The following is a 223064-nucleotide window of genomic DNA, read 5'->3' on the forward strand; positions in this document are numbered from 1 at the left end:
GACAAGGGGCATCTGGGTGGCTCAGTTGGTTAAGCATCCGACTGACTCTTGGTTTCGGCTCAGGTCATGATCTCACAGTTTTTGAGTTTGAGCCCCACATCGGACTCTGTGCTGACAGTGTAGAGCCTGCTTGGGATCATCCCTCTCCCTCTCTCTCTCCTACCCTTCCCTGCTCTCTCTCTTTCAAAATAAATAAACTTTAAAATTTTTTTTAAAAGAAATAATTGCTTTAGGGAAGAATCATTAATGAATGGTAAACTAGTATGTACCAATTTGAAGAGTAACCAGATGTCTATATAGTCTCAAAGTTCCTTCTCCCATAAGATATGTATTAATTACATTGAAAGAAAATAGTAACTTTTTAGTGCAGAATGATGCACTGAGGACACAGCATCTCTCCTAAGAAATTCCTGCTGAAAATGTGTAATGTGAATGTAATCATGAGGAAGCATCAGACAAATTCAAATTGAGAAACATTCTATAATATAGCTGGCTACAAATATCAGTGTCACTTGGGGCACCTGGGTGACTCAGTCAGTTAAGCATCTGACTTTGGTTCAGGTCATGATCTCACAATTCGTGAGCTCAAGCCCTGCATCAGACTCTGTACTGTCAGCTCAGAGCCTAAAGCCTGCTTCAGATTCTGTCTCTCCTTCCCTCTCTCCCCCAACCTCACTTGTGCTCTTTCTCAGTCTCTCAAAAATAATATATAAATAAACGTTAAAAATTAAAAAATAAATAAATTTAAAAAAAAAAAAAATATATATATATATATATATATATATATATATATATATATATATATCAGTGTCACAAAATATTAAGCAAGATTGACAAACTATTTCAGGCTAAAGGAGACTAAACAATGCAATGTCAGATCTGGCAGTGTTTTTTGTTGCTGTTGTGTTTGGTTGATTGGTTAGTTGATTGGTTGGTTGGTTGGTTGGTTGGTTGGTTGGTTGGTTGGTTTCTATAAAGAGAACTACTTGGATAATTTGAAAAATCTATCTGTATATTAAATAATAACTTGTATCAATGTGAGTTTCCAGATTTTTTATGATTATATTTGTTATGTAAAAGAATGTCCTTGATTTTAGGGTGTACACTTGAAATATTTAGGGGTAAGAAGCTTCATATCTGCAACTTTCAATTTTATCTTTTTGAGAATCTTTTAGGTGAAGAGTATCTTCTAAAATCTTCTTGCAACTTTTCTGTAAGTCTGAAAGTATGTTAAAATAAAAACATATAAGAAAAAAACTATTATCCTCATGTGGTTGATCTCCCTATTACTTATTTGGGCATTTATCATATGCTCTTTCCTCTACTTCATTTTGTTTTCCCCTCTATAGGATCTTCCGCCCACTCATCCTGGTGACAAAATTGAAAGTCTGGATGGAGTGGGCAGCCTTAGATTCTTCTAACTCTCAGATGTAAAAAGCATACATATTCCCATTTTTGCTTAATATCTACCAAATCCATCCTTCACACACAGTGGTAGTTGTTATAAGTACATATGCTGCTCTCATTATGTCATCTACCAGAGGTGGCTACAAGAATATGATGTGAGCCATTTGGACCAATTCCAATCCTCTTCCATAAATCTGTTCTAAAGCAAGACTACTCAGACACCTATATAGTAGGTCCAAAGAAGACTAGGGGAGACTAAAATAGATACATTTGTATTTTTTTTTAAGTATCTATACACTTGAAGAAGAGTTTGTGTGTCTTATACTTAAGTTGTGCAAATGTGTGTGGCTCATTCATTCATTCCTTCATTCAGAAGGCCTTTTGGAAAAGCTAGTACTTGCCAAGTTTTATGGTACATTGTATAGATTCTAAAGGAGCTATTTCTAAAGGAAATCTATTTCTATAGATTCTAAAGGAAACATTTCTCTCTCTCTCTCTCTCTCTCTCTGAATAGTACTTTCAGGAAAGAACAATGTGACAAGTGCTGTAACTGAATTATACACTATGTATCATGGACACAAAGGACAGCACAACTAACCTCAAAATAGTTGATATTAAATCACAAAAGCAAAAGTCAAAAAGCCATAAAAGACACCTGTGACATCTAACCGCCTTTGCCAGACCAACATCCTAAATCTTGTCTGTGGTATTCCTGACCAGTGAGTGCGGAAAGGGCCATAGTACCATCCCTATGCGTTGGAACTGATGCAGTGGCAGGGGCATGGAAAAGGTGGGGCACTGGGACAGGGACAGAGTTGACCAGAGCATCAGATCCCCTAGCCTTCTGTCTCTACACATCCAGAGTGCCTCTACCTCATATCTTTAAAATATAGACTTGCCGAATAATATTTCACTTGATAAAAAAGATATTGGTGCTAAAAAAAACCCAACAGAACATGAATTTTAGCACACAATTTCTCATATTGATTGTGTGGATGAGTGTGTGTTTCCAACTGGAATGTAATACTCTCAATACCTGCCATCTAAGTACACAGAAAGATTGTTCAAAGAGGCTGTGCTAACAGTAGTTGGTTTAAAGGACGCTTATTGCTGCAACATAAGAGTGAAAAGCAGATACGACTTAAACATCCAGGGGCGCCTGGGTGGCGCAGTCGGTTAAGCGTCCGACTTCAGCCAGGTCACGATCTCGCGGTCCGTGAGTTCGAGCCCCGCGTCAGGCTCTGGGCTGATGGCTCAGAGCCTGGAGCCTGTTTCCGATTCTGTGTCTCCCTCTCTCTCTGCCCCTCCCCCGTTCATGCTCTGTCTCTCTCTGTCCCAAAAATAAATAAAAACGTTGAAAAAAAAATTAAAAAAAAAATTAAAAAAAAAACATCCAGCGAATGGTTAGATAAATGTTACGTGAGCCATATTATGAAAGGATTTTTTACTGAGGTAGATCTATATGTGCTCATATAGAAGTCTGTTCCAGATATATTGTCAAGTATACATATAATTTTATTACCATTGCAATGCTAACAAAGTATGAATCTCGATTTACAAACTTAGATAGGCAAGAAATGTAACTTTAAAAGTTTATAGTTTAGAGGGAGAAAGAGAGAGAGCACAAGCAGGGAAGGGGCAGAGAGAGAGGGAGACACAGAATCTGTAGCAGGCTCCAGGCTCTGAGCCATCAATGCAGAGCCTCACGCGGGGCTCAAACTCACCAACCACAAGATCATGACCTGAGCTGAAGTTGGATGCTTAACCAACTGAGCCATCCAAGCACCCCAAGAAATGTAATTCTTAAAAAAATGAACTTATTTTCTGTTTTAACCTTACTTTTATGTAGTAATAGAAAATTAATTTCTGATACTGCATTTGAGTTCCAGGAAGGCTTATTTGGGCCAAGCTGTGAGTGAAAAGACATCTCATCACTGGATTTGCCCTCTATCAGTACTTGGGATGCTAGGATCCACTCTTACCCTGTCTGGCTACCCATCTTAGGATCATGCCAATCATTTCTGTGTCTTCCCCTTCCCAAGTCTGGCTCTCCCAGCTACTCCCATACCCTTCCCAAGAGTCATTCCATTCATGCGAGGCTGTAGGAAATTCTGAGAGACTGTGTAAAGTCCAGTGGGTCCTCCAGCACTGCTTGTATGTGTGTGTTGGAGATTATCTAAAGCCACAGGGAAATGGTGGAAAATTCACCGTTACCTTTGCCAGAAAGAGTGATTATGCCTTTGTTCTTTCCCTAAGCTCCCAATGTGGCTTCATACTCTATCTTGCATGGGCTTTCATTGCTGAGTCTTTGCTAAACTCCTTAGGCTTAACTTATTGCCCTCAAAAATATTGGGCAGTTACACTGCCTGTCTGCCTCCTCATTACTATAGTAATCGGTTACGTACTCTTATTTGGAGTAAACATGATGAGTATCTCTCCACACTCAACTCCATTCCTACAATCACAGGTAACTATGCTGAAAATCAATAGCAAAAGAAATACTAAGAGACCATCCCCACATCAAGAGAGACATTCCTATTAGGGAAGTAAACCAAATGTTCTTCCTTGCAGCCAAAGAACTTTACACCAAAATCTGAATTGTACATACACCAACACCAAGCATTTATTAAAAGTTTTTGGTATAATACTTTGGGCCATAATTATTTTGACTATCTGCTTATGATCACCTGATACTGAAATGTAAAAAAATGTAAGATGAACTTCTCTTAGATTAAGTTCCATTAATATTGTAAATGTTCTCTAATATTAGTTATTAATGGACAGAATAAATAAAATATTGCATTACCATTAAAAAAATCCAAGGGGTCTAGACACCCCACTGACATCTCTTTTGCTCCTGGGGCCTGGCCACCATCCCTGGCTGAGAGTGTACCTAGAAAGCAGGAACAACCTCTATACCTGCATAAGCATGCTTATGTCCTGTCTCTTCACTGCCAAATTCACCTGAGCTGGAGAGGCAGGACAGATGACCTTCTTTCTCAGGAACCCACAAGGAAGGCTGTCTCATACAGTTATGTAGTTTCAACACTGGACAAAGATGCTTGGGTGTGAATAGGGCTGAAATCTAGAAAGACAAAACCCTTGGCATGGGGCCAAGGCTGTTGGAAGAAGGAGGGGCTCTTGTCTTTGTACAAAGGTGTTGTCAGCTGTCTAAGCCACTGCCCCTAGGAAGGATCTGCTCAACAAGGCACCTTATTGTAATCCATTCACCAAAATGTGGCCTTTTTCTAATTTTTCGGAGAGAAGCAGCATAAGTTGCCAGAGGTCCTTTCTTCCTCTCTGAATCTCTCTCTTCTCCCAAGAATTGAAATTCTTTTATCTAGTCTTGGAAGCCTTAAGGCTTCTTCCGACTTACAATATATTTTTCCAAATCTCTTTTTATTCCCTGTGTCTTTCTATTCCCTTAAGGACTAGAAACTAAAAAATTAGAGACTCAAAAGTTGTTGACTTCCTTTTTAAATGTATTTTGTTGGGTCATCTTTTCCCTGAGGTGTCAAACACAGAATGCGTGCCAGCTGACAGAATGGGTGAAAGGCCAGGACCACCAGGAAATAAAGTGGAAAGAAAACCCCTCAGTTAATATTTCAAAATGCCATCTGCCATTGTGTGTGCATAGACTAGTTGTGGAAGGCTACACACAGGTCTAAATTGTTAGCAGTAATTCCTCTTGGAAGTGAAATTTGGAGATGAGACTTGTATTTTTCACTGTATACATGTCTGCATTGGAAGTGTTTTTTATGGAAGCTTATGTGACTTTTGCACTTTTTTGAAAGATAAGCTTTTTTAAAACCGGAGGAAAAGTGCTTCTGTGTACTTTTAGTGATGGTGTTCAGAATGACAATTTGTTCTTGCTTCTCGTGAGTGTTTTGCAGTACATCTACCTCCCTATGTCAGAGCTAAAATATTTTTAAGTTCTTGCATGCTGGTTATAATTCTCACATTATTTCAAGTTGCAGAAATGGCAATAATAACTGACAGAAATAATATGGACTGAAATGTACATAATTTGCATCATTTAATATAATTTAGTTCCCAGGTAGAACCACAAAGAGTCCCACACTGGACTGCTGATTTCTCCTTTCCTTTTGCAGATGAGGAAGGGCCAATACTTAACAGATAACAAGAGTAAGTCCCAAAGGGTGGACCAAAGGAATAGAGCTGAGAGAGCTGGAACCAAACAAAGCTCCAGTTCTCTAGACCCCAGGCCAGTGTTACTTCTATTCTAGAACATGTTTTCTCAGTTTGCACTACTTGTCTCCTTCCGTGAAATATAGAGAATGGTGGGGAAAGGTGGATTTACATGAATGAGGCTTAAGCTTCAAGTGCCTGCTTTGCATGGGCCCTTTCTAAGGTCCTAGGAGGGCCGTAGCATTGAGTTCACACGGGCACATGGTTTTTGTAAAATGTGAAAAGTAATTTTTTTTAACAGCAATTGGTTAAGGCCCCTGTCTCTTTCCTCTCCAGGCTCCCTTCATACGAGGTGGCACTGGGGAGCCTTGTAGCTTTTGAGGATATGAGTTAAGGAGCAGTTGATTAAGTTGGGAATACATGCAACTTCAGCATATTGTCACTTACATGGTTCACAGCTACTTCCATGAAAGCTTTTGCCAGCTGTCCCAATGTAGGGATAGATTCTATGAATACCCTCACTGCCCACTGTGTCAACTCTCCTGGTCTTCTGATACAAAGGTACAAGGCCAGAGGCTGATTCTTACATAGCTCGGCTCTGAAAGTAGGTGTGGTGGAGGTTGAAGTTATGGAGCCAGAAGCTAATCTGTAGAAAATTCTTCCAACATCAAGAACATAAAATTTTAACAGAGGGTTTGGTTCCCATCAAGATCTAATCAAAACAGATGCCTTCTCCTCTCAGGACTATATTTGAGAATGCGCTATATATACAATTATAAAACCTCCATATTTTTCATAGTTTATGGTAGTTGTGTGAAACAAAATATTTCAGAATTGCTAGGTCTGAAGGGAAGAAAGCTGTAACTATACTTAAAATAGAGCAGGTCTGTAACAGTTCAACAGCATGACAAGAGGTATTCACAATTGACAACAGATGACAGCAGTTTACATGTCATTACTAATAATGATGGTGCTAACATTTTGTAAACAATAAATATTTTTTTAAATATTCAGTCAACACTAGAACAAATTATCTTTCTGTTCTCCCTACAGAACATAAAATTGGTATTTAGTAAGAAAGCATCCAGAAAATTGCTCTTTCTATGGGGTGCCTGAGTGGCTCAGTGGGTTAAGCATCTGACTACAGCTCAGGTCATGATCTCACAGCTTGTCAGTTCAAGCCCTGTGTCTGCTCTGAGCCAGGAGCCTGCTTCTGATTCTGTCTCTTTCTCTTTCTGCCCCTCCCTGACTCGTGCTCTGTCTCTCTCTTTCTCTCTCTCTCAAAAATAAATAAACATTAAAAAAAAATAAAATCGTTCTTCCTGGACCTTTTTTTTTTAGTTTTATTTATTTAAGTAATCTCTACACCCAGTGTGAGGCTCAAATTCACTTTGATCAAGAGTCAGATGCTCTTCTGACCGAGCCAGCCAGGTGCCCCAACTCTTTCTGGACATTTTGTTTGGTATTTGTAACTCTGTGAGGTTCTATAAATGTATAATTTGTGTGACCTTTTCGTACCTAATTTCATATTCTTTTTTTGGAAGACAGCCCCTCAAATTATGTATGCTTCAGGAAGCCCTGAAACTCAGATTCACCACTAATGGTGAGCGTAGTTCTAGATTTTCTTCTGATGCTTGCCTCTAGCAGCTTCATTAATCCCTGCGTTTTGCTGACTTCCCATCACACTTCTACTTCTTCTCTCCCTCATCTCTGAAGGTAACATAAGCCTTTCCAAGAATGAATTGTTCTTTGTTTCAATTTCCATAGCAGTCGGTATTTAATCTCTGTCATCATACATATCAGAATATGCTCTGGATTAATTTATTCATGAAATATAATTTGAGGACCAATTATATGCTGTGTTCTGTGCTGGGTCTCATTACCTCCCTTAGACCAGGCCTTGCCTAAGCCCCTGTATTTTAGAAGGCCCTCCAGCTACTCCCCTCCAAATGGGCTAATCCAGAACCCTGATCTTCTTTCTATATCACATTTGGGGTGCCTGGGACTCCAAAATTCCTAGCTTAAATCCACACAGTCTGCTTCTGTGTGGGCTTCCCCCACTGGTCCTTCCCCCCAAAGGACTGACTTACCTCTGGGGTGCTCACTCCAAGGGCCAAGGAGAAACTGCTATTGCAGTGGGGGAAGAGAATGCACAGAGCTCAAGTATAAAGCTGGCATGTCCACAGGAGCTGTAATGGGAAAAGAAAGGAGCAAGCTAGTAACCCCATTTGTATTCATGTCCTGGACCTTACAAATGTCAGTTGTGGGCCTGCTAAGACCGTAGTTGAGTATCTGTATCTTGTTTTTTATCCCAGTGATTCCTAAACTTTCTCTGTCTCTATAAATTATTTTCAGGGCATAACTAGGACAAAAAAACGCCTAACAGTTCCACTTATTAAGTAATTAGGTCCAAACAACTTACTAGTAATAATTCACATGGTGTCTGACTGATGTCATATTGTTTCCCGCAAAAATGTAAAGTATCCGGTGAATACACTGTGAATTCCTCACAGACACCTGGGGGACCTCAATGCACAGTTTGAGAATCGTGGTTATATCCACTAGACTATGAGCTTCTTTGGAGAAGTTATATCTGACTCATCATGGCAAACTGTATCTTCCAAAGATGACCACTTCTCAGTCCCACATGCTTTTCTAGAAACTTACCACTCCCTCAATGAGATACAAAGTCTAACTCCCTTTCCCCAGAATTTGGAGGGGCTAGCAATTCATGTGTAATTAACAGAATGCCGCAGCAATGACACTATGTGACTTGAAGTGCTGGGTCACAAAAGGGGATTAGCTTCTACCTTGTTGGCCAGAACATTTGCTCTGAGGCCATCATGCTGCAAGGAAGCCCAAACCAGCTCAGAGAGACCCATGGATAGACACTGAAGATACTTGAAGGAAGATAAATAAGTCCTCAGCTGCTCCAGCCACCTGCTTTTCCAGCTCTAACCACTACCTTAGTGCAACCACATGAGATATCCAACGCCATAACTGCCCATCTGAGGCCTTCCTGAATTCCTGGGTCACAGAATCTGTGGTCATGATAAAATGACTGCTGTTATTTTCAACCATCAGTTTTGGGTGACTCCTTTGGCAGCAAGGGTAACTAGAAAACTTTTTTTTTCTTTTTTGCCTTAACAACATAATATTTTGAGTACTTTGGAGGTGTAGTAAATGCTTATCAAATTAAATATAAAATGAAACATCTCAAAATATTGATTAATCTAAATTTCAATGATGATTTAAAAAAAACAAATTATAGATGTATATGTGGAAAAATATGGGAACTTAGGGTAAATGTACACTGATGCCAGAGAAAACTCCATAGTTTCAGGGTTTGAGTTTTTTTTAGAGTTTTCAAAAATCCTTTAGATGACTCCGTTTCCTTACCTTTTGTTTTTATCCCCCCAAAGGGCAGGGAAAGAATTCTAAACACTCATTTGCAAACTCACTATATCATGAGGTCACCATAGGGGTTGTATATACTGAATTTCCCATTCTAGTTAATTGAGGATTTTAATTAGTCAATTCAGACTAAGCAAGGTACTACTGTAATTGGTGGACCCCAAAGGCAACCATCTGCTCCCTTTGTGAATATTAATACTATGTCATGTAGGGTCTAGTAAGGAGAAGAATTTGTCCAGTAGGAATTTTCTTAACATTAGCAAAAGGTGAATGCCTCGGAAATTAAATGGAAGAGCTAGGAGAGCAAACAGATTAAAATAAGAAAAAGGAAAAGAAAAAGCCTAGGGAGAAAGGAAACAGTCTAATTATTTGCTACGTTAAGAGAATCAACTGAGTTTAACCTGAGACATCTGTTTGTGCCTGGTGTTGTTTTTCATTGGAGTGGAGGGAGGTAATTAAAATGCCATGTAGCTGCTTGCCTTGTATGCATTTCTAAGCATAATTCAAACTCTTATGAATCTGCCCTCTCAAAGAAATAGCTGATTATAGAAACAGAACAAAACCTCTTTGATCCCTCTAGTGATACAACTAGGTCATGAGAAGCAGAATTCCAAATATACTCTGTTTTGGATGACTCTTCATGGAAAGTCTGACTTTGGGAGGTTTTGAAATGCACAATGATGGAAACCAAGGCAGAATATAAAGCAAAGGACTTGCTGGCATGAAAAAACACCAACTCTGCAAAGGTTACCTAAATGAATTTTTTGTTAACATGACTATTTTTTTCTAACTTCCTTCAAAATAGGGTTTTTCTAATGAACAGTACCTAAAAGGTATACTGATAGGTATCAGGGGTGTATAAAGATAGATGAATTGATGGTGCCATGCAAAAAATCCTACAATATCTTGGGTATGCATGAACAAAAATGTGTACAATACTTAGGAGTTTCTCATAAACTTCAGTCTTATTTTGCTAGTGGCTTTGTTATCTAAAATACATAAATGTATCTTTGTATTCTAGTCAGAGGAAAACTTTTGTGCTTTTGAAATTAGTTGTGCCTCTCTCTAAAAGTAAAAAACTTGGGATGCCTGGGTGGCCCAGTTGGTTAAGAGTCCAACTTCGGCTCAGGTCCTGATCTCATGGTTTCTGAGTTCAAGCTCAGTGTTGGGCTCTGGGCTGAAACCTCAGATCCTGGAGCCTGCTTGGGATTCTGTGTCTCCCTCTCTTCTCTGCTCCTCCCCCACTTGTGTTGTGTCTCTTTCTCTCTCTCAAAAATAAACATTAAAAAAAAACTTTATGCAAAAAACTTAATCAAAATATTTTGCAGAGAATCTAATAATTAAATTTTTTTCCCAGTAAAAGAATATGATTAGGACAAGGCTATATGTCCATTAAAGTTTTCCTCCCCTTTCAAAGAACAGGCAATCATGTACAAACTGGTTTAAAAAACAAAAGTGACATGATGGCTCTTAAAACACTAAACTCAATGCTAGGACTGGCTTAATGTATAGCTCAGTCAGGGACATGGCTTTTTTTTTCTACAGTTTCCTTGGTTTTGCCCTTCTCCATAATGTCACCTTCAGACTTCCTTCAGGATTCCGAAACAAGTCTTCCAGGAAGGAGGGTTTCACACGTTCTCACTCACATCTCAATATGCTCCCTGATTGAACTTCCCACGCATCAATCCCAGTTGCCTGGGGACTATGTATATGCATACATAAGCCTAGACAAGCAGATGGGAATGTTCTGATTGGTTGGTCTATCCCAATTCAGTGTCGACCCCTGGATGGGAGTCTGCTCAATCTCGCCTCAGCTAATGGCTACTACACAGGGATGAGGCGTGACTCTTCAAAGGAAAATTTGAGTATTGCAATTTAGGAGAGCAAGTAGGAGTAAGTACTGGGAAGATAAATAACGTTCACTCCAGGTAGTTCCTATGAAGTATCACAGTAGCTCCTCTGTTTTCTGGACAAGTAGAACTATGGGCAAGTATAAGATTTTTGTCAGAGAGAATAATCCTTCTATTTTAAACTACATTTTTTTTTAAATGTAGAAACAATGAGTTTATCAGAAACAAAGAATCAAGTTAGCAAAGATTTCAACCAAGGAAAACAGTTTATGGCAATATATTGGATTCTTTTAGCAAATATTAATGGAGCACTTATGAGTATCAGGTGCTGTGCTAGATTCTGGATACCAAGGCCTCTTTATTATTTTTCTACACTAATTCTACATTGCAAAAAAATGACCTATCCAGCAAACAACAAAACTTTAGTTTGGTTTTCCATCTTAAAAATTAATCAGAGACACATAAATTATAAGAAATCCTAAGAGGTAAAAAAATGACATAAATTTTAAGAAATCCTAAAAGGTAAAAAATGAAACTTTGAAGATAGCTGAAGCACTGAAACTTTGAGAATGAATTGACATTTTTATTAGTCTACTCAGTATCATTGTGACATAAATAGATATCGTTTCTGTTGCCTAAAAAGCATTGTTAAACATTTAAATAAATAGTAAGTATGTAATTTCTCTTGGGTTTTAGAAAAAAATGCCTTTTTTTCAAAAAAAATATTCATGACTATTATTGTGAATCACGGTGATGCAAGGGCCCTCCGATTAGGAACAAAGATCATAAAATAAAACAAAACCAAAACAAAATAAAAAGTGTAGACACTAACATAGACATATAAATCATATAAATCCTATACACTATTGCTATTAACTTTAAAGCTCATTTCTCCACTAAATCATTCTCTACCAGTAAGATACTCTGATGAGGATCCCCCAGATCTCTTATTTACCATTTAATTCCCTACAGAGTCAGACTGAGCCATCCTAACTCAGTTTGACCTCAACCTGAAGTTGCTTCTTCATCATATGACCTCAGGGTGCCACTGCATATGCAGTATGCAGAATTAGCCATAAGAATTAACATCCTTAGTATTCAAGGAGCTCACACCACTCACAGATTTCTAACAAAGAATAGCCTGTTTTTTATACACTAGTTGAAAACCTAGCAGAAGTGTATACAGTCCTAGCCAAGCACACAGCTGACCTTGTAACAGTGATGACTGTATGCTGAGCACCCACTTCCCACTTTTCATATTTCCATCCTGCCCCCACACAGACAATCTCTGTTCAGATGATCATTTTTACTAAATACTTAACCTCCCACAAAGCAATAGTATATAAGATTTATATAATTAGTGTTTGTAAGGCACAGTCAGAGCCTTGTCTGAAAGACGGCTTTGAAGAGGAAAGTATTGTTGATACTATGATGTCCTGGATTTCTTATCCTTATCAAGACTGCTTCTGTGAGGAAGAGCTACAGAAATGATAGATGGGACCACTTTTATTCAGCACTGTTACAGGTGGCAAAACACTGCTGCAGGACTCAGGCAAGAATATGTCCCTTTCACTACAAATGCAGGTATGATACTTTATAGACCAGGGATAATGTTAATTCCATCCTGCTAACAGTATGCTTTGTACTGGTAAAGTTCAAGGAGCTTTGCAAGCACCATAATTTAGTGAAGGGTGAGATAAAAGCTACATATAGGAAAATTGAGGCATTTTGAAAAATTAACACGTTATCTTTATTCAGCCATTAACCAAGAAGGGTTGACATTCAGTGCTACGAATGCTTTTCCCCATACAGACTATTTTTGTTGTTATTTAGGGAAGGAAGGAAAAGGAAATTGACCTTCATTGAGAATATACAATGGACTATATATAGTGAGAAGGTTTCATGTTATTTATCTTACTTGATCTTTAAAACAACTCAATGATGTATATTTTACAGTTGAGGAAACTAAGTCTTAGAAGAAAAAATAATATGGCTGAGATAACACAGGTTACTAAGTGACAGGACTGAGAACTTAAGCCTAATTCCAAAGCCATTGCTCTTCCCATTACACATACACAGTGGGAGAATAAACACCACCAATCTAATATAGTTGAGCCTTGAACAACATAGGGGTTAGGGGTGTCACTAACGGAGAATTTACGTATAACTTTTGACTCCCCCAAAACATAACCACTAATAGCTTAATGTTGACCAGAGGCCTTACCAATAACAGTCAATTAACATAAATTTTGTATATGTATACTTTGTTATACCATTGGAATTTGAAAAAAATAGCAAATCATTTGAGTTCACAAACATCCTTTTCCTAAAATACACATTCCTACTAAGAGGGCTAAGAGACATCTAACATTCACAGCTTAGAGACAATTCACACTGTTTTCCCAATACCTCTATGAGATTGATTATAATAAGGAACTGTCCATTCTTATTAGGAGAATGAAAATGGAAGTAACTAATTTTTTTTAAGTTTTTATTTATTTGAGAGAGAGAGAGAGAGAGAGAGAGGAGCAGAAGGAGGGAGAGAGTGAGAGAATCCCAAGCAGGTTCCACAGTCAGTTCAGAGCCCGATGTGGGACTCAAACTCACGAACTATGAGATCAGGACCAGAAATGAAATCAAGAGTCAGATTGTTTAACTGACTGAACCATCCAGGAGCCTCTGGAAGTAACTAATTTTAAAGCATGGGACAGCTTGAGGGAAGGAAATGTTCAAGGATCAAGGTACAATGGTGGGCTTGGGACTTTATGAAAGCACTCAGGACTAGCAACTTGGGGAGACAGGATTCATGGGATGGAAGGTAGAAAGGCACTTGAGAGGATGTTAGGAAGACATTAGAGGATATGGAGGAAATATTTGACAAAATGATTCTAAAGTTCTTCCAGAAGTACGAGTGTTTTTTTTTTCTAAGTAATCTCCACCCGCCATGCGCTTGAACTTGCAAACCCGAGATGATGAGTTGCACCCTCTACCAACTATATAAATAGAAAGGATGAATGGATATACAAAATGTGGTATTACATACAATGGACTACTACTCAGCCATAAGACAGAATGAAATTATAACACATGCTATAACGTGGATGAAAACATGCTAAATGAAATAAGCAGATATAAAAGTACAAATATTATGTTCCACTTCTGTAAAATATCTAGAAAAGGCAAATTCATTGAGAGAGAAAGTAGATTAGAAGTTACCAGGGGCTTCGGGAAGGGGATTATAGGAAGCTATTATTTAATGGGCATGGAGTTTCTGTTTGAGGTGATGAAAAGTTTTAGAAATAGTGGTGATGGTTGCACAATGTCATAAATATAATTAATGCCACTGAATTGTACATGTGAAAACAGTTATAATGGAAGATTTTGTTTTATATTATACATGTTATGCCACAAATAAAAAAATAGTAAAAAAAAAAAAAGGAAGAAAGAATAAGTCATGAAACAAAGAAAAAAATGAAGAATGAAATTATCCCTTGTCTATTTATTAAAATACATTGTTTTAAATTATAATTCAATTAAAACAGTGAGATCCTGGCACAGGAACAGAGAAACAAGTCAATGGTATCAAATAGGAACTCTATAAGCAGACCCGATTATACACATGGATTTGGTAGGCAATTAAGAAGGAATTTAAGTCACTGAAAAGGTAAAGTCTGAGCATCGACGGTTTATTCTGAGACAACTAATAACTCATTTAAAGGATGAACTTCCTCCTGGGGCAGGAATTCTGCCTGCATTGTGCTCCAGTGATTTCCCAAGCAAAAGCATGACACCTGGTACATTACAGGCATGCAGTTAATGTTTGTTGAATGAACTAAAATTCATTCCCATGTAAAAAAAATATACCAAAATAAATTCTAGGTTGAATAAAGATTGTTTCTTAATGGGAAAAAATATTAAATATTGATATAAAGTTGAAAAAGCAAAAATCTCTATGCATAAACATCAAAGGCTCATAAATAAGATTTAAAAGAAAATGACAAACTGAAAATATATGAGACAAACATTAAGTGCTTTGGTTTATAATTAGCACCTTTCATAATAAAAAGACAACTACCTGAAAAGAAAAACTGAGTATATTAACAGTCACAAAAAAATTATAAATAGCCAATAAGATTATGAAAAAAATTCTAATATCATTAATAATAAAAAACTAAAAATGATAGATAGTATTTCACCTATCAGGTTGGCAACTATTGAACTATCTAGTGTTGGTGATGATTCAGAAAACTGAGTATTCTTACACATTGCTGGCAGAGAAATAAATTGGTCCAACTGTTATTAATGGTAATTTGGCAGGAAATATCAAGTGTTTACAAGGTGAATACTGTTTGGTCACCTGAAGCTAGAAATTTAGACCAAAATAATTAAAATGCATACACATTTTTTATCTATAAAGTTTTTCTAAATTTCAGCATTGTTCATAATAGAAAAAAATTGTAAACCCATTTAATTGCCCAATAAGAAACAGTTAAGTAAGTTTATGATACATCCATACCAAAATTACTACATTAGGAAAAAAAAAATGATGCTATAGACTATTTAATGAAATGCAGGAAATGTTCACTGTTCTAATCGAGGTTTAAAAAGCAATTTACCAAATAATACTAGGCAAAATCATTTCATATTTTGTAAAGATGAAAAAAAATGGAAGAATAATCATCCTAATCACTAATGGTGATTGTTGACTAAGTTAAATGGCAATTTAAATGTTACTGCTAACTCAGCTTACTAATTTTTTTGCAGTAATCATGTATTGCTACTGTAATACAAAAAAAAAAATAAAACATGGTTTCAATTTCAATAAAGATACAAAAGGAACAGGAAAGTAGGTCTCCTGTTCTCAGGACCCACAATTAGTTAATTAGCTATAATATCTGTTTCCTGTCATGTGTTCAGCATGTCACTAAGCACTTGATACCCATTATTTTATTTGTTCCTTACCCTTTTATTTAGGTGTCATTAACACCTGAGATCTCAGGTTCAAAAAAAGGAGCGTGCTCAAAGCCATGTAGTTAGTGACAGAGTTGGGAAAGACCTTCCTGCTGTCTGAAGCCAAGTTTATATTCTTAACCACAAATTTTCCTGTTGTGAAGTAGGTAGGCTTTTTGAAGGTAGACCCTCAAAACAAACAAACAAACAAACAAAACACACACACACACACCCCCAAACCAAACCAAAAAACAAAAACAAAAAAACCTACCACGTATTACATAGTTGCTATGAGATTTGGCCCAAACAATACATTTATAAATGGTCTTTGGGAAACAAATTTTTCTCAAACTGCATTGCCTCTACCTGTTTGCACTGTCTGTGCCAGATGCATCCTTTTTGGAGGCAATATCCAGTGGGTAGAGCACTGGCCCAGTTTTGGATTTCCTGCGTCAAACCTGACTCTACCACTTAATACTCATAAAACCTTGGGCAGTTATTTAACCTCACTGGGTTTGATTTCTCACCATTAAAATAAAGATAATGATTGTCCTACCTCAAGGAGTTCTGGTAAGGATTTAATAAATGAATCCACATAGTGCTTTGTTAGCTAACTGGCACAAAGCAAGCCCTTGATAAATGGCAGCTATTCCAACCACTAATGTATTTTCTGGATAGGAAGTCCCCCCCCAAATCGCATGTTACACTGCTGTTGAATTCCTTAAAGAGCTCACTAGATGATTGATCAATGGATTGGAGATGGATGTAAAGTAATATCTGATGGCAAATCTCAGCACAGCAAGTTTTGTGCTCTGATTCAATAAGGGCCCCACCTTGTTAACCTTTATTCACTAGAAGGAGCTTTGTTTTATTCTTACCTGTAATACAGCGACTAAAAGAAAATCACTATTTTAAGGCTGTCTTGCATTTCCTTCTTAAACATTATTGTTGTTTACTGATTGAATATTCAATATTTAGATGCAAGTTTCTTTCACTTTGACAAGGCCTTTCAGGGAAGAATGTAACAATACGAGTCTAAAAACAGTTAAAGGACACCTCAATCGTAATATCCTTAAATATTTATGGTAGCCTGTAGAAAAGTAACTGTATCCTATTTTTCTCTTTCAGAAGGAAAGTAGCAGGAAGGAATCAGGGCTCAATCTTTCACTGCAAGTATTTAATCTGGATAAATCGGAGTTAGCTAGCGGTGTTCATGTGCCATAGGTTACTCTGAAGTCAATGAAGCTGAAAATCTCACGTTTAGAAAATTCTCTTAATCCTTAAGAGTATAACCCTATGCTTATTTTAGTAATGACATGGCAGATTTTAAAACAAATCTGTAAATATTGATGTGTAAGTCACGGCATAATTCCGTAAATTCTCCACAAAATAGACAGTGAACATGTTCTTTCATCTAAATTGGGTCATTTTAAATAAACCCAAGTAACCTATAGAAAAACTATGAGTTTCCTGAAGGCCAAGTAACAGTCGTGACAATGCTCATCCAGTGGCATAAAGACTTATGCAGAGAAACAATGAATATCAAAAATTCCACTTAGAAGGACAAGTTTTCCTGGAATTTTTCTTCTACTACAATGTTTTTGATTCAAATTAGTGATGACAACTAAAACAAGGAAGAAACTTGATTGGATCAATCTAATGAATTACAGATCTGAACATGTCATTTCTCTTAACCTCCAGTAACTCTCAAATGACTTCAAGACACCCAGCTTGGCAGGCAAGCTTTTCCATGGTTTGGATACAACCTAATTCATTTCCCCAACACAACTCTCTCCCTTCTACCCACCTTTCCTCCATATCCTACACTCCAGCTAAGGATCACCTCTTTTCCTAAGATTCACCTGCTTCTTCAGCTTCTGTGTATCTTTGCAAATGCTGATCCCTCCCCAAGAAAGTGTATTTAAGATTGTAGCTATTCCAGACATCCTTCAAAACTTTGCTCAAATGCCATTTTTTCTCTTATTCCCATGATTGTACCAAGGGATAGATAAGGGATTAGACAATCCTCCTCATAATGTTTGACAGCAATACAAAGACATCCCAATAAACATAATCTCTAAATGAAAATCGTGCTTATTATATAAGTGGAAATTGAAGACAAATATCCTTGGGTCACCCCCACGCTTCCCACATCATTGCTTCCCTCTAATTCTACCCCAAAATTTTGGAACTACCACTCATGAAATCTCCCTTTAAAAACGAATTTTCATTGGGGTGCCTGTGTGGCTCAGCTGGTTAAGTTTTCAACCCTGGATTTTGGCTCAGATCATGATCTCATGATCTCACAGTTCTGAAATTGAGCCTGAGTGGGGCTAACATCAGGGAACCTGCTTGGTATATTCTTTCTCTTCCCCTCTCTCTCTCTCTGCCCCTCTCCTGCTTGTGTGAGTGCTCTCTCTCTCTCCTTCTCTCTCAAAATAAATAAATAAATAAATAAACTGTAAAAAAAGAAAAAAGGAAAAGAAAAATGAATTTTTTTGCTTTATGTCCATAGCATGCAGTTTTTCTTTTACTTTGGCCTTAAATAAATCCCATCTTGTGTAACAGTTCTTTGTGTTTAGACTCCTATATTATTTCTCCTGCTATTTCCTGAGAGTGGAAATTAAGTCTTATTCACCAGGTATTACCCACACTGCTTAACAGGGAGCACTGCTCAAAGTAGGTATTCAGTACATCAGTGGCCTGGAAATGAGAACGAATTTAAGACAGGCACAGTCTGAAAAATCAGGCAGGATTAATGAGTGAGTCTTATTACTTTCAAGTATACAAACTAACAATTCTGTCAGTGATCTCTGTTCACAATCTCTTTGGTTTCATTTTTAGATAATTCCCCCACCCCCACAGTTCTGTTTACTTAGCCCCCACTCTGATGTTCCCAACATATTAGTTCTCAAACTACATTTTTGAATGAGAACAGTATTTCACTGCAAAAATCAAAGTATGGACATTCTTTTCCCAATTCACACAAACACATTAAATCATCGTTGGATTTTTTCAATTTTAAATTTTGTTCACACCTTTGTTATCACAACTAGAATCATGCAAACAAATATAGTCAGTTTATCAATATTTCATGGGTTCACACAAGCAGAGCATGATTTCTCAGGTGTTTCACCTGAACACCAGAAAAAAATCACTCTCCCAACCTTTTAATATAACAATCTTATTCCCCTTGCACCAAGAGCTTCAAAATACGAAAGTCTGCTTTTCTAAGAGACTTAGAAAATACACAAAAAAATACACAATGGAATAGACAAAAGACAAGGTATTTCAGTATCTAAAATAAAATAAAATAAAATAAACTTGAATACAATGATTGCAATTTTCAGAAATAAAGAAAATAAACTTACAAAATTTGTAAATTGGTTTACAAATGGTGGTTTAATTATACAATGCTGCACTTTCCTGACTTGAATATCTGCTCTATGCCAGATATTACCATAGCCTTTTATTTACTAACAATCAAGTCATGTCCATTTAAAAACTTTTAATTACTTTGTGCTTTTTATATCAATTTGCATATAGACACTCCTATCTACTTGTAGATAGGTATACGTGTTAAGTACCCATAAACAACGTTTGTATGGGTCTTCTATTTCCTATTCATATTTTGACCTATTTTCAGACATTATGAATGTTCCTGTTGAGACCATTCTAGCAAAATCTTGATAGCGAGCGCTGACAAGTAAATCCTACAACGCTGTGAGTTTTGATTCATGCATGATTCAATGAAGCCCTTGAATTCTCAGATTAAAAGTGCTATGGAAACACCTTTCTTACATATTCAAGATGCACCTTTCTTACATAGTCAAGGCACAGCACACAGCCTCTCTGCATGCTGCAGCTGAGCGTGATTACTCTCTACCAAGCGTGACATTTTGTTTCCAAACAGGTTGTGTTGCACCAATGAATGCTAAAGTCCTAAAAGAACTGTTATTTTCTTTAAAGTATTCACTTCCTAGAAATGGAATGAGCTATTACTTGAAACCAAAGCTATCTCTAAAAACTATATCTCCAATTCTTACATTACTACATTGAATTATTTTGAAAGCTAAAGGCAGAAATTTTTTTTTTAAACTTCTGTGCTTTGCCTTTCAACCAATAGATACCCAGAATTACTTAAATTCTGGGTAACCAGAATCTGCTAAAACCAATACAGCCCTGTCTTGGGGGGGAAAAAACTTGTTATTTTTCTATGTTTCTCATAAAGTATGCACTTCAATAGGTTTGCAAAGCATGAAGGTCCAAAAATAGCCTGTTATTTTTTTTTCCACAGAAAATCTAAAATTAGCAAGTTCTTATTTCCAACCTAGGAGAGTTCTCCTCTCCATAAAGTCATCTACCAGTTTTTAAATAAGCAGATAAGGGCATAAATATGCACACATCTAATAAAATGTTCCGATAAAAATGTTAAGAAAATATAGGTGTTCATTTGCATTCTAGTGGGAAATAATTTTACTCTTATATTTTTCCACAGAAATTGATATTTCAGAAACATGTAGAGTTTCTTTCTTTCACTTTCATCAAATAATGCCAACCAACCAGATCCACGAATCTTTGATATTTTTTTTTTTTCTAAAACTGAAAGCAGAAACTTTACTGTGGAGAATCCAGATTTTTGAAACTGTTTGAGGCACAGGTCCTATTAATGGCAATTATTTACTCTTGAGAGCTTAGTAGATGGCTTATTGGGCTATTAGTTGTCTTCATTTTTTGCATAATATGAATGTTATTGTTCATTTTATAATTAATATAATACTTGGAAGAGAATTTTAGACAAAGTATAATTGTTTTAAATAAAATTTTTTAAGTCTGTGAACACAGCAATCATGTAGTTCTTTTAGAATTCAGCTGCTGGATAAAGTTTTTCTTTATTGAAAAACAGATGTGCTTCCTCTTTTCTGGTTACAAGAATTAGAAAACACTATGTTTCTCTTTCTGACTTGGCTGCCAGGAAGCTCTGGGCTAAACTAAGGTCCCATTAACAGTAAATGCTTTCCTGGTGTTTAAATTCATGGTTGTTTATTTCTAGTTACTTATGCCAATGTATTTAAATTCTATATATATGGAAAGGAGTAGGGAGTTCGTTGGTTTCAAAAAGGATTTCATTTCAAACCATTTATTGTACACCCAGTACGTGTCATGCCATACTCTAGAGGATGGGCATGCAGTTAGTTAAAAGGTTTCTTCCATGAGAGAAGTGAATATATCCTTACTAACTCTATCCTTAAAGAGGAAAAAAATATCTCGCAGTCAAACCAACTTCAAGAAAACAGAAATTTAAAAGAATTTCCTTGAAAGAAAAGCCTGCCCAACATCAATTTAGCCCTCACAAAGAAGAAGTTGATAAGAGTGGGTGAAGTTATCTTTTGACTGTTGCTTACAGGGATATGGAAAACTAGTTACCTAATTATACAACCTTCTCCTCAAGGGTCTAGCAATAAAACCAGCCTCTATTCCTGGGCATGTTCTAAGAACTAATAACACCATTCCTGAAATAAAAGCTTTAAAATAAATTACCCCTTAATAACAAATCAATTTAAACATTCTAACTTCTAAGAAAGGGGGCTTTGGGTATAAGATTTCCTACCTCAGAGTTTTTGATGTAACAAATAAGTAAGTAGCACCACTTGGGACAAGCCAAGAAATATGATGTACTTTATGTGGCTAGGCAAAAATAATTGTTAGCTAGTAAAGCATTTCCCTTTTATCAATGACTTCAAGGTTGGTGGGCCTAAATTGGCACTTGCTTTCAGCTTTGTTTTACTTTAGTGCCTTCCTAACATGTGTTCTGTCTTACATGACCCTCGGTTGGCCTGCCTTCTGCCAGCCTGATGTTGAGAAAGGTATTAAAATTTACAAGGATCTTGCCCTTGGCCTCCACTCTCAGGGGGCAGCTTTTTCACACACTTTAAAGCATTGCCAGCTCACAATAGCCCTGTAGTCAGGGAGGGCAGCCCAACAAAGCTGCCCACAGATGCACGTGCTGGTCACCTGCCCCAGCAATTGCAAATAGACTACCACTTCTCAGCAACCTGTTTATCTTCCCTTTGCAAGAGAAAGCTGTGTAAATAATTATAATACGTATTTCAGATAGGGCAAAAAATTAGACTGCTCAATTTGAACTCTGTGCACTTAGGTTTCTCAGACTAACATAAAAGTCTTTACATAACAGAACTGCCTGCAATCTCACTGAGAACTAAATTAAACATTTTTTTAAAAGGTGCCATGCCTTGGTGACTTAAGAGAAGCCAAACATTGGAATGGCAGATACTTTTTAAGTAATTGTAAGGAGCACCTCAAAGGATTCAAAGAAGTCACAAATAGCAAAACATGTGACAAGTGATTTTGAAACATTAGCGTGCTCTAATGAACAAAAAAGCAGACCAAGAAGATTTTTTTTTTAATTCCCAGGTTCCTTTCCAAAATACTGCCAGGAGAATTTCAGAATTACAGCAAAGCAATCACTTCATTAATTTGTGCAAGAAAACTCAAATTTTGTGGGACAAGATAAAACTAGGTCAATACCACCAAACTTATTAATACAAGTACAAAAATTGTAATTTAAACAGCTGTAAAATTAAATGGGTGGGAGAAGAACTGGGGAAGGGGATCAGGGCCATTGAGTCTGAGGTTTCCAGATCTTGGCTTTCGATATCTCACTCTCATGTCTGTAAGTGAGCTAAATCACATAAGCACAAAACATGAGCTAGATGACCAATTTCGGGAAGAGGGCAGATTCTCCCCTCCTCCATTCCCTTTAGATCCGTCGCGCTGGGCTTTCTCTCCTAATGGCATTTCGTTTCTAGGAAAGTCCTTCATATCTCTGGGTCTCATTATCTCATTGTACAAATCTCTGAAAAGGAAAGAACCGCGGTTTGCTCTGCAATCGGACATCTTTTCTTCTGCCCCGGCTCTTAGTAAGCCTTCAACCAACTTTCGCTGAAAAGCATGTAGCGGAGGGGCGTTGAGGCTTGAAATTCCGCCGCTCTCTCTTTCTCTTTTCTTTCTCTCCGCACTGGCCACCCCTCCAGCCCCCTCCAGCCCCCTCCAGCCCCCGACAATCCACAACCGTTCCTAAGCAAACTGGGGCGTTTTAAAGAGTTTCCTCCTTCTGTTTCCTCCTCTGACCTGAGAGTCACTTTCAGTGGAAGACAGATCAGGCAAGACGCCTAACCAGGAGATAGTCAAATAGGATACTTGAGGGAAATAAAAGACCTGATTGAAAAATCCCATGCTTCCTAATTACTATTAAGTATTTTGCATATAAGTGAGCATATAATGCTTATGACAGTGTTAAAAACACCGAGGTCTTTTGTCTTAAGCATTCTTGTTTATTTAAAAGACTTACACAGCGCTTACCATGTGCCAGCGGTTTTCCAAAAGGTTTTAATATATGACTCTCTTTGTAAAAATAATACTAATACTAATAATAATAATCGACATTAAATCCGCGTGTGCTTTTCCGTGCTGTATTTTTCTTTATAACACGTTAGAACAGTTAAGTCTTCAAAGGCAAATATGGAAAAACTATGTATAAGTAGTTGCTACTTTATTGCAAGCAAACCATTTTCCTCTTTGCAATTTTTCACAATTATAGTAATCAAATGCACTAATATAGTGAGAATGAACTCTATTTTTTTTCAGTGACAATCTCAGGTTTTGCCTCTGGCGTTTAGAAGCGCGGGATTACTTGCTCTCCTGGCAAACGTTAATTGCACCTGTAGGCATTTGTTTTTAGAAAGACGTGCAGCCCTCTCTGAAAGTTGTGAAGGTTGAGTTCGCGCCAGGCCTGCTGCAGCGCGTTCACCTGTGGCCTGAGCGGACAGGTCATTGGCACATCCTCCTTGGATGCGGGGCGGACAACACGCGCGTCGGGCTCAGCCCCGCAGGCCTGCGGGGATCTGGAGCTGAGTGGCGTAGGGGAGGTCCGAGAGCCCGAGGGATGCGGGCCGGCTCAGCTGCGTTCGGCGTGCCCAGCTACTCAGCCACTGCAGACCAGCACAGGCCCAGAGACCCGCGCGGATTGGGCTCCCGCCCTGAGGCCGACGGCCGAATTGGGCGGGGGGGGTCATCGCCCCCCACCCCCGCGTCCCGGGCGTCCTGAGCTGACCTGGTCCAGCCCACCAGGGCCCGCTCGGCCCCCGCCGACTGTGTGCTTTGCCTGGGGTTAAGTTTCAGAAGTCAGGATGAAACGTTTTGGATTTCTGTTCACACGGTTATTGCAGGCACCGCGGTGGGGACCGCACAAAAGAAACGAGGGCGTGTGGGGAAGGGGTTTTGTGTTTTAATGAGGGCTTAACACGCTGGCTGCACGTCCTTCCCGCTCTCCCCCGCCCAACCCCCGCCCGGGCCCAGTCTTTTCCCGTCTCATCCTTTCCTCTCCTCCTCCCCGCCCCGCGCCGGTCTTGTGTGGGGACAGAATGGAGTGTCAAAGGGACGCCCTAATCAGATCCCTAGAAAATCAGGAATCCGTCCGTGGCGGAGGGTTGTGATGAATGACAGACGCCCCTTTCTCAGAGCCGTTTCTCCACTAAGCACGGAGCTGTCCCGGAGCAAGGAGCCTCCGGCTCGCCCGCGACCAACCCGCCGCCCGCCTCCCGGTACCGCGGCGCCGGGGCGGGCGAGCCGACGCCGCCTCTCGCTCTGGGTCTGCCCAGCTCCTGCCCTCGCGGAGGCACGTCGGCGTAGCCTCTCCAAGCCCCCCAAAACACAGGGGAAGAGCCGCTTAAAAACATGTTTTCCAAGCACTTCTGTAGTTTTTACAACCCACGTTGTCTAATGCACTGAACACAGGACACGAATTCGTCCTTTAGAAAACAAACTGATTTTCCAAGCGCGGTTTTTTCACGTTCGGGATTCTAATGAACTCTGCCGCTGCGACGGCACACACCAAGGGGAGCAGAGAACTGCCATCATCCGGATAATCCAAGCCCGAAAACCTCGAAGTTGAAAAACTACTAAAAGTGTGTCCTGAAATACCTGCACTATTGCTCTAGTCTTTCCCGCCGCCGGAGGAGACACAACTCCGGCTCACGGTCTACTCAGCGGAGTCTACTACCCAAGGCCCCTGTGGCCAAATGGAAATAACTGATTTAGAGCAAAGCGAACGTCACATGGTAGCCGACCTCAGACCCTCCGACAGCCAGCGGTTAAGTACCTGGTCGGGGAAACTCACGTCCTTATCTGTCCAAGCCCAGAGGCCGCGGAAGCAGCCTCGGGAGTTGCCAGGGAGAAAAGCAACTTTCATTTAAGGTTTTCTAAAACCCCAGAGGGCAAATGTGACCGTCAGGGTCAGCCAGTCAGCAGTTTTGGTCCAGACGAGGGACGGCCGAGTGGGGCGGTTCGGTTAAGCCACGGCGCCTCCCAACGTCACTACACGCTCGCTCACACTCAGCCACGCGCTTGGAGTTATTCTTTAAACACAAGACAGAAACTTCACCGTCAGACTGGGGGGGGGGGGGTGAGGAGGAGGGCCGAAACCCGAGGTCCGGAGCCCGCCCCTCAGCTGCCTTCTCTCGCTGCGCTCGCGCCCACGTCCGCGTGCTGCCCTAGCGGGAGCTATCAACCTCACGCTCAGGCTCGCCGCTGCCTCTCCCGCCCGCGCGCAGCTCCCGGACCCCAGGTGCGCGGCCTCGTTCCCACGCCTCTGCAGAAGCCTCCGCCGCGAGCATTGGCGAACGCGGCCCCGCCCCTCCGCCCCAACCAATCGCGGGCCACGCCGACCCCGAGGAGGCGGAACCCGGCGGGGCGGCCGGGGCCTGCGCGCGGGAGGCGGGCGAGGTGGCCCCGCCCGCGCGGAGGGGCGTGGCCGGCGCCGGTTCTTGCGGCCGAGCTCGGCTGCGGCGTGGGAAAGAGTCGCGAGGAGCCGACCGCGCCGCCGCGGGAGCCGTGCCTGCCCGGGCCCAGAGAGGGAGGGAGGAAGGGAGGAGGCAGGCAGGGAGGGCGCTGCGCCCCGCTCGGCGTCGGTGGCTCGGGCTGGGCTGTGCCCAGCGCCGTCTTCGCCGCGATGAAGCGCCCTTGCGAGGAGACGACCTCCGAGAGCGACATGGACGAGACCATCGACGTGGGGAGCGAGAACAATTACTCGGGGTGAGCGCGGGCTCGACGGGAACTGCCCGGAGCCCGAGGCGTCGGGGAGCTTTGTGCGCGAGCGGCTCCTTGGAAATCCCAAGGCTCCTCTCCGCGGCGTCCTAACATAGCGGGGAAAGTTTTGCCCGGGAAATTTTGAGCGGTGGGCGCTCACGGAGCGTGCGTTGGGGTGGGGCGGGGGATGTCGGCCCTCACACCAGGGGTGGGGCGGAGAGGAAAGGGGACGCGACTGAAAGACTGCGCAGGAGTTGGCGAGGGAGGGTCCCAGGCTGTCAGCGTTAGGCAAGCGGACCGGCTGGCGACGGGCGACGCCCCCGCCTCTGAAACTGTGGGAGCACTTTAAGGATGGGCCAGGTGAAAAGGAAAACAGATTGAATTTTTTTTTTTTTTAATTTTTCAAGAGCCTAAAATGATGACTTGCCTTTTGGAGACATTAAAGTAGTTTGCGATGTTAAGGCTAAGGAGGTTAAGCTTTCCGTTGGCCGTGTGTGAGTGGGTTTACGGGAGAGTGAGTGACGGATCGTTTCGGGCGTAGATCATCTCTTCGACTGCTTGCTGTTAAGTCTGGAAAAGATCGGAGTCGTGATCACAGAAGCCAGACCTCCACTTTCCAGTGACAGAGGGAGATTACCGAGGCATTTTAGTGCCAAGGCGGGTCAAATGATAATTGCTTCTAATTGGCATCCCCACAAGCTCCTTAATTATTTATCTGCAGCTGTCACTCAAAGAGCAAAATTCTTCCTACCTTTGGAATACTGGTTTTCTTTCCACATCGTTATTCTCGTAAGCACAAGCCAAAGCGTGAAATCAGCAACAGCAAAGATATTTACAGGAAGCGTTTGCAAAGTATCTTTTAATTATTTTTAAAGCGTGTGTCGTCTTAAAAAAAATGAGATCTGAAAAACAGAAGAAGCCTTGTGAAAGATGAAACCAGTTGAGATGGGGTGGGACTGAGGGAGACAGTTAATTCAGAAATAAGATCCAGAAGTGAGAAGGTGAGGTAATAAGAACCTGGTGTGTGCAACATTTCTAAAATGAAAGAGAGCAAATAACAGGAACCTAGAGAATTCGAGAACATAAAGAAGCATAGTATCCACGAATTATGAAGAGAAACATGTACAAACTAGAAAGCATCATAAAAGTTATAAGTGATAATTGATTGAACTTTCAGTATGAAATACTTTTTCATTAGTAAACTCAAGATTGATTGCAGCCCCTATAGAGATTTAAGCTTAGCTGGAAGACGAGGGGATACTCACCTACAGTTTCGTTTTCAAACTAAAACATTTACCTAGTAGTTGATGTAATTTTAATTTCCCTGTCAGTGCCGTATTTAATTTGGGGCATTCTTTTGGAAGATTAGTATACAAAACATTACATTTTTTTTTTTCTGTTGTGAGATATGTCTAATTGAAGTTTTGAGATAGTAAGATAACTTCTGTTTATTTTGAAGATTGCATCTAGGGACAACAGTTTGACATGTGATGACCTTATATCTGTTTGATAGTGGTGCTAAACATGGCTTTTATTTTAAAATTGCTTTGCTTTGTTTAGTGGGTCTGACGAGGAGGGTGCAGGAAGGATGCTATTAGAGATTAGCTGATTTTCAAGAAACATTTTTGAATGGCACCAGGAAGTACTAATTTCTAACTTCTCATTCTGTCTGCCTGTAATTTTTTCACTGCAAGACTTAAAAGTTGAGGGATGTTTTTGCCAATGGATTTGGTGTCTGGATTACTTGTTTAAAAAAAAAAAAAAAGGCATGGAAAGAGATATAAGGGCTGAAAACAAAGTATGTTAAGAGAAAAGTAAGAATTAAGAATAAAATAATATAGACCTGAGCTGTGCAGTCACTCAATATTTACTGGGTGCTATGAAGTACCCAGAAGAAACCATTGTTATGTTAATGCAGCACCTGATGTACTGTTCCTGTTTCACAGGCAAAGTACTAGCTCTGTGATTAGATCGAATTCCCCAACAACAACATCTCAGATTATGGCAAGAAAGAAAAGGAGAGGGGTATGTGATTTTTTTTTTCTTTTTAGTTCATGTGATTCAGACTAATGTATAACAGTGGTGTTCTTCCATTAAGAGTAATTTTGTCATTTGTGTATTCATAAATTTTTGTTGTTGTTTTGCTTTCTTTGAGATAGATAATAGAGAAAAGGCGTCGAGATCGGATAAATAACAGTTTATCGGAGTTGAGACGACTGGTGCCAACTGCTTTTGAGAAACAAGTAAGCAACCCTCACCCCTGACCACCCCACCAAAAGACTCAGAAAATCTGATTCTCTCATCTGGGAATGTGGGTTCTTGTTAAAGCTCATTAAAATAATGGTGTATGTGCCCTGATCTGGCACAGAGCAGCTATTTCAATAAAATGCTTTGTTGTGGCAAAACTATTAAAAACATAATCCATCATGAAGTTGAAAAACATTTCCATTCTTCAGCTTATTTTCCCTTAAGGGTAACAGTGTTCATGCTTTCTCTGTTCTTTCTATGAAGACCAGTAGTGGTTTTGTTCAAAACCCAGCTGTATGTTGTACTCTTTAAGTACACACACACACACACACACACACATATATATATATATCACAAAATTGCACTTTTTTGTAAACTGCTAAAAAAAAAAAAAAGAAGCGCTTTTTATTTTAAAAATAACAAAAGTCCAGGAAGTAACATTTCTAGCTCTAGTTCCTGAATGGTAATACTAATAAAATTTATTTACCAAATCACTTGGTTTCATTTTTAATCCCTAGATTAATAGAGTGGTGTTCTATTTGGGGCATCTCTTTGGAAGTTTGATAAAAATAAAACTAGCCAACAATTCCCTCTTTCAGAGTTCAAGTATTCCTTTACCAAAAAAAAAAAAAAATTTTTTTTTTTGCATCCTTAGAAAAGGAGGAAGCCAAATGTTTAAATCTTCCTTTGTTTTCTTGGAAAAGTTTTATATCTCTTGCCACAATGGCTAATGGCACAGATTTCTAAGAGCATCTTTCAAAGAATATGGCATCATACACTGTTGAAATACTTTCAATTTAATTCAAATAGCGTATAAGACAGCAGTTGTTTGTTTATGTCATTTTGTTGTTTACTTCTTGAACTACAAACATTATACAGCAAGCCCTACAAAAGCCCTTGGCAATTATCCAGAAACTGCAATTTTGTTATTACTTTCACTGAAACTCCTGTACATCTTGATGGAAAAAGTGAATATTGACAGAAGTGCAAGATGTAAAAGGCTCTTGATTATACATTTGTGAGAGAAAAAAAAAAAGATACCTATATGCTGAAACTGACTTTGGTAAGCTAAATGTAACGTGGAAATTGTAGTTTTGATTAGTAACATTTTCAATGACAATAGGCTGAAAATGAAAACATCAGTAATCACTGTTTTCACTTTGGGTACCGAAATGTCTGCAGTTATTTGGTGAGTATTTTTCCCATCAGTTTGTTAGATTTTTTTTTTCCTAAATGTCGACTTAAACCTTAAAAGCTAACCTCAGTTGTTTGGCAGTTAGTTACCATAAACACAGGCTTTCCCATTTGCCAGGCTTGGCTACCAACCCTGGCGAGCTGGCCCTGTTACGGTGTGATTAGAAGAGTGTTCTTTCTAGCGGTTTCAATGACTCTGGCACTCTCACCATGTACAGGGTGCTGATAATTTTCACAAAAAAGTAGAGCATAGGAACTTGAAGAAAACTTCAGTTTCCTTTTGAGAAAGACACATTGATTTAATTATTTAGTTTTTCCAGGAAATTAGAAGCTACCCAAGTCCTCTGAGGCAGTTCAAGGTGGCACATTTGTATTTTGGTTGGTTTCTAGAGGTTGCCTTATTTTGAAAAGTAGAACGTATAAATATATTCCCAAGGCATTTTATTAAGAACTGTTCTAAAGGGTTCAAATAATCTTTAAGCATTTCTGATGCTTACTAGGTAGGAGTAAATTATGCTTTCTTGTTTATGAACTTGGAATTCACAGTGACACCTGCTGGTAATTTTTGGAAAAAAAAAAACCAAAAAACCTTAAGTCTTCCCTTTTTTGTTTTTGGTTCTCCTTACCAGGGGTGTATCTTAAAGGCTTACTAGGACTTTTTATTTTTGAAAAATCTAATTTGCTAAGATCCTATTTCCTTAACCTTCAGAGTTGGATTCAGCTGATCTAGACTGTTGAATGTCCCCCAATATAGGGTAGAGATTGGATACAAGATTTGACATTTTTGCAGTGTAATAGTTTTAGTGGAGTGATCTTTGGAGTATAGTTTAATCATATGATTAAAAAATTATTTGTTATGCCTTTTAGTCTTTAAATGATAAATTGGCAAATATCTGTCATTAGGTATGACATAATAATTATTGTTTGCATGTAAAGCTTGCAAAGAATTCAGATTTTTCTATGAAAAAAAATTAAATTTAGACTTTTCTAGTGAGAAGAAAAATTGAAAATCCAGTGTAAAATGTTCCAAGTCAGTTTCCATAGGACTTATAAGACTTCACGATTTGTTTATGCAGGGATCTGCAAAGTTAGAGAAAGCCGAAATACTGCAAATGACAGTAGATCATTTAAAGATGCTTCAGGCAACTGGGGGTAAAGGTAAGTAGGTGACTTCATTTTTACCCCCTTTCCGCCTTTCTCTTTTCATTCGCCTCCCCTAAGATTATAGGAAAGTCATAGTTGAACAGTTCTTTAACAAGCTGAGATAGGAGGTCCCAGATTAAAGCTGTAGAAATCAATGCTAATGGCAGGATTGAACTCGTGGGAAAGAACTTCTGGAACAAAAGAAGCACTTGACCCTGGGCTTGTGTTTGCTTTCATAATACTGTGGGAGTAAAGCTTCATTCACAGCAGCCTGGTCAGAGATTTGTTTGGGACCTCAGAAGCACATGCTGGAATCTGTACAGAAAGACAAAACAAACACACAAACATCCAAACATAAACAGGAGGTTAAAGGCAATCTTTTTCTCTTCTTCTTTCCCCTCCCCCAGACTCCATTAGATCAAGGCTGGGACTCAATACAGTACAACTATTTCAAAGGAATTGACTTAAGAATTATTTTCATTGTTTTCAGATTTTGGTTGGTCTTGAGTTTGGACCAGACAGAACATTTGAAGTGTAGGTAGTAATTCTCTGGACTGGAAACTACTAATGGAGCAGTCATTCCTGCAGAGAGCAAACAGGAATAGGTGCCCCCGGCCCAGTGCCCTGGAGAGATATCTTCTGTACTAGAATCATCCAGAGGTCAGGGATGGACCCTCATGTTGTATTGAAAATAGACTTGAGATCCTGAAAGCTGTAATAATTTATTCACATTTTATTATCCTTCTTCTCACATGTTACTGAGACTTGATTTTGCCCTTTTGTATTGTTTTTAGCCTTCAAGCAAGCCTTTGCTATTCACCTTAACCAAGAGTGTTTTTGTTACTCAGTACATTTGACAACTGAGTTGGGAGAGCGTACCACCAGGGGCTAAGTGCTTCCCTCCATCCTGGAGGCTTCTCTGCTCAGCATTAGCTTTTTATCACACAGTTACACAGTTTGCCCTAGATCAGAGCAGAGGCAAAGCATTGGAGAGAAGTAGCTATTTACCAATTGGTATAGAAGTACTTTAGTACTTAACTCCAGTATGGCCATACTGCTGAAGCCCTTTATTTATTTATTTTTTTAATTTTTTTAAATATTTATTTATTTTTGAGAGAGAGACAGAATGTGGGTAGGTTACGGGCAGAGAGAGAGGGAGACACAGAAGCAGAAGCAGGCTCCAGGCTCTGAGCTGTCAGCACAGAGCCTGATGCGGGGCTCGAACTCACAAGCTGTGAGATCATGACCTGAGCTGGACTCAGTTGGTTAAGTGTCCAACTCTTGGTTTTGGCTTGGGTCCTGATCTCACAGTACATGGGTTCAAGCCCCACATTGGGCTCCTCACTGATGGTGTGGAAGCTGCCTGCGATTCTCTCTCTCCCTCTCTTTCTGCCCCTCCCCTGTTTGTTCTTTCATTCTCTCTCTCTCTCAAAATAAGTAAACTTAAAAAACAAAACATCAGCACTGGCCTTCACAATCTTTTAGGTGGGAAGTAAACACTTTAAAGAGAAGCCCACCTTCTCTAGAAACCATCCTGAATGGGTATGGAATTGTGATTTCTAATCATTAAAATGTAACCCTCAGAATAGGATGTAAAAGTTCTTACATAATAGAGGAGAACTGGATGAAATCGTAGAAGCCAGTGATCCAGCCCAGCTTGGCTGCTGCTTGACCTTTAACCCAAGGCAGAAGTGCTCTGCAGTACTGTGAGGCCTACACTAGCACTCTGAGCTCTAAAGCACCTCCAGCCCCATGATTTTGTCTCTGCACCTGCTACCTCAGATGTAGAAGACTGGTTGAGTTAGTGATGGTGCAGGAACAGCTTTTTGATTGCTCTGCCTCCCTTGGTGTTGTTCACCACAAGGCCAAGAATTCTTATCAGGGTTTCAAATATTTGGCATGAGCTATACTTCTAAAGAGTAATATTGTTCTTATGCCTTATTATAAAAACTAAGTTCCATTCTTGGTTGCTATTCTTGGCTACCTGAACAGTCCTAAAATTCATCCCAGAATAGTTTATGAACAGACATTTCCAAGCAAGCTCCACACAAGTCGCCTGACTGCCAAGTCATTAGAGAGGTCATCCCATAGGAGAAAATGTGGGCCTTAAACAGGAGGGGCGGGCAATGTGATCTCACATCATCAAAGACTCACAACTGCTGTAGGGGCCTTCCAGTGGTGAAGGGCATAGACTCTGCAGTTGGGTTGCCTGGTTTCAAATCCTTGATCTGCCATATATTAGCTCTGTGACCCTAGGTAAACTACTCACCCTTGCTGAGCCCGTTTTCTGATCTGCAAAATGACAGCCATAGTGTCTACCTCACAAGGTTGTTGTGAGTTTATTCACTTAAAGCCGCATAACAGTGATGGCATGAAGGAAGTGGTGTGGAATGGCCCCGTGTGCTTTTATTATTGGCCCAATATCTATTCCCAGGAGACAGCTGTTGGTCGCCATTTCCCTCTGCATTCAGCAACATAATAGGAATTACACAATTGATACTCCTTAATATGCAACAGAGAACTCAGCCACGTATAACAACATACAGCTGGCAAACCACAACTTTCGATCACCTTGTACCTGCTCATGAAAATTCTTGGAAGCTCCTGGGGCTCCAATTATGTTGTTCCATTCTTTATAGTCTATCTTGGTATTGAGGTAGCTTCTAGAGAGAATTTACAGAGGAACCTAAATTTCTAGATCCCCCTGCATTTCTGGACTCTGACTTCTGTTGATTTCCTCCCTCCTTACCTCATGAAAATTAGAAGCCTGCAATGCCCTGCAATGAATGAACCCTGAGGGTCCTCATGTGAAATCTGTCCACGGAGGCGTCGTCTTCAGGAAGAGCTTTCCGTCTTAATCCCAGGGACTTTGTTGCTAACTAAGCTGAAGTTCTGGGATGCTAACTGTTTTTGTTGCTGATCTCCCACATTGCATGATATTCTCTTATATCTGCTTTGTGCTGTTATTTTTACTGTTTTCATGGTGTATTTTTTGCCTCAGATGTGTTTTTGGGACTTCTAAATTTCTGTTGATATTCTAACTTTATTTAGGACTGTGAATATTGTGAATACTATTTTCCAAATGCTTTGATTACAGAATAAGATGGTTTAATTTTTAGTGGATGATAAATAAAACAGGTAATACTTTGATCTACAGAAACATGAAAAAGATAATATAAATGCCTTAGATGAAAATAACTTTGTGGTATTTCTCATTTAGATATACCCATATCCCAAATCTGAGTAAATTTTTAATTTGAAAATAGCTAAAAAAAAGTTACAAATGAGAGAGAATCTGAAAAAAGATTCATCTGTACATAGTAGAGGTCACCCATTCAAAGTGGTGACATTTCCCCAATTGTCTGATTATTATTCTATCCTAAATTGGCACTATTAATAAAAATACTTTATTATTTTTCTGTCCAGTGTATTATCAGTGGATAAAAAGGGGTTCTTCTAAATGTGACCCAGCTCCAGCCATTTTTACGGTAGTGACCTTCGATTTGGGCTGTGCATGCATACACACTGAAAAATTAATGCACATCTTTTTCCTGGGTAGATGCCAGGAAAATGTAAGCTAACCACTGAAGGAAATATATATTTAAATATAAGAAAAGCAAAGAGGTATAGTAATCTCATATCAGTAAAGCAGCCTGATATTGCATGATAGAAAAGTAAGATCTTCAAATTAGTAACCAAGATTTTTAAAAAGTCATTTTGTTTTCATCAAATCTTTTTGTTACAAACTAACGACAAGATGTTTTCACTTTGGAAAAAAAAAAAAAAAACACTGAGTCAAAAAGCATTGTTGAGTTTATTAAGAGATTCTAGCATATTTTTAAAGAAGGTCTTCAAGCTGCTAAGATACATTTCATATCTCTGTGACAAATGCCAAGAGTGAGGATGTTTCAGATAAACCCTTTAATCTCCACCTCATGTGACAGAGACAAAGAGACTGAAACTCGGTACTTCCGTGCAAAAGTTTACGAGGGAATTTCACTATCCCACCGTACAAAAGGAGAGACATCCCCTCCTGGTTTTTTATGGAAGTGTTTGAAACACGGATGTTCTTAATTTTTTTCCCCACCGTAGTATTTGGTTGCAAGAACAACTGTAGTAAATAGCATTGCCAGCCTTGTCACACATGTGAATTGCAAAGTGTACTTTCTTCTGCAGAAGTTACAACCATAAATAACTGGCAACATTTTCAGAAAGGGTCGTCATCCCGCTTGAATCTTCTGCAGCGCCCAGAGGAGCACAGTTGGTGTTTACTCACAGTAATTGTGCCGTTTTCTCTCACTCCCTGCCCTGGCCCCCACTTCACTCAAACCCCCTTCTAGGCTACTTTGACGCACATGCTCTTGCCATGGACTTCATGAGCATTGGATTCCGGGAGTGCTTAACGGAGGTGGCCAGGTATCTGAGCTCCGTGGAGGGCCTGGACTCCTCGGATCCCCTGCGGGTACGACTGGTCTCTCATCTCAGCACGTGCGCCTCGCAGCGGGAGGCGGCGGCCATGACGTCCTCACTGGCCCACCACCATCACCCCCTGCACCCGCACCACTGGGCGGCGGCCTTCCACCATCTCCCCGCTGCCCTGCTCCAACCCAACGGACTCCACGCCTCCGAGTCAACGCCTTGTCGCCTCTCCACGGCTTCAGAAGTGCCTCCTGCCCACGGCTCCGCCCTGCTCACGGCCACGTTTGCCCACGCCGATTCTGCCCTTCGGATGCCGTCAACAGGCAGCGTTGCCCCCTGCGTGCCACCTCTGTCCACCTCTCTCTTGTCCCTCTCGGCCACTGTCCACGCGGCCGCTGCAGCAGCCACCGCAGCCGCGCACAGCTTCCCTCTGTCCTTCGCGGGGGCCTTCCCCATGCTCCCCCCGAACGCAGCTGCAGCAGTGGCAGCCGCCACCGCCATCAGCCCGCCCCTAACGGTGTCAGCCACCTCCAGCCCTCAGCAGACCAGCGGCGGAACAAACAGTAAACCTTACCGACCCTGGGGGACAGAAGTGGGAGCTTTTTAAGTTTGCATTGAACTTTTTGCAATAGTAACTGAATGTCCTTCATTTCAGAGTCAGCTTAAACCTCTGCACCCTGAAAGTAGCCATACAGATGTCTACAGATCCACAAAGGAACAATAAAGCTATTTGAGACACAAACCTCACAAGTGGAAATGTGGTATTATATTTTCTCTCTTGTTTTGTTTAAGGCAGCTTGGTAACTGACATCAGCAACTTTTGAAAACTTCACACTTGTTCTCATTTAGAAGTTTCCTGGGAAATATATGGACTGTACCATCCAGGAGTGCATCAGTATGTCTGAATTGGGGAAGAAAAAAAAAAAAAGCCCTGACTGGATTCTCTTGAAACTAGATGGAAAAAAAAAAAAAAAAAAAAAAAAAATTTGTGTTTCATAAGTGCCTGAGCTAGTAAAGTTTTCTTGTGAACAGATTAACATTGCACAAGTAAAGAAGATCATAGAGGTTAGGTTAAGACAGGAAAGGGACAGAAGTCTTGTATTAGGCTGCAGACATTTTAATAAAATGCCAGCGAAGAGTACTCTGTTGAAACCAAGAGGTTTTTGTTGGCCAAAAGGATTGCTGAAAATAATTTTCAAGTGGAAAGACCTAGTTTTATCTTAGTTTTCTTTCTTTGTACAGACTTGCCTGCCAAATGGTGACATTTAGCAACGCATTGGTATAAGCAATTATTCCATCAGTGCTCAGATTAACAGCCATTTCTGCCCTGCCTGCAAGCCCCCAGGCACTTTTTTTTTCCACGGCTCAAAATTTGGTGCTTCTTTATGTAAAACCATACATAGAGTGCACCTAGAAGCACTTGCCTACCATGTGCCCCCCAGAAGCTATTTGATTCATGCCAACTTGAAAACTCTCCAGTGTGTAAAAGTTTAGGTTAATTTATTGTTTCATTTGGACTGTTTTTACGTATTTATCCTCTTCATTTCGTCCTGATAATGTGTAATACCTATTCTTGTCGCCCTTTGGGAAAAGCTGCCTCTCTGGAGGTGACGAGACAGGGAGAGAGCATTGGGAAGAGAAAAGCCACGATTTTTAAATGCTCTTTGTCAAGCTCATGATTGCATTTGATCCCAAATCAAGATGAATGTATGCAGTGGGATGTACATAAATTATTTTTTGTTCATGCCTAGACTAGTGCTGCATAACGGTGTTTTTTTTTTTTATTTTTAATGACAAAATAATCTCTTAATACATTGAAATTGAGCACGTGAGATTTTATGTTTGAAAGGTAAAGACACAGCATGTATTATTACGCACTTCATTTCTCTGCTGTGTGGAGAAAGCAATAAACATGAGAATGTTAAACATTATACAAAATTATACTTTTAAATATTTGTTTTAAAATTATTGTACCTAGTCTTTTTTGCATTACTTTGTAACCTTTTTCTATGCAAAAGTCTAAATATCACTAATTAAATGAAGTCCTTTTTTTGACTATTTCTATGTGGATGAATTGCTTTGCAGAATGGAAAGTTGACATGAATTTCAAGCAAGGCCTTCCTTCACTAACAATTTAAGCCGTGGCTTTTCTTTTTCTCTTTCAGAGTCATTTAATATAATTCACAGCTTGCCTGAAAATAGTGTTTATCTGAGCTTGTATATCAATTCAGCATAGGCGGGTTTGACATTATTTGGAGACAGGAAGTGATCAGTTTCCTCTGCCTTTTATTCTTAACCGTGGTTCTTAGAAAAGTGCAAATACAAGAGCTCCAAATAATAGTACATTGAACCTGGGATAATAAGCTAGAATGTGTCATACATCTTGTAACTCAAAAACATTTGTAGAGGGTTTTTAAAACATCACCTGTATATGTGATAAGCATATACATGCTTCCTGATGAGAAATCCTCTGTACCTACCTCAATGAAACTTTCTTTTGATGCTATAGAAATTGTGCACATATCCCTCCTTCTTCAATAAAGCCTAGAAGAGATTATTTTAGTTCCTGAAGCTATTGGGCCAAACGTCAGAAAAGAATTTTTAAAAAAAGAATGTTTTTATTCATGTCAGTTATGCTATTAAGGGGAAAAGTGTGAGGTTTCTTACATTATTTTAGTTTTGAAAAATTAAGTATATAGTTTTTCTAATTTCTGTCTGTATGTGGGTAAAATATGAGCAAAACCAGATCACTTTGTTCCTCCTGTCTATAAGTTCTGTGATCATTGCATCTTCTATTAGCTCTGATGGAGTTAAGTAACAAATAAGGAAATGGATTTAGTAGTATTTGAAGTTTGCTTTTGAGTCATGATTTGTGGACAATAGGCATAGAAGTAATTCTTATTTTAAGATCTAGCAGCTGATTCTGTGCCTGTTGTAATGTCAGCATTCAAAGAATTTCTTTTCCTTTTTTGGAATGTAAACCATTTTAGAGATCAGGAATTTTTATTTTTAATTTGGATTAAATAGTTTAAGATAAATCCACTTTCTTCCTCCTTTCCTCCCTTTCTCGTCCTTTTTGGTTTTTCCTTACATTTTTTTTCCCTTCCCTGTTACATATGGGCTGTTATTTTTCCAATTAATTGATTAAAATATTTGCAAAACAACTTGCGACATAGTTGCTAAGGGGTGTCATAGTTCCTAAAGGTGATTGTTGTTTATAATTTTGGTCATTTGAAGTTAATTGGTCCTTGATAAATGTTTCACATCATTAGCTATTGACATCACATTTTGCTGTGTTAAAAAACAAAATTCAACTAAGTAAATTTAAAGATCAAATTGGCTTTATTCAACCACTCATGAAATGGGCAGAATCCCATCTAGCAAATAGAAAGGAGCTCCAAGAAGGTATACAAAATGAAAGTCTTTTATAGGCAGAAAGGGGCTGCAAAAGGAAGTTTCTAACAAAGAGTGAATTTTTTCAGACAAGGTCACCTTCCTTTGGGGAAAGGGTGGGGGTCTGTCATGCAGATGGCCTCACTGGTACTGATTGGTTAATTCCAGATTGACTGGCTAAAGGTCACTGCAGTTCGGTTAGATATTAAGTCTTGGTTGCCTATGTGGGTCTTGCACAAGTGACTCCATTTTGAGCCTGATGTTTCTTTTTAACAACTGTTTCCCATCTCTGATACAATGTTCTGTGAAAGTGGTGTTCTGCCTTCAAGTGTGGTAGCTTTCATGTTTGCTCACAAAACAGAAAAAAAAAAATAATAATTTTTATGGCCCAGGAGGAAAATAACTTTTAAAGTTTGATTTATTAGTGGCTTTTAATTATGTAAAAGTTAATCCCAAAATTAATTCAAGGGATTTTTCATAGGCTAAAAGGAAAATGGTGACATTATTAGAAATTTGGTTTTCCCCAAATGTTAAAAGCTGTATGTATGCCCAATGTCAGAAAACAATTAAAGAAAACAATTTAAGTGATACAAACTTTATTTAACACTTCATGAGGCAGTCTCCTTTTGGAGAACTGCAAAATGGGGCAAAAGGAAGATTTTATAGGATAAAGAATAAAGAACAGGGAAGAGAAAAATGGAAAATATCTGATTGGCAGGGTTACATAATCAACCTTGTTTAGGGTGAGAAGGCCCAGAGTTGGCTTGGCATTGGGGGATTGACTATCTGGATATACCACATCTCTAGTCAAGTGGAACATTTATAGGGCCCATCTGCTCATGTAGCACTTGGGTAGGAGTAGCTCCATTTTGGGCCTAGAAATATAGTTCAACAGTAATTAAAACACACTTTTGTATTTCCCATCAGTGAGCCAGAAGGTATTTATTGAATAACTACTGTGTACCAAGCACTGTCTGTACATGTTAAGTTTCGAATGACATGTGGTAGCACATGCTAATGTGATTCTATAGCCTGACAATTATAGGTGTGACTGTCACTCTAGCTATTCACAAGGACCCTCAAAATAAGGAAGTGCCATGAGAGTGAGACAAGGTTTCTGAGAACTAGTTGGAGAGGATTTTTGGTCTCATTGGGATATTGTACTATTACAAACATGATAATTCATCATAATTTGAATAGATCTGAGGGACTTTTAAAGTAATGTTCAAACATTATGACAGCCAGGGATACTCACCACTATACTAACGAGGAGGACGTTTTGTTCAAACATTAAAAAAGGCCAAATGTTAACTAGATTGATGGCTCTAATGACCCACATGTACATATGATATGTATCATAAATCTTAAGTCTTTTGGGTTATCTTCTTTTTATAATCAACTTGTTCCTTTTCCAATCATTACATCATTAGGTCACATCACAAAGCAATTTCCATAAGTAAGACCATCGATTGCAAGAGACAGTGTTGGTTTAAGATCAGGTTTTTGTTTTGTTTTGTTTTGTTTTCTTAAGTTTACTTATTTTGAGAGCGAAAAAGTAGGAGTGGGACAGAGGCAGAGAGAGAGGGAGGGAGAGAATCCTAAGCAGGCTCTGTGCTAAAAGTGAGATCAGGGCTCAACCTCACTAACCGTGAGATCATGACCTGGGCCAAAATGAAGAGTCAGATGCTTACCCAACCAAGGCACCCCTAAGATCAGTTTTTAAGGAAAAGAATCACCACAACAGAATTTTATCCATTGATCATAAGACATCCCAATTTCTAGAGTGTTAAAAAGAAAAAAAAAAAAAAGGTACATCTTGGATTTGAGGCAATACTACAGTATAATAGTGTACTTAAGTACAAGTTTAAAAATCCATGGCTAGAGATGTACAGAGATTAAAATGTGGCTAAGTAGCTTACTTTAAAAATACCCCGGAGTGCCTGAGTGACTCAGTCAGTTGAGCATCCAACTCTTGATTTCGGCTCAGGTCATTATCCAAGGGTCATGGAATTGAGCCCCAAGTCTGGCTCCAAGCTGAGCATGAAGCCTGCTTAAGATTCTCTCTCTCCCTCTGTGCCTCCTCCCTGCTCACACTCTCTCTCTAGAATTAAAACAAACCGCATCAGGATAGGGTCCTAGTCAAATTAAGAATCTGGATTAATTTTGTAAGCTTTATGATCTAAAGATAGATGTATTTTTAGCTTTTCATGTTTTTGTTGCCCAGTGGGACTATTCCCAGTTCTGGTTTTACTAAAGAATGGAGTTTGACTTCCCCTTGTAATTCTTTTAAGATCTAAGCAATAACTGAGGTTGTGAATATTTCAGCAACTAAAAATGCTACAGCAAATATGACATCATAAACTGTGACTATAGCTCATATTCTTTGGAAGGATAAGTCTTTGAACTCAGATGGGAGAATTTAAAAAGAAAAAAAGCCCCTTAGCTTGCATACACAATCTTGTATCAGGGACCAAAGGCATACGAGAAATGGCTCTCTAGGTACCAGGTGGTACTTTCTCCCTCTCTTTTGAGAGGAACAGACAGGAATGGGGTTGGTCAGGGAATTGGGTCCTCTGCTGTAACTGACAGAACCAGGCCAACCTAAGTCACAGATCTAACAAAGACAAAACGCGAATACTCACTGCAAATGCTGTTCATTGTTCTCTGTGCTAAGCTCTATGCTAAGTGTGTGAAATCTGTTGTCTCAGTGAAGCCTCATAACTGTCCTATAGAGCACATATATTATTATGTTTGCTTTACATATTAGGATTTGAAAAATAAGTGGTTGATTGCCCAAGGTTGCAACTAGTAGTTTAAGCTATGACTCAACCCAGGCTTGTCTGATTCTTCAGCCCATACCTTTGACCTCTGGGCTATGGCTTTTGACACTGCTTTTTTGGCCTCAGACTAACCAAGAATATTTCAACCTTCCTGGGATCATTTTGGATTATTGATAAGAGTAAATCTGTCTATAGTATTAGCATAAAAGCCTCTACCATCTTATGCTTTTTTTCTTTCTTTCTTTTTAATGTTTGTTTATTTTGAGAGAGGGAGAGAGAGGACATGTGCATGCCCGTGAGTGAGCAGGAGTGGGGGAGGGGCAGAACGAGAGGGAGAGAGAGAATCTCAAGCAGGCTCTGCATTGTCAGGGCACGGCTGGACAGGGGACTTGATCTCACCACGGTGAAATTATGACCTGAGTCGAAATCAAGAGTCAGACAATTAACTGACTAAGCCACCCATGCACCCCTATCTTACCCTTTTAATATATGAAAGAATTAAAAAAAGAATAACCCCACGTTATTCCATTGTACAACATAAAAGGAAATAATTTTGGCAGTTTCCTAGTTTTAACTTTCAACTTTCAAGCAGGTCATACCTACCTTACCTTGATTGGTGACCTTAACCCTCAGTAATGTCTACCAAAGAATATCCTATAATCTCATTCAAGGTGATGGCAAAGGTGAAGTAAAATGGTGAAGTATTAAGACAAGGTATCTGGGGTCACCTGGCTAGCTCAGTTGGAAGAGCATGCTACTCTTGATCTTGGGGTTGTGAGTTCGAGCCCCACATTGAGGACAGAGATTACTTAAATAAAAATAAATAAAACAAACTTAAAAAAAAAAAAGATATCTGAGAAAATTGAGTTTGAAAAGAAACGTTATACCTCAGTCTTCTCCTGGATGTAAAAGGTAGGTTTTTGGTGAGGGGGAGAATGCTGGATCATTCTGAATCCTATTCCTTTGGCCTAGAAAGACTTGCCCAGTAACCCATCCACTGTAACTGTAAATTATTAACAGGAAGGGATTTTGAACTAGCCTAAACCTTTTGGCCTACAGTTAAGCATGTTTTCCATAACAGTTAAGAGTTTATATGGGTACAGTTTTTAAAAAATCTTATAACTAGAGACATTTTTATATGCCTCTAAGTTCTTAGTCTTCTGGGAATTGAATATTCTGTTTCCTTGACCTCAGTTGTCATTCTGTTAGTCTGTGGGAATGAAGAGATTCATGCATATGAAATGGATATGCATGTAATAGAATGCCTTGTAAGCTTTTTTTTCTTTTTTTAAGGGACAAAATGAGGTTGAGTATCTTTGGCAAGTTAACTCTAAAGTTTCTTACATTAAGTGTGCATTGTAGTTTTGTGTTTTCACCGCAGTGATAACAAAGTCCCATTTTCTCATGTGGAAGAAAAAGTATTTCTCAAAGAATGGCTATTATTCATAATGTTTTACTTGTATAAGGGAATTTGTAAAATTTAAATTTTAAACCTTAAAATTTAAAACTTAGTTTTAAATTGCTCAAAAACTCATATAAAAGAGCTAAGTATTTTAATTGAGTTAACCCTGCCTTTTGTGATTATAAGCTATCAAGCTGAATATTATTTACCATACTGTGAAACTCTGCTTCCAAGATCTTTCATCACTTCTTTTTAAACTTTTTTCCTAATTACAGAGAACATAAATACCTTTTTTTTTTTTTTTTTTTTTTTTTTTCCGCACCAAAACAATCCAACTAGCTTTTTGTGTAGCTGTTTGTGTAGGCTTTCTCCTGGGCCAGCAATGGTTGCCCTCTCCCCTATCCTAGCCAGTCTGCCCCAGTACTCCTGCTTTAAATAGTCTTCTCTTGAGGTCTGGCAAGATGACAGAGATGTGTTTGTTCACAGTCAGGAGGGGAAAACACAGAGGCACATAGACCATATTCTACTCTCGTCATAACACATTTCTCTGTCATAGTCACACGCCACCTCCTAAACAGGAACTAAGCAAGGCACCCGTTTTTAAATTTTTGTCTCATAAGCAGCCACTGCTAAATTTATTTTATTGTCTTGACATCTTTCTGTCAGAAAGATAAGCACAGCACTGTACAAATGGCTGGAGATGGTAACATCACCAAACCCACATATACCCTGGTGACCATCAGATAAGCTCAGTGGGCAAGATTTGCCTCTGATGAGAAACATCCTTTACCCCTACAGTAAGGAGGCTTGATAGGCCATGTGCCCCCTTTGGAGGTTCAGTAAGAACCCCACCCTCAAGATACCCATAAGTTCATCACAGCTGACTCTTGAAGCGCAGGCTTAAGGCAAATGTGTTGCACTGAGGGAACAGACATAAACACCAAGTGCCTACTGAGCATGACTATCATCAGAATGGGTCCCAGCAATAAAACGATAAATTATCTGACCAACACTGGCCAGTTCTCACAACAGAGAACACAATGCCTTTGATGTGACCATGAAACCTTGAGTATGCCCAAGAGCAGGAGCCACAGACAAAACAACACAGGAGCAATAACTCAATATAAATGCATTTAGCCACTTCTCCAAACAAGGTCCAACAGGCAGCTTCCTTGCTCTGGGTATCAGGAGCCTGAGACTAAAGGAGAAACAAAGTTCACCATTGTTTGTCATCAGGATATGACATAGGAAGAAAAATGACGGAAGCTATTTGTTTGTTTCTTTAAAATGTATAGCTGAGGTGTTAAAATTCTGTAAGCATATCCTTTATGGATACAGCAAAAACATATTAACGAGGAGATGGTTTGCTTAATAGTGCAACTTGACAGCCATATCTAGGATAGTGCATGAGTTAAATGAAGTCTATTAAGCAGTTTTGTTTGTTGTAAGATGTGGGAGCTTATTAAAATTCCTGTACTTATTCAATGGATCACTTAGAAATAACTTGAAATCCATATATATAATAACAAATTTATCTCTACTTAATATATATGTCATTTTTTTAAATCTCGGTTCTTTAAGGAATATAATAAATAGTATGATGATTAAAAGGACAAATTCTGAAGTTGGATATATCAAGATAGGTCTTCAGATGTATTAGTTGTGTGACTTTGGACAAATTACTGAATCTGTAAATTTTGTTTTTTAATTAGTAAAACAGGATTTAAAAACAACATCTATTTCACAAGAATTTTCTGAGAATTAAATGAGATAATCTTCATAAGATCTGGTACATAGAACACTATCAATAAATGGTAGTGTAGCTTATTAAAATTTAGTTTATTGAAAATGTCTTAAGATCCAAAATAAGTCTCATTCAGCCCCATTCACACAACTTTATTCAAATACATACCAAGGTAGTTGCCCAACACCTGTTCTTTTTGTATTAAATTATTTGCATGTACATTTTGCTTTATATAAATATATTTGCAGATTTACAAAATTTCAGGGTTAGAAGAACATAACCTAGACCAATGCTTCATTTTGCAGATGAAGAAACCTGAGGCCCAGCCAAATTAGATAACCTTTCCCACAGTCATGTGACCCAGATCTGATTTCGAATACAGAGTTCTTTTTAGGACAACATGACCATAAACATTTTCTTTCATAGCTTTATTTTTATTATTATTTTTTTATTTTAGAGAGGGAGAGACAGCACAAGCAGGGGAGAGGGCAGAGGGAAGGAGGAGAGAGAGGGAGATATATATATATATATATATATATATAGAGAGAGAGAGAGAGAGAGAGAGAGAGAGAGAGAATCTTAAGCAGGCTCCACATCAGTGCGTAGCCTGAAGCAGGGCTTGGTCCCACGACCCTGGGATCATGACATGAGCCGGAATCAAGAGTTGCATGCTCAGCTGACTGAGTGATCCATGTACCCATCTTTCAAACCTTTCATATTTTAGATATGAAAGGTTTTTATTTTGTTATGAATGAGCTGAATGGGTCTATTGGTTTGTTAAGAAATCATGTTTTAATGCTGTCTTCAAAAACAATGGTTTTTAGACTGATTCAAAATAAATACAATGGAGTCATGTTTCTTTAGAAGAAAAATCTTGAATCTAATGAATATGGCTGAGATTGAAATTATATTACTGTCTTTAAATGGTGTTCTTCACCATCAGAAAGCAAATCACACAGACGTAGGTGAACAGAGCTGTGCCACTATCCAGCACCTAGGGCAGAATGTTTCTTAGACACTGCTAAAGCTACTGGTTTACCAGTGACAGGGCATGGGCTTTAGGTCGCTACACCCACTCTCCTCTCTGTAGCTCTCCAGTCCTCTTAATATGAAGACAGAATCCTTAATCTCAGGCTTTAAAGCCATGCAAGATCTGTCTCCTGCCCACTCCTTAGGCCCCTCTCACCTTATTTTACTACCTCTGACTTGCCATCCAGCCACAATGGCTTTCCTTCAGCCCCTGGCATTCTCCTTGCTCTCTCCTGATTCCAGGACTTGAATTTGTTCCTTCTACTCAGAACGTTCTGTTCTCTCCTTTTCACCTAGATAACTCATCATTTTTCAGATCTCAACAGATGGAATACTCTGCTCATATCTCCAACTGCCTTAGTGTAGAATCACATACTTCTTATAGAATCTGTCAGTTGCAATTTAAATTTGTGATTATATAATTATTGCCCGTCTTTACCACCATGCTAAAAGCCAATGGTAGTGACTGGTTTTGCTCATATTAAGTCTCCAGGGCCTCTTTGACATATGTGTATTACAGAAAGAAATCTCAGTAAATATTTGTGGACATTGGTTAAATGAACAAATATATGACTGCCTGACTGAATGGAGAATGAATGAAGACACGTCATAAGCTGGACCTGCGTACTTGTTGTGTTGACTTTATTTGAATTGCTCCCCTCAAACTTTAATCTGATAGCACAGTATATTGGCAAGTAAAATCAAGCATAATTGATGAAATGAGAATAAAGAAGCTAAAGGAATAAAAATCCTCTGTTGCTCCCTAGGAATACAATAAACTCTAGATTTTAACTATACCAACATTGCCAAGGCGAGTATGGGTTTCTTAGATCAAATACGTCCTAAATGAGATACTTGAGGCTATGATGCCACCTTGTGGTGTATTTTTGCATTTATCATTTTCAAAATGCCTGGAACTTCCCTACTTAGAAAAGCACCATTACAGACTATAACTACTGAAAGGAGTGAGATTTTCCTCAACTAAATATTACTGGCATGCCATTATCCCAAAAAGTTTGCCCAAACATATCGTTCATTCCTTTTTGCTTTTTATTGTAATTAGACATCAAATCGATGGAGGAAAATAGTATAATATATATATAAGTTATAAATAATCAAATGAGAATTAACAACTCTGCACACCCAGGCGAGCATCACCAGTATTTCAAAATACTCCTGCTTATTTCTTGCCAAATCCTTCCTCCATCTTTTCCATGAACCAGGAATGACCACTCTCCTGCTTTTCTTTAGTTTACCATCTGTGTATATACCAGTAAACAATATTTTTAATTTAGCATTTAAAGACTTAATAGAAAATGGAATCATTCTGTATTTCATTTGCTTTTAAAATTAAATCATATTTTTCTTGGCTTCATAATGTTGATAAGAGGAGTTTGTAATCCATTTGCTTTCACTACACTGCAGTGTTTCATTTTATGATTATACCACAATATATTTAGTCACTCTACCATTCTTTTTAAAGCTTATTTATTTATTTTGAGAGAAACAGAGACAGTGTGAGCAGGGAAAGGATAGAGAGAGAAAATCCCAAGCAGGCCCCACACTGTCAGTGCAGAGCCCAACACAGGGCTCGAACTCACAAAACCACAGGATCCTGACCCAAAGCCAAGAGTGAGACACTTAACGGACTGAGCCACCCAGGTGCCCTTAGTTACTTGAGGCACATTGAGGTTGCTTCCAGTTTGAGTCCACTGTGATGGTGCCACAGTAAGCATTCTTCTATATATCTCTTGAGGCACTTGTGAAAGGATTTCCCAGGGATTGTCTTGCTGTGTATGAGAACCTCCAACTTTACCAGATAATACCAAATTGTCTTCCAAAGTCATTTTATTGCACCAATTTACACTTCTGCCATTAGTGTGTAAGAGTGTCTATTACTCTATATCCTTGTCAGCACTCGATATTGTTAGATTTTTTTTTTCATTTTTGCCACTTTGATGGGTGTAAACAGAATCTTTTCTAATTTTTATTTCCTGATTACAAAAGAAGTTGATACTTTTTAAAACCATTACTGGTCACCTGTGTTTCTTCTGAGACGTGCAAATTCCAGTCTTTTGCTTCATTCTTTCATTTATCCTCATTTGAAATGCTCCTACGTGTCAAGTACTGACGTAGCCCACGGGATGCAAAGATGAATGTGACAAAGACCCTGCCTTCATGGAGCTTTTGGCTTACTATCACTTCAGAGCTTTTGGGCATCACACTAATTACCAAGACCAAAATACAGAAACAATTTTTGAGCAACTAATGATATGATTATCACTTTGCAAGGCAAACTCTGACCTTAAGGAATTTACAAAAACACAACTTATACAAAACTGTAGCAAATTATATAAAATAATATATATTATGTTACATATAGTATAGAAATTCAGAGGAAGTAATAAGTTGGGAGAAAAAGCTAATCAAGTAGGTCCATGGTTTAAATTGAAGTTGCTTTCCTTTTATGTAACTAATGTGAAAATACTATTTTTCTCTAGCCTACTTACTAAAGGAAGAAGATGAAAAAACAAGAGTCATTTTTTTTTTTAATTTTTTTAACGTTTATTTATTTTTGAGACAGAGAGAGACAGAGCATGAACAGGGGAGGGTCAGAGAGAGAGGGAGACACAGAATCTGAAACAAGCTCCAGGCTCTGAGCGGTCAGCACAGAGCCCAACATGGGGGCTCGAACTCACGGACTGCGAGATCATGACCTGAGCTGAAGTCGGACGCTTAACCAACTGAGCCACCCAGGCGCCCCACAAGAGTCATTTTTAAGTCAATAAAATAATGATCAACATGGAGGTGTGGCAACTATGATTTTTAAATATATAAAAATAATAGTGAAGGAAAAAAACACTCTCACAAATCAACATGCTTAGCCATAAACACAAGTACACTGTGTTTGCTGTTGAACTTATATCTTAACTAAAAGTTTTCCATGTATTTCTCTGGAATCTGGTAACCCCCACAAACTACTAGAGTTGATTTTCACTAAATCTGCCATGCAAAGAATTCAAGTATACCTTTAAAAGAGAACCTGAAATATCATATAATTCCTCTTTGCTTCTATGCAACATTCCCCATGAGCCACGCTATTTGTAAAAACTGGTCTAAAGAAGATACCAATGTACCACCAGAAAATTTGTTGTAGTGTGGGGAGTCTTAAAGAATACAGAATTTAGGTTGGGCAAATCAAGTTGGAATCCTGGTTCCCCCACACACTTGTGTTATTTCAACTAAATTACAAAACTTTCTGAGTCTATGTTTCCTAAACTCCAAAGCAAGGATAATTGTTGTAAGAATTGACTCAATTATTATAGATCAGGTGCTTAGTTCAGTGTTCAGAATCTAAAAAAACTCATTAAATTGTGGATATCATTCAGATTGACTCAGTTTAATTCTTTTTCCACTTCTGTCAGTGGAAATACAGAACTGTGGTTCATACAGAAATAGAATTATGAGGGCTTCACATATATATGATTGTTTTCAAGTAAAGTCTTAGCAATCTATTTCTTGGTTTAATTGATTAAGTAATCCATTCATTTAGCACCAACCATATACTAAGCACTGTACTAGATGCTGGTGAAAGTCCTGCCCTTCCTTTTCCCCACAACCCTTGGTTCCTCTCAGGCATCCTTATATTTAGTTATGCATCAGCCCAACCCTGGATGGATGATGATTTTGTGTTTAAAATTAAATAATTTGACAAGCCCAGAAAAATATTTTTGGTATGCAGCAAATAATCTTTGCTTTCATCTGTGCAGGTTAAATACTTTCTATTCCTTTACCTTTAAGAAACCTATTCATATGTGGAATATTTCTACAAATGGTCCTTCAGCATTTCCCCCGTTTCTCATAAGGACAGAATTGAGCACAATATTCTGGCTCTACAAAGCAGCAACTTTGTGCTATATGTAGATAATGTGATACAGTGTTGCTGTGTCTAAATGATGATATTCTTTAGGAAAAGTGTACTTATTTGACTAAAAATAACAATAAAATAGGTGAAACACAATAAGGATGACACCAAGACTAAATAAAATGAAACTCCATTAAAAAACTAACCAACAAGAGAAATATGCTTTATCCTATTAAAGATAACAGTGCAATTTCCAGACTCTTTCTTCTTTGGCTTATTTGAACCTTACTTGTACTGACTCTTCTCTAGACTTCCCTACTTAGTTCTGCTCTAGTGGAAGTCAAGCCTGCAAACTTTGGCTCTTTATGCTGCACTCAATCATCTCCTAGGAAGCATTTCCACTCTTGGGCCTTCAGTTCTCACCTCAGAGCTGAATCTCCTCAAAACCTATCAATATTAGTCAAAAATCTCACTCCCTGTACAGGACAAGTTCACTTGGATGACCTCTTCAGACCAGATCTAAATGTAACAGCGCCTCCTGCTTTGCCGTGCTCCCAACCAGCACCCTTTCCAAATTAATAGGCCGTAATCAAACCTTACTCATATTCTCCTTTGATTTCCTACACAATTGTGATAGGCAGTCTTATTTGCCGGTTCCTGGTGTGCTGGGGGCCAAGGCTCTCCCTGCTCTGCTTCTGGACATTTCTGTTGTAATTATGTACAGAGGCCGTTCCGTGCTTTGCTTCTTCTCCCACAATGTGCTTGCATTCTAGTTTATTTAAGGGGACAGGCACTGCAACAGGAAGTGTACCTCATTTCCCCACTCACCACTCTGCTTACTGTCTTTCTCTTCACCCACCCTCCTCTCTAACCAGGCTTCCCCTGCTTATCTCACAGGACCTCCACCTTGTTCCCTTCCAACTCTCCAGTCCCTATGTGGGTAAGGCATCCTACCAGGGCCCCAGCAGGTGGAACCCAATGTTTACATTCTCCTATGTGCAACCGACCCGCAGGATGCTTTGAGGAGCAGGGAGTGAACCTGTTGTACATGGGCTGGAAAAAAAAGGCGTATTTTAAATCTGAGATCAAATAACGTTTAAAAACGAAATCAATTTTTATGATTGAATGACACATCCGCGATAAAAAGCAGTTAAAGATCGCAAAACTTTTTTAGGTTGTAGGAAAAAAGGCAGCGTTTCCCTGACCGGGAATCGAACCCGGGCCGCGGCGGTGAGAGCGCCGAATCCTAACCACTAGACCACCAGGGAGCTTGACTTAATGCGTTACTGAAGTGTATTTGCTGCTTTAAAAATCTCTACGTAAATCTGGCCAGTAGAAAAGATTGTGATTGTAAGCCCCACCTACTTGGCTCGGGTTTGGAGTCTCAGCTTCCAAAACTGAGGCACAGTTTCTGCGCTCCGAGCCCAGCACCGAGGCAGTCCCTGCGGGAAAAAGCTGGAGCTTACAACTCCAATCCTCTTCCGAATGCCCTGCTAGAAAAGAGGTCCTGAAATTTCATTGTAATTATGAATGTCTGACTGTGTCGGTGCCTATACACAAGTTAGAGTACTGTAATGTTAGAGAACCTTGTAATTTGCTTTATTATTTTCTTAATCATCTAGCTGCTCTTTCTAAATCTAACCTCTGTCGCTTTCTGTCTTTCCCTCTCACGCAGATGTTAAGTGCCACTAAACATTGTACTCAATCTAGATTGTCACTGGCGGAGCGCATTTCACGTTGTCTTGGCGGGTGGGACACCGCACGCGTCCTTGGCACAAGGCACGGGCTCTAAAGCTGTAGGTGCCCAAGGGCCACGTGGCCTCTTAGGAAGCAACTGTGTATCTATCCTGATGATGACTACTTACTTGGGAGTCAGGCTAACGAAGCCGAGAGAGCTGCGGGTGCCGTGCCTAGTGAAGAACCAGGGACAGCATCTGCACCCGGATCCACCAAACCTTGCCACCCGCTGTGTTTCCATTATCCTTTGTTTTTTGGGTGTTTTTTTTTTTTTTTTTTTTTTTTTTTCAGTGTTATTATCTGGGCAATTGCTTCATCTCTCCGCGTTATGCTCGAGACGCGGCCAGGAAATGATGCAATTACCAGAGGAGTAAAGAAACCTTACAGCCCATCCTCGATTCAGAAACCCTCTTGAAATACGAGCAGAAGGCAACAGGATGTAACTCCTCTTTGAAGTGCCAACCGTTGCAGTTGAACAAATGTAACCCAAGAGACCCCGCTCCGTTGCAAGATGGAAGGAGGCTTAAGTAAAACATAATAAATTCATAATGAACTTGCTCACAACCCCCGGCGCCACTGTGAGTTCCAGCGGGCATCCACCACCGCAGAATCTGGGTGAGCCTGTGCTTGGATATTGTTTCTTGTCTTCAGCAACTCAGAGGTGGTTTAGATTGTTGATAAAATTTGTCTACACTTGTTTAATAATATGCAAACAGGAAGATAAAAGGATTTTTCAGGTCTGATAAACATGGAAATATCACAAGTAATTTTTAAACTTAATTATATTTTAGATAGGACACACTCCTCTTTCCTATATCAAGGACTTTTTAGGAAATCAAGTTCGGTAGGTGGAGCTCTTATCTTCGAAGTGGGGATTACCAGAGTTTAGTAGCAAAGGGTATGGTTTTGAATAAAAAGGTAAAGCAGATATTATTTTTAGAATAATTTTAAGTTTTAATAGGGTTAGTCACAATATGCTACAACAGGACAAAAAGGTGCAGTGAAAATCACCATCCCTCTCTTTTCCCCAGCCAGTAATTTCTTTTTCCCAGAGATAACCAGCGTTAACAGTTTCTTCTATAACCTTCTAGAAACAGTCTATGCATGCACAAGTGAATGTGTATTTTTTCCCAACTTTTTATCTTGAAAAGTTCCAAACCTACAGGAAATTCCAAGTGTAGGAAAATGAACACATATATGCCCTTCATCTGCACTTGTGCTCCCCAATTTAGTAAGATGAGCAACGTGTGACTATCATGCATTGAAATGTGGCTAGCACAAACTTCGATGTTCCATAAGTGATGAATGCCTGCTGGTTTTTTAAGCCTTAATATGAAAAACAAAATAATGTAAAATACATCATTAATAATTTTTATGTTGAGGGGTTCCTGGGTGGTTCAGTTGGTTGAGCAACCAATTCTTGATTTAGGATCAGGTCATGATCCCAGGTGGTGGATCGAGCCCCGCCTGGACTCTGGGCTCTAGGCTGGGCCTGTTTAGGATTATTCTCTCTCTCCCTCTGCCCCTCTCCCCACATTTGTGCATTCATTCTCTCTCTCTCTCTCTCAAATAAAAAAAAAAGTAAAAAGAACAATTTTTACATTGATTACATTTTCAATTAGAAATATATTGGATTCATATATTAAAATTTCACTTTATTTTCACTTTTTAACGTATCTACTAGAATATTTAAAATTATGTATGTGCCTTGTATTGTATTTCTATTTTACAGAGCTGATCTAGAGTCACCAGCTGTTAATATTTTGCCATATTTACTTCTCTTGATCTTTTTTCTGAAGCATTTTAGGTTAGTTGCAGACATCATAACACTTTACTTTTAAATACTTTATCATCTATTTCCTAAGAACAAGCAATACAACTATCATACTTAGGAAATTTACTTTTTTAATGTTTATTTATTTACCTTGAGAAAGAGGAAGAGAAAGCAGGGGAGGGGCAGAGAGGAGAGAGAGAATCCCAAGCTGGCTCTGTGCTGACAGCCCTTCGTCCTGGGGCTCTGAGCTGAGCCAAAACCAAGAGTCAGATGTTTAACTGACCAAGCCACCCAGGCACCCTGGAAATTTAAATTTAATACAATATTAGTATTTATTATACAGTTAATAATCAAATTTTTCAATTGTCATAACAACACTTTTTGTATTTTTTCTTTTTACCCGGGATGCACCCAAGGATTATACAGTACATTTAGTTGTCACGTTTCTGTATTCTCCTTTTTTAAATCTGGAACAATTCCCCAATTTTTTTTTTAACAATATTGACCTTTCTGAATAGTGAAGGACAGTTGTTTCAGAAAGGCCCTCAATTCAGATAAATATTTATTTTGACAAGAACCTTAGGTGATGTGTTCTTCTCAGGGCATTACATCAGAATGTGCATAATGCTGATCTATCACATTATCTTTCATGATCAATGCTGTAGCAGAATAATGGCCCCCATGGGGATGTCCCTATTCTAATCTCCAGAACACATAAATGTGTTACCTCACGTGGCAATAGGGACGTTGCAGATGTGATGAAGTTAAGGGTTTTGAGACACAGGAAATTAATGCTGGATCATCTGAGTAGGCCCAAAATTATTACAAGCGTCCTTATAAATGAAGGAGACAGGCAGCAGAGTTAGTGTCCTAGCTATGTGATCTGAGGAAAACTCACCCTGCCTTTCCTGGCTTTGAAGAGGGAGGAAGGAGACCCTAAGCTGAGGAATACAGGTCCCCTCGAGCCTCCAGAAAGAAAACAGCTCCGCCAATACCTAGAATGAGACTCAGGTCAGACTTCTGGATCACAGAACTGTACGATAATAAGTTTGTGTTGTTTCAAGCCCTTAAGTTTGTGGATTTTTTTTTTTTTTTTACAGCAACTATAGGAAATATACAGTAACTCTGAGTATTTGGCTAAGGTGTCCACCATACTTTGAGAATGTATGAATCTTCTGTTCCTCAGCAAACTTTCACCTGATGGTTTTAGCATCCACTGACAATCTTTGCTTGAATCAATTACTACCATGGTGATTGCAAAATAGTGTTATTTTATCATTCTCATGTAAACAACTTCCCATTCTCTCCTTTCTCTTTTTATTCTCTATTTAATTTTTAAATATCAGTTTGGACTCATAGTCTTTTTCTGTTTTTGTGCTTTTATTCAAGGTATTATAATCCATCACTGTCATTTTTCTTAATAATTAAATTGTCCCAAATTTGGCCAGAAGGAGTCCCTTTAAGTTGGCTCCTGTATTCTTTTGACATGTCACCCTAAATTTTTGAGAACTTCTTTATTTTCTGTCACAAGATGGTCCAGGCACACTCTATACTTTATAGACTGACTTAGGGAGAATTAAGATCTTTATGCATGTATCTTTTCTTTTTTAATTTCTTTGTCTTATTTTTACACAAAGAGGAACGTACTCTACATACTTTACATAAGTTTTTTAAAAAATACCTTTTGAAGTATATTTCAAAAATTCTTTAAAAAAATTTTTTTTAATGTTTATTTATTCTTGAGAGAGAGAGAGAGAGACAGAGACAGAACGTGAGCAGGGGAGGGGCAGACCAAGAGAGGGACATAGAATCTGAAGCAGGCAGAGCATGACACAGGGCTCAAACTCATGAACCGTGAGATCATGACCTGAGCCAAGTCAGATGCTTAACTGCCTGAGCCACCCAGCCCCTCCCCCCCACCAAGGATGTCCATTCTTTACATAAAAAGTTATTCATTATTTTTGATAACTAAATACTATTCCACTGTTTCAATATTTTATTAAAGCCATTTCATACTGGTCATTTGGATTATTTCCAATCTTTTGCTTTCACCAAAGTACTAAAATGAATGACTTGGCCCAACCTAATTTAGCATTTCGTTTTTATTAATTTTTCCCAAAACAACTCAACTTACAGAGTACCAATTTCTGATTTGAAAATGTTGTTATATATTGGAAGAAAAATCATGGCATCCGATTCAAATTCACTTATAGTTATAATTTATTGACAATTTTAGTTTTCAATTTGATTTCAGCCTGACTCAGCTATTCTTCTTAAGTTCATTAATTTATGTATTAAAGAGATATTTATTGACTAATATATGTCAGGGACTATATTAGTCACCAAAGATATCAAGGTGAACAAAATGGGATTCTTGACCTTGAAGTTTAGTCTGGTGGGGTTCAAGTAAATAAGTAATTACAGTAGAGTAGTGAATAGTAAAACACAGGTATGACTATATTTTAATAAATTTATTTAATATATTAAAAATGCACCACTCATCATGCATACTTTGCTGATGGGAGTGTAAAATGGTACAGTTACCCTGGAAAATAACTTGGCAATTTCTTATAAAACTAAACATGCACTTACCACATGACCCATCAGTTGTACTCTTGGGAACTTATCCCAGAAAAATGAAAACTTGTGTTCACACAAAATCTTCCCACAAATGTTTATAGCAGCTTTTTAATAATAGTCCCAAAGTGGAGACAACAGAAAGGTCTTTCAATAGGTGGATGGTTAAACTGTGGTACATCCATAACATGGAATACTTATCAAAAAAAGGAACCTGCTATTGATCCACATAACACCTTGGATGGTTCCCAAGGGAGTTAGGCTGAGTGGAAAAAAAAAAAAAAAGCCAATCCAAAAGGTTACAGATGGTGTGATTCCTTTTACTTTTTAAAAATTTTATTTATTTACTTTTGAGAGAGAGAGGGGAGTGGGGAGGGATGGAGAGAGGGAGAGAGAGAGAGAGAGAGAGAGAGAATCCTAAGCAGGCTCTGTACTGCCAGCGCAGAGCTCGATGCAGGGCTTGAACCTATGAACCATGAGATTACGACCTGAGCCAAAATCAAGAGTTGGATGCTCAAATGACACTAGCCACCCAGGTGCCCCTGGTATGATTCCTTTTATATAGCACTTTTGGAATTATAGAGATGAAAGGGGATTCGTGATTTGCAGGAATTAGAGATGTGGTGGGGAGGAGGATGGATGAGACTTTATAAAGGGGTAGGTTGTGGGAGCTTTGTGGTGCTAGAACAGTCCTGTGTCTTATTGTGGTGAGTAGAATAATCTGTACAGATGATAAATTTGCTTAGAACACACACACACACACACACACACACACACACTCACACATGAGTGTATGTAAAACTGATGAAATATAAACTTGAAAGATCATACCAATATCATTTTTCTGGTTTTGATATTGTACTGGAGTTACCCAAATGTTGCCATTGAGGGCAACTGGGGTCAGTGGGGGTGGTTGGAACCTGAGACTTCCCTACACATTTTTTCCAACTTTTTATGAATCTACAATGATTTCCTTTGAAAAAACCCTATTCAGCTTATTGCACTCTAAATTTCTTTCATCTAACAAAGTCAGACAACAACTACCAGTTCAGTTTAGGGATTCATTTCAGAATTTTAAATGATATCTTAGCTACAATGTCTTTGCACCAGCTTATTTGACTAAGTTTTTCAGAAAATGTAAAAAATATGTAATGAATTCTCAAGCTACTGAACAGACTATTTTTAGCAGAAACAAGACAGAGGAAAGTTTCCAAGAGCAGATATTTATTAGTGAATTGTGAATAAAAGGAAAGGGCAAATTTATTGGGCTTAATCTAAGTAATCAACCATAAGTTCTATGTGCTTACCGGCACCCGGACAGCAATCCATTTCTATATACATCAGTATTTCTTTCTCAATACACTCTGGCAGGCTCCTCCTTTCAAATGACAAGGAGATTTCTACCTCTGCTTTAGATTTTATGACAAGCCGAGAAAAGCACTGAACCATCCACAAAAGGACCATCCACAAAAGGACCTATTGAAATTTTTCTCAAAATTCAAGGTGGTAATCCATGATGATCTGTACCAGTGACACCAGTTGTAAAATTGAACCACTGCCTTCAACACTATTAAATCGTGAACTCAATTCTATCTCTCTAGGTCCAGGATAACTACCACAAACATCCAGAGATGACATTAGTATGTACCTCCTCTGGAACCCCTGAGTTCCAACCAACCTAAGTCAGGTGTGTGAGAGGAGGTGCTTCTGTGCGAGGAAAAGGATAGGTTTAACTACTAAGAGTGAAACTGCTTGGTGATAGTAGACCGAACTCATCACCCAATGCACAATGGCCCTTATGGAGAAAAATTCCAAAGGAGTTTCAATTCTTTCAGTAGTTGTAAATTCATTGCTTATCCAGGGAGCTTTTCATTTTGGCAAAGTGCTATTTGCTGATATCCTGGAATTCCAGTGCAAGGAAATGTAACCAGTGTAGCATTTAAAAACAGACACACTAGCCATGCTTCTTGATTACAAAATTATCTTTAGGTATATATGTAAGAAAAATACTGTACACATTTGCAGTAACAGTTTCTATTGTTTGGTAATGTTTCCCAAAGCCCTCCAGGAAGTTGCTTGGGAGAACACCTGATGCCTGACTGCAGGGATCCAGTTGCCCCCCCACTGGTCCAATTTCTATCCTGTGCAGCACGAAAGAGGAAGGCTAGTGAAGTGACCCATCTTTTCTTCTGTTAAGAGCTAAAGCGATCTCTGCTTCTCCATATCTACTCCAAAGTCTCATCATACAGGGTTCTTTATACCAAAAAAAGCAAGATGACAATTCCACCTAAATTGCCCTACAATGGCCAACAGAGGTAAAAAGGATGGTTTTCATATTTCACAGAGGCCCTCATAGCCATAAAATTAGTGTAGCACTGTAATTTTTCATTAACTCAACATTTACCAAGCACCTACTAGCCAGGTACATGAGGAGTGCCAGGGATACAATGAAAAAACCAACCAACCAACCAACAAAAACCTTTACTATAGTAATGTTTATTATTAAAGTAATAGCTAACTTTTCTTGAAGGTCACATTCTAAGCATCATTCATGGATTACCTCATTCAATCCCTCTATCCACCTTGTAAAGTTGATACTATTATCATCCACCTTTTACAGATAAAGCAACAGAGGTTAAGTAACATATGCAAGGTCAGCACAGGTAAAGCTATAGTCTGAAGTCAGTGCCTGAATTCCTAGAGATTACCATGTTCTTAAGAAGTACACATTCTAATGAGGTTTGATCTTTAGTGTACTAATATTTCCCAAATTATTAAGTATTTCACTTTATCTCTCAATTAAAATTTCACCTTCCATTTATTTATGTATGTATTTTATTTATTTATTTTTAAATGTTAACTTATTTTTGAGAGAGAGAGAGAGAGAGAGAGAAGGAGGGTGCAGAGAGGGAGGGAGACAGGATCCCAAGAGGGCTCTGCGCTGACAGCAGAGAGCCTAATGTGGGGCTCAAACTCACAAACCATAAGATCATGACCTGAGCCGAAATCTGACGCTTAATGGACTGAGCCATCCGGGGGCCCTTCACCTTCTATTTAGAGCAGCACTCTTCAGAATAATTTTTTGTAATAATGGAAATATTCTATTCTGTCCAAAAGAGTAGCCAGTAGCTGTGTTTGGCTTTTCAGCACTTGAAATGTGGCTAGTTGAATGAAAAAACACATTTTTAATTTAAATTTAAATTTAAATGGCCACAGGGCACCTGGGTGGCTCAGTGGGTTAAGCAATAGACTCTTGATTTTGGCTCAGGTCATGATCTCACATTTTGTGAGATCGCAAGCCCCAACTTGGACTCTCAGAGCCTACTTGGGATTCTCTCTCCCTTTCTCTGCCTCTCCCCTCCACCTCCCCTTGTGCTTTCCCTTTCACTCTCTCAACATAAATAAATAAACTTAAAAAAAAATAAATTGAAGTGGTTACATGTGGCCAGTTTTGGACAGCACACATCTAGAGGATAAGGAAATGATTTTATTTCTTCTGGTTTCTCTATAAAGACAGTGCTTAGGCCAATCAATAAATGCTAAGTTAATGAAAAAGAGCTAGTGAGGAATATTTAAGGGGGAATTTTCTCTCCCTCTAAGCTGAGGAGCACAAATCTTTATTATACCAGGACTTCCACTGTGATGTTATAATAAGTATGTGATACAGTATGCAGTCCTAGAGAAGTTCATAAAGATATGAAAAAAGATACTTAAGTTACCTCCAGTGCTTTTGAAAGGCTGACATTTTATAATAGATGCTTATTACTTTTAAAATACATACTCAGTTATATCTTTGTCTAATAAAAAAAGATCACCAGGTGCCTGGGTGGCTCAATCAGTTAAAGCCTCTGACTCTCGGTTTTGGCTCAGATCATGATCTCTCAGTCCATGAGTTTGAGTCCCACAGCAGGCTGTGTGCTGACAGAGCAAAGCCTGCTTGGGATTCTGTCTTCTTTTCTCTCTGCCCCACCACCCCCGCCCCCCAAATAAATAAAAATAAACTTAAAAAAATCACTAGTTTCTTGAGAAAACATAGGAATGTATATAAAGAAAAAAAAAGGAGACTCTGGGTGGCAAAAGGATGGAAAGAGTCAAGAATTTCAGCTCAATGAACATTTCTGCAAATGTCCTTCTACACACTGCGTTCTAAGCAAACTTCATAACTTTTGTTAGCGTGAGCAACTGCTAAATTCTCATTAGGTGACTTCACTCTGTCACTTACACATCACAGACACATAAACATTTCTATAAACATAGCTGGGTTATTCTGAATCTGGGGGCAAAATACCATGACCAATAATAGGTATCTTTTGGATATGAACTGGGGCTCTAGATCAAAGTCCTCTAAGTGGCCAAGTCATGTGTCAGTGTTTCCTGACTCCTAAGCAGTTCAGCTGCCACCCTTCTCCACATGCTCAAGAAATCTTCCGGATGTTATCGGTTTGTACCGCTATGGAACATGTCTTATCTTTGCCCATTAAAAAAAAAAAAAATTAACCTTAGATTTCCAGATCATAAAAGCACCGATCAAAGAAGTGTGAGAGTGGCTCAGTTTCTCTGGAAAGCCCAAACAATGTTCTTTTGATTCAATAAAATCAAGTCTTTGTAGTGTAAGTGGAATTTTCCCTCGAACATAATTAGCAAATCACACAATGCCTAAAGATGTAAACCGGAGGCCCCATTTTATACATGTTCAGTGTAGAATTGAGCGATTATTCCGTTTCTCGCAAGATAGTATAACATGACCTACTTGCAACTGAAATCCAAAAGCCACCACTGTTAAATGCTTGGCTCGGCCTTTGAGGAGAGGCTGATACAGCATCAGCAGCATCAACAACGCAGAGGAGGCCACTATCTAGTGGGCCTGTGTGTACGGCCTCTGACACACCAATGTTATCAGGCCAGCTGCAGACTCCGCCGTGAGTTGCATTGTGTGTGTGCAAGGGTAAACCTCAAGATCAAATCCTGCTAGTCATCTTGCAGTGCTGGTCATGGGACCACAGAGGAAACAGCTCCCAAGTGGGGATGGGAAGCTCACAGGCACTGCCCCGCTGCTGATGCAAATCCTCCCCCCAACCAAGGCTCTCTCGGGTCTCTGCCAAGTGTCGGCCTGGAGGGCCCAACTGCTACGTCCCGACCGCTGTAATGATTATAATTTGGCAGCATCCGGGATGCAGTACCAGGAACGGGAACGGGAGGGGGAGGAGATGGTGGGCCCCTTTGCGAAACGTAACGCCGGAAAGGACAGAAGGATGAATTAATTGTGGCCAGTAGCCCCCAAGCTGGAAGGAAACTCAAGGTTTTAAGGCCCGGGGAGACGCTTTATAACTTCGGCTCTGCTCTCAAAGCCTCACTTGAAGCGCGGTGCCACGGCAGGCCAGCCGTAGGGGATGCGGCCCGGGGCGAGGTAAGAAGACCCTCCCAGGCTCCACCATCCGGCGTCCGGCCTCCAGGGTAGCAGCGACCTGGCTCTCGGAGGCGTCACAATGGGCCGAGGCCTGCGGAGGCCGCGCGCGCAGCTCCCCGGGGCGGAGCCGCGCGGCCGGGACTGGGGCTGTGCCGGGGCAGCGGAGACTGCAGCAACCGGGGGTGGCCGGGGCGCCCAGCCTTCCAGCTCCGAGGTCGCCGGGGCGGGGAGGATGCCGCAGCCCGAGCCGCGGAGCCCGGCCGCCGAGCTTTCTAGCCCCCGCCGCCGCGGAGGGGCGCAGAGCGTGGCGCGGGCCGGGCGGAGCTAGAGGCGGGCGTCTGCACCGCGTCGCGCCACCCGCAGTTCCCCGCCTCCGGCCGGGCCCGCGAGCCTGTCGCGGCCGATGCCCTGACTGCGGGCGCAGCTGCAGGGTTGGCAAGGCGCCGCGCCCGGGAAGAGGCCTGAGGAGTCCTGGCGGCGCCCGAGTCCATCAGCTCCGGACGCCGGTCCCCTGGGGCACGCGCCTCGCTGCTCCTCCTCCCGTCCCTGCTCCTCCTCGCCGCACGATCCTCCCCCGACCCCTCCTTCCACCCACCCTAGAGGATGCGCTCCCCCGCGCCGAGCAGCAGAGGCCACCGCTCCCAGAAATGCGTGCGCCCGATCCCCTTCTCCCGGACCCGCGGAGCCGGCGCCCCCGCCCTGTAGGTAGGTGGGTGAGGCGGGGACCCGCTCTCGCAGCCGCCCGCAGCTGATGCTGCCGCTGGGGAGACGAGGGCAGCCGGGGCCAGGACCCGCCAAACTTGCCTCCTGCCCGGGCTCGGCAGAGCCCTCGGAGGTGTGCTAATGGCGCTGGAGGCAGACCTCGTTAACCTGACAACCTCTTGTGGAGCTCGGAAGGCCGAATGGTGGCGAAGGAGAGCTTGACCCTTCTCCGCTTACCACCCCCCCCTTCCCCACCCCCGGCCCGGTGGGCTGCGGGCGGGGGTGGGGAGGACCGGTGGGCTCGTGGCTTATTTGGGCGGTGGGGGCTGGGGGGGTACCGTTGTATTTTCAGCAGCTCAGGTGAAAATATGTCACCGTATTTTTTCGGCTGGATGAGCAGATGCGTTCTTCCTGTTTTAGCCAAACGTGTAAGCACGCAAAGCGTTATTTCAGCGGCACGTAGAAGTAGCGGTGGATTTTTGTATATTTCAGAACTGGCTGGCTGGTATATAAAATTGATGGCTCAGTCCCCTACAGTCAACATTTTAGGGCCAGTTAGGGAAGGTCAGATTATTATTCCAGAAGTCAGATTATTCCGGACGTAGATGAGGCTGGGGTATTCTGCTGCTTACTCGAGGAGCTTCCTGCTTTCCTAAAGCGATGTGTTTTAAGAGTGGCAAGTTTGATACAGGTGTCGGGAGTTGAGAATCTGCTGGAAGGATGCACCCGGGCGGCCAGCAGAGGCAGTCTTGGGCGCAGCCTAGCTTCCAGCTAGGTGTTACGGTTTGTGTTTTGGTTTATGAATTCTTTCTTTTCTCCCAAGTGTGAAGTTCATACATCAGGGCTTTGAGCACGATTCTCTCTTCTCGGGCTGTCCTTTAAAAAAATAGTTTTATATTCAGCAAGAAGCTTTAGAGTTTTGGAAAGTAGATCATTGTGAACTCCAATTTTATATTAACGTGTTAAGTAAGGTTTAGAGCTTTGGAAAATGAGCCGATGTCAGCTCCAGGAGGACAGAGTCTTCATCTTGTTCAATTCTGTAATGCAATGCGTCTGATGGATAATGGGCGCTCACGAGTTATTTGTTGAATGAACTGTGTTTTAAGCTTCATCTAAAGACAATTGAGGATTACATGTATTTGTCCTGTGGCTTTTGAAGTTTAACTGGATTTTAAAAATTGCCTCTTTTACAAAGAGTCAAATTAAATTCTCTTGACAGTTTTAAGTATGAATTTTGGCATTCTCAGGACCACATGCTATCCTTTAATTGTGTTATTAAATGAGGTAATTCTCTTCCACTCCTAATATAAGTGCATTTCATTCTAAGCTTGCAGATTTTTTAACGTCGTTGATAATCAGACATATTTCTAATAAACTCTCAAATACAATTTCAAGAATACATTTCATGTTTAAAAGAAGATTATGTTACTCTAGAGGTAACAGTGATGTGGTTAGTAAATGACATATTAACTCTGGTTGATTTGAGTTGTTGTGGATGATCTAATTATATTTTATTACAGGTAAAGATAAAAAAAAAAAGCATTAAGAAGTGTCTGTGACTCCTGTTTCAAAATATATGGTATACCCATTTTCAACTCTATAGGTTTTCCTCAGTGTATAAGCATATTGATTTCCAAATTTGTCAAATTTTGGAAATCAGGGATTTTGAAGATCCCATGTCTTGATGCTTTTAAATTTTGTGTTATCTTGGAAAAATCTAAGGATAACTGTATCATATTTCATTGGCTATGTTTTTTCACTATGAAATTTCCTGTTTTGATTTTGTTTTTATTTTCCTGTTATATAAGTTTTATGAGTCAGTCAGTATTAACCTCTTTTCAGTAACTTTATTTAACACAATTATCTGGGAGTAGTCCAGTCATTTATTTTCTTTTTTTTTTTCTTTAGTTTTTTTGTCATTTAAAAAAATGTTTTTAAGATTTTATTTTTAAGTAATCTCTATACCCAGCTTGGGGCTGGAACTCACAACCCTGAGATCAAGAGTCGCATGGGCCAAGAGCCAGCCAGGAGCCCTTTTTTTTTTTTTTTTTTTTTTGTCATTTTAATACCTCATCACTATCCTCACTACATACTACCCAAAAAGCTTACTTTCATAAAACTATGGTAAGCCACAGTTTATTACTATTGCTCTGCAGCCTAGTTGGGCTCTTCCTAGATGGGGAGGAAATCAGATTTCTATGTAAAAGATCGTAAGATTGGGGGAACCAATTGTGAGAGGGAACATATGAAAAATATTATGATTTATTAAAAGGAAGCAAAAATCCTCCCCCAAATAAAGATAATTCTATTTCATATCTTTGTAATCAAGAATATTGAGCAGGTAATTTACATGGCTTTTACTTGTTCACTTTAATTTCTCAGAAGAGCCCTCACCTATGGTTACCTAAACTCTTTTTACTTTGTTGCAGATAATAAACACTTATTTGTTCATTTGACAAATAGAAATTGAGTGCTTAGGCTGTGCTGACACTCTTGGCCTTGAAACCATCAAGTAAGAGCTAGTTTTTAATCTCAGAACGGGAGAGGCATTTCTCTGTGTGTCCTGCATCCAAATGCGCAATGTCTCTGATTGGATGACTCACAGGGCCCTATCTGGTGAACCCCCAACACCCTGCCCCCATATGCACTACTGGAACGCAATTCTAAGACTCAGTATACTCTCTCCTATCTTTCTGTATCTTTCCCAAGATTTTATTGTCAAAATTTCTATCCCTTCCTTTCAAAATGTTATTGACTGTCCTTTTTTTTTTTTTTTAAATCACAGTTCTTTTGTATCCCAGCCCATAATTTTTGTAGTTGTTCTTTACATCCAGTGGTATCTACCCAATTTATATATGTTGGAACCAAAATTGTTATGGTTGCAGAAAAAGTATGGAAAAGAAAATTTGTATGACTTTGAATTTCAAATATGGGGAACTGGTGGTTGAAGAATAATTGTTGTCTATTAATGTCCTCTGAACAATGGCATAGAATGCCTTTGTACATACCAGAGAATATCAGTTGTCTGCACAAAAATTTGATCTGAATCTCAACTGGGAGAAATGACGCGTACAGAAGGTTGGCAGAATAAAGGCCATTAAGTCCACATATTCCATCCCAATTCTAGGTGTTAGACCAGCAGTCGAGCCAGATTTTCAGAAATGATGTGGTTTGGTTACCTTGTTTTGCTTCCTTTGCACCCCGACCCCCTCGGTTGTGCTCACGCTGAAGGATTCTGCTAATAACAGCAGTCACAAGAAACCTGCTGTTCTGTTACTTAGAGTTGCGGTTACCAAGATCATGGTTCCTTTTGCAGCTCTTGTGTGAAGACCCAGGCAAGTTCCATTTAGTGATGAATGCCAAAGAAAAACTTTACTTCCCCTGCACCATTATTATGTCTTTTTTTCATCATGCAAAACTAGGATGACATAATTGATTATATTTCCCTTTTTGATTTGGCAACATACAAATGCAGAATCAAATTTGCAACTCAATTTTAATAACCTTGTAAAAACTTATGACCTAATATTGATGTTCTGACTTTTCCTTGGTATTGGGCTTCTGTTCTACCTTGTTTCTCTTGATTCTGATTTTTATATAATTATATTTTCCCACTTTATTGAATTTATTATTTAAAGCTGACTCACATCCTTTGTGAAACAAGGCAAAACATAACACACAAAACCAAATGAAAACATTTGCAGAATTGATCTCTGGACACATATGTTTTTGATTAACAACTTAATTCCATTAAATATCATTTGAACAAGAATTGAAAGTTTAGTATATTTGAGCTTATACAGCCAAATGGAAAACAGTGTGCCTTAGCTTAGCAAAACTAAATTCCTCTTATTTATTTATTTATTTATTTATTTATTTATTTATTTATTTATTTATGTTTATTTATTTTTGAGAGGCAGAGCATGAGCAGGGGAGGGGCAGAGAGAGAGGAAGACACAGAATCCAAAACAGGCTCCAGACTCTGAGCTGTCAGCACAGAGCCTGACGTGGGGCTCAAACCCACAAACCGTGAGATCATGACCTGAGTCAAAGTCAGTCGCTTAACCGACTGAGCCACCCAGGCGCCCCAAAATTCCACTTATTTATATTTGAGTTTATATAGCCAAATGGAAAACAATGTTCCATAGTTTTGCAAAACTAAATTCCACTTATTTTGTAACTATTAAATTCATGTCCACTTACCACTTATTTAAAATTGGTAAAACCATTCAATTTAAGTCAGTCATTTCTGGAGTATCTGCCTCATCTGTTTTGTTAGGCTGAACAGGAGATTTATTCCTCCTAATTTTTAGAAAGTTATTTTAGCCGAAGAGCTACCCTAAACTAGGTTAACACTCATCATAGTGGACCTCAAATCTGACCTCTTTCACATCAGTAATTTATTTGATTCATCTTTGTTTTAATAAATCAGATTAATAGATTCTTCTAGAGCCTCTTTTATTTACCAAAAATTTAAAAGATCAAGCTGAGTTAATTGACCAAACCTTCTTGATTCTGATACTTCAATAACTACCTGTTAAGTTGGTTGAATTTAACGAGGTAGTTATTTACATTTATATGATGCCAAGTTCAGTTTGATATGTTTGTCACCCAGGTCAACAGATAGATTGGTCCTTCTTAAGGTGCAGTCCAGGAGCCTTTGGGGCAAAAATAATCTGAGTTGAAAAGTGCACTTTGAGGTACGCTTGGGTGTCCCAGACGGTTGAGTGTCTGACTCTTGATTTTGGCTCAGATCATGATTGATACCAGGGTTGTGGGATCAAGTCCTGCGCAGGCTTTGTGCTGAGCGTGGAGCCTGCTCAAGATTCTTTCTCTTTTTCCGTCTGCCCCTCTCCCCCTGGCTCTCTCAAAAACAAACAAAAAAGTACAACTTTAACCATTAGAGTGGTTTGGAGAGAGATGTGGGCAGATTTTTACATAGAAGCATTTCATTTCAATAACCTATGTGTCTTTTTAAATTTTTATTTTAATAGTAGATAATACCTTTTTAAAATTTTTTTAAATGTTTATTTTTGAGAGAGACACAGAGCGCAAGCAGAAGAGGGGCAGAGAGAGAGAGGGAGACACAGAATCTGAAGCAGGTTGGGCACAGAGCCCAATGTGGGGCTCAGACTCATGATCTGAGCTGAAGTCGGCTGCTTAACCAATTGAGCCACCCAGGCGCCACCCTTTTTTGATTCAAAAGGTACAGATGGTATGTAATAAAAGGACTCTCTCATCCTCTTTCCCTGGTTACCTGCTTCCCCTGTTTACTGGCAACCAATGCTACCGGTTCATTGGGATCCTCCAGTGACATTTTATGCATTTGCAAGCAAATATGAATGTTCAGTCTGCTTGTTTTATCTACTAACCATTTCTCGAATTCCCTTCTCTCCATTCCCACTGCCCTTGTTTGGCTCCTCAGATGCTTTGGACAGTTGCCTGCATTTTACTTTCTGCTACATTTCAACTCTCCACATTTCAGCCAGTCTTCCTTCTACACTTCCCTCTTCGGGGGCACCAGGGTGGTTCAGTTGTCCAAGCATCCACCTTAAGGCCAGGTCATGATCTTGCGGTTTGTGGGTTGGGCCCCATGTCAGGTTCTGTGCTGACAGCTCAGAGCTTGGAGTCTGCTTCAGATTCTGTCTCCCTCTCTCTCTGCCCCTCCCCTGCTTGTGTTCTCTCTCTCTCAAAAATAAATAAATATTTAAAAAAATTAAACGTCTCTCTTCATACCTTCTAAAGGATTCCCATCCTACACAGGAAGGAGTCCACCAGAGATCTTACTGGGCTCTTGGGCTCTGGAGGAATTCATCTTTTACCCCTTGTACCTCTCTGTCATGCATTTGGCCTGCAGTTCTTGACTCCCTCCCTTCCCCACTTCACCCCAAATTATAGACCTTTTATGACAATCCGATGAAAGTTCATGATCTCATCACACACCACACACCATTTTGCCTGCACATCCTTCTTTTGGATCCCAAATTAAGAATCCCTACTACCATATAAAACTACTTGTCACTTCCTGCATATGCATAGCATATGATTTTTCTTCTCCATGCTGTTCCCTCTGGAACACTCTGTGCTCCCATTTTGCTTAACAAGACACACTCACTTCTGGTGTCATCTCCAGGGGGCATTCTTAGGTGAGATTCCATAAACTCACGGAGACTTCCCCACGTAATTTAGCGTCCCAAATTGGTTTCCATACTGGGAATAGGCATTTCTCATAAATAGCAAAATTGCTTTTCTAGTAGAAATTAACTATGACTTTGGATAGCATGTTATGATCAGTTAAAAAAGAAAAAAGCCCAGGCTGAAGCTTTCATTTAACCATTCATCCCTCTTCTACTCTCCCCTACCCCCAGTAGAGTACATGTCTATCATTTTCTTTTTTTTTTTTTAAGCTTTTTTTTTTTTTTTAATTTTTTTTTTTTTCAACGTTTATTTTTATTTTTGGGGGGACAGAGAGAGACAGAGCATGAACGGGGGAGGGGCAGAGAGAGACGGAGACACAGAATCGGAAACAGGCTCCAGGCTCTGAGCCATCAGCCCAGAGCCTGACGCGGGGCTCGAACTCACGGACCGTGAGATCGTGACCTGGCTGAAGTCGGACGCTTAACCGACTGCGCCACCCAGGCGCCCCATGTCTATCATTTTCTCTAGCATCCCTGACTTTACTAATTCTCTCTCAAACATTGTGTTAACAATCTTTTAAGATAACTTTTGTTTATTATGGCCCACATCTGGGAGTGTGTCTTTTGTGCCTCCGCCCTTGGGTTTGCCTCTGTGATTGGTACACAAAGTGGCAAAAACCTCCAGATAGGGTGCCATTAAACATTGACCCTGTCAGATGACACAAATCATCTGGAGAGAGTGGTCCATCCTAAGAAGTGACTTCTAAGCATGTGAAGGAGGTATTTTTAGTTCCAAGCCAAGTAATCAGAGGGTGTCCTGTGTGCTCAGTTTTATTGCAAAGTGCCTGGCACGAGGTAATTTGCTGTTGACTGATTAACAGAGGATTTAGAGAGTAAGAATATAATAGTGTTTGTTCAGCACTGTTCATGTGGAATCCTGACTGGTAGATGATTCTGATCACTAATCAGGTATGCCTTGTAGAATAGGAAAAAATCGTGAGATGACTTTGTAGTTATGAGATCCTTCCAGATCTTTCATTTTCTTTCTGTAATTCTCACCTCAGCAAACTTCATATTTACTGATTTGTTTCCTCAGACCTGTTGATGCTAGGAATTGAGGGTGTCCTGAGGAGTAGTCATGAATATTCTAGCCATCAGATAAAAATAGCCCCTGCTGTATGATATAAAGCACAATTTTAGGCTGTTGGGAGGGCCTGCTCATTCCTTATGGTCCCGGTGTTTACATCTGAACCCTCCTCCCTAGGTCTTGGTGATTCCCTTAATACACTGCCTGTTTACTGGGTTCCACTGAAACAGTTCATGAGTAGCCCTCTGATCTCTCAAATCATGGCACTTTCCAAAATAGTTTGTTTAATATGCCTTAACTTATTTAAAAAAATTTTTTTATCGCTTATTCATTTTGAGAGACAGAGACTGAACACGAGTTGGGGAGGGGCAGAGAGAGAGAGAGAGGGACACAGAATCTGAAGCAGACTCCAGGTTCTGAGCTGTTAGCACAGAGCCAGATATGGGGCTTGAACCCACAAACTGTGAGATTGTGACCTGAGCTGAAGTCAGATGCTTAACCAACTGAGCCACCCAGGCACCCCATATGTCTTAACTCTTTTAAAAGCATTCTCTAAGAAATTGTTTTAGTTTGTTCAGACTTCTGTAACAAAATGCCATACACTGGGCGACTTGTAAACAGCAACATTTATTGCTCCCAGTTTAGAGACTGAAAGTCCCAGATCAGGGCACCAGCTTGGTCGAGCTGTGGTGAAGCTCCTCTTCCAGGTTGCAGACTGCTGACTTCCCATTGTGTTCTCACATGGGAGAAGGCCGAGGGATCTCTCTGGGACCTCTTTTATGAGGGCACTAATCCCATTGATGAGGGGTCTAGTCTGACCTCATGACCTAACCACTTCCCAAAGGCCCCACCTGATATTATCCCCTTGGGCATTAGCTTTCCGATAGATGAATTTGGGGGTGGTGGAGACACAATCATTCAGTGTATAGCAGGAATAGGAAATTCACAAATCAGTAGCTACAGATAGCCAAGACATGAAAAAGTATTCAACTTCATTGTATCAAAGAAATGCAGATTATAATTAGATTTTAAAAGTCCATGACAGTGGTGGGAAGATTGAGGTTGGGTCATATTCCTTTTTTCATAGACGGTGAGAAGGTATGTTGGTATACTTTATTTTGTTTATTTTTTAATGTTCATTATTATTTTATTTTATTTTTTGGGAGAGTGTGTGTGGGTGGGTGGGTGGGGGAGGAGCAGAGAGAGAGGCGGGGACAGAGGATCTGAAGCAGCCTCTGTGCTGACAGCAGAGAGCCTGATGCAGGCCTCGAGGTCATGAACTATGAGACCGTGACCTGAGCTGAAGTCAGACGCTTAACCGACTGAGCCACCCAGGTGCCCCTATGTTGGTATATTTAGATTGACAACAGTTTAGCTAATAGAATTTTTTGGCACCAGTGGTTCTATCCTAAGAGTGCATCCTAAGGAATTCAGGAATGAGGCTTAATTTCAGTGATTACTGTACTGTCTTTGGGCGGCATGTGAAATGGTTGAGGGGTTAAGAGGAGGGGTTCTGGAGCCAGGTGCCCCACTTGGAATCCTATTCCACCTTTTACCAGCCCTGTGAACTTGGGCAAGTTAATTTCTCCTTGATTTTCTCATCTATAAAATGAAGATAATAGTATCTACCTCCCATACTGTATTGAGAATTAGATAAGTTAATATATGTAAAGTAGAGTAACAGAGTAAGCAACTCTAAGTGTTAGTTGTTATCAAGGGTGATGATTTGAAAATTTGAGACAAATCCAACAGTGGAGTCATGTTTAAGTGATGGTATACCAAAGACCCTAATTTGATTTTAAAACATACCTGCATAGAAGAAAAGACAGGAAAGTGACAAAATAGTAAAGCTTTTCCCCCCTTGATGGGATCATAGGTAATTTCTGTTTTTCACATTTTTATTATCCATATGTATTACAATGATACTTGTTAGAAATTATAAAATTAATGTATCATAGGATCCTTATATTCTCGATGTTTCTTTATCAAATGTATATTCATTTTGACATATTTTACTTTCTCTTCCTCCTTTCAAATCTGCTAATATTTCACTTCCCCAACATTTTCACCCACATGCCATCTGCTTGATATTTTCTTGCACTTAGCTTGCTTGTTTTGTGTATAGATCAGCCCCAAGGCTAGTTCTTCAAGAATAAGTAGACCAAATGAAATGATTGATGACATTTTAGTGGTGGTGGCTTTCTCATGGAAGTTTAAGCCAGAGAATGCAGCTGCCATGATAATGGCTCTGTATCTTCTCTACATTTCGGGCACTCCTCCTTACCTCCTGCTCCCCATCTGAATGAACTCAGCACTCCAGGACCCCTCTCACACACAGGTGTAATTCCTGCCTCTGGGGCTGTTGACTGCCCCCTTTATTGGAGATTTCCTGCACATTTCTTCCTTTAAAGCCAATATTCTGCACCAGGTTGATACTTAATTCCATAAACACTTTCCAGGACATCTTCTCTACCCTGATTATGGTTATTTTGGCCCTTAACTATTTGTACCACAAATTAAATATTGGCTTGTTTTATGGCTTAGTTGTTCTTCAGTAAGCTGATAGGGTTGTGTTTTATATTACTCTATGCCCTTCAGTTTTCTAGCACATGGAACACAGGAATATTGGATGTTGTTGTGGTGACAGTATTCTTAAGAGATGATTTATGAGTTTTGTGTTCCATCTTTCCTCTGTCCAACCTTCTCCTTCCTTTATTTTCAAAATCAGAATGTTACGTCATTTGGTTCTCTCAGCCTTCTAGATATTTACCTGAAAATTTGATAATATGTTTTCATTCCTAAAGCCTAAAAACCAAAGAGCTCAGTTGCAGAGAGCACCATGATTAGCAATGGGTTTACGATTGGGGTCCAGTAACATACAAACTAATCCTAATTGCAAGGACACCTCTGTCATCGTCTCTAAAATATTGCTTGTTTCATCAAGACAATTTAATGAATCTTCCAGAGAATGTGTTTAAAGTTCATAAATATGTTAGATTCTTATAGATCTTGCATTTCCTGGAAAGGACAAAATCCTAGGAAATGTTTTCATATGTCTACCCTTGTACGCTGGACCAGTGGTTTCCCAGCTGGAGTTCGTGTGCCCCATGAGGGTAAGGGAAGAAATTGTTAGAATGTCTGTATCATCTTTTCATGACTTCTATTTTTGTTACATGTTTTACAATGCATATATTAGTGCAGAAGACATGTTTTTTAGAAGAAAATATATAGAGGGGCACCTGGGTGGCTCAATTGGTTGAGTGTCCAACTTTGGCTCAGGTCATGATCTCGCGGTTCGTGGGTTTGAGCCCCACATTGGGCTCTGTGCTGACAGCTCAGAGCCTGGAGCCTGTTTCAGATTCTGTGTCTCCCTCTCTCTCTGGCCCTCCCCCATTCATGCTCTGTCTCTTTCTGTCTCAGAAATAAATAAACGTTAAAAAAAAAATTAAATAGGGGCACCTGGGTGGCTCAGTCGGTTAAGCGGCCGACTTCGGCTCAGGTCATGATCTCGCGGTCCATGAGTTCGAGCCCCGTGTCGGGCTCTGTGCTGACAGCTCAGAGCCTGGAGCCTGTTTCAGATTCTGTGTCTCCCTCTCTCTGACCCCCCCCTCCCCCCCCCCCCCGTTCATGCTCTGTCTCTCTCTGTCTCAAAAATAAATGAACTTTTTAAAAAAAATTTAAAAATAAATAAATAAGGAGAAGTAAATATATATACATATTAGGATTTTATGTTCAGGTACTTTTATTGACATGGAATATAACTTTTAAAATGGAGGCTACCAGGGCTTCTGGGTGCCTCAGTTGGTTAAGCGTCTGACATGATTTCGGCTCAAGTCATGATCTCACGGTTTGTGGGATGGAGCCCCACATCAAGCTCTGCACTGACGTTGCAGAGCCTGCTGGGGATTCTCTCTCTTGCCCTCTCTCTCTGCCCCTCTCTCCCACTTGTTCTCTCTCTCTCTCTCTCAAAATAAATAAGTAAACTTAAAAAAATAAAATGGAGACCACTGATCTGAATAAAAGGCAAGACCTTATTGTTCTATACCCCGAAGTCAGTTTCTATTAGGTATTTAGCCATAACAAATTAAAAATGAACTTGATAAACATAGATCCTATGCTAGCCTAAGGTAGGAGTTGTAATGTGCATGTGCATGTGCTTATGCACATAAAACATAAGACACGTTCCCTGCCTTGAGAGAGCTTACAGTCTGAGTAGAAGAGTGGGGCATGATCAGTGATTAATTAGAAAATGGTACAAGATAGCATAGGTGTGCATGGAAAACCTAACAGCATGAGACTATATTTTATGTTAGACTAAAATTGCTAAAGTATGATAATAGCAGCATAATACACGGTATTTCAAAACCCTGTTTATGTTCAGAATTTTTTTCTTGGTAATCAGGTCAGTTCTCTGTCTACCTATTCAAATAGCTATGCTTAAATTATCTCCTAGGTACAGATGTTAATTAACTATGGAAGCTTTCTGCTCTAGTACTCAAAAAGTCATACCAGTGCTCTCAATTACTGGCTGACATTTCTGTAAATTCCAAGAGAAAGTGGCGGAACAGCCATGGTGGGAAAGCAGTAACATTTTTGATGCGGTGTTCCTGTGGAACAGTGATGGTGTATACAATTTAAAACAAGCGAATTAGTTTCCTAAGGCTGCTCTGACAAGGTAGCACAAACTGGGTAGCTTAAAACAACAGAAATTCATTGTGTTACAGTTCTGGAGGTTAAAATTCTAAAATTGAGGTGTTGGCAGCGCCATGATCTCTCTGAAACTTGAGAGAAATCCTCCGTTGCCTCTTCCGGCTTCTGGTGATTTGCTGGCTGTCCTTGGAATCCTTGACTTGCAGCTACATCACCGTAATCTGCTCTGTTATCACGTGGTGTTCCTGTGTGACTCTGTCTTCATGCGGCCCTCCTCTTCTAAGGACACCAGTCATACTGGATTAGAGGCCCACCGTACTCCAGTATGACCTCATCTTAATTGCATCTGCAAGTACCCTTTTTCCAAATAAAGTCACATTATGTGGTATTGTGGATACAACTTAAACCTTTGGCACGGGGGCAAGGGGGTAACACAGTTCACCTCATAACAAAAAGTAACATCAAAGTTTGTGGGTAAATATACCAAGATGTGCATGAGTTACCCTTGGTGTCAAGTGATGCCTTCTTACAGTTAAACTTCCATAGCCATGCACATTGGTTAAGGGATGAATGACAACTGGACGGAAAGGAAGATTTCTTGGCTATTTGTATTAATTGGCTGCTTCTGTCTCTGGGCTTTGGTATTCCAGGCCTTGGTAGAGTTATTCTTATAGACAGTAGTATGTAATATGTGGCTTTGATCTTCCTGGTAAAAATCCACAAAGTAATTTGTGGATCAGGATATTTCTAAGGGTGTATTGGTTTTTTGTTTTTGTTTTTTTTGTGTGTGTGATACAGCTGCATAACAGCCTCCAAATCTTAGTGGCTTAGAACCACAATTATTTATTTCATATTCCTAAATCTGTAGATTGACTGCGGTTTGGCTGCTCTTGGTTCAGTTTGACAGGGGTGGGCTGGATTCCAAAGTTAAGGTAGGAGTTCAGGTCAATTCTACATGTTTTTATCCTGGACAGGGTTGAAGAGGCAAAAATTGCTACCTGGAGCATGCTCTTCTAGTGGAGAGCAGAAATTTGCCAGGCCTCCTAGTGCCTCAAGTTGAATTAGGTACACTGTTAATTCTCCACCTGTTGGTCAAACAAGCCACATGGCCAAGGTGGGGGTGGATGCAGGCTTCCCGCAGTAGTGCAAAGCGCCACAAGGTGGCGTAGCAAAGGGTGTGGGTGTAGATTTCTGGAACAGGGAGGAAGTGCGGAATTGAGAGCAATCCAGTGTAGCAAAGGGCCATTTTCTTTTGAATCCTACAAGAACTTTTTTATGAAGCAACTTACTAAACCTTTAAAAGAAAATGTATTTAAACCACAGACTTGGTTTCTTAATCCAGTCTCTTGGAAAATTGTAGTTGAATATACCGTACATTTTTTTTCCAAGAAGAGGTCATAGTATTTCACAATGCTGATTTAATTTTGTGTTGGGCAGATTTCCTGTTAGACACTTTTCATTATGCCTTCTTCCTGAACCCATATTTGTGTATTTAGCACATTTTAGACTGTACTGACCAAAGCACCACATGACCCTCTCCGTCTTTACATTAGACATTGGAGGAGAATCTGATAGAATTGCAGTCCTGTAGAACATGCTCTGATAGAGAACATTTTCATTAAGGGTAAAACTGTTTCTGGTTTACACGATTGTTGACCGTGCACCGCTGTTGAAGTATAACCATGAATGGTTGTTTTCAGTGTTGTCCTGCTTCAAGCATCTTCCCTAACAACACTGGCCCATGTGACCTCGTCCTTTTCCTTCCATTAACACCTCTCTGTACATAACACATTTTATTATACATTAATTTTTATAATACTCATTTTTTCTAATTTTTTAAAATTTATGTTAATTTTATCTCCTTGTCTAAAATCAAAGTTTTCTTAGAGCCCATTGAGTCCTTTTTAGATTCATAGGTTTTAGATAAATAGTATGGTGGTAGAAATAAAACGAGTTTTTAGCAAATGCTTACTGAATTGAAGAGATTGAATACGTATGTGTGACAAGGCACTATTTTGGAATAAGTGTAAATTGTCTTTTGCCTCTTGTACTCTCCATTGTAAATAAATATACTGAAAGTACATTAAAAAGAATGATAATTCAATTATTTTTTAGTTTACATTTTTACAAGTGTGGGCGTATGCCAGTGTATTTTGAAAATGCGTGCAACTGCAGATACTCTCCATAAGAGAACAAAGAAGCACATTGCCTTTTCCTTAGTGAAATGGTTTACCTGGCAAAGGGAACTTTTATGTCTCTTGGTAGTCTCAAAAGACACCCAGATTGAATTGTTGAAAACTAGTGTTTGAAGCCCATAAATTGTATGTTCTTTGTAAAGGCATTCCATTTATGACCTCTTTTATCCATTAAATTTTATTGGTTTTGTTTGCATCAATTAATTCTAATTCAGATCTATCAAATAGACCCTCCCAATAAATGATCTAAAAGCAGCAATAAGAAATTAGTGGTAGTGGTAGTAAATTAGTAGTAACCACTGCTCACGTTTATTTCTGTTCTGAAATGGAAGGACTCGGGGCATGGCATAAGGCCACAAGCCATGCAGTAGTGACAGCATTTGCTGTGAGTACAGGGAGCTGGAGCCGTGATTCACATTGGCACCTATTTTCTTTCTTTCTTTTTTTAATGTTTATTTTGAGAGAGAGATGGGGGTGGGGAGGGGCAGAGAGAGAGGGAGCAAGAGAATCCTAAGCAGTCTCCTTGCTGTCAGTGTGGAGCCTGATTCGGGACTCACAAACCATGAGATCATGACCTGAGCGGGGACCAAGAGTCGGACGCTTAACCGACTGAGCCACCCAGGCGCCCCACATTGGCACCTATTTTCTACAAGGCCTTGGGGAACGAACTTCAGTTCTGTACCGGTACAGAGACTCCAGAAGAGTGTGGAGCTTATTCCTTTTGGGACAAGGCCAGAAGAGGTCAGGGGGTAGGGGGGCAGGGGGGGACTCAAAAGGCCAAAGATCCTAGGATTTTAGCATAGGTCTGATAATATTAAAGTGAGTTCCAGAAGTAATCGAGGACAAAGTTTTGTTCCCATGTCACCTGTTTTGTTTTTGTTTTTTAAATGCTCTTTCGTGCCTGCCATGTTTAGATTCATTTTAGGGATCATCTAGGGTGATTTTGCAGTGCTGGAACAATAGGAAGGGGGTGTCCCCAGAAACCACTTATGTGGGTGATGCTGGCATCAGAGTTTTCCCCATTCTTGTGAAAGACAATCATATGCTTGTAGTGGACACTAAATAAATAATGATTGATGGTGAGAAAGAGGAAGTTTTTTCTGTGTATGAGAAGTGAGAATGACAGAGTAAACTGTGTTCTGTTTTCATTGCCTCTCATGACTTTATACGTGACCTTCTGCCTATTTTTCCCCTCTAATCTGTCTTTGTGCATGTGGAAAACTGTTCAAAACTGAATTCTTATTATGAGTATTAACGGAGGAGTTCATGTAATACATTAAAAACCTCTGGTAAAATTTTTATAGAATCATAATTTTTAGCTCTAAAAAGGACCTACAATTTTAGTCTCTAGAAAAAAAAGGACTTTTATAACAAAATCAATAAAGAAATGTTATTTTTAAAAGGTGAAAATTCCATTTTCTGATTCTGATTCCTTGCTTTTACTGATTTTTAGTGGAAAAATAATTGGATAGTGAGAGGACTGCATTTCCAAACAACAGAAAAATGGTCGGCTGTTAAATATTTCTGGCATATTCAAAGTTATGACATTATTTCAGATCTTAAGACAAAAGAGGTAATTCATTTAGTTTAGTGGATCAAGGGAATATGCTCTCTAGTTAGCTCTTTAAAAATCTCATTCAGTGCAGTAAATATTTATTGAATGCATTGGCATAGTCACTGCAGTGCATTCATTAATGAATAATAATAACTAGCCTGCATACAGTTCAAGATTTACATCCTAAAAGACAATTGGCCAAAAAGTTGGTGTTCACACTCTTGTTCTTTTTAGCGGTGGGTGAATTCAAGAAGAACTAGGCAGTTGATGTGAAAATTCTGTGTGGTGATCTACCCTCGCATTAGAGGCCATTATTAGTGCTTTTGACTTTGGCATCAGGTAAAGCTGATTATTCTGGCTCTCACTCATATGGCTATTTGACCTTGAATAAGTTCTTTAACCCTTCTAAACTTCAGATTCTTTATCTGAAAAGGATTACGAATATTAACTCCCTCATACAGTCATAAAGATTAAACACTGTGTGTAACAGCATTCAGCAAACCCTTGGTGCATGTGGTTAAGGTTCAGTAAACAGTGAACTGTTGCTGATTGCTGTCAGCTTTGTATTCATGAGAGCTGCCTAGCTTGAGTTAGTTTACTATGGGATTTTTCTGTTTGGGGCAAATTTGAATCTAGCTCTTCAGGTGATGTTGAAGGTAGGTATAATTTTCCTGAATACTTGAATATTTGGGTTCGCTGGATATAATTTTCTCTTCCCACTGGACACTAGACTCTGTAGACACCTTTTGGGCCCATTTAATCTGTAAACAGCCCTTTACAGATGAAGAAGCTGAGGGCCAGAGAAATGGAGTAACTTGCCCACAATTACAGACTTTGGAGATCCCGGAGTCTGAATATTAACCAGGCCTGTCCTGTTTCGGAGGTGCTGTGGCGCCTTAATAACATAGGTCAAAGAGGTCAGATGAAGCACAGAGCATCTTGAAGACAGATAACTTCTCGTGTGTAGAGTTTATACAATCTCAGCTTTGAAGGAACTTTTGAAATTAAAAAATTTTAGTTAAAAAAGTTTTAAATGTTAGTTTACCCACAGAGTGTGATTTTCTGCCGTAACAGGTAGTTCTCGATGAGTGCCGTATCCCCTGCAGGGCACACTTGGTTCCCCATGGTTATCAGAATGGGGGGCACTACGGGCATTTACTTGGGGGGCGGTAGAGGTGCCAAATGCCCTGTAATGAGTGGGACAGTTCTAGACAACAAGCGGTTGTCCCTTACACTCAGGAATTTTGTATCTTCTGTAGGACCTATGTGAATATTTATTGGGACATTCTAAAGAAAAGAGTTCTAAATTACTATGTTTGCAAATACCCAGTTATTGGGGTGACTGGGTGGCTCAATCGGTTAAGCATCCCACTTCGGCTCAGGTCATGATCTCATGGTTCCTGGGTTCAACCCTGCATGGGCTCTCTGCTCTCAGCAAGGAGACTGCTTGGGATCCTCTGTCTCCCTCTCTCTCTCTGCCCCCCTCTCTCTCTCTGCCCCTCCCTGACTCGTGCACTTGCTCACTCTTTTTCTCTCCCCCCCCTCCAAAATAAGTGAATATTCAGGAAAAAAAAAAAAAGAAAGAAAGAAAGAAAGAAAGAAAAGAAAGAAAGAAAGAAAGAAAGAAAGAAATACCCAGTTATTATTTATGGCACTAGTTTTTATTTTAATGTTCTATGCACTGCACCCCAGCCCCATTATCCATCCCTTCTTATCCCCCTCACCTCTGCTTTTCATTTTCCTATTTTCGTTTGTAATGAAATTGTTTCTGATCCCATTTCTCCTATAGCTAAATTTGCCCTATAGAAGTAGGTGCAAGCATCTGAGTATTTCATTATGTCTTTTAGTGAACTTGTGGCTGAGAATTTACTTATTGAAATACTTGTTATAAATCACTTTCCTTTGGGCATTTTATTGATTTCATACAATTAACTGTGTACCTAGGTTATATTAGCTATGAACTTCATTTCAGTGTTATAAGGGGCATATTATAAAATACACATTTATTTAGATGAAGGGTGTTGACTTGATAAGGTTGAGAGCTGCTGGTCTGCAGCGATCTCTTGAAGCGGTTTTTCACCTTGTGCTTAGTCACGTTTGGAGATTAGGAAGCCAGCCTGTCTGGAGGCAGCTCTTTGCATCTGTCTGTGAGACAGTTCTTCCTTACGTTAAGCCAAGACCCCTCTCCCTCCGTATCTTATGCTTGGTCCTAGGTATTCCTATTCCCCTTGAAGATCTATTGGTACAAGCCTAAATCTGAGACCAGATAAGATCTTTCAGATGTTTGAAGTAGCTGTCAAGTTCATCCCAACTCTTTTCAGGCTAAACCTGATGAGCTCCCTTGACTATTAATCTTAAAACTTAGTTTTATAGCACTTAACCATCCTGGTTCCTCCACTTTCCTAGTATTTCTCCTATAGCGTAAGACCTAGAGTTAAATGCAGTCATTTTAATATATTCTAATCCTCAAGAAGGGTGGCACAGACCATCATAATCTTTTTTATTCTGGGCTGATTAAGTGGGATTGTTCTGTTTGCTTTGAAGGGAAGGGCAGTAGAATCACACTGCTGGGTGTATGGAGCTTATTATCACCTAAAAGTGCAGATCATATTCACTTGTGCTAAGGCTAAACTCTGTCTCTTTCATTCCTTAGTTCTTTACCCATATGTGAAACCTCAGGTTCATATGGGGTAAATTCTACCTTCTTACAGACTGTTGAGGTCTGTCTGAATCCAAATACTATTTTCTGAGGTGGTATTTACCCCTCTTCCAAAAGTTTAATGAGGAGGCCCCTATTTTCACCCAAGTCAGTGGTAAATTTACTGATGAGGATGGAGGCTAAGAACAAATACTGCATTAAGCTATTAGCATCCTCCCTCCAGGGTGAAGTTAGAGGTCAGCTCCCTGCTCTGGGCTGGTCAGCACATAGCTCTTGGCACAGTGGTTCAGTGCTTTCCTTTATGGGTCTAATCATAGAAGCATCCACGAATGTCCAGCCCACATTTCTCCATCTTATCGATAAGCGGATCAAAAGAAACTTATCAAATGCCTTTAAGTAGTTACACTGTGTTTACCTCATTTCCTTAATGTATGAGAACAGTATCTGTGTCCAAGAGGGAAATTAGGTCAGTGTAATTTGAATAAGCCATCATTCCTCCCCTCCACTGGATCTGTACTCCAGCCATCCCAGACCACTCAGGATTCCCTGACCATCATACATTCTCTGATGACAGCTTGCACATCCTCAGTCTGCCTAATGAGCCCAACCTCTCTTCTGCGTGCATCATTGGGGAAGCTCTTAGCAGAGTTAGTTGCTTTAGTTGCTTCCCCTCCATGCTCTGCCCATATCAGAGGACTTGCCATTTGTCTTACGAGCCAGTGGGTTTCGGTTGCCTGTTCCACCTGAACTTCCTGGCCCATGAATGCTGTCTTCATCATATGTCTCCAGTAGGGTACTTGGTCCAAGGTACAGGCTTCAGAAAGGGGTCTGCTCATTTGTTGTTGTTCTGCTGAATCATTGGTTTTCTGTAAATATTCTGTATCCCAGGTTTCACTGCCTCCTGTTTCAAGTCCTGGCTAACCTGCCTGTAGTGATCACTTCTAATGTTTTGCTGGGAATCTATGCAATGGTGTGCAGTGTGTAATTTGCACAATCCCTTTGCTTACTTTTGTTGAAAATTAAAATGTATTTGCCCAACAATTTGTATGTAAGTGTTGGATCACAGGGATCTACTCCCAAAGCCAAGACTACACTGTATGTTAGCTAACTTGACAATAAATTATATAAAAAAAATAAAAAATAAAAAAATAAAAAAAAATTTTTATCAGTGTCTAAAAAAATTAAAATTAAAAAAAATGTATGCACTGTTATGCTGCTGGCACTCTTCACACCTTTGACAATCCCTGACCTTGCCAGTGACTTTTTAGAAATCTCATTTGTACATTCTCTTAGATGGAACGTACAGAATGATCTAGCTAGCCTAGAGATGGGTCTTCATTTAAAGTATCTAGGAGCTTTGATAAAATCTCTCTACTTTGCTCCTTTTATAAACTCTACACACAGCATGAGGCTTGAACTCAGGACCCCAAGATCAAGAGTTGCATGCTCTACTGACTGGCCCAGCCAGGCACTCCTCTCCCTACTTCTCTTCAATGAAACTAACATTTGTTTAATTCTTTATGGCTCTAATTTCAGTTCCCTAGGCAAAGAGTAATGGAATAAGAGCTGATGAGTTCTCCATTTATTTTGCCATCTGTTGGCTTTGTCCCATTTTTCCAAGTAGCAGACCATTGGCCTGTCCTTGATCATCACCTTGATTCAGGCATAACTTTTTTGTTTTGGGTTGCTGTTAGGTTCTGTTTTCTATTGTTTTGGTTTTCTGACACACATTTGTTTACTTGGGGGTGTTTTCTCCTTGATGCTCCCCTTACATGTTTGTGGCACCCTTTTGTATCTATTTCTACATCTTCCCATGTTTTTTGTTAGAGTATTCAAATCTGACCTTGGTTAATGCTGAAATTTGAACATGCTTCCTTTGTTTAGATGTGTAGCTTTGAGAACGACTGAACACCTACTCTATTTCTGTAGAAGTGTAAGCATTTTCTAGAAGGAAGTATCTGCATTAGAAAGGTTCAGTTTAGTCTGTTCCTTAAGTGGCCAACTTAGCGTGACCAAGCCTCAAAGCATGTTCTAGCCATTATTTCATTTGTATAATAGGAAACATGTTGTTGGGAAAACAGTTTATGGCCATGATAGGTACACTGGTGTTTTTCTAGTCTGGGCTGGTTATACTTGAATGTGCAAGGAGCTGCAAGCTATCAGATGCAAAGTCAGAAAGCCACCCTGGGCTGTGTGGGTCCACACTGGTTTATTGTGCTTAGGGACTCTCCTGTAGCTCTTTGCTTAATTTCTTTCTGAGTGGTGCCACGGTCTCAAACAGGGAGCACTTTGCTGGTAATACAGTAAATATTCTGTCTTCAACGCAGTTCTTACGAGGTAAGGATTTTGCACGTGCCTTTTTTGTTTTCATAATGAACTGAATTTAGATTTAAATTGTCTCTCCTGACTTAAGATCAGGAGCAGAAATATTTAGATAGAAGATTCGTCTTGTGCTTCCCTCACGAAATTCTTTTTTGGTCTGTAATGTGCCGTAAATGCAGGAGAGTCTTGTAATTCAGTGTTTGGATGAGTCTCGAGTTTATTGATGTGAAGAAGAGTCAACATTAAATGAAAGAAGGGCTTTTAAGAAGCCCATTATAACCACTTATAATGGAAAATGTAGTTCCCATTAGAGATTGATTTAAGGAGCTCTGGTTCCTCAGTGAAGCATGAAGGCTGCTGTATGGTGCTCTGTGCAAATCATTTTTACGGCACCTTTGCTGCTCTCTTCCTGGTTAATCTGTTAGTGTGTCTTGACCTGAAAGGACTGCGTATGTCTTGTTTAAGGAATAGAAAAATACCCAGAAATTTAAAAGAAATCAGAGATTAGGATGTTTTTTATTTATCAAATAGAGTATTAAAAAAAGGGAAGCTTTGCAAGTTCTAAACAGACACAGCGGCACCAGATGTCAGTTCTTGGATCATTTAATCTTTCTCTCTTGCGCTTATTTTTGTCAATATTTTTCCACTAGAACCAAATATTAGTTTCTGGCTCAGCTTGCAATATAAAAATTTTCCAATTAGATTGTTATGACTTCATTTTTATTCATGAGGAGAAATCTAATAAACAGGGAGCATCACATGTGGCAGCGTGCAGGAGAGGAACTTTAAAATAAACCACCTGGCCCAGAGCAGGGCGGAGAGCTGGGATTCTCATCCTTCCTGGAGTCTGAGAGAGAGACTGGCTTGCATTTATACCCCTTGCCCCCAAGTAATTATTAATTGGGGAGGGGGTCAGGCGGTGGTTCTCGGATTTTTATTTGTTTGCCATATAATTGACCTTGCTCCAATCCTGGATTGATTCCTTGCTTAGGTTTTATGTGGATTTTTTTTCTGCTTGGTTCTGTGTTAGGTATTTAGGGAAGTAAAAGGAAATTGTGAAACCTGGTGGTTTTTGACTTGAAGGGGCTTTTGGTTGTTTGTGGCCGAGGAGGCTAAGTGAAGTGGCATCATCACACAGTGAATGACTAAGTGCCTCACGGTGAGTGTTGAGTGGCGAGTGAACTAAGCTCCTAAGGAAGAGAGAGAGCACACGAGAGGTCAGGGAAGGCGTTAGAGCAGAGCTGGGCCTTATGCGGGATCTGGTCACACAGAGGAGTGTAGGCAAGTCACTTGAAGCTGGAGAAAGGATAGGGATTAAGGTACAGAGTTGGGGGCAGGGAGGGGACCCCAGTGGGTTCAGCCCACAGTGTGAGACTGACCTCAGGAGCGTTGGACACCACTGTCTTTCCTTTCTCTGCTGTCATCACCCAGCTTCTTGAATGAATGCTCATTCCCTGAGGTATGGCTTCTACTCCCACCACTGAGCTGACACGGTCCTGCTGGAGATCTCAGTGACCTCCTTCCCCAAGGCCCAGGTCCATTTGTTCTAACCTGCGGAATCTGTGCTGAGGCATTGGACGCTGTTGATTCCAGACTGCTTTTTCTCATTTCTCAAGGTTTCTAGCTCCACAGGTTATTGAAAGGCATTGAAGTGTGCACCAAACTGGCTTTAAGTCCCTGCTCTGCCACAGCTGGTGCTAGGGAAGTTGGTACCTCTCAGCCTCTGTTTAGTGGAAATAAGGATACCAAACTCACAGTATGGTTGTAAGGATTAGAAGAGAGAACGTGCGCCTGATATGTTGAAGTAAGTGACTTGCGGTAGGCAGGCATTAGGATTGCTTCCCTTTTCTTATCTGGTAGCTACTCAGTCCTTACCTGACTGTGTCTTGTTCTTTTCCTGTACATACCTATACCCAGCTGATCTCTCTTTCTGGAATGCTGTCTCTCCCTTCTCTTTACCTGTTCAAATTTTCACTGCCCTGCCTTGCTTTATTACCTCCATCAAAATGGAACTTTGCGTCTTTTGTATGCTTACTTCTTTGGACAGCTCCAGGTTACTACCTGTTATTCTAGTTATTTGCACACGTATCTATTTATTATTGCACACATATTTTTATCTTATTTTCCTTACCGGTTGATAAAGTCCTTGAGGGCAAGTTACATGCCAGAGACATGGAGGTAAGACAGTAGGAGTGGAGAGCGCAGCCCTGTTGTTTCCATTCAGGGCTTTAGGTGTAGCGACGTGTTCGCAGAGTGTTATCATCATCATACTGTTGCTCGCTTGCTTGCTGTCATTCTTTTTTTTTATTTAACCACAACCATATGCTGATAATTTCTAAATGCATTTTCCCTCACTGCACTCATGTACTTTAAACGTAATCAAACGTCTGGTGAATGTCTCCAGCTGACTATCCCACAGGCACCTCAAAGGCAACGTGTCCCAAATTGAGCTTTTATCTGTTTCCATGCCCCCAGCCCACACCCAGCCGGCCCGCTTCACGTCCATCATATCATATCTGTGGTGTCACCCTCCACCTGGCCCCTGAAGCACATATTTGGAGGGCATTCTTCATCTTGCCTCTGTCATGTTGTCTATGCTGAATGAGTCACCAGGTCTTGACTCATTTGCCTCCTAAATATTTCTTGAATGCGTTCCCCCGTCTTTCTGTGATGGATTCTGCTGCCTAAGTGTGGGTCCTCCTCTTTGAACTATTGTACCGTCTGTCATTTCTTCCCAACAGATCTATTTCATGCTCTTCTCAACCCTCTCGAGTCCATCCTTACAGCCTGGGTATATCACACTCCCTCATGTAAAATGCTCTGGCAACTTCTTTCATGTACATCAGGGATGAGAAGATTGCTTTTATCTCATGTTGATCAATTCAGTAATGTCTGTAGCGAGCGCAGCACGATTTGCTTCGTGACGTCTGACATAGGAGCAGCAAAGGGTGGGTGGCACACAATTCATAGCTAGGATTAAGATCAAGCTCTTTAGTGTGACATAAAAAGGCCTGCCATGACCCTAATCCTGCCCGTGTCTTCATCCTCACCCCACCATTGCCCTGCTTCACATTTAATCCTGGAGCAGCAGGGAAATATGTGTCCTACTAGGAACAACACAGGAAACCCTTCAAGTAGGAAACCCATACTCATCCTTCAAATCTTGGGGTGCATGGGGAGTGTGTGGAGGGGCCCTGCCTAAGGCTGAGTATTCTTCCTCTGGGCTCTAGGAGCACCTGTGCCACCGCCATAGCCGTCGGTGTCCCATTGACTTGACATCCTAAGCATCTCCCTTGTAAGACAATAAACTCTGTTAGGGCAAATATCGTGGCTTATGTATCTGTGGCCTCTGATTTTTATCACAGTGCCTTCCATCGAGTATGTATGTGAATTAAGTTGTCATTGAAGGGGCCCCTGGCTGACCTAGTGGAGCATGTGACTTTTGATCTCGGGGTCGTGGATTTGAGCCCCACATTGGGTGCAGAGATTACTTAAAAATGAAATCTTAAAGAAAAGTGTTCATTGGATTGAAATGAATTAGCAAGTAATTTTGATCGATGAACATTCTTTGCTTTAACTTTGATACCCCTTAGGATGAGGGGACAGATTTTAGGAAATGTTAATGCTTTGCAGAACATTTAGGTTTGTGAATCAGGCAGTAAGTAGACATTGGAAATTTTGAGCAGGGGAGTGGCATGATGAAAGTGGTGTTTAAGGAAGATTGATCCGGAGACAACCTTTTATTATAGGTTTAAGCCGCTCCTGGGAAGCATAGGTGAGGATAGCAGGATAGGGAGAGGGAGAGGCAGAGCAAGCATTTAAAGCCATTTTGAAGAATAACTTCCTGAGGCTTTGGACTTTCATTTCCACATTTGCTCAAGTGGGATGTAGTCACTGGCATGTTTCCGAAAATAAAATGGAACACTGATGTTATTTTTAAAGAAAGAACATTCTTGTAAAACACCTAAGTGATCCATTTTTCAAAATTATGTATGAGACATATTCATTATTAATTACTTGTAAAAAATGATTATGAGTTTGTAAATAAAAAAAATAATTAGATTCTGCAGAGGCAGCCTAAAATCTTCAAAAATCAGTGGTTTTCCTTTTAGCACCTTTTGAAATAATTGTTGATTATGAGGAAAATACTTCAGTTTATTTTCCTAGCTACCTTTTATTTTAGTTTAACACCTCCATTCTAATTGTGGGTTTTTATTACCCTCCATGAGTATTTGCATTTCGTGTATTACTAACGTGACTGCATTTTATGGCTTAAAGTTTATCTTCTGTTTGTGGTGGGGCCATGTATCTTCACTCTGCTTTCTTCTTCATACTGGCTATTACAAGCTTCTTAATTTACAGTCACTTTTTTTTTTTTTTTTTTATTGTAGGGTTATGACTCACTGATTAAAAAGAAGGACTTTTCCAAATACTTTGCATTTTGATTGTATATTATGGATACCAAGGAAGAGAAGAAGGAACGAAAACAAAGTTATTTTGCTCGGTAAGCATTGCTTTGCAAAATTATCAGTACTTTAAGAAAATGCTTGAGGGAAGACTTTGTCCTCCAGTATGACTTGGCATTCTGTGTTTTGTAAGTGTTCATAAACAAAGCAGGCAGCCAATAGAAGTTAAATATGCTTTGTGTCATCCTTTTACTTGCTTACAGTAGAGGAGTAACATTTGGTTCTTGTCTTTCTGCCTTTGACAGTTCTCTCAGGCCACTGTTGCTCAGAGAATCGTGCTGTCATTATGCACTGAGCTGCACATTGCTCAGAATCCCCATATTTAGCATCCTATGTTGAATTTTAGATCCTAAATGCTTAGTTCCTGCTACTTGGTAGCTTGATTGGTTTAGTAACTGAAAATCTATGACATCTTGACAGCTTGTTGCCTTGTTAGGAGTCTGTTACTAAAAAGTATTTTTGTGGGTAGATGGAATGGATGAATTTCCACCATTGGAGTTTGTGTCATTATTAAAGCTGAACTCATCTGACATACAGTCGTTTGTTTGTGAATAGATATAATCTGGTTTTTATGATCGGTTACTCTTTATAGATTTAACCATATATTGGGCAGCTACTCTTCATAATAAAATGAATGATATGCTAAAACACCATTTTGACAGAAAGAATGTTTTCAAAGTGAGTCTCACTCAAAGTGAGAACACATAGGTTTAAAATTATCATTATGGTTAGGACATCTGGGTAGCTCAGTTGGTTAAGTGTCTGACTTGGACTCAAGTCATGATCTCACCGTTTGTGGGTTTGAGCCCTGCATCATGCTCTGTGCTGACAGCTCAGAGCTGGGAGCCTGCTTCAGATTCTGTGTCTCCCTCTCTCTCTGCCCCTCCCCTGCTCATGCTCTCTCTCTCTCTCTCTCTCAAAAATAAATAAATATAAAACAATTTTTTTTAATTATCATTATGGTCTCCTAAGTTGAAAAATATTTTAAGAACTGAATTCAGCCTCACCACATCCTCTGTCTGTGCTTGTTAAAGAGGCATTTCTTATTTTCCAAATGTAAGCCTTGGAAACTGAGAAACAGTTTTTTGTTAGGTTTTTAACCCAGAAATTAAGCTAGGTTTTGCTTTATTTATTTATTTATTTACTTACTTACTTACTTATTTTAAGAAAGGGCCTCGAACTCACAACCCTGAAATCGAGGGTCACATGCTCTATCGACTGAGCCAGCCAGGCACCCCTAAGCTAGGTTTTAGATTAATAGGAAAATAAAGGCGATGAACATTTAAGGAACTACTATGTGCAAAGTACTTTACTTACTATTTTGTTTTTCTTCACAGGAAACCTAACCTAGGTTTCCCCCTATTTTACCAATGGAGTAACCAAGACTCGGAAAGTATTTTGACCATTTCATGCATCGAAGAGTTACTATTCAAGTATAGCGTTGTTCCCAAAAGGTGTGCTCCAGTTAGTAATAGTAAAGTATGAATAAGAGTTTTTGGAAGGCAAGAGTTAAATGACTAATTGCAGTGAAATGTTTTCCACTATTAAGACTACAGAGAGTAGCAAGATAGGGGAAGGAAGAAATCAGGCATCTAATGAGTGAAACATTAAAAAGAGGGCACTTAGAATAAATAAGAACTATATAGCAATTTTTAAAAATGTGTTATTTTGAGATAATTGTAGATTCACATATAGTTGTAGGCTATACTACAGCGAGATATCCTGTGCGCTTTATCCAGTTTCCACAATGGTAACACTTTATGTAACTATCCTATGGTATCACAACTAGGAAATTGACATTGATGCAATCCACCAACTTTATTCAGATGTCACCAGGTTTACAAGCATTCATTTGTGTATTTGTGTGTATTTAGTTCATGTAATTTCATCATATGTATAGGTTTCTGTGGCCACATCAACGATCAAGATACTGATCAAAAAGATCTCATGTGCTACCCTTCTGTAGCTGTATTCACTTCCTTCCCTATACTTGCTACCCCTGACAACCACTGATCTGTCCTCAGTTGCTGTAATTTGTTGTTTTGAAAATATTATATAAATGGAATCATAATATGTAATGTTTTGAGATTAGATTTTTTTTCGCTTAGTGCAATTCTTATGTTTTATACCCCATTAAGACTGCTATAACAAAGCAGCACAGACTGGGTGACTTACAAATAACAGAAATTTATTTCTCAGAGTTCTGGCGGTTGGAAGTCTAAGACCAGGGTTCCAGGTTCTACGTCTGGTGAGAGCCCTCTCTATGGTTCATACAAGGCCATCTTCTTGCTCTAACCTCACATGGCAGATGGAGCAAGGAGCCTTCTCATACCTCTTTTATAAGGGCACTAATCCCATCTGTGAAGGCTCTATCCTCATGACTTAATCACCCCCAAAAGGCTCCACCTCCTAACACCATCACATTTGGCATTAGGTTTGAACGTACAAATTTTGGGGGTACACAGACTTCCAGACTTGAGATCTGTCCAAGATGTTGCATGTATCAATAATTTGTTTTTATTGCTGAATAGTATTCCATGGCGTGCATATCTCATAATTTTCTGACTATTCACCCACTGAAGGACATTTGGTTTGTTTTCAGTTTGGAGCTATTAAACAAAGCTGCTGAGATCATTTGTGTGAAAGTTTTTGTGTAAATATAGGTTTTAATTTTTCTGGGATAAATGCCCAAGAGTGGAATTGCTGGGTCAGATGTGATGTGCATATTTAATTTTGTAAGAAACTGCCATATACTCTTTTCCAGAGTGTCTGTACCACTTTACCTGCCTTCCCATCAGCATTGCGTAAATGACCCAGTTTCTCCACAGCCTCATCAGCATTTGGTATTGTCACTCTTTCTTATTTTAACCATTCTGATAGATGTGTAGTGGTATCTCATGGTTTAATTTGCATTTCTTTAGTGACTGAAGAAGCTGAACATCTTTTTGTGTGCTTATTAGTTATCTATCTATCATCAGTGCAATGTCTTTTCATTTCTTTTGCCTGTTTTCTTATTAAGTTTTGAGAGTTCTTTATGCATTCTAAATACTAGTCCTTTGATGGATGGTTTATAGGTATTTTCTCCCAATCTATAGCTTTTGTTTTCATCTTAGCAGCCTCTGTTGGAGAGCATCAGTTTTTACTTTTGATGCGATTCAATGTATTAGTGTTTCCTTTTATGGATTCAGCTTTTGGTATCAAGTCTAATTCTTTACCCAGTCATAGGTCCTGAAGATTTTCTTTTGTCTTTTTTTTTCTTAAAGTTTTATAGTGTTATGTTTTATATTTGTTGGTCATCCATTTTTTAAAATGTATTTATTTTTGAGAGAGAAAAAAAGCAGGGAGGGGGCAGAGAGAGAGGAGGCAGAGAATCCCAAGCAGGCTTCCCACTCTCAGTGCAGAGCCCAGTGTGGGACTTGAACTGATGAACCGTGAGATCATGACTTGAGCCGAAATCAAGAGTCTGACAGTTAATCGACTGAGCCACCCAGGCATCCCCTCAGCCATCCATTTTGAATTAATTTTCATATGGGATATGAGTTTGATTCAAAGTTCTTTTTTTATTTTTCTGCCTATGGATACCCTATGTCGTGATTTCAAAGCTGTAGTGACTTCTAAGTTTAAATCTAAACTGATTCCAACGATGAGGGTAACTAGTGGCTCACAAGCAATCTGCTCAATGTTAACCACCTCTCATTACAATGCAAGATGAAAACCTTCTGGAAGAACAGCACAGTTTTTTCAGCTCAGAAATGTAAAATTTAATTGTCATGCTTGCCTTGACCTCTTGTGAGAAGTATTCTAACAATGAAAAGGAAAACATAGCCAAAATTAAGTATGACCTTCAGAGCGTAAGGATAACTGGCCAAGAACAAAAAGTCAGGGATGCTATTCTAACAGCACATTAACATGATTAGTTACTAGGAAATGAGAGAGAGAACAAACAAACTGTAGTTTAGTTGTTACAATGCTTTGGTGGCCAAAAATGGTCAAGCTATTAAAGGCAAAAGGCAAACCAAATAGCCCTCCATTATCAGAAAAGAGGCAACCAAAGTTATAAATCTTTTCAAATGCTTTCTGACTGAACTGTGGAATTGCCATAATGTGGAATTCCCAACAGGACCCACTTGAAAGTCAGTTTCTGACAACAAAGGGCTGATTTCTCTGGAGCGGTGAGCCTATGGGCAGTCCAGGCAAGATTTCCACAGTAGACTGTAAAGTCAGACCAAGGGTAAGGCTGAATTGATGAACTCACACTACCTTACACAAATCTCTACTAGTGTGCAGAGGATATCAAAAGGAAGATTTGTCCTTATTTCTACCTATTACCATAATATGTTTCTGAAACCCTAAAATTTTTAAATTTTAAATTTTAAATGTTAAACTCTGTTCCCCTCCCTCATCCCTTTTCCCTTCCATGTAATTAAATAGCCTCTGTTTTCTGTTTTCTTGGTGTACTATTTAACCATATCATTTCATAAACGTTGTATGGTTGTGTTTGGTAAATAATCCTTACTCTGCCTCCTTTGTTGATGTACCTCTCCCTCTCTCTGAATTTAGCATCAAAACAAAGTTAAGTTTAACAGACCATATTTTAATATTTTTAGACTGAAATTAGTGATTTGAGGATCACCCATTACTTCCTTTTTTATAATTTATCTTGAAATGTGCCTATTTAACTCTAAATGGAAGGGTGAATTAGCATCACTAGTAGGTAGATTTATTCTGGATGAGTACCAAGGAGTTTTCAGGATCTCCTGGCCTGGACCCACCTAGTTTTCAGATCTTTGGTGGTGTTTTATGCCAGTTGTCTATTCCAGATCGAATGATTCATAAGACCTTTCCCCATGCTTCTGCAAAGAATTTGTGTATACAAAATTGGTATATTATATTTGTGTGTATTAATTCCTTGATACATGACATATCTTGAAAGCAAATGAATTATTAAAGCAAATTATACTCCCTGTGTTATGTGGAGTCATCATTATTCACTGTGGACTCTGTTCTCCCTTCCCCTTCGAGTTAGAATGTAGGTATTTTCTTCAATAGTGCCACACAGAACTCTTCCACATTGTCTTTGACATTAGTTAGCTTTTGCAGAATTTAGAACCCATTTATTGATTTTTGTGCAGGTCCTTTTATGTTCTTTGTGTGTTTGAACACTTTTTAAAAACCTGGCTTTCAGGATTGAGGGTTAATTTAGGATATCAACAATCTACTTTCAGTTAACCCGAAGTGGTATTTTGTAGATTTACTTTTCCCCTCTGATAAGGTCTGACAGGCCCTGTGAATTGGCACTGAGCGGTAGAGACCAGTAGACTCTGTGTTGTTCATACAGGTCCCTCTTCCCTAGACTTGCTGGCCTCTTCCCACTCTTTCCTGCTTCTCAGGAGAGGCAGAGATCCTGCTGCCACTTGCTGTCTTCTAACCCACCACCTTCAGAGCCAGTGGTGTGAAGCACGGAGGGGAATGGCACTCTTCTTTCTGCCTCACTCTCCCACCCCAAACCCTGAAGGGTGCAGAATGCCGAGCGAGCTCCGACCCCCACTCCTCTGACACCTCTGGCTTCCATCCCCAACCTCTACCCTGGTGGTTCTTCATCCTTGAACCTCTGACCCATCAGCAGAACACCTAGTGTTTGAAAACCAGTCTAGTAAATAACCTTGGCCAAGTTTTCTAAATTTCACTCTGCATTTCTTGTTGTTAAGTGTGGCTAATAATAATCCACTAACAAAATGGCTTTGATAGAAGGAAACTTCCCAGCCTGAACCAAGGAGATGAAGTCCTAAGGAGGAGGACCACAGTTGAATCAGGTCTGGTCCTTGTCTACACTGATTGAGGTTTGACCCCTTCTTCTAGGGAGGAGGATTTGGAGTCTGATATTGGAACCCACTGGATAGTCTTCTTATTAAATATACATAATAAGTTGTGTGGCTCCTTCTTCCAAACCAAACCAAACCAAGATAGCTGTGAAGATTAAAGTAACATATGCAGAATGCTGGGCACAGTGAGTACTCAGTCACCTCTGACTCCAGCTTCTGTGCTTACCTGCACCTTCGTCTTCACCCAGAAATCCTCTTCTTGATACCCCACTCATCCCATGAGCTGCTCTTGTTGTTCAAATTGGGGAGGCAGGAGGAATCATAACGGTCCACAGTGGAATCACACAAACGTACGTTGTTCTCAGCACAGCCAGGTTCTGGAATGGTATAAAGTGGAATTACATAGTCCAAAGGGCTTTGAGAATTCTAAGGCACTCTCTTTATTTCAGAGTAGGAGCCCAAGCCCATGAGGGGAAATTGTCAGTGATCTGCTGGGCTCACAGCAGACCACTTTATGTATATTTACTGGTAATCAGAGCCTCACCACTTGGGTTTGACACACTCTTATGTCTCAGGCGTACGTGCCACAGACACCAACCCCTCAGCCTTTAGAGTGGCCGGCTACGCAGGACCACATAGGCTGGTCACCTCTCGCCATGAGTAGCATCTTACTCCAGGGTGCAGTGTGAGTACTGTCCTCTTCTGTGCATGCTCTCCTGTGAAAAAGGTTGGGAAAACTGGTCCACGTTACCTTCACACCAAGCCTCTGATACATAATTTTCATACCCAAATATGATTTGCCTGCTATGGAAATTTAGACTCAGAGAAGTTAAATAAATTTTAGTGAGATTATACAACAGGCAGGTGAGGCAGGATTGGAGCCCAGCTCTGTCCTTCTTCAACCACAGCTTACGCTCTGCAATCTGCCCTCGGCAGTGTGGCCACTTAGTGGTACGTTGGGCCCTGTAGAAAACAGGTCAGTTCACAGCATTGTGAATCAATGTGCAGAAGTACATCCTAAGTTCTAAGTGACCTTTTTAAAAACTTTTTAAGAAGTTTGTATTTATTTATTTTGAGAGAGAGAGAATCTCCAGAGGGCTCTGTATTGTTAGTGAGGAACCCGACACAAGGCTCAGTCTGAAGAACCGCAAGATCGTGACCTGAGCCAAACTCAAGAGTTGAACACTCGAATGACTGAGCCACCCATGCTCCCCCAAATGACCTTTAAAAAAACAAAACAAAACTTGTTTCTGGCTTGAGGACATCCCATACTACATCTTGTCAAGTTTAACATCGGAGTATTAACCAACTAGGGCAGTAGGAAACATGTAGTCTGGATATCCCACCCATGTAAGTCAGGGTTTTACATTGCAGATATCCACGTTACTCGCTAGATTTGCTCTTATCTAAAAAGAGTAGTTGCCTATGATAGAAATGAATGCAGAAATACATTTGGACAGAAAAACCCAGAAGGCCCTTTTGGGCAAGTAGAGTCTAAGATCCAGTGGTAGGTGTCAACTGGATGGGTCTGGTTGGTTGATCTGCAGCACTGCTGAGGATACAGAGAGGGCTCCCCCTCTCTAGCCCCACAAAGGCTGTCTTTGAACTCGAGGAAAGAGCTGCCACTTTGTGGTATGCCTGTGCTAAGAATGAATATACCACATGGGTGGAGTGGTGTGATGTGAACTCTTGCCCTTCCTTTAATTAACAGTCTGTAGATTGTTTTTTCCTGCTGGCCAAGGACCATTAGAGTAGAACCTTAGTGTGTCCAAGATTTGAGGAGAAACTTTCTTATTACCAGTAGTTGGATTCAGATATTCAGTCATAATGCAGGTTTTAATTGAGTTGGTACATGAAAAGCAAATAGAACTGTTTTAAGTGTTGGTAAGTGTTAACTCTGTACTGGCTTAATATTTGGTTAATATTTTATTCTCTCAGTTTCTCTCTGTCTAGTGATCTAATAAAAGTTAATAATAATAACATTTTTTGGCACTTTACAAAGTACCTTCATGTGCATTCTCTCACTTTATCTTCACAATGATCATATGAGTAGATATAAATGCAGATGATGAATCTGTTGCTTGGGAGATTAAATACCTTGCCTCAAATCACTTAGCCTTTAAATCGACGATCTGAGCCCTGAATCCCAGTCTACTTTGTCTGTATCACTGATTGTTTTTCTTTATTCTATATTTCTCAGTTTACATTGCCTTAAGCATTAATTTGTACTTTGAGAGGGGGGATTAGAACATGTTATTAGCATTATGATGTGGTAAGTAGGGAAAATTGTACATGGGTTTGGAAGTGTTTTAGTTGGTTTTACTGGAAACCATATTTGATTTCAGTTTCTAAGAACCATCCAAGATGGCTGTTGCCATTAGTGCCTGTAGTGATCCACAGCACTGCCCAGGAACACTTTCCGTGTGTGATAGCCATAGCTCTTGTTTATGTGTTTGCACTCAGTCTCCCCCCAAATGAGCCATCTGGAAGGGTGGGACTCTGCTATAGGTCAGTGCTCCTTCCATGTTACATTGTTAAATAAATAGTGGTTGGCATGTAGCAAGTTTGTTAAGTCTTTTTTGACCAACTGAAAGACTGAGAATATTTAAAACGGCTTTTTTAATGTAGAACCTAAGTGGTTTGTGAGCCTTAATTTTTATTACTATAGATTTTTTAGTATTCAGCAATTTTATTAATCTTAGAGATTAAGAATATTTTTAAACATTTTGTATAAAAGAGCAGCTTGTTCCTTATTTGAAAATATTACTAATTACCAATTAAACTCTTGAATGAGCTATAATGTTGTTTAAGGCTTATGTTTCCTATTATTTTGATTGAGTTCAGATCAAGCAGCTCTTAAGAGAACATTTACATATCGCTTGTCATGCATTAATGGGAAAAATATCCATGGTCAAGTTTGAGCTGCTGATGTTTTTAGGAAATCATTAACTTTTTTCTACAGATTAAAGAAAAGGCTTATGAACATTTAGACATTAACAGATAGAGTCATGCTTTTTTGCTTTGTTTTTAAGGAATAGGCAGTTACTTGATTTAATTCCATGTAGTATACTGCTTTTCAGGCTGTAGGTTACAACCCATCGGGGCATCCTGAAATCAGTTTAGTGGATGAGAACCAGCATTTTTTTTTTTAATGGAATGGAAGAGAATAGATTAGTCTGGACTAATGCTAGACTGAATATAAAATATCAGAGTGCATTGTAGGTAGTCAGAATCAATAATATTTTATGAAAATTTTCTTTTAAATATATACAAGTATACATATATCTTGAATCACAGTTTACAATTATTTTTTATTGTGGGCCAAAAGATCTGTGGGATCAAAAGAACTCATTGTTTTAGAAGAGTCTTTGGAGGTTAGTATCCTGAGAGTGAGGTTATTTTTCCTCTTTGAACAACAAATTTCTTTGAAAATTGTTGATCTAATACATATTAGCTAATTATTTAAAGACAGCTGTACATAAAGTACCTGTTATATAAATATATTTCCCCCCAGTGCAGTGTAATGGCTCCCTATAAAACTAATTTCAAGGATCAGTGACAAAAAAGCATGTGTCCTCTTCCTTGAAATCTCAGGCTGATCTGGATTGTCCTAGATTCTGGAGTGAGACCCAGTGAAGCTGTAACCTAACAAAACCACCAAATGGAACTATTTTGATTATGAAGCCTGGGGAACTTTTGTTTGTGGGCCTCCGGTAGGTTTCTCCTCTGTAGAACTATTTACTGGCTGTGTGGCCTTGGGTATAGTTTTCTCTAAAATGAGAATAATAACAGTAGTACCTACCTCATGATATTGTTGGAGGACCTACTGAATTAAAATACATATATAAAGTCTTTAGAATAAGTTCCAGTGAAAAATAAGACCTAATAACATCAGAGCATGCTGTCTTAATGAGGAATATAGGAATAAATGAGAAAAAGAAAGAATTAATACACAGGCTTAAATTTTCAGGGAGTTTATATGTCCCTTGAAACTTGTCCATAAATATGCTGTGGCCACAGCCTTCAGTGAAAGACCCAAGACTCTAGACACAGATAAGACCAAAGTCCTCGAAAAAGTAAATGATTTAAGCTGTCCGCCTCATTTTTTAATGTTGCTGACAGTTGGGGAAGACTTCAACTGAACTAATTTCTGAATTTGTCTGAAATTTGGCACTGTCTCAGCTTGAGACAGTTTGGCACAAGCCTTTGAAAACTTTCATTATTGCTGGTACAGTGACTCTTCAGTGTGCGAAAATTGAGTTCTGAACCAGAAAATGCTTTTTGCTCGCCGCTCTGGAGCTTCCTAGCTCATGCCTGGACTCCAGTTGTCAGTTATTTTAGTAGGAATTTTTCTTTCTTTTCCCCTGAAACTCGTATCTGAAAATTCCAGCAGTCACCCCTTCTACCCTCATAAATCAAATGCTAAGTACGTATCTTCCCACACATCTTCCCAGATTAGTCTTCCTGAGACACAGTTCAGATGTGTCACTTCTGAATCTCAAATTCGTCTCTCAACTTCGAGACCATATGGCTCATTCCTACCTTTCTGTCTTTATGTCCTACTTTGATTTTCTGTACATGTCTTACACATTTGTGTAATAAACTTTGCTATCACCATCTTCTCCCTATGTGCAGTGACAGCAAATCCATCTGTAATTGTGATACTGTCTCCTTGACGCTTTTCCTATTTCATTTAATTCTTAACCCCTCCACCCACACACACACACACACACACACACACACAACACACACGTAGATGTGCCCTCCCCTGCCGCTGGACTCAGAGGGCATTGTTAGGCCTCCTAATGCCTTCTGTTGACGTTCTTCGTACAGTCTGTCTTTGAATGTACCCATAATGCTGTCATCTTCTCTACTTTATTTGTTGTTTTTGTCCATTCTTTTTCATTTTTATATTCCTGACAAGGTCTAGCTTTATGCCCTGCATCTAACAGTCATTCACTGTGAATGATAGCTAGCATTTGTTGAACTGTGTAACAGAGACACATTTGTGTATTCATGTAATCTTCTGATTACTCCATGAGGTAGGTCCTGTTATCATTCTAATCACAGATAAAGTTGCTAAGCTTTATTATAGATGTTGTGGAATTTGCCCACAGTCACATAGGACCCAGGTCACATAGGATCCAGGACTCAACCCTGTTGTGCTAGATCTCACAGCCCATACCTATAATCATTATGCCATATTCTTCATTAAACTATGTTGAATTGAATTTATAGAATTTTATCAGTTATCCATGGGAGGATAAGTGAGACTGATTTAAAGATTAAATATATTAAAGTACTAAAGTGGAATTTTCTTTTTTCTTTTTGTTTCAAGTTTATTTATTTTAAGAGAGAGGGAGAGCAAGTGGGGGAGGAGCAGAGAGGAGAGAGAATCCCAAGCAGGCTCAGTGCTCTCAGCACAGAGCCTGACATGGGACTCAATCTCAACGAACTGTGAGATCATAACCTAAGCTGAAACCAAGAGTCAAGCGCTCAACCGACTGAGCCACCCAGATGCCCTAAACTGTTATTTTTGGGGGTTTTCAATGCAAAATTGTTTTTAGGAACTTTGGAACATACTAGGGAATCTCTGGTCTTTCAAGGGAACTTTGAAAATCTCTACGTACCGACAAAAATGTCACCAATCTCCTGACCTTTCTATTTTTGGGGATGTGGCAAGAAGTCCCCTATTATTTCCTCTCTAGATGCATAGTTAGAGGTCCTAGTAAGCTGAGATGCTCTTTGCTTGAGCCCTTTTGTTGTAAAGATGCGTGGTGCTTAAGCCATGGGTCATGTGTTTATGCGTTTTTACTTCCCTTTTCCTTCATTGACTGGTTCGAGTAAAGTTTGCACAAACAAAATGGTTGATGCCCTATATTTTTTTAACTCATTTAGTGATATACCAGTGAATTTGTAGCAGCCCTGTCTACTTGTTCTAGCTTTTTCTTTCCCACACTTAAATGAAATTGGTAGCAAAAAGGGTAACAGGCCAAGTTTCAGAAGAGACCAAGCAAGACACATGGTTCACGGTTTGCAGTGTGATCCAGCAGCAAATGAAGCAGACCAGTGTGTCAGTACCATTGAGGATGAATCCAAGTGTCCTTGAAACAAAAAGGGAAGACGAGTTAGTCGGATTGGGAGAACCCTAGGTCTCCTCCCAAAGCAAGGCAGGATTTAGCTTCCGTTGAAGCAGAAATTAGTGGAGAGCAAAAAGGAGGTCTTTCCTCGGTGGTTCCGTTACTAGAATGGTGTACCTTATTTCACTTGGAAAAAGAATCAAAGATGACTTTGAGGTGGGGCTAACATGGACTGAAATGAGAAATGTAGCTTGATGGTTGTGAGACAAATTGTTTAGGTGTGAACATAGCATATGAAGAAGATATAGAAGAACAAGAGAACAAGAAAATGGATTACATCTATTATTTTATTTTTGAAGTTTATTTATTTTGAGAGAGAGAGAGAAAGCATGAGCAAGGGGAGGGGCAATCCCAAGCAGACTCCGCACTGTCAGTGTAGGGCCAGATGTGGGGCTTGAACTCATGAACCATAAGATCATGACCTGAGCTGAAGGCAGACGCTTAACCAACTGAGCCACCCAGGCGCCCCTTGTGATATGTCTGACTTTTAAAATGGTATTTATTAGTGTGTATTTATGGAATACTTGACAGACTAGATGACCAAAATATGATCATGTGAACTTAGGAAGCACCTAAGTTACAGACGAGTTATTCATGCTTTAGATATTCTTTTCTATACTACAAACAAAACAAAAACCAAAAAACTGGTTATATTTCTGAATCACTCTACAGCATTTAAAATATAGTTTGCATATGTATTTTCAAGAACACATGTATCATACAAAGTAGGACAGACTTAAAATTGATTCCAATTTTGAATAGGTGGCATGATTTAAATCACTGTCAAGGATGGTTAGAGCTAAGTCAATCATTTTATTAATTTTTTCTGTGTCTCTGGGACTATGTTATTGTCGATTATGACATCCATGGTGCATATTCTTCACAATTTAGAGCTAGAAGAGGTTTTGGTTTAGAAGTTGTATAATATATAATTTAAAGCAGATGAATTTTGATATTCCAGATTAATTTTGTTAGCACAGCAGAAAGCTAAATGGTAATTTGGTTATTTCATTTTCAGAGGTAATTGAAGCAGATGCTGGTGAGGTCACTGGGGACTGAGTCATCTCCATTTCAATGGCTCCATCATTTTTTTTTTAAGTGTGTGTTGTGGGGGATGTTTCCTTTTACTTTGCTAAATCAACTATTTTTACTTGATAATGAGAGAAATTTAATTTTTTTTAACCACAGTCCTGAGTGTATATTATCAGGATTTCAGAACATTTTTCCTTTATAAGAGTAAATGTATTTTAAAAGTAAAAACAAGTAACATATACATACTATATATGTCAACATATAACTATTTTTCTTTTATAAGAATATATGGATTTTTTTAAACATAAAAATTAGTTATAAACACACACATTTAATCTAAGCTCAATTTGTGCTGTCTTAACAGGTCACTGAAAACTTAATATTATAAAATTAATTGAGTTATGAACGTATTCTACATAATCTTGACTTTCTTCCTGTTTATTTTTAATGCACAGAAAAACCTTTTTCTAAGTTTGAATAAGTGCTCATTTTGGTTTTTATATTATCTGATGCAAGTAGATACCTAAGATATGTCTCAGTTCTTTGACTTACTCAAATGTGAGACTTTATTAGAGTCATATAATGTTTATCCTTGGGTTTGAAATATATTCTGTGTTATGGGGAGAAACTTGTGCATGGCTTATATTCAGAAAGACCTTATGTGCCTACACAAGTTAAGCCCAGGGGGTAGCGTGGTGAACATAATGAACATAACAAACGTGGGGCTTGTTCTTACAGAGATTACTTTTCACATAGACATTAAATATGGAAATATAAATGCATATGTCATTAGAAATTTCAGAGTTTGCCATGAGGGAAAACAACAGGATGTTCCAAAGAATTTTAAGGGCGGTATCCATTTTAGATAGGAGTGATATTCAAGGAAGACTTCTAGAGAATAATGATATTTGAGCTGATCTTGGTATGGGCAGGATTTGTCAGATGAAATGTGTGTTTAAGAGAAGGGCTGGGGAAAAACAAATGGAGGGGACTGTTTTAAGTACAGGAAACACTTAGATTCAAAAACCTTAAGTGGGGAGAAGGCATGGCAGATTCCTGGGTCTGCAACAAGGCCAACGTGGCTGGAACAGAGTGCTTTGGGGGAGGATTGCACAAAAAGGGTGGAGAAGTGGGGCAAGTCATGTGGGGGATTGTTGGCCAAGTTTGGGAACTGGGATTAAGCAACTAGAGGAAGAGAGATGCTGTTAAATGAAATGGGAAAACTGGGAAAATAACAACTTTGAGTGGGAATCTCAAGAATTTAAGTTTGGATGTGTTAATTTTGAGATGCCTATGAGACATCCAAGTGGAACCAGTAAATGTATAGTTGGGTATGTGTACCTGGAATGAAAACAGAGTGGTCTGGGCTGAGATAGAAATTGAGGAGTTCTTGGCCCCAGCCAGCAGGTGAATGGATGAGATCATATAGGGAAAGAATCTAACATGAAAAGAGAACAGAACTTAGGAATGGGGAACAGAATTGAGGAACTCCAACATTTAGTGGTCTAGTAGGATGAAATCCAAAAGAGACGGAATTACAGCAGCCAGGAGCAAAGAGCAAGCATTTCAAGAAAGGGAGAATGGTCATGAGAGTTGAGAGGTAAATTGAGATGAGGACTGAAAAGTATCCATTAGGTTTGGCCACTTGGACGTCATTGATTGAATGAAAACAGTTTCAGTGCAGTAGTGAGGGAAGCCAGTGTAATACAAATGGGAAGTAAGGGAATGGACATAGAGCTTCTAGGCAATTCTTCTGGGGACTTGGCTGGGAAAGGAAGCCAAAAATTAGGATCATGGCAAGAGGGAGATGTGGAGGTCAAGGACAGCAAGTTTATAAAGATGGAGGAGGAAGAGAAGTAAAGCATTTTGTCAGTTAATGGAGATGGTCCATCATAGGTGGAGGTGGGGGATCCCTCAGAGAGGCCAGCTTGATGTGTGACCCTTATGTAAAGTCATGAGGACGTTAACAAAGCAATAAAGCAGGAGATGAGCCAGGCCAGGTTGCCTATACACTGTCCATCCAGGGTCTATAACATGTTGAAAGTTATACTTGTATATATTGGTGGTTCTACCCTCTTCTTTGCTGATTCCTCACTCTATGCCAGGAGGTTTACAAATATGACCTCACTTAATCGCCATAATAACCCATGAGGTGGATGGTGGTATTTTCCTATTTGACAGGCAAGAGAACAGGCTTAGAGTGTTCTAGTAACTCCCCAAGTTACACAGCGAATCAGTAATGGAGTCAGGATTTCTTCCTTCTGTGTTTAACTCTTAGGCCTTTATTAACTACTACTTCTATACTGCCTTCCAATAGTATAAAAATAATTAGAATAATTCTATTCCATATTAGAAAATTTCAATTGTAGTATATTCATTTGGAAGTTTGTAGAAATTTTGTCATAATTTTTTTTAACAGTAATGTGTCCTCTTTTGTAATATATGTCAAAGGGTAGTTGGAGAATTCCTCAGTGTTTAAGGCTTTTTCTTTACTGATATGAATTTAAAAAAGAAACTATAAGTGACTGGGTTTTAAAAGATTGCTGTTTTGTGGGGCACCTGGGTGGCTCAGTCAGTTAAGCATCTTATTCTTGATCTTGTCTCAGGTCATGATTTCACAGTTCATGAATTCGAGCACACATGGGGCTCTGTGCTGGCGGCTCAGAGCCTGCTTGGAATTTTCTCTCCCTCTCTCTCTGCCCCTACCCCACTCATGCTCGCGCTCTCTCTCTCTCTCTCTCTCTCAAAATAAATAAATAAACGTATAAAAAGTCCTTAAAAATAAAATATTGGCCTTTTGGGGCACCTGGGTGGCCCAGTCAGTCAAGTGTCCAACTCCTGACATCAGCTCAGGTCGTGATCCCAGGGGTTGTGGGATCAAGCCCTGCATCAGGCTCCTCACTGAACATAGAACCTGCTTAAGATTCTCTCTCTCACGGGGCACCTGGGTGGCTCAGTCGGTTAAGCGGCCGGCTTCGGCTCAGGTCATGATCTCACGGTTTGTGAGTTCGAGCCCCATGTCAGGCTCTGTGCTGACAACTCAGAGCCTGGAGCCTGCTTCGGATTCTGTGTCTCCCTCTCTCTGACCCTCCCCTGTTCATGCTCTGTCTCTCTCTATCTCAAAAAAAAAAGATTCTCTCTCTCCCCCCCCTCTGCCCTGCTTCCCTGCTCTCATGCATGTTCTCCTTCTCTCTCTAAAATAAAAAAATAAATAAATACTGGTGTTTTAATATAACTTTTCTGTTATAGGTGAGCATTAATCGTTCATGTCTATTTTAAATGAAGAATGCTAATCTTAATGCTGTGGGAAGTGACATCTGTATAGGAACTTGATGCGCAGTATGTTTGATGAGAACAGCTACTGTTCTGGAGTTGCCTGTTGTAGTATCCTCTTCTCTGCACAGAAAGCAAGCCATTATCAAATCTTCCTGCATTTTCAAGTAAACATTGTGCAGCGGAGTGGTTATGTCTGCACAGCTCTGATAACAGCTGTTAAATTTCTTTTCCTGCAATCAGAATTCTAACGACGGTCTCCAAGACCTTTTTTGAGTGCAGTGTTTCACAATGACTTAATTTTATAGGCACATCATATGAGGAACTTTAGTCCCTCTCTAGCAGTGGGTGTGGGGTGTAGAGGAACTAGGTAATATAGTCATTAGGTAATGCCCGGGGAGCCTGGAAGAAGTGATGGAGAGATTAGAAAGAAAAGAGCATTTTCTTTAGTAAATGTCAATTCATGTTGGCCTGACATGTCATTTTTCTTCTACTCATCTTCTTGATATGGGCATCATTTCTAATTTCAGAAGCATAAAATCTTTTTGCTGAAGGGCTAAGGTCATCGGGGCCACCATGCCAAGGACAGAATCTCCACTGCATCTGACAAATAGGCCTTTTCCAACCTGGATTTGAACTTTTCCAGCAATGGGGGTGTCCCAAGGACTCCCAAGGCTACTCATTTCTTGATTGAAAAGTTTTTGTTAGTAGAAATTTGTTTTCAAATTTTTAGTTAAAATTTATTTTTTCAACTTATTCTACTTATTGTCAATTACTTAGGATCCACACAGAATAAATAAAACCCTCTTTTTATATATTATCATTGTATATGTTTGAAGGTAACATCATTTTCTTCCTGAACCTTCTCTTTTCCATGCTAAATATTCTAAGTTTTTAAATCTCTGCATCTAAGACAGGTTTTCGATTCTTTACTACCTCGGTTTGGTCTGATTAATGCATTGATAGGAATATTACTTGTTATCCTTTTATTTTTGTTAATATAGCATTATATTGTATGAGTTTGTTGACAACAGTTGTATTCACACTGAGGGAAAAAAGTTTTTTCCCTTGTGAATTAGAGTTTAATTTTATCTTGTTTGTTTTCCAGCCATTATTCTAATTTTCCAGAAATTTTGAAGGCTGATTTTTTACATCAAACGTATTTCCTGTCCTTCCTATCTTGGATCAGATATACAACCTGAACAGCATGCTTTCTGTGTCCTTATCCAAGTGGTTGATGAAAATGCTGAATTGGAAAGCTGTGTGCATTATGGCACATTAGTATCATTGGTGGATTAAATAATTATCTTTAAGTCTTTCAACTTGCTATAAATCAACTTGCATAAGTTCACTTAACTGAATTCTCTGTTTCCATCTTTTAATAAGGTAGTGTCAGACATTTTCAAGGTCCTTAGTGAAATCTTGATATACTGTACCTTGTGTCATGCCCATTGACATGCCAAATCTAGCAATACTGTTAAAAGAAGAGAATTATGTTAGTTTTCACTCATTTTCATATACCCATGGTGGTTCCGGCAGTCAACAATTTATCTTCAATTAATCACAGATGATTTGTCTAATATCTGTCAATTTATTTTTCAGGGAGTCGTTATCAAGCTGCTCAGTGTACTATTTCTAGAATATGTTTTTTTTCTTTTGAAAACCAGAATTTTTTTTCCCAATTCCAGTCTTTCTCTATGATTCTTCAGAGATTACTGGCAATGGTTCCACAACTCAGGGAGTTGTTTCTTATAGGGCTAGAGACTTCATCCAGGATTTCATTTTCTTAGCTGTGATGCTTTATCCTTTTTAGTTTTTCACTTAGTCTCTTTGATAGAGCTGCAGCATTGGAGTGGACTAGATCTACTTTCTCTCTCTTCTAAGTTAATTTCATCCAGCGTGCCGTGGCCAATGGCTGTATTGCTTCTTGCAGCCTCATTCTCTCAACATCCCTAAAATTTCCTTGTGAATTTTTCCTTTGCACTGATTACAAACATCGGCTCATTCTGGGCTTCAGATTTCCGTTGTTGTTCTTACAGTTTTCTGTCTTTTGCTTGTTGCTTTTGTTTTGCTTGTTGCATTTTGTGCCTCTCTGCCATCTTTTGTACGTGCCCACTGAAAACTTGAGTTCATTGGGACACATTTGTTTCTTGAGATGCTTTCTGCTTTGCCTCTTCAACAGACCCATTTGTGATGGAGTTGACGGAATTTGTTTTAGAAGAACATATCACCCTTGAACCATTTTCTTTCCTTTTAGAATCTGCCCATGAGATCATACTTGTCTGCCCTTTCCTTCAGCAGACATTTGTGGATTCACCCGTATGTTGGATCTAAAAAACAAAACAAGTGAATAAACAAACCAAAAGCAGAATCAGACCTGTAAATACAGAGAACATCTGTATGGTTGATTATGGTTGGTTGCCAGAGGGGAGGACGGTGAAGGGCAGGGCAAAATGGGTGAAGAGGAGTGGGAGATACTGGCTTCCAGTTATGAAGTGAATAAGTCATGGGAATAAAAGGCACAGCTGGGAAATATAGTCAGTGATATTGTAATAACGTGTATGGTGACAGATGGCAGCTACACTGGTGGGGAGGTAGCATAACATAGAGAAGTTGCATCACTGTGTTGTACTCCTAAAACTAATGTCACATTGTGTGTAACTATATGCACATTAAAACATTAAAAAAAACATATTTGTAGGAATGTATGGTCTGGTATAATAACAGGATGCTTATAAAAGAAGTAACAATGGGATAAGTACCGGATAAGGTGACTGCCAAGTGCTAAGAGTATGGAACAGAGAAAGTGACTGTCCAGAAGAGCCTGGGCATCATCATAAAGGAGGTGACATTGTGCTGTCTTCAGATGCCATGAAGACAGAATGAAGGAGGGAAGTTTCACACAGGGGGAGACTGTGTATGTATGGATGCATGATCACATGAAAATACATGGAATTTACCTGTGACTGGGACACTGAGAGAAAGTCCTCATATTTTTTAAGAGCAGCCTATCATTTGGGTCAGTTCTTCCTCACTGTCTGCTGTATACTCCCATATCTTCCCTCTGACTTACAGTCATAATCTTCAACTGGAAGGTAAGGGGAAAATATTGTTGACCCAAATCTATAAGATTTCTACCTAGAACTTCAAAGTCCTAGAGAGTCATTTTCATATTTCTTCTATTGGGGCTCAGTCCCTTGACCAGTAACTGGATCAGTTACTCTTTCTTGACTGGTGGTTTTGATAATCCTTAGGATGTTTTTTGCCACTTTGTTAATTTCTGTGCTAAACCTAATTCTACCAGGGTGAATTTTTGTTGCTTTTATTCCCCCAAACAAGGAGCTGCCTAATACCTAACCCTTTTAACGATGAAAAGGATCAGCAAAATAATTACAAAATTAATTTTATTACTTCCCGGGCAAGTACACACACACCAGTTATTTGGTTGTGCTACCTAAGGACTGAAGTTTGCACCCTGGATAGTAGGAATGAGTTCCATAAGCCCACAAACGATTGGCTCTGGCCGGTCCCATTTTCCATTCCTCAGTAAAGATCCCTCATTTATGGCCCATGAGGGTCAACACACCAAGGATGCTCAGAGTTCACAACTTCTTATCAGCTTTGGTGGGTAGGCTGCTGTAAATCACAGTCAATTTATAGTGAAACTCAGCACCAAGTTTACTTCCTGGGGAAGTGCTACTGTGAGTGGGAAGTTCTTTGGCAGGTCTTATGAGGGACTGCTAGGATCTCTCAGGTGCCCTTATTTTCCACGGCCTCTGGGGCAGATCTGACATCCGTGGGATGCCGTCACGTTGTTGTACCCCGGCATGACCCCGATCCTTCTTTCTCCCCGCCACGTGTCCCACCTGCCAGAATTCTGTTACTGGTTTCCGTTCTCTCTGGAGCTTTGGAATAGTTTTCTTTCTTGTGTCTTACCAATTATTTTCCAATTCTGGAAATTCTGTTTAAGGCAACATTTATGTTTTCCAAAATGAAGTTTCTGCTCCAGTCGGTGTTACCATAGAGTCAAACTGTTGGCTGTAGAAATCTGGCGATTTGCTCATTTGAGGTCACAATATTAAGTGATTCTCATAGTTTAACCTCATTGAAGGGAAAATAAGAAATAAAGGGGAAAAAAATCAGAAACCAGGAAAGATAAATGTGCTTCTAGTGAAGGTCACATACATACACACAAAACAATTTAGTTGATTAGGCAGACAACTAAAATTCTCAGAAGAAATAAGCAGGGCTGGTCTTTTATGTCCATCAGGATGGAGGCAGGAAATTGCTTTGGGGGCCTTAGTCCCTTCTCCCAGTGCCATGTGGTCAGCACTCCCCACATGCCACCCCCAATAAACAAGCAGTCCTGATTTAAAAAAAAAAAAAAAAAAAAAAAGGTATACTTGCTTAGCAGATGCAGCTTTAAGGCAAGGCCCACAACTTTCCCTAACCCCTCCAGATCTCAATTCTGTCCCTTACTTCCTCTTGGAGAAATTATAGACTGGCCACTAGTTTAAGAAAGGCCTTCTTGCCTCTGTGTCTTCCTTCCTTTTTGTTGGCTCTACAAAATTGTTTCCTCTGAAAAATAATAATGGAACTTTTTAAAAAAAATGGCATGTGAAGTTGTCACTATATTTTAAAAATCATACTGCATGCAAAAAATGTTTTTGTAGGCAGATAAGCAAGAAATGATAAAAAAAAACTTTTAAAATAATGTGTAATTTGATACACAGAGAAGTATTAAAAGAAACATGTGGGTGGCTTATTTTCGTTTTTGTTTTTAGTAAACGCAAATGTTTGACTAACCATGGAAAACTCTCATGAAATACTTATTTGTGTGTTTGAAATCGCCACAGGTAAAACTAAAGTGACTTAAAAATATAAATAATACTTATTAAATACATGTGGACATAATATAGTCCTCTGCACCTATAAGAATATTGTAAGAAAATTTTATTTATTTTTAACTTAAATAAATTTTTTTAATGTTTGTTTATTTTTAAGAGAGAGCATGAATTGGGGGAGGAGCAGAGAGAGAGGGAGACACAGAATCCAAAACAGGCTCCAGGCTCTGAGCTGTCAGCACAGAGCCCAACACGGGGCTCAAACCCACAAACTCTGAGATCGTGACCTGAGTCGAAGTTGGATGCTTAACTGAGCCACCCAAGGTGCCCCAGAAATTTTATTTAAAATAATGAAGAATTTTGTTCTCTGAATAATCAATACTCATATGATTTAGATTTCTTAGTTGTTTATTTTTATGGAATTTAATTGCTAGAAAGTATGTTAAAAACTACTTAAGCTAATTTCTCGGTAGTTACTGAGCCTTCAGAGGTGGTTATTTAACTGGTGTTAGTTAGTGACTAGTTAGGTCATCACTTAAACATTCATTCAGCATGTGTATTTTGCTTCTGGTGTGTATCCTGAATGCTGTGCTAAGCACTGAGTATATAGTGATGTATAACTAAGACAGACACTGTCCCTTCCCTCAGGGAGCTTATATTCTATGGGGAGAGCCAGATATTGAACAGCTAATTACAGTAGTGATGATTCCATTGGACTGTTGATAAGTGCTACAAAGAAAGATTAATGGCAGCATAGAGACTTTCGCAGGAAGACCTGACCAATTCTGAGGATCAGGGAAGAAGCTGATGAGGAAGTAACATTTGACCTGATCTCTGAGGGATGGTAGGAATGAACCAGTTGAAGGGTGATGGGATGCATTTTTGGCAGAGGAAGCTGCATGTATAAAGGCCAGAAGGTAAACTCAATAGGAAATAACACTGGTGGAATGTGGAGATTGAAATGGAGCAGGATCCAGGGTCCAGGTTTCTACTTAAAACAGCTGAGTGGACAGTGGTTTTCCAGTAAGGTACGAGACACCTCAAGGAAACCGGGTTTGGGGAGGCAAATGGCAGGCTTGGTTTGGGTCATCTTAAATTTGGTGTGCCTCTGGGAAGGGTAGGGTTTTGTGGAACAGGTGATTGTATACAAAGGGGAGAAGCTCAGAGCACAGTTTTGGACTGGGAAGTGTAAAGTTGAGAGGCATCAGTTTAAAAATAAAAATGGAAGCCATGACCATGGGTCTTCTAAGAGAATGTGAAGAGAGAACTCCCAACCCTGCCCCATCCCTAATCTTCCCCATCACTATGGGTACATCTACCCCTTGGCTTAAACTGAAAAATATGAGTTGGTTTTAATCTTCTTTCCCTCACCTTCCATGCCTAATTCATTAACAAACTCTGTTGGCTTCACTTCCAGAACATAAGCTAAATTTGTTCACTTCATCTCCTTATCTCCTCTCTCCTGGATAGCTGCTGTAACCTTCAGCTGGTCTCCTAGCTTCTACTCTTGCCCTTTGCAATCCATTCTTCACATAGAAACCAGAGAAAAACTTTTTTTTTTAATTTTATTTTAACATTTATTTATTTTTGAGACAGAGAGAGAACATGAACAGGGGAGGGCCAGAGAAAGAGGGAGACACAGAATCTGAAACAGGCTCCAGGCTCTGAGCTGTCAGCACAGAGCCTGACGCGGGGCTCAAACCCACGGACCACGAGATCATGACCTGAGCCGAAGTCGGACGCTTAACCGACTGAGCCACCCAGGCGCCCCAAAACTTTTAAAATACACATCAGATCATCTCATCCTCTGGATTAAATGTTTCTTGTGGCCCTTGAAATAAAATCTAAACTCTTCACTTTGGTACAAAGCCTGCACATGTCAGCCCCTGCCTACTCCTTTGATCTTATCAGTGTTCACCTGGGCACCACCTCCCAGTGGTCTTCCTTCTTGAACAGAAACCCAAGGGGATTGAGATGGCACACAAACACCAGGAGGGTGTGGTTTGGTGTCCACAAAGCCAGAAAATGTCTGGTTGGTAGTGTTGATCACAGCTGAAGGGTCAAGTGAGATCAGAGTTGGAAAATGTCCACCAAGGCCTGCTAGCCCTTGCTCTGCTAGCCCCTGCTCGTGGCTCTCTCTATTCCTGCGGCACCCTGTATGGGGCATTTCCTGAAGCCACCTGCTCTGTGACTGCAGCGCCTTGGCGTGAGTGTGTCATTCCGTGCCACCAAGGAGTTTGGAATCCTAACTGGTCAAGGGAACAGCACAGTGAAGCATTGTTCTCATTAAAATAGAAAATAGAGGGGGCGCCTGGGTGGCGCAGTCGGTTGGGCGTCCGACTTCAGCCAGGTCACGATCTCGCGGTCCGTGAGTTCGAGCCCCGCGTCGGGCTCTGGGCTGATGGCTCAGAGCCTGGAGCCTGTTTCCGATTCTGTGTCTCCCTCTCTCTCTGCCCCTCCCCCGTTCATGCTCTGTCTCTGTCTCTGTCCCAAAAATAAATAAACGTTGAAAAAAAAAAATTTAAAAAAAAAAATAAATAAATAAATAAAATAGAAAATAGAGACTAGAGGGACAGATGATAAATGAGAAAGAAAACAGTTTTTACTGATTGCAGGGCTCACCCATTTTTTCATGATTTAAAGCAACAGTAAGCGATAACGATAAATTCAAACTGTAAAAGAGTGTAGTGTAAATAAATTATTTTTAAAGCCTTCTGACCTTTTCTCCTTTTCTGTCCTGCAATTTCCTTTCCCCAGAGGTCACCTGGGTGATAGCATCATATCGATCCTTTTATAAATATTCATGCATATATAATTATGTTTCCTCCTCCATGCCCATAGATTCCTATTGTTGCTCTTCAACTTCTTTTGTTTTTACTTAATGTTATACGTAGACGTATTTTTATGATGATTCCATATTTTTTGCTATGACAGTGTTGCATTGAATTGCATTATGTTTATGTACACAATTTATACACACACACACACACACACACTTACAGGTTTGTGTACAGTTAATTTTTAGATAGTTATTCCAAATTGCCCTCCAAGAATTATGTCCCACCTTGCATTTGTACAAATAGTGTTTTTGGTGGGATGTACCATTTTGCTGTAGACACATACTTTTAAAAGGTTGCTACTTTGGGGTTGTCTTGGTCTACATCAGTTTTTCGTTCTTCCTTTCTTCCTTCCCATTTCCTGTCTTTTTGTCTGTCCTTAATTTTCTGTCTTCCTTTCTTATTTTTCTTCTTTCCCTCCTTTCTGTTCTTGTTTCCCCTTCCTCCTTTTTCTCCCTTGTTCCCTCTCTTCCTCCCTTTGTTTTTTCCATTCATTCAGTCATCAGTATTTATGAAGAGGCTACTCCACCTAGGACAGCATGCTTAACAGCCCTAAGCAACTGATTATCATCTTAAAGGAAGGGATAATGGAGTTTAGTGCCTCCCTGCTCAGGCACCTGCTGAGATACTGCAGGTACCGAACTGAATGTTCATTTGAGAGCAACAAATATAATAGGAGTACAGACATATCTTATATGAAGAGAGATGGAAGGTACTGGAGATATCTAGCCTGAAGAAGAAGAAAACTTGCTGGGTGGGCATGCTATCTGCTTTCACATCTTGAAAAGGCCCACCTTGAGGAGAAGACTCAGTTCTCCGATACAAGGGAAGAAGAAATCAGACCCATGGCTGGAAACTTCAGAAGCAGTTTCTGGCATCCAGCATAACAAAGAACCTTGTAAATATTATTTACTGATTTATAAGTAATAATTGTTTTCTCTGTCAGCTAGTGCTCCTTTTGATGCAAGTGGCAACAAAAGCCTGAGAGAGAAGGCATGGCATTAAGAATGGTAGACTTCGGGGGACCTGGGTGGCGCAGTCGGTTAAGCGTCCGACGTCAGCCAGGTCACGATCTCGCGGTCCGTGAGTTCGAGCCCTGCGTCGGGCTCTGGGCTGATGGCTCAGAGCCTGGAGCCTGTTTCCGATTCTGTGTCTCCCTCTCTCTCTGCCCCTCCCCCGTTCATGCTCTGTCTCTCTCTGTCCCCAAAATAAATAAACGTTGAAAAAAAAAATTAAAAAAAAAAAAATAATGGTAGACTTCTGGGTTTGTATGCTGCATGCTGCCCGTCTCTCAGCTCTTTACTCGTGGGGTGGGTCTGGACCCTCGTTATACAGTGACAGGAAGACTGCCAGCCTCCTATCTTCCTGGGTAGGAAAGGGCAGGAGTGCTTCCTGGTGGCTCATTCAGTTGTCCAGCTCACAGTCACCCTGACTGGACCAAAGTGAAAACACCCCTTTGGGAAAGGGAGCAGGTGGGGAGCGCAGTGGCCAGTGGTCTGCTGCACTTCCTGGTCTGGCTGAACAGGAACAGCAGGTTTTCCCTGCTCTGGCAGTGGGCCAGTTCCCTGGTCCGCCTTGGGGCAGCCACAAGTTCTGCTCAGAGTAGCTTGCTCTTGTCCATTTTCCCCACAACACTGAGGAGGAGCCCGCCTGGGAGCTGGACTTCCCCAGTAGCCCTTTTTCTGGTGGCATAGATTTGGGGACCCAGGGCTGACTTTGGAGCTGAGCATTTATAAGTTCTTATGTCTGATAAAGTCGAGATTTCTCTGGCAATACAATTCATTTAAAATTTTTGCAGGCTTTAATTCTGTTTTCATTGGCCAAACTCCTTCGGCTGGTAACCAGAACCGTGGACTTTGGATGCAGATAGAACTGGCTCAGGAATTTTGGTCTCTCAGCAGTGGGCTGTTAGCCCATCTCCTGAGCCTTCAGAGTAGCACTACCCTCTGGGGCTTTGCTTCCAGGCAGTAAAAACCCGTGGCCTGAGGTGGGGAGGACTATTTGCTTCTGAGGAGCCCTGGACTGTATTCTAGCTGCATCAGTGCGGTCTGGCCACCATCCTGTGTGTCTGGCAGAGGGAGTAAATGGCGGTATTTGGGAGGGGCCTGAAGAAGAGAGCTGCTTACAGATCCTTAGTACAGCAGCGTCCCCTACTTTTTTGCACTAACTTTAGTTTGGGGCAGCTAATTTTGCTTTTCCACCTCCACAAGACTCCTGGTCACCAGGCTTTCAACTGTTGCAAGCCACACAAAAAAATTTTCTCTTAGCAGAAATATGTTTTCATCTGGCTCTACTTTCAGTGGATAAATTAAAGCCTACGCTTGTCTATTTCTTGTAAAGATCTTACTGAAGACTGAAAGAAGTGGACAATTTACTTCAGAATCCTAAAAATTCTCTTAAGTCCTCTAATAGTGCATCCTGATAGACACACAATGTGGTTTTAAGGTACAAGAGGCATCCATTTTGTTGTCACATGACAAAGCAGGCCAACTTCCCAGCTGTCCTCTATCCCCAGCTCAGCCAGTCCACATTTTGGGGTCCTTCACAACCTTCTTTAATTTTCTTAAATACTTTTTAAAGTTTATTTATTTATTTTGAGAGAGAACATGAGCAAGGGAGGAGCAGAGAGAGAGAGAGAGAGAGAGAGAGAGAGAGTTCCAAGCAGGCTCCGCACTGTCAGCACAGAGCCAGATGTGGGGCTCAAACCCACAACCTGTGAGATCATGACCTAAGCTGAAATCAAGAGTTGGACGCTTAACCAACTGAGTCACCCGGGGTCCTGAAACAACCTTACTTCTTTTGTAAATTTCCATAATAGGACTCTCTTCCCCCTTTGTTGGGGGCAGGAGGAGAGCATCCCAAGTAACAGAAAACAAATTAAACTAACTTAGGGAAGGAAAGAAGGCATTAGGGGATTTACTGACACACATTAGTTAAAAGTCCAGGTTAAATTTTAGATTTGACTTCAGAAATGCCTGAATAGTATTACCATGACTTAGTTTCTCTGTATCCAAGCTCTTCCACTCTTTTGTCATGTCGGATTTTCCTTGATGAACACTGCCAACTCAGGATCTCCCTTGTGCAACATCAGGCAAAGCAAGTGTGTTTGCCAGTGGAGCATACAAGATTCACTGCGATTGGACCAGCCTAGGCCAAGTGCTGGTTCTTGGAGTCACTGCCGCTGGGCAGCTGTCCCAGGGGCCTCAGTGCTTTCATTGGCTGGGGTCAAGTATTTCATCCCTGTAGCTGGGGTGGGGCCCTACCCAGATATGCTATTAAAAGGGGGTGGGGCAGAGGAGGGTGTATTTACTGAAAATTGAAACTTGATGTCAAAACAAGGAGAAAAAAAGACTGTAGGGAGGCCAACAAAAGTCTACTACAATGATCTTTAAGGTGATAGACACTGAACTAGATGCTGCAGTTAAAGTTTTTAAAAAGAATGATATATGTGGTGTCTCAGTGAGTTTCTGGTAATATCTTCTGGCCTGTAAATATGGTACTTAATTCCATCATTGGATAAGTGGATGAAATACATTTTAAGGAACTTTCCTACATGAGATTTTATGATTTATGCTTCTTGGAAAACAAAATGGAAAAGACAGTTTGTTCATTAGCTTAGGTAATTATTTTATCTATATAGAATTTTTAATATTGTGACAGCTTTATGTAGAATTCTGAAAACTCAATTCAGTGCTGGAGAACAAACTGAGGGTTACTGGAGGGGGTGTGGGAGGGGGGATGGGCTAAATGGGTAAGGGGCACTAAGGAATCTAGTCCTGAAATCATTGTTGCACTATATGCTAATTTGGATGTAAATTTAAAAAAATAAAAAATAAAATTAAAAAAATACCTCAGTTCAATGCTTTCTTTAACATTGTATATAATTCCCCTAAAACAATATCTGAATACAGAAGAATTAGTATACTGATGAACAACACCTCTGTTTTGGGTGTATGGTAGTCAGTCTCACTAAAGATATAATTGTTGATATATGCTGAATTTTAGTTTTTGCCCATGTCACTGTGAAATTGTAATGTGTATATGGGCTAAAAATTGAACCTTCCTTTTTATTGATTGGAGCTGCATTGCCTAATCCATACAAACAGAACTGAAACTTTTCTTTATTTGACTTTCTTTTGAACTGTGGCTAATCCCTGCAGAGAGTCTCCACAATAGTTAAAAGCACATTTATTTTCCCCCCATCTTATGCAATATTGTTGTTATTACATTTTGATTTTCTTCAGAAGTCTTCTTTAATCTCTGCCAAAATACAGTCCAGCTGAGTTTTCTTATGGCTTAATGTAGGAACATGGAAATCCACAGGAAATTTGGATGACCCTTACTCCAATATTATAAGGGTTTAAAAAGTTTTATACTGTGTATGAAAATTAAAAGGAATTTATGAGATCAGAATGCTTAAAGCTATACAAATAAGTGCAAATCTATGAGAAATTACCTTGCCTTTTATTAACAATTATTAAAAAACAAAAAAACAAAAAAAACAACAACACAAGTGTAGTAAAATCCAAGGGTAAGTTTCTTGGTAGAAAACTGCTGTTGGAGAGGGTGACTTGATGACTCAGTTAATGGCATATAATGAACTCTTTTTCACTTCCGTGTGCCGAGTGATGTATTAGGTGCAAAGAAGAATTAATAAGAAAGTCGAGTTTTCTTTATTTGGGGTTAAGGGGCAGGAGGGAGGAATTGTTAGGTCTTGCCCTTCAAAATATATTATTTGTTGAATTAGTAGATTCGTGTTGGGTGGAGTTTGATTTCTGTCATTGTAAGGGTGTAGAACAACTTCCCTTGAGATGAAGTCCCTTTTAGTCTATGTGACATAGTCAGATTCAGGGGTTTTATCAATTTATGCAATTGAGGTAAAACTCAGCCTGTCATTAGCCTGCCTCATCCATTATTCCAGGACTGATGTTTGTTCATTTCCTTGTTTGTTTCTGTATTCATTCATTCCTTCCGCACCTTATCCTAGAAGGACCTGAGATGCCTTATACAAACTACACACATGTGAGCCACATGCAACCAGCTTTGTTTTGGTCCACTCTGAGCATTAAGTCACATTCAAATAAATAAGTACAGTAGACAAAATAATTGAAAATAAATCAAATGTTTACTTTACCTCTCAGGAAACTTCCAAGAGGGAGTAAATGCATTATATATGATGGAACTGTTTTTTTTTTTTTTAATGTTTATTTTTGAGAAAGAGAGAGCAGGAGAGGGGCAGAGAGAGAGAGGGAGACACAGAATCCGAAGCAGGATCCAGGCTCTGAACTGTCAGCACAGAGCCGGACACGGGGCTCAAAAAAACAGACCATGAGATCATGACCTGAGCCGAAGTCAGACACTTAACTGACTGAGCCACCCAGGCGCCCCTATAATAATGAAACAAACAAAAAACCTCTTTCCCTATTTCTCTGACCTTTTACATGGCTGTCGGCTATTTCACCAAACTCTTTCCTTCTTGACCCTAAAGTACATGCTATTAGTTGTGTAGTTGACTTAGAACTACTTCCATGGTCAGTGTTACAAAGACACTCCTTTCTGGGGCTCCTCCCTGGCTAATTGGGAAGAATGTGCGACTCTTGATCCTGGGGTGGTAAGTTTGAGCCTCATGCTGGGTGTAGAGATCTCTTAAAATGAATGAATGAATGAATGAATGAATGAATGAATACTGGGGCACCTGGGTGGCTCAGTTGGTTAAGCATCTGACTTTGGCTCAGGTTACGATCTCACGGTTTGTGGGTTTGAGCCCCGCCTTGGGCTCTGTGCTGACGGCTCAGGGCCTGGAGCCTGCTTCGGATTCTGTGTCTCCCTCTCTGTCTGCTCCTCTCCCACTCACGCTCTCTCTCTCTCTCTCTCTCTCAAAATAAATAAACATTATAAATAAATAAACAAACAAACAGGACTCCTTCCCATAGTTCTCTCTACTCATGAGTATAGCACATACTGGTTCCCAGGTGTCAAAACCCTTCCTCACCCTTAAGTCTAAAATTATGTAGGACCTCACAGCCTACATAAAAGGAACACTAAAAAGATGTGGATGTCTGTTATTAACATTCATAAAGGCAATTTATTACAGCGAAAGTACTGAGGGAGGGCATGATGCCAGCATATGACTCAGTAAAAGATACTTTGCAGTGGGCCAGCACAGTGTGGTCCAAGACTGCAGCTCTCTGATGATCTGAATTGAACCAAGAATAAAACTTTATGCTGTCTGGAGCAAAACATACAAACGTTGACCTTAGGGACCAAAGCAGTGATGTAAATGAGTGGATAGGTGATCATCATCAGGCTCCGGTGCCAGTGCACTGTAGGGAAGGAAGGCTGGTGCAAGGAGACAGCACATGCCTTTTCCAAGGAGGGAAGCTACTATTGCTCTGCTCCAGTTTTGCCATGTGGAGCCCCAGAGATGTGCTGTTATGTCTGCTAATTCTTCAAGATGAGCCTGAAATCCAGATTTTTATGTGAAATGTCCCCGTTTTGAATGCTCATCATTTAGCCAGTTGGAGTCTTAAAAAGTGCTTGTGGGCCAAGCAGAACATGCCAACAGGCTGAGTCATCCAACTCTGCTCAGAGAAAAGGGTAGCCTGCATGTTTTTTGTACAAGGCTGTCAGTCTCACTTTCATCTTCTCTGATGTGCTCAACATTGGTCCTCAATTGGCACATCAAGATTGGCAAAGTCTAGAGTCTGGCGTTCTCTGATTCTCAACATCAACTAGGTATCCAACTGTTTAATTCAATTCCGACACTAACTTCCCTGAGTTAGTGTCTGACTCCACTGGTTTGAGGTCTCAGTCCCTCAAGACTGCCCTCACTTTAGATGCCATTCATAAGTCCTGAATCCCCAGTCAACCCCTACTTCTGACCAACTTGGCTACAAATTTGGGAGTTCCCATGATCCCTCCTCAGGTTTGACAATTCACTAGGACAGCTCACCGAACTCAGGAAAACGCTTTGTTTACATTTACCAGTTTATTAAAAAGGGTATAACATAGAAACTGCCCAATGGAGGAGAATGCATAGGGCAAGGTGTAGGAGTAGATGGTACAGAGCTTCCCTGCTCTCTCTGGGAGTGCCAGCCTCCTAGTATCTCAGTGTGTTCACCAAACCAAGCTCTCCAACTCGTCATTGAAAGGTTTTTACAGAAGTTTCGTTGTATAGACACGATTGATTACATTATTGGCCTGGGTGATTAAACTCAATCTCCAGCCCTTCCCTCCCCAGAAGGCTGGAGGTGGGGCTGAAATGTCCACCCTTCTAATGTTGGTGACCAGCCCCTATCCTATCTTAGTTCCCCACACAAACAGAAGGAGTCCTTTATTAACATACAAAAGATACTCTTAGCTCGGAGATTCTAAGTCTTTTAGGAGTTCAGTGCTAGACCAGAGAGGGACAAAGACCAAGCATTTATTTGTTATTACAACACAGGTGTTCTTTTTGGATGATTAAGAGCAGACTGGTATACTTTAGATATGACCACCAGTTGAGCTTTTTGAAAAGCCCAACCAAGACTACCATGTAGTTTAGAAGGTTATCGCCCCAGATTGGCCCTCAGAAAAATGAAACAAGGCCAAGATTTTTCTTTAAAAATCCATTTTCAGTTTGCCCTTACATGTTGAATGAATAACCTCAAAGTTCAACACTAATTTTAGAAGGGAAACATTTCAAAGTAGGTATTACTAGTCTTCCACCCCCTGAATCCTATTTTTGAACAATGTCATTTCCCAAGGATATGGACAGTTTATACCAATCAGAAAAAATATTTCAAAGAAATTGAATGGGCATATTGGATGAAAACCAACTAAACTGAAAGCATCTGCCAAAATAAGTTTTCAGATTTTTTTACCTGATTTACATTATTCTTTCTGAAAGTACCTATAATGACAGGAAGTGTTATGAGGCCACCTCTAATTTATAATGTTGAAATAGCATTATCATAAGAGAGTAAGTATATGTGTGTGTCTAAAATTATTCAGAGGCAGTTGAAAATTATTAGAATATATTTTAGAAGTTGGAAGGAGGGTGAGAAGTCAAGTTAGAGCATATTCTAATTTTATGCCACTCAAAATCGTTTTCTTTAGCGAGACATTTCTGCTGATCATAATGTTATGTTTCACTCATGAGGCTTTTTGGAAAGCATTAGTTTTTATACTAAAATGATTATTTTTAGGACTGTATTTTTTAGTTTTTCTTTTCCTCCATGTTTCTATAGTTTAAGCAGTTAGCAGGGAGTTAGGTTAAAATCTGAGAACAAAACCCATGTTATCACTGTATTTCTGCTTGGAAAACTTCAAGTAGCTCTGCTTTAATTAATTGCTTGTTTTGCTGAAATAGCTTCAAGAAATCAAAATTTTTCTGTTTTTCTAGAGGAATCGTGTCCTTGAAATATATTGCTGCTATGCTGAAATTTCAATATGTCGTTGAAATATATTCCAGTGCCATCACTGGGGAGTCTGACCATATGATTTGTTTTGAGTAAAAATATACATATATTTTTTAAAATATTGACATAAAAAGATTTCTGGGCACACTAAGAAGCTCCAATAAAAGAAGAAGATATTTGGAAGACTTCTTCAGCTTTGTAGGTGATTATAAACAGTGAAAGGCTGATTTCAGTAATGATTGAAGTGATCAGATATGAAAATGGGATTTAACCCTTTAGAAATCCTGCCTGTTAAAATTTTCCTTCCAATATCCCTATCTCCAAGAGGCTGTTTTGAGGTCACCCAACATAAAATGAAAGCTCATGTCTGTGATATTTCCATTGCACCTTGAGGTTTCAGGAGTCTTGAGTAAACTTTTTGGTTTTGCTTTAGAAATCCATGTTTACTAACCACTCATTGCCAGCCGTGAACTTTTCTTAGATCTACTAATGATTTGGACGTGGGATATAATGATGAGTTTACAATAATTCATATTACAAATGTGAATTTAGTCAGTGAGGTAGACTTGAGTGATCACCACCAAAGATAGCCAGGGCCTAATGCCTGGATTTGTGAGTGTCACCTTGCATAGCAACAGAGACCTTGAAGATAATGAAAAAGTTAAAGATTTTGAGATAGGAGGATTATCCTGGATTATCTGGGTGGGCTTTGAAATGCAGTCTCAGTGTCCATTTAAGAAAGAGCAGAGGGAGATTTGACTACAGAGCAGGCAGTGGTGATATTCAGTTAGCCAGAGACTGTGCTGCTGACTTTTGAAGCTGGAGGAAGGGGCCACAAGGAATGTAGCTTCCAGAAGCTGGATGAGGCAGGGAAAGTGCCTTTGTGGGGAATGCAGTCCTATAGCTGATTTTGGACTTCTGACCTCCAGAGCTGTCAGAATAAATGTGTGTTATTTTAAGCCCCTGAGTTTGTGGTAATTTGTTAGAGCAGACATAGGGAACTAATGCAGCCAGTTAGTTTAACAAATTAAGTTAAATAAAGCATAGATAATACCACTGTAAAGCAAAAGAAATTTAAAAATTTATGCTTTGTCACTTCTTTATTTTGAGAGGGTGTGCATGTGCACGTGTAAGCAGAAGGGCAGAGAGAGAGGGAGAGGTAATCCCAGGCAAGCTCCGAGTGAAGCCCTACATGAGGCGGCTTGACACGGGTCTCAAACTCATGAACCGTGTAATTATAATCTGAGCTGAAATCGAGTCGACACTTAACCGGCGGAGCCACCCAGGCGCCCCTATATTTTGTCACTTAACATTTCTATTTGCAGGTTTGGGTGCAGTTCTTTGTTGCTGTATTTATCAGCTTATTCTTGATTGATAAGCAGTAAAATCCCTGAGACTTAAATACCATATTTACAGGACTTTGCTGATTATTCTCCGCACCACACAGTTATCACCTGAAGCACGTTCCCATTTCTGCTCCCCTTCCTCAGTTTATAGCCGAGTTATATATTACCGTTGTCAGTGCCACTGATTTCCCTGTAACTTTTTCAGGCTGTGACTCAGCATCCTGACTCTTAGAAAAAGGAACTAGACTCCCACACGGCAATCTATATATGCAACAAAAGCCTGTCTTGTTTCATAAACACAAGGCAAACATTCTACACAGTAAACATTCATTTTGTGGCAGTGCCATTGTCATCCCGGTACTGAGAGGGGGCGTATAAGGTTCTCTGAATGTCCCTTAAGAACCCACCCTAAGTCTCCTCTGAAAGTGTGACAATTTGCATCCATTCCTGGCACCTGCACCTTGATTAGCAGAGTCCCCGAAGATCTCCTGATCCCATCTTGTTTTAATAGCCCAAAGAAATCCTAGAAAGGGGAACTTTTGTGGTTTGTCCCTGATTGGCATTCTATTTATGAATCTTTATTAGAATGCGTTTCTTTTTTGATGCCAAGAAAAATTCCATTATGTGGATACGTGTTCACCTGTAACGATACATCTCTAGTTATTGAACGCAGAGCTGAAGGATCTCTTTTTCTAACTGTTATTGGTTTTTCCAACCAGAGTATTTCCATTTTAACTGATGAATTTTCTTGGGGGGGGTGGATCTCATTGGCAAAATTAGACAAAGTGAGGAAGAAGAATGTTTATCTCAAAGGGTGGCACTAGAATTAGGTACATCTACATATTTTTCCGGTGATTACCCCTAAGCTTTTTGGTTTTATTTGATCATAATTCTAAGAGAGAACTTTCATTAAGTGAGTGCTTTTGTTTATTTGTTTGTTTGTTTTTTAACTGTCTTCCCCCTCTGACTTTAAGTTGGATATTATTTGGCCTATATCACAGTTGGAAATTTGCAGTGGAAAGTGAAAACTGACCTTCCTTTTATGAAAACACATTCAATTTAATCATCTCAAAAAACCATCTGAGGCCATTCTTTCCCTCTCCCCCTTCCTTCCTTCCTTCTTTCCTTCCTTCCTTCCTTCCTTCCTTCCTCCCCCTTTATTTCTTCCTTTCCTTTCCTTTCCCTTTTTCTTTTTTCTTTCTTTTCTTTCTTTCTTTCTTTCTTTCCTTTTATTTATTTTTCAGAGAGAGAGAGAGAGCATGAGCAGGGCAGGGGCAGAGAGAGAGAGAGAGAGAGAGAGAGAGAGAATCCCAAGCAGGCTTTGCCCTGTCAGTGTGGAGCCTAATGTAGGGGCTCAAAACCAGAAAACTACAAACTGTTCGACCATGACCTGAGACAAAATCAAGAGTAGGATACTTAACCAACTTGAACCACCCAGCCACCCCCATGGACTTCTTTCAATAAATATGTACAGTACTGTAAGTGTATTTTCTCTTCCTTATGATTTTCTTAATAACATTTTCTTTTCTGTATTGTAAGAATACAGTATATAATACATATAACATATAAAATATATTAATTGACTGTTTATGTTATCAGTAAGGCTTCCAGTCAGTAGTAGGCTATTAACAGTTAGGTTTTGGGGGATTCAAAAGTTGTATGTGGATTTTTGGCTGTGTGGGGGTCAGTGGCCCTAACCCTTGTGTTGTCAAGGGTCAACTGTATTTTGGAGGGTGGGCAAAATGGGTGAAAGTGGTACAGACTTCCAGTCATAAAATAAATAAATCCTGGGATGTAATCTATAGTATGGTAACTGTAGTTAATAGTACTGTATTGCATATTTGAAAGTTGTTAAGAGAGTAGATCTTAAAAGTTCTAATCACAAGAAAAAATTTTGTAATGATGTGATGGATGTTACATCAATGAGGTGACGGATGTTAACTAGACTTATTGTGGTGATCATTTCACAGCATTTACTAATATCGAATCATTATGTTGTTCACCTGAAACTAATATGTTTATGTCAATTGTATCTGGAAAAAAAAAAATAGGCAGGGCAGTCCCATTTGGTTTTGGAGGTCAGAACTTGGACCTGACCTGCTTGAATACTTCTAATGATGGGGAACACTACTTTATGAAGCAGCCAGTTCCATTATTGGATTGCTTGGTTAGAAAGTTATACTGAATTAACCTTTATTCCTGTACGGCTTCCTTTTCTTCATTAATTCTCTGGAGTTCACACACCAAATCTTATTCCCTCTTAAGCTGTAACTGAATGAAATGAGACACTAAGGTGTGTGCTCAAAGAAAATAAAACCAAAACAAAACAAAAATTTTTTTTAAAAAAGCAAAAAGACAACTATACTGCCCTTATGGTTTTTTTGAACCTTTTTTTTTAATATTCTTTTTATGTGAATGGTTCATATACAGTGATTTCACATATCAGTGGTTCTAACTTGGCCTCTGGACTTTCCCGGGATGGAAGCTGCAGTGGAAGGAAAATATACTCAGGTGTGAGGGAGCACAGAGGAGTGCAGAGTCTTGGGAAGGTTCAGCTTAGATTTAAAAGGATTTTTTATTTTAAATATTTATTTCTTTTTGAGAGACAGAGGGAGACAGAGCACAAGTGGGGTAGGGGCAGAGACAGAAGGAGACACAGAATCCGAAGCAGGCTCCAGGCTCTTAGGTGTCAGCACAGACCCCGACACAAGGCTCGAACTCACAAACCGAGATCGTGACCTGAGTCGAAGTCGGACGCTTAACCGACTGAGCCACCCAGACGCCCCTAAAAGATTTTTTTAACCTCAAAACTGCTTTAGCACATTTCTCAATCTCAGCTAAATGTAAACTGTAGGAGTCAGACCAAAGCTTGAAAATCATGTCATCAGCCTCTTGCTTTTGTTTTACTTTAGAAGAGTGCTAGAGGGTTTATCATATTTTCAAAGAAGGTCATAGCAGATTACATGGAGAGCCAAGCCCAGAATTGAAATCTTTCCTTCCTGCAAGCATGTTCTCGGCCCACCAGATTGCCAGGCACTTCTCCCTCAAATAGTTCATAGAATTTCCAAAACCCAGTGAATTTTATTTTGAAGTCAAGATATACGTAGGTGCCTTAGCATTGTAGGAGTGGACTGGGGAGGCCCTGAGGTTAGTGACTCACATCTGGCTTTGTGAATTACTGCTTTACCAGTTAACTGTGCCCTGTGACCTTGGGAAATGGCCCTAAGTTTCCATAGCCTTCCTTTTCTTCTGTGTAACAGGGAGATAAGATTGCCTGCCTCGTTGGGCTTTTGTGAGGCTGGGATGATATTTATAAAGTACATAGCACGGTGTCTCGTTCATCAGTCAACTCAGTAGTAGTTTCTGTTAGAAAAACCTCTTTCAAACTTTCTGTAATAAACTTCTTTGAAAAGTAAAACTTGATTTTTAAAATTTAGCAGTATGGGTTAAACTATTCTTATCATAGGGAAGAGACTTCAAAAACTAAATACTTAAAAAATATATTTTTCTGACTATTATACACAGTGTAAAATCCAAAAGGTACAAAACAGAATGCAATGAAAAGTAATTTTTCTTACTCTCTTTCCCCCCAGCCACTAACTCTTGCCAGAAACTCACTTTACTGTTTTTTTTTATGTGTACCCTTGTTGACATGCCCTATGCATATACTAAATGTCTAAATATTAAATGATATCTATCTTCGCTCTTTCCTTAGTCTCTTGCTAATAGGGCTGACTGTTGAATCAGTAGTTGTAAGTCAGTACTATCCAATACTTTCTGTGATGATAGAAATGTTCTATATGTTTATCACTCACTACAGTACCCACTAGTCTGTTAAGCTCTTGAAATGTGGCTCTTGCAACTAAAGAACTGAATCTTAAATTTTTATTTAATTTTAATTAAACTAATAATCACAAGTGGCTGGCTCATAGTTACCATATTGGACAATGCAGTGCTAGATATTTATGTCTATGGCACTTACCACAGAAGCACATGGACCTGGAACTGTGGAATTAGGGAAAGAGTCAGACAGAACTAATTTAATATTAATTAAAGAACTCTATAGTTTAATACACTGTAGTTAGTTATTTTTTTTTCGTTTTTTTTTTTTTTAATTTATTTTTGGGACAGAGAGAGACAGAGCATGAACGGGGGAGGGGCAGAGAGAGAGGGAGACACAGAATCGGAAACAGGCTCCAGGCTCTGACCCATCAGCCCAGAGCCCGACGCGGGGCTCGAACTCACGGACCGCGAGATCGTGACCCGGCTGAAGTCGGACGCTTAACCGACTGCGCCACCCAGGCGCCCCTAGTTAGTTATTTTTAAAGTTTATTTATTTTGAGAGGGAGAGAGCACTCACAAGAGAGAGAGCAAGGAAGCGAGAGAGTGTAGGGGAGAGAGAGAGAGAGAGAGAGAGACAGAGAGAGTATCTTAAGCAGGCTCCACACTGTTAGCGCAGAGCCCAAAATGGGGGCTTGAACACATGAATTGTGAAATCATGACCTGAGCTGAAACCCAGAGTCAGACGCTTAACCCACTGAGCCACCTGGGTGCTCCTATAGTTTAATACATTTTAAATTATATGTGGCTAATGTATTTTCTTTTCTTTTTTTTATTTTTCTTTTAATGTTTATTTTTGGTTTTGAGAGAGAGAGAGAGAGAGAGAGAGAGACAGAACATGAGTGGGGGAGTAGCAGAGAGAGAGGGAGACACAGCATCTGAAACAGGCTCCAGGCTCTGAGCTGTCAGCACAGAGCCCGACAGTGGGGCCCGAACCCATGAACCGTGAGATCATGACCCGAGCCGAATTCGGATGCCTAACTGACTGAGCCACTCAAGAGCCCCTGTATTTTGTTTTTAAATCAAGTGAGATTAATAAGGAGATGTGAGTTTACTTTTGACAACATGCTGCTAATTAAGAAGACTGTGAAATGGCATGTTCGTAGGAAAGCAGATCTCAACCAAATCAGAACGTATTCAAGTTTGTTCATCCATTCAAGAAATACTTACTGAGCACCTAATGTGTACCATGGAGAGGCCCTGGGAGTTTGGCATTTTAACAAAACCTAGACACATCCCTGCCCTTGTGAAGCTTCCACTCTGGTGCTAAAGAAAGCCCTCTCTCATCATTCCATGCCTTTTTGTTTCATTCCACTGGATGCGGGCAAGCGACAGAGGAGCCCTGCAGAGACAAAGCAAGGAACTTGCTCAAGGCCCTGCCTCTGATTGTTGCCAGAACCCTGAGCTTACTTCCTTTAGTAAAGGAAAATGCTTCAGAGGAAAACAGTTTTTTAATCCAGCTACTAAAAATGCTTTCTTTAGCAATATCACCTTGTTTATTAAGTCTGCTAACTCTGGGTTGGGTGCTAGCAGGGAAAAGTGAGGTGTGCATGTGCCCTACAGGTGCACACAATTTTAATAAAAAAAAAAAAAAGCCAAGAGATTCCAGAATAAGTCCTTTAATATTCCTTTATGGTAGGGAAGGTACAAAGAAGAGCTCAGGGTCAAGACAGAGGAGCCATACTGCCTCATTCTTCTGCCCTTGGGGAAGGTGTGATTTCTCCAGCTTCTGGATTTGCTGTTATCTCTCCCAAACAGTGGTTGCTTCTTAGTGGTAACATTTCATTTAAGTTTTATTCTTTTTTACCTTTCTGCATTTTTAATATTTTTGAATATGAACAAGTATAATTTTTACAATAAAACAAAGAATAATTATCTTGTCAAAAATAGTCCAGAGAGATGATGAAAACCTGAAGTGATTTAGTGGGAGCAGAGATCAAGAAGAGAAGATGAATTTGAGAAGGAAAGATTTAGGAAACAGAATTGACAGGGCTTGGTTTTAGTAGTGGGAGGAGACTGAGTAGTAAAATTTGTTTTATGTGGGGCATCTGGGTGGCTCAGTCAGTTAACCATCTGACTTCAGCTCAGGTCATGATCTCACGGTTTGTGGGTTCAAGCCCTGCGTGGGGCTCTGTGCTGACAGCTCAGAGCCTGGTACCTGCTTCAGATTCTGTGTCTCCCTCTCTGTCTGCCCCTCCCCCACTCACGCTCTGTATCTCTCTCTCTCAAAAATAAACATTAAAAAATTTTTGTTTTATGTAATTATGATCTCTTTAAAGAAAGATGAATGCAGCATAACAAAATAAAAGTGGGGTTTTGGACTCATATTCACAGCCATCAAATTTAAATATGTCTCATTGTTTACAGTCATTCATATGCTTAAGATGATTTGCCATGTGCGGCTCTAGGGTGGCTCAGTGGGTTAAGTATCCAACTCTTGATCTCAGCTCAGGCCATGATCTCTTGGTTCCTGGGGTTGAAGCCCCACAGCAGCTCGGAGCCTGCTTCAGATTCTCTCTCTCTGCCCATACCCACCTTGCATGCATGCGCTCTCTCTCTCAAAATAAATAAATAAGCAAACATTTTTTTTAGAAACCCCACAAATCTTTAAAAAAATAAAAGATGATTTGCTAAGTATTTTTTTTGGTCCACAAAATGAATAACTGTACATTTGGTGTCATTAAAAAAAGCTTCATTTATGTTCTTGTGTAACCTTCTGTTTTCAGTTTAATTTAGTGATAACAAAACCCTATTGTGAGCATGTCTTACCATGATAGATATTGACCTGCAGAACAACAGAGAAGGCCTAAACAGGAACGTTGGAAGAGTATTAACTGTACCACAGGAATCGGATGGCAGTTTTTCCCTCTTAGGCACGGGGTTAAAAATGTACTTCCATGCTTTGAAGAAAGAATTTACAGTGGGCTTCCCAAACTCACATCCGATTTCCAGTTATAAGATCAGAATGTTCTAACCATGTTGATAAACTCCAGAGAAATAAATTCTCATGAGTACTCTAGTCAAAACAAAAGATGTAGCTGATTGTAAAACTGGTGAAGTATTAAATTGTATTCTGTTTTCTGTTAAACAAGTTTGGTATTGCTGTTTCCTAGCATTTTTTCTTTAAACAATTACTTTTGGCTCTATGTGTTGACATTAATGGTCTGTGCAGAAAAGGGGCAAATGAATAAAACAGTGTATCCCATTTTGTTATTTCCACGTGTGAAAATCAGTCTCTAATGAGATGTCCCCAAAGAGTGCTGCTGTTCATCAAAACATGTGCCCTAGATCTGAGTGAGTTTAATTATCATGGGGACTGTGAAATGAGGACATTTACATCAACCTAAAGTGGAAAAATCCAGAAGAGGAACAAGCAACATATCTCAGGCTGTGTAGAATTAATTTTTAACACCTCTTTTCTCTCCTCCTGGAAGGAATGATTTTTGGAAGTGTCAGTAAGGTTCATCTCAAGCATGTTTTTGAGAAGCCAGTATATCAGAAGAAGATCAGCCCATTCATAGCCAGCTTTTTGGATACAGAGATCAGCTCTTTGCATAGACCTCCCTAAGCAAAGTGCTAATTTCTTCATGATGTCTAGGTTACTGCATACTAATTTCAGCCTCACATATGATAATCTTGATCGAGAGAGAAATTGTCTTATTAGGAACATTATCTGACTCAACATTGTGAAGAACTACTCTCTCTTACCAGAAAAAAAAAAAAAAAAATTTAGAATCTGAGGTTAGAAAATAAAAACATGTCTACTGAATAGAACTCCTTTTTATGAATCTCCAGTTTGGTTGGGTTTGTGGTTTGTTTAACAAGTAAACATAAAAAGATAGCTAAACTAAGAGATGGGGAGTATGTGCATCTGTGATTTTTGCCCAGCTGTCCTTTCTCCTAGGCCATATGCTCATTTATTAGCCAGCTAGAGTCTAAGGACATGACTGCTTGCTAAGTGTTCAATGAATTACAGCCTAGTTGAAATATTTTGTTGGAATATGAGAGTTTATCTCAAAAGCTGAATGTATTATGTATCTTACCATGCTTAGTTCTCATGTCATTATATGATGATGTGAGGGGATATTTTACTATTTCTGTTTGTTTATTTGTGTTACATGTTGACACATATTCTCTCAGTCGGACCCAATTAAATAGCGAGGCCTCAGTGAGGGACCTCTCCAAACTGTTAAATGGATTTGTTCGATGTCACAAAGCAAAGAAGCATAAAATCTAACCTTAGTCCCTGTATTATTCCTGCGGGTATTTCATTTTTCTCCCCAAACATTTCTTTATCCTTGCCCAACATTGAATTGTATAAATGCTCCAGAGAGCAAAGGAAATAGACATGTATGTGTCAGAGATAGTGACTGTGTGTAAACAGAAAGGGAGCAAAAAGAGTCCTAATTAAAAATATTTACACTGGAGCAGACTGCCATGTATAGTAGAGGCCAGGACCCTTGTTCTTTATATTCTGGTAAGGTAAAAGCATTCTTCAGAAGGCCTGGTAAGTACAGAGTGACACATCAGTTAATTACAGTGATACCTCAGTTGGAAAATATTTTGAGTTATTGGATCTCAGCATATTATGATAAACTTCATCTCTTACACATCTTTGACTTAGTAAGGAATTGAAAACATCAAATATGTTAACTAATGTATCAGTCAGCTCTGATATTAGTAATGATAATGATAACTATATATATTGTCATTATGGCATTTTCTGTCTCTGGAAATGCAGCTCTTTCTTCGGTACCACTAGCATCTATGTATAAAGGAAAAGAATTGCTCGGACCTGAGCCAGCTTGCCAAAGTTCTACACTCAGTGTGTGAATCAGTTATAAAGGATTTATTCTTACAAATGTGTTTGCCCATCAGTCCAAAGGTACCATTGAAAACCTGAAACTCTCTCTCTCTATTTATTTTTGTAATTAAAAAAATTTTTTTTAATGTTTATTTATTTTCGGGGGAAAGAGAGAGACAGAGCATGAATTGGGGGAGGGTCAAAGAGAGAGGGAAACACAGAAGCCAAAGCAGGCTCCAGGCTCCAAGCTGTCAGCACAGAGCCCAACACAGGGCTCAGGCCCATGGACCCTGAGATCATGACCTGAGCCGAAGTCGGACGCTCAATCGACTGAGCCACCCCGGGGGCCCCGTCTCTCTCTTTTTTTTTTTTTTTAAATTTTTTTTTTTTTCAACGTTTATTTTTTATTTTTGGGACAGAGAGAGACAGAGCATGAACGGGGGAGGGGCAGAGAGAGAGGGAGACACAGAATCGGAAACAGGCTCCAGGCTCTGAGCCATCAGCCCAGAGCCCGACGCGGGGCTCGAACTCACGGACCGCGAGATCGTGACCTGGCTGAAGTCGGACGCTCAACCGACTGCGCCACCCAGGCGCCCCTCTCTCTTTTTTTAATGTAACACTTCAGACATGGCAGCTGTATATTTTGATTTAAAAAAAAGTTCAACATTTAGAATCTAGTCTTCCCCCAGGCCTGGAGGATTTCCTAATAATTTTCTGAGATGTAAGTACTGAGGATATAAGATTGAGGAAATACTCCAGGACTCCATGTAATAAGAATTTTTAAGTGATTAGAAAAGAAGACAATAAGAGGAAAATGTGATTAACAGAAATATAAAGTGTTTTCTATATCAGTTAAGTAGTTTTTCAAAGCCCAACAGCATGACACTAATATAATTTCTCCTAGAAAATCATTCTTTCTTCAGTGTTTTTCCTTTTTTTCCCTCATTCCTAGATTGAAAAAGAAAAAACAGGCCAAACAAAATGCAGAGACAGCCTCAGCTATTGCCACAAGGACCCACACTGGAAAAGAGGATGCGAAAGCAGTCATTTTAGAACAAGACAAGTGCAACATTGCTGTGGAAGAGGAATATATTACTGATGAGAAAAAAAAGAGAAAAAATAATCAGTTAAAGGAGATCAGGCGTACAGAACTGAAGAGATATTATAGTACTGGTGAGTACTGGTGGCAATCTGGTAGTATTTTCATTTTATTTCATTATTTTATTTTTAAAATTTTTAATGTTTATTTATTTTTGAAAGAGACGGAGACAGAATGCAAGTGGTTAGGAGCAGGGAGAGAGGGAGACACAGAATCCGAAGCAGCCTCCAGGCTCTGAGCTGTCAGCACAGAGCCCAACAGGGGGCTGGAACTCACAAGCTGTGAGATCATGACCTGAGCCGAAGTCGGACGCTCAACCGACTGAGCCACCCAGGCGCCCCAGTATTTTCATTTTAAAAGTCTGTCATAGTTTTTTTAAAAATTTTTTTTTCAATGTTTATTTATTTTTGGGACAGAGAGAGACAGAGCATGAACGGGGTAGGGGCAGAGAGAGAGGGAGACACAGAATCGGAAACAGGCTCCAGGCTCTGAGCCATCAGCCCAGAGCCTGACGCGGGGCTCGAACTCCCGGACCGCGAGATCGTGACCTGGCTGAAGTCGGACGCTTAACCGACTGCGCCACCCAGGCGCCCCAAGTCTGTCATAGTTTTTAAAAGAATATTGATAGGGGCGCCTGGGTGGCTCAGTCGGTTGGGCATTCGACTTCAGCTCAGGTCATATTCTCGTGGTTCATGGTTTGAACCCCACATCTGGCTCTGTGCTGACAGCTCAGAGCCTGGAGCCTGCTTCGGATTCTGTCTCTCTCTCTCCGCCCCTCCCCCGCTCACGCTCTGTCTCACTCTCTCTCTCTCAAAAATAAATAAACATTAAAAAAAATTTTTTTAAATAAAAGAATATTGACATATAACTGATGATTGTCATCCTAATAGCAATAACAGTTTATTGTTAACTGTTAATAAATAACAGTTTATTGAGAGCTACAAGGTGCCGTTCACCCTTGTTTTATATACATAATCTTGGGTAAAGGATGACAGTGGCATGATGTTGGTGTGTCTCATTTAACTTTGGGTTCCCAGCCTCCAGCACCTAGTGTGCCCTAGTAAGTATCTATCTAATGGCTGGTCACTTACCTTGTATGGGAAATGCTTTTCTTAAGGTATATAGACATATCCTTAAATGTGTTGCTAGACATGCCTGTACTATGTGGCATCAGCTGGGCAGTAGAAAATGGTGGAGACGTGGTCTAGCATCCATCAGTTTAAAAAAAAAAAAAAAAAGACCATGACTTAGTTTTAGTTGAGGGGATTTTTTTTTAAGTAACCTATGCCCAGTGTGGGGCTTGAATTCATGACCCCGAGATCAAGACTTGCATGCTTCACCAGCTGAGCCAAACAGGCACCTTTAGTTAAGGGGAATGTTAAAATGAGTCTGCAGTATTATAGAGTTTTTCAGAATATTCACTGCATCTGAAACTGCGTCAACAAAAGTAGCATAGCCAGCGTAATGGAGGTGATAATCCCACTTTAGCGTGATAGAGGTGATAATCCCGCTTTACCGGGATCACCCATCTCACACATGCAGGCCTAGGGTATGTTCCGAAAAGAAAGGGAACTGAGAGCCAAAACTTGATGTGGCATACAGGTTACAGGGTAGGTAAGACTGCTAGGCTAAGAGAGAGAGACGATGGGGTCTCTGAGAACGGGGTGCATTACACTATATGAAATGTGCTCTTGTAGCAGAGACTTCTCCCAAGGGCCCCAAGTTTGGTCACAATTAATGCCAAAGTTTCTGGGAGGCGTATCTTGTCTCCATCTTAATATAACTTTCTGGCAGTGCTCATCAAAGATATAAGGGGCTCCCTTTGCAGTGGTAATAAATGTGACTGGGCAGACATTTCTCCAACAGAGACAGACGAGGTATCTGCAGTGCAAAGTATGTGGTTTGTAGCAGTCCACATGTGATTCTATCATGTACTGATTATGATCTCATTATATCATGTATTACATAGCTTAATGGATGCTTTTAATCTCTAGCCATTTAGGATTTTATAAAAAGCTGTAATCGCTACCTATTGAATAAACTTCTTCGTGACTAGTAGACTTCCCTTTTAAATTTAAAGTGTTGAGTATTATCCCTTATTTCCAAAAAGAGGAAGAGGATTAAGGAAAATTGCATTTCTCATCTTCTTTTACATACGATTCATGCAAAATGGACACTTGAAAATGTGTGGCTTTAAATAGTTGTGCAGCTTAAATATTATCTTTTTTCACCTTTATTGTAAATGCAGTTGCTTAAGAAGTTTTTTCAAGCAGAGACATTTTGCTTTGTAGGGTTTCCCTGAAAGAGGCTGGTGGATTCCTATTGATTGAGGTTCCTTTTAGTCATGATGCTGTGCTGTGGATGCTGTGCTGGGACAGCTTTTAATGTGCTGCTCTCTGTTGCATGTGTAATCCTTTAAATCTGAAACAGTACCCTTCACTCTGCTCTTTACCTAACCAACTCTCACTTGACCACAAAATCACCTCAGGAAGCCCTACCTGTCCGTGGCCAGCTTAGACTCTCATTCGGCACTGTTGTCATGGATTTATTTGTCTGATTTCCTATTTATAGGCTATCGTCACTTGGACCCTGTGTCATTAGCTTTGTGTAGTATCTGAGTTACAGGTGCTCTTTAAATTTGCATGGAGTGTATGAATTAATACATAGATGAATGTATACTGTTTCAGTTTGTTTGAGTTCATGAAAATTCTGGAAGGATATACGTGGCAGTGCAATAGTTGGGTCAGAATTATTCTGTGCTTTTATTTGGTAGCAATAAGTAAAGAGATGCAATCATGGCTTTTCATTTTCTCTTAAGAATGGTAATGATAACTGGCTTGGAGGTTTGGGGCATTTCCCTAGGAGAATTCAGTGCTAACAGAAAACCACTAGATGGCCATTGAATTCCAGAGTTCTTTGTCCCTTTTCACATCAGTCTCTAGAAGACAAACACCCATGTTGGCAGGTTTGCTTGATCATAGGGCTGACCTGGCATATTCCCTAGACTCCCATCCCTAGATGTTATTCTGTACCACTAGGTGGAGCAGTAGGTCTCAAATCAAGAGTAATCCCATTTCTACTTCTTCTGGTGGCTCTCGCCTGGGGAGAATAGACACTAAAATGGGTTCTTGTCAGCTACACTAAGGATTTGGACTTTTCTGTAATCAGTAGGGAGCTATTGGGGGAACTCCCCAATTGTGTGTTTTAAGATGATAAATCTGAGGACATTGGGTAGAAATGAGCCTGAAGGCAAGTAATACTGGCTAGAGACTGGGGCAGAGGGGAAAGGGCCCCTTAAGGAGATATTTTGCTCATAGAATCAGCAGTATTTGGTGATCATTCTAGTGTGTGAAGGAGAAAAAGAACAGAGTCCAGAACAGACAAACTGGAAAATTTACAAAGGAAAAAAGAATTCAGTGTGTTTGTGTTTGGAGATGTTTTTGAGGTACCAAGTGGATTTGTCTAGACGGGCCTAGATTTCAGGTGAAAAGCCTGTAATTTGCTACTCACAGGTGTAACATAACCCACACATGTCACAGAAGTTAACAGGGAACATACAGAGTCAACACAAAAAGTTAATGGATGACAAATAATAAACAGAGTGGAAGGACCTATAAACAGTATGTTGATAATCGTTTTCTCTGAGTACAAAAGTTGCAAGAGAGTTTTGTTTTCTTAATTTTTTTTACGTATTACACATTTTATATTTATTTTTAGTGTTAGTAATAAAATATAGAAACTGAATAATAGAGTAAACCCAAGGGCTTTGCAAAAAGAACATTAGACAAATTTGAAGTTCTATAATCAATAAAGAAGGAAAATAGTAACTTTCTGTAGGTATCTATTTCTACATTGCTAACATCTACCTAATCTAAGGAAGCATATTTTGACAAAATAATGTGTTTTTTTGTTAAATTAGATTTATCTATGCCTCATGTGAGCCTTGGGTAACAATTCATTGCTATCCCCTGACAGTTACAAGAATGCAACAGTTAGATTCCTATAAAAGATGTTATGGAAAGATTGAGTCATTGTAGTTGCCCCATTGTAACAAAATGGTGCAAATTCTAAAACTGTTTTGTTTCTCAGAGGGGAGTTGGAGAAGGAAGTGAATTAATTACATTGAGGCAGATGGTATCAGATAAATCTAGATCCAGTACCCAGTGTAGCACATGGCACAGGGTCAACATCCAAAAAAAATACTGCCCCAAAGCTTCTAGAATATATGAAGTCAACTCTTCTGTGCTTGCACTTATATTTGCTGATGCATGTGACTCTTTTTAAACTTATATTTATTTATGTGAACTCTTTTTTTTTTTTTTAATGTTTATTTATTTTTGAGACAGAGAGAGACAGAGCATGAATGGGGGAGGGGCAGAGAGAGAGGGAGACACAGAACCGGAAGCAGCCTCCAGGCTCTGAGCCATCAGCCCAGAGCCCGACGCGGGGCTTGAACTCACGAGCCATGAGATCGTGACCTGAGCTGAAGTCGGAGGCTCAACCGACTGAGCCACCCAGGCGCCCCTATGTGAACTCTTAAGGAATTGTTTGATAATCATGCATCTTATTAGATGTGTACATATGTATCTTTTGTCTGGTCCATATTACAGTATCAAAATATATTTAATGGCATGAATTATATCATTAAATTCTTCTATATTAAAGGAATACGTTATTCTTTAGTCTTAGGATAATGCACATCCTTGCTTCTGTGAAAGTGGAGATAGGAATGGGAATATTCAAAGTGGGTAATATCCTCAGTAGGAAAGTTCTTTAACTGAAACACAGGTATGCAGATGTAAAATTTGAAAAAGATGGAGAAATTTTACAAATATGGGAGGCAAGCCTAAATTGGAATAAAATATATTTTCGTAATTTTGTAGTGTTTTAGCATAAAAGTGTAATTTTTAAAAATACTGCAGTGAAACAGATATTTTAAGAGAATTGAGAAGTTATTTTAGCAAAAAGAAAACACTTAAGTAAGACTATAGGCACTTTTGTGATTGCATGGTCGAAGATTTATTCAGAGAACCTCTGCAGTGTTGAGAATCAATCTAGCTTTCAATAATAAATCTGTCATGTTTGTATTAATCATTCAAATCATAGTTTTTCCTCCTGAATTCAAAAGAAACTTAATAAGAATAAAATAATGAGTGAAACTTTCTACTTTTCCTTTTTAAATATTTTTGGGTTTTGCTACAACATGAACATTAGCAATTGCTGAATTATTTCCCACAATTCAATCCTGACACATTTCCTGACACAGACTACGTTTTTGTAGACTTTTTCTAACCACATGTATGAATATTTCCTGTATGTCATTTCTCTTTGTTTCATGTAACAAGTTCTGAAAGCCAAAGTTATGTTATTATGAGAAATGAATTTCCAAATATAAAAGTAGGTCAAGCCGCAACATATAATAGTGTTGCCTTCTATTCCAAGGTAATGATCATTCTGGTAGTTTAGAGCCTAAAGAATCACACAATAAAGGATTAAAATGGACTTTAATGTGGAAAGAGGATGTCAAGAAATAATGTGTTTGTTTGTTTTTAATCAGGCAGAATATAGAGACTTAAGGGACTTGGGTATAAAATAAATTGATATTATTGGGATGGAAGTAATTAGGCCTGTGCTTCTTGGGCCCATCAGGGAAGTTAGATTAATGTTTAAGTGAAGTCATACCATGAAAACCTAGGTGCACAGGACAAACCTGACAAATGCCCCCAGAGTGCACAAGTTGTTGAGGAAGGAATGTAAATGATGAGAGCAGATGACGGGGGCGAGGCTTGAGCAAAGAGTCTAACAATCAAAGGTGTTCTTGGCGAAGAATCAAAACAATGGGAAAAGAAGCAGTAATCCAACACAGTGAAAGAAGAATGCTTTCATACCTGACTTTAGAAATCAAAAGAGCTCACCATATTTAGGCAGAATGAGGAAGGAGTATTCAGCATGTAGAGAAACTATGGCAGATGTTCACAGGTCACACATAAATGGTAAAAACAACCTTTACAGAAAATGTTACCTACAAAGGAACAAAGAGAGTCAGGCACAGACTTCACAGCGGTGAACACCAAAGGAATAAAATCTTCATAGTTGTGAAGTAAAAGCTGTTTTTCAAGCTTAAAGACAACAGGACATTCTCAGGCATACTAAATCTGAGAAACATACCATTTATGTCATACCTTTCCTAAACGGAGTTACAGAGTGGGAGAGACTTTTTTTTTCCCCCTGAGGACTCTATCACAATCTAGTCCTCAAGAATGAAAGTCATTTTATGAAAGAATTGGTGGTGAGCATTACAACTAATTAAACATAAAATTGAAAAGATATAACCGTTGCAAATATAGTTAAAAGCATAAATATAAAAACTTAAAAAAAATAAAGCATGAATATAAAAAGGTATATTTTTTTTCAGCTTTATGAGATAAAATTGATGTAACTTTGTATAAATTTAAAGTATACGGAGTGTTGACTTGATGCGTGTGTGTATATATTGCAAGACTATTGCCACTATAGCTTTAGCTAACACCTCCATAGGTCACATAATTACCATTTCGTTTTTGTGGTGAGAACATTTAAGATCCACTCTCAGCAACTTTCAGATACACAATATAGTATTATTAACTATGATCACCAAACTGGAAGTTTGCATTCTTTGGTCAACATTTACCCATTTCCCCCAATCCCCGAGCTCTTAAACCTGACAGTGATCAAGGGACACTCCTTCCTTTTCCTCTCACAACTGCAACACTCCCATTAACGTAGTATATTATAATCCATTCTTGTTATTGTTGAAGCAAAAAGTATAATCACTGAACCAAGCAGCTGTGTTTTAAAAAACCTGTTGTACTAGGAGCTAAAGCTGAGTCTAGTCCTATTATAATCTGCTTAATCTACATCTTGTTCCCTAATTGATCTGTAATACACATTTGTATTAGGAGAAATCTCAATGTAAGAGAAATATCCAACTGTGATTTGGGCTGAGAAAAGGACAATAGATCAGATTACATATGGTCAGTGATTTTTTTCAGCTTAAGTGATTTTGAAAAATCAAATTAGAAGTGTACTGGGGGAGGTGCAAAGGAAAAATGCTCTAATACATTGATAGTGGGAGAGTAATGTCACATCTTTCTGGAAGGCAATAACCATTTTTATCAAGAGACTTACCATTTGCATACTCTTTGGCCCAACAACTGTGTTGTAGAAATTCACCCTAAGGAACCAGTCATGTGCATATTAGAAGATTTAACTACAGTGACTAATATTGCATTGTTTTGTTTATTATTTTGTTACTTTGTTTTTAAGTTTTTAATTTCAGGTAACTACAGTGTTACATTAGTTTCAGGTGCACAATATAGTAATTTAACACTTCCATATATCACTCTGTGCTCACCTCAAGTGCACTCCTTAATCCCCATCATCTACCTAACCCATTCTCTGGCCCCTCCCCTCTGTTTTTTTTTTTTCTCTGCTTGTTTGTTTTGTTTTTTAAATTGCATATATGAGTGAATCATGGTATTTGTGTTTCTCTGTCTGACTTGTCTCTCTTAGCATTATAATCTCGGTCTCCATACATGTCATTGCAAATGGCAAGATTTCATTCTTTTTTATGGCTGAATAATACTCCATTGTGTAAATCTACCACGTCTTATTCACTGCATTGCTTTAAATAATGGAAAAATAAAATAACATAAATGCCATAAAATGGAAGACTATGTGCCATTTAAAAATGATGTAGAAAAAAGATGTGGGAAATTTTCACACAAAAAAAATTTTACAGTAGGAAAGCAGGTTGCCAACAGTATATAGAGTATGATTCATTTTTGTGAAAAAAAAATAACTCACCTGTATACATACAGAAAGAGAGATGGAGAACTGCTGGAATTCTGTTCATGAGAATGTAAGCATTGGTTCTTTCTGAATGGGGATAAATGGGTTATTTGTATTTCCTTCTCTCATTCAACTCTATGTTTTAATGACTGTATAGTTTTGATTCATACAGAATTTTTATATTTCATAGTTTCTTCTAAATTTTAAATTTACCCAACTAAGTTTTTGATTCACTTATTGAAAAAACAAAAGCGACCTTGAATTTTCGCATGGTACGCAAGAGAGTAGGAAGGAGAGTAGAAGCAGCTGTAGGCACAAGGAAGAGCAGAAAGAGCTTATTTTGGATGAGTGTCTCCTGTAGTTAGATGCTTTATTTCATTATTTAGTTGAATACTCATCATGATCTAATGCAGGTGGTAGCAGCCTATTTTATAAATGAAAACACCTAGAACCTGCGTAAGTCCCCAAAGGCCCCACCGTGGATCAGCATAAAGCAGGAATTTAAGCCCAGTCCTCTGGCACAGACACCCTAGCAAAGCCATTGTACATCATTCTGCTACCCCGAGTGAACTCTGAGAGAGAAATAAGGCAAAAGTTAAGTAAAATTTTAGTGTCTTCTCCACAGCCCGAGGGACATTGTTGTTTCTTAGTAAGGAGAAAAAGTTGATTATACGTGGAGTTTCCATTTCCCCTGAGCTATAATGTGAGTGCTGATAAGGTTGAGATTTCTGTCTGGGCTAACTAGCTGAGCTCATCATATATGTGTGTCATCTATGTGTGACGTTGAAAAGCTCTTGGTTTTATGGCTACTATGTCAAAAGCTGACTCAACAACTGAAATAAACTGTTCACTTAGATAGGAGATTAGTTAACTCATTCCACAAATACTTGAGGGCCTGCTCCCAGCTGAGGGCCGCCACTAGGCTCTGAGGTGAAGAATTTAAACAACTCCCCCACCCTTCTTGCTTTCTAGATTTTCCATCAGCATGACTCATTTTAGTCAAGGACTGTATTGCCTGTGACATGCTTGAAGGAAGGAAAATAAGGTCTGCAGGGCATTTCCCTTTGTGTCAAGAGAGGATAAAATCTGGAGTTCATATTTAGTATAGTGAATTCTTCCTCACATGCCTGCGCTCTCCATCCTCAGGAGATGAGGTTCCTCATGACACGCCTTTTAAAAATTGTACTGTAACAGCTTATAATTCAGGTATTCCATAATATTATAAACATATTAAATATAACATTTAATAATTTCATTGCACTCTTTTTTTTTTTTTAATTTTTTTTTTAACGTTGATTTATCTTTGAGACAGAGAGAGACAGAGCATGAACGGGGGAGGGGCAGAGAGAGAGGGAGACACAGAATCGGAAGCAGGCTCCGAGCCATCAGCCCAGGGCCCGACGCGGGGCTGGAACTCACGGACTGCGAGATCGTGACCTGAGCTGAAGTCGGCCGCTTAACCGACTGAGCCACCCAGGAGCCCCATTTTCATTGCACTCTTGACAGAGTCAGGCCAACAATGTCAGAAATGTTTTATCACCAATAGGGAACACGTTTCTTTAAACAATTACAAATCCTGTATTTTTATTCAAGGACATTTTCTTAAAACTTTATTTTAGAGAGAGTGTGTGAGCAGGGGCGAGGGGCAGAAGGAGGGAGAGAGAAAGAGAGAGGGAGAGAGAGAGGATCTCAAGCGCCATGCTCATCACGGAGCTGGACATGGCAGGGCTCGATCCCATGACCCTGGGATCATGACCTGAGCCAAAATCAAGAGTTGGACACTCAGTCGACTGAGCCACCCAGCCACCCTAACTTCAAGAAGAAGTGAATTTCTAACTTAACTTTTTAAACTATTAAATCTTGAATCTGCCTGTACTGATTTGAGAGTGATCTGAATTTTTCTCCAAGTCTTAGCTGGTGTTCATCCAACCTCATTTAATAGTAATTCTTAAGGTTTCCTGAGTCCTTTTTCATGCATTGTGGAGTGCTTTACCTTAATCGAATTGCCTTAGGTAATCCTTACAGCAACTCTCTGTGGGAGTCCAGTTGGTATCCCCACTTTATTTTATTTTATTTTATATTTTTATTTTTATTTATTTTTTTAAAGCAGGCTCCACAACCAACATGGGTCTTGAAGTCAGGATTCTGAAATCAAGAGTCACATGCTCCACTCACTGAGCCAGCCAGGTGCCTCTATATCCCCAATTTACATGCTGGGGAACTGTCTTTGATTAAGTGAAGTTACTTATACAGTGAGCTAGGGGCAGACCAGGGCTGTCATTGAGTCTGTCTGATACCAAAGCCTCCCCTCTTAATGTGAAGCTACATGACATTTATGGGAAAAGCCAGCCTTTTCTTACTGGCTTATACAAGCATTTTATTTTAAAGTTTACTTATTTATTTTGAGGGGAGGAAGGAGAGAGCATGGGAAGGGCAAAGAGAAGAGAGAATACAAAGCAGGCTCCCTGCTGTCAGCACAGAGCCTGGTGTGGGGCTCAGTCTCACGGTTTGCAAGATCATGGCCTGAGCCCAAACCAGGAGTCCCACACTCAACTAATGGAGAAACCCAGGCACCCCTAAAGGCATTTATATATTACATTAAATTACTTCAATATAGTTCTGAATTTTGATATTTCACAATAGTGTTTTGATTGCCATGGTTTTATTATCATTTGTTTTAACAATACGGTGTTCCTACTGTCATTTTTCTTTTAAAGATAATTTTGGATAGTCTTATGATGTATTTATGCTTACAGAAATATGATGATCAATTCAGCATGTTTCCCTTCTCCAAAATTTTTTTTTGATTTAAATTGCATTTCATTTACACAGTAATTTGAAGAGAAAGTGAAATTTTTACAAGAATGAGATTTCCAATTTAGGAACATTATATGTAGTTCCCTTTATTCAAGCTTCCATATACATACTTTAGTTAACCTTTTGAATTTTCTTTATATGTATCTTCCCATTATCTCATTTTAATTATTCCTAGACATTTTCTAGTTTCATACTGTTATGTCTGGGACTTTTCAAAATACACTTCTGTCACAAATATAAAAGACTATTATATCTGGCTACCTTGCTGAACAATTTTATGATTTCTGGATATTTTCATGATGTTGGTTCTTTAGACAATTAACTCATCTGCTAATCATGAAGATTTCATTTCTCTCTTTTCAGTATGTAAAACTTTGATCTTTTCCTTTGATTAGAGATTCCAAAACAAAGTTGAGTATAAACCACGATAGTAGGAATTCTTACATTTACACTGGTTAGTGTGTTAGTATTTGCTTTCCTTTTCTGATAGAACTCATCTCGGTTGTCTCAGATATACTTTAAGAGAGTTTCGACTAGCACTTAATTTCTGAAGAGCTCACTGGCCACCAGGCAGCTGCCTGGAGTACGGTCCACAGGTGTTGTCTTGCAGTGCTGTGAAAGGTGGCCTCCAAAGAATGGCAGACTTTCCGTCTTCATCCTTGGGAGCTCCAAAGGGTCTGTCTCTGTGATGTTTGTAGTGTTGCTGCTTTCATCTCCACTACAGAGTTCATTTTTATGACTTAAGTTCTTGAGGTTTAGACTTGCATCACATTAGGTTAGCCTCTTTTAGCAGAGTGGGAGACATTATGCCCCAAAGCCTTAAAAGCTTTGCTGGAATTGCTCTTAAGCACGTGTCTCCCACAAAACAAAGGGATAAAAGGAATGGGGTGGAGCTCACGCAGTGCCTGCGGGTATTTCTCCCCCGCTGCACACCTTGGAGTCTCTCTTCTAGAAAGCTGCGGTGGAGGCCTCACTGGTGCCTGAGTTCAGGGTGTGTTCAGGTAATGAACAAGCCACTACAGACCAGGAAGTGAACATTCTCACAGGGAAAGTGCTTTTGTTTTACAACTTTTAGGGATCCACTGATTTTTTTCAGAAGCAGATTTTTAATATCAAAGAGTAAAAATTCTTCATCATGTTAAGGAAGTTCACTCCTGTTCTTAGTTTTCTAACAGTTTTTTTTTTTTTTTCCTTTTAAGAAAAGATAGTGGCTGATTCATTCATCCAAGGCTTCTTTGGCATGTATCAAAGTGATCAGATGTAGATCTTTTTTAAATAATTTGTAATAATCTATCATATTAATTTTCTATGACTCCTGCATTTTGGGAATGAAACCTTTTGCTTAAGGTTGATAATTCTTTTAATACCCTACTCTGTTCAAATTGCTATTAACTTAATGTTGACTGCATTATTATTAATAATACTAGCATTTGCTAAGCGCTTATTCTGTGCTGGGCTCTGAGATGAACACTGTCTTTGTTATCTCATTTAATCTTCTGGACAACATTATGAGATAGTTCTTCATTTTACAGGTAAGGAAATGGAGACACAAAGATTTCAGGTAACTTGGTTAACATCACACAGCTATGAGAAAGTGTCAGCGCTGCTAGTTGAACTCAGTTCATTTTTGACCCCAAAACCAAATTGAAATCAGAAAAAATGTTTGGTGACATAAGGGAGATGACACATGACTAGATTTTATGGTTAATATCGTCAAACTGTCACAGCCAAATACATCAGTTCCCAGTTCAAGGAAATGCCTGTCATTGTAAGTAGATTCTGTTTATAAATCAGGGTGGCCCCATGCACCCCAATGTTTATAGCACACTATCAATAGAAGCCAAATATGGAAAGAAACCAAATGTCAATCAGCTGATGAATGGATAAAGAAGACGTGGTGTGTGGAATATTACTTGGTGATCAAAAATCTTGCCATTTGCAACAACATGGATGGAACTAGAGTGTATTATGCTGAGCACAATAAGTCAGAGAAAGATAAATACCATATGATTTCACTCATGTGTAGAATTTAGGAAACAAATAGGTGAACATAGGGGAAGGGAAGAAAGGATAAAATAAGAAAAACAGAGAGGAAAGAAAACCATAAGAGACTCTTAAATACAGAGAACAAACTGAGAGTTGCTGGTGGGGAGATGGGTAGGGGAATGGCTAAATGGGTGATGGACCTTAAGGAGGGCACTTGTTGGCATGAGCACTGGGTGTTAAATGTAAGTTATGAGTCACTAAACTGTATTCCTGAAACCAATATGACATTATATGTTAGCTAACTTGAATTTAAATTTTTTTTTAAATCTTTATTTATTTTTGAGAAAGAGAGAGTGTGTACGCCTGAGTGGGGGAGGGGCAGAGAGAGAGAGGGAGGCACAGAGTCTGAAGCAGGTTCCAGGCTCTGAGCTGTCAGCACAGAGCCTGACTCGGGGCTTGACTCACAAACTGTGAGATCATGACCTTCGCCGAAGTCAGATGCTCAGCTGCCCCCCAGGAGCCCCAACTTGAATTTAAATTAGGGGTGCCTGGGTGGCTCAGTCTGTTGGGTGTCCGACTTCAGCTCAGGTCATGATCTCACAGTCTGTGAGTTCGAGCCCCGCGTCAGGCTCTGTGCTGACAGCTCAGAGCCTGGAGCTTGCTTGGATTCTGTGTCTCCCTCTCCCCCGCCCCCCCTGCCCCCCCCCCCCCCGCTCATCCTCTGTCTCTGTCTCAAAAATAAAATAAAAACATTTAAAAAATTTTTTTAAATAAATAAATCAGGGTACCTCTTTCTTAGAAAGATCTAGAGAGACATAGACAATTATTGCCTCTACAAATCCCCCTCATTTGGATGCTGTGGAAAACTCTCGTCCCTCTTTCGACAAGGTGTTGAGTGTCCTTGCGGCCAGCTCATGTACCCCATTCAGTTGGTCTTATGATGGAGACGGAAGGAAGAGAGAGCATTCATTGTTCAAGGAAAGTAAAAAAAGAAGACGTGCACACTGAGTCAGGCCAGTACAGAATTGGTCCTGATACTTTTCAAATTCTATTTGTGCTTCTTCAGACAGTGGATGACAGAAAAAAAGTCCATATACTGTCTTTTCTGTCCTTCCAATATCTGTCATAGAGGTTATGGAATCAAGATCCAAGGAATTCACAGTTGCCTTTTGTTTCTGTTTTCAAGGACAGTAGTGAACAAAGTCTACTGTCCTGACTTCACCCGGTTCCCAGTGGTCTGTGACTGCAGCCAGGTTTAAACGACATCGGTATTGTTTTATTCGTGCTGTTTTTTTCTCAGAACCAGAACATCTAGCCAGTGCTGCATTCCTTCACATCCCCCAGCACACTCACAGCTGAGATCGCTCCTTGAATCCACCAAAATTCCCTCTGTGAATCTGAACCTCTTTTCTTATCTTTTCCCGTACCTGTTCTGCATCCTCGTAGGCAGAATGATGCCCCTTACCAAAGATGTCTGTGTCCTAAAATCCAAAACCCATTAAAGTTATAGATGGAATTAAGGTTGCTAATCAGCTGACCTTAGGGAAAACATCCTGGCTTGTCCAGGTGTGGCCAGTATAAACTCAGGGGTCTTTAAAAGTGAACAAGGGCAGCAGAAGGGGAGGAAGAGTTAGGAAATGGCATGTGAGAGGACTCGGTTGGGTTTTGCTGGCTTTGCAGGTGGAGGAAGGGACCTTGAGCCAAGGAAAGCAGCCTGCTTCTAGGTGTTGGAGGAGGCAAAGAAATCAGTCTTTCCCTGGAATTTGTAGGCACTGTGATTTTAGCCCATTGAGACTCATGTCAGACTTGGAACCTACAAAACTGTAAGATACTAACTTTGTATTTATTTTTATGTTTGTAAATGTTTATTTATTTATTTTGAGAGCAACAGTGAGCATGAGTGGGGGAGGGACAGAGAGAGGAGAGAGAGAATCCCAAGCAGGCTCCGCCCTCTCAGCATAGAGCTGCACATGGAGCTCGATTTCATGAACGGTGAGATCACGACCTGAGCCGAGATCAGGAGTCCGATGCTTAACCGACTGAGCCACCCAGGCGCCCCTGTGTTTATTTTTGAGGTGGAGGCACAACATTTGTGATAATTTGTTACAGTAGCAGAAGGAAGCCAATACATCATGCAGTTTTCCTCACTCCAGCATCCTAGGGCCCCTCCCTTACCACTGCCCTGGCCTCACTGCCCTGCTTGGGGCTCCTACACCCCACAGGTGGCTGTTACAGCACAGTATTTGCTTATTCCACACATGGTCTGTCACTCTGATGATTAGACCCCACCCCTGGGTGGACCCTTACTGCTTCTTTCAATGTTTGTATTATTAGAACCTTGGTAGTTTTATTTTTCTTTATTTATTTAGATTCAAGTTAACAGATAGTGTAGTATTGGTTTCAGGAGTAGAATTTAGTGGTTCATCACTTGCATATAACACCCAGTGTTCATCCTATCAAGTGCCCTCCTTAATGCCCATCACCCATCTAACCCATCCCTGCACCCACCTCCCCTCCAGAAACCCTCTGTTTATTCTCTGTATTTAAGAGTCTCTAGGGGCTCAGTCAGTTAAGCATCTGACTTTGGCCTAGGTCACTCCTCTTCTTCCCCTTTTACTCGCCACCCCCCATCAGCCACACTTCTTTTCACTCCCCACCTCTAAGCCTTCCTTAGGTTCTGTCCTCAAACCACAGATCTTCTTAAAATGTATTCCTTCATCAGTTGTAACCTCATCCAAGACTTTACAGACCACCACTGCAAGGGATTTCTTCACATCCAGCCTTCATGCTCCTCCAGGCCCTGGACTTGCTCCTGAACGTCAACTTCATTGAGCCCCAGTGCATGGAGCGAGAGGAGTCTTCTGTCTGTACACTCATATCTAGGACATCCTCAGATGCAGGAGCCAAGAGCCTTGTGTTGCGGACGCCTGGGGTGGGAAGGGGGGAGACATGACTTGGGGGCAGGGCACCAGATCCACCTGGGTGGGGGGTCAACACAGGTGTCCCCACATCCAGGGCTTATGAGAAATGAGATGGGCTGTGCCATGTTTCTTTCCTCTAGGGGTCTTGTCAGTTTTGCCACAGTTATTTCCTTATTAGGCTGGAAAAAACTGGCTCTGAAAAGTTTTTTCAGAGGCGGGGCAAATAGGAGGTTCAGTTGCTCTGCTCTGAATGGCTCCTGAGGGACCTCTGGCCCTGTTTCCCCTCTGGCAGTAGATACTCTTACATCATTTGCTCCAGGTTTTCCTAAGCAGGGGGAGGGTCCGAATTGTGTACATATAAGGGTCTGAGGAGGCTGAAGCTGGAAATAAAGGTGTCAGTATCACTGGGAGATAGTTCTACCCTTGGAGATGGTCATGGGTCCCCACCTGAAACGCTGGAGGTGGAACCCCATCCTGAAGCGTGGCAGAGCCGTCCTCGCCCGAGGCAGCTCCCATCTCTTCTGGGCTCTCTCCAGGGCCAGAAGCCTCTCCAGTGCTTCATGGACTATGTGCTGCAGACTATGTCTAGGTAAGGTATTCAGGACTTCACTGATGGAGACGCGTAGCTGGCCATCTTTAAAACGTAACGCAAAAGAAAAAAAAAATTAAGAATCCATCTGAAGTTTTACCTTGTGCTATAATGATATGAAGACCATCGAATTAGGTTCTAAGAATTTGCCAGTTCTTTGCTTTTTATATTGACTCAACAGTAAAACCTAGTGTTTGACTTGTGGCTTTGATAGTTTTTTGTTTTTTTTTTTTAATGTTTATTTCTGAGAGAGAGACAGAGCATGAGCAGGGGAAGGGGCAGAGAGAGAGAGAGAGAGACAGAATCCAAAGCAGCTCCAGGCTCTGAACTGTCAGCACAGAGCCCTATGCGGGGCTTGAACCCACAAACTGCGAGATCATGACCTGAGCCGAAGTTGGACACTTAACCAACTGAGCCACCCAGGTGCCCCTAGCTTTGATAGGTTTATATGATATTCCTGGTGTGATGTTCTATCCGTGAAAATGTTGCCCACAATCAAGTGTATCAGGTTCATTGACCTATATTGGGAAGTTCATTCAAACATATATACCAGGTATCATTGTAAGGCATAAGATGTTCAAAGATGGTACACATCATGGCCTTTACCTCAAGAATTTCAGAATCTTAGATTCTGGAGGGAAAGCTCCCCCCCCCCCCTTATTTATGATGTTACTATGTTTGACATTTTTCTGGCCTACCCATCTCTGACAAAGGAGAAGTAATTTTCGTACTAATTCAGGTACATAAGTTAACTTTATCCTGAAAGGCTCAGCTAGCACCTGTTTTTCTTTTGCAGGTGAGCAATATGGAAACTCAGGGTTTGGTGGCTTATAGCAGTGATTCCACTGGGACCAGAAATAATTATGCACAGTTTTCTGGACAGATGTGGATCAGAAGTTGCCACAGATGGGAAGAGGAAGCTTAGGTTCTAGAAATAGGAAGCACTTACAAAAGGATGTGAAAAGCCTGTTCTGAAAGCAAGATTACCTACAATGACAACTGTTTATGGTGACAAGGAGAAGGGCAGGAGTGTGGGACAGAGAGAGCAGAGCTGACGTGATAGAATACCAGATTGTGAGAGTTGTAAAGTAGTATGATGGGGTTTTTCAACAGGCCATGTAAAATCTCCCTATCTAGAGAATCTAGAGATCTAAAAAACACAGTCTCTTCTTCCTGAAGTAGTTTAGATGTGGTCACCTGAAGGTAGGGAGGTCACTTTTTTTTTTTTTTTTTTATAGTCTGGAGGGATTTCCAAGGTCTCTTTGGTTCTATGAATGGATCTGATTGAACATACAGATGACTGGAAAGGGACTCTAGGTACAGCATCTATGACTTTTTTCTTGGTTGTTAACATTAAATAATATAAAGGAACGATTTAAAAGGCAGATAAATCCCACGTAAATTAACTATTTTCATGTTTCTGCGTTACCTTCTGAGTTCTCACTCAGTACACTCATATTTGTCATGTGGATGTGATGATACTGTTGATCTAAGAGTGGGGCATGGGATGTTGTAGGACCTCAGGTGTAGAGCGCTGAGCTAATCACACTTCCTAGTTGGTGACATATCATCACTGGTCAGAGCTGGGCTCCTTGTTATTTATTCATTAATTTCCTTATATCCTCATTCCTCACTCCCATTTCTCTTCCCACTGCATACCATTCTCCTGCATTCAGTGAGTAGGCTTTTATTTGGATGTGGCCTTGAAAAATGTATAGTTGCTCTGTGTGCATCTATTTTAAATTTACCTAATGGTGTTGTTCCGTACATCCCATTCTTTTTCTCTTGACGTAAACATGCTGCAGTGTATAGCTCAGGCTTGTTATTTCTCATTACTGCCTAGAATCCCAGAGCATATCTCCTACATTTTACTTACCCTCCAGCTTTCCCCTGCCACAGATGATGCGGTTATGTACATCCTCAAGCCAAGTGACTTTATGATATATATAAAGTATGTACCTCCTGGGAGAGGAGGCCTGTCGGTTAGATTGCTGAGTCATATGGGCTATATATATTTAATTTGCTGGAATGGCTATACCAGTTTACATTCCTTCTAACAGTTCACATCTCTGCCAACACTAGAATTTTCCAGCTTTCTGATTTTTGCCATGCAAATAGATGTAAAATGTTGCATTGTCTTAATTTGCATTTTTCAGATCACATATAAGTTAGAGCATCTTTTCACAGTTAATTCAATTGTATATTTTTCGTCATTTAAATTTTTATTCACTGCAGTATGGCTGTCTGTGTTTTCAGTATCGGGGTTGATTATATTAAGATGCATTTAAATGAGAATTAATTTGAATCATAATGCAGCTGCTAGATTTCTGGGCTGACCAGTTCTGGCCTGTAAAAACAGCAAAGTCTATGGCCCAACTTATAATATGTTCTCCGGCATTTTGGTCGTCCCAAGTTTTCAGTATTATCAATAATATCACACTAACCATATGCTATGATATGTGGCAGTTTTCTTCTTTTGAATTTTGCCTTAGGATGAATCCCCTAGGGAAGGATTACGGAACCAAAGAATGAACATTTTTATGACTATTGTTACATATTAACAAATCACTTTCTAAAAGGGCTGGGAACCCTTGCGCACTGTTGGTGGGAATGTAAATTGGTACAACCATTATGGAAAACAATATGGAGGTTTCTCAAAAAATTAAAAATAGAAATACCATGCGATCTGGTAATTCCACTTCTGAGTATTTACTGAAAGAAATGAAAACACTAAATTGAAAAGATATATTGACTGTTTACAGTAGCCAGGATATAGAAGCAACCTTAGTGTCTATTGATAGATGAATGGGTAAAGAAGATGTGGTATATACATATACATATATATATATATATATATACACACACACATATACGTACATATATATATATATATATATATATATATATATATATATATATATATAGTGGAACATCGCTTCGCTATAAAAAGTAATGAAATCTTGCCATTTGTGACAACATGGATAGACCTAGAGGGTATTATGCTAAGTGAAATAAATCAAAGACAAATACCATATGATTTCACTTAAATGTGGAATTGAAAAAACACATGAATAAACAAAAAAATGGACTCTTAAATACAGGCAACAAACTGGTGGTTGCCAGAGGGGAGTCCATGAGGGGATGGATGAAAAAGGCGAAGGGGATTAAGAGGTGCAAACTTCCAGTTATAAGATGAATGACAGAGACGAAAAGTATAACAGATGGGGCGCCTGGGTGGCTCAGTCGGTTGAGCGTCCGACCTCCACTCATGTCATGATCTCATGGTCTGTGAGTTCGAGCCCCGCGTCAGGCTTTGTGCTGATGGTTCAGAGCCTGGAGCCTGCTTCAGATTCTGTGTCTCCCTCTCTCTCTGCCCCTCCCCCACTCATGCTCTGTCTCTCTCTATAAAAAATAAATAAACATTAAAAAAAATTTTTTTTTAAAAGTTTACAAAAAGTATAACATAAGGAATGTAATCAGTAATAGTGTAATAACATTGAATGGTGAGCATTGAGTAATGTATAAAATTGTCAATTTACTATGTTATTTTAATTATGCTTTGCTTGAAAAAATAGAAAAAAAACTAAAAGGGTAGGATTGATTTCCATTATGCGTCATTTATATCATAACTATACTAGTTTTAACTTCATTGTGTAATATTTATACTATTCCTTTAATGACTATAAAATATTTGTTATTTGCACTATTTAATTATAGTTAACAGAAATCATTTGTTCAGGTGTTCACTGATGAATAGTATTTTTTTTTTTTAAGAGTATGGTCTATTTGTGCCCATAGTCCATTTTCCTAGTAGGGTCTGCTTTATTTTTTTAGTCCGTTTGAAAGTAGTTTTGATATACTCCTGAGTGTCTTATCATCCATTCCTGAAAATGAAATTATTCATTTACATACATTTTATTCTTCAGATGACAATCAAAACAAAACACATGATAAAAAAGAGAAGAAGATGGTGGTTCAGAAGCCCCACGGTACTATGGAATACACTGTAAGTATGAACAGAAGGTATGAACACTTGTTAAGACCACTGGATTTGCATGATGTTTCTCCCTGACACATCCTCTTAGCTGCATTCCTTTTGTGTGCCCATTAATTAAGGAAGCTTCTTTTTTTTTTTTTTTTAATTTTTTTTTTTTTCAACGTTTATTTATTTTTGGGACAGAGAGAGACAGAGCATGAACGGGGGAGGGGCAGAGAGAGAGGGAGACACAGAATCGGAAACAGGCTCCAGGCTCTGAGCCATCAGTCCAGAGCCTGACGCGGGGCTCGAACTCACGGACCGCGAGATCGTGACCTGGCTGAAGTCAGACGCTTAACCGACTGCGCCACCCAGGCGCCCCAAGGAAGCTTCTTAAGACCTGTTCTAGGTCATTTCTTTTCACTTTATGTTTTCTCTCTGGGTAATCTCATGTAAACCTATGACTTGAATTATCTTCAATATGCCAATGACAGCTGGTTGTGCTTTCTGAGTTCCATAATCACAGATCACTTTCCTACTCAGCCTATCCACTTAGACCTCCAGGGCTGGTATTTTTTCAAGAAGCAATGGCTCCATAAGCTGTACATTTCTACAAGCCAGAGCTTTGCCCTTGACATCCTCTTCCCATGACTCCTCATGTTCATTCTTACCTTCTGTGACTATCCAGCCAGATCTCTTCATTTCAGTCTCATAGATTCATGTTCCTTTACATAATGTACCTCAGTTTAACACTGTTGATTCACTGATGTGATTGTTTTAATGTCTATCTTGTGCCTTAATTCATGTACCCATGGAGAGAGATCCTTTTTTTGGTCACCATTGTATTTCTGGTGCTCATAGGGTATAGGCCTCCATTCTGTTGAGTTAGTAGATGAATAATGCTATGTATGTGTCCCTTACGGCACCTCCGCATATGTGCCGTGTGTTCATTTCTCTCCTGCAGCGTGAACTCCTGGGGGCCAGGAGCTGTGTCTATTTATCCCAGGTCTGTTACAAAGTGAGCACTCAGTTATAGATTTGTTTTAATTCACTTTGAAGTAGCATTGTTCTCTGACTTGTAATAAGAAATTAAATGCTGTTGCCATTACCTGGTTGTGATTTTCTCATGTGCATTTTTTTTCTACTCATTATTCATGTGCTATGCCAGGCTCTGTACAGGCAAGTAGCAAGACCTGATCCTTCCCTGGCATTTCTTTTGGAATGGTAAATTGTTTGCAAGCCTTTCCAGAGTTACACTGAGGAGTCCTGGCACAGGCATTTCATGCTCAGTGCTCGGTGAATGTCTCTAGGTATCTTTCTGTGGGTTATAGGCTTGGTCCTTTCCAGAGGGACTTGGGGTGATTATTTATTTCACTTTACCATGGTCCACAATAGGTTATTGATCCCCATAACACCTAGCACAGTGCCTTACCTGATAGTAGGTACTCAAGAAGTGTTGGATTATTTATCATTAGTAACAATATTAACTCTAAAGCCATGTGTGTATCCAGCAGTATTATGCACAAGCCCCTCCAAAGAAATAACAAGGGGTGTTTTCTAGGAGACATTTCCCATAGTATATACTAAATGGTGCAGTGAGAGTAAGTATCAACCCCCACATTAACTCTTATAAACAGGTGATCAAATTAGCAATGCAGATATGTCTGCCTGTTTGATTTGTAGGTTATGGGGATTAGTTTTACTTGGCAAGTTATTGTTTGTACTTGTCATTGGAAATAAAAGGTGATTCATAACTTCATGTTTAGAGAACCATGCTAGCACTTAATGGATTGCTTATATTGCTCCAAAGCTGTGGATGTTCGCATTCTGTTTAGTTTTAAACATTTAATGATTCCCATATCCATCCCAGGGTCTGTGGCTTAATGCTGTATTTATGTCTTGTCGTTATGTAATAATTCCAGATTGTTAAGGTTTTTTCTCTTTCCTGAACTCCCTATGCACAGTATATTTCTATAAGTCTTTTCTTAAAAATACGAAGTAAATTTTTTGATCACTTGCCATGAAGTAAGTGCTGTGAAGCAGAAATTACAATTATCTGTTTGAGGGATCAAGAACCTGAAATGCAGAGAAGTTAAGTAAATGACCCAAGGTCACACAGCTAGCAAGTGGCAGGTCTAGAATTCAGATCCAGCAGTCTGGCTGTAGTCTCCATTCTCAGTGTGTCTCATACTGACTCTAAACCCCCAAAACCCCTGGATTTGAATATGTTAGGTAAAACGTCTTTTTTCTTTTTCATTTTTAGTAAGGCTGGTTTTGCCCAAGGTAGAGGTAGGGCCATATATTGCTAATTTTTAAATAATTTTTAAAAAACATGTATTTATATACTGACTTGTTCCAGAAATGCTTTGAGGTCATTTTGGTGTAATTTGTAACTATGACCTTGATTAGTCTGATACTGTTCATCTAGTTGGTGGAGTTTTGATGCTAAGGACAGTGGTGAATTTAATTCTACATCTGTATCTTCAGTAGTCCACGACCTCCTGCAGCCACCTCACATCGCCACCTCGGTCAGGGCTCACCTGGTGGAGCCAATTTTGAATATAGGGACGGTCACCCGTCTTGATCCAAGGCTGTATATGGGAACTTCTTAGTGACACACACCAGAGTGGCCTCCCACTAACAAGTTCTATCCAGTGACCCTAGACAAGAAGTCTGGGATATTGGCCTGACCAGGGGCAGCAGACTTTTTGTGGGTGGAGCTATTTACTGTGAAGTTTCACATCCTCTCATTGCCCTCTTTAGGCCTATAACCCTTTGTTAGAGAAAGAAAGAGATACACATGTGGGGCATGAATCGCAAGTTTCACAGATTTGGAGAATAACACTAATCTGGCTGACTATCAGAAGTTGTCATTTTAATGACTGTGAACAGTTATTGGTAGCTAACCTGAATTTCATAATGATTTACTTGCCTTCCGTCATATTCATTTGTCAAACATTTGAGTATCATCTGTGTGTTGGGCACTGTGCTGACACTGACATTATCAGCCATTAACAGGTCACCATGCAGGAGCCTTTAGTGCAGTGAACAGACGGGAAGAAGACAGAACATTGAGAATAGAGGAAGTAGTCCTCCTCTATTGGGTGGGGACTGTGTGTGTGTTTTACTTCTTCTCTTCTTAACAGTTTTTATTGTACGTTGTGAACCTCTACTCCACACAGCTAGGTTGTGCCAAAGTAGATTTAGAAATCTATTAGTGGACACTGAAATTTGAAGATAAGGGAGCCCAGAAATGAATTGCATGTAAGACTTTGCTTTTCTATGGTTTTATTAAGAATGGAGAATGTATTTACTTTCTTTTTCAGAATATATCTGGAAAGAACTACTTTTCATCCACTCAGATCAGAAATAGATTAATGTTGTTTACTAAAAGGAAGGGTTTTGTTTGTTTGTTGTTTTTGCTTTATATTTTGAATCTTGTTTGTTTGATTATTCCAGGCTGGAAGCCAGGACACCCTAAACTCCATAGCCCTGAAGTTTAACATCACTCCCAATAAATTAGTGGAACTGAATAAACTTTTCACACATACTATTGTTCCAGGCCAGGTAATTCTTTACTTGTTGGGTATTACTTTTTAGAAATTTTGCATTTATCTTTTATTGCCATTTTTAATGCTTCACTCTTAGTGTCATGGGATTATCATCGTTGATAATGTGCATTGGTACAGTCTTTCCATTAGATCCAAGAATTCTGAAAGCATTGTAGAACTTAGGAACTCAGAAATGAATGCCTTGCAGATGATTAACAGTTTACTTAACTATCATTAGTTCATGTTGTGGATGTCCTGTAGGGCATCAAGAGAAGTTAAATTTGACTTTTTCTTCTGTAGAATGTAACTCAAATGTTCTCAGAATGTTTAATTTAGAAGTGCACGTTTCAGTTTATTCCACTCCTGGGATACATTATGGCCATCATTTGACTTTAAATTAAGCAAATTTTTTTCATTTTTGTCTTTATATGATACCTGGCAAAAATAGCCAGAGGCAGAGACATTCAGCAGGACTATCAAGAAAAAGCCACACCATTTCTTCCCCAGGTTTTTAAATTAATACTTTATTTATTAAACTGAATGGAATTAGCTAATTGTGCAATTTTGCCACTCTTGGTTAATCCAGCCAATTTTTTTAGTGCCTTCCACATATTTAATGAGATATTCTTTTATTACTACTTTAAAACTACATTTAGCCAATAGATATAAATGACCCAGTCATTGGCAGGTCCTAGCTGAGGCCACGTTTCCATTCCTATCCATAGAACCGTCTGGTTGCCGTGAGCACATTCTGGTTTTAGTTGTGGACTGACTTGAGCATTTTTCTGCATCTCTACATTATAGTGACCTTTAATTCTTCCAGAATAGATACTATTACTTTTAAAGACAACTTTATTGAGGTAACAGTGAGATTGTTCTTTGCGTTTTATTCAAGGGCAGCACATGAAGCCAACAGGCCATAAGCTGGCCAGTTTATATTATGGTACTTTTAGTATTTATGTTCTTGTTAAAAGGAGAAATTAGCATACTTCTAGCACCAGGTAATTGAAGGGAGATATGCATTAAAACTTCTCAAAAATTAATGAAAATTTATTTCTAAGAAAACTAACAGTAGATATCTCCTTTTGGGGATTTCTTATAATCTGAAGTATTACTTCATATTATGTAACTGACCCATAGCAGAGAACCTAGATGTGTATTTACTAATTCAAGGCTAAAGTCTATAGTCACTAGGGGCACCTGGGTGGCTCAGTCATTTGAGCATCTGACTTTGGCACAGGTCATGATCTCATGGTTTGTGAGTTCAAGCCCCATGTCGGGCTCACTGCTGTCAGTGCAGAGCCTGCTTCAGATCTTCTGCCCTTCTCTCTCTGTCCCTCCCCTGCTTACACTCTCTCAAAAATAAATAAAACATTAAAAAAAAAACAGACTGTAGTCACTAGAATGTAGGAAAATAATTTAGAGCAATTCCTTATTTTTTTTTACTATGTCCATAAACAAAATATTGGTACTAGGTTAAGGTCCAGTAACCAATGTACTGTTTTAATATGCCTATTGTAATGGCAAAAATACCAAAGTAGGATCTCTAACACTTTGTTTCTGACTGGCCTTGTAGTAACTGTTTGATGTGGGTGAGTCCCTTCCTTTTTTGGACCTCAGTTTCCTAATCCCTGAAGTTAGGTGTTGGGCCACATTATCTCTGATGGCTTTTCTAGCATTTGCTATGCAGTCCAGCCCTCATATGACTAAACAGTTGTATGCTGTTGGTTGTCCCAGGACCCAGAGAGAATTAGGATTTTGTTGACAAAGATAAGAAATCAAGAAGAGTGAAATCAAGGGGCTTTCAAAAACTGTAGACAACTTTTTGTTTTCAAGGATTTTTAAATACTCTGAGTGGGGTAGGTATTGCTTTCATCTCAGTAGATCTGATCATTCAAGACTATTTTTGTCGGGGCGCCTGGGTGGCGCAGTCGGTTAAGTGTCTGACTTCAGCCAGGTCACGATCTCGCGGTCTGTGAGTTCGAGCCCCGCGTCGGGCTCTGGGCTGATGGCTCAGAGCCTGGAGCCTGTTTCTGATTCTGTGTCTCCCTCTCTCTCTGCCCCTCCCCTGTTCATGCTCTGTCTCTCTCTGTCCCAAAAATAAATAAACGTTGGAAAAAAAAAAAATTAAAAAAAAAAAAAAAAAAAGACTATTTTTGTCTGCTCTGGCTCCAAAAAATGTGAGCTTCACTCTTCTACTAGAGACTGATTTGATGGTCACCGTGAGGTAGGAAAGGAAACTGGTCTGGCTAGGTAAGTGACTACATGTAAGAAGTAATTTTCAGAGGCAGTTACCTGAAGCTTTTAAATCTTAAAACCGTAGGCTCTTTTGTTGCTTAAAAGACCAAAAACAATAGCAGATAAATGTAAACAACTGAGGCCTAAACAAAAGTTTTAGAAGGTCCTGAGTTTGTCTATTAGTTTGGATACTTACATCAAATTTCAGGACATGTACAAAGAATATACTTTTTCAAGTAGTTTATCTTAAGCACACTCAGAAGTTACCTTGCAGATATAGGTTTAAGCTGTTTTTATATTCATCGAGCACCTTGGCTACACATGCTTTGAAAAATTTGACAGTTATGCCTGTGTGTTGGAGCAGAATTATTTTCTGCAGTCAGTAGGTAAACCACCCTTACCCCTACCCATGTTCCTGGCTCACCTCCATGTTGAGGTAGCACATCTTCTGACTGAGTGTCCCAGCATCCAACTGTCACCTCTACACTGTAATGAAGTGTTTAAGCACAGGAATTATCCTTTTGATTGGACATTTAGAACATGCCAGACAATAGAATCTTAACCTGTGTTGCCTAACACTTGTCAAAACTCAGATACAAAAAACTGTTAATGGAGAATTGCTTGGAAGAAATGTTATCCATTCATTCCTCTTGTCCAGATACATGAGATAAGAGAGCATAGAATTTTAGCCCTCTGTAAGGTACATTTGTAGAACTCTACACTTTGGCATTTGCCGTTGATCTACATCACAGATCTAATTAAGAATAGTCCTCCCAAACTGGTTATTGTATTAATTGTCAGTGTGTCATCAAAGACAAGTAGTTCAGACTGGGATACTCTTTATCAGACTTAATGAGAAAATACTTCTACTTATGAGAGACTGGGTTTTTTTTTTTTAAGTTTATTTATTTTGAGAGAGAGAGAGATGCAAGTGGGGGAGGGGCAGGGAGAGAGAGAGAGAGAGAGAGAGAGAGAGAGAGAGAGAGAATCCCAAGCAGGCTTCTCACTGCCAGCGCAGAGCCCAATGCGGGGCTCAGACCCACAAAGCCACGAGATCGTGACCTGAGCCGAAACCAAGAGTCAGATGCTTAAATGACTGAGCCACCCAGGCACCCCAAGACTGGTTTGTTTTTATCTTATGGAAGTTGAATTCTGCTGACTAATGATGTCTGTCCCTTTGCATTGGTTATTTGGAAACTCAGAACCCGTTTTATGGCCCACCCCTCAAACAGTGGTAATTTTGGAGTACATAGTTTCAGTAGTAATTAGTCCTCATGTTATTCTCCTTGATATTGGTTTTCCTACCTTTATCAGAATGTGTCTTTTGTTGTTATCTCACCTTTTTTCTGGATTGAAGAGAGATTTAAATAACTAAAGTTAAAACAGAGATAAGATGGGAAAGTGTGAACAGTTGTTATACAATTAGTGCTGATTTCTGTTTTATAACATTAAAGGACATCATTAAAAATTTTTTTTTTAATGTGTATTTATTTTTGAGACAGAGGGAGACAGAGCATGAACAGGGGAGGGTCAGAGAAAGAGGGAGACACAGAACCTGAAACAGGCTCCGGGCTCTGAGCTGTCAGCACAGAGCCCGACACGGGGCTCGAACTTACGGACCACGAGATCATGACCTGGGCTGAAGTCGGACGCTCAACCGACTGAGCCACCCAGGCAGCCCTAAAGGACATCATTTTAAGACTGTATATGATATATGCCAAATGTTGCATGTCTCACTGTAAGAGTGTTGAATGATAAGATCATAATAACATTTCAGGCACCAGTACATTTTGGGGAAAGAGGCTATTTTGTACACTGTGGGAGATTTCAATTTTTGTTTTTAGATAAGTTGATGGTGATAGAAATTATTGAGATTATTGATATTACCTTGTACAACTTGTAACGATCTTACGTTAGTACTCAGGGCCTGCTGAGAGTTAGCAAGCGTGAATTTGTTCCATTTCTTCCTGATACAGATGTTGGGTTTAGAAGCATGCCATGCTACTCTTTCCTTTCTTCCCTGTCCTTAGTGCCCCTCCCTGGAATCTTCTTTCCTCTCTAAATCTTCTATGCTGTTCAAAGCCTCACTTGGACCCACTTGCTTTATATGACGTGCCCAGAGTACTCACCCACCTTGTTCTCCCCTCTGTGAGCTCCTGCAGTGTCTGTGGGTGTGTTCCATACCTTTTGCACTGAACGCATTCATATTATGAGTAATTGTTTCATGGATTAGTCCAGAAGCCTCCAAGGTACTTACAAGTTTTGGGAAGGCCAACTAGGTCTTTTTTTTTTTTTTTTTTTTTTTTTTTTTTTTTAAGAGAACAGACTTTTTTTTTTTAATGTCTACTTTTTTTTGAGGGAGAGAGAGAGCACGTGAGTTGGGATGGGGCAGAGAGAGAGGGGATCAGAGGATCCGAAGCGGGCTCTGTGCTGACAGCAGTGAGCCCATTGCAGGGCTTGAACTCAGGAACTGTGAGATCATGACCTGAGCCAAAGTCATACACTTAACCGACTGAGACACCCAGGTGCCCCCCAACCAAGTTTTAGTCATGTACTTAGCATGATTCTGTACAGAAAGTAATGCCCTAAACACTGTCCAGTGTTTGCCTGATCTCGATATTCACTTCACTTGTCTTTCCCGTTCTCAGGTCCTTTTCGTGCCAGATGCTAACTTTCCTTCCAGTACTTTAAGATTATCATCATCTAGTCCTGGTGCTACTGTGTCTCCTTCATCATCAGATGCAGAATATGATAAACTGCCTGTATGTATGTCATTCGTGAACATTCATATTTATCAAATAATTTTTTGAGTTGTAGAATTTTATGTATCGTTTTTCACAGGTTTTCATCTGAAATTTCCCCAAAGGGGGTAGGGTTAAGGATTTGTCTTAGTTGAGAGAATATGTCCTATCAAAAAGAAACCTATTTCATATTTAAGGTCTCAGAGGGAAAAATGCACACCTTTTATATGTAAAAGTATGCAATTAAACTCTGGATGAGACAGATAGTTGATTTGTACTGCTTTTACTCCTTTTTCTAGAGAAATTGAACCATGAGTCAAATATGAATTATTTCATTTAGGTTATTTTCTAAAAACATTTGATGAGCCATTTTTATGAGTTCATACATACACCCTTACTGTTGTTGTTGTTTAAATCTTAGTTTGATTTGGATACTTAATTGTATTTGTGATAATTCTTGGAGAATGAAGCATATTTGGCTCTTTTTCATATTCAAGGTAAATAGAAACAGGTTCCTGATAGGAAACTTATGTGGCTTGATTTATAGAAATAATCTGTTTAAAAAGGGCTTCCTTTTGATTTTGGCAATTTTGCTTTCTTAAAGGATGCTGACTTAGCAAGAAAGGCCTTAAAACCCATTGAAAGAGTCTTATCATCCACTTCTGAAGAAGATGAGCCAGGCGTGGTAAAATTTCTAAAAATGAATTGTCGATACTTCACTGATGGAAAGGTATATGGCAGTGTAATTTGTTTCCTTTTCTTGAACTCCATGGAAAACTAACTTAGGTTTCAAATTACTGAAGATAGGAGACATTAAAATATCTTTCCCAAAGTTTCAGCTTAAGATTTCATAAGTGTCCATTTGTTTTCCCCAGTTGGATCCCTAGCATTGTATATATTAGGAGAAATACGATTCTTTGTGATCTAGGACTTATCATTTTATCTTTCAATTCTTGGCTTGTAAATTGCTAGGGAGACAATATAGTATATGCTTAACAGTAAAGACTGGAGTTAGTGAATTTAAAATCCAATTCTGCTGGGGCACCTGGGTGGCTCCTTCAGTTAAGCATCCTACTTTGGCTAAGGTCATGATCTTGCTCTTCATGAGTTTGAGCCCCATGTCCGGGCTCTGTGCTGATAGCTCAGAGCCTGGAGCCTGCTTCAGATTCTGTGTCTCCCTTTCTCTCTGCCCCTCCCCCACTTGCATTCTCTTTCTCTCTCTCTCTCTTTCTCTCTCTCTCTCTTTCTCTCTCTCTCTCTTTCTCTCAAAGATAAATAAACATTAAAAAAATTAAAAAATAAAATAAAATCCAACTCTGCTGTCTGCTTGCTCTGAGACTATAGGCAGGGTATTTAAGTTGCCAAAGCTTCCATTTTCCTCACCTATGAAATAGGAACTATAATAAAATTGACTCTGTAGGGGGTGGTAATTAAAAGGGATAATTGATGTAAAGACCTTAGTACCTAACTTCGGAAATGTTCAATTCTCAACCCATTTGCTGCTGGAGATGCTGGTATTAAAAATAATGTCTGCTGTGTTGTGTATTTAGTTTTTTGGTGGTTGGTGTGATTTACAAAGAACAAATCCAACTTTCAGTGAGCCTCTGAAGAAGGGGTTATGTTGATGTAAAGTCAATTCCTGTGTGCAGAGTAGAGACTTCATGCCAGGTTCTAAATGGTAGGAAAATACACTATTGATAGGCATTTTAACTTTTGCAACCAAGAATAAGTAATGCCTGAAATGCAAAATGTTTCACAAAGATGATCAGTTAACTCACGAAGAGGACCAAGGTAAATAACCTACCTATGGGGAGTCCTCTGTGTCCTGCTGTCTCTGGTGGATAATATCCCTGTTGCCATCTATAAAACAGTAAACTGACCAAGGTACGGACAAAAGTTCCCACCAAATTACTGTTTGTTTACTATTAGCCTCCATAGTTTAGCTATATTCATCTCTGGCTGCAAAATATTTCATATTCCTATTTGTGTCGAATTTTGCTGGCACAAATAGAATGTGATCTTTCTAAACATTTGAGAGAAAAATACGAGGACTCTAATTTGCACCATGGCTCTGAGACAGATGCCGTGTACCATGTACGGTACCATATACTGGTTGGACACATAGTGAACATGTGCTGAGTAGATTGTAAAACACCCAGTTCTCAATTGGGAATGCACTTGGGACAGCCCTCCCATTTTACAGGGGACTGGAGAGCGCGAGGCATAGATGTGCAGCCCAAGATCCCACCACAATGGTACTAGGGCAGCAGCTGTTCCAGAACCAGGCTCGGTTGACTGCTTTAGTGAAGCAGCTCTGTTTTCTCTGCCTCGCCACATAGTACCCAACTTTGCATTTCTTCAGCCTGTTGTTCTCCTGCTCTTAAAGGGGGTGTGATACCATGGTACGCCAGAGTCAACAGAATGTTAACATGAGTCCATTAAAGCTGCTGTGGTTGGATTTCTGCCCGTGGTGATTCTGTCCTGTCCCTTTCTCCTGTAGGGTGTGGTCGGAGGCGTCATGATTGTTACTCCAAACAACATCATGTTTGACCCTCACAAGTCTGATCCCCTGGTCATTGAAAATGGTTGTGAGGAGTATGGCCTCATTTGCCCCATGGAAGAGGTGGTTTCCATTGCCCTCTACAATGACATTTCCCACATGAAGATCAAAGATGCCTTGCCATCGTAAGAGATATTTCTTTGTTTACCAAAAACAAACAGAATTCCGGTGTTTGGAGAATTAAATGCAATTAAAAAGTGAGGGAGTTGGCAGCAGTGGGAGATTGTATAGAGGTGAATTTGAAGGTGGAAGATTTGTGCAGTAAATTTTTTAAAGAATAGAGAAAGGAGAGGGAATGGAGATAAAGGGAAAAGCTGCACATATAAAAACGAAAGGAGAAAAGCAAAAAAGCCAACACATAAAAATGGCATTTCTTGGCTTATTTTTCTGAAAAGCAGTGCATGTTCTTAATGAATCAATGAAATAAGAAATAGTTTCTCCGAAAGAATTTTCGTCTGGTTCCCAGTAAGAGAATAGTATTTTTCTTTAGTTTAGTTGAATTTTGTTCTCATTCAAATTCTAGAGTAGGCAGGCTTCCTAACTCAGGTGTTCCCTAAATCCTGCAGAGAGAGCTCTGAGTGGAGAGTGCTGAGGCCGCTGCGGCCGTAGCCGGACCACCCTAAGTGGTATGAAGAAGGAGCAATACTGATCTGTTTGTTTCTGAAACGTAGATGAATATTATCTTAGTCTTGATTATTTTTGCCTTATAAAACTGAGGGTTTTTTTGTTTTGTTTTTGTTTTGTAAAAGAGAGAAAAGGAAGTTTCCCATGAAGAAAGAGAAAGAGGGTTAAGAAAGCTCAGGGTATCAATTCATTTAAGGGATAATATGATTCCTACTGTCACTTTGTCAATGTTTCTGTTTCTCTAGATCTCCTAGTAGTAAAATTCTTCAGAAACCTCCATGATAGGAAGGTAGAGGGAAAGCGGTGGGTCCTAATTGTGCAAAGAGAAACTAGCCCTTGGGACTTATGAAAAGAAGGGCAAGCAGCTAGAGAACTAACCCACACACATCGTCCTTAGGAATTTATACCAGCAGGTCTCCCTGGACTCTTAGAGTCCTTGGCATCAGACCCACTTGGCCCTTACTCAGCTCCAAGCCACTGAAGCCAGCGCAGAGCATGGGCACTGAGGTAGTTTCTAAATTCTGCCCAAAGTATCCAAGTGAGAAGTAGGAGGCAGTGTTGCAGGCCAGGCAGTTCTGCGTGATGAATTAATTCTGGAGCCACACCGCCTGGGTTGTCCTGGTTCAGCCACTGACAGCCCCATGACCTGCATGAGTTGCTCAGTCCCAAGCCTCAGTTTTCTTATCTGTTACATGGAATGAAGAGTGTTCTTCAGCTTATAAGTCTGTTTTAAGAACTCAATGTATTGATATACTAAAACTCTTAGAAAATAGCCTGATACCTTTTAAGTATAGCTGTTATATGAACCTTTAATTCATATCTGAAACTCTGTTCATTGTTCTGGGGAATCTTGTCCATGCAGTTGAGGCTTCTAGTTCATCTTAGTGCATGCCTCTTGTGTGACAAGGATGTGAAGATGGGTGGGTCATGGCCTCCACCCTTGAGGAGCTTATAGTCTACTGGGTGCAAAAGACAGGTGGAGAAATGTGGTAACGAAATGGCACCGTATAGAACTGCACATGGCATTCCATGAAAACCCTCGTGAGGGAGTGTCCCACTACCTTGGGATCTTAGAAGGAGGCAGAGAGGAGGACATGAGGAGCTAGTTTTAGAAATAAGGAATGAACATTAGGTTCTCTGTGACAAGAAGAAAGAAGATAAGTAAAGAAATAGTTAAGTTTAGAAGTCAATGACCAGGCAAATGGGGGCATTTCTTGCCCAATGATGGTTTCTAATGGGATAATACTATTGTACATCTTCAGCTTAGGATGTTAAGTGTTCTTTTTAATATTAGGAAAGGAAGGTATGTCTTTACAGAAAGATTTCTCTCATTGTGAGATTTTTAATGATCTGGGATACGAAGTTAATGCTATAGCTGGAGGGAAAGAGAAGAATTAAGAATTGGCTCCTACTATGTTCAGTTTCTTTCAGTATTATTCACTGATTCTCACCTTGAACGCAAGTATGTGAAGACTTTTCAGTGTAGTGAACAATATGTGCACCAATGGGCAAAATAGAATGTGTGAGTGAAATTGGTGTGATATAAAATTTGTATCGACTTCAGAACTCCATCAATCGTTTAAAAGTTAGAAATATCTTAAAATGTCATTATTACCAAAAATTGTGTGATAAAGCATGTATAAATTCTGTAACTGCAATGTGCAAATAGTTTTTTTTTTTTTTTCAACGTCTATCTATTTTTGGGACAGAGAGAGACAGAGCATGAACGGTGGAGGGGCAGAGAGAGAGGGAGACACAGAATGGGAAACAGGCTCCAGGCTCTGAGCCATCAGCCCAGAGCCGGACGCGGGGCTCGAACTCACGGACCGCGAGATCGTGACCTGGCTGAAGTCGGACGCTTAACCGACTGCGCCACCCAGGCACCCCTGCAAATAGTTTTTAAAAGTGTGTGTGTGTGTGAGTGTGAGTGAAATCTCCCCACCCTCTACTTCAGGCTTTGTATTTTTTATGTAGGACATTTTGTAGCCGCAGAGAATAGGAAGGGAACAACTGAAGGGATTATTGATCAACATTAGGTGTCTGGCTGAGTCTGGAAAACATTAACAGTAGAGACAGTTGACACCACTGTGTACTTTGCCCCAGCAGTGCTTGGCAGCTACGGTGCCAAAAAAACAAGTTAATCCCCACTTGGATTAGGTAGATGAACAAGAAGGGAGGGGTAGACAAGGGAAAGTAAGAGGCTGAGCAGAATGTAGTCACATCTATTCATAGGGGTCAAGCTAGATCAGGAAGAGATGATAAAGGGTCTTGGGTGTTCATGGAAGAAAGTTTTGCTTATTAACCAAGTATGTGAAGAACTGGGTTTCTTTGTTGCAAGACTTCTTATGACCTCTAATATGCCAAATTAAATTTGGGGTCCTAAAATGGAAATTATGACACGTTACACTACTTATCTGACTCTAGGACGGAAGCATCTTTAATGTCTCCCGGGATGCTAGTGTTGGGCAGAACATTTTTGTGCATGCAGGTTCCTGCAGAACAAAGACATTGTCAAAATCGTCCTTTAGCATATGGCATTTAGCGGCTCAATGAATGCTTATTGAATTGAAATGAATTATGAATTAAAGAAGTTTTTTTAAAGCATTTATGAAAGCCTAACAATTATGGAGGCTTTTATTTGTATTGGAAAAAGCATGGATGTTCCATGTGTGTGATTTATGAAATAACTTTGGGGAGATAGTCTTATAAATTGAGAACTTCCTGGTACTCTGTTGGTTTATGGCCATAATTATTTCAAAGCCAGAAAAATAGATAGAGTATTGATGAATCATGGGGATCTACCCCCAAAACCAAGAGCACACTGTATGCACTGTATGTTAGCCAATTTGACAATAAATTTAAAAAAATAAAGTATTACCTAAATATGATCTAGCCTTTTTAGAAATGATTTCTGAAATCTAACAATGTTATTTTTTAGGAGGGTTTTATATATCTGTGTTTTAACCCAGTGTTAATACTAAGGTAAGTGAAAATACAGGTTACTCAAAATTTTTCCAGTCATAGCTTAAAAATTATGTTTCTTGACCATTTATTTTCAACTTTGGAGAACATATTTAATCAGTATTTTTGTGTCATTCAAACCTGGGTAGAAAAGCATCTGTTGTTAAGGGACAGTATGTTTCGGATGATAAACCAGTGTCCATCACCATAAAGTAAAATGATATTGTTATGAGTAAAGAAATTAAGAATTTTAAACTTAGTATTATAAGTAAGAGCTTATTTGGTTTACTTTTCTATAAATTTTTAAAGTGTAAAATGGAGCAGGTGCTATAAGCTTCTTGCATCTCCCTCAGGAAGAGAAGGATGTCTGTTATTGGAAACATCAGATCCTTTGTCATGAAACTCAGAATTAGGGTTTGGGGCTGGTAATTTCTACAACAGTTAAATGAGTAGCTACTCAGTCAATGAACCATTAAGAATTAATGTAGTGGGTTTATATGCTATCTTATAAAAAGGAAAAGCTTTGCATAGTTAGGGACTTTAAGTCATAGTACTAAAACATTTCCTTTGTCCTTTCCTTCACGAATATCAGAAATATTATTTCATCGTTAAAAATCTGGTGGGTGACATCTCCATGTTCATAAATGACCTCAAAAATCATTCATGTCCTTCTAGTAGGATATGCGACTCTCATGGTCCTTTGTTTTACCCCTTCTTATAGTTTATTTGTTTCATTTTGAAGTCAATTTCTTGATTTCATTTCCTTATTCTGAAATCATTTACACATAAATTTAAGTTGTGGTATATTTATGTTTTAGTTTTTGCCTTTCCTCCATTTTGTTTTTGGTTTTGTTTTTAACATTCCATGTGCACCCACCATTTTTCCCCCGACAGTGACCTACCTCAGGATCTTTGTCCTCTGTACAGGCCTGGAGAATGGGAAGACCTGGCTTCAGAAAAAGATATCAACCCATTCAGTAAGTTCAAATCTCTCAACAAGGAAAAACGGCAGCAGAATGGAGAGAGAACCATCACTTCAGATTCCAAATCAACAAGACCTCTGGAGAAGTCAACAGAATACACACACATAAAACCCTCAGATAGCTCTGTGTCAGGAAAACTAAAGACCCTGGAATCTTCCACAGAGGCAACCAGTGGATCTCCCACAATGACTAGGGTCAGCAAGGAACCTTCTGACACTTGTGCTGCATTTGAATCTATAGCCAAAGAAAATTCCCTTTTAGGGGAAGATGATGACTTTGTTGACTTGGAAGAACTTTCTTCTCAAACTAATAGTGGAATGGACAAAAGAGACACCTCAAAGGAGTGCCTTACTCTTGATCCAGAAGAGCTAAGGAAGGCTAAGTCACAGATAATCAGTTCTACTACAAAAATGCAGGTGCAGTCAGCCCTGAGCTTTTCCGGAACAGATAGTGATGCTGAGCTGAAGGGGGCCCTAGATTTAGAAACCTGTGAGAAGCAAGATATAATGCCAGAGGTGGACAAGCAGTCTGGTTCCCCAGAAAGCCAGGTGGAAAACACACTGAACATACATGAAGATCTAGATAAAGTTAAACTCATTGAATATTACCTTAATAAGAACAAAGAAGGGTCGCAGTTCTCTGAAAACTTGCAGAAGGCAGAATTAAGTGATGGCAAAAGTATTGAGCCAGTGGGAATAGATATCACCCTTAGTAGTTCTCTTCCCCAGGTAGGTGGTCCCCCAACTGAGGACAGTAAGGAGCCAGATAAAACCTGGATGAAAGAGAGAGTGTCCCTCCCACTGCAACTGGCGTCTTCCACAGAAGAAAATATGAATAAAGAGTCTCTAGGCATCTCTTCAGAATCTACTCTGGACAACAGCTGCCAAGGCGCCCAAATGGATAATAAGTCTGAAATTCAGTTGTGGCTGTTAAAGAGAATTCAGGTACCCATTGAAGGTAAGTCATTTTTGTTTAAAGTGTCTTTATATTCTGTTGTATAGTTGGCTTTCTGAAACTTGCAAATGCAAGCAAAATTAGAATAATTATTTGAGAACTTTTTCTGGATAGAGCTTATCTGTACTTATACATTAATTGAGAAAAAACTTAGCATCAGTATAATAGTATCTATTTTGGACCTTGAACTGTGACCTAGATTTCTAGTTCAAAAGTAGTTCGCTTAAAAAAAAAAAAAAAATTCAAGTAACTTTCCTTTTTACCCTGAATTTCCAAATATAAAGGGTTTGAATTTTTTTTATAAATTTTTAAGTTTATTTATTTATTTTTGTCGGGGGGAAGGGCAGAGCGAGAGGGAGAATCCCAAGCAGGTTCGACACTGTCGGTGGAGAGCCCAATGCGGGCCTCAAATTCTCAAACTGCCAGCTGAGCCGAAATCAAGAGTTGGACGCTTAGCCGACAGCCACCCAGGTGACCCAGGGGTTTGAAGTGTTTTTGAAGATGTTTCAATTCTAAACTAAATTGCCTTCTGGTGTAAGTGGGTCCTCAGTACCCTTCATGGCTATATATTCTTGTGAATTGTCATGTTGTGTTGGTTTCTATGCATATTCCCAGTAGGTAGCATCTTATATGATATAGACCAACCTGAAACATCCAATGCTTTTTCCTTTTGTGTTAAAGAAGGTCTGAAAAATGTGATTAGTTCTAATTTAGTGGGGTTTTTTTCCCTATGTTTTGATTTTCTATCACTAAGAGGGGATCAGGCACTCTTCTTTGTAATTTGAAGGGTTTGACTTTCACTAATACTGTCAGTATTGAGGAAGTTTTTTTTCATATGTGATTCAGATATACTTCCTTCAAAAGAAGAGAAAAGCAAGACCCCACCCATGTTTCTGTGCATTAAAGTAGGAAAACCAATGAGAAAATCCTTTGCCACTCACACTGCAGCTATGGTCCAGCAGTATGGCAAACGAAGAAAGCAGCCAGAGTACTGGTTCGCTGTTCCTCGGGAGAGGTAAGTGTGGGCTCAAATGGAAAATGTTGGTCCATTAGATTCTAACTGCGTCTTGATTTTTTTTTTTTAATCTTAAAGTAATTAACCTTATTCTTGAATAAGAGATTTCTCCTAATTGTATATGTTAGAATTTCTAGAAGGATATTTTTTGAATAGTTTTCTGCTAGTGAGTGGTTTCAATTCAGCAAATTTGAGGTCATCATAAGTACTGTGTGCTGAAACACTTTTATAACTTTCTACCCAGTTGAATTTTAAATGAAGGAAGATTTAGGTATTCTCGAGTGCTGCTAATTAGAAGTGCAATTCTGTTAAGAATACAAGGATACTGTGGAGCAGATCTAAACCTAAGGACAGTAGAGAGGCATGGTTGTAGTTCTTAAAGTGCTTATTATTCTAGGGAACTAAAGCTTGCTCTGGCCTTAAGGAGAGAGTATTTGTGACACAGCAGCATGAGAAGTGTGATGTGAGGTCCCTTGGGTGGGTTCAAGGAGCTGACTGTACACCTCTAGAGAGATTTGTATTTTTAAATTGCTAAAGGAGATATTTTACCGGTTATGTGACAGTCTAGGCCAACAGGGATAGTGGCATTGAAATTTTTTGGCAGTCCATCACTAAGGACATCTTTATAATAAAAATAATTAGGAGATACTATCTTTGGAAAAAATTGTTTTCCTTTTGTATATGTGGTAGAATAAAAATGTCTTTACAAAGGTTTTCCAGTCAGTTTTTTAAAATGGTAAAACTCGGGGCACCTAGGTGCTCAGGCGGTTGGTTAAGCACCTGACTTCGGCTCAGGTCATGATCTCACAGTCTGTGAGTTCGAGCCCCATGTTCGGCTCTGTGCTGACAGCTCAGAGCCTAGAGCCTGCTTTGGATTCTGTGTCTCCCTCTCTCTCTGCCCATCCCCTGCTCTCTCTCTCTCTCTCTCTCTCTCTCAAAAATAAACAAACATTAAAAAAATTTTTTAAAAATAAAATAAAATAAAATTGTAAAACTCACACATTTTTCCTGTTCCTACCTAGTCATTAACATTATCACCTGGGCAGACCTCTTGGCTAACACACCTGCCTTAAGCTTCCTTAAGCATGAATTGTTAATAAAGGAAAATAAAATTCCAAGCAAGGGCACACCTTCTGGTTGATCAGTATCCAGAATAATTCTCATCGAGGGAGTTGTCCTGTTTTAATAAATTATAGTTTAACATGAAAAATAGTTAATAGGATTTTAATTAATGAATTTGCCAATATCTGTTTCTTGTCTTAGACACAAACCCATGTTAACACGGACATTCAACGTAATTTTTATGTTTATGTATTATACTTTTCTACCTATGCTTGCACCCCGTAGAGTGTTTCACTGAAACTTTCAGAATGTTAGGGAGATGAAAATTATCGTCTTTTATTATTTAAAAATGTTTCAGGGCACCTGGGTGGTTCAGTCGGTTAAGTGTCTGACTTGGGCTCAGGTCATGATCTCATGGTTCGTGGGTTTGAGCCCCACATTGAGCTCTGTGCTGACAGCTCAGAGCCTGGAGCCTGCTTCGGATTCTGCATCTCCCTGTCTCTCTGCCCCTCTCCCACTCACGCTCTCTCTCTCTCAAAAGTGAATAAACATTAAAAAAAATTATTAAAAAAATGTTTCATCAGGGGCGCCTGGGTGGCTCAGTCAGTTAAGCGTCCGACTTAGGCTCAGGTCATGATCTCACGGTTTGTGGGTTCAAGCCCCACGTTGGACTCTGTGTTGACAGCGTGGAGCCTGGAGCCTGCTTCAGATTCTGTCTTCCTCTCTCTCTGCCTCTCCCCAGCTTGCACTCTGTCTCTCTCTGTCTGAAAAATAAATAAACGTTAAATTTTTTTTAATGTTTCAATAGAAGCAATGTAATTTCTAAAGCCCTGTTAAAATTAAAGTTCTAAAATCAAATTTCACACTTGACTGTACCTTAGAGATTTAGGCCAACTCCTGATTGTATAGATGAGGAAAGCAAGGCACTGAAGCTTGCAGCCACATTTTTGGTGCTGTGGACCTTCAGGGTCTACCAGAAAAATTGCCAATTATACATATCACTTTTTCTTTGAAAATGTACTGTTTCTAACATAAGGAAATTTGGATGTTTTTCCTATTTTATCTTTAATGAAACTGTACCAAGGACTCTTCTAGAATAAGTATAGCAGGCCCACACATGTAGTTCTTATATTACTGTCATTTTTTTAATCCAGAAGAAATCTGTAATGCTGAAATACTTTGACCTCTTACACAGGTGGGTTTTGTGGGCTTTTTAGAGTAGGGTCCTTCTTAAATTCCATTATGTTGTATTTTATAGTGTCTGTGACTTACTTGTCTTTGGCTAACCTGATACACTTAATGTTCTTTCTTGAACTAATTATTCATTAACCAAACATTTTCTGGGAGGCGTTATATCTCACTGTGTTAATGATGGATTTCTTTGTATAGATGTTAGGAAATTTTTGTTTTAATTGTTCTTTTATGTGTTTCCCTATCTACCTACCCTATAGGAAGCCACATTTTAGTTTAAGTCTAGGAAAGACAGAGCAGTTCTATAGTTAATACCCACCTAGAACTCCAGTACACATAAGAAATAAGAAAAAGCCGGGGCGCCTGGGTGGCGCAGTCGGTTAAGCATCCGACTTCAGCCAGGTCACGATCTCGCGGTCCGTGAGTTCGAGCCCCGCGTCGGGCTCTGGGCTGATGGCTCAGAGCCTGGAGCCTGTTTCTGATTCTGTGTCTCCCTCTCTCTCTGCCCCTCCCCCGTTCATGCTCTGTCTCTCTCTGTCCCAAAAATAAATAAACGTTGAAAAAAAAAAAAAAGAAGTAAGAAAAAGCCATGTTTGTTTTAGACTTCAGGATCATCAGAGTCCTTAAGGAGCTAAGACATGGCATGCAGTGCTTCCCTCTCTCTGATGATAACTTCTGGATTCCCTTGTTACATCAAGCTGGGCATTTCTATGTGCTTTTTTATTTAATAGACTCTTTCACGCGTTGGAGTTTCAACAGCAGTTTTCTCATGGGAGGTCTCTTTGACTCCTCCAGCATTCGAAGCTCCGTGTCACAGGAGGTTAATAATTTTGATATTGACGTAGCTTCACAAACGTTTCACTCCTCTGTATTGTTCCTGATACTTCTAAAACATGTTTGTTTTTTCCCCTTTTGTTATTATTACTAGGAAATAACTCTACCAAAATAGTCCCTTCTTTGATTACAATGTGTTCTATGGCTTCCATAATGCCATCACCAAATGAATAATCTACCAAGTAAGAAAATGGGGAGGGCGGGAGGCAGGGGAAGCCGGGATGGGAAAGCTACATATAGTCTGTATTTATCTTTGTTTGGGATGGGTTTTCTTGGAATCCTTGTTACTAAATTTTAGATACAAAACTATCGAATAATAATTTTATTTTAATAATAACTTTATTTAACTTGGCAGAAATTGTCAGAAGATCTAGGACCCCTGGGGACCCAGGAAAGCTGGTACTTTCTTCTTGCACTCCTGAATGCTGCTACTGGAGACATGTGCACATTCACTGAAGGTTAAAGTGCATGTCACGTTTTACCTTACCTCCCTGTCTCCACTGCAGCTTGCAGAATCACCTACTTCTCTTGAATTGGCTGCAGATGACAGTAGTGTGCTTGGGAAAGTTGCAGTGTCCAGAACCTGGGGCATCCAGGCTTTTCCTACTCTTACTCTTGGTGCTAATTTAAACTTGAGGACAGTGGAGAGTTTCACCTTGTATAAATCGTCTACTACAGTGTTTCTCAACCTTGGCCCTCCTGACATTTGGAGCTGCTTGATTATTTAAGGGGATGTGCTTTGCATTATAGGATGTTTAGCAGCATCCGTGGCCTCTACCCGTGAGATGCCAGTAGTACTTCCCCAGCTGTGACAACCAAAAGTGTCTCCTGACATTGCCTGAGGGAAGAAATTGCCCGAAGGACAAAATAACCTCACCCTGAGAACCACTGGTCAAGTGTTAGACTATCAGACCAATCCTATACGCCATTCTGAAAGTGATTATGAACCATAATAGCCAAATAATTTAGGGATTCGATTACTTAAAACTTGATTATACGCCATTGTATTCACAGTAATTTAGTCATCTGCATGTACTTTGTTTCCTTTACTCAACCCTAATTCTTTTTTGCAGAGATTTCATCAAAAAATTTTAACTTTGTTATTAATCTATTGTTTCATGTCTATAACAACAACACTTTTTTTTTCTAAAGAAATAATTTATCTGGAGGGAATTCCTACATTGATAGAATACTACAAACATTAAGGTTGATGGTATTGACAAACATTTATTTTTTTGCCCCTTTACTTTGCACAAGCCTGTGCTAAAAGGTGTCTGAAGTATAGGAAGTCTCATGCCCTGCCCTTAGAGAGGTATGGAGTTGGGCTGCCCTGCTCTGGCCAGTGAGATAATGAGTCACCCAATCAGGCAGTGATGAATGAGAATCCCTAGGAATATTGTGCCTGAGCATGAGATACTTTATCCATTTGAAACGTAGTTTCTTAGTTTGAAAAATGGGTCATTTGTGAGCATTAAGCAGTTAAGTATTGTTTGAACAAACACTTACTGAGTGCATAGGACCTGGCAGGTATTGGTCTAGTTCTAGGTAAATAAGACCAGGAGTGTACCTTGAGAAGCTTGTGAAAAGCTCTTGAAACAGTTCCTAGAATTTTTAGAGACTTGATATGATTGTATTCCATAGATTTGGATACTGTTCTAGGTAAAAAATATAATGGTCTTTTTTTCTCTTAATACTAAGAGATTATTTCCTTTTTTAGAAAGAACCAATAATTCCTGTTCAGATTGAAACTTGTTTTTTCTTCCCAGTTACTTATGGTCTCAATCTCTGAAGTGTATTATAATAATTGATTTCATATAATCCAACTTTTAAAATACGATGGAAATGGAATCAAATAACAGGAATTGTGCACAATTTGTGAAGTCATGCATAAATGTTAAACCCAAGCTGAATTAATTGGTTAGTGTGATTCATGTAATAAGTAAGCTAATAGGAGAAAAGGAGAGAGCCTGTGGGTATTTAAAAATTTTTTTAAACTTGAAAACAATTGTGCTAAGGTAATCTTAGAAACATTTGAACATACAGATAAGTTTGGGGAAGCAGAATCTATTTTGCAGTCTGCTTTTTTCCCACTTAATATGTACATTTTCTACATGAGATACTGTATTATATTAAAAATATAGTTAGCACCCCTCCATTACCTTCCCAGGATGATTTAATCATGCTCCTGCTTTGGATATTAGGTTGTTCCAATTTTGTTGCCATTATAAGCAGTGCTACATTAAACATCTTCATAAAGTCCTTCAGGTACTCTTACCAAGTCAAAGTCTATGTCTAGGGCACATGAGAGTGTATGACCACTTATACACCAACAGCATGAGAGTACCCTTTTCCCCACATGATGGGAAATCTGAGTCGTAGGATTCTTTATTTCTGTCAGTTTGGTAAGGAAGAAAATGCAGCTTTAAAACTGTTTTAAAGTTGAGTGGGTGCTTGTTATTTGACATTCGTTTGATATAAAGTAAGGTCAGTAGTGGCTTGAGGCTGTTTATTTTAGGTGACTCCTTTAATAGTAAAAATTTACTTATACCTTGATATGCAAATACATATTTAATAATTATTCTAAAATACCATATTTTCTAATCAGCCTCTAATTAAGGTCATCAAGCACTTCGATTTATATGATAGTTGTATTTTGTGCCTGTCCACATTTAGAATAAACTCCTCATGTATAAGTTAAGTCGATTCTGTTTTAGAAAGCGTGATACTTTCTTCTATAAAGAGTAACTGATGTTCCCAAGCACTTCATAAAAGCTCAGTTTTGTAATCCTTTCAGAATTAAAGTGCATAATGCACCCATGAGCACGCTTTCACTTTCCCCAGTTGTGAGAGGGCTGTGAGGGCAGGCAGTGTACTCAGTCCGTGCCCTCCTTGACTCTTTCCCAGCACGGGACTCTGGACGGTCCTTTGCATGGGTGATTTCACTTAAAACTCATGAGAGTTTTGTGAGGCATGTAGGGTTATTCCTCATTTTACAAATGAGGAAAGTGGGACATAACAGGTTTTCGACATCTTGCTCAAACTGGCAAATATCAAATCTGTGATTCATACTCAAATCCATTTGATTTCAGTCCCATTCTTATAACCAGACACTGCAGCAGGCAGCTGAGACTGCATTAATTATGTCCTTTATTTAGGTTGACAATTCACTGAAACACAAATGGGAAATACCACAAACATTCAAAGTCCTGTCTTGACTAGTGAGGTGATGAAAATTTGTAGTGTCCCCAAATTTGTTCATATCCTCGGACCTTGCCGAAGTGCCCTCCATCTGAGGAGATGTGTCTCAGTAATTACGAGGAGAGGAAGTGACTGATATTTTATGGATGATACTTCACAGGTGCTCATTACTTGAATTGAGGTGATCTTGTCAGAACATTGAATAGAAGTGAAGAGCTTGACTAAAATGTCCCTTCTCTAATGTTAGAGAGTATAACTTGCAGTGGGTTAAGGTGCAGGCTGCTTCTAGTATTGGCTCATTATTAGAATGAACTTTCATGTGCTACAGTGGCTATCTGGCCCCAAACAAACAAAACCCGACAATATTCCTTCCTTTGGAGCTAGTATCACAAGATCCAGTTACCTTATTTTACATGAATCATATTGTGAACACAGTGCCTTATACTTAAACTACAGTTTCCCGTTCTCTATTACAGTTCCCTTGAGAATCTATTTTGTTACCTTATAGTCAAAATGATCTCCTCAGAAGGTATTTTGATCTTGTCACATTGCCACAAAAAATATCCTAAGTCTTCAGAATTAAAGTCCAAACCCCCATGTCATTTTATTTGTTTGTTTGTTTGTTTTACTTTATTTATTTATTTTTGGAGAGATAGAGACAGTGTGAATGGGGGACAGGCAGAGAGAGAGGGAGACAGAGAATCCCAAGCAGGCTCTCCATGAGAGGCTCTGCCCCAAGATGGGGCTTGGACCCATGAAACCGTGAGATCATGATCTGAGCCTAAACCAAGACTCAGATGCTTAACTAACTGAGCCACCCACATGCCCTAAAACCCATTGTTTGCTTTTTAAAGGTTTTTATAGGCTGGCCTACCTTCCCGACTTTTTCTTCATTTGCCTGAATCTGTGGCTTACTGAGATTGGTCACTGTATGGGTTTTGCCTGCTAGGCCTAGGACCTTTCTAGCTTAGCATCTTTTAAAAATACTGTATTCCTGGGGTGGCTGGCTGGGTGGTTCAGTCAGTTGAGAGTCCCACACTTGATTTCGGTTCACTTGATTCCAAGGTTCTGGGCCCAAGCTCTGCATCAGCAAGCCTGCTTGGGATTCTCTCTTTCTCTCCCTCTGCCCCTCCCCCATTCACTTGTTTTCTCTCTCTCTCTCTCTCTCTCTCTCTCTCTATCTCTCTCTCTCTCAAATTAAAAAAAAAAAAAAAATGTTGTATTCCTAAACTTGGGTAGTTCTTCTCTCTCCTCTACCTTTGCAAATCCTTTGTTTCTCAAAACAGTACCCCCCACAATGATTTCTCCTTAAACTGGCAGTAACCATCTTTTTCTCTGTCTACACTTGACTGGTGAATAACCCACAGGCACAGAGGCACTGGGGGAAGGAATGGAAGTTTAACACCTTTTCCTCTTATAGGAGCAATCTCCTATAAGTTTCTAACTTCAGAAATATTGAGGACTAAAGCCAGTGAAGGAATGTGTTCTATGTCATAGAGATGAAACTATATAGAGTTAACAAGGAATTCATCGCTTAAATCAATGGGTACCAAACCTGGCTTTGTGATAAAGCCATCTGGAAACCTTTAAACAAACAGACCTAGGTCCTTCCCTGAACATCCTGCAGCTTTGGATTTAGAATGGAATGCTAGAATCGCTAGGCATCCTCTGTACGTATTGTGATAAACAAAGGAAGATAATTGTGTTCTTATTTTGCTTCAATGTTCTATAGCTTTTGATACCATTGACCATCACCCATTTCTTTGACACCCTCTTTTGTTCTATCATTCCTTCCCAGTCTTTCTCCTTTGTTTCTTCATTAAATGTTACCCCTTAAAAGACCTTCTGTTGGAAACCAATTTGACAATAAATCTCATATATTAAAAAAAGAAAAGACCTTCTGTGTTTCTCATTATATATACAATTGCCTGCACCTAATTAATTCTGTCTTATATACCAATCATGTCCAGCTATCTTCAGTCTAGAACTTTCTACTGGGCCCCCAAAACATATATACCTAATAGTTTTCAATATTTGGATCATCCCTGGATCAGAAAAATTCAAGGCAGATTGTGCCCTAAACTGGGTTTCTTATTTCCACCATTGTCCCTGTCACTTTCCCTACAACTCCTGCTTCCTATTTTCTCCATCACAGTAACTGATACCACCACCCACCCAGTCCCCAAAGCCAGAATGTGGACATAATCTTGCTTCTCAGTCATCTTCCCACACTGGTCTGCACTACCTCCAGCTTATTCTATCCATTTGATATCACTAGGATCTCTTCCTCCCTTGCTGACTCTTCTGTGGACAACTGATGATGTTTCGATTGTAGGAAATGTGAACCAGACTTATTGGCTGGCTTGCTTGGGATATCCAGCTTCCCCTCCCCACCCCCAGCCCCATTACTCTCCCACCTTAAATGCATGTTTTAGTTCAAATGTCTCCTCTAAAAAATGTTCCCTGTCTAGTTAAGGTGTAGTGTACCCCCACCTCTGTCATAGCATTTAACTACAGTCTTCTACAGATGTGGACTACTTGGGGCTTTTGGCACTGTGTCTTTAATATCGTGTCCTAAAAACAGCATAGGATCTAGTATGTAACATACTTCTAAGTGTTAATTGGATGGATGCATGAATAAATTAGCCTATAGTCTCATAGATAAAAATATTTAAATACCTTATTCCTTAAAACTAAAATAATGCATAGACTTTATATAATATTTAGAAAACTACAAAAAAGCAAAAAGGAGGAAAAAGCTTGTAATTTGTTACACCAAGCCAACTACAGTTTATTTTTATTTTTGTAGACTTTTGGCCTTTTTTCTGTGTATGAATTAATATAATGATAGTATGTGTATATCTGTATGTATCTGATAATTGGATGTGTATGTGTGTGTGAATGGTATTATGTAAACTGCTTTTACTTACATGTATCTTTCTTTGCCACTAAATATTGAGTGTGCATTTAGTAAGCATGCATTACTTTTCCATTAAGAGGTAAAATCATAAAAATGAGAATTGATTCTCCTCTTAAACTAGATTTACAACAGAAAGATTTCCAAATCCTAAGGACCCTCATGAAGACTAAACAAAATCCTCTCAAGAGCATTTTCCTTGGAGAAAAAAGGATGAATTAAAGGAATCAAACACTAACCTAGTTTTCTAGTATGAAATCTTTAACCATAGTTAGTGCTGAATTTTCTGACCAAAAGTCCTCTTGCTTTTAACAGGTTCAAGGTTAAATTGAAATCTTTGATGACTGTCGGTGCCAGTAAGATTATGATGTTAAATAATCTCACTAGAGCAGCTTAGGCCCTACTTAGCCCAAACAGGTATATTTCAGAATACAAACCCTATAATTTTCAGGTATAACATGCAATTGTATCATTCTATATTCTTGTTGTGATGTTTAAAGATAAAAGTGTTATTACTAAAAAAAAAAAAAAAAAAAAGTCTCTAAAGCTATCCGTAAAGAAATTATCTTTCTCTCTTTGTATTTAACACAAGTTTAAGTTCTGGAAAACTGCTAAACAAATGTAAGTTATAGAATCATTAGTCACTTATGTCAATGTTCTTTTCTTTTAATGCCTTCAAATGTTTTGAAGTGATGTTGCTTCCTCCCGTTCTTTTTCTGGTCACTTTACCTTTTGCTTTTATTAACTTAAAGTTCTAGAAATTCATCATCACCTTCTAGAAGCACTATTAGTCAGCCACCCTTCAGTATTTTCAGTAACCAGCTTTGGCAAAAGTGTCAAGTTAATCAGTGACTGTATAGCCAGACCTAAGTTCATGGAAACATAACCCCCTTTGTAGGAGCTCTTCGCTGGGGTGGCTGTGTTTTCTGACGCAGGAGTGAACACCAGCACTTTGGAGTGTAGATCGTGGCCTGTTTCCGCTGCAGAATAGTTCATGCCAATGGGTGCTGCACACACTGTTTGGGAGTAAGTATGTAGGAAGTAATTATTGCAAGCTGAAAGGCCTGCAGGAGCCAGGGGGGAGGAATGGTGGGAGGGAAGCTTGGGGGGCTAGTGTTAGTCACCAGCTCTAGGGACCAGCTGTTGCGTACCTGTGTGCCTTTGTACCTCCAGCGGAATGCTGCTGTGTGGGAATGTGAGCCTTGGGTTGCTTGGCCTTCCCATCTTTTTCAAAAGAAGTTGAATATGTGTGTCAAATTTCCCCAATTTTTAAGTATTAGCCAGTGTTTTAAATAAAAAAGTACAGATGCTGAGTCCAAGGTATGGGCCACCATCCTGAGGCCTCCAGTGTTGATATTAATATAAACTTTTAATTTTTTCTTTTTTCTTTTTTGAGAGAGAGAGAGGATGGAAGTGTGGGGCAGGGAGCAAGGGAGGGAGGAAAGAATCCCACAAAGTACAGAGAGAGAAGCAGGGCTCACCCGAAGTGGAGTTCGTGCTCACCTGATGTGGGACTCAAACTCATGAACTATGAGATCATGACCTGAGCTGAAGTCAGATGCTTAACGACTAAGCCACCAGGCACCCAATTTCTTCTTATTTTTAAGTGATCCTTTTTATAACTGTAATTGTTCCGATCAATGATTCTCAGAAGAACTTCCGTGTTATTTTTGGTGAACTAGGACAATGAAGCATATTTAGTTGGTATTTTGTAAATAAATTTTCTTTTTATGAATACACTAAGATCTTTAAGAATGAGCATTACACCAGGGCAGTACTAACCATTGGTTTCATTTGGAATTGTAGAATATTGAATCTGAAAGGGACCTTACAGGGCAAGGAGAATGACCTTTTTCATATAAGGACCTTGGGTCAGGCCATTGAGGTAGGTTTTCAGAGGTGGTAGTTTCTTAGTACACAACCTCTGTGATCCGCAGTGCTTTGCGTTCTTGGGCTTCCCTGGCTGTATTCAGAATGGGGCCTGGGGAAGTTTTAGATTGAAGTGCACTGGACTATCTTAAATTTATAATCAACAATACAAGTGAATGAGAGGACTGCCTACATGTATATTTCCTTACTCTCTGGGTCACATTCTTACTCTCTTCTTCCCTTTCCTTGTCGTCTTATTTCCCATTCTCTGTGCCATAACATATGTTTCTAATGCATAGCTAGTAAATTGTTTGATGGTTCCTGCTTATAATTTTTAAATCAGGTGGTTGAGGGATTGTATCTTGCTGTGTATTTCTTTTCCTACTGGTGAGTGGCCCTTGATAAGACAAGAATGCCTTAACTGCTTCTAGGTCATTTTGGTCAAGTTTGTTGGTCTATGTGGTAGCAAGATTTTAGATAATCACATGGAAGGGACTTTGTAAAAGGTCTGTCTGAAAGTAGATAGAACTTCCTTGTACATTTAATGTTTCAGACACCTATTATGAGGAGCTAGGTTTTCTTCTCTTCATTTTAGAAGCTCAGAGAGATTAGGGAACTTTCCCAAAGCCTCCAGCTAGTAACAAATGGAACCAGTTCGGGAGTTCAGGTCTTTCTTTACCTTAGACATGTGTGCTTTTTTACTTTACCTCACAACTATGTTTAAATAAATAAATAAATAAATAAATAAATAAATAAATAAGGGGAAAAAAGGTAACAGTAACTAAAATCCCACCATAGCTAATTTTAAGAAAATACATCGTAATTGTACCTAAAGCCCATATACCTAAAGTGTGAATAGTAATATTTTGTTCCAAGCATCAACTCAGATTTTTTTTTTTTTAATACAATTTATTGTCAAGTTGGCTAACATACAGTGTATATAGTGTGCTCTTGGCTTTGGGGGTAGATTCCCATGACTCATCGCTTACATACAACACCCAATGTTCATCTCAACAAGTGCCTTCCTCAGTGCCCATCACCCATTTCCCCCTCTCCTCCACACCCCCATCAACCCTCAGTTTGTTCTCTGTATTTAAGAGTCTCTTATGTGTTTGCCTGCCTCTATGTTTGAAACTACTTTTTTCCCTTCCCTTCTCCCATGGTCTTCTGTCAAGTTTCTCAAGTTCCACATACATCAACTCAGATTTTTCATCATGTTTTATATCCCTCAACCCTCTAGTTTTGTCAGTTACGGAGTTTTAAGGAAACAACAGTGAGACTAACCATAAAGGAAATGGTGAAGCATATTGCTTGAGACCATGAACTGACCTAAGGTTGATCCCAGATCTACCCATAACAAACTGTGTGGTGTTGGTCAAGTTAATCTGTTTGAGCATCTCTTTCTTCTTATGTTAAACAGAAATGATAATTATACTGGCTACCTCATGGGGTTATTATGAGGGAAAAAATGAACTTGTCAATGCACTTAAAGTTATGTATGCCACTCCCCTTACTATTACTTCTCTTAATGCTTTGCTGCCTCTGAGGTAAGGCTGCTGCCTTCCAAGAACTTATATCATTTACCTTCTTTGAATTTCTTTTTCATAGATGACAATTTTATCTGCTAAACGGGGATTTGTAACTTGAATATGATGGCTTCTTTGGAGTGAATCCCTAAAGGAGCGTTGTGGTGATGATAAGGATCTTTGAAGTTTATGAAGAAATGTAACTAAGCTCCAATTTGTAACTAGACAGAAAACCTACACAAAGCCTGAGTACCAGGTTTTGGTGTATTAGCTGCTGCTGGATGAGTTGGCGCTGGTTTTGTGCCTGGAGGAGAATGTGGGCAAGCTTCTCCTGTGTCTGCTGCCATGTCTGGGCTCTGGTCTTGATCTCTTGGCTGGATCACTAATGTAGCCTTCTCAACAGAGCCTTTGTTTCTAGTCCCATCTTTTCCTGACCTTCTCTACTTGGCTCCACAGTGGTCTTTCTAAACTATAGATCTGGCCAGGCCACTTCCTACTAAAGCCCTGGCTGTTGCCTCCACAGTGTCCACAGTGATGCTTTCTCAAGCTTCAGTCACTCACATTCCTTCACCAATATTCCCATGTCTGCATACCATCTGTCCTACTGTTTACTTAATAGTTGTCTTTAGAAAACTTTTGTCAGTTATGTTTTTACTTAGCCTTTTCCTGAGCAGTAATATCTGTGAAATCAGAAGTTTAATGTGCCAGCTGTATTTACTACTAGTATTCTTTAAGTAAAACTGTAGCTATTAAAATCTGTTCCTCTGTGTACCATCTGAAGTCACTGGAGCCACTCCTAATACACTTTGGAGAACAGTAGCCTCAGGGTAAAATCCAAGCAGTTTATCTTGTGCTCAGCACTTTCTGTGACCCACCCAGTTACCCAGCCCCTCTGGCTTTTTCATTCTCCTTTCCGGCCATTCCATTGAACAAAGACTCCCTCTTGCTCTTTCATTCCACCCCTCAGGGATTCCTGCTCTGCACCTCCCTGCTCAGATGCCAACTGTCTTCTGTCCCTGTGTTGTTGGAACTGTTTGGATTTTTTGTTTGCTCCTTTAACCTGCGTCCTCTAGGGCAGAGCCTGGGTCTCCTGCATCTCCATGGCCATGTCCTCATTACAAAATCCTCAATTAGAAGTCATCCGCGACCTGACTACATTGCCCTTCTTTCTATTGTGTCCACTTTGCCCTCCTTCTAGCATCACCCTGCTCTTAAATGCCATGTCTTTTTGCACATGTTCCCTGCAGTAGAATGCCATTTCCCCTCCCTCAGCAGTCAGAGTAACGATGGCCCCTGGCCTCTGATCCCAGCCTGAGAGGATTCTTCTCTAGGCTTACCCTTGTCATCACTCTTTTTTAAAAAATAAGAATAATAAAGGAAAGAGGCAGCAGCATAAGAATGGATGTTAGAGCAAAGGTACAAGAGCCTCTTGCTGGAGGAAAGAGCACATTTTGGAGATTGGCACAAAATGAAGCTCTCAGGCACCCCCAAGGAGTTTGAATTTGTCCTTAAACCTACAGGGAGACTTTGGAAGGATTTTAGACAGCTGGGTGAAAGTGATCAGATTTGCATTTTATAAGATCACATCTGCCTTCCTGTCGTTTCTTCCTGGCTTCCTTCCAGGACTACTTCTCTTGCTTCCCCCTTAAATATTTGGCTCTGTAGGATCTAGCACTTGACCTCATTCCCTGCTCACATATGTTACCACGCCCACTGCTACCTGATACTGGCCAGTGTGGACGTAATTACTGGTAATTGTATTGCCTTGACCAGAGGTATCCTTAGGCAGCCAAGGCCAGGGAAGTTCAGTGACTCATCAGAAACCACAGGTAAGTTCCTGAGTGGGTTTCAAAAAAAACCGTCAACAGGCTTTGAGAAGTCAAGACAAACGATGACTGTTGAGATTGACAGTGGATCACTTTTGAGAAAATCAGCTTCACTGAAGTAGGGAGGGAGTCAACAAGGTTAAAAACTCTGCCTCCATCCAGAGAGTATCTGAGGCAGGTTTAACAAAGGGCATATGCTAAAAGGTTAATAAAATCAGAATAGAAGAATTCCAGAATGAAAAGAAGTTGGAAGATATGCTAACCCAAATGCTAACAATATGCTCTGAAGGGAAGATTGCATATGGGAGGGAGTTTTAGGGAGAAACAAAATCCAGAGGCTTTTATATTGATGGATGGGGAAATGCAAGTAGGTTTGTGGATTAAGATGAAGGAAATGAAGTCATGGAGAGGTAGGGTGGAAGTAATGGAGGAAGTTCACCAAGCATCAGGACTGCCGAAGTACAGACAAGAGGGTTAAAATGGGTAAAAGAGAAGTTCCTTCTTCTGAAGAGAAAGATGCTAAGAGGGAAGGTGGAGGGGAGTGCATTATTGGGATGGTACAATGGAGAGTCCTCTGTTCAGAGAGGAAGACAGGTAGGAGAGCGAGGTAGAGGGCTTGCAAAAGCAGAGGTCTGGCATAGCTCCTGCTTAGAGAGTAGAGGAAATGAGTTAGGGGTCAGTAGGGAGCCCCATGAGGGAGGGAGGGTTTTCTTAGCCAAGGTTAGGTGCCTTTGATTTGTAGTGAATCCATTAAGCACAAATAAGAAAACCCAGCAACATCCATCGTCCCAAGAGAGGAGTCAGCAAGGTGATTGTTTCTGTGAGAAGGTGTTTGGAAGGGCAGGTGCGGTAGGAGGATCAAAGCTGAACTTCTAGGTCATGCCAGTGAGGATGAAATGGAAAGATTGGTCTGAAGTATGTGAATCCAGGAGGGGCTGATGGGGAGAGAGGAAGAGTGGGGGTCAAGGTGAAAGCAGAGCTGGAATGGAAAGGAGGAGGAGTGGGTGAAGGGGAGGTCTGCAAAGGGACAAGGAGGGAATTTCCAGAACTTTGAGGCCTGTCTCCAGAGGTCAGGGTTAATTTCTGAGAACTAATGACCAGGAAAACCCAGTTAGCCAAAAAGAACCATTCCAAGAATTAGGTTAAATAAACTTACAGTCACTCTAATATAGAAGGAAAAAAAGATGAGGTCATATCCTCTTCCTTGGCCCCCCCCCCCCCCCGCCATTAAGTTGTAAAAAATAAACAAAGGGTAGAGAATTGAGCAGAAGTAGAACTAGAAAGAGGGACATTGATTCCTTCCATTTGGTCTCCAGAGGCCGAAGAATTAAGTAATCAGATTGGTTCCAAATGAACTTTAATGTTCTCTTGTGGCACAGGCCATTTTAGTTCTTCATTCCTTTTGCTTTTCCTTCAGAAGCATAGTATGAGGGCCATGTCCACGTGAGAGAACGAGTTTTTATGTGAGAGGCTGTTGTTGAGGGAAATTAGGGTGTCCTGGTGCCCTGAACATATCTGAGAGAAGGGACATGAACATTTTCCATTAGGATGCCCCATTTGCGGAACATACTTTTGAGGTTTCTCATCTCAGCTTACCTGAGGCTTCCCAAGGTTGGAGTGACTTTGTTGGTGGCAGAGATAGAGCCTACCCCCTGAAACCAGAAGGAGGCTATTCAGGGCTTCTCTCTTGTCCATTTCAGCCAGTGGAGAAGCATTCCTAGAAGCACGGCTGAGGTGAGGCAGCTGTTCTGTGATGTTGCCCAAGCATGGAACAGAGTCTTGGCAGTGCTGTGAGCCTATTGACAGAAGGTATAGGAGGAAGAAGAGCTAGAGGGCAGCATGTGCCTTAAGGGCCACCTAAGGCACCTCACTAATATTACTTAAGCTTCATTAATGAAACCCAAAGCCAAGGAAATAGTTGACCTATACTATGCGACATCTGACTGTGGACAGGTACGAAAATGTATTGTCTTCCTTGCAGTAGAGAATTCATAAAAGAAGAGGCAGTTAGCTTAGACTAGCTGGAACATTTCCAGAGAGGGTGTGTTTGAGCACATTATTGAATGTGCTAAGCCTCAATTTCCTGATCTTTAAGTTGGGCATGGTAATACTTGGCCTCTTAGAGCTGCTGTACAATGTAACATCCTTGAGAGAGGGAATCACATCTTTTTAGGTCACTGATTATGTCATCAGTATTGCTTAAAACATAAGCTCACTTCTCTGTTTAATATTAAAAATTTTTATTACTCTGGCCCTCTTTTCTGTGATACTTTGAGAATACCCCTTCCCTCCTTTCTAGATCCTGTTTTCTATGGTAAGTCCAAAATGCTTCACCCAGTGTAAAGGGCTGCTCTGGCTGCTCTTTGACACACTACAGGCTGTTCCAGAATAGGACACTCTGGCAACAAACAAATCCAGAGGCTTGATTCACCACTCACTGGAAACCCAGCAGTCCCAAGGGAAGAGGTTTGGGAGAAGAGGCCCTTTTATCAGGTCATCCCAGATTCCTGCCCCAGACTGAGATATTTATTGTAGAGAGAATGGCATTGGCAGGCAAGAATGCTTTATGCCAACATTGACGTTGTCCCCACCCCTACACCTTGTTATAGCTTCTGAGAAACTTACACATATGACATAAGTAGCCATTTCCTTCCCTGGTATGCCCAGTGTGGCAGGTAATTTGGTCTAAGTTTTACCATCAGCACACTCTGCCCAAATTGAACTATTCCCAAAATAATCATGGCATTCATAAGGATCCCAGGTTATCAGTCTAAACCATTCCCTCCACTACCTTGAAGAGTTTCTTTTCAAGAAGCGTGGGTGGGGAAAAGGATATTGCCTTTTTCTATGGGTTTACCTCTATTTGGAACACTTAATTAATCAGAGATGGTTTAATCTGAACTTCAAAAGGGAGGGTATTAGGCACAGGATTCTTCCTTCCCAGGAAATCTTTTGGACTTTATACAAATCTTCCCTCTCTCTCACCTTCTAACCCATCCCCCTCCAAGTGGATTGTAAGAAAAAGTTGTCTTCATCAAGTACGGAATGTCCAATTATACCTTCCTCGAGAATAATAAATCCTACTCACCCTCACATCTACATAATTAAAAGGACCGCTCAAAGGGTCTCCTCAAGCAACTTAATGTCTTCGTCACCAAAAAGGGAAGTGACTGGAAATTTCTAGGATAGGATCTCTCATTAAAATCTTTATTGGCCCACAGTTTGCACAATTTATATTTTCTTATTATGTCTAAGAAGGAATGAAATATGGCTGGGGGGTGGGGGGGGGGTGCGCCTGGGTGCTCAGTTGGTTAAGCGTCTGACTTCGGCTTGGGTCACAATCTTGCAGTTCATGTGTTTGAGCCCTGTGTCGGGCTCTGTGCTGACAGCTCAGAGCCTGGAGCCTGCTTCAGGTTCTGTGGCTCCCTCTCTCTCTGCCCTTCCCCCATTCATGCTCGCTCTCTCTCTGTCTCTGTCTCTGTCTCTCTCTCAAATGTAATTTTTTAAAAAGAAAGAATGAAATCTTAATTCCAAATCTGCACCTCCCTCCTCATTCCCTTGCAGTCTTGCACAGGGATATGTGTCAGCATGAGCTTTTATCGTGCTTCTTCCGTGTCTATACTTACACAGTGACTTTCCCTATGAGGGTCAAATATTGGAGAACAAATGAGCAGTCTTTCATGGAAAGTAGGTCCAAAAAGTGACAAAAATGTGTCTGGTGTCAGAACCAGGAAGTTAACTGGGAAGCAATTTAGAAATCAGTGTGGAATAAGGGGAGGGCTTTCTAGTATGATTGAAAGAACCCTAATTGTCACCTCAGAAGATCTAGCCCTGGCTGTGATGCTGATGGTAGACTTCAGAGCCCCCATTCTCTCATATTTAAGGAGAGTTAGTTGAATTAAATAAAACCAATATCCCCATCAGCTCTAATATTCCTGAAGATAATCTCTATGAGGGCAATACTGGGAGTTGAAGGAAGCAGTGCCCTCTGGCCAGAGACCACCAGAAACCTACTGAAGTTGAATGAGTTGGGTTGATTCATTGCTGTGAGAGTGAATGCACACCATGGGACTGTGGGCCATCTCAGAAAGAGGGTGCTAGAAAGGAGGGCAGGATTTAGATTTGTGTTAGGTGATTCAGGGGAGGACTTACGGGAGTGGACATTTGGTCTAGATTAGATGCTATCAGGAAGCAGAGGTCATTCTATGATTGGATATCTTACAAGTCTTATCTAAGAGGAAAGAAGGAAGGAAGGAGTAGACTAAAGAGCTCAATGCTATAATTAGTAAAGCAGCAGAGTCACTCATCACCCAGATTGGAGGGCTGTTGGTCATTTTTGTGGCTGGACAATGTTCCTGTTTTTAGTTTGTGTTCAGATATGAGACCTCAGAGGGGTCTTGTTTTTGTCGTGATTCATCATGGTCAAAGAGTGGTCTTGTCAGATGTTGATGTTTTGTGAAATTGTTTATGTTCAACAGGAGAATATGAGGACCTCGCTGTGAGTGCCACGCCAGCTTTTAACAACACTTGGGCCTGGCTGATAGGCCCAGGCTAGCTGGCGGGTATCAGGGACTGCTTTTTCATTTCTCACAGGAAAACTAGCGAACAAATAATTAGGAAATCCTTTTATTCATTGTAGATATGAGCATAGTAAATATCTTCCTTTCCAAGAGTTAGAGTGAAGCATATTTGTGTCTCTATTACAAAATATAGTTGAGATGGACTCTCTCTCTCTCTCTTTCTCTCTCTCTCTCTCTCTCTCTCTATATATATATATATAAAATATATTTAACACTATAATATATTTAATATATATTTATATTTACTTATATAAAAATATATTTATGTTTAATATATATTTATATATTTATATGTTATATTTAATAAATATATTATATTTATATATTTTATATATTAATATATAAAATATATGTAATATATAATGATATATAATAGTATATATTATATCATATATTATATTATAATATATAATAATATAATATATGATATAATATTTATATATTTATATATATATTTAATATATATATTTAACACTATAAGTGTTAGGAAACTGAAGGAGTTATCGTTGTATACTCATCAAATTTCTCTGGGGTGGTGATTAATATTTTCTAAGTTAATTTTTCATAGGAGAATGTATACTGCATGGTATAAATGCTTTTGAATGCTGCTATTCAAAAGAGAGAGAGAGAGAGAGAGAGAGAGAGTGTGTGTGTGTGTGTGTGTGTGTGTGTATTGCTGATGGGAAGACAAACAATGATATCATTCCTAAAAAGGGCAATATTGTTTTTACATAGCAAGTTTAGAAGGGAATTGCTCCTCTGACAACACAGTCCCACTTCTGGGAATATATCCTACAACTATACCTGTACACGTGTGAAGTGACTCACATGTGAAGTTATTCGTCACAGCATTATTTGTAACAACACAGTCTTGGAAACCACCCAAGCGTCCATCTATAGAGGATGATTATATAAGCGCTGGCTAATCCACAGAGTAAAGTACTGTGTGGCTGTAAAAGAAAGAATGAGGAAGCCATATGTATATTGATATGGAAAGATAATAGGATGTATTGTTAAATAAAGACAGCAAGACAGAGAATAGTGCAATCTTCTGTAGAAATGGAAGACGAAAAGAATATATATTTATATTTATATCTATATAACATTACAAAAATATACAGGAAATGAATAAAGTGGTCACCTATAAAGGAAAAGGGTGAGCACAGAATTTGGTGGACAGCGATGTGGGTGAGAAGGAAACTTCTCATTATTTGCCTTTTAAAATACAGTTTTGATGCTAGAATCAGGAAAATGTCCTGCCTATTCCAAAAATTAACTTAAAGATCCATATGATATAAAATATGTCTTTCTCCCATGCCATTCCATTCTCCAGAGGTAACCATTTCGATCAGTTTCTTATATACCCTTTCAGAATAGTCCATTGTACTAACTAGTCCAGGAGCTCCAGAGAAACAGAACCAAAAGGATATGTATATATAAATACATATAGAAAGAAGGATTTGTTTGAAGGAATTGGTTTACGTCGTTGTGGGAGCTAGCAAGTCTGAAATCTACAAGGGGAGGCTGATAGGCTGGAGACCCGGGGAGAACTTGGATTGTAGTCTCACGTCTGAAGGCTATTTAGAGACAGAATTCCTTCTTATTCAGGTGTCCTCAGTCTTTTTCTCTTAAGGCCTTCAACTGATTGCATGAGGCCCACTCACATTATGGAGGGTAATCTGCTTTCCTGAAAGTCTGCTGATTTAAATGTTAATCACTTCTAAAAAACACCTTCACAGCAACATCTACACCAGTGTTTGACCCAAAAATGGCCAAGTTGATGTCATATACAATTAACCATCACATCAATGTACAATTATATCTATATCTGTGTTTTTTTAAAAGAATAGAAATGATAGTATATCATGGACATGGATGCACACCTTGTCTTGGATGCCAACTCTCCATGCGGAGTAGGAGAAATCTCAAAGGAAATATACTCTTAAAGTATATGAAAATTGATAATCCTGTATTATGACAGGAAGGATATGATTAATATAAAAAGGAAAACAACAGCTTTGAAACCACTTTGGTAGTGGTTCATGTTTACATTCTATAAAAGTTTCCACAAATTGAAAAGGAAAATACTGACTTCACAGCCACAAAGAGCTAATTCATGAAAGAAAAGCTATAGCCAGGAAGAAAACATTTGAAACTTGTTCAGTGCATCAACACTCAGAGAAATGCCGAGTGCATAAGGTAAAACTTAAATATGTATTAAATTATTTTTCTAGAAAAAGCATAAGCAAGATTGTTATGGAACTTTAATGCAAACTAAACTGCTGGTGTCAAGAGTAAACTAGTGAGCCTTTCAAAAGCCACCTGGCAGGATGAATCACAAGATATAAAATCATGCCCTTTGACTCAGTAATCCTGTTTCTGGGAACTCACCTTGAGGAAATAATGCAAAAGATGGTGAAAGGCATAGAGCCTGAGGATGTTCACTGTAATGTGAACATGGGAAGAAGCTAAATATCCTGACAACACAGGAATTCAGATTATTTATGACTTAGTACTTTCATGAAATTAGTCAATATGAATCCGTACAAAGACTAGCAACATGGCAAATGTGCGTGATTTAATGTTATGTATAGCAAACAATTATATTTTGGTCCTGATGTGACAATGAAAACTATATGCATGTGGACAAGAGCAGATAGGAGTATAGAAACCTAAAAACCTTTTGCTGCATTGGGATTTCAGAATTGTGGGGGTCATTTCTTTTTTGTTTTAGTTCTCTTAATATTTGTCTTAGTCAATTTGTGCTGCTATACCAGAATGCCATAAGACTGGGTGGCTTATAAATGACAGAAAGGTATTCCTCACAGTTCTAAAGGCCGGGAAGTCTAAGATCAAGGTGCTGGCGGATTTGTCTGGTGAAGGCCCACTTCCTTGTTCATAGACAATTATCCTTTCACTGTGTCACATGGTGAAAAGAGGCCTCTTTTTATAAGGGCACTAATCCCAATCATGAGGGCTCATGACCTAAGCACTTCTCAAAGGTCCTATATCTAAATACCATCACATTTGGGGTTAAGCTTCAACATATGAATTTGGGGGGGATACAAACATTCAAGCTATAGTGATGTTGTTATAATATTTTTACAATCACAACTTCTTAAAAATTAGCAATAAGTTAATATTGCCCCAGACAGTAGGCTTACATTGAAATTCCCATTTTGTAATTAGAAAAGACTTTAAGAATCATCTGATCATACCTGTCACTCTCTCCACCCACTGTGATGGATGTGGGAGTAGAATCAAAGGTTAGAGAGCCTGTGATTCTCATACCTGGGGGGATATTGCAGGTGCTGGGATCAGAGTTCTTATTCTCTGCTTGGGAATTAGCCATCTCTCTATTGATTTAGTTTGGTAAGATGCTACAGTACCTCCAGGTGTTAAATATGTGTAAGAGAACAGAGAAATAGGAAGCCAACCACATTTCCGTGTCAATAAATCAGGTCTCTTTCTAATATTAAAACAACAATTAGTATTATTTACTTTGTAGCTATTAAAGGTGTTTTGTTAAAATGATAACAGTGCTTCAGTTACATAAAAACCCACTGAAGTATTGTTTATCTTTTCCAGTTAAATTTTCAGATCAGTTTTTTTTTTCCCATTGAATACAAGTGTCCAATAAATGAAGACCCAACAAGGAGAAAATATTTGATGTAAAGATTCCATTGTGTGTTTCAATTTTACGTCCCCTCTCTTGACCTTTTCCTCAGATTGAGACAGGTTCTCAGTGTCTGTGGGCTTCTACTTTCACTAGTTGACTTATTTTCCAAATTTGGAATGCGCTCGTAGAGGTCATCTTCACAGTGCGAATTTTCCCAATTAGCAAAACAGATTTGCCAAGCAGGAAAAGGATGGTTGCAAGTGCCCAACTTCCTACTTCTGCCTGCCAGGAAAGTAGATTTGGTGTTAACTCCTGTGACGAATGTATTTTTCAGGGTGGATCACTTGTACACGTTCTTTGTTCAGTGGTCTCCTGACGTCTATGGGAAAGATGCCAAAGAGCAAGGCTTTGTGGTCGTGGAAAAGGAAGAACTGAATATGATCGACAACTTCTTCAGTGAGCCAACCACCAAGAGCTGGGAGGTGAGCACTCAAGAGGGGCTAGACTGTTGTGGCCATTAAATTACACTATGCAATCAAAATTTTCTTGTGTCCAGATACCAAGAACTGCTTGGCTGGCAAGAAGTTAGATTTCCTGTGCACTTTTGAAGTTATAGAGGGAAATAACTTTATTCCTCTGTTTGAGCCAGTTGTGTGTGTCACATAAATACCACCACTATTACCGCTGCCAGGCCATTTCACTTTCCTTTTTAAAAACTGCTAATGGGTCCCCTTTATGTACAGGATGAAATTCAGGCTCCTTAATGTGGTCTGAAAAGCCCTTCATAATTTTTTTGAGCACTTACCAAGCCCTTCTCAGTGGCACAATGGATGAGAGAAGCAGAATTTAGCATCAAGGAGTACAGATGAATCATTATAATATAATGAGATAATTGCCATTATAGGGGAAGTGCCAAGTGCTGTAGGAGCATGGGGCCAGGCACCTGAATGGAGCCAGGGGGATCAGTTAAAGCTGCCCAGAAGGAGTGATCTGAACAAACATCAGAAGGGGGAGTTCAGGCAGTTGGGGTAGAATAGGACACGGGCCATGTTCTGGCCAGAGAGGAAAATCTGTGCAGAGGAATGTCAGAGGGAGAAACAGGATTTGGGACATTTGATAAACTAACAGGTTCAGTGTGGCTGGACCATAGGGTGCAAAGCTGAAGGAGGGGCAAGAAATGAAGCAGGAAAAGAAAGTAAGGACACATCACAAAGGACCTATGGATCATGTCTATCTTCCTAAAGACAGTGGGAAGGCACTGAACTGTTTTAAGTCTGGAGAAGTGTACACACATATGCATTTCAGAGAGCTCTCTCTTTCTGGCAGACATTCAAGAGATTGGAGGAGTTGGACAACACTTGAGGCTCAGAGACCCATTAGGAGGCCCGTGCAGGATCAATGTCGAGAGATAATGGTTGCTGCAAGAGTGGCAGTGGGGGTGGAGAAAATTGAGTGCTTTTGAAGGATAATTAGAAACTGGAATACACAGTATTTTGTGAGTAATTAATTATGTGTGGAAAGTAAGGAATATATGGAGATTGAACTCTTTGTTTTTAGAGTGGGAACTGAAGGGGCAGTGGTACCTGCCTTTTGCTGAGATAGGAGCATAGCAAGAGTATTAGATTTAGTAGAAAATGCTCTGCATTCTGGTTTTAATCTAAATTTGAGGTGTCTGTGGAATGTTCAAGAGACAGAATAAAACTTAGGAGAAATATCTAAAGACATGATTTGGCAATCAGTGGCAAAGTTGAAGTTATGAGTATAGATGAGGTCATCCTAGGAGAGTATTTACAGTGGAAAGGGAACAGGACTCAAACTAGAACCCTTAGGGATACCTGCATTTAAAGGGGCCAAAGGCAGTACACAAAGGCAGCCAGGGAAGAAGGTAGAAAACAAGGAAAGTCATGTCTTAGAGACCAAGGGAAGAGAATGTTTCGAGAGGGGAGTCATGGTCAAAATGACTTATGCTGCAGAAAAGTCAGAAGATAAGAACTGAGGTATGTCTCTTGGACTTAAAACCAAGGAGGTAGTTGGTGACTTTGACAAGAGCAGTCTCATTAAAGTGGTAAGTTCAAAATTTAGATTCTAGTGGTTCAAAGAATGAGTGGGAGATAAGTAAGTTGAACTAGTAAAGGTGGGCAAACAATTCAAATTTGGTTCTGGAGAATAAAAATGACGTGGTGAACTGGAAGAATAAGTGAGGTTGGGAAGGTTTTCCCTCTTGTGAGAGAGACTTTAACCTTTTGGATGAGGTCATTAGGAACCCAGGGTAGAAGGTCAGAAGATAAGGGAATGAGGAAAGAACTCATCAGGAGAGCAGATCTCTGAGAATTGGCAGAGAAGTGGGGATAGGGATAGGATTGGTTTTAGACAAGTGGGTGGGCAGTAGAAAAGAATAGGATGTGTGCAAATAAAATGCCGATTGAGTGGTGGTAAATTGTGGCATTTTTCATCCGATGGTTTCTTTGCAGTGGAAGGAAGGGGATCTCCTGAAGTGAAGGAGGAGTTAGAGAAATATGGAGAAGGTATGAAATAGCCTCAAGACTAGGATAAATGTGAAGGACTGTCATGGGGTAGCTGTCTGGTATGGAGAGCCCTGTTGGGTCTGCCATGTTTATAGTAGCCCCAGGATACAGTGAGGGGTGATTTTTCTCCAGGAATCCCAGCCTGGTTTTAGATTCGTCAAGTGCACAGTCGGATCCTTCCAAGGTTGGAACCTTGCCAGATTGGGACGAGCAAGGGTAATGAACCTGCCCCTTAGGTCTGATGCCTTCTGGAATGCCAGGTTCTCTCATATGTGTGCTTGTACTCACTTCCTGTCTCACTGCCTGATAGCTCTGTAGCATATTGTCCCCAAATTTATTTGCTTGTTATGTCTCCCCATAGTTCACAAAGCTTCTTATTTGAAACTACTGTTTGAAGCTGTTTAAGCCTTTCAGGCTCTTTCTTCCTTGGCTTTTTATATAAATTCTGATTTTTTTTTTTTCTTTTCTTTTTTTGCTCCTGTCTCTGGCCAGTCTTTCCAAGTCAACTTTGCCGGTCCCTTTTCTCATGCTGTCTCTGGGAGTTTGTCTTTGGCCCTCTTCTCATCTGTTACATCTTCCTTGGATGAGCTCATCAACTCTTGTAGCTTATGCTGCCTACTCCCACATCTGCCTACACCACATACCTCTTTCTCCCGAGCTGCTACTCTAGAGTTCATAGCCGCCCCCCAGGCACAGCTGCAAGTGCCCATGAGGCAGAGGTGGTGTGATACTGATATTCTGGCCAAGGCACTCAAGAATATCAAGTTCTGTCCTCACCTAATCAGCTCTAAGAGGCCCCCATAAGATATGTGCACAAAGGAAGCAAAGCCAGGAAATGTACATTTTCTTTTTTATTTTTAAGTTTATTTTTGAGAGAGACAGCACAAGTGGGGGATGGGCAGAAAGAAAGGGAGAGAGAGAGAGACTCCTAAGCGGGCTCTGAACTGTCAGTGCAGAGCCTGACGTGGGGCTCAAACTCTCAAAATAGTGAGATCGTGACCTGAGCCTAAACCAAGAGTAGGATGCTCAACTGACTGAGCCACCCAGGCACCCCTGAAGTGTTCATTTTCTTACTGAGACTGTGGCCTCTTGCTCCAATATGGAGTTCCAGAGAAAAGGTTAGATAACATGGTGGGCGGGGGGGGGGGGGGGGGGGGTGGTGCGGGGGAAAGGCGGTTAATCCTTGCCTGATGAGGCCTGAATATCCTGAGTGGGAGCAGCCCCCTTTAAAGGACTGCTCTGCCTCTCTCCACTAGTCCCATCCTTGAATCTCAGCTCTTGCTAACCCCAGTGGGAGGAGAGAGAGGCCACATCTACCAGTACCAGAGGGAAAGGAGCTAAAGAGGTATACAGGGAGAGAAAGGTCTGCTTCAAGATCTAGTGTGGGCCTGGGCAGTCTGCCCCAGGCCTTCTCAGACTGAGCCACTGAGGAGAATGAAAGAGAGGGCAAATCCCTCTAAGAAACTACTCTAGATCTGTGGTGGAAGAGGAGGAAAAGAAGAAGGGATGGAGAAGGAGGAAGAACTTGGTTGGCCTATTCCAAGCTCCTCGTGCTTATGCTAATACTTGTGCTCATAACTGGAGAGAGAAGTGGCTAGACTGGCCAGGGTGCCTTATCCCTGTTTTCTGGCCACATGGCAGAGAGAGTCCAAAAGTGCAATGAGCAGCAGAAAGCTTGCCACACTCCCTTGCATGCAGGAGCAGGCCCCACATACTAGCATTACCGTCAAGCCAAGCCACTGCAACAGCATTTCTGCTCCTTTGGGAAGGGGGACCGAAGGGGGACTGTCACTCCCCTGGAAGCTAGCAGGTGTCTGATCCTCGGCATGTCCAAAACAACTCATCATGCCCCCAAACTTGCTTCTTCTCACGTATTCCCATCTCAATTGGTGGTAGTCCAAGCTAGAAACCTAGATATCATCCTAGATTCTTTTCCTGCATCATATCTAGTCAGAGTTTTATTGATTGTGATCTTATATGGTACAGAGACCTCTGCTTCCCTCCATCAAACGTGCCCCAGTCAGCCTGTCTGCATCCTTCACTTGGACTCCCAAGGGCACCTCCAGACCCAACCCAACCACCAGTCTGTTCTCCCGTACACAGACTCTTTCAGTAAGCTTTAATGTCCTAATTTTATATAAGTAACACCTGCTTATTGTAGGAAATTTGGAAACTACAAAAAAGTACAATGCAGAACGTTTAAAAATATGTGACCACCCTTAACAGTTTTGTGCATTTTATTCAATTCCCTTTTTTCTCATTTATTTTAGGATGTTTTCTTAGGGGTTTGGGGGTAGGGAGTCTTTTTAGTTTTGCAAAGGGCAATCATGTTTTATGTATAGTTCTGCATCTGGTTTTCCCACCTAACATCTTGTGGGAATTGTGTCATCTTAAAGATTTTTAAGCCTCATTTTAATGGTTGCATGACATTTAAAATCTCAATTATAATTTTTTTAACAATTCCCCACTTTTAGGAATCATTGTGTTGGTTCAAGTTTTTCACAAGGGTGAAATGATCTGCAACCCTTACTGTTCCCTTAGTTTCCTAGGAGTGACATTAGTTGATAGAAGAGTATTAAAGGATCCTATTTTTTTTTTATATATATATATGGCAACTTAACTTGCCAGCAATGTGAGGAATACCCCTCTCGCTGTGTTTATTCCAGCAGCAAGGATTATTACTGTTATTCCCCCCAAAATTCTGCTAATTTGGAAGCATAAAAATGATATATTTTAATTTTTATTTCCTTGGTTGAGGAAAGAATAGATGAAAAACACGTGTGTGTGTTTTTGTGTGTGTGTGTGTGTGTGTGTGTGTGTGTGTGTGTGATTCCCACTCATTTCCTTTGCTCATTTTTCTAAAAGAATCTTAATACTGAGCTCTTTATGATTAAATGATACTAATTTTTTGTCTCCTCTTTTTTTAATATTTATTTATTTCTGAGAGAGAGCAAGAGGAAGGGAGGGGCAGAGAGGGGGAGACAGATGATCTGAAGTAGGCTCTGTGCTGACAACAGCAGCCAGATGCAGGGCTCAAACTCACAAACTGCAAGATCATGACCTGAGCTGAAGTCAGTCACTCAACGGACTGAGTTGCCCAGGTGACCCTCTCCTCTATTTTTTCTTGAGAAAGAGATAGCACATGTGTGCAGAAGCATGTGTGTGAGCAGGGGAAGGGCTGGATTGTTTTTGTTTTTGTTTTTGTTTTCCCCCTATAGTGTTTTTAGGTATGGGTGGCCCTGTAGTATCAATTTAAACCCCACTCAGTCTGCAGTTGATTTATTGATACATGATAGGTAATATTTTTAATAGGTAATTTTTTCCAACACTACTTAATGGTTTCTGATGTTTCCTTCATCATATTTAAAGGTCTCATATATGTTCTGTGCTATCTACTTAACTTGTTTAAATAACACATATGATCATATACTCCCATGCTTCAAACACTCAGGGACTCTCCATTGCCTACGGTTATCATTACCCACCTGGCCAATCATCAGACCAACACTTGGTGATTTGTTTTCCTTTAACTGACTCTTAGACCTTTACCACTGGAGACAGAAATTTAGTAGGTCTGGGAGAGGATTGTCAGAATCTGTTTTTTAAAGCTCCTAGATTTTGAAGAATAGCCAGGTTTTAGACACAGTGGCCCCTAGGATAAGTTCTCAGCTTCTTCATGGCATTAAGATTCTTGGTTTTCTCCACTTCCGTCCTTCCCCAGCTTCATCTCTACTTCTCTTCCTTTCTATTCCCAAGCCATAGTGAACCTAGAACAAACATACCTGTTTTCCTTCTATACCCTCCACCCCGACATCTCCCCACACTGCACCCTCTGCTCTCAAACTGAAGCCCCATCCACTCTGTGAATAAGCCATCTCCCAAGGCTCTAGGTGCCCCCACCTTTGAGTTGCTACTATTAGCATTTGTATTACATGGAGTGGCATTCATATTATTTATAAATGTCTCTCTGCTGTCTCTTCACCCTCTCGAGACTGTGGACTGCTTTGTGTCCCCAAGCCTGGCCAAGTACCTGACACTTGCCATCATCGAGAGAGAGATCAGTAAGTTGTGAAGTGCCAGGAACTGAAGAGAGTGCCAGTGCTGTCTCACTGGCACAAAATCCAAGTGATTCTGCCCCAAATTGTGTCCCGGTTCTTGCATTGAAAATCAGTTCCAGCTGACCTGGGTCTGGTCATGGAGTTATCTGCCAGAATTCTCATGAGAACACACCCCAGCTTGAGCTATACAATAGCACTCTGATGTGATCAGCAGTACCCAAAAACAAAAGCCATTTTGGATCTGGAAGAGTCACAGAACGATCACTGAAAATTGATGCAGTGGTCACCTACATGTTTTCCCAACCCCCTGCCATCTGATCTGGGAAGTAGAGGAGAACTCATCATGCTTATTAGTCATTAAGATGAGTACTCTAAAAGGTAAGGAGGTAAATGTTCCTTTGTCAGCTCTTTTGAAACACTGAATGTAAAGTAGCCTTCTTCTCAGCCTCATATAAACCAGGACGTTCTCCCATTCTTTTAAGGTCCGCATATCCGACAAACATAATGTGTCGTTGAGGTGAAATGCCCTTGTTGTAAGTGTAATATACCTACCTTGGGTAAAGGCTCCTTTGAGACTCAAACCTATGTCAGGAACATACATAAAGTTTAAAAATGGAAATTTAGCTTTAGAGAAGGTGCTGGGAAAAAACTCTGAAGAGGCAGGACTAGAAGAGCTAGCTTAGCCAGAGGACTATTAGGAAGAAAAGTATAAGAAGAAAAGGGGAAAAAAAGAAACAAAACAACAATGGAGTTTTGTTGCAGTTAGGAAACTACCGTTTCAAAGGTGAAAGTGTCATTTTACAGCCTCACAGCAATGCCTGACAGGAAGTGTGTGTTTGCTCTAAATCCTAATTTGGGTGTGTTCCTGTAGAAATGTTGAGCCCTCTCCTAAGGGAAACAGAAACTCAATCATGCAGGAAACTAGATACTGCAAAAACAGTTGTAGCTCAGCGTGGCCGTAAGCAACAGTGGTGTGAAGGCAGAGAAAAAAGCTGTTTCTCGTTAGAAAGCAAGCAGACGGTTCTCCCCCATCAGGATGCGAGACCGAAGGTTGCCCTTGGACATTCAGATTTTCTATTGTGCCAGACCGGACCAAGAGCCTTTTGTGAAGGTATGCTGGAGTCCCTGGGAGCTAGTAAGATGTCAGTGAATCCTCAGAGATCTGCAACTTAGTATGTTTTCAGATGCTGTCTAATGAGAAAGGATTGTGCTGACATTTCAGCGGAATGTTTGGGAGATGGATATGATGTGGTTTGCCCCTTCAAAAGCCCCTATTTTATTCTTTTTCATTCCATAGCCCTCTTTGTACCTATGTTAAATGTGGAGTTCACAAAAAAAAAGTGCGCTTTATTTAATACATTTAAAATGCTGGGTTTGTGATTCTTTGACAGTGTTTTTGTTTTTGTTTTTGTTTTTGTTTTTGTTTTTTAAGTAAATCTCCCATGAGAAGATAGTAAAATTTTTTAGCTAATTTCCTTACCTATAAATCTAGTTCAGATAGTGGCAGGTAACTATCACTGTGCATATTGGAAATGGAGTAGTGCATTATCTGACAACTTTGACTAAATGTAACTTAAATGTTGTTTCTCTATGATGCAAAAGTGACTATAGTACCCAGGTATTCTGCTGAACTAATCACCCTATCTGTATCATTCAATTTCAAAATAATTTAGTGATTTATCCAGACGTTAGGAGGGGCAAAAAATAGATTAAAAAATTTTTTTAAGTTTATTTTGAGAGAGAAAGAGAGAGAGACCGCAAGCGCAAGGAGGGGAGGGAGCAGAGAGAGAGAATCCCAAGCAGGCTCTGCCCTGTCAGTCAGCACAGGAGCCCCTGAGATCATGACCTGAGCCAAAATCAAGAGTCAGATGCTTAACAGACTGAGCCACCCAGGCACCCCCCCCCCAAATAGATTTTAAATTGAAATGGACTTTGGTTGTTCATAAGCAAGTTACAGTGAAATAATAAATGTGTATAAAATCATGTTTCTCAGTTTTGAAGGAAAAAATATTTTGATAGTTTCTAAATCATACATAAAGAATTGTAACCTAATTGTAATTTAGACTAAATTTAGCTTTGTGTCTCTTTGTATTGTTGCTTCTAGTGGATGTTACCATTTGTTATTTCTTCAGCGTTTGTTGCTATGTGCCATAGCCTTGAGAGAAAACATTCGTAGGAGTCTCGATTTAAAAACTACCCTTATCTGGTCGCTTGGGTGGCTCAGTCGGTTAAGTGTCCAACTTCAGCTCAGGTCATGATCTCACAGTCTGTGGGTTTGAGCCCAGAATTGGGCTCTGTGCTGACAGCTCAGAGCCTGGACCCTGCTTTGGATTCTGTGTCTCCCTCTCTCTCTGCCCCTCCCCTGCTCATGCTCTGTCTCTCTCTGCCCCTCCCCTGCTCATGCTCTGTCTCTCTCTGCCTCAAAAATAAATTTTAAAAAAATAAAAAAAAAAACAAACTAATCTTACTTACCAATTATCCTGTTTATAGAAGACTTACAGAATGATTCCTGATTTGTCCCTTAACAATTCAAATTTAGATGCAGGGTATGTCACCTGTAGAGTTATGCATAATGATGCACCCTCATTGAGCACTTGGCAGCCGTAGTAAAGGTGGAAACCCTATGGCTTTAATTTGTACGTATTAAGTACCTCAGCTGAACTGTGTTAAATTCTGCATTTGTTCAGAAATTGAAGTTGAAATTAGCCCTTTACCCAGAGTCCTGGTTCAGTTTACGTCTTACTGCTAAAACTCCACCTGTTCTGGGCAACCGTGTACCTGAGGCCGTTTTTAGCAGGCGACGGAAAAGCAAGCATATCAGGTTTTGGGGGCTTTGTCTTCTCCGTTTCAGATCATCACCGTTGAGGAGGCAAAGCGCAGGAAGAGCACCTGCAGCTACTATGAGGAGGACGATGAAGTGGCCCTACCAGTCCTGCAGCCCCATAGCGCACTCCTGGAGAACATGCACATCGAGCAGGTGGGCGCTCCCCTGGGACATAGGGCGGGGCTTCCAGGCCTGAAAAAGGCATTTTCCATCCCTGACTGCATTTGCTCCTCTCAATGGGGGTGAAGGAAGGGCCAGGTTTTAAAGAAAGAACACCAGCAGCCCAACCAATGTCCGTGTCCTTTCTCCGCTTCAGAAGGTTACGTTAGCACTCCGGGTCACCTTCGTGGGAGTCTGGGGACTTGGCCAGAAACTACATCCATCTCCTAAACCTGAATGAAAAACCACTTCATGTCTTCAAAGCAGTTTTTAAATTGTCCTACCACAGTCCTGTGCATATTCCTAACACTCACAAGAGGATTTAAATTTATCCTGGCGATTACTGCAGAGTTCTAATGGTTTTTCAACTTTTTGGGTTCAATTAAAGTCATATAGCAAATACACTTCCCTAGCTTTATGAAAACTAACTACCACTAGGAGTAATTTTCCTTTTTTTCTGTAATTTTCCTTGTTCACTTTATATTTTCTGAAAATCTCTTCAATTCTTATGAAATACTATCATGTGCTGCGTTTGAACTTGAGTAAGGAATCTCTTGCATTTCTCCCACTAGCCAACTCAGAAATCTGCATTTCGGAGACATTAAAGAATCGAGTTCAATCTCTCAATTTGCAGATTAGCCTGTGAAGGCTCAGGAAAGCCGGGAGACTTGAGCAAGCAGTTATGGAGATGGAGTTCATGCTGATATTAGAACTGATGTTAAGCATTCTGAAAACTTCCTTACTTCATAGCCTCCTTTGTCAGTAGTTTTGAAGAGATATGCATTATTGGTATTTATGGCAGCCCAGTTCAAGCTAAATGTTAATGTAGGTGAAAGATACAAGCAAGATGAGGACAGACTGCATTTATTTGACTACTAGCATAAAACACCTATGTTTTATTGTTCTCACTTCTGTGAGAAGCTGCCAATATCAGTAGTAGTTCTGAGCCTATGAGCATTTAGAAAGAACCATCGGAGAACCATGAACTGTTTGCTGAAGGTCAGGTTGAAGTGTAAAAGGGAGAGCTCGTGTCTAATTCATATCAAGCTGGGTGCTGTATCTTCAAATGCATAGTTGCATAGTGACCCCTCGTTCATGGCCCTGAAAGGGAATGTGTGCTCTGGCTGGCATCCCTACCAAGGTCAACACCATCAAGCAGTGATTCTCGCTTCTCTTTCTTGGTTTATAGTGACAAATATTTGCCAGAGTAAAGAGGAACAACATGTGAGTAAGTGTGATTTTGAGTTTGAGCCTCAGGTTCTTGCTTTGTGCTGTAAGCTTATGAGGGATTTGTGGGCAAACTGTATATTTACATCTCCATCTTTGGATTTGCAGCTGGCCCGACGCCTTCCAGCAAGGGTACAAGGGTATCCATGGAGACTTGCATATAGCACATTAGAGCATGGGACCAGTTTGAAAACTCTTTATCGGAAGTCAGCATCGCTAGATAGTCCTGTCCTGTTGGTCATCAAAGATATGGATAATCAGGTGAGGCTTGTTCTTTCATAGAAAAACAAAAATAATTTATTTATTTTGAGAGAGGGGGGAAGGGACAGAGAGAGAGGGAAGGGCAGAGAGAGAGAGAATCTTAAGCAGGCTCTGCACTGCCAGTGAGGCTCAAACTCATGAACTTTGAGGTCATGACCTGAGCCAAATTCAAGAGCCAGATGCCCAACCAACTGAGCCACCTAGGCAGCCCTCGTAGAAAACATTTGTTTTGATGAAGATTTTCAAACTTACACAACAGGAGAGAGACCAGTACAAGAATTCCCCATCAGCCAGATTTACACTTAGCATGATTTTGCCCCATATGCTTCATCTGTCTTTCTTTGTTGGTTTATCTTCACTGAAGTATTTTGAAGTACATCCCAATTATTATGTCATTTCACCCCTACATACTTCAGAATGCATCTCAAAAAGGAAAATGAAGCGTATCTCCAAATACAGTCATATTCTACAGAATTTTTTTTTCCTGTGCTCACCATACAGTAGGAAGCAATGTTGATATTCCACAACCTAAAGCCTGAAAAGTTGGAGAAAAGTCAAGTCTGGAAAGGGAGATAGTCACAGAAAGCTCTCGTGCCATATCAGAACTCTTGCCAGGAGCTGAGGTAGTACCCACAAACCGTGCCTGCACGGTTGCTGAGACGGAGAGCCATTCAGTGCCAGGGTGTGTTCGACCTGAGGGGCCCGATTGTTATGAAATAGCAAAGAATGCTCTAATGCTCTGTACCATTGCTCATTGCCCTTTCACCTGTGCTGTAGTGGGTCTTGGAGGCAGAGGAGAATTCTAGATATTACCCCCATGTACCTTCACTGGTGCTTCTGTCAGTCAGCTTGGGGTATGAGTGGAATGTTTACAGGTTTCTTTCATACACTACCTAGTCAGGCATTTGCTCCACAAAAGGAAGACGTCTCATCTGCTATCTATTCACTTTGGTCTGGTCTGTGTTATATCAAGATGAAATTCCTTTACATTTGTAAGATATAGATGTCATTCTTTTCTCTTTCTGTCATGGAAGCAGGTTTTATTCAACAGTCTTTCATTTATTCATATGTTCAGAAAATGTATGAGTGCCTGTTACATATGGGGCACTATTAAGCCCTGGGGAGCTTGCTGTGAAGCTATATAATTGGCATCATTTTAGGGGAATAGATCTTTGCTATCATAATTTGTCTTGGGAGAAATTAGTGGAGACATGGGAGTACTGAAGGCACTGTCTTTCTCAACTGTGATCTTTTCTGGGACTTTATTGCTGTGTTACTATAGATAAAGAAGTATGGGGAGAAGTTTATTATCACGGTTACTGTTATTATTTCTTGATTGATGACACTTTATTTAATCATGATCCAGCTGGGTACAGTCAAGGTAAAAAATTAAAATAATAACAAAGGTTGGGGCACCTGGGTGGCTCAGTCCATTAAGTGTCAGACTTTAGCTCAGGTCATGACCTTGTGGTTTGTGGGTTAGAGCCCCATGTAAGGCTCTGTGCTGGTGGTGCAGAGCCTGCTTGGGATTCTCTCTCTCTCTCTCTCTCTCTCTCTCTCTCTGTCTCTCTGCCTCTCTGTGCCTCTCCCCTGCTTGTGTAATCTCTCTCTCTCTCTCTCTCTCTCTCAATAAATAAATAAACTTTGAAAAATTTAAAAAGTAATAATAACAAAGTACGTGTAAAATGGAATTACTCAGGGATTCAGTGAAATGTTTGAGATGTTGGATGCTATGTTTTAGATGAGATATGGCTAGATGGCTTTAGACCACACACAAACCCTCACCATAAGTACAGATTAGTTCTCGTACTAGTTTACCAAAAGATACCACATTTGTTGGGGAAGGTGTTGGCAACACAGAGCAGGTGTGCAGCACAATTCCACCAAGCTTCCTGTCAGCAGGCATGTAAAGGAGGCCTGTACCTGAAGGCTCCTCTATTCATCAGGAGATGTAGTCTTACTGAATCTGGTACCCTGGAGGCGCTTGTGTTTGAAAACACCTGGATACCAACTCTGCTTTCCACACCCCATTCACCCCCAAGGCAAGAATGTGGCTTTGCTGTGTTTGAGGACATGATAGAACAACACCTGTAAATCTGTCTGGGAATGAATTATGGAAAATTCTAATATAAAAGAATTACATATGCAGAATGGTAGCAGTAAGGAGCTCTGCAGAATCCGTCGTCAGTGAAACAGCCATAACTGGTAGAAATTATAAAAACAATAATCACTTAAAGTCTCTGAAAATTGTCCTAAGGGCATACAGCAAGTGAAGAAACATTTATTTAAGAAAATCTAATAAATCACTAGTACTAGTGAGATTCTGTGGCATCTGAAGCACAACCTGCTTCCTTCCCTGCAGCCCTCAGTTCAGACTGATGGAAGCTCCTGTGTGGACAAGAAGATGGGGTTCCCACTTCCCCCAGCTCCCATGCAAGGGCTATGATATACTTTCTAGGGGCAGGTCCCCAGCACTTCTTATAACCTACCCAAGATCGGTGTTTCAGAGGCTAAATTCCAGGCAAGTATGGCTTAGAGGTAGAGGATTCTTTTCTTCTACCCAACCTCTATTCATAGGGGAGATGCTCTACCTTAGGCATAGGAGAAAATAGGAGTATAAAGCCCTTGCCTCAGCTCTTAGAGCAGACATTCCATGCCAGCTGAGGCATGCCAAGACCAGTGGCTGCTGCTTCGCCCACCAGAACCCCTGGCTCCTAGCTCTAGGAGAAAAGGCGGATCATAAGACACAGAGCTCTCCTAACCTCCTCCGATGGACACACCCAAGTTAGAATTGTAGAACAGTTCTCTCTGAAAAAGACCTGAACACTAGCAGAACAGATCTTCTATAACACAGGACAGAAAAAAAAAAAAAAAAAAAAAAGACAAAAAGAAGCCACATCAAGATGGCTAGAAGGGGCAGAAAAGCAGTCTTGAGAGGAACCCACCCCACCCCCCTAGCAACCCACAAGAGGGAGAGAGATCCCAAAACATGCAGCTCCTCTCTGAGAATCTAGGGGTTCAGGTCCCACATTAGACACACTAGCCCATGGGACCTGCACCAGAGAGGCAGCCCCCCAAAATAACTGTCTTTGAAAACCTGAGGCTAATTTTCAGGAGAGCACAAGGGCTATAGGAAAGGGAAATTCCATCATTGAGGGGCCACACACGGACTCATTTGCTTTGAGTCTCAACACACAGGCAGTAGCTTGAGAAGTACCTGGACCACATGTGAGGAAGATCTGTTGACTAGTTTTAGAAAGTATACCAGAGGGGCAGGAGTCTGATGGAGATCTCTCTGTGGATACAGGCACTGGAGGGTGCCATTTTTTTACACTACTTCCCTGCTACCCTAGTGCTGGTGGGTGGTGTTTTTGGTGCTGTCATTTTCCCTTGCTAGTGCTACACGCTTACCCTGTGTTCCCCTGTAACCCCACCCCACCAGGCTGGCCCAGTGCTCATCCAGCTCGGCCTCTACCCTGCCACACCAGGCACTTAGGCTAGCTCTAGCCCTGTGCTCATCCACCACAGACTCTCCCCAGCCCTGCACTCATCCACTTGTCCGCTGTGGCCCTCGTCAGATCCCTTGCACATGGTCACCCCAGCCTGTGCTTATCTGCCACAACCACTGTCCTGCTAGACACAGTGGGCAAACTTGTCCTGGCCTGGCCCCTGTCCATGGCAGAGATCCCCTCAGCCCTTGCCCCACCAGATGTGAAAAGCAGCCTACCTCTGGCCTCCTCCAGACCTGGCAGTACTTACAAAAGCAGGTATGAGGTTAAAAGACAAAAAAGTAAAGATAACAAACTAAGTAGTATGTGTGTGTGTGTGTGTGTGTGTGTGTGTGTGTGTGTGTGTGGAGAGAGAGAGAGAGAGAGAGAGAAAATCAATAAGAAAACACTGACCTTAAATGACACATTGAACCAGATGAACTTTGAATAGATATATACAGAACATCCCATCCAAAACCAGCAGAATACACATTCTACTCATGTGTACATAGAACATTCTCTAGGAAAGATCACATGTTAGGCCACAAAACAAGTCTCAGTAAATTCAGTAATACTGAAATTATATCAAGCATCTTCTCTGTACACAGTGGTATGAAACTAAAAATCAATTACTGAATTACCAATAGGCCATTGAAAAAAATGAAAGAAGAAATTTTAAACATACATAGAGAAAAATGAAAACAGAAATACCACATACCAGAATCTACGAGATGCAGCAAAAGCAGTTCTAAAAGAGAAGGTACATGGCAATATAGGCCTGTCTGAAGAAACAAGAAAAATCTCAAGTAATCTAACTTCACACCTAAAGAAACTAGGGGGAGGGGGAAAAAGAACAAGCCCAAAATTAGTAGAAGGAATGAAACAATAAAGATCAGAGAGGAAATAAATGAAATAAAAATTTTTTTTTCATAAGAAATAGAAAAGATCAGTGAAACTAGGAACTGGTTCTTTGCAAAGATAAAACAAATTTGGCAAACTTTTAGCTAGATTCACCAGAAAAAAAGAGGGCCCAAATAAAATCAGAAATGAAAGAGAAGTTAACAACTGATATCACAGAAATATAAAGAATTACAAGAGACTACTATGAACAGTTATATACCAGGAAATTGAACACCCTAGAAGAAATGGACAAGTTCTTGGAAACATACAATCTTCCAAGACTGAATCATGAAGAAATAGAAAATCTAAACAGACTGATTATTAGTAAGGAGATTGAATCAGTAATCAAAAACTTTCCAACAAACAAAAGTCCAGGACCAGATGGCTGCACTGGTAAATTTTATCAGACATTCAAAGCAGATTTAATACATATTCTTCTCAAACTCTTCCAAAAAATTGAAGAGGATGTAACACTTCCAAACTCAATTATTTTATTTTTATTTTACATTATATTTTATATTTTAGTTCATTTTTTTAATATTTTATATTTTTGTTATTTTATATTTTTTATTCTTAAATTCTAATTAGTTAACATACAGTACAATGTTGGTTTCAATTCCAAACACATTTTATGAGGCCAGCATTAGCCTGATATCCAATACCAGACAAAAGAGAAAAAAAAGAAAATTACAGGCCATTATCATTAATGAACATAGATGTAAAAATCCTCAAAAAAAAAATGGTAGCAAACCAAATTCAACAATACATTAAAAAACTTATACACCATGATCAAATGGGATTTATTCCAGGAATGCAAGGATGGTTCAATATTTGCAAATCAATCAATGTGATATGCCACATTAACAAACTGTAAGTTAAAAATCATAATGATCATCTGAATAGGTACAGAAAAAGCATTTGATAAAATTCAACATCCATTTATGATACTCTCAACAAAATAAGTGTAGAGGGAATGTACCTCAACATAATAAAGTCCATTGGGGCGCCTGGGTGGCACAGTCGGTTAAGCGTCCGACTTCAGCCAGGTCACGATCTCGCGGTCCGTGAGTTCGAGCCCCGCATCAGGCTTGGGGCTGATGGCTCAGAGCCTGGAGCCTGTTTCCGATTCTGTGTCTCCCTCTCTCTCTGCCCCTCCCCCATTCATGCTCTGTCTCTCTCTGTCCCAAAAATAAATAAACGTTGAAAAAAAAAAAAAAAAAAAAAAAGTCCATATAACAAATTCACAGCTAACATACTCACTGGTGAAAAGCTGAAAGCTTTTCCTCTAAGGTCACAGACAAGGATGCCCACTCTCTCCACTTTTATTGAACATATTATTGGAATTCCTGGCCAGAGCACTTAGACAAGAAAAAGAAATAAAAGGCATCCAAATTGGAAAGGAAGAAGTAAAACAGTCACTATGTGCTGATGATATGATACTTTATATAGAAAACTCTGAAGACTCCACCAAAAACCTGTTAGAATTGCTAATAATTCAGTAAAGTTCCAGGATACAAAATCAATCTACAGAAATCAATGACATTTCTGTGCACTAATAATGAATTATCAGAAAAATTAAGAAAACAGTCCTTTTTACAATTATATCAAAAACAGTAAAATAACTAAGAGTAAATTTAACCAAGGAGGTGAAAGACCTGTCCACAGAGAACCATAAGACTCTGGTGAAGGAAATTGAACACGACACAAATGGAAAATATGAGTTCAAAGAATCAATAGTGTTAAAATGTCCATACTACCCAGAGTTTATACAGATTCAATGCAATCCCTGTCAAAATTCCAGTGGTATTTTTCACAGAACTAGAAAAAATAATTTAAAAAAATTGTATGAAACTACAAAAGGTCCCAAATAGCCAAAGCGATCTTGAGGAAGTAGAACAAAACTGGAAGTATTACACTCCCTGACTCAAACTATATTACAAAGCTTTAGTAGTTAAAACAGTATGGCATTAGCATAAAAACAGACACACAGATCAATGCAACATATATCCGCACATATATGGGTGATTTATGACAAAGGGGCTTAGAACATACAGCGGAGAAATGACAATGTTTTCCGTAAATGATGCCGGGAAAACTGGACAGCCACATGCAAAAGAATGAAATTGGACCACTGTCTTACATCATGTACAAAAATTAATTCAAAATGGATTAAAGTTTTGGACACAATAACTGAAACCATAAGTTTCATGGAAGAAAACATAGTAGGTAAACTCTGTGACATCTATTTTAGTGATGTTTTTGTGAATCTTAATCCAAAGACCAAGGAAACAAAAGCTAAAGTAAACAAATGGGACATCGAACTGAAAAGCTTCTGCACTGCAAAGGATAGGGAACCTACTAAATGGGAGAAGATATTTGCAAATCACATATCTAACACAGGATTAATATCCAAAATATATAAAGAACCCATACGACTTTACCAAAAAAATCAAACAATTGGTTAAAAAATGGGTGGAGGATCTGCACAGACATTTTTCTAATGAAGAGTTACAAATGGCCAACAGGCCCATGAAAAGATGTTCCAACATCATTAATTATTAAGCAAATGAAAATCAAAACTACAATGAGATATCATCTCACACAGGTTGGGATGGTTACATCAAAAACACAAGAGATAACAAGTGTTGGTGGGGATGTGGAGAAAAGGGAACCCTCACACACTGTTGGTAAGAATGTAAATTGGTGCAGCCACTATGAAAAACAGTATGGAGATCCTTCAAAATGTTAAGAGTAGAATTACCATGCTATCCAACTATTCCTCTACTGGGTATTCACTCAAAGAAAATAAAAACATTAATTCAAAAAAATATATGCATCCCAGTGTTCATAGCAGCACTATTTACAGTAGCTAAGATATGGAAACAACCTAAATGTCTATCTATGAATGCATGGATAAAGAAGATGTGGCATATATACACAAGGGTGGATATGCATACGGGAATACTACTAAACCATAAAATTGATTGAAATCTTGTCATTTGTGACAACATGGATGGATCCTGAGGGTATTATGTTAAATAAGTCAGGAAAAAGAAACAGTATGATTTCACTCACGTGGAGTCTAAAACTACAAAAAAATAAATAAATAAAACCAAAAACTTAGGACACAACAGATTGATGGTTAAAGGGAAAGGGCAGTAGGTTGTATGCAAAGTGGAAAGAAGGGGTCAAAAGTATGGTTGATGGGTGGTAACTGGATCTATGGAGATGGTCACTTTGTAATGAATACAGATGTCAAATTATAATGTACATCTGAAGCTCACGTAATATTACATTATCAACTTAATCTCAATAAAAAAAAATTTTTTTATGAATATGTAAAAAGAAAGGATGGAGGGTACACAGAGTTTTGAAGCTTTCCCAAAGGAACTGACTTTATTTAGAAGAGTATGGAGAAGTTCAAGCCAAAGGATACTCTAGAAAATGATGAAAATTTTGGTGGTAAACAATTAAGAGGAGGTTGGCATCTGCATGAAGACACCAAGCCAAACTGAAGACCATCTAGTCTACCAGAGAGAACCAGGAAAAGAGACCACTAATGAGGGCCTTCCTGGAGTCAGGGTAAACTTCATAAACTGGCCAAAGAAACCCCTGCAAAGGGGCTCAGTTTTAGTCAAATTAGACTGTGGAGAAATATACGCCATAAGGCATTGTGGAAAATAGAGCGATCATCAGGCAATTGATAAAGTCTGATTTATACTAGCTTAATTCCAGTGAGGTGCAGAAATGTTACTCCCTTATTGCTCAATTAAATTTCTCAATTTTTGTGGCAATTTTGTTATATATATTACATTGATATATATTAAAAACCCAAAAAATAAATTGTTATGATTATTACTTTATATAAATTTTTCTACTAAAGAAGCTGAGAGGGGGCGCCTGGGTGGCTCCATCGGTTAGGCGTCCGTCCGACTTTGGCTCAGGTCATTATCTCACAGTTTGTGAGTTCGAGCCCCACGTTGGGCTCTGTGCCGACAGCTCAGAGCCTGGAGTCTGCTTTGGATTCTGTGTCTCCCCATCTCTCGGCCCTTCCCCGGCTCATGCTCTGTCTCTCTCTGTCTCTCAATAATAAATGTTAAAAAAAAATTTTTTTTTTAAAGCTGAGAGAAGAAAGGAGAGCAAATATACATTTATAAATTTTGTTATATTAACCTTGTTTGTTTGTTTTTGTTTTTGTTTTTTTACCACTTTTGGTTGTCTTAATTTTTTCCCCAAGGATTCCTTTGTTCCATTATTGCCAAATGTATTACATTTTTAATGGTTTAGACCCAACAATATCATTATATACATATTAATACAATTCCTTTCTAAATAAATTAATAGAAAAAAGAAAATAGACATTTTCTTATATAGCCACAATGCTATATACCTAACAAAACAGTAATTCCTTAGTATCATCCAATCTCTAGTCCTTAAGTAGGTTTCCATGATTGCTAAGAAATGTTAGCTAAGAAAAAATATAATTAGAATCCTGAGAAGGTGAGTGGGTAAGGTGGCTTTTCCTATTCATTGATCAGAAAAGGAATAACTTTCTTCCACTTCTGGCCATTGCCCTTCTTGTCCTACTTTAAGCCCATGCTTTTAAAAAAAGATGCCTATCATAGCTATACTTTAGTTCTTTTACTGAAATATCACCAGAAGAAGGGAAATGGATTTTTGATGTTTTTGTTACTGTTTTGTTTGTTCTTAGCAGCTCTAGGGAAAGGTTTGGTAGTAGGGAGTATGAAGAACATTGGTTAGAAAGAGTTTCTAGACTTCTACCCTGTCTAATTTTTAGTATTTCAGGTTGCCAGGAACTACGTGTAATTGGTAAAGAAGAGATTTCATAATGACTGTAATCCAATTATAATAATTTTGAAAAGCTTGGGGCGCCTGGGTGGCTCAGTCGGTTAAGCGGCCGACTTCGGCTCAGGTCATGATCTCGCGGTCTGTGAGTTCGAGCCCCGCGTCGGGCTCTGTGCTGACAGCTCAGAGCCTGGAGCCTGTTTCAGATTCTGTGTCTCCCTCTCTCTGACCCTCCCCCGTTCATGCTCTGTCTCTCTCTGTCTCAAAAATAAATAAACGTTAAAAAAAAATTATCTAAAAAATAATTTTGAAAAGTTATAAGACATTTTTCAGATAACCCCCATTTATTACTTTTTTAATTTACTTATTTAACTTCAAGTTACTTCACATACAATGTAGTATTGGTATTAGGAGTAAAACCTAGTGATTCATCACTTACAGAGTGCCCTCCTTAATGGCCATCACCCATTTAGCACATTCCCCCTCCCAGTTCCCCTCCAGCAACCCTCAGTTTGTTCTCTATATTTAAGAGTCTCTTAGGTTGGCATCCCTCTCTGTTTTTATCTTATTTTTCCTTCCCTTCCTCTATGTTCATCTGTTTTGTTTCTTAAATTTGTTTTAAATTTAATGAGTGAAATCCTATGATATTTGTCTTTCTCTGATTGATTTTACTTAGCATTCTTCACAGAGCTAGAACAAACAATCCTAAAATTTTTATGGAACCAGAAAAGACCCCAAATAGCCAAAGTAATGTTGAAAAAGAAAACCAGACCTGGAGGCATCACAATTCCGTACTTCAAGCTGTATTACAAAGCTGTAATCATCAAGACAATATGGTATTGGCACAAAAACAGACACATAGATCAGTGGAATAGAATAGAGAACCGAAATGGACACACAAATGTATCACTGACTAATCTTTGACAAAGCAGGAAAGAGTATCCAATGGAAAAAAAGACAGTTTCTTCAGCAAATGCTGGGAAAATGACAGTAACGTGCAGAAGAATGAAACTGGACCACTTCCTTAAACCATACACAAAAATAACCTCAAAATGGGTGAAAGATCTACGTGTGAGACAGGAAACCATGAAAATACTAGAGGAAAAAATGGGCAGCAACCTCTTTGACCTTGGCTGCAGCAGCTTTTTACTGGGCATGCCTCTGGAGGCAATGGAAATAAAAGCAAAAATGAACTGTTTATCTCATCAAGATAAAAAGCTTCTGCACAGTGAAGGAAACAATCAACAAAACTAAAAGACAACCAGAGGAATGGGAGAAGATACTTGCAAATGACATATCAGATACAGGGTTAATATCCAAAATCTATAAAGAACTTACCAAACTCAACACCCAAAAAGCAAATAATCCAGTCAGGAAACAGGCAGAAGACATGAATGGACACTTTTCCAAAGAAGACATCCAGATGGCTAACAGACACATGAAAAGATGCTAAACATCATTTATCATCAGAGAAATACAGATCAAAACCACAGTGAGATATCACCTCACACCTTTCAGAATGGCTCAAATTAGCAACTCAGGAAACAACAGATATTGGTGAGGATGCAGAGAAAGGGGAGCACTTTGGCACTGTTGGTGGGAATGCAAACTGGTGCAGCCACTTTGGAAAACAGTGTGGAGATTCCTCAAAAAACTAAAAGTAGAACTACCCAGCAATTACTCTACTAGGTATTTATCCAAAAGATACAAAAGTGCTGATTTGAAGGGGCACATATGTACCCCAATATTTATAGCAACATTATCAACAATAGCCAAATTACAGAAAGAGCCCAAATCTCCATCGACTGATAAATGGATAAAGAAGATGTGGTCTGTGGGGCCCCTGGGTGGCTCAGTCAGTTAAGCATTGGACTTTGACTCAGGTCATAATCTCACCATTTGTGAGTTCGAGCCTCGCATCAGGCTCTGTGCTCACAGCTTGGAGCCTGGAGTCTGCTTCAGATTCTGTATGTCTCCCTCTCTCTCTGTGCGCCCCCCCCCCCGCCCCCCACTCATGCTCTGTCTCTATCAAAAACAAACACTTAAAAAATTTTTAAAAAGATGTGGTATATATATGCAATGGAATATTATTACTTGGCAATCAAAAAAGAATGAAATCTTGCCATTTGCAACAACATGGATGGAACTAGAGTGCATTGTGCTAAGATAGCCTCCATTTGAAGCAGTGATTCCTAAGTGGGTTTTGAAGTAGAAGGTATATCAGAATCACTTAGGGACATTTTCAAAATATAATGTTCACTCTTGCCAGCTCTCACCCTTGCAAGCACTGCTCAGGATGTGAGGAGGATAGGAAGCTGGGACAGTGTGCCCACATAATCCTGAAAACACTGCTTATTCAAACCCTCAGTAAGGAAAAATGGACAAATTATTGGTTCAAATACATCTAAATCACCCCTAAAGCCCATTGTATTATGGAATTATTTTTTTCTTAAAAGGCATTTCAGCTGAGAGATATTAGATCACTTATGTTAAGGATACAGTTTTAATAAGCATATTGAGAACTAATTTTTATAAATCAAAAGAGAAAACATTTATTATTTCTGGGTAAATATCTGGCCTTGAATCCACTTATAAAACACTTAAGACACGTGATTTTGTTCTTTCAACCACTCATTTCAGTGTGCAAGGTGCTTGTTGTTGTTTAATGTTCCCAGTATGTCATCCATATTCACTAAAGGAAATTTGACCCCATAGTAGACTTTGGAAGTCCTTTAAAATTGGAATAATCGTTGGCCTTTGTCAAATAAGTTTCCCTTGAGCCACTTGAGTTTCAATTAGAACTAGGGATATTATTTATCTGCTTGTTGGGGGTGAGCTTTTTTATTTAAGAACTCAAATTTAGTAATGGTCTTTGCTGAAAGAGGGTTAATGATATCTCAGAGCAGGATTATGTTAAAATATTTCAGAACGCCACTCTTTGGGACGTTTAGGTTTGAAAGTAGATAATGTTTCTGTTTTCTTTTGTCAGATTTTTGGAGCATATGCAACTCATCCTTTCAAGTTCAGTGACCACTATTACGGCACAGGCGAAACTTTTCTCTACACATTTAGCCCCAATTTCAAGGTATGTAAATGAGAGAAATACCTAAATTCCCAATGTCCCGGTGTCAGGAGTCTGGATGGGGTTGGAGGTGGGGGACTATCATGGGAGCAGCAGCTGTCCCATAACCTCATTTGGACTCTCTCTAGCCTGGGTCAGCTTTTCATGGTTGTAGCACACAAAGTGCTTTTAGGGCCCCTCGTTGGGCCTTGGAAACTGCTCTTGTGCATGTTCTGGGACCAGGGAGGGATAGCAAGTCAGAGCCAACATGTGCTTGAGAGGTCTTTCCTCTCATAACCCCTTTGAAGCTCTCATCCTGGTGTAGGAAAGATCTGCCCATTAGGAACTTCCTCAGCTAATGGGCAGTTTCCTTCTCTACAGAGTTATTATCCTAATAATTCCCTCTTCACTGATTCTCCAGATTGAAATGTCTGTTCTCTGTCTTGTGTTTCTATCCTAAGGTCTTTAAGTGGAGTGGAGAAAACTCATACTTTATTAATGGAGACATAAGTTCTTTGGAACTTGGTGGTGGAGGGTAAGGTTTTTGTTGTTGTTATTTATTTACCACCTGACCTGTGAGAGTCTGTTTTGACCCAGATAACCAAAACCTTGTGTCGGTGATTTTAGCTAGGCCATGTGCTTAGAGTAATTAGGTCAGTGGCCTAACATAGGATGCTAAGAATCAGAGATGAAATGATTTATGTGTCTAAATGATGGACTACTATCACTTGTCTTTTGGGAAAGATGGGTCATTTAAATAAAATAAAGGAAATGTAGACTTTGTTTTACAAGCAGTTTAGGGTTTTGTCTGTCTACAGCATAAAGGAAAGATGAGGCGAGGGAGGGTAGAAGGTATGCCACGTGAGATTGAAATGTTTTCACCTTTTTTGTATTTTTGATCTTTTCAGGGGACGATTTGGTTTATGGCTAGATGCTGATTTATACCATGGACGAAGCAACTCCTGCAGCACTTTCAATAATGATATTCTTTCCAAAAAGGAAGACTTCATAGTTCAAGACCTCGAGGTATGGACATTCGAGTGAAATTCAGACTGCCTTAAAATACCACATTAAAAAGATTGGGTTCCATCAGCCCTCCTAAAGCTGGCTGGAAGACCTAGCCGCAGCCCAGACTGCTTCATCCCACCATAACGCTTTCTTTCTGCCATCATCTCAGAGCATGGTCACATTGCAGAGAGTTTCTGAAAGGTCCATGTGGAGGGCAGAGAACAAAGAAAGAAATTTGAAGTCCGGATTGTTGAAAGACTTTATGCTCCCACTTCCTTCAAATCCATGCAGTGAGGAATCAAAATATTTATAGATGTATGAGTTGAATGCTATTTTTATTTTTGGTAACTGTGAAAAAAAAAAGATACTGTGGAAATATATACATGCCTTGTGTATTTATCAACATAATTTTCATTACCAAAATGTACAGCATACTATTGTTTGCCATGGAAAAGCTTAGTTTCACTTAGAAAAATTGGAAGTGCTCAGCACTTAAAGGGAATATATGATTTTTTTAATTGTCTTATTTATTATTTCTAGAATATTGTCTAAAATGTGCTGCAGTTTTTCTTTTAATGTGTCAAATCTTGAAATAAAGAAATGTATACATTTTGTGCTGTTTTGGCAACAAACCCATTTGATTTATATAGTTTTATATTGAATTTTCTTTTGCCCTGATTGTTTAGGGTGATAGGTCTTAAGCAGCATATTCTGAATTTTTAAAAACTCATTACCAATGTTTATTGATTTGACTATTGTAGGCCATCTTTACATTTAGCCATTAAAAAGATACATTTTTACTTACTCTGAACATAATTGTTGTAAAGAAGAAGCCATTTCTCACAGTTGTAAATTGATATTTACAGAAATGGATACCTTTCTGAATCTAGACTTAGAACAAACCCTGCTTTGAACAGAAAGTGTTTTGCTTCTTATAATACCATGTGTGTTAATAACAAAAACTTTATTTTCATAGTGTTTTGTGCATAATTTCCCCCAAGTTCTTAAATTAATGAACAGGCCTCTGTTTTCAAAGAGACTGAATGTTTTCATTTCTGCATATTTTATACCAAATGAAAAATGTCAAATTAGCCCAATTGTCTTGGTTTCTAGACTCTTTCATTTGAGAAAAAGCAATGCAAAGAAATGCATTCATACAAAAATTGGAATAAAAAGTAAAAACTATTTCTAACATCAACCCATTTTCACATCATAAAATACTCTTTGTTAAAAATGCTAATAAAGCCTTGGTAAAAACTAAACAATATTACTGATTGCCAAACTTTTATGAAAGCCAAAGACTGCTAATGGAAAAAATTTTTAAATAATAGCCAAAGCTGAGAAGTGGTCTGTCATAAATTACACCCCCTGTGATCTTTGAAAGGGAACATAAATAACAAGTAGTATTTATATACCTGCATTTAAAAAAATGAAACCATCTTTAGAATGTAGCCTTAAACTGGCATAATATTTCCTAATTAGATTATTCTCTTATTAGAATATTTACAAAAGAGAACAAATGCCAAGTGGCCTCCTGTCAGATCAGCAATTATTTTACCCTACTCACATTCCATGCAAGTTGAAATGAATTCTATTAAATCTTAAATATATAGCCTGGTGTGCTTTCACCCAGGTTCTCTTATTGAGAACTCTTGATTAACAACATATTGACAGTTTGACCTTAATCTGCTCGTTAAATGATGTGTTGGTGTGAGATATCAGGAATGTCTCATGATGATCAAGTTTACCATTTATGCCATTTGCAACCATATGCTATTAATGAACAAAATGGTCATTTTGCATATAGTTCACTCCTACCTAGTTTAGTCCATGATATTATACTTGTGAGAGCATATCCAGATGCTGTTCTCTATTTAAAACAGTATTGTCCAATCAGAAATGTGTGGCCCTTCATTTATGGATATTGAGTATATGTAATGCAGTGCTAGCCCAATATTTTCAATAAAGGAATTTATGCATCCAGTGTGATTTTCTTTCCCGAGGATTCATTCAACAGGTATTTATTGGATGCTAGAAGTTTTACTTGTGTGAGAGGATGATGAAATATGCAAGATTAAACAAGGTCCAGTATTCATGTTTTACTGCTGCCTTGGAAAGTCCCTTTTTGTTCCCAGTAGCCACCCTCTTACTTTCTCATCAGCTCATGAAAACCCGTTACAGTTACTAGAGATAACTCTTGGCTCTACCTACCAGTTTCTCTGTTCTTAATCCTTCTAGCTGTTCTTTGAATAGTTCTTTTTAACATCTCTCTTAACCTACTTCCTAATATCAATGAAGGATCTTACTGTCCGATCAATTATTTTTGATCCCAGCTATCCTGTCTCTGCCCCCTAGGTCCTACAGATGAAGATGTCAGTCTTCATTGCTTCTCAGTTTTTCAGTTCATGAATCTACATCAAAAGACTAGGGTGCAAGAGGGCAAACTAATGTCTCACTAGGCTCTGTTGAAAATGGTTTAGATCTATGCCCATGCTACAAGTCACCAGGGACATCCTGAATGAGTGTGAGACGTATTATTGCCCTTTATTTTATGTCCTTTTCTTTATTTACTTTTAAAGTTTTAAAGCCTTGTGAAACAAGACTAACAAAAGAACACTTTGCTTTTGAGGAAGGCATTGAGAGTCTCTTAAACAAGAAAGGGAAGCTAAGATTCATGTTCTTTTTAAGATGCCTAACTTATTTTTACAAATATAAGCATACAAAGAAAGAAAAGGAGGTCTAAGCCAAAGGGAGTTCCAGAAATTCTAGGTCAGTTACATTTACCCCTTATGCAAATATCAAAAGTTCCTCTGACCACTTCCTTCTGCCCAATTGGGTCACACAGTTTTTCTCAGAGGAAACCCTAACCTCAGAGCATCACATCCTCTGCTCCACCTCCTTGCCTAGGACTATTATCCATAGTGATTCCCTAACAAAAGTGTCTTTACTGAGAAAATTAGTCTTTACAATTCACACCAAAATCTAAGGTCTTTCTACCCTCCTTTCTAATTCAAATTTCTAGTGGTTCAGAATAAAAACTAGATAGGGTCTCCTTGGCGTGGTCAATCAAACCACCAAAATGGTGTTTCTTGATAAAATATCTTTGAGGATCTATTGTTTATTTTCTAGATCAGTGCTGCTCAATAGAACATCCTACAGTGATGTAAATTTTTCACTGTCCTTTATGGTAGCCACTAGCTACCATTAATAGTGTTGAACACTTGAAATGGGACTTGGGTAACTGAGGAGCTGAATTTTTAATTTTAGTTCATTTAAATTTAGCCATATGTGGTCAGCAGCTGCCATTTTGAACAGCACAGTTCTAGATGAAGATTTGACACAGCCTAATTGTGTTTCATCAGCAATTCATCAGCAATCAACTCAGATTATTATTTCCTCACCAGAAGAGAAATTTTAGTTCTGAGTCCTTTCATTTATGCTATTATCTACATGTGTGGCACCACCTAAAATAACAGTGTGTGTCTTACTGTTTAGGTGAGCAACCAGGGAGCTGAGTTCCCTGAATCCTTCCACACTGAAAACTTGAATCTCTATAGGATTACTGAAAACCTCTCCCAGGCCTTGTTTCAAATCAAGATTTTCTGCCATGGCCATCAGCATGTGTTTTGTTCCTACACTGGACATTCTACTGCTAATGGTAGTCCTGTAGGATGTCATATCCCTCACCAGGCACCCATCCACAATGCATGATGAACCACAGGAAGGAAAAACAATTTATTCCTTACACAGAATTGTGCATCCAGTTTCAGAATCATCAAAGAATAATGAACTGCCAAGAGTGCCTCAATTAGGAATGCAAGATGGTACAGCCACTCTGGAAAACACTATGGACTTTCCTCAAAAAAACTAAAAATAGAACTACCCTATGACCTAGCAATTGCACTACTAGGCATTTATCCATGGGATACAGGTGTGCTGTTTCAAAGGGATACATGCACCCCCATGTTTACAGCAGCACTATCAACAATAGCCAAAGTATGGAAAGAGCCCACATGTCCATCGATGGATGAATGGATAAAGAAGATGTGTTGTGTGTGTATGCACACACACACACACAATGGAGTATTACTCGGCAATTAAAAAGAATGAAATCTTGCCATTTGCAACTACGTGGATGGAATTGGGAGGGTATTATGCTAAGTGAAATTAGAGAAAGACAAAAATCATATGACTTCACTCATATGAGGACTTTAAGAGACAAAACAGATGAACATAAGGGAAGGGAAACAAAAATATAAAAACAGGGAGAGGGACAAAACAGAAGAGACTCATAAATATGGAGAACAAACTGATGGTTACTGGAGGGGTTGTGGGGGGGAGGGTGGGCTAAATGGGTAAAGGGCACTAAGGAATCTACTCCTGAAATCATTGTTGCACTATATGCTAATTTGGATGTAAATTTTTAAAAATCAAAAATTAAAAATAAAATAAAAATTAAAAAATCCATTGTTACAGAAAAAAATTTAAAAGAATAATAAAATGGCTGGTGGAAAAAAAAAGAGTGCCTCAAATAAGTTCTGTTTGGTGACCAATCTTCTTTACTAAGCTTGCCAGCTGGGATGCCCGCTAGCAACATGCACACCCAGAGAACCTTGCATGTGGAGAAAATTTTCACTATCAACATGTTAGAATGAAGGGTGATCAAAAAGCATTAAAGACCATTAGATGATCTTATTGTCCTATTTATTCGTCAACAAGGAAGGGCCCATCATTTGATCAACCACTCCACTTCTAGGGTTACAAAAAGGAACCCTGATTTAGCTTCTTAGTAACCCTTGAGGAAAACGCTAAACAAGAAACACCAACAAGAAACACATTCACGTTCAATAAACTTGGATGACATGGCATGTTTTCTCATGTCTTGGCAGCTAAAAAAAATAATCCTCCTTACCTTGACATACTTTGAAAACAATGGAATTCAGCCAATGAGTTCAGCCTTTATTCCCTACAGCAATCCTTATTGGCTTAACCCCAATCTCCACTAGCTGATGGATCAACAGCATTTTACCTAACAGCTGACTCAGATCAGCCCTTTCGTCTTTGAAGACTCCAGTTAACAGCAAGGATATTTCTACAAAGATATTCTGTGTTGAGGTATTGTGTCAACCTTTAGAGTTGTTAAAAGGCCCCGTTATTACTCTATACCCAACAAGCCCTCATCTTGTCCTCTTGCAGCATCCTGTTTCTCTATTAGGTTCTCCAAAGGGCCAGAACAGTGGATAGGTTTGACCTGAGGTGCCACAGGGAGAGTTCACCGTATAAGGCATAGGTCCCATTATCAGATCATCCAGGTAGAACTCAAAGCTTCTAAGGACTTCAAAAGGAGCAGGCATAGTGCCTAAGGCATGGATTCTGGAGCCAAACATTCTGGGTTTGAATCTCAGCTCTAGAGCTTACTATTTATGTGAACTTGGTTAAGTAATTTAACTTTCATGTGCCTCATTTTCTTTAAGTGAGAATAATAATAGTGACCACCCATGATTGTAGACCACCGTGATGATTAGAACGCTCAAAATAGTGCTCAGCATAAAGTAATCATTACTAAATAATAAAGGAATTCTTCCTTCAAATGGAGAAAAAAAAAAAAAACTAATGATGTGAGTTGCAAAGGAAAATTCATTTTCTAAGAGAGCAACTTACTTATGAAAACTATTTTCAGACACATTGAAATGGCTCCTATTTGCTCTTTAGATATTTTTACTAAGGTTTTGTTTCCTTTTTTTATTACAAAAGTAATACATGTTCATGATAAAGTTTTCAAACAGTATAGAAGGCAATTCAGTAAAAAGCAGACATTTCTCCCTTACATTCCCAGAGGTAAAAAGCATCAAACTTCCTTGTGTTTCCTTCTGGATCATTTCTGTGCACATATACTTATTTATATCTTCTTCACATTAACAGAAGCATACTGTACATACTGTTCTTCAGTTGTCTTTCAAATTTAACAGTATACTGTGAACATTTTGTATCAGTATATGCACTTCATTCTTCGTTGCATGGGTCTGTCATTTTTAAACAGTTTGTCATAGAATTTTTTTGGCTATTACAAATAATTCTGAGTAAGATCCTTCCATATAGTGTATATAGTGCCTTCATGAATGATATATGTTTTAGATAATTTTTAGCAATGAGTCAGAGTTATACTACACTTTTTGTTTAAAAAGATACTATTAATTATTCCTTCATAAAAGTTACACTAACTTGTTTACACCAACTATATATGAGTATGCCAGTTACCTCACACTCTCACCAACACTGATTATGTTCCTCTTTTTAATCTTTGCTAAAATGTTATCTTTTTTTTCACATCAGTGATGTTGAACATCTTCCCACATCTATTGGCTATTTTTGTGTTTTTCCTGAATGTTCTGTCCAAGTCCTTTGCATTTTTTTCTATTAAGTTTTCATCATCTTACTGATTTGTAAGCATTCTTTGCATAGTCACAAAATCAGCCATACACACACACATACACTATATATATATACATATATACATATATATATATATATATGTATATACACATATATTATGAACACATAATATTTTGTTCAGAGGGAGCCTGGGTGGCTCAGTTGGTTAAGCGTCTGACTCTTGATTTCAGCTCAAGTCATGGTCTCACGGTTTGTGGGATTGAGCCCTGAGTTGGGCTCTGTGTTGACATTGCAGACAAAGCCTGCTTAGGATTCTCTCTCTCCCTCTCTCTTTGCCCTTCCCCTGCTCGTGTGCTTTCTCGGTCTCTCAGAATAAATAAATGTTAAAAATATATTTCATTCAGGTTATATTTTTAATATACATGAAGAGTTTCTTAATTATAATTGCTTTGTAGTCATATTTATTAATCACTTTCATTATAACTTCTGGGCCCTAATTTATTAGATCAAATTTATTTAGCATGATATCCACTCCTCATGTAAACATCTTCCAAAAGTATGTATCAACACAATCCTTCACCTTATCTAAAATTATCCTCTTGCTTATGCTATGCTAAATTACACACCCCTCTCATACTTCAGAATATTTAGAAATAACCTCCTCAAAGATAAATTCCACTTTGCACTATCCAGTAATCATCCTGTTAATGCATGTCAATGTCTTCAGGAAAGGTTTTGGGACAAGAACTGAATGTTCATCTTATTCCCCCAGTGAGTTAGCTAGAGTTGAGCAGTGTTGATGGACAACTTCCTGGATCTCCAAACCGTGTCACAATGCCTTGTTAAGGAACAACTGATGTGATAACAGTAATAACAGTGCTAAGGGAAGAATGAGGAGGACAGGTAACATTTACTGATCATGACTCACCTTCCATTTTTATATGTGTTATCTTATTTGATCCTCAAAATGAAGACAGTATAATTACTACCTCTGTTTTAAAGATGAAGAAACCGATTCCTCAGGAGAAGAAATCTTGCTTGAAGTCACAGAACTCTTGAGGGTTATAGCCAGGATATGTTTAGTTATGACTGACCCCAGAGCTGAGCTCTTAACCATAGCAGTACACTGACATTGTATAGTCTCTGCAATATCTCTACTACCTGGTTACCCACACTCTGCTTCACCACCTGAGGCACCAAAATCCACAGTCCTCTACTCTAGACAGAAAGCTCCTTAATGGCTGGGAGCTCCTCTTATGGCCAATCAGGTCTTATCTATCCTTATAACCCCAATGTTTGGCAGGGTGCATGGTACCCTGGAGGCATTCAATAAATGTCTGTCAAGTTTAACTGAAGTGCATTACTGAAGGAAGTGAGCCTCAGAGAAGTTAATGGATTTGCCCAACATTCCACAACTAAGCATCAGAGTTGGGACTAAACCACAGGTTTTGGATTCCTGGCTCTCTTCCCCCTCCTCCACCCCATACAATATTCAATCACAAACTTCCAAGCATGTGTCTTAAGATTGTGGTGCAGGAAAGAATGATCCTTCCTCTAGCTCCTCAGGTACTTCCCTTTAGGTCTTAGGGTATAAGTGAGAGAAGACGGGAAGAGATTTTGGGGGCATGGTGGTCGTGATGGTGGTGGCATGTGTGGTTGCCCTTGGGAGAAGAATTCCTTCATTTGTAGATCTCTTAGTTATTGGCATTCTGAAAAATGTAGGCTGTAGGGAAATTCCAGGGCCTCAGGGATTTAGGACACTGGCTGGGGGTTACATTTCATTTCCAAAAGCAAATCCTAGAAAATGGTTCTGAAGACCATTTAAATGAAGAGGAAACTATCCATTGAGTTTGCACTTAGGTTATGGGATTGAGAGAAGAATGCTAAGTCAAATGATAAACTGGATTCTCTAGTCTAACTTATTGTGTTTATTTAGGAAGATTTATCAGGCAAATACAAAAACAACCAAGAAGGACATTTTGTAAGAGCATCTTTCATAAAGTAGATAATGTGGGTATGGGCAAGGTAATACAGTGTCTGATACTATGTAAGCATGTAGTAAATGTTAACTAGATCCTGCAACCTCCACTTATTAGCTGGTTTCTTATCTGTAACTGTTTCCTCTGTGCTTCAGTTTCCTTATCTGTCAAATGAGAGCAATAGTACCTTCCTCAAAGAGATATTATGAG

The 223064-nt window shown here is 39.6% G+C and overlaps 2 protein-coding genes, 1 non-coding gene and 1 pseudogene across 11 annotated transcripts; 3 read left to right on the forward strand and 1 right to left on the reverse strand.

The window, feature by feature from the left end:
• The first annotated feature begins 3365 nt into the window (after window positions 1-3365).
• On the forward strand, window positions 3366-4004 carry LOC123609946 (annotated as a pseudogene).
• A 21607-nt stretch (window positions 4005-25611) lies between these two features.
• Window positions 25612-37437, forward strand: HEY2 (hes related family bHLH transcription factor with YRPW motif 2). 2 transcript variants are annotated; one of them, XM_045499473.1, is made up of 5 exons: window positions 25612-25883; window positions 27824-27902; window positions 28037-28120; window positions 30395-30476; window positions 34802-37437. In XM_045499473.1, the coding sequence occupies exons 1-5, from the start codon at window positions 25801-25803 to the stop codon at window positions 35485-35487; spliced, it is 1014 nt and encodes a 337-aa protein (XP_045355429.1). In that variant the 5' UTR covers window positions 25612-25800; the 3' UTR covers window positions 35488-37437. The 2 variants fall into 2 exon arrangements, with proteins under 2 accessions (XP_045355429.1, XP_045355430.1); XM_045499474.1 differs by lacking the exon at window positions 25612-25883 and adding an exon at window positions 26080-26237.
• A 12852-nt stretch (window positions 37438-50289) lies between these two features.
• Window positions 50290-50361, reverse strand: TRNAE-CUC. The gene has a single exon. It is a non-coding gene; the product is annotated as a tRNA-Glu (tRNA).
• Window positions 50362-51137: 776 nt separating this feature from the next.
• Window positions 51138-216466, forward strand: NCOA7 (nuclear receptor coactivator 7). 8 transcript variants are annotated; one of them, XM_045499478.1, is made up of 16 exons: window positions 51144-51445; window positions 86287-86399; window positions 129651-129871; window positions 149867-149946; window positions 153376-153483; window positions 158354-158467; window positions 159051-159176; window positions 160947-161131; window positions 165486-166531; window positions 167375-167543; window positions 190500-190647; window positions 199600-199725; window positions 201067-201219; window positions 213403-213498; window positions 213936-214009; window positions 214383-216466. In XM_045499478.1, the coding sequence occupies exons 2-16, from the start codon at window positions 86350-86352 to the stop codon at window positions 214516-214518; spliced, it is 2832 nt and encodes a 943-aa protein (XP_045355434.1). In that variant the 5' UTR covers window positions 51144-51445; window positions 86287-86349; the 3' UTR covers window positions 214519-216466. The 8 variants fall into 8 exon arrangements, with proteins under 8 accessions (XP_045355437.1, XP_045355438.1, XP_045355434.1 ...); XM_045499479.1 differs by having other exon boundaries at window positions 51148-51445; window positions 165519-166531; XM_045499477.1 differs by lacking the exon at window positions 51144-51445 and adding an exon at window positions 60161-60588.
• The last annotated feature ends 6598 nt before the right edge of the window (window positions 216467-223064 follow it).

Source organism: Leopardus geoffroyi, chromosome B2, assembly GCF_018350155.1.
Source record: "Leopardus geoffroyi isolate Oge1 chromosome B2, O.geoffroyi_Oge1_pat1.0, whole genome shotgun sequence".
Classification (NCBI taxonomy): domain Eukaryota; kingdom Metazoa; phylum Chordata; class Mammalia; order Carnivora; family Felidae; genus Leopardus; species Leopardus geoffroyi.

Coding starts and splice junctions, on each gene's coding strand:
- HEY2 (XM_045499473.1), top strand. CDS start 25,801: ATGAAGCGCCCTTGCGAGGAGACGACCTCCGAGAGCGACATGGACGAG. Junction 25,884..27,823: donor AGCGAGAACAATTACTCGGG/GTGAGCGCGGGC, acceptor CCTGTTTCACAG/GCAAAGTACTAGCTCTGTGA. Junction 27,903..28,036: donor CAAGAAAGAAAAGGAGAGGG/GTATGTGATTTT, acceptor TCTTTGAGATAG/ATAATAGAGAAAAGGCGTCG.
- NCOA7 (XM_045499478.1), top strand. CDS start 86,350: ATGGATACCAAGGAAGAGAAGAAGGAACGAAAACAAAGTTATTTTGCT. Junction 129,872..149,866: donor GAAGAGATATTATAGTACTG/GTGAGTACTGGT, acceptor TTTATTCTTCAG/ATGACAATCAAAACAAAACA. Junction 161,132..165,485: donor ATCAAAGATGCCTTGCCATC/GTAAGAGATATT, acceptor TTCCCCCGACAG/TGACCTACCTCAGGATCTTT.